A 285,386-nucleotide genomic window follows, 5' to 3' on the forward strand; every position below is an offset into this window, starting at 1 on the left:
TAGTGAGTTTCAGGCCAGCCAGGGCTACATAGTAAGACCCATTCTCAAAAAGATAAAAATCTTCTCTAGGCTTTCCTTTTTTAGAAATCGTGTGTGTGTGTGTGTGTGTGTGTGTGTGTGTGTGTGTGTGTGTGTGTGTGTGCAGATATGTAGAGGTCAGAGGACAACTTTCAGGAATCAATTCTCTCCTTCCATTATGTGGAGTCCAGGATTGAACTCAAGTTGTTAGGCTTGGCAGCAAAAGCCTTTACTTGCTGAACCAATCTGTCAGCCCTGTACGGTAGTTTGTCTGTCTGTTTTGTTTTGTTGTTGTTGTTGCTGGTGGTGGTGTGTGTGTGTGCATGTGCATACACACATGTTGTTCAGAGATCAACCTCAAGTGTTTTTCCTCAGCCACCCCCCACCCTTAGAGGCGCCATGACACGTGTGTACAGGAAAGGTCATGCGGGGATGTGACAAGGGCAAGCCCTCTTCAAGTGAAAGAGAGGGGCCTCAGAAGAAAGTGCCCTGAGGCTTGCCTCCTCAACTGTGGATCTCTAACTCCCAGAACCAGAGAAATCAACCTGCCTGACATAGTCAGGATGGTCATGTCAACCTTATCCTGTGATGTGGTGACCCAGAGAGGGGCTCTGTACATGCTTGGAGGTCCATGCTTTTTTTTTTTTTTTTTGGTTCTTTTTTTCAGAGCTGGGGACCGAACCCAGGGCCTTGCGCTTCCTAGGCAAGCGCTCTACCACTGAGCTAAATCCCCAACCCAGGTCCATGCTTTTTTATTGGTTGGTTGGTTTTTATTTTTTAAAGAAGAAGAAGAGGAGGAAGAGGAGGAGGAGGAAGAGGAAGAGGAAGAGGAGGAGAGGAAGAAAAGAAGAAGGAAGAGGAGGAGGAAGAGGAAGAGGATGGTGATGGTGATGGTGATGGTGATGGTGATGGTGATGGCGATGGTGATGATTTTGAGAGTATCACTATCCCTGGCTAGTCTAGAACTGTATATAGACTGAGCTGACTCACAGAAATCTACCTGCTTCTGCCTCCTGAGTTCTGGGACTCAAGGCATGCACCATGGCCTCTGATTTTGAAGCTGCACTCCAGCCTAGTTGCCCTGCAGCAGGAAACGTGTTACCCCATCTCAATGGGCCACCCTGAGAGAGGGTAAGCATCCCCCTAGTAATCACCATCATTCATTAGACACTTGGGTGATGATGTCTCCAGGTCGGCCATTGATTCTTTGCAGCTGGTGCCCAGATGCGTGGGACAGAGCCAGGGTGTCCTGGATGCTCCCTCTCTAAATTTGAACCTGTAGACTTCACGAGCATAATGAAAGGGTTGCTTCATTGCAAGGTTCACAGCAAGTCCCTCTCCAGGGCACTCCCAGAGCAGCTCCCACCAGCTTCAATCTGTCCTTTAAAAACAGAGAAAAGGCCAGGCATAGTGACCCCTGCCTATAATCTCAGCATCAGGAGCTGAGGCAGGAGGAGTGGGAGTTCAAGGTTAGCCCCGGCTGCACAGCAAAACCCTGATCTCAACAACCAACCAGATCCCTGTGGAACACTCCCCGCCTTGACAGCATGGATGCTGCCACCTAGTGGCCAACAGAATCTGCAGGAACAGCTCTTTTCTGAAGCTCTTAAATAACTCATTCACGCCACAGACTTTCGCAGTCTGTCACTATTGTGGGTTAAATGTTGTTTCAAAAAATATATCATGGGACTGAAGAGATGTCTCCATGTTTAAAAACACTTGCTGGTGTGCCAGGCGTGGTGGTGCATACTTTTAATCCCAGCACTCAGGAGACAGAGGCAGTCGATCTCCCTGTGAGTTTGAGGCCAGCCTGGTCTCCACAGTGAGTCCAGGTTAGCCAGGGCTATACAGTGAAACCCTGTCTCAAAAACAAACAAAATCACCACCACCACCACCACCAACAACAACAAAAGAAAACAAAACAAACAAAAAGTTAAACCAAAAAACCCCCACATTTGCTGCTTTTGCAGATGACCTGGTCAGTTCATGACTGTCTGTAACTCTCGTTCCAGGGCATCAGAAGCTTTCTTCTGGCCTCTGAAGGCATCAGGTATGCATGTGGTGAACAGACATGCAGGCAAACACTCATACCTATAAAATAAATACTTTTAAAAATCATATAATATGTAGAATACATAAAGAAGATACTAGATGTTGGCCTGTGGCCTACACACACACACACACACACACACACACACACACACACACACACACACACACTCTTTATCTTAAGAGAGAGAGAAAAGGCTTCTTTGCAACAATAGAGAATGGGCAATATTAAGACTCTAAGTGGGGTTGGGGATTTAGCTCAGTGGTAGAGCGCTTGCCTAGGAAGCGCAAGGCCCTGGGTTCGGTCCCCAGCTCCGAAAAAAAAAAAAAAAAAAAAACCAAAAAAAAAAAAAAAAGACTCTAAGGGGGCTGGAGAGATGGTTCAGTGGTTAAGAGGACTGACTGCTTTTCCAGAGGTCCTGCGTTTAATTCCCGGTAACCCCATTGTGCTCACAACTATCTATAAATAAAGTAAATAAATAATTTCTTTAAAAAAGAAGATTCTAATGTTTGCTCAGTGTTTATAACCCACCAGACACACCAACCCATTTCACACAGTGACTGTGAGAGATTTTGTCATCCCCATTTCATGGTTAGGGGAGCGAGAAATGGCCACATCCTGGAGGGAACCACTTACAAGGTCTGGGGTCTTCCGCAGAGGGGCACAACCAACTTAATGGCTTCATATCTTCCTGCTGTCCTGTGGGACCTCCCTCTGGTCTGCTGGGACTGAACCCTGTGAGAAGCCAGCAGAACAGTGACCTTTACAGTTTTACTCCCCCAGTGATGTGGGAGGCTGAGTGGATCTATAGGGATCATCGAGGACCGCCAGCCCACCTTGTTCTAGCCCCCCTGCTGCCCGTGTGCCTGTCACACATGGATGGATCATGCTTCTGAAACACAAAAACCATCCCACAGCAGGTGTCATACCCAGCTTGGCTTTATCTTTCCTCCGTCATGTTGGCCACACGTGACATGTGCCACAGGTGGCTCCATTTCAGTTGTTTAGCGTTCCATTATTTCCCTGCTGGCAGCCATTTAGCCTGCTGTGTGTTGGCTCTTACCGATAAAGCTGTAATGAGTACCCTTCTGTGTTAGTTCTACTACATAGGTGGGGATTTTTCCTCTAGGCAGGCATTACTGTTTCCTAGGTTTCCTATTGTTTTGGGGACAGAGTTTCATGTACCCCAAGCTAACCATGAACCCCAATCCCAACTAAGTGCTGGGATTACAGGCGTGCACCACCAGTGCGCTGGGGATCGAACCCAGGGCCGTGCACTTGCTAGGCGAACACTCTAGCCACTGAGCGCTACATCCTAAGCCTGTCTGCTTGCCCATCCAACTTTCTTATATAATGCCATGTTGTTCCAAGGTTCCACAGTCCTCGTTTGCAAGAACACTGGCAGACCTCCTCCGTCATGTGGCTGTGAGCTTACATTCTGCCAGCCTCAGTTGCGTTTCCTGATGGTCAGAAGCTGAGGCTCTCTTCATCCTGCCGGCTGTCTGGGGATAAGCATCCTGCCTTACCACCTCAGCATTTTGTGTGTCTCTTCTAAGTCTGGGTTTTAAGAACTCCGAAGGCTTTCCCTCCCTTGCTATAGGCAGGAATATTCAGGCTTCCCTCCACCTGCTGTAGATGTCCCACATTGGAATTGGGGAACAAGTTCTCTTTGCTAGGGGCTGACATCCAGATTGCCCTAGAAGCATCTAGAGACAATAGATGATGACTGGAGAGCTGAAGGCCACAGCTGCTGTGACCACTATACAGAAAATGAGAGGAAAGAAACTTATGCCTCATAACTTCTAAAATACTACTTGGCTGCATCTTAACTTTTTCTTTCTTTCTTTCTTTCTTTTTTTTTTTTTTTGAGACAAGCTGCCTAAATTCACTCTACAGACAGCAACAGGAGACTTGGCCGGAGCAAAACCATTGTGTTACAAATCAGGAAGATAAGACAATGAGGGAGAACCAGGCTCCCACAGTGCCCTTTGAAAACATGACCTAATGACCTAAAGACTCCCACTAGTACCACCCAGGGACCCATGTAGTTAGCATATGTTCTTGAGCTATAGCAAAGAGATTCTCTGCAGACATAGCTATAGCCCAAGGAGCTCAGGGTAAGGACTTCAACATATGCTTCGGAGTGGAGGTTGGGGAGGAGACATTTCAGCCATGATACTGTCTAATGTGAGGGGACAACATAAATTCAATAGTCACAACTGGATGTAAAATTACTACCTAGTCCCTGGGGGCTCTGAGTGACTGTATTCTTTATTATTTTTTAACTAAAATCTTTATTTCATATATATAGGTGTTTTGCCTGGCTATATGTCTGTGAGCTGCCATGTGGTTGCTGGAATCGAACTCACCCTCTGGGAGAGCAGGTAGTGCTCATAACCACTGAGTCATCTCTCCAGCCTTTGAGTGTGCTCTTGGAGGTCTTCCTGAGGAAGTGACATGTGAATCTGGATTAGAAGGAAGGGTGGAGACGTGGGCCAGGCAGAGGGGAAAGGGTGAGATGAGGCTGTTTGGCTGAACATCTGGCACAGGATGCTGTGGGGACATCCAAAATGGCTTTGGAGGTGGTGACATCCTGTACCCATGCCAGTCACCTGAGTGCCTTTTAAAACTGCAGATCCCAGGTCCCACTCCAGGGCATAGATTCCAGATCTTCAAGGAACCTGCCTCCCCCACTCCCATTTTTTATTCCAAAGTCCCAGAGAAGTTAAAAATCTAAGGAAACGGGGCTGGAACGATGTCTCAGCTTTAAGAGAACTCACTGCTATTCTACAGGACCCAGGTTCAATCCCCAGCACCATCGGGTGGCTTACAATGTCTTATAATTTCAGCTGCAGGGGATCCGATACCCCTTTCTGGCCTCCTCAAGCACCAGGCACACATATGATGCACACACATGCAGACAGACACTCATACACACAAACAAATGTCTTAAAATCAAAACAAATAAAGCTCTAACCATTTCCTCGTGGACACAGAACGTATGAACTCCTAGCTGACTGCCTTCCTTTCTTGGCTGTTCCCTTTTCCAGGATCTAATCAAAATGCATGCATTTATACACACAGGTGCATGCACACATACGAGAGAGAGAGAGAGAGAGAGAGAGAGAGAGAGAGAGAGAGAGCGCACACTATGTCTCTTTAGTCTCTATTAACCTAGAATAACTCCCGCCTTTAAAAAAGGCTACTAACTTTTAAGAGATTCTAGGCTTCTAGAATGTCCCACATTCTAGATTTGTCTAAATTTTCCTCATGATTAAAAATCAGGTTAAGTATTTTTGGCAAGAAAATGACATCGAAGATGCTGGGTAGTCTCAATGCATCGTGTCAGAGAGCAAACAATGTCACACTGTCCCCCTCTGGGTGACCCTGAGTTTGAGCTTTTAGAAGGAGACGGATACATCTTTTTATTGTGAAGGTGGATGTGACCCCCTTTTAAATTAGTAAGTAACCCGTGGGTGACGTGCTGCCTGGTTTTATGTCAACTTGACACGATCTATAATTCTCTGAAAAGAAGAGAGCCTCAGTTGAGAAAATGCCTCCAGAAGACCCAGTTGCAAGACCTTTTCTTAGTTAGTGATTGATGGGAGAGGGCCCAGCCCATTGTGGGTGGTGCTATTTCAGGACTGGTGGTCCTGCACTCTCTAAGAAAGCAGGCGGAGTGAGCCATGAGGAGCAAGCCAGTAAGGAGCACCCCTCCATGGCCTCTGTATCAACTCCTGCCTCCAGGTTCCTGCCCTGTTTGGGTTCCTGTCCTGATTTTCTTCAGAGATGGACTACAATGTAGAAGTGTAAGACAAATAAACCCTTTCCTTCCCAACTTGTTTTTGGGTCGTGGTGCTTCATAGCAGCTGTAGAAACCTGAACTAAGATGAGTTCCTTTGTTTTGGTTTTCTGAACCAGGGTATCCTATGTGGCCCAGGCTGGTTTTGAACTTGAGATTTTTCTGCCTCAGGCCCCCCCAGTGCTGAGATTATAGGTGTGTGCCGCCATGTCCAGCCCTGTGTAATATGTTGAAACAAGTGAGTATTCCCTTATCTAAATAATTCTTCAGTCAATGGTTTTAGCATTTATTATTGACTCTTCCCACCTTAATCAATATCAATTATTGTATTGATAATTATAAAATAGAACTGGTATCTAAAGATCTAGTTTATTTTTAATTAGTTAGGTGTATATGCATGGATTAGTGTGAGTGTGTGAGTGTGAGTATGTGTGTGTGTGAGTGTGTGTGTGAGTGTGTGTGAGTGTGTGTGTGAGTGTGTGTGTGTGTGTGTGTGTGTATTGGGTACTTGACTGCAGGTGTCTGTGGAGGTCAGAGATGCTGCATCCTCTGAGGGGCTGGAGTGAGCTCCCCAGTGTGACTGCTGGGAACTGAACCTGGGTCCTCAGGTTCAATGTTCTTAGACATTGAGCTGTCTCTTTAGCCCCAAGTGATGCACTTTAAAGAGCATTGTATGTGGTTATTCAGCCAAGGGAATTTGGAGGCTCTGAGGTATGGCTATCAAGGCACCAAAGGCATTAGCGAAGATCTGTTGTTTCTTAGACTTGGCTAAAGGCACATTCCTAGTCTCTGTCATAGCCCAAAGAAGACGGGAAGACCACAAAGGCCAGGACTGAATGCTCTCCCATGAACCATTCTGTGCTCAGTCAGCCAAGTGTGGGCAAAAAGGACTTAGGCAGTGATCTTGAACCCTGGCTCCTGAAGTCGAATTGCGTTTGCAGCACGTCTGAGGTTTATAAAGCCTGTGCATGGACTTAGAAAATCAACATCCGATGACTCTAACTGCAGTGGTCTGCAGCAGCACGCAGCAAAGCCTGGGCACTGTGGCCTGAAGCTGGCAGCTTGGTGGCACATCTGTAACCACAGCGCTTGGGATGCTTAGGTGGGAAGACTGCAAGCTCAAGGCTTACCTGGATCACAGGGAGGCCTTTTCTCCTTTGTTTCTATAGAATCTCAGCGACATAGCCCCAGCGACTTGAGCTTGGAGTAATCCTCCTGCCTCAGCTTCGAATGCTGGGATGACAAGTGTGTGCTCCCACACCCGGCAGAAGCCTTTTATTCAGAAAACAAACAAACCTAGGGAGAAATTTAAACAGAAGGTCACCTCAACCCTCACTCACCCTGTCATATGGCCCTACAGAATGTTCTTATCTATTGGTACTCATCATCACCCAAGGATCCCTCCACACCAGCTACAGTCCTGCTGTGCGCAAATGGCCTCAGGGGGCAGGCTTGGGAGGTAGAGGAAAGGAAAGGAAAGGCCACTTCCCTTAAAAGCATGAGGATGTGAGAGAACGCGTTTCCCTTAAAAGCATGAGGACATGAGAAAACGCGCCCACGCGTGCGCGCGCAGACACACACACACACACACACACACACACACACACACACACACACACACAAAGTATTGTACAATGTGTACAATTGGAGATTTACAGAGCAGGAAATGGGCCTGGGGAAGAGGAAAGGACCGCCCAGCCAGCTCCTGCCAGAACCAGGACACCAACAGGGGATGCTTTTCTCCAACCCCCTCTGTTGTTTGAGACCACGTGGTGGTGCGTGATGCCGGACTTTCTGTGTGCCTGTGGTTGGTAGAGCCTGGCCTGGGGCCAGCATCATCACCAGAGTCAGCGGCATAGGGAGCTAAAGCTGCCTGGTTTGGCTTGCCTTAAGCTGCCCTCAGGACTGAACGGACTAGTTATCAGGGAGTGAATAAACAGGCCAGGCCAGCACTCACTTCCGGTGAGCATTAAGCACCAGCGAATCAAATTGCCTGTAGCATGAATCCCTTCGGGGGCTGGAGTCAAGTCCTTTCTCAGACCCTACGGCCTGTCAGCCTGTCCGGCCCACTTCACACGGAAATGAGCTGTTGATTCGCTGAGTTATAGCGGTGATTTACATAACATAGACACTATGTAATATACTTATGCTGCTTCTAATCGATTGGAGGTTGTGCAGGGGAGCTGACGTCATGGAGCTGCCTAAGTCTGTGTTTATACAAACCAGTGTTTCAGATTTTACATGTAGGAGACCACTCATCTGGTTTTGGGTTCTCAAATGTTTTCTGTAGCCTCTTACCACACTCACTGGCCTTGAGCGCTAATGCTTTCTTTATAAACACCCACAGACGACCTTGGGTTGAATGGCTGGGATGCTCCAGCCTAGTGACAGGAGGAAGGGCTTTGGAGTATACTAGTATTCAGCATTCAAGAGCTGCTTTAAGAAAAAAACAACTCAACTTTATTGTGATATAATTCACCTGCCTTGTCATTCAGCCATTTGAAGGATGTAACTGGGTGACTTCGGTGAGTTTCTGCTGTAAGTCATCCCTAGAATCCACTGAGGAACATTTCTTTCTTTCTATTGCTTTTTTCCATCTCTCTCTTTTTAAAGATTTATTTATTTATTTTATGTGCAGGAGTACACTGTAGCTGTCTTCAGACACACCAGATCCCATTAACAGACGATTGTGAGCCACCATGTGGTTGCTGGGAATTGAACTCAGGACCTCTGGAGAAGCAGTCAGTGCTCTTAACCGCTGAGCCATCTCTCTAGCCCCTACACCCAGCCTTTTTGGTTTTTCAAGAGAGGATTTCTCTATGTAGCCCTGGCTATCCTGGAACTCTATGTAGACCAGGCTGGCCTCGAACTCAGACCCGCCTGTCTCTGCCTCCCAAGTGTTGAAATTAAAGGCCTGGGCCACCACTGCCCAGCATTGAGGAACTTTTCATCACCTCCAAAAGGAAAACCCTTTATGGGGGCTGGTGAGATGGCTCAGCAACACTGGTCCCGAGTTCAACTCCCAGCAACCACATGGTGGCTCACAACCATCTGTAATGGGATCCAATGCCCTCTTCTGGAGTGTCTGAAGACAGCTACAGTGTACTTACCTATATACAAATAAATAAATCTTTAAAAAGAGAAACCCGGGGGGGGGGAAGAGAAACCCTTTACCTGTCGATCCCCCAACTGCCTCCAGCCACACCCTACCATCAAAGATAGACATCTGTCCATTCTATTGTCTCTGTGGGTCTTTTGTTTTTTTCTTTTTTCTTTTAATTTTTGAGTCATGGTCTCTCATATCCCAGGCTGGAATCTACCTCACTGTGTAGTTGAGGATGACCTTGAACTGTTGATCCTTCTAATGTTGGGATTACATCATGCCTGGTTTATGTGGGATCACACCTAGGGCCTGGTGTATGCCAGGCCAGGACTCCAACAGCCAAGCTACATCTCCAGCCGGGGTTTCTCTCTTCGAGACATCTTAAACAGAATCATGGGGTGTGTGAGCATGCACTTTGAGTTTCCATAGAATTGCGCCTTCAAAATCTCATCTATGTCTCCCCAACATGGCAGCCTAAACACAAGCTAAACAAGGACAATAACAATAGAGTCGCCAACGTGATGGGGAAAATCCCAGGAGGCCTCAGCCCCATGCAAGAACTACAGGCAACTAAGGAATGCTGAGGGTGTGAGAGACAGGCTTCCCCAGAGAAAAGCACACCGATTGGTCATCCAATAAAGGCTCAACCCTGAACACAGACGTGCAAGTGATATCATACAGACTCGGCAGGTGGTAGTCATGGATATAGGAATGTGTATGTATGGGGTTGGGGATTTAGCTCAGTGGTAGAGCGCTTGCCTAACAAGCGCAAGGCCCTGGGTTCGGTCCCCAGCTCCGAAAAAAAAAAAAAAAAAGGAATGCGTATGTATGTATTGTGCATGTGTGTATATGTGTTGTTTCATGCATATATATGTATATATATAACAATAATTAATGGAAAAAGGGGTTATGAGTCTGAAAGAGAGCAAGAAGAAGTAGAACAGAGGGTTAAGAGGGAGGAAAGGAAGGGATAAATGATGTGATTGTGTTATAATATCAAAAAAAATAAAAGACAGGGGCTGGAGAGAAGGCTCTGGCTGCTCTTTCAGAGGTCCTGAGTTCAATTCCCAGCAACAGGTCCAGGCTGCTGTGCAGGCTGCCCTACCACTTGGATCATGTGATCCAGCCGACCTGATGGTACTTGAGGTGTCGGTGGCAGACAGAGATGCTCTTTGGAGCCTCTGGAGGCCCCTGTAGGTGACTCACAGAAGAGAGCTTTGGGATTTTGGAGCAAAGCTCTACCATCTTCTGCAGATAACTGTTCTCACTTTGAAAAACAGCTCTTGGCCCACTATTGGGCCTTAGTGGAAACTGGACGTTTGACAATAGGACACCAAGTTACCATGCGACCTGAACTGCCCATCATGAGCTGGGTGTTATCAGACCCTCCAAGTCATAAAGTAGGACGTGCCCAACAGCAGTCTATTATCAAATGGAAATGGTGATATACGTGATTGGGCCCGGGCAGGTCCTGAAGGCACAAGCAAGTTACATGAAGAAGTTGCTCAAATGCCTATGGTTCCTACTCCTGTTACAATGCCATCTGCTGCCAAGCATGCGCCTGTAGCCTCATGGGGTGTTCCTTATGATTGGCTGGCTGGAGAAAAGAAGACTAGGACCTGGTTTACTGATGGCTCTGAATGTCATGCCGGCACCACCTGGAAGTGGACAGCTGCAGCATTACAACCCCTTCCCCAGACAACCCTGAGAGATACAGGTGAAGGGAAATCTTCACAATGGGCAGAACTTTGGACAATACACATGGTATTACAGTTTGTTTGGAAGAAGAAATGGCCAGACATACGATTGTTCACTGACTCATGGGCGGTAGCCAATGGATTGACTGGATGGTCAGGGACTTGGAAAGATCATGATTGGAAAATTGGTGAGAAAGACATCTGGGGAAGAATTATGTGCATAGATTTCTCCAAATGGGCAAAGGATGTGAAGATATCGGTGTCCCATGTAAATGCTCACCAAAAGGTGACTTCAGCTGAGGAGGAGTTCAATAATCAAGTGGATAACATGACCCGTTCTGCGGACAGTGAGCCTCTTTCCCAGCCACCCCATCATTGCTCAATGGGCACATGAACAAAGTGGCCATGGTGGCCGAGATGGAGGTTATGCTTGGGCTCAACAACATGGACGTCCACTCACCAAGGCTGACCTGGCTACAGCTGCTGCTGCATGCCAGATCTGCCAACAGCAGAGAGACCAACACTGAGCCCCCAGATAGGGCATCATTCCTCGAGGTGACCGGCCAGCAACCTGGTGACAGGTTGTCTATATTGGACCACTTCCTCTGTGGAAAGGACAGCATTTTGTTCTTACTGGTGTAGATATATTCTGGTTATGATTTGCCTTTCCTTCATGTAATACTTCAGCCAAAACTACCGCCCATGGACTTACAGGATGCCTTGTCCACTGTCATGGTACTCCACACAGTATTGCTTCAGACCAAGGAACTTATTTCACAGCCGGAGAAGTACGACAGTGGGCCCATAGTCATGGAATCCACTGGTCTTACCATGTACCCCACCATCCTAAAACAGCTGGGTGGATAAAAAGATGGAGTGGCCTTTTGAAGACAGAGTCATAGTGTCAAATAGGTGGCAGCAGCATGGAGGGCTGGGGAAGAGTTCTTCAGAAGGCAGTATATGCTTTGAGTCAGATTCTGATATATGGTGCAGTTTCTCCCATAGCCAGAATCCATGGGTCCAGGAATCAAGGGATGGGAAAGGGAATAGTTCCACTCACTATCACTCCTAGTGATTCTCTAGGAAAAGTTTTGCTTCCTGTCCCTACTACTCTAGGTTCTTCTGGCCTAGAAGTTTTGGTTGCAGAGAGGGGACTCCTATGAGGAGCCACAACAAACATTCCATTGAACTGGAAGCTCAGACTTCCCCTTGGTCATTTTGGGTTTCTAATGCTCTTAAACCAACAGACTAAGAAAGGAATAGCAGTGTTAGGAGGGGTGATAGATCCAGATTACCATGAGGAAATTGAATTGCCTCTCCACAATGGAGGTAAGAAGGATTATGTCTGGAGTGCAGGAGATCCCTTGGGGCGTCTCTTAGTACTGTCGTGTCCTGAGATTAAAGCCAATGGGAAACTACAACAGTCTAAGCCAAGCAGGATGACAAGGGACACAGACCCACCAGGAATGAAGGTATGGGTCACTCCTCCAGGAAAAGAGCCAAGGCCTGTTGAGGTGTTTGCTGTGGTTTGAGGAAATACAGAATGGGTAGTAGTAGAAGTAGTTATAAGTACCATCTAAGGCCACATAACCAGTTGCAGAAACGAGGATTATAAAGTAATATGAATGCTTCTGTTTTATTTTGTTAAGAACACATTTGTATAGCTATTAGTGCTTTCTTCCAATTTCTCTAACATCTATTGGTATTTAAGTTGAGATATTAAAAGGATGTGTTTGTGCATTTGTGATTGTATGAGGAAAATGCGTTTGTGATTGTACGAGGAATAGTTATATTATATTAATCATATTCATGACCTGGTTATTTTTTCATGTACACGTGAGATATTATTTGTGTTAGGTTGACAAGGGGTGGGTTGTAGGGGCTACTCCTGGTCGTCAACTTGACTATATCTGGAATGAACTACAATCCAGAACTGGAAGGCTCACCTGTGATCCAGATCTTGAGGCTGGAAGACATAAGTTTCTGACCTCGATCTTGGCATGGAGATCTTGAGACATAGTGGCTACGAATCCCAGGAGACTAAGGCAAGGAGATCTTTGAGTTCAAGGTCATCTGGGACAAAGCAAGTCCCAGATCTGAGCATGGTGGTACCCACCTTTAATCTGGGCCACACCTTCTGCTGAAGACCTACATGAGGACATTGGAAGAAGGAAGACCGTCTCTTCTTCAACTGCTTGCCTTGTGGGACTGGCAGCTGCTAGATCCTTGGACTTCCATTCACAGCTGCTGCTGACCATTGTTGGGAAATTGGGGCTACAGACTGTAGGTCATCAACAGATTTCCTTACTATATAGAGACTACCCATAAATTCTGTGACTCCAGAGAACCCAGTGGGTCACAACCATCTGTAATGGTGTCCTCTTCTGGTGTGCATGAAGACAGGGACAATGTAACTCATATACACAAAACAAATGTATGTGGCTTGGAACTGAACTTGAGTCTTCTTGGAAGAGCATTGAGTTCTTAACTGCCGAGCCATCTCTCTAGCACACTGTTTCTCAGTCTTCCTAGTGTTGCAACCCTTTAACACAGCTCCTCATGTTGTGGGGACCCCAACCATAAAATTACTTTGTTGCTACTTCACAACCTAATTGTAATATAACTATCCAATATACAGGATATGTGATATGCTACCTCAAAGGGATTGTGACCCACAGGTTGAGAACCTCTTGCATGTCTCTTCCATTTAAAAAACATTTAGTGGTGTGTGTGTGTGTGTGTGTGTGTGTGTGCATGTGTGTGTTTATGTATGTGTGAGTGTGTGTGTATGTGTGTGTTGTGAGTCTGTGTATGTGTGTGTATATGTGTGTGTCTGTGTGTCTGTGTGTATATGTGTGTGTATGTGTGTCTGTGTGTGTATGTATGTGTACGTGTGTGTGAGTGTGTGGGTATGTGTGTGTGAGTGTGTGTGTTTATGTATGTGTGAGTGTGTGTCTGTGTGTGTATGTGTGTGTGTTGTGAGTCTGTGTATGTGTGTGTATATGTGTGTGTATGTGTGTGTTGTGAGTCTGTGTATGTGTGTGTATATGTGTGTGTATGTGTGTGTCTGTGTGTGTATGTATGTGTATGTGTGTGTGAGTGTGTGTGAGTGTGTGTGAGTGTGTGAGTGTGTGTGTGTCTATGTGTGTGGTGTGTGTGTGTCTCTGTGTGTGTATGTATGTGTGTAGGTGTATGTGTGTGTGTAGGTGTGTGTGTCTATGTGTATGTCTCTGTGTGTGTATGTGTGTGTGAGTGTGTGTGTCTGTGTGTGTATGTATGTGTGTGTCTATGTGTGTGGTGCATGTGTGTATGTGTGTGTAGGTGTGTGTGTCTATGTGTATGTCTATGTGTGTGTGTGTGTGGTATGTGTGTATGTGTGTGTGTGTGTGTGTGTGTGTGTGTGTGTGTGTGTGTGTAGTGAGCTGTTCTGTAGCTGGAGTCACCTAGCTCGTCACCTGAATGCTGGGATCAGAACTCCAGTCCTCACGGTTGCACACCAAATGCTCCCACCTGCTGAGCCATCTCTCCAGCCCCTATTTTATCTGTTTTGATTCTAAAATAATATTGCATTGTATAGGTAGATCATATTTTATCACATAGCCATCATTGGGTGGGCCTTTTGTCTTTTCCTGCCCGTTGGCTGCCATGGATAAAAATAATATGAATATTTGTCATATTAGTGAAGACAGTTTCATTTCTCTCCAGTTCACACAGGAGTGGACTTTCTGGACTATCTGCTGACACATCTAATCTTTTCTTTTTCTTTTCTTCTCCTCTCTTTTTTTACTCTTCTTTTGGGACAGAGCTTTATGTAGCCCAGGCTGGCTTCATACTTCACTGTTCGGTGGAAGGTGGGAAGGTGACCTTGAACTCCTGATCTTTCTCCCTCCATCTCTCAAATCCTGAGATTGTAAATCGTGGCACATGGTGCCTCCTTGCCCTGTTTTTAACTGAGCTCTCTTTTTATTCCTGAGCTGTAGAGTTCCTTATATATTCTAAACCCCTTACCAGATATAGATATAAGCATTCTCCCACCCCACCCCATTCTGTAGGTCCTTATTGGTTGACTGGCGGTTACCATAACAAAATATCCTGGACTGATGGCTTAAACTGCGGAGATCCATTTTGATTGGTTGTGTAGGCTGAAGTCTGAGATGAAAGCTGGTAGACTTGGGAGCCAGGAGGAGTGGCCACATGTCTACACCTTAGCATTAGAAAAGCAGGGAGGAGGATCTGGAGTTCAAGACCAGCCTTGGCCAGATAGCATGTTCCAGGCTAGCCTGAGCTATAGAGTGAAACTGTATAGAGTAAAACTCCAGAAGCAAGTAGGTTAGTTTTCTGGTCCATTTTAAAGTTATTTCTGTTTGTGGTGTGAGGTGGGGGTAGGCTTCCTCCTTTGGCACGGGGCTCAGTTTCCCCGGAGCCATTTATTAAAGACTGTTCCTTCTCCATTGAGCTGGCGCTCCTATGAAAGGGGGCTGGCTGCAGATGCAGAACCTACCTTCCATCCGGAGTCTCAGTTTCGTTTCATCTGCCTGTACGTTTATCCTTACAGTTTTACCACATTGTTTTGATTGCTGTAGCTTCCTGGTAGGATTGAAATGAGGAAGCAGGGGTCCTCTGAGTACAGTCTGCCTTCCCTTTGGGTGTATAGTAGTGTGAGAGATGCCAGTGAACGGTACAACGCCCAGTTTTGGAACCCCCTACTCCGGTAAAGACTCTGTTTCCGGGAACCAGGCTCTAAGTTCAGTGCGCCCTAGAAGAGATACATGGTTTCCCGCCCACTCCCCCCCACAGCTCTTGATGGAAACATTCTGCTGAGAACAATGCCCCCCTGGGTTATTTTAAACTTCACTCGGAGCCTTCTCCACCTGCTCTGCCGTCTCTAATTGCTCCAGAATCAGCGTCATTCACAACTGGATTATTAATGAACTGAGGGGGAGCCTGGGGGCATAGGAAAGAGGACTTCAGACTTGGGGGAGACTTAGAAGGACCCAACCTGAGGTGGGTTCTGTTGTTTTGAGACAAGGTCTCATGTGTCCATAGCCTGGCCTCAAATTCATACGTACGCCTCAGAGCTGGAATTACACGCGTTTGCCACCACACTTGGTACTGATACCCACTCAGGGTACTGGGGATTGAGCCCAGAGTTTTGTGCTGCTGCACAAGCACTCTATCTACTGAGCTATATTCCCTTACTCAACCCACAGGGTTTTGCTCCTCCAAGAAAAATAACTGAATGTATTGAGCAAATAGGAAATCGGGCAGGGAGTAGTGGCACACACTTTTAATCCCAACACCAAGGAGGTAGAGGCCGCAGGATCTCTGTGAGTTTAAGGCCAGCCTGATCTACATAGTCCATTCCGGGCCAGCCAGGGCGCTTAGTGAGATCCTGTCTTAAAACAAAAAGGAAACCAATACATTTAGACAGTGCTCCTGGCTTTATGAGTTTTATCGCGAGTGTTTCAAACAGGATTACCGAGGATCCCCGAGATCTAAATTGTGAATCTTTTCTCGTTGCTTTCCCAGCTGGTTAGCCCTGGGTGCCTCTGGCTCTAATCTGGAGGCTGGGAAAGTGCAGGGAACAAAGCCCTTTGTGGAAAAGAGAACCCCATTGTTCCAAAGTCAGCTTTCAGGGAATGTGGATTCCAGAAAATGTTTGGGATGGGATTTTTCTCTTTGTCCACTTTCTCCCCTCTCCCTGGGGGGAGGAGCAATTTAAAGGAGCAACTTTCAAAATTAAATTAAACAGAGTTAAACCCATTGCCCTCAGGGAAAGCACACACTGCAGGGTCTTCTGTCCAGCAGCTGCCTTCGTTACATGACAGAAACCCAGGGGGTTTGGGTCTTGTTCTTAGCAGGAAACCTCAAGGAAGCAGCTGGGTCTAGATCCTCTGCACCTCAGCCGGTGACAGACATCAGCCTAGGCACGACCACTTCCTTCCTGGAATCCACGTCACAGGCCACAGTCTGTTGCCTTTTCTCAGCTAAAAGACCTATCTATATAGCCCTGTCCTCTAGATAAGGCCTGGCCAAGTTCGTGATATTTGGAGAGCCTTCTGACTCAAGCTTAACGTGGGAAGTTGACTTTCGGGCACTGACCCCATTCTGTGCCACTATAGGTAGGTTATTTTCCCTTTCTGGGCCTCACTGGGTCTGCCTGTCAAATGGGAATAAAATACCACCCTGTCTACTCCTTGTCTGTACTGGAGGTTAGGGGTGGGGCACAGTCAAGGAGAGCTATTCTGAAGACCGGCTGTGTCTCAGCTGCTTCCAAATTCCTGCAGCTCAGAAAAGGGGTCTTCATCCCGAGGGTGCTAAGACCTAGACCTTCTTGTTGCGTGGTGACAAGCCCCTTGGGCCTGCTCGGGCCCACCCCTTTCCAGAGAGCTTAGGCTCCGCCTTAGGGGAGGAGTCAAGAGGCGGCGCGGTGGCTCGCTACCAAGCAGAGCTGGCTCTGTCGCCGCACCACCAGCTGCGGCTCTGGGACCTGCGGATTGAGCCGGGGCTGGGAGCCGCCCGGGGCAGGGCTCGAGAGAGCGGGTGAGTTGAGTGGCGCCGCATTCCTCTCTGCACTCTGCGGATCCGGCAGGTGTCTCGGCCCCTTCCAGTCTGGCTGCTGGAGAGGGGTGCCTTGGCCAAGGGAGGGTGGCTTAAGATAATTGGGGAGGGGGGGTGCGGTGACGGTGGGATGTGCTGGAAAGGTACCGAGGGTGCGAGGCCGGGGAGTTGGGCCACTGTCTCCCACGTCTCGCCTTCGGATGGGGAGGCTGGTCTACGTAGAGGGTGCATTGGCAGGTTGTCGACCAGGGCTGCAATGAGTGGATTTTGGGGGGCGATGTGAGGTCCGTGGTCTGTCTGGGCTACTGTCTGCCAGGGTTACAAGGCTGGGTGGTGAAGCTACAGAACACCAGACGCCCTGGGCACGCGGTCTAGGAGCCGGGCATGGGGGCGCCGCCCCCTCGCGTGGCGGCGCTTGGTCTGGGCAAGCAGCAGCAGCGCGCTGAGAGCGTTGCTCCCGGGGTGGGAAAAGTCCCGGAGGCTGGTGTCCCTGTGGACAAACCTGACCCAGGGCGGGATCTCCACCCCTAGAGCCTGTGGGTCGGTCTCGGTAGCCCCCGGCGTGGTGATTCCCCAGAAGGGATGCTCCCGGCCTCTCTGCCCGCCGCCTTAGGCGCGAGCTGCGGATCCCCGCGCCCGGAGCGCTCCACTCCTCGCGAGTCCCGCGCATCCGCTCCCGCAGGGAACAGCGCCCCCGAGCGCCCAAGATGTGCAGAAACGGCGCAGCCCTGCCCCAGAGGTCGACTGAGGGGTCTCCCACAAGGTCACGCTGAGCGCCCAGATCGCCCCGAGTGGGAACCAGGAGCGGGAGGCGCTCCTACCCGCCTCCGGGGTGGATGCGGACTCTCTTTCCTCTGCGCTCCCCTCCCAGCCCTGCCTCCTGCTTTACGGAAGATGCTGCTGATGCAGCTTCCAGTCCCGGGCATCGGATAATCGGGTCTCTAGGTGAGCTGTGACTATGGCCCTCTCTGCAAGCCAGCGGGGCGCCGCCACCACGGGCCAGGCCTGGGAGCCTTTGCTCCCCCTGGAATCTGAAGAGCAGGGGGAACAGAGATGAGGCTGCACAGCGCTTAGAACGGAAAGCCGATGCTTGCGCGCCCATGTGATTACACTGCTCATAAAGGGCTCCTGTTCTTGCTGTCAGAGGCGCCCACCAGCTCCTGGCGGCCGGGAGCACCAGGTGCGGCCTGTGAATCGCCCTCTGTGGAAGACCCGGAGCCCAATAGTGCCAGGCGCTGTTTCCCTCCAGGCTATCTGAGGAAGGAGCTGGCGGTCGCCCCGGGCCCTCGGGAGTATGGGGGCGGGGGGGGGGCACTTCCCTGTGCGCCTTATCCTGCCATTTCCTGCAGCCAGTAAGGTACCAGAGGAGAACCGACCTCCGTTGGGAGGGAGATCTTCTTTCCAGGCTGAGCTCAGCACAACTCAGCCGACGACTTGCTGTCTGCTCACGGTTCCCCATCTCCATAGATCTCTAAGAAGTGGGGTGAATGGTCGCTATAGGGTAAGTGAGAGAGGCCTCACGTGAAGCTCTTGGTGCATCAGAGCATCATGGATGACCCTGCTAGGCAAACCCGCCTTCAGTGAGGGTTTGAGCGAGGCGTGTCCCCTAGCGAGGCGCAGAAGTGGAGCCCTGGTGGGTGGTTCTGCAGGGGCTGGGATGTGGGGTTCCACTTTTCCTCCTTCAGTTATGTCACAAAGAGCCAGCTTGTAGGAGGCGGTAGGGACCGGTGACTGCTTTCATCGTGCTGCCTGCTTGCAAGGCCTTTCCCACTCACATTCTCACCACCTTCTCTCCCACCTGTCACCCAAATCCCATCTTCTCTGCCCCAGTCCTTGGGACGCTGTGGGCAAGATGCCAACCAGACCACTCTGTCAAGTGGAGTCTACCTCCCATTGCCCCTGTCCCCCAACCCCCCCAACTCTTCTCAACCTTTGGAAATGGCTTCCTTAAAAAAAAAAAAACCTTTTGGTTTCAAACTGATCCTCACTTGTGGCTTAGATGTCACAGACCACTTGGGAAAGTCCCCTTGCAATGGGACAATTCAGCCAAGTCTAGACTTCCTGGTTTAGAAGGACCAGGTAAGTAAGGCCAGCGTTTGGTGCCCACACAGACTTTGTACTCTGTGTTCGTGGAGCCCGGGAGCCAGAGGAGCAGAGGTTAAATTCTAATCTTGCTGTTGGTGTTTTCATGAGCCACAGAGCCAGGGGAAGCTGAGGCAGGGAAATGGTTTTCTTTAAGGCTATATGTTTCCTATAGAGCGCCTTTGAGCCAACTACTTGTCCTGTCTTGTGAAAATTTAGTACTAGAGCCTCAGGGAACTTGCTCCAACCAGCAGCAACCACGTGGACACAGGGCAGCAGATTGCAATGGTGGCCTGGATTCAAGTGCTGGGTTTTGATCCCCAAGACACCCTCTCTTGCGGACCTTACCCCTCTCCCATCCCAGCACCCTGTGCTCCCAGCCCCCATGCTTGTTATGCTATGGCAGACAGTGGGTCTCAATGGACATTCCAGACGAGGACTGCCCTTGTCTCAACACATCTTAGAAATCAGCTTCGGGGGAGGGGGAAGCATGCACAAGCCTCTCACGGCCTGAAGTATCAAAACTCAAGGAAGCAGAATGAGTCTAGTTGAAATGACAGCTCTGAGCTGAAAAAAGCTTGGGACTCTGTGTAAAAAGCTCTTTCCAGCCCCTCCCCCTTTCTCTTCTGGGTGATAAGAATCCCATCGTGGTCATCCCCACTGGGCTCTAAGGACCCCTCGAGACCATAGATCATAGATGTGCTTAATGGGGATGCTGGAAGGCAGGCAGAAGGGACTTTTGTTGGTGACACCTGTTTCTTTCTTTCCTCGGGTCCTCGTAGATCTTGCTCCCTCCCGGGCTACAGGGACGTAATACTTCTGCTTTCAGTTCTGGGGATACAGAACGCCTCTTAGCCTGTCTCTTGGGCAATGTCCTGGGAATTGGGAATCCTTCTGCAGGGAATCCTTTCTCCGGGGCCCTGTGTACAGACCTTGCACTTAGCAAGGGGTTGCCATAACCAAGGTCGCTCTGGGGGTTCTCATCTCAGGGGAGAGGCAGGCCTGCAGACAGAGGGTCTGGTGCAGTCAAAGCTTCCATAATAAGAAGTGGGAACTGAGGGCACAGGAAATGCCAGGTTTGAACCATCACACTGTGCTGGACGGACAGAATCCTTTCCCTCTCAAAGAGGTAAAGTGAGCAGGAGAGATGCTATGGGTGAGGATTTAGCTCAGGGCTGTCCCTGGATGAATAAATGTTCACAGATGTTAGTTGCTATTATTATTAGTCTATTATTACCAATAACAGGTGGGCCACACTTATTGCGGGAGCACATTTGATCTCTTTGGTGGTAATTTTCCCAGGCAGTGGGCAATGGAGGGAGGGATGGGCACCCGTGCACGGAGAACTGCGTGCGTGCGTACAGGCTGGAAAGCTCTGGGTGGGAGCCGTGGGTGGGAGTCGCTGCTGGAACTCAGTCAACAGTGTAATGCAGGTCCCGGTAGGAAGGCCAGGGAAGGAGTCAGAGGTCATCCTGCCAGGGGCTGTGCACGGTTAAATGCTCGCTGACCCGAAGCAGCCTTGTCAGTTTTGCAGCTCTCTGCAAAAGGTTGCCTGACTGTAGTTACCCAGGAAAGAGCAGGATTAATTTCTGCACGGGAGGAAGAGCAGGGCTACTTTTATACCAAAGGGTTCTCTCTATTCCTTCTCAGTCTCTTTTAGCAAGCATAAAGCTTTCTCTCCTCCTTCCCTCTGCCTGACAGGGTCCCCCATGCCAAAGTCTTCAAAAATGTTCCATGCCTGCTCGTCATGGTTGAATACGTATGTAATCTCAGCACTCAGAAGGTCAGGAGGCAGGAGGATAGCCATTTTAGGGATAGCCTGGGCTACATGGTGAGACCTTGAATGAAGAAAAAAAAAAGATGCTGTGTGCTGTCCTGTATGCGTTTCGTAAATCTCTAAGCTGGCTGCACAGTGTTTGGTTTCTGACTTTGTGTGCCCCTGGGTGCCGAGTGGTAGGTGGATCACCCTACGGTATGCTCCTGGAACCTGCCCTGACTTTTGGGAAATTCCTGAGTGCAGGTGACTGTGGGGGGAGGTGTTCCTGGATGTCTCAGAATCCAGGATGGCATTCCACTAGAGTCCCACAGATGTGCTTCTATGCGGGTAGTTTGTAGCTTGATTGATGGGGCAGGTGGTGACCAAACCCTAAGCTGGCCCCAGGGAGGAATGAGTCTTTTAGGATGACTGCTCAGAATATCGTGTGACTATAGATCCTGCCTATAGACAGGAGGCGTTCGAGCACATGCTTAACTGTTTGTTTTTCCATGATGACTGTTTAAGTTTAGGGGTTTGAATTCTGATCCTGCTTTCCGCCAGTTTTTGGACCTTGGGCAATGGTTCCGTTTCCGTGGGCCCCCAATTTCTCCATCTGGAAACCCAGACCATATATATTGAATATATAACGCACATATAAAGAATTCTGAGTTCTCCTAAGGATTTTGATCCGATGTAGAGTGATGGGTTTCTAAGGTTTTGTGTGTGTGTGTGTGTGTGTGTGTGTGTGTGTGTGTGTGTCACTATGTACTGAGGCTCTCCTTGAACTCTCAGTCCTCCTATTTCAGCCTGGGTTCTGGGGTTATAGGGGTGCACCCCTCTGTGTGATGTAGCTTCTAAGCTGTTCATGATATTGGTACAATGTCCACTGAATTTTCATCCATGGCTCTGTTTGTACCATACCTAGAGTTACATAATAATCATTCTTCTTTTAGTTTCCTTTTTAAATTATTTAGTTTTTTTTTTTTTTTTTTTAGATTTACTTACTTGATTTTGTGTGCATGAGTGTTCGCCTGATTCTATATGTGCACCACAGATGTGCCTGGTGCTAGCAGAAGTCAGAAGGGAACATTGGATCCCCTGCAACTGGAGTTACAGATGGTTGTGAGCTAGCGTGTGGGTGCTGGGAATCAAACCTGGATCCTCTTTCCGGGCAAACAGCGTTCTCAACAGCTAAGCCATCTTTGCTGTTCCCTAGTCTTCTATTTCATTCACTAGACCCACAGTTCTCAGTTGTGAACAGTTCTGGCCAGTGTCTAGAGGTGTCTCTGTTTGTCAGAGCCAGCTAGGAGGGACCTGGAGAAGACGTGGCCTCTAGTGCCTCGAGACCAGGAAGGCTATGGGATATTCTGCAGTGCATAGCACAGCCCCTCACAGCAAAAAATTCCAGGCTCCCAAACGTGAATAGCATCAAGGCTGAGATGGGTTACACTCGACCTTGTGTCCTCTGAGGTCAGTGGCTGTATCTAATTCATTCAGCTGTGTCCCCGGTTGTCAGAGCCAGGGAGACAATCCACATACATTAAAAGAATGAATGAGAACTTGGAAGGCCTCGTGCACCCTGGAGTCCCGGGGGTTTGGCTTACAGGATGATTTGAATGGGCAGGAGAGAGATGAGTCTGCAGGACAACAGCCACTTGGTAATTCAGACCAAAGGCTGTCAGAGCATGCCTACTATTTTCCTTTGGACAGGTGCACGGGGGCCTGGATCAGCTGGATCACGGCTGTATTACTGCTGCGTTTGCTTGTGCCAGACACGAGGCCCATCTAGATCCTCAGGTGGGCTGGGAAAAGGGGCCATAGGTGCTAACAAGGAACACCCTGTCAGCTGAGCTCTCGGGATCTGCTAGGCTGGGGCGTAGCTGCCGTCAGCTTCCTGTTTTTTTCCCTTTCTGGTGGAATGAAGGAAACCCACTGAATGGCTGTTTTTCCACTGACATTTACAGCAATGTGATAGGCCTTGGATTAATGAGGTCAAGCTACAGTGTGAAATCTACCCGATAACTTGGAACCTGGCCAGCAGGAAGACATGCTTGTTTTCTTGGGGCTGTTTGATGTTTGTGAATGGCTTTGGGCAGGAAGCAGGGGTTATAACTGCTCAAGAGAGGGGTGTGCTTTATGCCCTGGGATTGTGGAGCTCGGTACTGCCCCTTTTCCTAATTTACTGGAAAAGCTTATTTTAATGTGGACTTTGAAAAGTCCACAGCTCATTAAAGCAAAAATTCACTTTGAGTCAGGCAGGTTGATGATGACTGGGAACATGGACCATAGAGAGGATACCCCCACCCCTCACCCCCGCCATCTCTGCCTCAAGTAGAAGAATTCAGGTAGGCAGAGGGCTGCTGGGTATGTGCCTCAAACTGGTTGGGTTAGGAGTAGAGGGCAGAGTCTGGTTTGGCAGGGCTCAGGCTTGGTCAGCTGTGTCTCTCACAGGCTCCTTGGACCCGGGGCATGCCACCCCCACTGAGTAGCAAGCTTCTGGGGAACCCCGAGTCTACAGACGAGGGCTTCTGGTGTGGACCGCTCAAGCACGAACGAACGAACAGTTGAGCTTTCGCCTGTTTGCACAGCCATCTGCTGTGCTGGCGGCTTCCAGAGTCACAGATGTTAAGTGTGCCCAGGTCTGGGACCAGATTCGAGGGACAGGATGCTCGGGCTCAGGGAACAACACAAGTAGCCAGAACTGGTGAGGCTGAGTTTACAGTGCTTCCAAAAGCACTTGTCCAGGGATGGGCCATTCCTGCGCCATCGGGGGTCACCTGGGGTTTTTTCAAAACCACAGGTCCCTGGGTCCTAGCCTATCCCACCTGTATCCCAATCAGTCCAGATGGGCTCCTGGGCATCTGCACTTTTTTTTTTTAATGTGCCAAGAGATTCTGATTCACAGCTGGTGGTGCCGGTGTGGGTAGGGGTGGGGTGGCAGTGCAGGTGTGGGTCGGGGTGCGGGTGAGGGTGCGGGTGGGGGTGGGGTGCGGGTGCAGGTGTGGGTGTGGGTGGGGGACTGGTATCATGTTGGTTAGTTGCCCTGAAGGACTTGGGTCCTGTTGCAGGGCTGTGTACAGCCCAGAGGCACCTGGCTAAAGGGGAACCTAAATCTAGTGCGTGCTTGCTAAGCTCTGCAGCCTCCTCTGCCTGTAGGGAAGGGCCTGCTCCTTAGCCATCGTGAATGTGTGGTGCTTTTGAGCCTGCCTCTAACTCTTTGGTCCTCCATCAACCCTAAGTGGCGGCAGTATCACTTACTCCGGCTCTACTGCTCGGGGATGTGAAGGGTAGAGATGTTCAATGACACCCCAAGGTCACACAGCCAATAGATGGCAATTAGGGTTTGAATCTAGTCCATCTGGCTTCGAAGTCCTTGTCCTTCTTTATCACATGTGCTGACTAAAATCTCTCTCTGTCTCTCTCTGTCTCTGTCTGTCTGTCTCTCTCACTCTGTGTGTGTGTGTATGTGTGTGTGTGAGAGAGAGAGAGAGAGAGAGAGAGAGAGAGAGAGAGAGAGAGAGAGGAGATCTGAGCACCCCAGATTTCTTGTTTCTTGCCAGTGTGTGCTCCAGGCTAGCTGGCTGGGGAACTGGCTGAGGATTTTCTTGTCTGCCTCTTATCTCTAGGCAGGATTGCTGGGATTTCAGACATTAAATACCGGTGTTAATTTTTCTATGGGTTCTAGGGATCCAAACTGTTTCTCACACTTGTATGGCACATACTGGAGCCACCGAGCCTCTCTCTGTCTCTTGTCTCTGTATCTGTCTATCTCTGTCTCTTGTCTCTTGTCTCTGTCTCTGTCTGTCTGTGTCTGTTTGTGTCTGTCTGTCTGTCTGTCTGTGTCTGTCTGTCTGTCTCTGTCTGTCTGTGTCTGTCTGTCTGTCTCTGTCTGTCTGTGTCTGTCTGTCTGTCTCTGTCTGTCTGTCCCCCCCCTCCGCCCCGGCTGGGGTGAGTGTCCTCTGGTCTTTCCTTCAGACAGGGGAGGCTGGCAGTAAACTTGGCTGGCTTCAGGTGGTACCCCTGTCTCTACCACCTCCTGCAGTCACATATGCATGGCCACAGTATGTGACACAGATGGTTCAGTACCAAGTCTGCAAAGCCACAGGATATATGGCTAGAAATAAACTCTTCCTGCCATCTTGCTGTTGACCTGGGCTTCTGTGAGTCCTGGACAGTCTAGAGCAGAGAGACTGGGGGCAGAGCGCCATGTCGTTAAGTCTCAGGGATTGGGTCATTCATGTTCTTCCCTGGGTGGCTGATAATCATGGCTTCTTTCAGCATCTGTAGCCCCTGCTTCTGGTATTGGTGAGGCCCCAATGTTTGAGGCAGCCCAGTGAGCTCTCAGTTCAGTGTCTCCAACAGAGATGGCCCTGTTTCTTTTCACCCAATTTTAAGAAAAAGCAAGGTAGGGTAACACTCACTGTCTTCAGCCTCCCTGGCCCTTCTTGGTTGCTGTCTAGAATTGCTGACATCCTCACCTGTCCTATGGACAGGATAGAGAGCTGATGTCACGGGATGGACGCAGCCTCTTGTTTTATGATGAAATAAGAATGATTTTCAACGAGGTTTCATTTGGTTTTGTTCCCGTTGACGTATAATGCGCTTTTTTTTCTTATTGCTGTGTTTTATGCTTTGTTTTTTAATTATAAAAAGGATACAAACGCATCATAAAACTCCAACAGTACAGAGATGTGTAGAGTGTAATGTAAAATAAGAGTCTTCCCGGGACTCTCATCGACCCTCATTCTGTTGTTCCTTTTAGGGACTGGGGAGACAGCTCAGTGGGTCATAGTGCATACTGCTCTTCAAGGCCCCAGGGTCTGAGTCCCAGCTTCCATATGGTGGCTTGTAACTTCCAGCTCCAGGGGAGTAGACACTCTGGCTCCCCTAGGCATCCCCGCACACGTGGTACACACTCAGCATACATTCACACACAGCGACAGACATGAATACATGCATATCTTTAAAAAAATGGCTTCACGTTGCGACAAGAGCATAATGTGCCGTCGCGGGTTCTGCAGATTTTTATCTTTGTGCAACCACTCTGAGCTCGCCCGTAAGCAGACGTCGTCGCCGTTCGAACTGGGTCAGCTCTCGATGACTTGCTTTCTCCGGTGTGGAAGCTGCCCGTGCTTTCTTCCGCACTGGTGATACGCACTTTCCTTCCTAATGGGTACCAACCGAGGAGCCTATGTCGGGATGTTTTGCATCCCCCCTCCCCTCGATCCCATTTTGGAATATTTTCAGACGCACAATGACATGCCTCGCAGATGGGACCCAAGTGCAAACAAGAATTCATTTGTCGTCTCCTCCTCTTTCTCGTCCTCCTGGCTTCCCCTCCCCCTTTCCCCTCCTTCTTTCTCTTTACTGGGATTGAATCTGGGACTCATGAACATAGGACAACCCATCCCCTGTGTGTGTGTGAGTGTGTGCGCGCGTGTGTGTGTCTGCACATGCATGTGGAAGCCAGAGGTCAACACCCAGTACATTGTTCCTCAGTCACTTGTCACCCTACTTTCGTGACAAGGTCTGTCACTCAGCTGGAGCTCACCAGCTGTGTCAGATGATCAGCCAGAAGCTGATTCTCTTATCTCTGCCTCCTCATGTTAGAGCTATAGGCCCATATCGCCATGTCAGCTTTTACAGGGATGCCGGGACTCGAACTCAGGTCCCCATGCTTGGGCAGCAAACACTTTACAGACTAAGTCATCGTCAACCCCTGAGAACCTGCTCTTAAGGTTTGTAACTTTGAGACAGGGTTTAAGTAGCCTAGGTGGTTTTAAACTTCTTTTGCCTCAGTTTCCCGAGCACTTGGGAGTATAGGCCTGTGCCGTCTCACCTGCCTTCATGTTTGTTTGCTTTTTAAGATATACACCGTCTACAGAGCCTGGAGGTGATCTATTGTGATACGGTTTAGTGCGCTGGGTTTGACTATGGTCTGCCACAGGTCAGGGTGGAACTATCCCATACGGCTTCACAGCAGATCTGAAAAAGCTCTGGCTCTTGGAGCACTTTGGATTTTGGATATTTCATTGCTCAACCTGTAAAATAGCCTGAGCCAGTAAATCAGATTTTTTTGACCATTTGATGGCACCTTTATAAAGATTGTTAAATGCCCAGGAGCTTCATTCTACTTGGCCTTCAGGTTAAATATAAAGTTAACTTGAGCCAGCATCCACCCTTAGGTTGAGCTCATCTCTTAGGGTTGGCAGATACGTGGTTAAACAAAATAAGTGCGAAACGGTGTCATTCAGGTCGTACCCTGGGGGTGCATGTCTAAGCCAGTTGCTACTGATCAAACCTAGCTTCATGGTCAGCACCGTGAACTCCTCAGAAACAACATGGACTGTATCCTGGAATGAGGTGGGTGACAGTCTCAGAAGGAAACAACTTGAAGTCAGCCATGATGCCTGTATCATCCCAGCACTTCAAAAGGATTGTGAGTTCAAGGTCAGCTTGGACTACCAAGACTCTGTCTCACACCCCACAGGGGTATGGTGTGGGGAGTGGGCAGAGAGAGAGAGAGAGAGAGAGAGAGAGAGACAGAGAGACAGAGACAGATAGAGACAGACAGACAGACACACACACAGAGACAGACAGACAGACAGACAGACAGACAGAGACACACACACAGAGACAGACAGACAGACAGACAGATAGACAGAGAGTAGGGGGAGCTCTTGATGAGAACCAGAAAAATGATACAGCTACCTGGGGAGTAGGGGAAGGGGTAGGAAGTTAGGAAGGGTCAATTCAAACTAGAATTATGGTGGTTTCCGAGTTTACTGATGGGTTCATTGGAGAGGTTTTTCAGACCCCTCAGGTAAATTGGAAGCCTGAAATGATTTCTGATCCCTCCCGTGTGAGAGGAGCTAGCTATATGCTAGTCCAGAAAGACAGAGATCAAGAGACAGAGATCAAAACTCACACCGTTGGAGGTCACAAAGGTTGGATGTGGGCGGTGTGCTTGACTGTGGTGAGTCAGACGCACAGAGCAGTTGCCAGTGAGGAAGTGAGCATTAGAGTTCACCCTGTGGTTTGTTGAGGGGCCTTCTAATGCAAAAAGAGGCCCATCTACATGGGGGCCTCACCCTGCCACAGGCCTGAGCTAGACATTTACTATTTCCAGGCATGCATTTACTCAGTGGGGCTAGTTCGAGGCGGGGAGCAGCAACCCTGAAAGGGGTTGTAGAGCTCACCCGCTTTTTAGGCTGTGGCATTGCCTGGCCCAGTACGCAGAGCTCACTGTAGAGTGCAGTGGAGAATGGTCCTGGTCCTGTTACTGCTGTCAAGCCCTGACTGCCAAGGCAGCTCTAACAGTCGTTATGAATGAGGGTTTTGGCTTGGAGAGGTGGCACACACACGCCTTAATGTTAACACTTGATCTACTTAACATGTAGATCTCCACGGATTTGAGGCCGGCTCGTTACACCTAGCAAGTTTCAGGCCAGCTGGGACTAAATAGTGAGGCCATGTCTCACAAAAATAACAAGAATGAATGAATGAATGAATGAATGAATGAATAAAAGGCCGGGAGGTGGCACAATGGTAAAAGTGCTGGCTGTAAGAATGAGGTCTTGAGTCTGAATTCCCAGCCAGGCCTGGGTCTGCACACCTTTAAGCCCAGCACTGTGGGAGGCAGAGACAGGATTGTTGGCATTTGCTGGGACCAGCCTTCAAGATCAGTGAGAGGGCCTGTCTCCAGTGAGTATGGTGGACAGTGAAGAAGCAGGATACTCAATGTCTTCCTTTGGCATCCATGGATGGGTGTTCTTGCATACATAACCCTCACTCACACACACACACGCACACACACGCACGCACGCACGCACACACACACACAGAGACAAAAGGTATACAGTACATTTTCTGAGGCCTGTTATGGGTACTAAATCTGATACGGTAGGTAAAGCACTCAGCTCGGGGCAGGAATGTAGTCTGAGATAATTCCAATGGCAAAGGCATCATTTCATCATGGAGTCTGTTTTCTGCGTTGAGCGTGTTCTCATCCTTCCGTGTGCCTCGGGCTCTGCGGAAACATCTTGCTTTAGACCTTCCGCGGAAGTAACAGCTGCTGCTCCAAGAAACAACAGGGAGGGTTGCCAAGGCCCGCTGTGGGGGTTCTTGGAGGCACATCAGAGCCATTAAAGTAGGACGTGCCAACATGGCGCTCTTGCATACCGGTGCTCTTAAAGTTGTGATGACTTTATGCAAAGAAGCAGTGCAAACAAACCCCACAAAACTTTGTGGAGGGGCTTCTTTGCCTGGGACCCAGGGATTGGAGTTGAGTCACCAGGCTTGTGAGTCCCTTTACCCATTGAACCGCCTTGTTGGGTTTTCTTTTAAAATGAAATTTAAAAAAAAAGGTTTGTGTGTGTGTGTGTGTGTGTGTGTGTGTGTGTGTGTGTGTGTGTGTGCTTAGCGACTTCCCATAGGACTTTCTGTTGGGTCTGTTTTAGGGATGAGATTGCCAGATTAAGCAGTGTGTTTACCCACATTTATAGGTTATTCCTGGGTGGCTTTAAGAAATGTGTCTGGGGGTTGGGGATTTAGCTCAGCGGTGGAGCGCTTGCCTAGGAAGCGCAAGGCCCTGGGTTCGGTCCCCAGCTCCTAAAAAAAGAAAAAAAAAAAAAAGAAATGTGTCTGAACCGCTCTGTATCTCACTCAGGACACGAGAATCCACACGGAGCCATTGCTGGTCTCGGTGGTCATCCCTGTGGGTTTTGGTGGGTATTCCCACCCTCTCCCTCTCCGGGCATCTCTAAGGCAGAGCTGCTCTTTCTTGAGAAGTATTGGTGGGAGTGAGGAAGGGCTGCATGAATGCCTGTGGCAGGAGTTTGTTATGGACCCGGCCTGGAGTTCCACAGAGGAGGGTGTTTTGCTGAGGAAGGGGATGTTCAGGTGTGTGCTCTGAGGCAGGGACACATGGCTGACCAGGATGGTTCTGGAGGCTGAGCTGCAATGCTATGGAGCTCTGGGGAGAAACCTGGGAAGACCTGAGTCTCTATTTAAGGCCTGAGTGGGATGGGAAGACCATAGGTAAACTAGTAGCGTGCCTGGAAGTTACTATCAGAGCTGGTCAAAAGAATAGTTTCGATCTTCAAAGCTTGCCTAGAGCCAGGCATTAGGAAGACACTGGAAAAGATAGTTAAAGTAAATATCAGAACCGTGTAATTGTCTTTAGAGAGAAACACAGCTCTCACAGGAGCGAAGGACAATGGGGCTGGGTAGGTTAATGGTGTTGGTTTTTTGGTTGAATCTTTCTTCCTCCTCTTCATCGCCATCCTCCCGTCCCCTCTTCCATTCCACCCCCCTCTCCTCTTTTTCTTTCTCTCTTGAGGCAGGGCCTCATTGTCTAACCCAGAATGATCTTTAACTCAAAATCCTGCTTCTGCCTCCTGAGTACTAGAATGTCAGACATGCGCTACCGTAGCCTACTTAGCATACCTGGGATTTCTGATCTGTTTGTTTATTGCAAGCATTAACGTTCTTTACATCCTCGAGCAAAGCTGGTGTGTTTGCTTAAAGAATCCTAACCCCGTTGATTTCAGTGTCTCTTTCATTTTGAGAAAGCATCATCGATTATCTTTTCCCTCTTAGATTTGGGTTACATTTTTCTAGTTCTTTTTTTTTCCTCTATTTAACTTTTTTATATAATAGTTTTACTTTATTTTTATTTATTTTTAAAGAGTTATTGGCAAGGTGCAGTGGCTACATGCCCTTGATAAACAGAGGTAGGCGGATCCCTGTGAGTGTGAGGCCCCTGTGGTCAATGTAGCCAATTCCAGGCCATCCCGAGCTACACAGTGAGAACTTGTCTCAGAAGAAAAAAATATTTTATGTATGTAAGGGTTCTGTCTGCATGTATGTATGTGTGCCATGTACATGCCTGGTGCCCACAGAGACCAGAAGAGGGTATCAGAGACCCTGGAACTAGTGTTACTATGGCCTTGCGTCTTCATATGGATGCCGGGAACCCAAGCTGGGTCTTCTGGAAGAACGGCAAGTGCAGTTAACAACTGACTCATCTCTCCAGCCCTTTTATAGTAATTTTAGCTTACATCCTGAGCGTTGTCAAGATTTGGAGAGAGAGAGTCTGGATTCTCCTGTGTTTCTCAGAAATGAAAGACTTTAAAGAACTGGCTACCAGCTCGCCCAACCTCCCACTTCAAACAGCAGCCCCTGGGCAGTCGCCTTAGTCAGGACAACCGCTGCTGTGATAAAACGTGGTAACCCAAAGCATCTTGGGAGGAAAGAGTTTATATGACTTATAGATCCCAAGTCACCGTCCACTGAGGGGAGCCAAGACAGGAACTCAAACAGGGCAGGAACCTGGAGGCAGGAGCTGATGCGGAGGCCATGGAGGAGTGCTGCTTACTGACTTGCTCCTAATGGCTTGCTCAGCCTGCTTTCCTTAGCACCCTGAACCACCAGTCCAGGGACAGCACCACCCACAACTGGCCGAGCCTTCCATATCAATCACCAATTAAGAAGATGCTTGAAGGCCTGCCTACAGCCTAATCTTAATGGAGACTTTTGGAATTGAGGCTCCCTTATCTCCAATGACTCTAGCCTATGTCAAGTTGACATAAAAGGAGCCAGCACAACAGGAGTCACTTCTTTGAGCCTCATTTGCACTGCTTGGCATCTTCCTAGGACATCTAGAATTCAGGCAGAGTTGGGCACCACCTCCTATCCCGCTTCTCTCCCCAGCCCCTTTCTGTCTTGACTGGGTGTCGTGTAGCCTTGATTGGCTTTCAAATCAGTATGAGCGGGGTTGGGGATTTAGCTCAGTTGGTAGAGCGCTTGCCTAGGAAGCGCAAGGCCCTGGGTTCGGTCCCCAGCTCCGAAAAAAAAAAGAACCAAAAAAAAAAAAAATCAGTATGAGCTGAGGATGGCCTTGAACTCCTGCTTCCCTCTCTAGGCGTGTGCTACCACACATTAAGCCATAAAAATCCTACTTAGTGTTTCGGGCTACTGTCCTGTGACTTTATCTTTTGGGGGAGGGATGCCTTCCTTCACTTCCAGATATCATGGACCGAATTTTGCCCTCTAAATTAAGTCATGGGAGAGAAATTTTTACCCAAAGATTAGCCACGACACACAGGTCTGATGGAGGGAAACCCCCTCACATTCTTTCAATGCTGAGTCCCTTCCAGGTTCTGCCTGATTTTTGGTGTTTTCCACCTCTGTTGGAAAGTAGACCAATGGTGCCCAGTCCACAGTTGTATGTAGGCTGGAAGGTGGGCCCAGCAGGGACATTCTGCTCTTGGTAGCTGTAGAATCTTGCTGAGCAACAGGGCTGTCCATTCAGGAGCCCTCGGAACCGCCCACCTTCCTGCTCCTGGTGCAGCAGGGACAATACACACTCATCTGTTGATTAAGCAAGTAAGGCTTTATGCCGAGAATAAAAGTGAATGGGTAGAGTAAATAGCCAAAGGAACCCCCAAATTAGGGCCAAGGAGATGGAGCCTTTCATAACGTGCTTGCACACAAGTGTGAGACCCTGAGGTGTGAAAGTCAGGGTAGCACACACACCTGTAGCCCCACTGTGGGGAGTCGAAGGCAGGTGGACCGCTGGAATTCACTGCTCAGCCCAGCCACTCTAGCCGAATCAGTGAATTTCAGGCCCATCGAAAGACCAGGTCTCAAAAAACAAGGTGGAGAGTGATGGAGGAAAATACCAGACATCGGCCCTGTGACCTCTGACCTTCCTCCTTGTGTATGTGCACACAGGCACAAGCGTGTACATACACTCCGCTAAAAGGAACCTCTCTGAACTAGTGGCTTGTTAATGAGCCTGGATTTGCACTAGAGAGAGAAGCCATCATTTGAGAGGAAATGAGAGCATCCCAGACATCTGAGTGCAAAGTACCACGGTTAATAGAGTGAGCCTGGGGTTCTGATTCAGGAAGCTGGATTCTATTGCTATAGTAACACAGTTTCCTGCAGTGGACTTTCAGGTTCAAAGGGAATAAGGAAGCCAGGTCTGCTCAGAGTGCTGCATGCCCAGGAGGAGGGAATCAAAGGGAGGAACTCTGGCTGCAGATCACAAGGGAGTGACTGAAACAGTCGGCCACAGCGTGCATCCCTGCATGGTAACCCAGGAGGTCACGGGTGCAGTACCGGGAAACTTCAAAACCCGCATGTGGGGAGGAAAAAAAAATTCATCAAACTGGGGAGGATCTGGAAGCTAACTGTTTGGTGTGCTAGGCAAGAGAGGGCCAGACAGTTGCCGTTGTGAATCCGGTCTGGGAGTTGTTCTGCGTGAAATGAGGATAGAATCTCACTCACCAGAAAGAGAATATTTGGTCATGGAGCCTGAGTCCCTGGAGCCTTGAAAGGGACAGGAGATGAAGTTTGGAATGGGCTTTATCTGTTTCCGGCCCAAGCCTACACACGGAGTCAGTTCCTCCAATAAGAGAAGTTCTTTCTTGAATCAGCTTAAAAAAAAAAAAAACCTTGATGTGGACTTTATTTATTTCCCTTAAGAGTCTTTCTATTTTTTATTGGATGTTTTTATTTACATTTCAAATGTTATCCCCTTTCCTGGTTTCCCATCCATAAACCCCCATCCCATTCCCTCTCCCCCTTCTTCTATGAGGGTGCTCTCCTCCTCGACCACCCGCCCAAGGATCCCTCTTTTAGTCAAGTATCAGGACAGATCTGCGATCCCAGTACTCAGGAGCCAGAGGCAGGAGAATCAGGAGCTCAAATTCATCTTTGGCTACAAACTGAGTTCTGGGTTAGCCTGGGCTACACGAGATTTTGACTCAAAACAAAACGAAAAAACGGAACGAGAATAATTTTTCTTACATCACTCAGACTTCTGAGCTCATCTTTGCCTGGCTTTCTTTTTTCCCTTTTATTTTCAAGTAGGGGACAATATTAAACAATGCCAAGCAAATGGCCCAGGCACCGGCCCATCAAACAAATGGCAGGCTGATAAGGCAGAGATACTAACACGGAGAAGCTGGAACCCAGCTCTATTTACAAGTGCCCTAACCTTTCCCAGTCTGCCTTCTGTTTTTGTTTTGTTTTGAGCCGGTCTCGTACATTCCAAGCTGTTCTCAAAGCTGATATCAAGCCAAAGATGGCTTCGAACTCCAAAGCTTCTCCCTCCAATATGCTAAGGCTGCAGATAGATGTTCACGGGGTGCCGGGGATTGAACTCAGGGCCTTGGGAATGCTAGGCAAATGCCCTCCCAACTGAACTATAGCCTCAGCCTAGTCTTCTCCTCTTTGGAATGGAGACAATACCTCGAGCTTCAGAATATTAGTGCAGCACTCCCAAGAGGTGTTACAGTCGAGCTTGATAGGGGAAGGGGTGCTAATGGGGGGAGCTGCTGTTGTTTCTTGGCGTCCTCTCTTGGGGGGGGGGATTCTTTTTTTTCCGGAGCTGGGGACCGAGAACCCAGGGCCTTGCGCTTCTTAGGCAAGCGCTCTACGGCTGAGCTAAATCCCCAACCCCTGTGGAGGATCTTTTAAAACGCCCAGGGTGCTTTGGGAGTCTGTCCTGCTGTTGTTTTGGTGCACAAACTTTGCATTTGGATCCCAGATCTGCCACCGACTCGCAGAGAGCTGCCATCAACTCTGGGTCACTCTGGCTCCTGCCTCTCTTATCCTGTCCTCCGGTATGACCTTCTTCAAACTTAACTGTGTCTCCAGAGCTATTTCACACACCTCAGCAAATAGTTCCTATGAGAAGTCTTGTAAAAATCCCCATCCCAGCAACTTCCTAAGCTCGCCTCTGGCTGCAGGGGGAAGGGGTGTGGGTGTAGGGGTAACAGCTCTCCAGGGCTGTGTCCCAGGGGTCTGCAGTGGAGAGAGGAGTCCTGTTAGTGATTGGACCACAGTGCTTTCTCTTTGTTAAAAAGGCTGGGTATCCCACAGTGCTGGGGATGGGCAAGCAGGTGATCTCTGGGTTGAGAGGGATATTAGCTGGTGTCAGGGCCTCAGCTCTCTCACCCTTTAAGAATGGACCCTCCACAACATGCTGTGTCTCTGTGCGTCAGGGATAGTCTGAGGAGAGGGAGCAGTCAGCTGTATGTGCTGCCATTTTGCTGTCGTTGATTCAGGATGTCAGTTTCTAGAACCTGGCCCTCAGCTCCTTAGTGGGATGGAGCCGAGATCATTCTATCCACAAGAGTGGGTTAGGGTCCTGTCTACCTCTGAAGTGACAGTGATTCTATGTTGTTCAAATAGTGTCCTGGGATTCTAGAGGTCCTTCTATCTGGTTTGATAATATTCTAGCCTTTTAAGACTAGAATATTGGGGATGGGGATTTAGCTCAGTGGTAGAGCGCTTGCCTAGCAAGCGCAAGGCCCTGGGTTGGTCCCCAGCTCCGAAAAAAAGAAAAAAAAAGACTAGAATATTAAACTGACTTTGTGCACGCGCACCCGTGTGCATGTGCGTGCGTGCGTGTGCGTGTGCGTGTGTGTGTGTGTGTGTGCACGCACGCGTGTGCGTATTAATGTGTATATGGCACATGTAGAAGCTAGAGGTTCATCTTAGAATTTCTGTTGCTACAGTGAAAACATCATGATCAAAAATCAAGTTGGGGAGGAACGAATTTACTCAGTTTATCATGGTCCATCATTGGAGGAATTCAGGTCAGGCACTCAAGCAGGGTAGGAATCTGAAGGCAGGAGCTGATGGAGAGGCCGTGGAGGGCTCTATATGGTCCGCCTCACATGGCTTGCTCAACCTGCTTTCTTATAGAATCTAGATGGCGTCACCCACAGTGGTCTGGGTCCTTCTCCATTGATCACTAATTGAGAATGAGTTCTCATGTTCATTAGTTCACTAATTGAGTTCTCATGGAGGCATTTCCTCAACAGAGACTCCTTCCTCTCTGATGACTCTAGCTTGTGTCAAGTTGACAACCAAAAGCAGCCAGAACGAGGTTGGGTGTCTTCACTTTCTACCTTATATTCTGAGACAGGGCCTCTCACTTGAACTTTAGAGCATTCTAGTTCATCTGGGCAATTTGATCTAGGGAACCCCTGGCTGCCCTTCCAGAGCACTGTTTGTGTAAGTTCTGGGTATCAGAACACCGGTCCTCGTGTTCGAGCAGAGAGTTTTACTCGCTAAGCCATAGCCCCACACCGAGGACTAGAATCTTAATCGAGGGAGCAAAAGCAGACACTGAAATCTTAAGTTTAGGTAAGCGTGCTGTAGACCAGAATTGCAGTTGGTATGTTCATAGTCCCCGCTCACTTCTATGGCCATGGCAGACGCTGCTAATCATTCCCATTGATAATCTCTCTCCTCACGTTGCCCTAAATGGACTCAAACAACCTAAGAGTTGGCACACAGGAAGGAAGCTTGGTCAAGAATGTCAGAGGGCAGGGAGGGGTGCAGAGGGGGTGAGTTAGACAGTCCTAACAGGCGCTCCTTGTTTAATGACCTGTGATCAGGGAGGGTGTTCTGTGGCCGAAGGTGGCCTGCTTTGAAAATGATCCTCCAGCTTGGGAGGAAGTTTTTTTCTTCTGTTCCTGCACAGGGGATGGGGGTGGGGTTCCACACCCCCAACCTTGGAGGAACTGTGTCTGTAATATGATTCCCATTTCCCTCTACGTAGCTGTTATATAAGCTTCTTTGGGAAATTGGTGACTATGATTGATGGGACCACATGGGACGTTCACAGATATTATATCAGGTCTGTGTATCCCTGGCCTCTGTATCTGTCCCCCGGGCCCCTCCCCACACTGGCATTCTTACCTACAAGTGGTCTGGCTTCTCAGGGTTCACGTGTCTAATGGGAAGCTCAGTGTGGATGACTGATGTGTTCATGGGCTTCCTGTATCCACTGAACCATCGACCCCTTTGAAATCGACCCCTTGGAAGCCTAGGGAGGCCATCTTACCTTTATATGCAGAGCCAATGCCAAACACCAACCAATCATCTGTTTGAAACGGACCTGACAGGTTGTGTTGTCAGACGTGGGGCTCCAGACATGCGCAGCAAAATCCTTACTCTGATTGGATGCTTTCCCGGTCCGGCCAGGACTGGGGCTCCTGGGAAACCTGTCTGCCACATGACTGATTCTTGTCTCTTTGGTTACTGAGTTCTGGGGGACCCCGACATTGTTCCGGGGCTGGCCTCTAATTTTGCATTAGAAGGGTTTTTCCCTCAGACCAGGCTGATGGCATCTCTATATTGCCTGTCCACAAGCCTGACCCTGACTGAGGCTGAAGCAACCAGTGTCCTCGATTAGTCCAAGTAAAGGTCATTGGTGTCCCAGAGCTGACCATGATTCATCTCCAGAGAGAGCCCAGGTCCCTGGGTTATCTGGTCACTCTTTATTCCGGTTTTCTTTATTCTTTATTCCAGAATTCTGAATTCTGCCTCCCTCCTCTTGACTTTAACTTTGAAACCCTGTAAATGGGCTTCAGGCAGACGGTCAGATCCATTATTAAGAGGTCTGAATGAAGTAACATGTCTGGGAGAAACGGAGTTGAGGAGCAGTTCCCTGGGGTCCCTGATCCTTCTTCAGATTTAGAACCAGGGGGCCTGTGAGTGGTGACTGTGCCCAGAGCCTAAAAGGGTCATCCTTGCAGGAGTAGGACAACCAGTGCACCGAGTCCCCTGAAAACAGGGCCCGAGGGACAGGGGTGATTTCTAATTCGGATATCTGGAGCAAGTCTCTTTGCTCACGAGTGGAGCATCTTGAATCTCTGTACTGAGGGTGATGTTATTCAGCTGTATTGTGGGAGGGCGGGGGTGTGCATCCTTTTAGAGAAAAAGCAGGTCCCGAGTGAGAGCTGGGAGGAGGCACCGGGCTGTTTGTTTTGTTTTCCTTTTCCCCTCATGCTCAGCCATGCAGGAAACACGGGGAGGAAAGCACTCGTGTGGCCCTTCCTCCGGTGCCTGCCAAGACTGTGGAAAAGAATAGCTGAGGAACAGGAGGGAGGGTGCGGGGGGGGGGGCGTGGGGGGGGGGAGCCGAACATTTTCACAGTGTGAACTTTGAAACTCTTTCTCTCTGACTCATGTTTGAAAGTCTCTTCAATTTGAATTCACCTTCCGGCATGTTGTTTTTCTCAAACCAGTAGCCTCAATTCCAAAGAAGTGTCAATCAGCTGCTCGTGTGTGTGTGTGTGTGTGTGTGTGTGTGTGTGTGTGTGTGTGTGTGTGTGTGTGCAAGTCAACAGACATGACTACTGTTGGAACCCAACCTTGTTGGTTTTGCCCTTCCTCAAGGCTGGCCCTTCACTTAGACCTGTTGCGTCATAGCCTTTGTAGGAGAACGTCCACATATTGATAATGGTCTTCTGCCAGAGGCCACAGCCCTTCCTGGGGTCCCTAGCCCTGCATCTTTACAAGCATCCTTGCCACATGTTTATTCTGGGTTATAAGGAACTGGGTTACATAATGCATGGGGTGTGTTGGTTTGGCTAGCTGGGATCCAGCGTCGTAGTGATCAGAGGACCCCTTCATCTCCTGTACCATCCAGGCATTGGCTTCATCTCGAGACTGCCTTCAGAGCACCTTTACTTCAGTCTTCTGGCTTGTCAGGCAGAAGGAAGAGGAAACTTCTGGTTGAGCCAACTTAGGACATCTGCCTACCCTAGAACCAATCCCTATCTGGGCTCAGGCCCTTGCCAAGACCTCTGACCAGTCAGGGCCCAGGATAACGAAGGCGTTCTGAGACACTCCCCCATTAATATACTCTTCTTCAGGAGTTCCGTCATCCTGATCAGCAGCCCTACCAATAGCCTTTCATCTGCTGTGCCTCTCGTTACCCCATGGCTCCACTTCCCCAGAGGACCCTGGTCAACTTTCTTAAGGGCCAGTCTCTCGGTGCCCAGTCTGCAGGAGCCCAGATGCGCACACTGGCCCACTCTCCCGGGGCAGCAACGATGTGTGTGTGCATGGAGAAGAACCAAGTTTAGATTCTGCCAGCTGGCAGGTTCAAGGTCTAGGGGGCAAGGTGACGACACCTTGGTGGCCTGTTCCCCGTTTCTCCCAGGGTTCAATGCCTTGGCCTTAAACTTCCTGTCGGTCACAATTAAGCTATTTTGGTATGTGGCCCAGATGTTGGGAAAAGTCAGTACCCCACCCTACTTCCCCTGGACTCTCGCAATCACACACACTTCCTGATGACCTCATTGCCTGCACAGAGCCCATATCATATCCCCAGCCCAGTCCCTTTATGAGCTGAGGTCCCACAGGGGTGTGCGATGGTCCATTGATACTTTCACCATGCCCCAGGCTTAAGCTATTGCTATTCCATTGGTTTACCTCCAAGCCTGGCCTCTTTGGGGATCCCCTTAGAACGTGAAGATTGTTCTCCCAGGGCCAGGTACCTGCACTGTTTCCATTGTCTAAGTGTGGGCTGGGATGCAGGAGTCTCTTGAAGCCACAACTTCCAAGCTCAGTGGAGCCTTGGATTCCTGGGATCTCCCAGCACCCAGGCCAAAGCCCTTCCTGGGGGGGGGGGTGGAGGCCATAGGGGGTGCGGCTGCCTGGCTGCCGCTGCCTGGCTGCCGTCCGCCTGCACCAGGCAATTCTTTAATTAGCCCAAGCAGGGTTTTCTCGGATGGGGGCGGAGGAGGTGTGTGGGTCTATTGGGGGAAACTAGGTCACCTGAAAACTAGCAGTCAGGAGGGAACTGTCCTGGGGCCGTGCTGCAAGGGAACCCAAGGGGTAAGGTGGGAGGGGCAAAGTGACAGAAAATGTGCCCTGGCCCCTTTTACTGCTCTTGGGAGATGCTGTCCCTACCTTTCTCCAGGGGGCTGGTCGACTGTCCTTAATTGCTTGGCCCAGAGCAAAGAGGGCAAAGCAGTAAACTTTCTGTCTGTCTGGAGCTTGTGGAGGGAACTTCATGGGAGGAGTCAGGGCCCTGCTGCCGGCTGCTGCCCATAATGTGCCAGCTTGGCTGTTTGCCATCCATCAGTTAGACAGGGACCATGTCTGCCTTTCACCAGCTGTATCCTCATCCCTCAGCACAGTCCTGGTGTGTGGCAAGTGCTTGAAAAGCATTTGCTGAGTACCTATGGGTGCTTCTAGGACTGAGGCTGTAAGCTGCACAGAACTTGCACATTGTATGGAAGGCCTTCGGTTCCCTACCCCCAACCCCCAGCACTAAAACTAAACCACGGAACACGCCCCCCAAACCCATCCATGCGAGTCGTTCTCCTCTAAGACTGTTGTCATGAGAACCAGTTGTCGTCGTGAGGCGGCTTCCCCAAATGTCAGGGACTTACATATCCTGCCAACACTGAATTCTGTCACTAATTCATTTTCCTTTACTACCAAGTCACTAGTTGTAGATTGAAATGGAGTTTTATATATATATAAAGAAGGAAATTTCATGTCACTTCCATAAATAAACAGTAGCTGTGAAAACATCCACAGAAAACCAAATGATGCTTTTACATTTCTTCTTAAATACTATCACTGTCCCCCTCCCCCAGGCAGGAAACCTCAGAGGGAAAGACTGGCATGGCTCTACAGATGTTACTGCCTATGAGCACCAGACTGATGCTCTTTTCTTCAGAAACCTTTGGAGATTTAAAAAGAAAGGCATGAAAAGGGTATATTCTGTTGTTTGCAAAGGCCCGTGCTGCAAGCCTTCTACCAGTGAGCTGTGTCTTCAGATATTTTTTCTTTTACTTTTGAGACAGAGTCTTGCAAATTTGTTCAGGCTGGTATCGAACTTGCCATTTTCCCATCTCAGGTTCCTGTGGAGAGAAAAGGACAGGAGAGGAAGGGAGGGGAGGAGAGGAGAGATTACAGGCCTATTCTACTAGGTTTGGTTTCAATAGTTTTTATTAATGTGTATTGCATATATAAAACAGTGGCTCTTCACTGGAGTTGGTTGGTTCTCTTTCCATGCTTAGAACTCCCAGTTGAGACGATGACTGAGGAAGGTTTCTTTTTTGACATACACTTATTTATTTATTTATTTATTTATTTACGATCTCATACTATTAGCCCAGGCTATCTTGGACTTGACTATATAGCTCAGGCTGGTTTCAGACTCACGGGAGCCATCCTGTTTCAGCCTCTTGAGTGCTAGATCACAGGCATGCACTTCTATACCCAGCTAAGAAGGTGTTTGAGAAGAGGAAGACATTTTGGCAAGCAGTTGCATGGCATGGTTTATTCCTACCCTCAATTGTCATGTTTTGGGGCCTTCCTACCCAGTGTGTGATCACTGTTGATAATGAAGCGGATGTGTGTGCAGTTATAGCCCTGTCAGACACCAAACAGAATACTTAGGTGGGTTCAACACTGGTGGAAACTCTTCTTCAGGGAGTGATGTAAGCGTGCTGTCTGTTCCCAATCCCTAGAATCCTACACACTTTTGCCGAGTGCTTGCTGGACAGCTCTGCAGGCATGTTCATGCCTTGAGGTGTAAACAGCTGCCTTCTGGTCAGTGTTGTGCTGAGTGGATCTCTAATGTTTGGAGGCTGCTGCATCCCTCTGCCTAACACAAGGCTCCAGACTCAGTGACTACAGGAACTAGTGATCCGGACAGTTAATGTGAGGTCAGGTTGGGTAGGATGGTGATATGGACTGGGGTAAATTAGAAGACAGAGCTGGTTCCCCATTCATTTCTGAATCATTAGAGGGCACAGACTTTCTCTGCACCTTTTGGTGGCTGCAGTGTGAGTCCACATGGCCAGATGTCGAAGTGTTCTAAAAAAATAAAAGTCTGATATTGGATCTAAAAACTCCAAGTATTAAATATGCATAATTGATTGAGATGTTGAGGATGGTGTGGGCTAAACCCAAACAGACTGATAGACATGAGTAGACCACAGGAGGTTTGCTGGTTAAGTCTGGCCTGTAGTCAGAAAGTGCATCTCACAGACCTCAAACTTCCTTGATCCCTTTGGTCTGGGCAGCCCCGTCCCTAGGGCTTCATGTGTATTAGGAAGCAGGCCAACAACCAAGGTACATCCCTAGACCACAGCTCCTCTATTTTCTAGCTGTGGGATATTGTGTAAATGGTTTCATCTTTCTGTTTTCTTTATCTGAAAGACAACATTGATGGTGCCTACTTTAAGTGGCTGAGAGGACGGGGTGGCTTCATAGGTAGACTGACAGGCAGGAACCTCCCAGAAGGCAGAGCTGGTCTCCCATCCGTCTCTGAATCATGCTGGTCCTTGGGGCAGGTGTTCACTTGAAGAAAGAGAGGCAAAATTAGCATCTGGTCCTCCAGCTCGTGGGACCTGATGTCACCATGACATTGTGTGTTGGTGCATTCCTTTGAATCCCATATGCTCAAAAATCCCAGCCACAGTAGCTGTTTCAGTGGCTGAAGTAGAGAGCAGGGACAACACTGAGAGATGCCAGGGAGGCCTGCTCATCCATGCCCAAGCCCTCTGGAGAAGACAGTGGCAATTTCTTTAAAACCAACTGGGGCAACTACCAGAGCCCCTGACGATTGTAGAATTTGGGCATTCCCCCCTCGAAAAAGGAAAACTTATACCTTCACAAAACCTGCCCGTCAAACTGGACGCAGCCCAGATCGTTTCCAGTGGCTGGATGGGGAAACAAATTAATGTGCAGTGGACTACTAGATATCAATAAAAAAGGAACAGACTGTTGATAAATATGATAATTTGGATGACCCTCAAAGGAGTGGTATCGGATGATGTTGCTTGCTTCCTACTCCTGTTTCTATATTGTCCTTTGAACAAAAGCCTAGAGATGAAGAACAGATTAGCACCATGGGCTAGGATGTGAGTGGGTTTGGGGGTGCTTAGGAGAGATGTTGGGTGGCTCCTAGGAGGGGCGCTTATAGCTAAGGAACTGTTGGTATTTTGCTGTGGCGGTATGCACTAGTGGAAATACTTTAGAGGAAACATATATAAGCAAGAATCTGGAACACTGAAGAGTGTGAGTTGCAGTTGGTGGGCCATGTCACTGTTCTCAAAGTTCAAAGTTCAGGCTCGTTTGACTCCTGAGAAGGTGGCCATTTTGCATTCCACAAATGTGGACCTGCCCCTTTCTGTGTCTCCCAGAAGCCCAAGACAGCCTTACCTGGTGGGTCAAGGGTCTTCTGTCTTTATGCTTCCATCTCTCTTCCTCTGAGTCCCATTCTCTTTGCTAGTAGATGTACAACTATGGCCAGTTCCTTGACTACCCTGGAATTCTGGGAGGGGATAGAACATTTTGCAGATAGGAATTGGGTCTCCAAGAGGCTTCAAGTGATTGTGCAAAGACCTCGTTCCTTTGCCTCAGAGAACGCACAGGTTTGTGCTGATGTGATGCCCAGTTGGCCTTCACCTCTGAGGGCATGTGCGTTCTTTTCTTTTGAAGGCTCTCCAAGGGATGTGTTCTGGGAGACTTCGGCCAAAAGTTTCCAGGTCCAATAGTTGGCAAACTTTTGGGTTCGGGAGCACTTTAATTGCTGACATTCGGGATCCTAAAAATCTTTTGTTTATGCAAATTGTTTATTTTTAATGTTTTTGATTTTATGAGACAGTCTCACAGTTCCAAACTGAGGGCTGACACGATGGCTCAGTTGATAAACGTGCTTGCCACCAAGCCTGATGACCTGGGGTTGATCCCTAGAACCCTCATGACGGAAAGAAAGAACTAACTAAATGTAAAAAATATATAAACTCATCGGGTGTTATAACAATGCTGGACATTTTGATGAAAATCAAAGTAACTGTCCTAAACCAACCGAGAGAGAGACAGAGAGAGAGAGAGAGAGAGAGAGAGAGAGAGAGAGAGAGAGAGAGAGAGGGAGGAGTTGCTGCTTACGTTTTTGCACATCTCTTTATGTTGGGCTTTACATGTGAATGTCACAGCATGTCTGTGTTAATCTAGGACACGTCTGGGCAGCTTGAGGACTCTTGCACACCAGGGACAGACGTGAATGGAAAAGGTTGGGGAATAGTTCTGACTTGGTGGAAGCCTTGGAAGGGGTTCCCCTCAGGGTGCCCAGGCCGTACTTTGAGAATCATGACAGCTACACCTTACATCCTCTTGTCTATCCTCATTACAGCACGCCTCATAACGAGCAAAACCACAGAAGCCCAAGTGCCGGACATCATGTGTATGATTGGCTTCCATATTTGTGGCTGATTTTTTAAAAGGCTGGATCTCATGTAGTTCAGACCAGCCTCAAACTCACTATGTAGCCAAGGATGACCCCAAACTTTTGATCTTCCTGCCTTTACTTCCTCAGGGCTGGGATGACAGGCATTCACTTCCACATCCTGTTTATGCTGGGTGCCGGGGATGGAACCCCGACTTGGTTCCTGCCAGGCAAGTGCTCTACTGCAGAGCCCTATTCCCCATACCTTCTGTGGCCATAGTGTGCAGCCTAGGGTGTCCTGAGCTCCAAGATACCCTCTGGTTTCCAGTGTCACATGACTTATTTCTTGAAGTAGGATCCCTTTGAACAATAACGCTACAAAGATCAGGCTCTTGTTAGCTAACTGTGGTTTGAGAGGTGAGCAAGTGCCATCATGCAACAGAACTTTCTGGAATAGTAGGATGGCCTCTATCTCGGTGTCCAACATGGAAACCACTAGGAAGTCTGCGCTTGGATGTGTCAGTGAGATTGGACTTTATTTACTGTAATTAATTCAATGTGAGTGGCCGCCACTGGCTCAGCTCACAGCAGGGCCCAGGCCTTACTGGGACTCCACTCTAAGAATCTGCCCTTTCACTTTTGGCACAAATAGAAAACCTCAAAAGAGCTTTGAACTCCGTTGCGGGAGGTCAGGTGACTTTCTATGCTATGTGATGTGTGTTGACCAGTCCATTTCCATGTCTTTCTCCCTGCTGCAGGCCCCACCATGAGGCTCCAGCCCCTCGGGAGCCCCTGTGCTCCCCTGGCCCCGGGCTCACGGTGCTAGCCCCAGACAGAGCAAGGGCAGGTGCGGGGCCATGGCCAGCCACGTGGACCTGCTCACAGAGCTGCAGCTGCTGGAGAAGGTGCCTACACTGGAGCGCCTGCGCGCAGCCCAGAAGCGCCGGGCTCAGCAGCTGAAGAAGTGGGCACAGTATGAGCAGGACCTGCTTCATCGCAAGCGCAAGCATGAGCGGAAGCGTAGCACCGGTGGACGTCGCAAGAAGGTGTCCTTCGAGGCCAGTGTAGCGTTGCTGGAGGCCTCACTGAGGAATGACGCTGAAGAAGGTAAGGTCCCCTGCTCTCCAGGACACAGGCTGTGCACGAGCGAGCGGGCAAAAGCTTATACACAGCTGCGCCTGAGGTCCAGTGTGGGCCATCCCATCAGTCCACATTAGGAAAGGGATAGCCCTAGGGAAGACCTCTCCCCAACTCCTGAGACAGTCTCAGGTAGCCCAGGCTGGCCTCCAACTTGTAATGCAACGTAGTATGACCTTGAACTTCTGATTCTCGGGAGCTGGGATTGGGCACAGCCTTCCCACCCCCACCGGACCCCCATCCCATCCCTACCTCAGCTTTATCTTAGACAGCTATTTTCATTCTTGGAGACAATGAGTCCAGCTTTTGGCTAATGAATACAATAACAATTTCCCTTCCCTCCCACAAATATTTACTGACAGTCTGCTTCCTGCGGCACTGGTGCTCTGCACGCAGAGTAATGAGCACGTGGTATCGCATCTAGTCCCACCCCCACCCCCACCCCAGCTGGATACTCCAGAATGCTAGGATGTTGCAGTTTCTCCAAGTCCTTCTGGTCCTCACTCGGCCCCTGGCATGCTGTTCTGGTGTCTTCTTTGCCACACTGAGAAGGAACTCAGGATCTTGCAGAACAAGGCAGCTCACTATCCCAGAGTCACATCCCTGATCCCGTTCTTAATTCACTTTCCACTGCTTTGTTCATGCTGGAGGGTGATTAAGAGCTCTCCTGGGCGAACCCAGAGAGATAGCTCAGAGGTTCAGAGCACTGACTGTCCTTGCAGAGAACCTGGGTTCTATTCCCAGCACCCACATGGCAGCTCACAAACTGCCAGGGGATCCGATATTCTTCTGACCTCCGCAGGCCCAGACACACCGTGCAGACAAACACCCATACACATAAAATAAAAATAATAAACGTTTTATAATGTATCTAGACCCTGAAGGTAGACGTTCTGGTCTAAAAGTGGTTGTGCAGGTCCCTATGTGACCCTGGTACAGAGAAGTTCTTTTTGCTGTCTATCCTTAGACTCTGCTTGTATAAAATGGGGGAGACAGTAGCATCCTCATGAAGGCCTTGTAAGCGTTCAGTTGGTTAATACCCATGAGGTATCCTGCACATGGCCCCTCGTGTTAAGTACGTGGCTGTGAATTTCTTGAAACGTTGCTTTTTGAGTTTTGAGACAGGCTCTCAAGTAGCCCAGGCTGGTCTCTGTTTCTGAAGATGACCATGAATTCTTGACCCTCCTGCCTCTTAAGTGCTAAGATGGTGGGTTTGACCCTCCACAGCTAGCTTATTGATTTTTTTGATATGTTTTATTATATTATAATATATATTGTTTTTTTTTTTTTTTGAGGCAGAGTTTCTGTGTGTGGCCCTGGCTGTCCTAGAACTCACTTTGTAGAGCAGGCTGACCTCAGATTCGGGATCTGTCTACCTCTGCCTCCTGAGTTCTGAGATTAAAGTTGAAAGCCACCATAGCCAACCGTATTGTTTATCTTTTGTTTCATTAAATGTGTGGTTTATATTGTCACAAAATTTCCATAAGTTCTGGAAGCAGAGACCAGTACACACCACATGGTCCAGGATGGTTTCACTTTCCACAGTGCAAATATCATAATCAATGCAAGTTCACACAGCTTCCAGGTTGCACACTTGCCATGTACTGGTTACGGCTAATAATACCCATTTTACAGATGGGGATATTTGAGTCAGAGAGATTTAGAACCTTGATCCAGATGGTCTAACAGGTCCAAAGCCCCTAGGATACTACCCTGTGGCTTTTCTGGTTGACTTTCTTCTGCCAGGGTGGCTGGGGGACCCAAACTTTGGTCAGGCCCCTTGTTTCTGTGCATAGGCATATGCTTGCTTATTATGGCTGAAATTTGTGCATAGATCCTTTGCCCACTCAATAGCATCTGCCTTACCCCTGGAGAGGCCTGTCTGTGTCTGCTGGACCCGTCTACATCCTCGATGGTATTAGGTACTAAAATAGTCAGTGGAAGAGCTGAAGGCTGGGCCTCCCTAGCCATGGGAATTGGAAACATTTCGGGTGCCTCCATGATGTCCCACATAGAAACTGACACACAGGACCTTGCGGGGTGGGTTGTAAAGAGAAGATAGGCTAGGAATTACACCCACACTGTCTGCAGCCTATACCCAGGGAACAGAGCGAGCATATGTTGACCTGGGGTCCTGTCCTTAGGATATCATCCTGTGCGTTTCAGAGTTTCACGCCTCTAGGACATGAGCAGGACAGGGTCCTGACCACTGGGATTTGAACTGCTCAGGTGAGAGCTGGGGTGAGCCTCCTGAGAGGCAGGATGGCTCAGGCTGCGGTTGCGGCCCTGAGGCTCCTTCTCACATGTGATTTGGTTTGCTGGGTGACGTGGCGCCCTCATCCCACTCAGGGGGTGGCTTCCTCATGACGAGGTCTAATTTTTGGTAGGGGTGGCAGTTCACCGACTCCTCTCTCCCAATTTGTCAGTTATTCACTTCTCTGGAAAGCCCCATTTCCCCTCCGAGGGGCCTCTGCAGGGGCCTTGGGAACAGCCAGCCAGGAGGTAACATCTTCCAGCCCACTACCCGAATATCATTCTTCGTTGACAATCAAGTGCCCTGCTTCGAAGAGGCACGGTTTGGAGTTCAAGGACACCACTCCGCCCCATTCCTAGCCTATGACCTTGAACAATTTGTTTTGCCTGTCCGGTTTCAATTTTTAAAATCTGTGTCACGGAGCACGGAAGGCTTGGCTTCAAGAAAGTGTGGCAGGAATTAGAAATAGTTCGAGATGTTTGCCATTCAGCGGGCGGAGGGCTTGCCTCGCCAGTGTGAGGCCTCGTGTTTGATCCGCAGGACCCGTAGTAGTGTTGCCTGCCCGCCCATGATCGCAGTTCTGGAGGCAGGAAGCTCAGAAAGTCTATGTCATCCTCAGCTACATACTGAGTTCAAGGCCCCAGCCCAGGCTACATGTGACCCTGTCTCAACAGAACCAGCAACCAAACATCCTTGACCTTTGAAAGTTTCTCTGAACCCTGTATCAGAACAGCGATCATTTAAATGGTTCTTCAGGCCGAAAGACTTTGATGCTTAAAAAGACACATCAAATCATCAAATTCATACAAGCGAGTTCTTTTTTTTTTTTTTTTTTTTTTTGCTTTATGGAAAATTTATTACAACTCTCCAACCGCACATTACTTTTTCTTCTCAACGTCTTGCTCTGCGGCTTCTTTCGCCCTCTTTGCTCGGATGCCAAAGAGCCAGGCTTTGGCTCGGGTCATGCGAAGGCTGGCGGAAGCCTTAAAGTTCTTCTCCTCTTCCGTGATGGCTCTGGCCTTTTCCTTTTTGTACACATTCCGGATGGGCATCACAGGTCCTGTTAGCTGCGTGGCCAATTTAAGTTCCTCAGCAGAACTGCCTCCCTTCTTCGGAGCAGAAGGCTTCCTGGGGAAAAGTATGAGCTTGGAGCGGAACTCCTTCAGGCGCTGCACGTTGGCCTGCAGTGACTCAGTGGATTTGTTTCGCCTTGGGTCCACAGAGATGCCGATGGTGTGTGCCATTTTCTTGTGGATACCAGCCACCCTGAGTTCCTCCAGGCTGAAGCCCCTGCCAGCCCGGACCTTGGTGTGGTATCTAACTGTAGGACACCTCACGATGGGCCTGATGGGACCCGACGCGGGGCGAGGGGCGATGCGGCGAGCTTTCGCCTGCTGGGCCTTGCGTCTGCGGATTTTGCTTGCCCGCTGGTTGAACCACGTGTCCACTCGCTGCTGCCAGTCTTTGTGGAAGTGGGGCTTCAGGATCATGCCATTCCGGCTGGGCGCCATGGTTGCCTCCTGTACAGGAGAACGGCCGAGCGGAAAGGGCACAAACGAGTTCTTATTAGCATTAAACAATACAGAGGTGTGCAGAGCAATAGGTCCCCTCCTCTTTTTCTTTCCCCACTGTTTCCTTATGGTAGTTTTTCTCCTTTGTCTGTAGACTACCAGGCCCACAGATCTTCTTATCTGCGTAAGCGTTTATGCAAGTAATGACATCCTGGAATCCCTGTCACGTGACTCTAGTTTTCACCCCTCCCCCTATACGAGGTCTTGCGATTATGTTTGCCAGAAGCACCCGGCACAGCTGACCTGAACCGTTCACTGTGTAACGTTTTGCACCTGGCTTCACCAGAATCCTTAAAATGTCCCTAGTAGTCTTGTCTGTGCCCAGTGAACTTTGGAGAAGGAGTCTGAAGTATTTATCTTAGATGAATGTGGAAACAGGGTTGAGCGCTGGATCCAAGTCATTAAATCCGAACCAGAGAAGATAGTCGTGGTGTGTGAGACGCGGTAGGGGGTTGTGGGACGGGGACCCTGGGGTGCACAGGTGGATGTGTTTGAGGCTGCCATCAGTCAGCTCTTGTTGGACTCTCTGAGCTCAGCTTAGCTTCCTGGCAGCCTGACAGAGCCCCGTGTGCCTGACTGGCTGAGCTGGCGTATGTTCACAGCAGTGTGGGAGCCCGGGGTGGCAGCTCCCCATCCCCTTGAGCTCATAGCATCCTGAGTCAACCTTCCCACCTGCAGTGGGTGGTGTGTGAGTTGTTCCCCTGGAAAAGGAGTCCTTCTTTGGCTAACGTCCCTGACCTTGGACCCACTTGAGCCCCATCCTTACCATTCCCAGTATTTTCCACTCCTCCTCCAGGCTCCCCTCATGTTCCCTGAGTTCTTTCACCTCCTCTACACCTCTAGGTGTGTGGTTCCCTCCTGATACACTTTCTTGGACTAACCTCCCTAACACTTAAGTCCAGAAGGAGAGCTATCCACGGGCCTCTGGACACCCAAGCCATCACTACCATAGAAGCCCGGTATCTAGCTGTGTCTCATGGAGGCAGGGGAGAGAGCCAGGGAATTAGAGTGCAGTTCCTCCTTCTAAATCGAGCTCTCAGCTCTACCGAGTTTCGGGGACGGCAACCCAACTTCTCCAGGTCTCAGTTTCTCCACATGGGCTTGTTAATAACGCACCTGCCACATTAAGTTGAGGGATGACTTGAGCTGGAAAATGCTGAGGAGGTGTGGTAAGAGGTGGGGAAGCGGCAGAGGCTGTTCTTTCTGTGGTATCTACTCTTCCACGTTTGCGCAAGCTCTCCTCATTATACATTCTGACTCTCACCTTCATGACTATTTATCAGGTGCTGTGCACCAGGCCGGCTGCTTCTCATAGGCCACCTCTCCTGATCCTCACAGCGGCTCTCCGAAGCTTGGGTAGTCAAACTCTATTTTGGAAAAGTAACTTGGGGTCTCATTTGCATATCATAAGACACGCTGCCCGTTTTTTAACCGTTCCGGGGTTTTCCACAACACCCCAGAGCTCTGCACCCAGCTAATCTTAGAACTTCATCACTTCTTGCTCCTGTGGAATCATCCCTAGGTCCCACTCCCAGTCCCAGACAACCACGAATGATCAGTGTATGAGCTTCTATGATTGGCTTCCTTCCCTCTTTCAGTAGAATAGTTTTGAGCTTGGCCAGGTTGTACTGTGAACATTTGCTCCTTTGTTTCTACCTTATAGTGCTCCATTGTATGGATATACCACGTCAATTTCCACTCACCAAAAGCTGAATGTGTGGCTCTTCGCCACTTTGGATTGATGACCAATGCTTCCAAAAACGTGGCGTCCGAATTTTTATATGGACATTTATCTGCCACTTTTGTGTGGAACATTTTTGTGTGGAAAAGAGTTGCTGGGTCACATGGCTCGTGTCTATGTAACTTATTAAGAAACAGATGACTGGTTTTCTAGGGGTTTTAGAGCGGGCAGAACCACCATGGCTGGGGATAAGAGGTCTAGCTACCCCAAAAGTCAAGAGCCTATGGCCAGCAGAAACACCAGGGTTCATACAACCCAAAGGAATACAGATCACAGCCTCAGATGAGTGGTTGTTTTACAGGGAAAAGCGAACTCAGCTAAAGGGGAAGGTTTTAGAGACACAGCTGAGTCCTGGGTCTGATGTTTAAGCCCCACAGAGCCCTGCAAACTTAGCCTCTCTAAGCTTCCAAATCCGTGACCAGGCTCGAGAAGATGACAATACTGCCTCTGCCTTAGAAAACCTGCCAGGTTGAAGCTTACGTGTGTTTACTTTTTTCTTTTGGCCTTGTGGTGCCTCACTGTATGGGCGCAGCTCAGTTGTTTTCCACACACCAAGGCAGTGGAAGCTGACTTAGATGAAACATGCAGAAATTAAATCTGTAAAGCAGTCCTAAAGATCTGTTCTGTGGCTGGCAAAATGGCTCAGAGGGAGAAGGCACTCGCCACTAAGCCTGTGTTTGATCTTCAAGAACTCACAGGGTGGAAGGAATGGACCTGTTGACCTCCATGTGTGTGCCGTGGCATAGAACACACACACACACACACACACACACACACACACACACACACCCCACAGCGTAACAACAACAATAATAAAAAGGCTGCCTGCTGGAGGTTAGCTGGAGGTTACAAGACCCTCATCCGCTCTCAGCCCTGGCTAATCTGAAGGAAATGGCTCTGACTTTCATTTTTGGTGATGTTTGAACGGGAGATTTTCTTTTCCTCTCATTCTAAAAATAACGCGTCCTTGTAGAATGTTCCAAAACTATAGGAAAAGGGAAGCGCTAAGAAGTTAAGCTCACACGTACAATGGCTACCAGCAGCCTCGGGTAATAGCTCCATCTTTAGGTTGGAAGTACCTGGTGCTTTCCCATGGGGTGCATGAAAGAAAGTTTAAGTAAGGGGTGGACTGCGAGGGCTTCTTCACTTAACCGCTGAGAACCTGGAGAGCTTCTGTTCGGCTGGGGTCTGTTATGAGTATCTACTGCATTCGTATACCTGTAATCCTGGTGTGCAGAGTCTGGGACTGAAGGACTGTGAGTTCGAAGTCAGCCTGGGCTGGGTGAGACCCTGTCTCAAAAACAGACAGATGGACAGGACAGAGGGCTCAGCAGTTAGGAGTGCCGACTGCTCTCGAGGAGGACCTGAGTTCAGTTCTTAGCCCCCATGTCAGGTGGTTCCCAACTCCAGGGGACCCAACACCCACTTCCGGGACTCTTTGACACACATACATAATTAAACAATTAAAAATTAAAAATTAAATATGAAACGAATGAAGAAATAAAAATCTAGGGGTACATTCTCTTCGACCTTTAATTCAGAGTTGTACCCTGTTGGTTTCTATGTTTCTTCCACACGATAGGAACTCATCAACTGCCTGCCCACTAATGTTTTTATCTTCTGTGGGAAGGCCGAGCCTGCTTTGCTGGGTCATTCTAGCTGGGATCTCTGATACGACGTGGCCACTTTGAGGTTCCTGAGAGGCTGGAGGTCACAATGACAAAAGCTCTTGAGTAATGTGGTCAGAGATTCTATCTTGTCTTCATAGAGTCTTTGAAATCAGATTTTTGATAGGTCGACATTTCTTTTTAAATATTTAGCATAATGAGATTTACAGGCCGAACTCTGCCCAGCTTCCCTCAGTTATTGATTTGGGGTTTTTCTTTTGCACATACACCATGTGTTTTGACCTCATCCCCCAGCAGATAGCTTTTTAATGCCGGCCTCTGTATGGGAGTCTGAGCGTGCTGTCCTCTGTGCAGTCTCTCTTCTTACTGCCCTCTGAGCTAGCCCTCAGGTTATTTGCCTAATGTGAATAGTGCATGCTATCAATGTATAGAAGCATTTGGCCACAGCTTGGGTTATTGATTTGTTGAATGTGAGGCTATAAAAACCTGTGAAGTTTCCAGTAGTGTCTCCAATAAGGTTTTACCGCCATGCTCTGCCTGGCCTGCTTTGACCTCTGCTTTGCACTAGAGAGCCACCAAACACTGGTGGTTTGAATAAGAATGGCTCCTGTAGGGGCTGGGGATTCAGCTCAGTGGTAGAGCGCTTACCTAGGAAGCGCAAGGCCCTGGGTTCGGTCCCCAGCTCCGGAAAAAAAAAAAAAAAAGAACCAAAAAAAAAAAAAAAAGAATGGCTCCTGTAGACTCATATATCCGAATGCCCCGCCCCCAGTTGGTGGAACTGTTTGGGAGGGATTAGAAGTGGTGGGTGTGTGTGTGAGTGTGCAGGTATTCACATGAGTGAGTGTGTGTGTGTGTGTGTGTGTGTGTGTGTGTGTGTGTGTATTTGGGAGGTTTCACTAAGTGCAGGATTTGAGGTTTCAAAAGCCTGTAACATTTTCCAGTTAGCTCTCTCTGCCTGTGCTTGTCGATCACTGTGTGAGCTCTCAGCTACTGCTGCCTGCTTCCGGCCATGATGGTCGTGGACTCTCACCCTCTGAAACGGTACTCCTCAATAAACTGTGTCTTCTATAAGTTGCCTTGGCCATGGCATCTCTTCACAGCAATAGAAAAATAAGACACCCACATCCACTGTCGGGATTTCCTCATCATTCTGTAAAATGTATTTAAGGTTGAGAAACTCTTCCTGGTCTTACCGATCGCTTATTGCTTGCTTTCTGAGTTACCTGGTTGCTTGGTCCACATTTTTCTCCCAATGTTCTTGTTTGTTTGTTTTGTTTTAAGTTGGGTTTCGTGTGTGAGAAGGGAAGATGGGTGGGGACAGTGAGGGGTGGTCAACCCTTTGCCGTCAGTCACGTTTCATGTGTTTTCTCCAGTATGTGCATTTGTGTGTTTGCTTTAAAGCTGTGCTGATAGCATGGTCCATTTTCACAGTGCTGGGAGCTTGAAGCCAGGGGTTTGTGCCTGCTAGGCAACGGCTCTACCACTGAGCCACACCCCAGGCTATGTTTACAATAAAGATTTTGTTTATGCTTTGAAGTCCTTAACTTTATGTAATAGAAGTCTATAACTGCTTGCCACATTCTCTTATTATTTTATTATACCCTTAAAAAACAGGAGTTTGGGACAGGAGAGTGATGAGTACTTGTTGCTTTTCCAGAAGATTCTACTTTGGTTCCTAGCATCCACATGGGGGCTCACAACTATCTGTGACTCCAGTTTCAGGGGATCTAACACTGTTTTTGTGCCTCCCTGAGCATCACACACATGCACACACACACACACACACACACACACACACACACACACACGGTAGATATATATGCACGTGCACAAACATTTAGGCAAAGTACTCATACACATAAAACTTAAAGTAGAGGAACCTTTAAAAGGGAGTGGGGTTCAGGGTATTCAAACCAGAGGCCAGCTCTCCCCGATGCCTGTTTCGTGACAGTGTTTCCTTGGAGCAGAGCTGCGGGTGTTCACTTCTGCATCATCGGCTACCGTTGTCACTCAGAAACCACATAGCTGACAAAGATGAGAATATTTACTCGCCATCCTGACCTTCGGAGAAAAACACCAATCAAGTCTAAAGCATTTCCTCGTCTTGGAGTACCTATTCACTCGAATTTTCTGCTAGGTCTCCGTGACCTTGCTTAACGAAACTGAATATGTAATCCCACTGGAGTTCGTTTTAGTTCGAAGGAGTAAAGGAAAGTCTGTCTCTGTTTCCTTCTCCAAGAGCTATCGGCTTCTCAGCACCCCTTGCTTTCCATAAGGACTCAGACCCTGCTTTTAGGCCCTGGGGCCCCCTCTGCACACGTGGGAACCTGCAAGCCCAAGACGCCGGGCTCCACAGCGTGGTGTGAGACTTGACTGAGAACTGTGGTTATAGTGCAGTTCAGTTCTTACAGTGCTGGGGCTCGAACCCAGAGCTCTGTGCGAGCCAGGAAAGGGCTCTGCTGGCCTTGTCCCCTCATAATTTCACCCTTTGCTTTCAGTCTCAGTGACCAGGGCTCGGAGGACTTGCTCGACAGCCATGTTAATTCTTCTCCTTGTCTACGTTTTCAGAGTTTCTTGATTCTTACTGGGGAATGCGTGTAATATTTAGGCCTTGGTGAAGTTTCTCTCTGAACATTTTGGAGGTATCAATTGGTGCTGTAGTAACCAATAAATTTAATTTGGACCAAACTGCCATCTGTGCCACGGTGAGCTTTTTCTAAGTAGATCTGGGGTGTGGGGCAGGGGTGGGGGTAGAAAGCGAGTCTGCATTTCTCCCAGGACCGTTTCGTGTTCTTTAGGGATGCTGGAGAGGGGGTGTCTTTTTTCTTTCTGCTGAAGTACCATATTTCCTCCTGAGAGGAGAGCCGTTAGGCTTTGTCTGCCAGTGTTGCATCACATCACCTCGCCCCTGTCTTGAGTTTTCAGCAGATCCTGTCAGGGTTCTTCTATGTAGAATAGAACAGTCTTTGCCAAAAAGCTTGTTTGGTCGCCCTGTTTGATCGAGAGGGGATCTGCCTGCTCCATGCTTCCTCAGCTGTCTCTTCTCCTCAGCCGTCTGCTCCTACTGTGACTATATGGTAAATACATCTGAGTAGACACGGACCTTCGTATGTATTTAGTGACATGTGGCTCCGAGACACGGGAACATCCTCTACAGACTGTGTGCTCCCTGGAATCTAATCTGGCTGGCCTTGGAGTGACTGATAGACACCTTTCTTTCTGGTTGAGTTTGTCTCAGTACAGGGTGTATTGCACGTGTGTGTGTGTGTGTGTGTGTGTGTGTGTGTGTGTGTGTGTGTTGAACTTTGGTTCACATATGCTAGGAAAGTTCTTTAACCCTTTGCCTCTAGCCCTCTTTTTACTTTTTCATTTTGAGACCAGGTCTTACTTAATTGCTCAGTCTGACCCTGAATTCACTGTGGTGCCCAGGCTGGCCTTGAATTTGTGGAGACCTTTCCTCAGACTCTCTAATAGTTGAGACTACATGGGCTGAGCCACCAGGACTGACTTGCCTAAATCCCTCCTGGGTCCCTCCCTCTCTCCCTTTCTTCCTTCTCCCCTCCCTCCTTCTCTCTTCCCCTCTTTCTTCCTTTCCTCCTTCCCTCCCTTCCTTCTTCCCTCCCTCTCTCTCTTCCCCTCTTCCCCCTTCCCTCCTTGCCTTCCTCCCTCCTTCCCACCATCCTCCTTCCCTCCCTCCCTCTCTCCTCTTCCTTCCCTCCTTCCTTCACTCTTTACTTCCCTTATAGCTGTTATTGACTTACAGATCTTAAGATAATTAGCTCCCGGGTTTTTTCCCCATTAGTTCAGCATCTCCTCTCCCGATTTTCTAAGAGCCAGCACTGAGCGAGCATCTCCAGGCAGGAAGCAGCGAGCATGGGCTGTGGTTCCATGTGCTAAGCACCCCACCACCAACAGAAGCCGAATGTCACCAGGACCCTTCAGGAGTCCTTCCTGAAGGCACTTGACTTCTGACATCGAAGTCAAAACTCTAACTTATCTGCCTGCTCAGACACATCTGGATTCTTGAATGATAAATTAAGACTTTCGTGTCTCCAGTGACAAAAGCTGCAGCACAACAGGCTCCCATCACCAAAAAGTGCAGGAAGATCACACAGTTCTAGGCCATGTGGAGACAGGGGATTACCAAACATAGTCTGTGTAGTTGAGCCCAGCAGCCTGAGAAGGGTAGATCTTGTCTATTCAGCAATCACACTGTCCTGGGGCTTAGCAAATCCCAGAACCAACTCTTTGGCTAAGATGGCCTATGGACTGTCTTTAGATCAATCACGGTGGTTAGATCTGGGAAGCAATGCTGAGACTGGTCCTATCCACCTGTATGGCATTCATTCCTCCTGTCTATGAACTAATGCCCAAGCTATGGTTTGTCTAAACCAAGGAAATGTAATGCTATGACTAGAAGCAGGGAACACAGATGCTGAGCAGGCCATGGGGGCATATAATATTTGTTACTTTTCTCTGGCAGAATTCCTGACCAACTCGACTTAAGGGTATGAGGGCTTAATGTGACTCACGGTCCACGCTGGTGGGGAAGGTAACCTGACGGCTCAGGCAGTCTGTCATGGCGGCAGTGTATGGCATGTAACTGGTAGTTGATCTATGGAAAAGAAAGCAAGAGACTCCACTTTGAAAAGAACCATCCTCCCCTACAAAAGCTCAGGCATGTTTTCTCTGGGGGCTCAACAAACTGACAGCATCAGAATAGAAGTATAGGCAGAGAACTCTGTGACTCTCACCATCCTGGCTCTGCTGGTTTGGTAGTGAGTGAGTAGCGAGCTGTGCCAGCCCTTGGAGCTAAGCATCTAGCAGAGTCACCTTGAACAGAATGAAGCACCCACATGCTTTTCTGAGGACGGAGGTGTTATAAAGAAGACCTTGTCAGGAACAGACACCAGGAAAAGGAAGCTAGCAGGCCATGCATGAATGGTACCATCTGCATGCTTTGCAGAGGAGAGGGCACTGTGACCAGCACCTTTGAAGATGTCCATCCCGTTGCTAAGCACAACCTCACTGGAGAAAGGAGCCTTCCGCCTATCTTGGCTCCGTGCCACTCCACGAAGGTACTTATGTACCTCCCTGCAACCTTCTGATTATGATTTGTTTCCCTGACCGGGTCTGCCCACACACAGAGTGGGTTGATCATGCTTAAATGAAGTCTTGCACGCAAGGCCATCCCCATCCGCCTGTGACACCGGCTTTGCGCTTCGGTGTAGCTGGCTTCTTATCTCGGAGAGTAGGAGACTGTTCTTGGGGAAAGAAATCACTTTCAGTGATCTGGCAAGCAGTGCCCAGTTGCCAAGGCGATGTCCCAGGTCCTTGGGGAGACTGAACCAATGGAGCCTCCTTGACACTGTTTCAAACTCAAACCACCATGAGCCCAAACCAGTAAGTATCTGCTCCCAGGTATTAGTTGGGACACATGGGTAAGGCTTGTCACATGTCCACCAAATCCAGATCATTCCTGTGTTGGGTTTCCATTGCCATGATAAAATGCCTTAGACAGTTGGGTTGAAAGGAGGAACAGTTTACTTTGGCCCCGGGTTTCAGAGATTTTCATCCATGGTCAGTTGTCTCTGTTGGCCCAGTGCTTCATGCTGGGAATGACCAGTAGAGGAGACTGCTGATTTCACTCACTACCAAGACCCTTATACCCCACCCTCAACTGCCCAGTCATCAAACAGTTTCCTAGGGGAAAGGCTAGGGTTGGAAAGCACAACAGTTCAAGTGTCCCTCCATTAGCACAACCATCTTACTTGTGTGTCAGCGATGCTGGTCCCTCGTCCGTCCTCTGTCTGGCTAAGACAGTTGCATCCAGAGCTGTACTGAGAACTGAGGAAGGAAGTAGAAGAAAATGGCTCAGGAGGGAGGAAGGGAGGGGAACTGCACTTTCTTACAGACCCAGAAACATTGAGATCAAACCCCATACCCTGATGGACAGGGCTCCGGCGCCTCAAGAGAAACTCCAAGCACAGGCTTTTTGACTGACCCCACAAAGGTAATCATGGCTGTCCTGCAGGCGAGTCATCTCTTGTTGTAAGCAGCCCTCCCCCAAGTCTGCTTATTCATTACTCCTTGAGCAGTCCTGGTGGTCTTGTGGTATGTTTTGATTTGGCATGTCTCCCAAATGTCATGTGCTAGAAGGCTTGGTCCTCAATATGATTTAGAGATGGGGCTTTTGGGAAGTAACTGGATCATGAGGGCTCTGACCTTGTTGATTCACAGATGGATTCATAGTTGAATGGACTTCTCGGAAGCAGTGGAGAGTCTTGTTGGAGGAAGTAGGTTATTGGGAGTGAGCTCTTACAGGGTTGGTCTTGACTCTCTGTGCTCTCACACAGGCTCATCAGTTCTTCCCCTCTTGATGCTTTCTGGCAGCCATTAGGAATGCAGCTTGGCTCCACCACACCACGATCTTCTGCCTCACCATAGGCCCAGGGACAACGGAAGCAGCCAAGCGTGCAACCATAAGTCAAGGCCAATCTTTGCTCATTTGTTAAAAAAAATTATTACATTCATATTTAGTGTGTAGTGGGTGTGGGTGTGAGTGTGTATACATGTAGAGAACAACTTACAGGAGTTAATTTTCCCCCTCTACCCTGTGGGCCCTAGGGATTGAACTCAGGTCATCAGACTCTGCACACTGAGCCATCTTGCTAGCCTCTTTCCTCTTTAAGTTGTTTTCCTTGGGTATTTTTTCACAGCAATCTTGCCTTGGCTATAGTTAGCTGCAGGTCTACTGTGTTCTGAGCTCAGCTAGGATGACTTGGCCTCTTCTTCCATGTAATTTTCATCAAGCACGGTGCTCCTAGGGCTCTAAGAAAGCAAACACCAATGTGCAAGTGTCTACCCAGCCATTGTCTGTATCATACCTACTGATGTCTCATTGTGTAGAATCGGTCACGTAGCCAAGCTCAGCACCAATGTGGGAGAAGTGTGTATATTTCACATGTGCTAAAAGGCATTATTCACTGATGGCCACTGTTGTTATAAGCCACAATTTACTCTACTTAAAAAATGTTAGTGTATATTTGTTATTCAAAGTGATAGGCTTCATAATAACATTTTGCTCAAATGTATTATGTACTTTGACCACATTCTTGCCCTGTCCCCCTCCTGTCTCCATCCTCCATCTCCCTTTCTCACTCTTCTCAAATAGTTCCTCTTATATTTTCTTGTCATAAATATACATATGAATGTATATGTATATGTATATGTATATGTATGTGTATGTGTGTGTATATATATATAGACGAGTTTCACATGTGAGAGAAAACACACACTATTTTATCTTTCTGGGTCTCGTTTGTTTTGCCTGACATGATATTCTCTAACTCAGCTCATTTTCCTACAAACGCTGTAACTTTCTCCTTCTGTTTCTGATGTTTAAATTATTCTGTAAAGGTTCATTTACTTATTTGCTTTTTGTGTGCCTGTGTGCGTCAGTGTGTGTGCAGGCAGATGTGGGTGGGTGCCCAAGGGGGCCAGAGGAAGGTGTTGGATCCCTTGGAATTGGAGTTACAGACAGTTGTGAGCAACCTAACATGGGTGCTGAGAGCTAGTCTCCAGTCCTATGTAAGGACAACAAGTGTTCTTATCCACCCAACCACCTTTATTCATCTCGTGGCTGAGGAATCCCCACAGTGTGGGAATCTTAACGGGGCTGGCAGCTTTTCTTTAGGCTGAAATCCTCACCACGTGATCTGATGGCTCCTGGCAGTCAAGTTGTCTGAACGGTGTGATCAGATGCAGATGTCTCTGCGGTTCCCAGATCTGCTAGGTGATCCCAACACCATGGCCTCGAGTAGGGAATGCCGAGAATCTGGTTGTCATGGATTCTAAGATGGCAAGGCAGTCAGGACTCGGTGCTGGGCGTGGGCTTGTGCTTACAGTGGATTTTCTTGCTTATTAGCTGTGGAGCAGGACAGTGATGCATGTGATCTCATAATATTTTACTGCGCATACAATATCTAGGGTCAAAGGCTCGGTCAGTGTGGAACAGAGACAGGACCAAGCAATCTACAGCCAGATGGGGTGGGTTATTAATTCACGGATGCTCTTCGCATGGTGATAAAAACAACTTTCAAGGAATGGATGACGGGAAAGTGAACCTGAAAGGGCCTGTGGGCGAAAGATGGCAGTGCCATGGTAGGCCTTGAAGGCTCAGAGCATGGAATCATACGAATCTAAGTTTTACCTTCTATTCTGTAGCCCTGGGCAAATTACTTCACCTCTTTCGGACGCAAGGTTCCTTGGGAGACTGTAGTATTGGGAGTTGAAGACTGGGATGTAAGCATCGCCGAGGTAAATATTGCTGTTATTTGCGTCTGGTCTCTGTCACGAAAGGCCAGAAGCGAGGCTAGCATCTCCTTCTGGCCTTCCTCCTCCTTCTGCTGCTCGCCGTCTGGCTGTACCTACTCTATTGCTCTTTATTAACCTGTCAGTCATTCAGGTTGAGAGTCTTCTCATTGTAGACACCTTCGCTTTATTGTGGAGGAAGCAGCGTTTTGTTTTGTAATGAGCCGGGCTGTGGTGGGGCACGCTTTCAATCCCAGCACTCGGGAGGCTGAGGCAGGAGGAGGAGCTCTGAGATCAAGGCTAGTCTGCTCTACAGAGCAAGCTCCAGGACAGCCGGGGCTGCACAGAGAGACCCTGTAAAACAGCATTGTAAACATGAAGGAAATGAACAGCTTGATCCTCCCCCTCCCCCAACGTGTCACTTAAAGTGTGCTTGCCTCAGCGAGGCTTTCAGGGCTCTGTCACAAGAAAGACCCTCCCCTTAACTTACTTCTGACGGATACCATGGCCCTTTTCTGATCTGTCGAGCTGGAGGGACTGTGTTTGGGTTGGCTCTGGCAGTGTGTATCTTAATTACAAAACCTCTTTGGCAGGCCCCTAATTAGCATCTGTAAATTGCTCTCTCTAACCTCTTGGAGCCAATGCAATCTGCTCTCTGGTTATTAAAAGAACCCTCCATCCTGGACGGTTTTTGTTAAAGCTTTCCCAAGTTGCTTGGCACCTAGCTTTTTGTCAAGAAGACATGGCCGCCACCGTTGCCTGGATGGGCTCCGTGTCTGCAGTCGCTCCTTCCGGCTCATGGCTTCCTTCTCCATTTGCTGCCTACGCTACTGAAAATAACTTGTTTTTTGGCAAGCCTGAAATGAGATTCCTTCTGATTTAATCAGAGCCATAGCAAAGCTCTTCCAGCTCTCTGGAGGAATCCTCTGGAGCTGGGAGGGCTGCAGAGGGGCGGGGCATGGCAAGGGGGTGGAGCCTTCATGAGCATCGCAGTTGGAGCCCTGCCAGGTCCCTGTGGATGTATCTTGCTTCTCTGAGCGAGACCCTGATGGCCTGCAGGTGTTTTGTGGCCTGTGCCACGTGGAGCCCATTGTCTCAGTTCCCTGTAACCTCACTTGAAGGCTTCAAAGACAGCAGGCAGGACGCGGTGTCCCTCCACACCAGCTGCTCTGGCTGGAGGAGCCAATATTTTCCAGATAGGGAGAGAATAGGACATGTTCATCCACGCTGAAGCCAGGATTCACTTGGTTTCTCCAAAGTGGCATTCAACTAGAAGGTAACTGCCCTAGATAAGAGAAGCTAGGGATGGTAGAGAGGCTGATGAGCATCAGTGTGGGTGGGTGAGCGTGTTAGCCACTAAGGGAGCAGACTAGATGAGGTGAGGGCCTGGGAGGAGGGGGAAGCTCTCAAGTGGGTCAGTGTGAACAGTGGTGGCTGAAGACAGCCCAGCTGGGAGAGGCTGCTCTGCCTCGTGTATGGCTTCCTTCTGTAGGACTGATGTCTGGGTCAGAGTTGGTGCCCAGGACTCAGCCTGCTGCATACCCATGGGGTATAGCTCTCCTGGATCAGGATGCATTGTCACTGTGGCAAGGCGATGTGCTGCGGCTAGGTGAGGCTCTCACCTTGAGGAAGGTGTTCTGAGGACCTGGTACCACCCACAGTTCAACTTCTCCTCACCTACAATTCATCAGCATCCTCCTGACCCCTCCTTCTGTCCTTCCATCCCTCCCCTTCCTCCTTCCTTCCTTCCTTCCTTCCTTCATTTCTGAGACAGTGGTCACTCTCTAGCCCTGGCTGGCCTGGAATTCAGTGTGTAAATCACAGACAACACCTGCCTGCCTCTGTCTTCTGAGTGCTGGGATCCAAGGTGTGCACCCCAACACCTGGCCCCATTTATTTGTTTGTTTGCTGAGGTAAGATCAATGTATTACCACAGGCTGGCCTAGGAACCCTCTATGTAGTCGAGGATGATCTTCAACTTCTAATCTTCCTGCCTCCACCTAGGATTAAAAGTGTGCATCACTGTGTCCCAATTTTGTGGTGTTGGGGTGCTAGAACCGTGGGCCTCATGATGCTAGGCAAACACTCTACCCCCTCGAGCTACATCCCAGCCCCCCTGAGCCAATGTCTGTTGGGTGCTCCAGAGTCAGGTGCTTCACTATACACCAAACCACTGATGCTCTTAGTGCCTCTCTAAGCCTTTCAAACATCCCCACTTTCCAGATGAACAAACTGAGTCTGGGAGAAGTCTAGTAACTTGCCAGGATTGTCTGCTGCTGAGTTCTGTGTGCTGAGCCTGATGCCGCAGTCCGGGTAACACAGGCAAGGGACAGTCACCTCTCTTTAAATCCCAGTCTCCCTCCTCTCTAGGTCATTGCACTTAGCAACATCTGGGCGAGCAGGAGTGTGAACCTCCTGCTTAAGCAAGGAGTCAGCGGAACAAGCCCAGCTGTCTGGCCTCACTGAAACAGACCCATCTCCAGGGAGGCCTGTGGCTAAAGTCACAGCCTCTGGCCAGGCTCTCCTCCGACATCATTTGCATGGAGCTGTTTATAGTCTGGATCACTTTTCATCACCCGAGGCATCTGAGAGACCCCGTCCTTCTGAACATCTCAAAACAAGTGTCCTGTCAAAGGTTACACTCCGCTGACAGTTCAACATCTTCAGCGAGACTTTGTGGCAGGGGGAATCATAAGTTGGAGGCTAGCCTGGACTGCAGAAAAACGATCTTCTGCCAGGAGTGTAGTTCAGTTGGTAGAGCACTCACCCAGCACGCACAAAGCCCCGGGTTCCATCCCCAGGGCCACAAAAACCTGGTGCGATCTCTCAGACCTGTAAGTTCAATACTGGGCATGCTGAGCCAGGAGGATAGGAAGTTCAGAGTTATCCTTGTCTACATAGCTAGCCTGGGCTACATACGATCCTGTCTCAAACAAAACACTGTATCATCTCTGGGCACCGAGTATTTGGAATCATTGTATAAGAATGATTCTAGGCCTTAGGAAACCACGATGATTCAGAACAGATTCACACGCGGGTCCAGAAGAGCCTGTCCACTCCTTATTTCGAGGGTTAAGCCGCCCACTCCAGGAAGCTGGTGACTGGCTAAACTGTTTTTCGCTAAGGGAGTCTTAAGGTTAAGCACTAATTAATGGAAGGGGGTTGGACCGGATGTAAACAGAGCAGTAGGTAGGTTTGGGGATGAGCCGAATGCACCCTCCTTGCCTCTGCAGCTGAAAATACATCCTCGAAGCCCACACAACACTGTAGATGCTTCAAAGTTCCATTTTTGGCAAGTGTATTCTGGTCTTGGTGTGCTCCAGCTAATCTGTGGCTTCTGACTCATGGCACTGGGTAGCAGATCTTGGCCTTGACCTGGGTGTCCTCAGGACACAGCTGATGGTCTCAGGGAGGCGGCATCCCCAGGGGGTCTGAGCCTATCGATCTTTGGGTGGATTGGTCTGAGGGCTTGTTAAGGCACCTGGGCACTGTCTGAGCTAGCCGAGGCTGCCATAGGCTGTGCACAGTGAGAGGCGTGGTCTTCCTGGCAGTTCTGGAGGCTAGACGTTCACAGTCAAGGTCGTGGGGTGCTTGGTTTCTGGAGGGGCCTCTGGTCATATCACTTATTTGTAAGGCTTCAAAGTATGTTCACATGGCCAGGAGAGAGAGAAAGAGAGAGAGAGAGGCAGACAGACAGAAAGACAGACAGGAGACACATCTGGCGCGCGGGGTGGGGCCCTTGGGCCTCATCTAAACTTAACACTTTGCAAAGACCCACCTCTGAACGCTGGGAGCTATGGTCGAGCATGTGATTTTGGGGAAGGCAGGTCTTAGCAGGTATGCCGTAGGGCCAAACACTGACCTCTTTAATGACCCCTGGCTGAGGTTCCCCGTAAGGTTGAATAAATTAGAAGAGGTAGGGGATGGTACCAGGTAGTCCTATGTGGATGGACATTCTGGTCCCACCGGGCCATCTCCTCTGACAACCTGCCCTCCTCTCACCTGTCTGCCGTTCATTTTCTCCCTGTTGCTGCTCTCTGCCCTTGTGGCAGGTGTTAGAGTGGAGGAGAGCCTGTAGTTAAGAGCTTTGGCCTTGGAGTCTACTCACTGCCTGCTGTGTGACTTGAGGCAAGTCACTTGGCCTCTCTGGACCCTGGCCGCCTCTTCGCAGTCATAATCAGAACTACTGGAGGATGGTAGCCCATGTCTGCCTCACTTCCGCTCAGCTACAGGCCAAAGCCCGTTGCTATTTGAGACAGTCCTGACCTGCATGGATGCTAGAAGAGGGCTAGACCATGCCTACTGATGAGTGTGGAGCAGGTCCATATCTGAATGTCTCCAATGCAATGACTCCATTCCGAGCCAGGGTCTGCCTTGGGATAACAGCCTAGCTCTGGGGTTTGTCTAGAAGAAGCCCAATTTGTCCTTGTCCCCTGTGAGGACCCATGTTTTACTCTCCATGCCTGCCAGTCATTGCCCTCCTAACCACCAGGACAGTGGCTTCTGGTCCCCTTCTGCCCAACCCTGCCCCTACACTCCAGGTCTCCTACTGGACCTGGAGGCCAATACCAGCTGTGCTAAGCCTGTTGGGCCAAACACTGGCCTCTTCGATGACCCCTGGCTGGGGTTCCCTACAATGTTGAGTAAGTTGGAAGAGACTCTTCAAGGTAGGGAATAGCACCAGGTAGTCCTATGTGGAGGGGCATTCTTGTCCTCTCACCAGGCCACCTGCTCTGACAACCCACCCATCCCTCAGCCCTCGGCAGTCTGATCTCTCCCTGTTGTTGGGTTCCTGTGGTTGGGCAGAGCCTCACGTTTGCTGCCTGGCTCTCCTAGCTCCATCAGGCTCACAGGAGCTGGTTTGAGAGCCCGACCATAGGGACAGTCATATGAGGAGTGGACAGTGGCTGTCAGGTGACCACTAGCCAAAGTCCCCAAGCAGATGAATAAGAGCAGCATTAGTGACTTGGGCATGGAACTGGCTGAACACAGTGGGAAGGAGATATGAGGCAGAAACGGTGATGTTGTGGGACCCTGAGGAGGAAAACGGGACTCAGAAAGACTCAGAGACCTACCTGGGGCTTATTGCTCGAGTTGGACTTGGGCCCAAAGTCTGAAGACTACCAAGTGTGGGCTCATAACTGCAGTGCAGCCCAACACCCTGCTGAGAGTGGAAGGACACACTGACAGCTGGCACAGTGAGTGGAGCTGGAGCCGGGAGGCACAGGAAAGAGCCCCACAAGGTTAGGACGTGAAAGAAGGCTGATCCTTTGTACAGAAGACTGTAGCACCGTGACTGACCCTGACCATCCTTAGATGCCTCAAAGATTCCTTCCGGGCCCAGGCACGATAAAGCAAACCACAGGAAAGACCAATCTGATGAAGCCCTCTTCATCAGAACCAGGGGGCGGGGGGCTGAGTGGCTGAGGCCAGGCCAGCTGTGTGCCTGACTTCAGAGTGGAGAGCACAGGGGTTCCTTCTTTCTGCTGTCATCCCAGGCAGCTTGAGCATCAGCCCCGGCTGCCGTTTACCCTGGCCCTGCCTTCCATCCCCACAGCTACACTCACGCCTAAACTCAGATGTTCGGAGGATAATCAGAGGCCTTCTGGGCTCCAAGAGGAGCCAGCTTCAGTGTGGAAAGTTCCTGAAGCTTTCCTCGGTGCCCTAGGGCTCGGAGCAGAGAGCTTTTCAAGGCTCTGTCAGCTGAGGACTGGAGCCTCCCCGTCGTGGTGACCCTCAGCAGCACACTGCCCAGCCGTCAGCCTGTTTCCTGAGGCTAACTGCTTCTCTGACACTCTCAGAGAGGCAAAGGCGGACAGATAGGGGTGGTTCCAGCAGTGGCTTGCAGGGGATGAGATCTCCTTGTCTGACCACCGGCACCTCTGTCCTCCCTTCCTCTTTGCAAATCGTGACCTTTGCTGGTTCACCCCTCCTTCCAGTGTTCCTGCCACAGGTTAAACTCCCGTGTGACTGCGAGCGGAGATGAGTCCTTGCCATGAGAGTGAGGGAGGACTAGGGATTCCCATATTTCCGTTCCCTCCCTTAGCCGTGGCTATACCCCCGCCCCCTTGACTCTACGGTGAAGACAGAAGGAAGAGAGACCTTTGCTGGCTTGTGTCTTGACACCTCTGGGCATCAGTTTTGCCTCCCTGGACCTCAGTGGTGGTATCAGTTATAGTGGCTTTGATGTAACCATGACTGCAGTTAGGCCTGCTTGGAACAGTGACAAGCCTACAGCAAGGATAGTCTGGGAGATGGGGTGAGGAGCCCCCATTAGACAAATGCATACGGAATCAACCGTCCTACACCCAGGGATTTCCATGATTTATGTCCATATATAAATTTATCTGCATTTTTATGATAACCCCAATCCAAATGCTCACCAGCTGATGAATGGAAACGTTAAATGTGGTATATCCATACAATGGAATACTATTCTACCACGTAAAGAATAAAGTGTTTGATACGTGCCACAATGGGTTTGAGCCTGCTTAGTGACAGAAGTTAAACAGGAAAGGTCACACATATTTGCATATTTCTAATATATGCAAATCAGGAAATGGATGGTGGTGGCACACGCTTTTATTCCCAGCACTCACAAGGCAGAGAGGTAGGCAGATCTCTGTGAGTTCAAGGCCAGCCTGGTCTACAGAGTTCCAGGACAACCAGGGCTATACAGAGAAACCCTATCTTGAAAACAAACTAAATTAGCAGTTACCTAGAGAGGGGAAGGAAAGGAAGAGTGACTAGCTATACCCCTTGCTGTAAGCAAGCACAGAGAGAAAGAACTATGTCCCACAATGCTTTGCAGGCAGTGAGTCACCCACTGCCACAGCTAGAAGTCAGACTCTGGGCACAACCAAGGGGCAATTAGACCTCCTTAGCACAGAAAAGCTGTTAGTCCCCCTCCTCTTGGCATCTTCCTAGCTGGCCTGGGATGGGGAGGTTGAACCAGCAGGGAGGCTTTGAGCTGTAGACCAGAAGTGGGTGTGTCCCGATGACACCTCTGACCCAGTTCGAGGGCTATAGAAATTGATTTGCAGAAGGATGGTTTAATTAATTAGTGTGGCCTGCTTCGGGCTGGGAATGCACCATTAAATGGGCTGGGTCACCCTGCCGTCACGCCAGTGGCCCTAGTTCCTGACTCCAGGGATTCTCTGTCTCTTGGGCCCTGTCCTCTTTGTGGTGCCACTGTTTGGAATGGCTTGAGTTTCCACGTGGCTTTACCCCCTTCCCTGCCCAGGAAACTTAGGGTGGAGCAAGGCAAGCATGGATGGCCCCAGGCTGTGAAGGACCCACTTGGAGGCCACCCCTGTGTGCATGGCCTCGGCACAGAGTCCGGCACAGACCAAGCCCACACCCTGTCCACGTGTCACCCTGCATTTCTAATGCAGCATCACAGCTGTGATCATAAGTTACTGACAGTTCCCAGGCCGTAAGCGGCAGAGCAGAGCCTCTGGCCCAATCTCCACTTGCCTCCCTTGTGAGGGTATCAAGTCTTGCCTGGTTTTCAGAAGCCTGTAGAGTTTGATTACTGCTCCTGGTTTTAGGGGGAGGCTGATTATAGTCTGTGGCCCCCTGTGGGTCAGGGGGGCCCCTCAAATCTGAATGTGCCGTCCTTTCAGTAAAGTGTGCATGCGTGGTGGACCCTGTGACTTGCCTGCTTGCTGTGTGACTCTCGGCAATGGATTTGATCTCGCTGAGCCTTTTACCTTTGGCTATAGAACTGGGGTCCTGGAAGCATGTTCCTGAACATTCTTGGGAGGGGTGAGTGGGAAACTACAGAAGGTGTCTTGGCCACAGGGGGTGAGCGGCCGCTGCCTGTCTACCAGTTTTTTCCCACCATGGAAGTGGAGGGTAGGATGAGAGGTAACCTGGGCTCACTGTGCCTTGTTCTCTCAGAGATGGAGCATCTACTTTTGGGTTTTGTTTTTTTGAGACGGGGTTTTGCTATTTATAACTTGCTAGATTGGAACTCTCTACGTAGCACAGGCTAGCCTGGAACTCATAAAGATCCACTTGCCTCTGCCTCCTGATTGCTGGGATAAAATGTGTGCACCCCTACTTTTGGTTCTGCTCTTTTTTGGGGCGGGGGAGAAATGTCAATCAAAGTGATGTTTCTAAAGGGTGCTGTATTTGGCTTCTTTGATTTCTGCAGCCATTAATGTGGAGATTCTGGGCTAATGAGGCTGAGGGGGTGTATGTGGCCCCAGAGGATGGGCTGGTTAAAGATCTACCCCGGTACTGAAGACCAGCTTCCTGTGGGGATCAGCCAGGGATCAACCAGGTACATGGTTCAGATCCTGGGCTTTGAAGCGAGACTGTTTGGGCTCCAATCCCAGCTCCACCCAGTGACCTCAGAAAGATTCTGTGCCTCAGTTCTCCATTGCTTGAGGGAGGCCCGGTTCTAGAGTAATTTTTTGACGTAGAGACGGTTCCCGAATTATGTCATTACCAGTTGTCCGTTGGCATTTCCCTCCGCAACTGGGCCTGTGTCTGCCGCAGGTGTGCCAGTCTCACGCAGGCTGTGGTCGCTGTGGGACTCAGGTTGTCTCTGTCGGTGGCTGTGCATGGCTGAGATTGGGTACATAGGTGTATGCCTGGGCCCCTGGTTTTCATCTCTGGAGGCTTTCCCGTTAACCTTCTGGGGAACGCCACACCATTTGTGCTTACCCGGAAGTGAGGCTTCATTTTCCCCACATCCTCACCAGCACTTGTGATTCAGACTCTCTCTATGTCTGTCTCTGTCTCTGTCTCTCTCTGTCTTTCTCTTTGTCTCTGTCTCTCTGTCTCTGTCTGTCTATCTCTGTCTCTGTCTCTCGCTGTCTGTCTCTGTCTCTGTCTCTCACTGTCTTTCTCTCTGTCTCTCTCTTGCTGTCTCTCTCTGTGTCTCTTGCTGTCTCTCTCTGTCTCTTTCTGTCTCTGTCTCTGCCTCTCTCTCTCTGCCTCTCTTTCTCTTTCTCTCTGTGTCTGTCTGTCTGTCTGTCTGTCTGTCTGTCTGTCTCTCTCTCTCTCTCTCTCTGTCTCCCTCTTCCTCTCTCTCCCTCTCCTTCTCCCAGGCTGGCCTCAAACCTACTACCTAGCTAAAGACTTTAACCTCCTTACTGCTGGGATTATATGCTTGCACTACAATGCTTGACTCGTTGCCCTAAAAGCCATTAATAGAACTAGCCTGTGGGCGTGCACTTTTGCTTCTTCTAGAAGCTGGTGCAAGGGGTACCTTACAGTGTGGCCCCCAAGGCTCCTTTTCCTTAGCTTGAGGGAGGTACTGGGTTTAAGGGCTTCAAAAAACCATCTCATGGCCTGTGGAAGAGATGGTCCTTCGAGAAGGCGGCAGTTCCTGGGCTCCCTCTGCCTCGCTGCGCACCCCTGCTTGTAGATGAGCCTGTTCGCCTTCCTTCACAGACACCCATGTGTCTTGCGTCAAGATGCCTGAGATTCCTAAGTGAATGACAGCCCCTGCCAGTGGGGCTGATCACCCTTAGGATAGCTGATAGCCTGTGACTAACTGGAAGGTGACCGGGCACAGGGGTGGGCTCAGTGGCCAAGCACCTGCCCAGCATTCAAGAGGCTCTGAGTTTAATCCCCAGCCTGGCATTAATGATGATGATGATGGTGATGATAGCAGCTAGATGACAAAGGTCTCTTAGGGCAGATCTCTCTGAGGAAGTGACATCCTAAGTGACATGAATCCCTGCAGGGAGAAGGGTCTAGACATAGAAGTAAATGGCACAAGCAGGGATCTGGGCCGAGGGAGCCCCTGGTGAATCCGTGCTAGCCTGGGACTCCAGGGGGGTGGGAGCTGTCAGGGGAGCCCAGGCCTTATGGATGCCAGACCAACTTCCTTGTTGCCTTTTCAGCTCTGATGGAGAGCCAGGCCAGGACGGGGCAGCTTCTCCCAGAGTCTAGCTCCATCTCATCCCATCCTAGGGCTGGGACTGGGGAGTGGGGTCAGGGTCAGTTGCCTCAGAGAGCACAGGACACAGCTGGACTCCGATGTCCCTCTTGCCCATGGGAAGGCGTGTTCTGACTGACGCCTGTATTCATTGTCTTTGGAGCCTCTTCTTCCTGGACTTGGCCTGGTGTCCCCTCCTTACTGCAGAGCTTAGCCTCAAGGCTTGGAGGTCCAGGTTAGTGTCCTGGCTACCCTCCTGGCTCTAAGAGAACAAGGTGTTCTACCGCAGAGTCCTGGCCCGAGGACATGAGTGCACCTGACCCAGGGCACAGGAAGAAAACTGACCCTACTCCTGAGTTACATAAGGTATCTTTGGAACTTGGGCTCCTTTTGAGCTGATATGGGAAAAAGGACGCCCAAACAGGCAAGAGGTGGAGCCAGAGAGGAGGGCTGCCCCTTCAGGTCACTTCTGGGTCAGCCTGCATTCTGGGAGGTGACTGATTCATTCATCACACACAGCTGGCATCGACTCCGTGTCCAACCTGCTGCTGGGTTCACCAGTAAATGCTCAGGGAAGCTTTGCAGGAAGGAGAGAGAGGGTGAGGAGAAAGGAAGAGGGAGGGGAGGGAAGAACGGAAAGAGTAAAGGAGGGAGCAAAGGAAACGGGAACGAAAAGGGGAGGGAAGAAAGGGGGACAGGTGAAGGCTACAGAGACCTCACCCGGGCTGCAGTTGTACCCAAAGTCACGAGACCATCTAGCTCTGCTCTGGCCAATAGAAAAGTAGCATCCTCTTATGGAACTCTAAACCTTGCCTTAGCCCGAGCTGTGGGGGGGTGGAGCGGGGAGGGAGCTGGTGCAGGAACCGGAATACATTACCGCAAGGAAGAAGCTAGAGAACAATAATTGTTAATGGCACGAGGAACACTGATTTATTTTTGTAGCAGATCTTCAAAGCCCAGCATGGGCCTAATATACCCCAGCCCATCTCTGTGGAGATCATGTTTAGTTTGCACACTGTGGCCTCACGGGGTCTGGGGATGCTGCGGAAGGTGACAGGTGCTGGCTGAGCCACACACTGCCTGCTGAGGGTGCTGGGTCAGGATCAAGGGAGATTTACTGTGTGGGGTGTGTGTGTGAGAGCACATTCGCTTCTCTAATATTCAGTGGGTGTGGATTTGAATGGCCGCACTGCTGTAGGGGTGGGGAGGGGTCTTTCTGGGTGGAGAAGAGGCGCCCCAGAGGGGATTGGTCAGTGCAGGGGCAGAGCTAGTGTTCTCAAACTTGATGGCGTGAGATCACTTAGGGCTCCTCCACCTTGAGTGTAGACCTACCTTGAGCGCTCCTGGATCATGGTTTGGGGTGAGATGTAAGTTTTTTATGTCTAACAAATCCCCAGGTCCTCCTCCTCCTGCTACTGCTGGTGGTGGGGCAAAGACCCTGTTTTAAAAACAACCAGACTAAAGCCTACAGAGATGGCTTAGCCATTAAGAGCACTTGCTGCCCTTGCAAAGGACCCAGGTTCAATTCCTAGCACCTATCTTGGGGCTAACACTGTAACTCCAGTTTCAGGGAAAGTAAGAGTTGGGAGCATTCTTTAGTGTGTGTGTGTGTGTGTGTGTGTGTGTGTGTGTGTGTGTGTGTGTGTGTGTGTATGCGTGCATGTGCGTACTATGGCATGTGTGTGGAGATCAGGACTACTTTTAGAAGTCAGTTCTCTCTTCCACCATGTGGGTTCTGGGGACCCAGAGTGTCATGTTTGGCAGAAAGTGCCTTTACCCACTGAGACACCTCACCCCCGACCCCCATCGCCACACTGTGAGAGGTTTTCAGACAGGAAAGAAATGTGCCAGGCTTGTGATTTCAGAAACTCTTAGGAGCTGCTGACAACTTCGTTCCTGCCAGGCCAGAGTGACCCCTAGCTCAGGAGGGCTCTGTCTTCACAAGGCAGGGAAGCCTGAGCTATCCTGCTGGAACTAGAAAGACACGGGTGTGCAGTGATGTGTGGACAGGTCAGCATTGAGGCTGGAAACAAACCTCGAGTCAGCCAGAGGCTTCATAGAAGAGTTTCCCCAGTTAAGGGAGATTCCGACAGCTGTGGGCAAGGAGAAAGTCAGGGGCTGGGGTGTCTGAGCCCTGTTGGGGTGCTGCAGTTTCCTGCTGGATAGTAGATTGGACTGAATCGGTGAATTAAATTTCCCGTGCCTCAGTTTCCCTGATTAGAAATAGAAGCACATCCTAGGCCTACTTTGCTCCTGCATGAGGTGGTTGAAGGGGACTAAATGAGACCATCTCTACGTGTGCTGGACATGGGCCTGGGCATGCAACAAGCACTTAATAAATGTGGGCTCTTGTTAGTCACCAATGTCTGTCTCTCCAACTGCCTGTGCTGTGGGGACATGAAGGCTGAGGACTCTGCCATCTTTGTTTGTTCCTGGGAACATCCAAATGATCTCCCAGGTTCCATAGCTCAGGGCATTCTCAGACTCTATCCAAGACCTGCACTTGACTATGACTGTATCCGGGCCCTGTTGTCTCTGAGCCAGGGTGGGCTGAGGACAGTGGTATCCAGACAGAGACCTGCAGGCTGCTCCCCACCCCCAGGCTGCAGCACACCCCCAGGCTGCTGTGCCTTTTTAGCTGTTCCTGTCTGATAAGAGTGGATTTTTCCATTTCCTGCAGCAGAGATGCCCCGGTTTCCCCTCTGCCCACCAGCTGCCCTGGTTTCCACTCCTGCACAGGCTGAGATGGCTGTCTTGGAGCCACAGGAGGTTGTGGCAGGAGGGGAGATGTGTGCGTGGGCCAGGGACCTGGAGAGCCTGCAGCAGATTCCATTAGGAGGGCAACTTCTCGGTTCTGATGTGACAAGAAAGCCTGCTCTTTATCAGAAATGGCTAAACCTAACCCCAGAAAACAAAATCCCCCAGCCAGCAAACAGGAAGCAGAGGCTGGATAAAAATACTGTCCTCTGCAGCTGCAGCTGAACGACAGTGCTTTCAGAAAACCCCGCTCTTGACAGGAAACACAGCTGCTGCTGAGAGGAGAGACGGTTGGGGGGCCCCCCGAGGTAGAGACGTGGGTGACAATGGCGAGAGAAAGCAGGGACCCTCGACCCCAGCTGTCCATTGCAGGTGAAGAAACAAGGCTGGGCCACCTCTGCCTGCCTGGCCTTTGTCTTAGCTTCATCTGGGACAGACAACGGATTCCTTTCCATCTACTTGGAGCCAAGAGACCGTTATTGTATGTTGAGAGATTAGACCGTGGCTTTGAATTTATTTCCTTGGTTGCAGAGCACGACTCTTGGAATCAACAAAGTGCTTTGAAAGGGCCAGGTTGAAAAAGTATATATATTTTAGGCTGTGTATAACCATGACGTCTCTCACACCTGAGCCCTGCTGCCGAAGCAAGAGAAGCCACAGAAGAAGCTCACGACGGTGACTCTCACGGACTGTTCATGTGTCACACAGTGCTCTGTCTTTGATGGTTTTCGACCACTTCAAAAGTAGCAACCTGGAACTAGGCAGATAGCTCAGTCAGTAAAGCATTCGCCTTGCAGACAGGGAGACCCGAATTTTATCTCCAGGGCCCTCCTTTAAAAAGCTGGTTATGGTAGCATGCATTTATAATCTTTGGCATTGGCAAAGGCAGACAGATCCCTAGGACTCTGTGGTCAGAGAGCCTAGCTTAACGGGAGAGTTCCAGGCCAGTAAGAGACCCTGTTTCAATAAAACAAAAGGGACGACGACTCCTGACGAATGACAGTTGAGGTTTTTCTCTGGCTACCACACATGCACAGAGAGATTGGGGGGGGGTGGGGAGGAAGAGAGAGAGAGAGAGAGAGAGAGAGAGAGAGAGAGAGAGAGAGAGAGAGAGAGAGATCATTGTTTTTGGCTCTGTTTTATTTCAGATAAGGTTTCCTTGGGTAGGTTCACTGGTCTCGAAGTTACTATATAGCCCAGGCTGGCCTCCAGCTCCCCAGTCTCTTGAGTTTTCTACTAAACCCTCTGGGGTCCTCATTCTTAACTTTCAGTTGGTACAGGCATAAGTTCACAGGCCTGGTTTAAGGTTGCAAATGCAATTGGCTGCTTCCAGGACTATACAAACATACTAGTCTGTCTTCCTTCCTTTCCTTTCCTTTCCTTTCCTTCCTTCCTTCCTTCCTTCCTTCCTTCCTTCCTTCCTTTCTTTCTTTCTTTCTTTCTTTCTTTCTATCATCACGGTTGAGTTTCCTGCCCAACACAGAAGTTTCATCTCTGCCTTGCCCTCTGAGGGAACCACGTGAAATGTCATTTCTACTCTAGTAATGTGTAACAGCAGCAATCCTTACTACTTGCCTACCCTGTGGAGGGTTCTTGTCATTTAGGGAAAATGAAAATTTCTGCCTCTAAAGGCTGTCCCCACAGATCTCAAAATGTTAAAAAAAAAACAAAAACAAAACAAAACAAAACAAAACAACCCACTGACAACCATAACACCATGTCACGGGCGGATTTGGGTCTTCATTTTTTCCAGTGATGAGCGTGCGGATGTGTGAACCAGCTTTCTTTTCCAGCCGAGACCTCGCTGTGTGTGTTGGTCTAAATCTCCCATTCTGTTACGTGTCAATGAATTCCTAGGCCATTAAAAGCCTCTCAGATACCAGCTCAGAGTCTCCCACTGGATGATGCTCCAAACACTGTGGGCATGAAATGTCCGATTGTTTAGACACGGGAGTCGCTTCTACGATGCCTTGATCATAAACAGTGTGGGCAGCAGCACTGCTGTGGGCGGACTTGTCTTCCATCTCTGCTGTTTTCTTTCTTTCTATATCTTTGGATATTTCTGTACTTATTTATTACGTGTGGGGTATGAGTAAACATGCCGTGGACCTGTGGCAGTCAGATCACAACATTCTTTTTTTTTTTTTTTCCGGAGCTGGGGACCGAACCCAGGGCCTTGCGCTTCCTAGGCAAGCGCTCTACCACTGAGCTAAATCCCCAACCCCAGACCACAACATTCTTGAATCAGCTTCCACCACATGAGTCCCAGGATCAAATAGGTCACCAGGCTTGGTGGCAAGCCCCCTCAGCCACTGAGTCATCTCACTGGCTCCATGTCTGGCTATTCTCTAACCTTATTACTTTATTTTATTTATTTATTTTATGTGAGTACATTTTAATTCATCCATTCATTCATTCACTTCTTCATCTGATGTACGTGAGCATGCTTTCGCTGACCTTAGACACACCAGAAGAGGGCATCGGATTCCATTACAGATGGTTGCAAGCCACCCTGTGGAATCCTGGGAATTGAACCCAGGACCTTTGGAAGAGCGGTCATTGCTCTTAACCGATGAGCCATCTCTCCAGCCCAAAATAAGATCTTTAAAATAATAATAATAATAATAAAGTAGGGCTGGAAATAATAAAGTAGGTCCTGAATTCAATTCCCAGCCACCACATGGTGGCTCACAACCATCTGAAATGGGATCTGATGCCCTCTTCTGGTGTGTCTGAAGACAGCAACAGTGGACTCATATACATTGAATAAATAAATCTTTAAAAAAAGATCTTATTTTTATCTTGAATTCTGGGTATGTGTGTGTGTGTGTGTGTGTGTGTGTGTGTGTGTGTGTTGTGTAGGTGTGCCTGTGTGTGCAGATGCTTGCAGAGTCCAGAAGAGGGCATCAGATGCCCTGCAGCTGGAGTTACAGGTGGCTGTGAGCTCCCTGCTGTGGGTGCCGAGAACTAAACTTGGGCCCCCTGCCCTTAATGGCCAGTCCCACTCTCGAATCTTTTCTTCAAAGTGTGTGTCTGCTGAGGGTGCCTAAGATAGCCATGTTTTCGACTTCTAACAGTATTTGCCTTGCTGGGTTTCACTCCACTGACTGCATTCCCCATAGTCCCTCAACTGATGGTCTGATTTCTCCACCTCTGACCCCAGGAAGCCATTGCTCTGCCTTCTGGTTTGAACTTAACGTTGCCTCGGTGAAACACAAGGAGAGGCTCTGTCGTCCTGTACCGTCTGTTTTGATCAGCCTCAAGTTCATTGCCTCCTTGTTTTCCCAGAATTCCATTCTGCATCCTAGTAATGTCGCTGCCCCCTCTTTCTCTGTGTTTGCATCTGCCTGTTTTAGACTGGAACGTTCCTTTATTTTTAGCCCCTCTGTTGTGTTTATACCAGTGCGCTTTGTTACCAGCACACACCGAACATTTTTCCTTCTTAGCAAAGCAAAATCTTTACTGTCTTTAGAGTAGAGGGGAGGAAGGCATTGGTGCTAGTGTAGACGTCTGGCTTGGAGTCATCCTGTTCCACTCGCTCATTGTTTCTTCTTTCTTTATGTGACTTCAGTGAATTTATGGTGTGTGTGTGTGTGTGTGTGTGTGTGTGTGTGTGTGTGTGTGTGTGTGCGCGCGAGCGCACATGCGCATGCACACACACACTTGCATGGAGAAGTCAGAGGAAAGCCTCAGGCGTGTTCTTCAGGAGTTGGCCACCATGGTCTTTTGTTTGTTCTTGGTTTTTCTGTCTGTCTGTTTGTCCTAGATTTATTGTGAGTACATATGTGTTGCCTGCATTAATATATGTGTGCCATGCATGTACCTGCCTGGTGCCTATAGAACTACAAGGTGTCAGATCCCAGACCATGGTGACCATGTGGGTCCTGGGAAGTTAAACCCCAGACCTCTGAATGAACAAGTGCTCTTAACCACTAGCCATTTCTCCAGCCCCAGTCCACCACGATTTTTGAGACAAGGTCCGTCATGTGGCCTGGGGCTCACCAATTTGACTGGGCTGACTGGCTACTATGCTCCAGAGATCTGCTTATCTCTGTGTCTTCTGTTTTGGGATAACAAATGTATGTCATTGTACCTGGCTTATTAAAATATTCTCTCTCTCTCTCTCTCTCTCTCTCTCTCTCTCTCTCTCTCTCTGCACGTGCCGTGTGCGTGCGTGCGTGCATGTGTGCATGTGCGTGTGTGTGTGTGTGTGTGTGTGTGTGTGTGTGTGTGTGTATACCGTGTGTACAGGTTTCCTCAGAAGCCAAAAGAAGGCTTCAGATCCCCCAGAAATAGAGTTACAGGCAGTCGTGAGCAGCTCTGTATGGGTGCTGGGAACTAAATTTGAGCTCTCTGGAAGTGGACCATCTCATAGCTCCAGTGCCTGGCTGTACCACTTAGGTTTTGGGGATTGGCACCAGTTACACATGGAATCAGCCAGGTTAAAATGACTCTCAATATTTCCTAGCAAAGCAAGCTCAAGACACATCATGCCAGATCTCTGTTGGATGGGCTGATTGCAGTCCCAAGTTATAGGGTTGTTCTACAGAATGACTGGGGGGAAAATAACATATTAGCCTGGTGTCACTTGCTTGGAAAGTAATCAACCTGTGTTAGCTGTTGTTATGGAGGCCGTGAGGCCACAGCAGGGTCTATGTGTATGTATCTCACACCTGGAAGGTTGGGAGTATTTTTATGTAGTCCTTGCCTGGAGATATGAAATAATTGGACTATTTAAAAAACCCAGAAGACGTGTGCTCAGAGAGATGGGACTGAGGAAGCAAAGGAAGGCAAGGAAAGAGGACTGAAATTGGGGGTGTCTGGGGAGAGGAGGGACGGAGAGGAACTGCAGAACCTTGGAGAGCTCCCAGGCAGCCAGCTAGAGAGAGGTTCTGCAGACCAGGCAGAGTAGATAGTTTCTGCTGAGAAGCTTCTGGGGGTGAGGGGGTGGCATCTGGGAATGGAGCCAGTGAGGAATTTGGGAGCTGGTGATGTTGGGGTCAGCTGTGTTCCCAAAGGGGATGGGGAAAGCCTTGAGCTTGTGTAGGAGGACACATGGTCCCCTTGTCAGACTTGGAGACTAAATGCTGTAAGGAGCGAGATACCTAAGAGGAAGTTAATGGAGGGCAGGAGAGGAGGGGACGGGTTGCACAGGCCATACTTGAAGTTCTCTTCTCCATGCCTGCTGTGTTTATGGATGTGGTTCTCCCACGTAAGGAGATCTGGTGCAGGCTCTCTCACTTATGAGCAGTTCCCCTTCTGGCCTGCCCTGTGCTGCAGAGAGAACTTACATGTCCAAGAAGGATGGACTGCAAACTTTGCACTTTGCACTTTGCTCACTATAAATCTTTATGTGTGTGTGGTTTTTTTTTAAAGAAGAGAAACAAATTAGTTTATTTGCTCAACTCAATAAGTACTTCTGAGAGACTTCTGAGAACCCCATAAACCGGTTCTTCAGACTTGAAAGCTAGACACCATAGTGCACACCTGTTACCTGAGCACTTGGGAAGTGGTTAATAGTTCAAAGCCAGCTTAGGCTACAAAACGAAAGCTAGACACCATAGTGCACACCTGTTACCTGAGCACTTGGGAAGTGGTTAATAGTTCAAAGCCAGCTTAGGCTACAAAACGAGTTCAAATCTAGTCTGGGATACAATGTAAGTGTCTGTTTCAATCAATCAATCAATCAATCAATCAATCAATCAATCAACCAATAGCAGAAGACAGACAAGATTACCTCTTAAAGGGGATTCAGTCACTTTCCCTGTGTAACCCTTACATTAGGTATAAGTTACACATTGTCAGAGGCTTTTGGTAGCCAACATTAATGTCTGCCAACCCCCTTTGTCCAGTATAGCTGCAAATCCTGGACACACAAGTTCTGGAGAGCAGATTATAGCTATGTGCCTGGAGTGGCCCTAGCTGTCTTCTGATTATAATGAGGGTATCAGAGATGCTAAGAGAGAAACAGGCCTCTTGGAACGAACGGGTCAGCAGATGAACCTACTCTCTGAGATGGAGGAGTCTGGGGTCTTGCCTGGGTCGGGTCCTTCTGATCCACAGGGAAGGCAGAGCAGCTCAAGAACAAAGGCTCCAGTCAGTTCTGAAAGCAGGCAGAGGCTACAGGGGCCTTTTTCCTTGCAGGTTCAATTGTTGACTGGGAGCCTGAACTCCATTACAATAGCAAAGAATGGCTCGCCTACCCTGCCTGCCTCCAGACCTCCCCTACACCATCCACCTCCAGAACTGACAGCCTAGCAAAGACAAGGACCCACACACACAGCTACTCTAGTACTGTGATCTTAGGACTGGACAGAAAAGCACACTGGGGAATTACCTGGCCAGCCCGAGAGCTAGGAGTTGGGAAGTGGAAGTAGGGGAGTCCTCACAGACACAGTGACATTTAAGATGGGACCTGGAGGCTAAGCAATGACTAACAAGAACTGCAAGTTGAAGGAACGGCACATGACTTGAAGGTGCAGAGGTACAGCGATGGTGGGGCCTGAATGGCCCTGAAAGGAGACCATGGCTGTTGGAGGGATGGTGCCAGGCGGTGTGGGTAGAGGCCATACCATGGAGGCTCATCGAAGACCAGGTGTACTGTGTATTGTGTGCCAGGCTGTTTTGGCCTTCTGGGTACAGTAATGAGGGGAGCGGATGTGACTGAGATTTCACAGAACTCTCAAGCCTGATGGAAGCCCACCCCTTCTCTTCAAACTGATGCGTGACTCACCTACCGTTGAACGCAGAGTTTCTGAGGTGTGCTTCTGTGGTCTTCAGTTCAAAGCCTTTCTCAGTTCACATCACTGCCTGATTCTGGTACTTGCACATCATCTCCAAGGAAAACTCTGGCCTCTAGCGGTCACCTCATCCTGCCTGCTTGACCCTCAACCCTGCCACATCCCAGTGCATCTCCCTATTCTGGACATTTCCCGGCATGCACATGGGATCATGCAACATGAGGTCTTTTTATCTCGCTCTTTTGGCCCACCACGATGCTTTCGGGTTCTTTTTGTGACAGAATAATGTTCCATCGCCTGGAATCCCATGTATCCATTCATCAGTGGGTGGACACATAGGCCGTCCATACTTTGGGATGATTAAGGACACTGCTGCTCTAAACGTGAGTGTAGATGCTTGTTTTGTTTAGATTTTTGAGATAGGATTTCGATGTGTACTTCTGGCTGGCCTGGAAATCATGGTCTTCCCGAATGCTGGGGTTACTGGTACCCTACGTCACCCTGTCCACGTCTTTGAGTTTCTGTGTGGATTCGCAGGCTCGGCCCGCTGAGCCCAATTGCTGGGTCATATGATCATGTGGCCACTTGATATTTATTCCAAAGGAGCCGCACCCTCCCATATCCTACGAGCAGTGGGTGGGAGTTGTAGTTACCCCGTACGATCGCTGATAATTGTTCTTTGGTGCCTTCTCTTCTAGAACAGCTAATGTCTGGGGGAGAAGAGGGGCTAGTTCGTGGGCCTGGGGATGTGACTTTGAGAGGAGCCCGCATCTTTCTGAGCTAGGCTTCACCATGGCTGACTCATTGCACAGAACCCCAGGAGACTGTTGGAAGAGGCTCTAATGAATCTGTCACTGAGAAACCACCATTCCACTTTACTGAGCCTCTGCCCCCCCCAGCCCCAGGAAGCCACAATTCCCTGGAAGCAACTATTTCTGGCTATTTCTGCACCAGGGACGAGCAGTGGTGGGTGGAAAGTTGAAGTTGCTCAGTGGAATGATTTTGGAAGCACAGTTAAATGAGGACCAGGGTACTTTTGCTTTCTGAATGTGCTGGGCTGAGGGCTGGACCCACTGCAACCCTGTTAGCACATTGAGGAAGGGAAACCCGATCACTGTGAGAAGTGACCGCTGGAAGGAGAAAACCAAAGTGCCTGGAATTTAGGGTAGCATGGGGTCTGCCCAGGATGGAGAGGCAGCAGGAAGATGCACCAAAGGTTAGAGCTCTTTGCAAAGCTGCCACTTCTGCCACATGACTTCAGGCTACGTGTCAGCCTCCGTACCCGGGGACCTCATTTGCAAACGGTAATAACGAGGCTGCAGCAGTGACTGCCGTCATCACCTGTCTTCTTTCCCACGTGATGTTCTAGAACACCGAGCTCTGTTGGCAGCAGCTCTGACCTTATCTTGACCCCTTTGCCATCTCTTCCGTGGCTTTTATGGCAATGTTTTGGCAGAGTGGTTTGGTGTGCGGGCTTTGGAGCCGACCAAGCCTGGATTCAAATCCCAAGCCTTGGGATGACGAGATGGATCAGTGGGTAAAGGTGACTGCAGCATAAGCCTAACAACATGAGTTTGATCCCTGGGACCCCTGTAAAGGTAGAAGGAGAGAACCAAGTCATGGAGTTGTCCTCTGACCTCCGTATGCATGCTGTGGTGCATATATGCCCTCTCCATCCCCCATCTCTCTTCATACACAGACGCACATCTACAGAAACAAACAGACACACACAGATATACACACACATGAACACAGACATACACATACATATACAGATACACACAATAATGATGATGATAATGAAGAAGAAGAAGAGGAAGAGGAAGAAGGAAAAGAGGAAAGAAGAAGAAGGAGGAGGAGGAGGAAGGAGAGGGAGAGGGGGAGGGGAGGGGGAGGGAGAAGGGAGGGAGAGGAAGAAGAAGAAGAAGAAGAAGGAGAAGAAGAAGAAGGAGAAGAAGAAGAAGAAGAAGAAGAAGAAGAAGAAGAAGAAGAAGAAGAAGAAGAAGAAGAAGAAGAAGAAGAAGAAGAAACAGTCTTTTCAATACCATTTTTTTCCAATATCAAGCTTCTCACGCCTCCCTGCTATACTTGCGGAGGTCATCACACATGCTTAAATCTTAGTCTCAGGCTCCCATCTGTAAAGGTACAGTAGTAGTAGCCATGGGTCTCTAGTCCTCCCAACTGGATTGTGAGGAGCGGCTGATGTAACGCCTAGGAAACACCCGGTGAGCACAAGGTTCCGCACAGCGGGTAATGGGCTACAGGAGTGAGTGAGGGCCCAGGATCAGAGAGAGAGACGAGCATTGTGTTGGGGAGCAGACATGATGGCCAGCCCAGAGTGGAGGCCAAGTGAGGTGGGGCTGATGACTCCTGAGGCCAGCCTCCAGGTCTCCTCACGTGGCTAACCGATGCCAGGGGAGGGAGGACACTTGCTCCCTGCTCTCTGTTAACCCCTAACTGATACTTTTGGTCATAGAGTCACCCTCCCTGAGGACCCTCATGTCTGTAGAAAGTGTGAGCGATGATGCCCGAGGCCGGGGAGCAAGTAGCTATATGGGGCATGAAATAGAGGCTCCTGCAGTATAGAAGGGCAGGGCACCACAGAGAGGTGGCATTCGCTTGCAATCTGAAGGATGAAGAAGAATGTGCTGGCCCAGGGTGGGAAGAAAGAAGGTTTCAGATGCGGGTGATAGGGTTTGGAGGCTGGGGGCTGGGAGCCCAGCTTTGGTTGGTTTGAAGGGGACAGAAGCCAGTGCAACAGGAGCAGGCAGCAACAGGGTGGAAGCAGGTAGGGCTTGGAGGGCGAAGTGAGGAGTGGGTCACACCGTGGACGAGAGGATTCTGTTTTGGTAGCAGCAGCTGGGCCTTGGGGAGATGCATCTTGCTCAATGTCTGCCCTCTGTGGGGCGATCCGGCTCCTGAGTTTGCACGTCCCTCACCAGCGCTGGGTCAAGCAGTGAGTTCTGGGGAACAAGACAGGTAAAATGTCAAAGGAAAACACAAATCTCGTCAGTGGTGCTGTTCGCCTGTGAAGGCAGCTGCTACCCGCTTTCTCCAGAGAAGGCCTCCATGCGACTCAGCATTGCAGCTGGGAAGGCAAAGAGCAGATGGCCCTGCTGGCCCAGATTCCAGCCAGATTGCCTGGGAGGTGTGGGTGGAGTGTGTGTGTGTGTGTGTGTGTGTGTGTGTGTGTGTGTGTGTGTGTGTGTGTGTGTGTGTGGGTGGGTTGGGGGGTGGGGGGAGCCAGGAGCAAGATATGTGGGGGAGGGGAGCAGAGCCACCTCATGCCATCTCCGTGGGGTTCTGCCCAACAGGAACAGAGGTGCCTCCAGGGCCTCTCTGTGATCTTTAACCAGCACTTTTCAGAGCCCCCCCCCCCCCCCGAGAGAGGCCACTTTCATCTGTGAGGACCTGCATGAAAGCTTGTGGGTGACTTTCAGTGCCCATAGAAACAGCCCCGGCACCCAGTGCCCAGCTCAGGAAGGACCCAGATGCAGCTCACCAGTTAGTTTCAGTGTTTGTTCTCCTGGTAACCGGTAATAGTGGCGCTTAGACCTTCTCTTACTAAATCCTCACAGCATCCTAAAAGCGAAGTCCTCATTTGCTCTCCGTTTTATAGCTAAGGGCCCCTGTCAAGCCTTAGATCCCAAGTTTCCTTCCCAGGTTGTTCAGAATGTTCATGGAGTAAGACGTGAGCCCAGAGCTCTTAGTATAGCTGAGCAGGCCACATGCAACTTCTTCTTTTAAAAAAATTATTTATTTATTTTATATATGCGAGTACACTTCAGCTGTCTTCAGACACTAGAAGAGGGCATCAGACCCCATTACAGATGGTTATGAGCCACCATGTGGTTGCTGGGAATTGAACTCAGGACCCCTGGAAGAGCAGTCAGTGCTCTTCACCGCAGAGCCATCTCTCCAGCCCCCACATGCAACTTCTAAGCACTCCATTCGCATAGACTATGATGAAAATAATCTGGCCTCTGAGTTGGTTGAGAGGGTAGCCCTGTGTGGGGCCGCAAGCTTCAGGGCCTTGAGAACCAAGTATCTGCAGACCTTGCCACGCAGGATGTACTGCAGGCAGTGGGTGCTGCACAGTCTATGGGGACCCTTAGCTCTGCTGCTCTGGGATGAACACAGTGTTAAGTGACCCATGGCCAGACTGTGTAGAGGGAGGCCTGAGGTCACCTGATACTCAGTTGGTCTTAGAAGCCTCCCCTGACTCCTCATGTCAGCCAGCAGCTTGGTTCACAGAGCTGAGTAGTAGATCCTTGGCTTTAGGTCCCAGCACCTCAAAAAAACAAAACAAAACAAAACAAAAAGACATTGGACTGACAAGCACAGAGTCCCTCTTCTTGCTGAGCCCAGAGAAAGGGAAGCTGGCTGTGTGCTAGTGGTGGGGCTTGGCTCCAGGGAGCTGGGCTCAGAGCCAGGCTCTGGTCTCCTAGTGAGAGCTGCCGAGGCAGCCTTGGCTCGTGGGTATTAAGGGTTTCTTAGAGCTGGAGATGATCTGTCCCACTTCTTGGGATGGAAATAACTGCCCGATTTCAGGGTAATTACATGGCTTGGGCTCCCACACAGTGCAGAGAGCCCCCCGATAATTACTGTGTGGCTGTTGGCAGCTAATGCTTATTTTCTGCCTCAGAGTCTCCTGGACAGGAAGCCTGGGCCATCATCTACTCTAGACAATGCAAATCTGCTCACGTGAGCAGAACCTTCTAGAAACACTTTCTGGAAAGGTCACAATGGCCACTTCTCTCACCCCAGAACCATCTGTCAGGTTCAGAACACATTGCTAGCCCAGATACAAGCTGGACCTGGGGTGGTCAGCGGCTATATTAGTAATTACTTATCCCTGTGACAAGAGCATCGGACAAATGCAACGTAGGGAAGGAAGGGGTTGGCTTACAGTTCCAGGGTACAGTTCGCTATGGAAGGGAAATCGTGATGGTAGGAGAGAATGGTAGCTGATCGCTTTGTATCCCCAGTCAGGAAACCGAGAATGGCGGATACTGGTTCTCAGCTCTTTTTTTCTGTTTTACTCAGTCCAGGACCCCAGCCTATGAGATGGTGCCATCCACATTCAAAGTGGGTCTTCCCAACTCAGTTAAACACCTCTGGAAAGGCTTCAGACATATCCAGAGGTGTGTTCCCACCGTGATTCCAAATCCAGCCAACAATGGAGATTAACTATCTCTGTGGCTTTTCCGTCATCTCCTCAAGTAGCCCTGGGCTAGACCCACCTACTAAGTTACCAAGCTCTGTGGGAGGCACCTGCATGTGGGCAGAGCTTCCTGTCACGGTCGATGTCTGAAGCGGAAACTTAAGGGTTCCTTGGAGTCAGTTGTGTCGGATGGTGTTTGGTTGGGGCAAACATGGGAAGGAATGTTTTCCTGAAGTGGACACAGGTGAAAGACTGAAGCAGACTCGTGAAGGAACCTATCGCTGAAGCAGACACAGGAGCAAGGATGCTCTGCTAAAGCAAACTGTGAAAGGACATGCGATGAAGGGTTCTTTGCTAATGACACTCCTGTATTGGTCCACTTTACACTGTGTAGCTGAGCTCCATTTGTTGGGACTTTGCTGAGGCAAGACCTGTGCTGAGGCAAGGCATGTGGAGGACACGTGATGCTTGGGGGGTATAAATAGGACTCAGTGGAGTGACGGAGACAGAGCTTGGCTTGCTGGTACAGCTGGCTGTGCAAAGCTTGTGGGTCTCGAGTCTTCACTGATCTTTGCTTCCCTGAGAGAGGCACAGCTCCCGGTGTTCCTGCTGGTTCCTCCTGCTGACTGGAGAAGAGAGGCTGAGGCCTGGATGTCTCTGCTAGGTTGTGTCACTGCTGTTGTTAACCCAACTCTGTTGAACTGGATTGCTGGGGGGTATCTGTGAAGTGTTTGCAAGTGGATCGAGCTGCCACTGCTAACCTATGAACTGTCCTGCCGATCTCCAGAAAACACAGATGAGAGTTGCTCCAAAAAACAGCTCCCCCCCAGGCTCCTCTGGATGGTAGGCTACAAGGGAAGTTAAAGTGTTTAAGAACTGTCATTAAGAGGAGTCTGAATGAGCACTAAAGGATGAGGAATGGGGTACATGCGTGTGCACATGTATGTGTGTAGTATGCCATTATGCACATGCTAAGAAGCATATTAGGGAGAGTGTCTGGATGGTGGTGCATGGATGGATGGATAGATGATGGATGGACGGATGGACAGATAGATGGATGGATGGATGGGTGGGTGGATGCCTGGCTTGCTGGATATATGTATGCTGGGTAGATAATTGAGTCTTCCATGCAATGTGAATCTGCTTTGCAGAAGCTCAGAGGTCAGAGGACGTGCGACTCTTGACACAAACGACTGTTACAGAAAGCGTTAGGAGCTTAAGAAATGAAGTTGGAGAGGCAGACAGACAGACAGGATTAGCTCACAAGCCCTTCCCTGCACAGCTTCAGAAGAAGCAAGACTCCAAACCACAACGTGAATGGTGCCCTGTGGACTCGGGCGAGACAGTGATTGTATCATGCAAGATCTTATATGGACGGCAAGGTGGAGGATGCTCTTCTCCGAGTGGTGGGGAAGCAGAGAAGGGCTTGAGCATTTTGTAATGAGGATGGTTTCCAAGTGCAGTGCTTGAAAGCTGCACTGTCCCACTGGAGATCCCCGTGAAGCTGGGCGCGCTTAACTTCTGTCTACCTTGTACCGCATGTGGATGAGCAGAATGGTCTTACATGCATGCGTATTAATTCCAATTTAAATAGCCACAGCAGCCAGATGTGGCTCCATAGGGGACAAGCAGCCGAAGGATCTGAGTGGGACAAAATCCTGTCACGTATATGCCTCGGTAGCAGTGTGTCTTGGGCAAGTCTACCTGAGACATTTTCTTGCCAAGTTGAGGCCTCAAAACTTCCCCTTCACACAGGGCAGGCTCTGTGAGGATGGAGCTGAGCAGCTATCCCGACCCCTGCTCCTGAGACTTGAAGGCTGTCCCAGTATCCATCCCTGCCTTTCCCCTGGCACCTTTGAGGCTGTTGATTGACAGTTGCCCTGCAGCGTACCACAGCTCCCTCCTAACCCTCTCCCTCCACCGGAGACACATTACTGAGGAGACTTCCTCAGCCCTGCCTGGCTGCATGAGCTACTGGCAGGCAGGAGACAGTGGCTACCTTGGGTGTTTGGTACGTGACCTTGGATCATGTGAGTGGGGTGTGAGAAGGTTCAACAGGGAGCATGGCCAGCCTGCTCTGCCCACTTGTAGGCTCCCATGCCCCTTTTCATCAGCACCACGACAGTGGCCCTTCCCACAAAACTGCTTTTATATCCTGCTTGTTCACCTGTCCTTAGGTAATCGCCCCTCGTCTGGTTCTCTGGCCCAGAATTCCACTTACGTCCTCAATGTTCAGCCTGGGAAACCTGGAGCCAGTGCAGCCCTCCTAGTGCCCCTTAGCCAGTAGATGGTTGAGAGAGAGAGAGAGAGAGAGAGAGAGAGAGAGAGAGAGAGAGCGAGCTGTGGGCTCCAGTGGACTCTGCTGTCGGCCCTGTTGGTAGCTCCCTGCATGGAGAGAGAGACCTAGCTGAAGGCTGGACAGGGGGAATCCCTCTGTGCTAAGCAGGGTGGGGCCATGCAGACTGACAGACAGGACAGCTTTTCATTTTTTTATCCTTTGCACATGGCTTCTAGCTGACATTGAGACCCTGGATGGGACAGGGTGAGGAGAAAGGACACTGAGGGAATAGGAGGGGGCTCACTAATGCCATTTGTACACTCTGGTTTTCCTCACTTCCTATATCTACCCACCACTTCTGAACACACACGCATGTGGGCACCTAAAGTCTAGAACAGGTGGTCGTAAAACCTCTACCCCATTTCCCAAAGGCTCAGTAGATCCAAAGAAGGCATTTGACAACCACTGGTAAGCCATCATGTGTGCAGAATATAGCTATGCTAATAAAACAAGGCATAGCAAAAGACACCTATAAAACCATGCACTGATCACAGACCTGATGCTGATCCCCAGACATGGCTCAACTTGACGTCATATGACCCCATGTGAGGTAGAGTCAACAGCATTCCCACTTTACAGATGAGAAAACTGAGGTGGTGAGAGAGACGTGTGTTGATCATGATTGCTCTGTCAGTAAAACTCCAGGGTGTAGGTTTTAGGGACAAAAATGTACTTCATATTTGACAACCCATGCCAACTTCTCAGCCTAGCCAGGAATAGTGGCACCTCTGGTGAGTCAGCTCTTCTGGAGGGAGCTGAGGCAGGAGAATTGTAATTTTAAGATCTTCTTGGGCTACATAGCAAGTTGCAGGCTAGCCTAGGCTACTTAGCAAGACTTTCTCTCAAAATAAAAGGTCAGAGGTGTAGCTCGGCAGTAGAGCACACGCCTAGCATGCACCAGGTCCCATCCCCAGCACTGCCAAAAACAAACCCCCAAAGTTCTCAGATCAGTGACTGGCACTGAGGAAGATGGGACAGTTGTATGTGTGACCTGATAAGACAGCTGTCAGCACTTGTATGTGTGACCCGTTCTGTGCCTCAGTTTCCTCATCTGTGAAATAGGGATGCTGTTAACATCTCATTACTCTCTGATGGGAATAAGTAAGACTATTGAGGATGGGGTCTGGAAGTGGGCGGGTCTTGCTGGGTTCCCACAGTGAGTGACAGGAACCTCACTCCTGTCCTTTCCTCTTGCAGTACGATACTTCCTGAAGAACAAGGTCAGCCCTGATTTGTGTAATGAGGATGGGCTCACAGCCTTGCACCAGGTAAGCTGTGGTTCCCGGCCTCTTCGCTCCTGGGAGGAGGGGACATGAGACAGGAGCACAGAGAGCCGAGCTGAAAGGCTATTGTCCTTTGCAGATGCCCGTGTCTGTCACAGACCGGCCCTCAGAGCTCCTGGGTGCACATGACACACACATGCAGTGACAGACTCTGAGGACAGGGACTCTTTGTTCACTGTGTCCTTCCAGCCAGCTGAGAAAATTCGTGTAGAAGTTAAGAATTGGCAGAGAGCATTCACAACCACCAGATCATCCCACTCGGCCTGAGGACAAAGCCGACTGACTGTTTTGTTTTCTAAGGTCACATGGCCAAGACCTATGACAATGAAGTGGGTGCTATCAAGCACATGTCCTTTCCAAGGGTGTGTGGTGACATCCCTGCCTGCCTGGGGACAGCCTTGGAAGCTTTGTCTTTCATGGTCAGCCTTTAGCCCCCAAGGGTCAGTTCTGCCAGAATTCTTTCTGCAAAAGCTGAAAGTTTGCACCAGTCCAAAGCTCTATTGTACCTCCTTCCTAATACTGAGGGTAAAGAATTAATGTTGGCTGTCCTGCCCAAGACCCTGGAGGCCTGGTCTGTCCAGTCTCTGCTCCTCTCCAACTCCTAGGCCTGGTTCCTGCCTTTCAGGTCCTCCACAAGGGGCTCCTCCTGGAACCCGTGTGCTCACTCAGTAGTTCCTCTCCCCAGCAAGAGCTTGAGAGCTGGGCCATGACAGAGGCACTCTCTTCTTCCAAGCGACCCCTTCCCTCTTGTTTAGCACTAGCGTGACACTCTGAGATTACCTCCTCCCACAAGCTGAGCCTCACCACAACACAGCCTGCACCTCCTGTCTGTTGTTGCCTCCAGTGTCTTTCCCTATGCTCACAGACCTAGGCGCTCAACAGGCACACTCTGAATCAGTGAGAGGCCACACCTGATGCTTCCCTGTGCCCGTCGCCAGAGTTTCTGAGCAGATAGACTGGAGGGTAGCCTGGTGGGGAGAAACCAGGCAGCTGGAACCCCATGGACAGAGACAAACTACACACATCTACCCATAAGATGCTGGGACCAGGCCCTGCACACAGCATTCAGCTCTGAGCCTGAGGGCTGTCTGCATATACTTTTGGCCCCTACTGTCCTCCAGGGCCTCAGGCACCCACACTTAGGCAACTGCCTCAGTAACGTTACTGGGTCTTGTCCAAGGGTCCCCTGCACTCCAGACTCCAGCTTCATTAACTCCAGAGTGCAGAGGATGCTCCAGAGGTGAGATCCTCAGTCTACCCTGGATTTGAGACCTAAAAGGCAACCACTGAGGCTAAATAGTATTCACTAGTCAGAGGCCCAGTGATAGGATAGAGCTAGATTTGAGGCCTAGAACTGTCACTCACTTGTATGTGACCTTGGACAAGTTCCTTATGCTCCCTGTGCCTCAGTTTCTTCTCCTGTGAAAGAGAAATGGTCTCTATCTCCTTGGGTTGTAGAGAGGATTGACTGAGAGCTGTAAAACCTTAAGCAACACTGTCTTAGTTACAGAACAGATACTATGGCCAAGGCAAGTCTTATAAGGACAACATTTAATTGGGCCTGGCTTACAGGTTCAGAGGTTCAGTCCAGTATCATCAAGGAGGGAACATGGCAGCATCCAGGCAGGCATGGTGCAGGAGGAGCTGAGAGTTCTACATCTTCATCTGAAGGCTGCTAATGGAAGACTGACTTCCAGGCAGCTAGGGAGAGGGTCTTAATAGCCCACACCCACAGTGACACACCTATTCCAATAGGGTCACACCTTCTAATAGTGCCACTTCCTGGGCCTGGCATATAGAAACCATCACAAACACTTACCAGAGACTAGGCAGTAATCAGGCTAGAGAGAAGGCTCCATGGTTAAGATCACATTCTGCTCTTGCAGAAGACCAGAATTCAGTACCTAGCTTCTGTGTCAGGTTCTCAACCACCTGTAAGGCCAGCTCCATGGGATCTGACACCCTCTGCTGGCCTCCATGAGCACCTTCATGCATGCATGTATATGCCTACTCACACACACAAACAAACATATATACGTAATTAATGGTTTTTTAATCATCTTCTTTGAAAAGGTTTGAATTATGGGGCTGGAGATGTGGCTCAGAGGTTAAGAGCACTGACTGCTCTTCTAGTGGTCTTGAGTTCAATTCCCAGCAACCACTTGGAGCTCATAACCATATGTAATGGGATCTGATGCCCTCTGCTGGTTGCAGACATACATGCAGATAGAACCGTGTATACATGGTAAATATGTAAACCTCAAAAAATAAAAATAAAAAAAGATTTAAGTTATGATTACAGTTTATCATGTGCCTACTTCACAAAGCACTTCAGTGGTATATCTCACTTTGATCTTCATAGCCACCCTCGGAAAGTTACCATGTTTTATGTCTCAAGAAACAGAGGCTCAGGGGCAGCCCTGTTCTGTAGACTTTCCACAAAGATGGGAATAAATGTTCTGTGTGTGTCTGTATGGGCCAGCATAGTAGCCACAGAGTTCTGTGTCTAATGTGACAAGAACTGGATTCTAACTCTTATTTAATTTTAGTGAATTTAAACACAGATGGGCCGTTTTGGATGGGATATCTCTGGGTTCTAGGTCAAACGGTGAATCATGGCAGAGTCAGGGCTAGCCCCAGGAACCTTGGACTGTCCGGATACCGTGGTTACAAGAGTCCCAGGGCTCTCTCTAGATGCTTTGTCTTCATGAACTTTTGGGGAGCCCTCCCTGGAGTTTGGGGTTCCTTCCATTCCTCTCCACCCTACTTCTTTTTTTTATTTATTTATTTTTTTTGTTCTTTTTTCGGAGCTGGGGACCGAACCCAGGGCCTTGCGCTTCCTAGGTAAGCGCTCTACCACTGAGCTAAATCCCCAGCCCCTCACCCTACCTCTTCTTAAGGAAGAAGAGGTATCACATGACCTTCTCAGATCCAGCTTTCCTTGAGGGCTACTGAGCCTCTGGGAGCACACACGGAGAGGGAACTGCCCGTGTCAGAACTTAGCTGTGTAAAACTCTCCTTAATGCTGCCACCGCCTCACTTGTCTTGGGCTCCACTTTGGGATCCTTAGGAGGCATCTGTCCACGCTGGCCCACAGACTGTCATTTGCTTTTGTCATGTCCCTTTTGCTCCCGCCCTTGTGTCAGGTTAGGGACAGGGAGTTAGGAAGTGGCCCTGTTTACAGACTATGCAGTGTGATGAGACCACAGGCCTAGAAATAGCAGCTGGGGTGACGCTGCAGCGTGGCCAGCGTTCACACGGTGGGAGCTGAAGTATCTCTGCAGCTTGAAGCTCCAAGCCGGTGGCTTGCCTCACAGGAGAAGCGAGACAGGCTTCCAAGAGGAAGGACACCTGAGCCGGGCCTTGAAGTAAGAGCTTATGAGTATTGTATGCGTATGAGTAAGAGTTTGCCAGAAAGAAAAAGAACGGCATGTAGAGCAGAGAGCACACCCACAGAGGCCTTGAGAAAGCTGCCCAGCCTTGCAAGCTTGAGTGTAAGGGAGTAATCAGAAGCACAGAGGAGGCGGGACTGGCCAGGTTGAGAATTGGACCTTCGGAGTCAGACTGTTTGGAATTTATAGACTGATTTTGTTATTGTGCGGGTACCGTGTGTGTGTGTGTGTGTGTGTGTGTGTGTGTGTGTGAATGTGTGTGTGAATGTGTATGTGTGAGTGTGTGTGAGTTTGTATATGTGTGTGATTGTGTATGTGTGTGTATGTGTGTGAGTGTGTATGTGTGTGTGTGAGTGTGTGTGAATGTGTATGTGTGTGTATGTGTATGTGTGTGATTGTGTATGTGTGTGAGTGTGTATGTGTGTGAGTGTGTATGTGTATGTGTGTGATTGTGTATGTGTGTGAATGTGTATGTGTGTGTGTGAATGTGTGTGAATGTGTATGTGTGTGAGTGTGTATGTGTATGTGTGTGATTGTGTATGTGTGTGAGTGTGATGTGTGTGAGTGTGTATGTGTGTGTGAGTGTGTATGTGTGTGTGAGTGTGTATGTGTGTGTGAGTGTGTATGTGTGTGAGTGTGTATGTGTGTGAGTGTGTATGTGTGTGTGAGTGTGTATGTGTGTGAGTGTGTATGTGTGTGAGTGTGTATGTGTGTGAGTGTGTATGTGTGTGAGTGTGTATGTGTGTGAGTGTGTATGTGTGTGTGAGTGTGTATGTGTGTGTGAGTGTGTATGTGTGTGTGTGATCATTTGATTAACTTTTGTAGGATCTTGCCCTGTAGTACAGGCTAGCCTTGAATTATGATCCTACTACTACTCCACCTCCCTAGTCCTGAGTGTTGGATGCTGACAATGTAATCTCGAATGAATCTATTTCTCGATATGTGTGTGACTTTGTGTTCCTTTGGGCCAGCGGGGAGGAGAGGCTCCCCCAGGCTTGTTTCGAGGGTTAAATGCTGCAGTGAATGGACAAAGCACTGCCTAGCGCCTGGCTCTCCTAGGTCTTCCAAAAATATCTACTATTGACAATGAAGTGGCAGGCTGGGACCTCCCAGCTGTGCATTGTCACACACAACAGGGAATGCTGGGACACCTGCAGAGCCTCTGAAGGCTAGCCACACAGTTCAGGTCTGCTTCTCTTGGACAAGGGGAACCGTCTGAGATTTGCAGAGGCCACGCTGCAAGGCTGGATGCAGTAAAGCAGAGGGCATCCGGAGGTAGAGATGATGCAGTGCACGCCCGCTGAGCAGCAGGGATGCAGACAGATACTTGGGAGCAAACACTCGGCAGGCTCTCTATTGGATGCGGGAAGTGAAGAGGCAGGAGAAGTCAGCCTACTGCAAGTGCCATTCCGCACTGTGGTTCCATGGTGACTGCAGGGCCTACCCCCCCCCCCCACACACATACCACTCATCCTCATAGACACCCCTGCACCAGCCCTGGGATCACTCCCACAAGACTTTGGCTCTGGGTATGCAATCTCTGGTCCTGTCTCCTTGGCACAGGGGACTTCATTGCTACCGATGCCTGGCTCCAGTGCCTGTGTCTCCCTCTACTGGTTATCTTATGCTACTACATGGTTCTCCTGTCCCTTGAGACAACACAAGCCAGCCCTAAAGGGCTGATCTTTCCCTGTCTGTCCAGAAGAGTACTTTCAGACCTAGCCATGCTAGACCAGCTGGTAGAAAGAACTGGCTCTGTAGCACCATCTGTGCACGCGGCTGCTCCTTTCCTGTGTGTTCTGGTGCAGAGTCCTGGCTGGCTGGGGATATGCTTGGGGCTGTGGTAGTGTCCCACCCCACACCCACCTGGGGTCAGTGAGCTTATACAGGTACCCCTGGCTTCCTACTCTTCTCCCCATATATATGTTACTTATGTTGACCAGGTTAACTAGGTGACTTCAACATAGCCTCTCTGTCCCTCTCCATGTGGCCGTGCACAAGGATGAACCCCGCCCCCCACTCTCCTTCATATCTCCTGTTGCCCTGAGACCCAAACCTGGCTGGCCTAGACAGCAGGAGTGAGCTCACATCTCATGATACACCTTCAGAGTGGCCACTGACCCATCCTCTGTCCCCACCTCTGTTCTCCGTGGATGAGGCTGTGTCCCTTGGTGAGCCTATCACTCCCTGTCCCTGGAACCTGTATTCTCTTGGGGGAGCTGCAGGATCAGACCCTCCCACCTCACTGGGGCTCATCCACCTATGCCCACAGCTCCATCCAGGTATGAGTACAAACAGACTCTCTCTGTGAAGTGCCGTGCCCGAGCCCCCAGAACCTGCTGGGATGCGTCCTCAGTCACTTGGGAACCTCTGTAAGATTGCATTCCCAGATCTGAAATTCCTAAAAGTCCAGACAGGGATGCAGGGTCATACCTTGGAGGCCTCCACCCCAAAGGAGGGTGTGGGAGTGGGCTGATTCCCCAAACACGCCCGGGCAGTCCTGCTTGAGCTGATGGGTGAGTTAAGAGTCCCCTTAAAATGTCACCTAGAGAAGCTCTCTGGGGTTCTAAAAGCTCATTCAAATTGCATGCAGCCCCACGAACACTCCTAAGAACACTTTATTGCTGACCAGGCCATTTGCTGAGTCTATTTTTACCTTTCTCGTTTATTAACTTCTCTAAGAGGTAAGGCGCCTCACCCGAAGTCATGAGCAGAACTTACAACACGGAACCAACAGAGCTGGACTCCAACTCGGGCTCCGTCTCCAGCGTCCTTCTCGGGATCTCTTGTGGGGAGCGTGTGAGATGTGTCCCCACCAGGGCATAGGCCATGCCTGACCTCATTCTGCGTCCCCTGTGTCCCCTTCCAGTGCTGCATTGACAACTTCGAAGAGATTGTGAAACTGTTGCTCTCCCATGGTGCAAACGTGAACGCCAAGGACAACGAGTTGTGGACACCCTTGCACGCTGCAGCCACCTGCGGCCACATCAACCTAGTGAAGATCCTCGTTCAGTAGTACGTGCCCACCCCTCCCTGGGGCAGCCTGTGTGCCCCGCCCACAGCGGCATCTTCCATGTGCATCAGTCCTCCTCCTTCCCCCACTTCCTGCTCTTCCAATCCCCCTCAATCTCCTCCCTGACCATCACTTTTCTTGGCTCTGTCTCCCTCCCCCCAAATCCCCTTCTTTCTCTACCTCTGTATCTTTGCTGTTTTCTCTTTCTCTCCATCACTCCTGACTTCTCCGTCTTTTCTATGCTGCCTCTTCCATTTACAACTTTCCCTCTTTGTAAAGTTTCTGTGCTGCAAGGCCAGTGGCATACCCTGTACACCTCTGGCCATTTTCGGGGGGACGGCCCATGCTGTCCCCCTTGTTGTGTGTACTGTCACCACCAGACCAGACTCTTCCCATCCCCGCCTATGCCCACCCTGCCCTCACCCACAGACTACTGTTCTCTCTCAGCTCCAGCAGCTCACTTAAGTACAAGCAATGCCCGTATCGTTTGTGTGGCTGGATTGTCTTACTTAGCGCAGTGTCCTTGAGGTTCGTCCATGTTGTAGAGGGCTCAGAGACAGGCTGTGTATCCATTTGTCCATTGATGGATGCTGGTTGCTGTGACCCTTTGGCACACAGTGGTGCTGTGCACAGGACTCTGCTTCCCATTCATTTGGAATATACCCAGATGTGGTATTGGTGGACTCTGTGATAACCACTTTTAATTCTTAAAGGGGGTTTTTCTGCTGTCTTCCTGGCTCCCCATTTTACATCCAGAACAACAGGTCCTGTGCCAGGCACTAGGCACATGGGCTAGGAAGGCAAGGCCAGTGGGTGGGGTCCTAGAGAATGACAGCATCTGAGTTCAGGGACGAGGGATCGAGAGCAGGTGGCCACTTGAACAGGTCCTGGCAGAGTATCAGAGACCCATCAGATGCCTGCCAGGGGGTCCCTGAGGTCAGGGGATATGGCAGCTTCATGTGCTTTCCTGCTGGTCTGTATTGGAACCACCCGGGGCACGAGGGTAAAATACAGGTTCCCGGCCTCCCGGGTTCTTTCAGAAAATCCACGGAGCTGTATGCAGTGTTCATGGCTACCCAGGGATTTCTGCCATAGAGTGCCCCCGGCCACACCTGGGTACCGCCCTCATCTCTGTTGCTCGGATAGTCCGACAGAACACAACTTAGGGGAGAAAGGATCTATGCGGTGGCCTACAGGTCCAGGTTACAGTCCTGCACTGTGAGAAACCAAGGCCGGAACTTAAAGCAGCTAGTCCCAACGCTCAGGGGCAGAGAGGAACGGCTACATGGATTGCTTAGCTCTCTTAGAGCTCTCAACTTGTACACAAGCCAGCACTCTCAGTTAGCATTCCCTACTCCTACATGGGGCAGGGCCCAAAACCCAGCAGCCATGCCGCTTAGCTTCAGGCTGAGTCTTCTAATGTCTTCAAGCTATCAAGACAATCCTCCATAGACCGGTCTGCAGCCTGACCTGACCTAGACCATGCTTCCCTGAGACTCTTCCCAGGCGGACTCTAGGTCATGTCAGATTACCCACCACGGGTGCCATTGGCCTGAAGGGGCAGCTCTTCCAGGGCGCCCTGGACTCTGTGCTGCCTGTGTCTTGGTCAGCATTTTGGGTAAGGGATTCAAAGAGGAGATATATGCATATACTATATATGCATATATTGGCATAGAACATGGCTGACTCGGGAGAGACCTGGGTTTGCATCTTGACCCTATCATACTCAAGCTGGGTGGCCCGAGACGTGTGATCGAACCTTTCTGAGCCATTGGCTCCTCTAGAGTGAGGTGAGCCACACAGAGGCTCCCCTCGGGGAGACTCCTTATAATAATGTGTGCAAGGGACTCATATCTACCCTGGTTTCAGGAGGAAGCAGGTGAGAGGTCCTGTTTTATATCATTTCTATTATTGTTACCAAGGAGGGCTTTGCCATGTGCCTGGAAGTGCCACTCTGCTGACAGAGCTCATCTGAGACCTTGGTCCTTTCCTGCTGGGACCCTGGGATTCGGAAACACTGCATTCCTAGGATATGTGGTGGGAAGGGAAAGGGCATCACTAAGCGGGGATACATCCGGTGGGGTCATGGTTGCTGGGGAGTGTATCAGGGCTATGGATGAAGCCACATGACAGAAGCAGCCGGGCCAACCCAGACACCCCTTCCCAGCTCTCACTCTGACCCTTCCTCTACAGTGGGGCTGACTTGCTTGCTGTCAACTCTGATGGGAACATGCCCTATGACCTCTGCGAGGATGAACCCACCCTGGATGTCATCGAGACCTGCATGGCGTACCAAGGCAAGGGACAGCAGTATGTTATACCATGGGCACAGTGAGGTACTGCAGCGAACGTGGTTTCAATGGAGGGGAGCAGCCCGTTAGCTGGCTCTGTGCCTGCCAGCCTCGTGCTCAGCTCCCAGTAACTGGGACAGGTCCTTGTTATTATTGTCATCTGTATGGTTAAAAGATGGGGACATGAAAGGGCCTTGGAACACACACTGCGCAGAGGGAGATATTGTTCTCCCTGTCACCCACACACGCGGGCGGCCTCAGCTGGCCTCCTCTCCTATTTGTCAGCTGTGACAATCAATTCAGTCAACACTCGCCATAAAGACGCATCCCCGTTTGGGAACATGGGGAGAAGTCAAGAACATTTAGGGGGTGCTACTCAGTGCCAGGCACCAAGCTGGCTGCCAGGGGCCCTGATAAACAAGATGTGGGCTGTTCTTGGCTCACACGGAGTGTTAGAGGGAAGTACGTGTAACAGTGATACCTGACAGTCCCAGATCCCTACGTGCATGCCCGAGAAGTGCCCTCTCGTACAAAAGGTCTTAAATCCAGACCTGTAGCTGTGGCCCGAGGTCCTGCCTGGCCCTCTTCTCACCGTTCTCCCTAGACCTCCGTGGTCACTATCAGCTTACCCCCTGGCACCTGCAGTCCCCCGTTCATTTCCTGTACAGAGGTTTGAACTTTTGTGCCTATCTGGTGAAACTGTGGCGTTTCCGCAATGGAGTTATAAAGCCATTAGTGTCTAAAGGAAGTCGATCCAGTCATCTTTCAGCATAGCTACCAAAATACTTTGAAATGTGCTACATAGAAGCCATTGGTGTTTTTTCAAGGGTTGGATGATATGGTATGAAATTACCCCGAGTTTCTGCTGGGCTCATGGGCCTGCTGATTGTTCTGATGGTACGAAATGCTAACTTATGTCAAGGTTCGTCAAAATCGGCACGCCACAGATTTCACTCCCTTCAAATTTACAGATTGCCCCCAAACTCTACCCAAAGGGAACTTGACCCTGTGGTTTATCTTTGTTGTTGTTGCTTTTAATGGGTCATTGTAGTCCATCGTAGTCTCTGCTTAAGGCAAGAGCTACCAGTAACAGGCACACTTTCGTTAGCCAGAGATTTGGGCTATCACAGGTCGCTCTGGGGGCTTTCATGGCTCCTGGTTATAATTCTAGCAAACAGGAGGATGAGGCAGGAGAATTGTCATAAGTCTGAGGCCAGCCTGGGCTACAGAGTGAGACCCCGTCTCAGAAAATAAAAGGCAAAAGTCTTTCCGGGTCCTTCTAGCTCTCCTCCAAGTCTCCATTTGAAATTAGTATCTTCACTGATTCAGTCATTTTTAGGAAAAGAATGCATTCTCTGAATGCTGAACACAGTGCGTATATGAGAGAAAGGAAACCAACAGACCCTCGTCAAAAAGGGCGGCCAGCGGGCACCATCTGGGGAGGCAACATAGACCAGCACCTAAAGAATGAGACAGAGCAGCAACTGGGGCAGCACAAAGTGAGCGGGCTGGTGCTCCAACCTAGCAGGTAGAACAGCAGGCATGAAGTGACTGACATTAATAAGAGGCCTACTAGGTGCCAGGAAGGAATGGGCCTTGTCCTGTGAGTTAACCCATGGTGTTCATGTTCAACATACCTAGGGACAAAGATCTTGGGCGTATTTGTGCACTGGGGACTGTCAGACTCTGGGGAGCAGGAGCTGAGCCTTCCCTGTGTACCCTTTCCTTTCTGCTTGGGCCCCAGATGCGGCACTGTTGAATAACCTCTCGCCTTCATGCAGGCATCACCCAGGAGAAAATCAATGAGATGCGAGCAGCTCCTGAGCAGAAGATGATTTCGGACATCCACTGCATGATAGCAGCCGGCCAGGATCTCGACTGGATAGATGGCCAGGGTGCCACACTGGTGAGGAGCCCGGTCAGGTGGTGTGGGTTGGGGGCAAGAACCAGAAACAAGACCAGCTAGGACTGAATTGGGTCTGGTTCCTGGTAAGGTGAGATCCTATACACTTCAGACCTTGGGCCTCCTCCAGACTCCTTGCTGCTCCTGGAATATAGAAGGTTTAGGGTCCAGCCCTCTCACCTGGGGCTGGGCATCAGGAGCTCTGTGGCTTGGCTCTGATGTCCACCTGTGTCGTCTCCACGGCAACGCTTATCCTCTCCTCAAGGACTGCCCACTCATTGACACAGTCTTCCTTTGTATCAACCATCCCTTGCCTCTTGTGCCCTCGAAAACCTCGGCCCTTCTCATTCACCTTTTCCTGAGGTCACTGTAACAGATTCTACCCATCACCCCATCACTCTATCCATCTGTCTGCCCATGTATCCATCCGTCAGTCAGTCCATCCTGTCAACACACAGAAGAACCTCCTCTGGGCCACAGGGTTCACTAATCCTTTGAGATTTAAAACGACAGAGCCTTCCTTCTCTTTCTCAGAGCCAGCTAGTTAGCTCCATCAATTCTTATAAACCAGCTCTTATTGTCAGCAGTTCGAGGAAAGCTTGCCTTTTCCTCCAGAGCCTCAACAGTGGAATCTCAGAATCAGGGAGGGTCTCTAAGCAGAAAACTGAACAGGGGTATGGAGATCCCCACTTCAAGGTCTGGTCACTGTCCTAGGCTTAGGCAGGTCATGGGCATCTGGGAGCCCAGGGGCTCCAGTTCAGTAGACAGGGCTCGGCACTATCAGGCTAACCTCAGTGCACTTGGAGCTAACTTGGAGCCTCAGATTTGTTGATGGAGCTTCTCTCACTTACCTCTGAGCTCTAAGCTCTTGCTTCCTGCCCACTGCTGTTAGCAAAGTCCCTGCTCAGGTCTCCTACTGAGCTCAGCACTGAAGAACGGGTCAGGAATTCATAGTAAATGCTGCTGACTTTACAATGACCAGACAGGTACTATATCTTTCTAGTAAACTGGAATGCAAAAGTTTCTTTTATTCACTTGAAGTAATTGTTGTCTCCAAGGCTTACTGCCTTGGCCTGCTAATCTGGGCCTAGTCCTGGAAGCTTCTAGCCTCCATACAATCTTATCTAGACCTAGAATGTTCTCAGCCTCTGAGACTTGCTGCTGAATAAGCTCACCCCTTCCTAGTTGATACCGGACTTTGGCTGCCTGGTTCAACTCAGCTGTTCTAGCTCCAAGCTGACTGATTCAATCTGGCTTCTCTCTCAGCCTTTTTGCTCTGTTTGGCCTCAAACTAACTCTGGCAATCACTTCAAACCTTCTGGCTCCTTCTCTGGCTTTCTCTGTCTTCAACCATGTCTAGCTTGTTCTTTCTCTGCAACCTGCCTCTGTACAACCTTCCTCTCGGCGCGGCTCTCTCAAATAGTTTCCCTCTCCCAGATGAATCGAAGAGATCATAAGGTAGAAGCAGCTTATGCCTTTCACGCCCCAGCCTCAGAAGTCATATACTGTCACCACTTTGTAATATCCTCTTGGTTAGAAGTGAGTCACTCAATCCGGTGTACATTCAAAGGCAGAGCAATCAGATCCTACATTTAAGAGAAAGATATGTCAAAGAATAGGTAGGTATATTTTCAAATGACCATTCTGGACCCCTGAGACGTCTTCTTTGGGGTTAGGTGAGGAGCCTGTCTCTCTTCACCCTTCTACTTCTTTATTTCACACATAGCAATCTGGTGCAACCTTCCTGGGTGGTGTTGCTACCTCATTCTGTCCTATTCTTTGGTCCCAAGGATGCCCTGGGGCTTGGTGTGAGAAAAGACACTCTGTCTCTAAATGTGGAGTCAGCCCTCTTAGGGATATCAACTTCTTTTCTCCCTTCCAGCTACACATAGCTGGAGCCAATGGATACCTGCGGGCAGCCGAGCTCCTCCTGGACCACGGAGTGCGTGTGGACGTCAAGGATTGGGATGGCTGGGAGCCTCTGCATGCAGCAGCCTTCTGGGGACAGGTACTTCCCACCTCCTGTAGCGAGTAGTAAAACTGCTGATACCGAGTCCTTTTGGCTGGCAGTTGGTGCAAGAGAGCTAGGACCCACTAAGCCATTGGCTACAGTGAATATGTGGGAGATGAGAGGGCTTGGGGGAAGGGGTTGCAGACACATTGGCCAATTGCATTCTAACAGGATGAGAATCAAATCTGTCTGGTAGAAAACTCCCTTGATTTCTGCTTTGCATGATTTCTCTAGAGTGTTTCCCAGATGTGACTTCAGTCTGTCTAGCCACCCATACACACCCGGCAGCTGTGGAATTACAACTGACTCCTCCTGCTGCTTCTCCTCCTTGTGGTAACCCAGGCATGCTTGGAGGAGGTGCCAAACCCATCACTTCTGACAAGGCTCTCTTATGGCCCCAGGGTCCAGGGCCTTCCCTGGGAGTCACCTTTCCTTCACCATTTTTGGGGTCATATTCAAAGAGGTCTTGGGTACTCTCTCCAACTCTGAAGCTTCCTGATTCTTGGATATGGGAAACATGAACTCCTTCCTGTGTTACAGATGCCAATGGCAGAGCTCTTGGTGTCCCATGGAGCTAGTCTCAGTGCCAGGACATCCATGGATGAGATGCCAATAGGTAAGACAGCTTAATACTTTGTACGAATATACTCACCAGCCTTTTGATGGTGAGTAGACATATGGTTGAACATGTGGCTGCATAGATGATATCTAGATAGACAGATGGATGGATGGACGGATGGACGGATGGACGGATGGACAGATGAATGGACCGACGGATGGATGGATGGATGCATAGGGTAGACAGGAAATGTGATGTTGTATACAATGATGGATATCCAATGATGGATGTGTAGGTTGGTGGATACATTAGTAGATGGACAGGCTGGGGATGAGCCTATGGACAAATAACCAGGTTAGCCCATAGATGGACAGAAGGATAGAAGGAGTCAGTGGATTGACTGGTGAACCCTACCAGTCAATGGGGATTTCTCCACATTACTTCTTTTCCTGCTTGAGGGATCGGCTTCTTTCTCTCAACGCTCATATCAGACAGACTTGCTGACTGTCCCAGAGACTATCAAGGGTATGTGTCCTAGTCAGCTTTTCTGTTGCTGTGGTAAACACTGACCAAAAGCAACGTGGGAAGGAAAGGGTTTGTTTGGCTTCCATGTCCTCATCACAATTCATCACTGAGGAAACTCAAGGCAGGAGCTGCTAGAGAAGCCATGGAGGAGTCTGCTTACTGGCTTGCTCCTATGGCTTGTTCCCTCAGCTTTGTTATAGAACCTGGGCCTAATTGTCCAAGGGTGGCGTGAGCCGCAGCAGGCTGGCCCCTCCCAGGTCAACCATTAATCAAGAAAATGCCCCCACAGATTCACTCCAAGGGCGCTCTGATAGAGACAGTCCTTCAACTGAGATTCCCCCTTCCCAGATGCGCCTGGGTTTGCATCAAGTTGACAAAACCTGCCAGCCGAGCCCCTCAGTCTGGGAATATCCGGAGTTGGGAGCCCAAGTCTCCCATTCTCCCATTCTTCAAAGGAAATAAGCAGGGGTTGCTTTCTTCACCCCCTCTGTGCCCCAGAGGTTCACAGAGCTTCTAGTGGGTGTGCATTGGTGGCCCCTGTGGTTCAGAGCCCCTACCCTGCCTTCTGCAACTGATTCTTGTACTCCTTTAGACTTGTGTGAGGAGGAGGAATTCAAAGTCCTGCTGTTGGAGCTTAAACACAAGCATGATGTAATCATGAAGTCCCAGCTGAGACACAAGTCATCCCTGAGCCGGAGGACATCCAGTGCAGGCAGCCGTGGGTGAGTGGTACAGGCAGCCAGGGACCCCTGCGTGTGCCCACCTGTGGCTCCTGGACACAGCTTCCCAGCACCTCCTCTATCCTCCTCAGGAAGGTGGTGCGTCGAGCCAGCCTGTCAGACAGAACCAACCTATACCGGAAAGAATATGAAGGAGAGGCCATCTTGTGGCAGCAGCGGAGTGCAGCTGAGGAACAGCGTACTTCCACCTACAACGGAGACATCAGGGAGACCAGGACAGACCAGGAGAACAAGGACCCGGTGAGGGACCTCCTGCCCTGCCTCAGTGTTGGCCACTGCCTTGGGAAGAGAATAGGGCCCAGTTTGGTCCTACGTCCTCATCTGGGAAGCATCTGAAAGGAAATAGCTAGATAGTACCCTTAAGCAGCCGGTTCCTGTCTAATGGTGGTGGCTATTGTTCAGAAAGTGACCCTTGGGTGCATTAGTTAGAACTGACACATTTTCACATGCGATGGCCTTGTAAGTGGCAGTGACAGAGAGACTGCCCTGGGCCTGGCTGTCTTCTAGCAGAGAGACTTGGCAGAACAGTTCCTCTAGGAGCTAAGGGCTGAAACCTTCTTTTGCTGGGATGTAAAGTTTGAGAATGGTGTTTCTCAAAATGCCATCTAATCAAAGGAGGTATTCTGAAAAACATGGGAGGGCTCTGAGACAGTCTCCGAGAACTCTGGTAGCAGCCAGGGGCCCCAGGCTCTGGGTGCTTTCAGAAGATGGTGTGATTTTCTTCAGCTGTGAAGAAGGTCAAGCTGGGGTCTTAAAATGGTGGACACTCATGGGTCTGAAGTCTAAAACAAAGATGCTGACAGGGTTGGTTCCTTTTGGTGCTTCAGAATGGGAAGTCTGTTTCAACTCCCTCTTCCAGCTTCTGGTGGCTTGGGTGTCCCTTCACCTCTTGCGTGGCTTTAATTTCTGTCTTTGTCTTCACAAACCTTCTTCTGTGTGCACACATGTGTGTGTGCATCTGTGTGTGCGTGCGTGTGTATGCGCATGTGCATGTGTGCATGTGTGTGTGTGCACGCATGCGTGCATGCTCATGCACCTTTGTTTTCATTTAAGGCATATTTGTGTGTGTGTGTGTGTGTGTGTGTGTGTGTGTAGTATATTGACAGGTGTGTAGTGTATTACAGGTGTGTGCATTTACACATGAGTGCTCACGCCTGTGGAGGCCACAGGTCAATGTCTGGTATATTGTTCAGTCTTCAGTCACTCTTCCCCATTCCGTTTGGGACTGGGTCTCACTCTGAACTTGCTGCTCACTGATGACCTAGATTGGCTGACCGGTGAGCTCCAGCGGTCCCCTAGCCTCTGCCCACTCTGTGTGACGGTTGCAGGCACAAATGGTCACACGCCCCTTTTTAGTAGATGCTTGGAGTCCAGTATCAGGTCTTAACTCTTATGTGTCAGGCCTGTACCCACCAAGCTATCTTTCTGGCCTCCCGTTTTCTTATACAGTCCCCAGTCATCAGATCAGGGCCCATCCCAATCTAATATAATCTCATAATTTTTTTTGGTTCTTTTTTTCGGAGCTGGGGACCGAACCCAGGGCCTTGCGCTTCCTAGGTAAGCGCTCTACCACTGAGCTAAATCCCCAGCCCCCATAATTTTTTTTGAGTCAGTTAATTGTTCATTGCTTGCACATGAAGCACCCTCCAGTGACATCCTTGCGCTGATTCTGTTTCATAGTCTCTAACCACAGCACAACTGCATAACTACAACCAGCCACTCCGCAGGGCCTCCCAACTGGATCAGTTTGCACAGGCTTGCCCATCCCCCTAGTTTCTTTTTGTCATCGGCCTTAATTAGGTTGATTCAGTGCTCAGTACCAGTCCCTCTACACACTTATCTGTATAAGCTCATCCCAGTCCACAGGGATGGACTGGGAACTTGCCCAAGGTTTTAGCGGCTCCTTGAACTTCACAGTTGGGCTACTGTGGTCCAGAGAGGTCTTCAGCACCTCTAGGATTGAGATCTGTTCTGCCTCCAGCCAGGAACTTCTTCCCTGGCTGTGGTGATGAATTAGGGGTGAGGCTGAATCTTGAACTCATAAAGCATTGACTTCCCCAAGAGCAACAGGGAAAATGCCCTTATCCTGATTTAGTGACAGTTGCTAAGAACATCACTGGACTCAGACATTGAGTATGTCCTTTCCTCTCTCAGTAATAGACCTTGAGCTTTGAAGCAGTTTTATGTCTATAGAAAAATAAGTGCAGTGCTTCAGGAGATGTAAAGTGTTTGCCATGCAAACTCGAAGACATGAATGTGGAGACCAACACACACATTGGAGAAAAAGAGCCAACCAGGAGTGATGCTGCATGCCTTTGATCCCAGATCTAGGAAGGTACAGGCAGGTGGATCTCTGTGAGTTCAAGGCTAGCCTGGTCTACAGAGCGAGTTACAGGATAGCCAGAGCTTCATGGCGAGACCCTGTCTCAAAAAAAGAAAGGAAGAAGTCAGACTCAATGATATACACGTCTATAATTCTAGTGCCTGGGAGACGGAGACAGGAGAAGCCCTGGGGCTTTCTGGTCAGTCAGTATAGCTGAATTGGTGAGTTTCATGTTCAGGGGAGAGACCTCTGGTCTCAACACACACACACACACACACACACACACACACACACACACACACACACACACATATATATATCTCTGGTCTCAAAACATGTACACACAGGGAAAGACAGAGAGACTGACTGACTGACCTCTGGTCTCAATGCGTGCACACACACACACACACACACACACACACACACACACACAATTAAATAGGTGGGAAATTGCCCTCAGGTTCTGTTTCATAACCATTTGCATCTTTGCATCACACAGAGGCTACCCGTGCTGTCGCTCATGAGCCAGGGCTGATGGACACATCACAGCAGACTTCACCCTGTGTGCACCATCTGTTATAGTGTCACACAACCGGCTTTCACTGTCCCAGACGACCCCCAGGGTCCCACGTGAGCCCATTGGTGACGGGCGCCATGTAGCACACGAGTGCAAAATGGCAACAAAATAGAATCTGAGGGCAGCTCTCTCTCTCTCTCTCTCTCTCTCTCTCTCTCTCTCTCTCTCTGTGTTTGTGTGTGTGTGTGTGTGTGTGTGTGTGTGTGTGCGAGCTGAGTTTTCCTTTTTCAGGTCATGGAGTTGAAATGGTCTAAGCTATAGCCTTTTAAAAGTGGCCTTACCTACAGTTGTTCAGTATTCATTGGGGGGCTTGGTTTCAAGACCTAGCTTCCCTCACACACCAAAACTCTCAGATGCCCAAGTTCCTGTGTAAAATGGGGTAGTGTCTATGTATAACCTACACATCCTCCTATTACTTTTAACAAATGACTTCTAACACCTAATGCAAGATAAAGGCTGAGAAGGAAGAAAAATCTATTCACAGAAGCAGTTTTGTGTGTGAAATATTCTGTCTTTGTCTGCCTCCCTCTCCCTGTCTGTTTGTCTGCCTCCTTATCCCCTCTCTCCTTCCATACTCCTTCTCTGCACGCGTGCGCGTGCGTGCGTGTGTTAAGAGACGGCTTTGCTCTGTAACACAAGCCTTGATCCCATAATCCTCTTGCCTTAGCCTTCTAAGTCCTGGGATTACAGGTCTGGGCCACCATGCCTAAGCTATCTCTACAACCCTGGAAACTGATTCTTTTATATTTAGGAAATTTTTCTCTCTCTCTTGTCATACGTGTCATCGACGATTTTCCGATTTTTAAAAACTATATGTCTCATGACTTTGTTCATGGTGACTTTCCAATGGGTTACATCTTTGCTAATACCAGCCGTTTCTATTTCTTGCTTATAGTTTCTGGAGTTAGCTACCTTTCAAGCTCTTATTATCCAAGCGCTATCGAAGTGTATAGGATCCCTAGGTGTGAGACTCCATTATGTCAAGTGGAGATATGCTGGAAATAAAAGGGAAGGGCTACAATTGCCTGGGGAGGGAGGTGGGCTAACTAAAATTGATTTACACACACACACAGAGAGAGAGAGAGAGAGAGAGAGAGAGAGAGAGAGCAAGAGAGAGAGAGAGAGAGAGAGAGAGAGAGAGAGAGAGAGAGAATTAATTGGTTCGTGTAACTGAAAAGGTCTGGTCCCAGTAGGAACCAGGAGTTCAGAATACACCATAAGGTCAATCTCCCTGTGTCCGGCCTTCCTTGATGTCAGCTTCTCTTACGCAGAGAAACCACCTTTGGCCCTGTACTTCTTTAGTACCCAGCTTACGACACCTTTACTAATTGTAGTTCTTTCAGAAACATCTTCCCATTTGTTCTACCTGAAGCTTCATAGTTGAGTCCCACTGATTCCATTTCTATGAACTCGTTCCAAGATGGTGGCAATAAACTATGCTCATTAGCCAAGCCCAGAGTCACTCTTCAGACCTAGGGGCGGAGTGGCATCGGTCTGCCCTACCAGAACCCAGAGCCCGATGCCAAAGAGCTTCCTGGAAGTAGAGAAACAGATAAGAGATCGGGTGTCGGCCCTTGAGGACCTCAGCAGAGGTGCAGGTATCGGGGTACAGATCCTCTGCTGGACTGACACTGATGCTGTCTTCCCTTGCCCCCAGAACCCCAGGCTGGAGAAGCCCGTGCTGCTTTCAGAATTCTCTACCAAGATCTCCCGGGGAGAACTGGATGGGCCTGTGGAGAATGGCCTCCGGGCTCCTGTCAGCACCTACCAGTATGCGCTGGCCAACGGGGACATATGGAAGATGCACGAGATACCTGACTACAGCATGGCCTATGGCAACCCCGGCATGGCTGATGTCCCCCCACCCTGGAGCGGCTTCAAAGAGCAGAGCCCCCAGACGCTCCTGGAGCTGAAGAGGCAGAGGGCCGCAGCCAAGTTGCTCAGCCACCCGTTCTTAAGCACCCACCTGGGCAGCAGTGTGGCCAGGTCGGGGGAGGGCAGCAGCGAAGGCAAGGCCCCCTTGATCGGAGGCAGAACTTCCCCCTACAGCAGCAACGGGACCTCGGTGTATTATACGGTCACCAGCGGAGATCCCCCGCTCTTGAAGTTCAAGGCCCCCATGGAGGAGATGGAGGAGAAAGTTCACGGCTGCTGCCGGATCTCCTAATGTCTGTAAACTGGCCGAGAGAGCTGCCTCGGAGAGGGGTCCCCAGAATCCAAAGCCAGTTCGACAGCCCTGGCTGGGGAGGTGTTGGGGCAGCCGAGGAGAGGTGGGGTCTGCTTTCCAGAGGAATGCTGACCTTACCTCATGCCCAGCTGCCCATAGCATCTCCACTTCCTCCTGTGCTGCTTCCTTGCCTCACTCAATGCCTGCATCTGAAGTATAGTGGGCCGACGCACACTGCAGTCTGATCCAGGGAGGGTGGGGTTGGGATCTCAGTTCTGTGCTTGGTAAAGGCTTCTTAGACAAGGAATAACAACACCCCTTCACACACACACACACACACACACACACACACACACACACACACACACACACAGAGAATCAATTTAGTGTGTGAGAAGGCTACACCTGAGCTCTTGGGATGCAGATGGGGCTGAGAACTTGTGGGTTATCCCCAGAAGAATGAATTCAAGACAGTCTTGGCACCACTGCCAACTGGCTTCCACTTGGGGAGAGGCCTGCTCAGTTGAGACCCACAGCTTTGAAGTCATACCAGGCTGGGACACTATCACACCTAGCAGAGACAGGAAGTCCTATGGATTCATAGAAGCCAGGAGTCCATATGGATCAGGTTTGTGGGTCCAGGCCTTCTCCCCATAGCCTTGCTGAGATCTGCTCTCATGCACATGTCAATAGGAAGGTGGAGGACTATTCACGGGTCAGGCTGGAAAGTCAGGCCATTCATGCGTAGAAGAAACCAAATCTTGTTTTGGTCTTCCCTTGGAAGCGTAGGAGTTAGGTAGGGTACAGCACACAGGTATTTTCCAAACTGTGTTTGGTAAAAGCCTTCTTTGAGGCTGTAAGATTCCGGGTGGGAGGTAACCGAATTTGCCTTTTCCCAAGACAGTGTCACAGTTGGGTTTTATTGTCTGGTATTTGAGAAATGAATTTCATCAGGAGCTTCTGGGGAGGGGGGGAGGTCTTCCAGGGAAAGGTGCACACACTGCTGAGAACACCAGGGTTAACGTTGATATGACACAGCATCCTAGCTGGTCTTTGTGGTTTTCATGCTGTTCTGGTCCGGTCCATTTCAGCCTGCCTTCTTCAGCCTGAGCCATCACCTGGAGCAGTTGAGGCTTGCTTGCACCCCACCCTCCCACCTTACACAGTTGAGTCTGCAGAGTGAATGCTCAGGCCCAGGTCCCTCCTAGCTTTGCCTTTTCTGTAATGCTATGTAAGACGTGTTTGCCAAGCGTCGGCTCCCACCAGGAGGTCTGAAGGCTCTCAGCCTGCTTTTCCTGGAGTGGTTATGCCCAAAGCTGCAAACTGAGGTGCCCATGGCCACTGTCCTGTGCTGCCTTCAGGAGAGCACAGCATGGCTGGAGTTGGCTATCATCCAAGCTGTACAGCTTTGCTGCCCTTGTCTTCCTGATGCTGGGGAAGGAAGCCCACACCACGTCACGACCACACTTTCCCATGAACCCAGTGAAATTCTGCTCCATACACTGGCTCCACCGAAATCTTCTGGCATCACAGGCAAGCTATGAATTTGTTCCTTGCTCTGTGCTCTTTTTATTTGTCCTCAAACTACCTCCTTAGAGCCCTGAGAGAGTCCCTATGTCACTCGGATGTATGGGACAGATGCCCACGTCTTTATGGCCTCCCAGTGCCACACCCTTAGTGGTTCAGCCTGCCATTTGTTGGTCTCTGTCTCCACTGTGGCCTTAGGACCGCAGTAGACTAGAGATGAAGCGGGACCTGACTAAATTGGGCAGAGGCTTTATTAGAACCAGGAGTAGTGTGGGCCCAAGAGCACCCTGGAGGCTACTAGATGCAGAAGGAGGTGCACAACACTAGGTCATCCCCCCCCAACTTCAGGACAGATGGGATCTGGCACAGTGATGTAATATAATATAACATAAGAGACTAAAGACAGTTTATTGAATCCCTGGGGCCTCGGCTAGGCTCTGCAGTCCATGGCTGAAAGAGGAGATGATAAAAACACACACCTGTGGCTTTAGACTTTTAGCTCTGACAGACACTGAAATGCCTCTGGAGATGACTTTAGCCACAAGGTGGCCAGTCGGCCCGGCAGCCAGCCATGTACTCCTAGGAGTCAGCTGCCCAGGGTTTCTGAGCCCTTTGCGCAGGGGCCAGAGAACAAAGGTATTTATTGCCTTCTCTGAGCTGTTCAGGCCATTTCTCCTCCATAGCCAGCACTTCTTCCTGCCTCCTGGGCCATTCTTCTCTACCTGAGGGGTGGGAGACTCAGCTGCCTCCTCCACGGGAGCTAATACCAGACAGTGTGGATTCATGGGCTTTTGTTCACGGTTTCCACCAGGGATAAACAAATGTTCCCTGTTTAGGCTCCAAGTCCCCAGGGCACTTTGTGACTCTTTGGAATATTGAGAGGCACAGTGAGGAACAATCTCCAGTGCGTGAGCCAGGGCCACCCACCCATTCACTCATGTGATTGAGGTGTGGAGACACACCAGACATTCGTTTTGGCAGATAATGGACTAGCCGGGCAGCGAAGACTTTGATTTGTTGAAGACCGTGGGCATCCCTAGACTCGTCCATGATTCTAATCAGAGTGCCTCCATCCCAGACCAGTGCCCCCATGCTCTGCAGCACCTGCAGCTCTTAGAGTGTGAATCTCTTGAGCTGGGACATAGCTCTATGGCTACACCTAGATAACATTTGCCACTAAGTGCAGAGGCTAGATCTCAGGTACCAGGCAGACACTGTACTGGTCCGTCTAGAGCCTTCAGAGGTAGCCTTCAGGCCAGCATCTATAGAGAACAATATAACAGCAGTCTAAGGTCAGTGCCCGGAAGAACCAGAAGTCTGCAATTTGCTGTCAAATACATCCCTAGCATTTACAGTCCTGTTCTCGTTTTTTACTCATGAATCGTACAGTCTTCTCCCCTACACCAACAGTGGATGTTGGGAGGGAGGACAACTACTTCTCTTCAAATTAACCATTTCCATGTGTGTCAGCCTCTCTGCCTGGAAGGTATGGATCCAAGGGCTAGGAGAAGCCTGGCAAGGTTGACCAGATGGCTCACTCCTACCAGGAACCTGTGTCTTGGCAGCCATTCTTGGCAAACTGGAGACATCTATTTCCAAACCAGGTGCCCTGCAGTTCCCTGTGAGCTGTCATTCCTTGCCCCCACCCTATGCTCCCCAAACTATTAGAAATTGGTAGCTATCACCAGATTGTGAATTTCTGGCCAGTAGCTCAGGGAATTGGAATGAATCCTAAACCCAGGTCTATTGAAGACTTTGGGGATATAATTCTTTATCAAATATGCAGCATTAATGAAGCTTCACTGCACTGTTTGATTAACTTGTAGATGTTTGGAAAGGTTGCCAGAGTGTGGCCCCAGCCAGGTGTAGTGGCACACACCTTTCATCCCAGCACAAAGGAGGCAGAGGCATGTGATGTATTTCTGAGTTCCAGGCCAGCCAGGGCTACACGGAGAAACCCTGTCTCAAAAAACCAAATAAATAAAAATAAAATATGGCCTTGGTTGGGTTAACACAGTCTAGCTTTGTAACAATGTGAGACTCTTGATTCTTAGTGTTCATTACCCTCTGGTCCTGGCGTTGTCTCCCACCTGCTCTCCCAAAGCAGGATACCGGGATGTTTTCCAGAGGGGCCATCCTTATATGATGTCAGGACTGTCTGAACTTTCACTATTTGTGGCCTGGTGATAGCCTCCCTTCCCCAGGGCACAGAAAAGCCAAGGATCAAATGGCCAGGGTGGACAGCTCCACTGAAGTGACCCACTCTTTTTCTAGAAAGCCCAAGGCCTCTCCCTTGTTAGCCAGAGGGCCTCCTTCTCATGGGCACTTCTAATGCCACTGTGCGGGGCCTGGCTCTGCACACCCTGGAAAAGTCTGCAGACACCCAGCCCTCCGCAATAATTCACCAGACCAGAAGCCACTGATGTACAGAGAACACTTAAGAAAAAAAATGTATTTTATGTGAAAAAAAAGTTAAAAACTCTGTATACTGTATCAGCAGCTTTCTGTAAAAATGGCAATCAAAAGAGTCTAATATATTTAAAACTTTTTTAAAAAAAATATTCTCATGGATCTTTGATATTGTATTGAAGTAGCTTCGTGCCTCCAAGGTGGGGTCTGACCGTATCACCAAGGGGCCTGTACCTCTGGAGTTACTCCCAGCTGCCGAGGCCTGTGACGGAATTCGCTGTTATGGATTTTTAATTAAGATTATTAAATTCCTTTTAATAACACCTGCTGCTCTGACTGTGGTTACTGCTGTGCCCTCCTCTGCCTGGGATTGACTTGAGTTCCACAAGAGCTCCAGCCGGGGAGGCTCGCAGACATGCTCGCACACAGAAAGAAGGCTCTCCTAGGAGGTCAAAGCGGGAGGGGTTTGGGGATTCAAGGTGGAACTGAAGAAGTTTCTAGATTGGGAGACAGTGGTGAAAACTTATGAATTCAAGGAAAGATCGGTGGTTAGTGTCAGGCTTTTTTCCGTCAGTTGTGATATCCTACAGCAGCAGTTTGATTACGGTTTGACCGGTGCCATATTTATATGTTACCAGGATGCCCCCTCCTCTGCTCCCCACTCAGAACACACTGGCTTGTTCTGGGCCTTCCCATGTTCCTCTCTGGGCTTTTTCATTTAGCTTATAGTGGAGAGCAATACTCTACCCTAGGTAAGGCTCTGAGTAGCCTCGCTTTTAACCCGGGAAATAGAGGCAAAGACACACTGTGTGGCTGTGCAGCCCCAGGGCCCGACCTCTGTCCTTATTACATGCAAGACCTGGTCTTTATAGAGGAAGTTCGCTCTCTTGTAGCCTTCTGCATACTGGATACCACATGCAAAACTCTTGCCTTCGGCCTTGAAGAACTTCCCTGAGTAGAATGGGACCAGGAAGGGATGGAGAGAAGGAGACGGATCCTCACAGCAGGATCAGCAGGATCGATCGGTTTTAAGTTGACAGAGGTGGAGGCAGGGGATTAGAAAGTCAAGGTCATCCTTGGCTACAAGATGTGTGTGTGTGTGAGAGAGAGAGAGAGAGAGAGAGAGAGAGAGAGAACAGAGAGAGAGAGACAGAGAGAGACCTTTAAGTGAAGGAGTGGTACCACAGTGGATTAGCATATAGATGTACACCTATATGCATATATATGCAAGGTCTTCTGTAACTTAGGATCGGCTAGAATTTGCTACACAGCATACGATGGCTTTAAACTCCAGATTCTCCTACCCCACCTTCCTATGTGCTGGGAGTGTGTCACCACCCACCCTGGCCTTGCACCATGGTGGGGGGGGATTTATTTATTTATTTTTATTTAGTGTTCATGTTTGTGCACCATGTGTGCATACAGTATCCGTGGAAAGGGCATCCGATTCCCTGGAACCATTATAGGTAGTTAGGGGCTGCCAAGTGAGACAGCACTAAACCCAGATCCTCTGGAAGTGCTCTTAACTGTTGAACCATTACTCCATGCTCTGTGTCTGTCTCTTTGTCTCTCCCCCTCCTCCTTCCCTCCCCTTCCCTTTCTGCCCTCCTCCCTTTCTCCCTCCCTCGCTTCCTCTCTCTCTCTCTCTCTCTCTCTCTCTCTCTCTCTCTCTCTCTCTCTCTCTCTCTCTCTCTCTCTCTCTCTCTCTCTCTCTCTCTCTCTCTCTCTCTCTCTCTCTCTCTCTCTCTCTCTCTCTCTCTCTCTCTCTCCATGAGTAAATTAATGATTAAACGCAGGGTGAGATGGCAATGAGGTTGATCACATCAAAGCATGCATGTCCAGGAACAATTCCTACCCCTAGTACGGGTCCTCGGAGCGCTACGTTGTGGGGCAGCCGGCAGGGGGCGTGCTCGGACAGTGCGGGGCTCTGTCTCTTGTTGGGATCGTTCTGGAGCCGCTAGGGCGGAGTAAAGTCAGATTTAAATTCCTCTCAGCGAATAGGTCCCCTATTGAAGGAATCAGAGAAAGAACTGGAAGAGCTTGAAGGGGCTCGAGACCCCAAAAGTACAACAATGCCAAGCAACCAGAGCTTCCAGGGACTAAGCCACTACCTAAAGACTATACATGGACTGACCCTGGACTCTGACCCCATAGGTAGCAATGAATATCCTAGTAAGAGCACCAGTGGAAGGGGAAGCCCTGGGTCCCGCTAAGACTGAACCCCCAGTGAACTAGTCTATGGGGGGAGGGCGGCAATGGGGGGAGGGTTGGGAGGGGAACACCCATAAGGAAGGGGAGGGGGGAGGGGGATGTTTGCCCGGAAACCGGGAAAGGGAATAACACTCGAAATGTATATAAGAAATACTCAAGTTAATAAAAATAAATAAATAAATAAATAAATTCCTCTCAGCCATCAGGCAGTGAGAGCAGAGGGTGGGCGGGTCCTGCCTCAGAAACAACCAATAGCAATGAGGAGGCGGAGCCTTTGGTGCGCATGGGAGACAACCAGCCAATGGAATTTCCGGGGCGGGGCGGCGAGCCAATAGCGCGGGCTGGTTTGATTCAAAGGTGCCTATAAAAATCTCAGGCGACCACCGCAGCCAAGTGGATCGGTTCTGGGCACCGCCATGGCTGCTCGCTGCGAGTTGTTAGACGACCTTCCCGCGGCCTGCCTGTCTCCGTGCGGTCCGCCCAACCCCACGGAGCTGTTCAGCGAGGCGCGGCGCCTGGCTCTCGAGCAGCTGCTGGCCGGCGGCCCCAACGCCTGGGATGCCTTCTTACGGCGCGAGCGGCTGGGCCGCTTCCTCAACACCGACGAGGTGCGTGAGGTTCTGGGCGCCGCCGAGCGGCCGGGCGAGGACGGCGCGGTGGTGACCGAGGAATCGTTCGGATCCTCTCACGACTGCTCGTCGGGCACCTACTTTCCGGAGCAGTCGGACCTGGAACCTCCGGCGTTGGAGCTCGGCTGGCCCTCCTTCTACCGGGGTGCCTACCGCGGTGCCACGCGTGTCGAGGCTCATTTCCAGCCCCGCGGCGCGGGCGCAGGCGGCCCGTACGGCTGCAAGGATGCACTACGCCAGCAGCTGCGCTCCGCCCGAGAGGTGAGCGGACCCCCCGAGTCTCCCACTCGCCTACGTGGCAACTCTACACCAGATTCCTGGCCACCTTAGCAGCCAGTAGGGGAGGAGCATCGGTCTTCTGAAATTGGGAGTCGTGTCGTAGTTCCAACTCCTGTTACTGGTACTCCTGGGGCAGGGTGGCTGTTCGTTCAGACCAAAGTGGGTTGCAGAATTCCAGGGCCATTAGCTGACACTAGATCCCACTTTCAGGAGGTTTTTAGGATACATTTTACTAAAGAGTCGCTTTACCCAGAAGATGATAATGGGAGACCATTGGAAGATCTGTAACTGTCTCTTTTCCACGCGTCTTAATGTTGTACACAGATAAATTCGAGCAGTCAGTTCAACTCCTTCCCTTCTGTGAGTGAGTCTGGTGGGAGATATTTTTAACCCCCAATGCCTGGGACTGTTCCAGGTAGCATTGATCCAAAATGCAAATCCTTCTGCCACTGTTTACAGTGGGTTTTTATCTTAGCTAGGGTCAGACTGCGGTTGCGGCCTGGTGTTGGGTAAAGAATCTGGCCTGCCATAGAGAAACCACAGCAGTGGGATCAGAAGGCTATACTTGGGAGGGTGTGGCTACAAATTTGCATGCTGGTGAATACTGCTCAATTCACAGACTTTATGACTGTGCCCGGAATATGACAGACAAAGCCTTAGACCATGTCAAGACTTAGTGGGCCTGGTACCACTATATGTTAGGGTGCAGGTCAGGTTGACATTACCAAGTCTAGGAGCAAGATTATGTTCTGTTTTTGTCTTTTGTTTTTGTTTTTTATTTTTCTCTCTTCAAGACAAGGTCAGTGTAGCCCAAGCTTACCCGGAACTCACTAGCTTCAGTTTCAGGCAATCCTCCTGCTTCTGCCTTCCTCGTAGTGAAGCCAATGTTCCGGTGCTGGTTCTGTACCTGACTGGCAGGACTTTGATGATAAGTGTGTTGGTGACCAAATGTTTTGCTGTTCAGGGAATGGTATGGCTGTGGGCTAGATTAGTGTTAATTCTGTGGCGCCTTGGGTGGCCTAAGGGTCCATTCGATGCTGAAAACATTTTGCTTGTGGGTTCAGTCCAAAACTTATAAAGCTTTTGGAAGAGGCAACAGTGTGGACTGAGGGTGCATGCCCAAAGCTCCCCTCTGGGAGGAGAACTTGAGCACTGGGGACACCTTGGAAAGGAGAGAACTGGTCTCTGGGAAGGGAAGCGATGCGGGTTGCTCTGACCTTATGCTCAACCTGGGTGAAGAGCACTGGAGCTATAGAGGTCAGAAGAAAAACTCCTTAAAAGGGATCAGGGCTGCAGCAGAGACTGCCCTATCTCTCTTGCAATCTGAAGCCATCGGTGGGTAGGTAGGGCCTCCTGTTCTCCTCTGTACCTACTTCACACGTCTCCTAGATCCCTGGAACTGGAAGCTGGGCTTCCCTACTGAGGAAGGCGTTATGCTCCTTTAAATCTAATGAGCATTCTTTTTTTTTTTTTTTTTTTTGTATATATGCCAAACTGCATATTTACACAGAGCCTCCCAACTGTCACACTGCCAGGGCGGCGACTACAGGGGAGGGGGTGTGGTTCTCGTTCTTAGTTTTCCAGGGACTGGGGATGAGAAGGATTGCCACAGGCAATGAGGAAAGAGCTGGAAGAAAATCCAGAGTGGTGGTGACTTAGTTGGGCCCAGAAGGAAGGGATAGGGACCAAAAGAGGAAAAGATGACCAGAGCGGTGTCCCCAGCAGGAAGTCTGACCTGAAGGAGTTTAGGTTTACGAGGACTGAGGTTGCAAGGACGCCAGAGATCTTCGTAAGAGGAAAGAGTCTGGATTAAGGCAGGGTAGGCAGGAGGACAGCTTTAGGCAGAGTTTCTTGCATTTGAGACACGATGAACTGGCCTGGAAAGGGAAGAAGGGGAGGTGTGAACAGTGAGGAAGATTGAAGGCTGGAGGTGGGGCTCTGGCAGGACGCCTATCTTAACAGCCGGAGGTCCTGGGTTCGAGCACACACCGAGGGGACAAGGGGAAAAAATGAAAGAGTGAAAGAGGTTAATACCGCTGCCTCCTCAGTTTTCACAGAGAGCAGCCAGGCTCTGCCTTCGAGTGCTGGGATTCAAGACCACCAAGCAGGCTGAGGCTAAGACTTGCTGGCCCGTGTAGGCAGTGATGCGGCTACACTGGACTACAGGAAGGAAAATAAGGAGTAACGTGGCAAAGGAGTGTTGTGTATATGAATTGGATTTAATGCGCGGCATGAGGCCTTCATTTGCTTTAAGAGAAAAAAAATGAGTCAATAAAAATTATGTCTCACCCCCTTTAATCCCAGCAGGCAGACACAGGCAGATCTCCGTGAGTTTGAGGCTAGCTTGGTATAAATTGCAAGTTTGGGCCAACAAAAGCTACGTGTGTGTGTATGTGTGTATGTGTGTGTGTGTGTGTGTGTGTGTGTGTGTGTGTGTGTGTGTATGTATGTATGTCAAACAAAAACTGCTTTCTCTTTGCCAGAAGCTAAGTGTGTGTGTGTGTGTGTGTGTGTGTCAAACAAAAACTGCTTTCTCTTTGCCAGACAGTATTTTCAGTAATCTTGAAATTGTTGAGATTATTCTGTCTACTACACAGAGGATGAACTGGAGCAGGGAGAAGCTAGGTTCCCTTCAGGGAGTGAGAGAGCCAGGACTTTCCCCATGGCAGACTCCCCATGAGAATCCCCACTAACTACAGTGCTGTGCGTGTGCCCTGTGGGGAGACGTGCCCTGTGGAAGAGGACTAGTTCCTGAGAGGGATTAGAGGACCAACTTGCTGGCTGTCAAATGCCACCGCCTGTAAAGATGTGTCACTCTGGCTGTGGCCGTGTCCTTTGAAGCGCACTGCTCGTGACAGGGAAGACGTGACAGTTCATATGCCAGGTGTTCCCAGATGCCTGATCTGTACGCTGATGGCAAGCATTTGGGGCTCTAATTGAGTTCTTTACCCAGATTACCTCCCAGTCCTCCCAGTGGCCAGAGGAAGCTGCCCTTAAGGACATAGCAGAGGCGCCTAGGTCAGGTAGCTCACCGAGCCCTGGGAGGCGGAGCTGGGTTCAAGCCAGAGTGGCTGTGTGCCTGGCTCCAGGGCCAGCACCGTGCTTGCTTGGTTTCTCTTTGAACCCATTATGCTCCGCCCCAGCTTCCTCCTCACTAGACGGAGGCCCACAGTCATCTTCCTCTCCACAGTCTCCCTGCTTCCCAGCTGGCTGAAGGTTTTAAACAGTTTCCCAAAGACTCGGACGTTGAATTCCCATGTTGCATATCTGATAAATAAGCAGTGACGATAGTGAGAACCGCCTGGGCTGAGGAGACCTTCGGCGGGTGTAGGTGCTTGCCTCCACTGTGAGCTGTGAGCATGCTACACATCTGTCAGTCAGTCAATCAGTCGATCAATTAATCAGTCAATCAATCGGTCAGTCAACCTATCAATGCTTTGTTGGCTTGGTTTTTATTTTTTATTTATTTTTTTATTGTAAAAAGACAAGAGTGGGGGTTGGGGATTTAGCTCAGTGGTAGAGTGCTTGCCTAGCAACTGCAAGGCCCTGGGTTCGGTCTCCAGCTCCGAGAAAAAAAAAAAAAAAAGACAAGAGTGCCCTGTTTTAAGGAGAAGAAGGATCACAGAGTAGCAGTAGTTGTGAAAAGGTGGTTTGTGACCTCAAGACAATGGAGGTCCCTGGTGCTTAGATTTTTAAATTACAATGCATTTTTGCCTGGCTTGCGCAAGACAGACCTGCTGTTTCTAGTATCTGAATCAAAGAAAGAAATCTAGGAGATTGAATTCCCTGGGGCATGGTGGGGGTGTCCCACGTTCGTAGTGAGCCCAGAGGTGGGGACCAGGCTGCACGGCAGTGGGGTCAGATCTAGCTGCTTACTCCTCAGTGAGGAGATCTGTGTACCAGGCTAGATTCTCTGTGGTGGATCTGGAAGGAACCTAGATACCGGGTTCTGTGATCAGCACACGACCTAGGATACCAGGGGTGTTTGCCAAAAGTCAGGATTATCTTTCTGAATGGATGGCTCTGGGATGCGTTTCTCCGCCAGCTCTGGCTACATGGCATCTCCCTGGGCATCCGGCACAGAGTAGGTGCTCAGTATTTCTCGTGGAGGCCAGCCCATGCCCTTTTCATTCAGCCTCATGCTTTTGGGGAGGGGAGAATGGAGAGGCAGGAAGAGAAACTAAGGCGCTTCGGTGATTCTTTCTGCCACCTAGTATTTGATGGAGCCATGGCCCTGCCTGGAAGTGTTCTTGGCACTTCTGATGTGCCTGTTCCAGGATGCTGGTTGTTTCTCCTACCCCTCCCTGCTTTCTCTTCCCATGTCCCTCATTTTGAGATGATTTTTATGTGTTAGTCCAGTTGAACTTGAGATCCTCCTGCCCCGACCTCTCCTGCAGTACCTATGTTTCCCAGATATCCCAGCCTCTGGGTGGGAGTTGAAGGCCAAGCTCACTCTGCTTGGAGATCTCACACTTCCACACTTGTTCTTACCAGCTGCTGGTCCTTACACGCTTTTGTTCCAAAGAGGCCACTTATGGGGCGAGCACACCTGAGAGCATCCTTCTGACGACCAGAGCGCTAATGGGGCCTCTCTTACTGTGGAAGGGTCCAGCCAGGAGGGAGAGTAGCTAAGGAACCTGTTGGAGGTCCCTGGCACGTCTGAGGATGTTCTGAAGGACTGAGATCTCCCGAGCTTGCTCAACCCTCCCTGTGTCACGAGAAAATCTGTGCTGTGGGATCAGATCCTGTTCCAGATGCCAGCGTCAGCCCAACAGGGTTTCTCAACCTCGCCACTGTTGGCATTTGGAGTGGATGGTTCTTGGTCCTGAGGGGACTGTCCTGTTCACTGTGAGACTCTGAGCATCTCTGTTCCCATGCACTACACACTCTTAGCACTTCTCTCCTCCAATCAGTTATGACCTTCAAAACCTGTCTGCAGAGGGAACAACAAGGGGTCACTGCTCTGCTGGGGACAACAAGGAGTCACTGCTCTGCCGGAGAAAGATCTTGGAAAGGCAGCGGTGGTTGAGCAGCGCTGTGGAGGAACTGGATGCCACCACTAAGTACCTCCACAGTCCTCCTTCTGTGCCTTCATCTGCCATTTCATTGTTTATTCTTATTAGTTTTGGCAGGGGTTTGAGATAGGGTCTCACTATGTAGCCCCAACTAGCCTAGAACTTGTTATGTAGACCAGGCTGGCCTTGAACCCACAGAAATCTGCTTACCCCCTGCGTGCCACCATGCCTGAGTTTCCTAATTGTTTTAAGTAAGCATCAGACAGTAGGGAAGCTGCAGGATCCTTCTCTAAGCCGTTCATATATGCGGCTTCATTTCTCTCTGAAAAAGCCAAAAACCAAAGAGTACAGTGGTTATACTGGCTTTAAATGGCCTTGATGTGCTGGGTCTGGTGGCTCAGCCTGTAATCCTAGCTCTTGAGGGACTGAAACAGCAGGTTCCAGAATTGGAGGTTAGCCTCAGCTCTACAATAGGAACTAGTACTGAAGAAGCAAACAAGGTCCTGGCGTAAATGACACCAGCCTCCAGAGGGGAGAGTTTCTGCTCTGTTCTCCATTGACCTAGTTGTACCACCCCTGTGTCTGCTCCACGGAAACACTGACAAAAACAGGACTGGAGGCATACTGATTGTTGTAGCTCCTACCGAAGGCCCAGAAGGAACAACAATGTCACATGTAGAGGACCAGGGAAGAAATTAGTAGGTGTATGCCATGGAGAACCCCACGGCTCTCAAGACAAATGAGGGCAGGCTCTGAGTCAGACAGAGTCCAGAATAGCGTGGGCCAATGCAAGTGCCCATGCGTAAGTACACGTGGTCATTTAAGTTTGTATGAATTAAAGCTAAATTTAAACCTTGGTTCCTCTGTCATCTCAGAAGGTTCTCATGGACGACGCTGTCCAGAGTGTGTCATTGTCCAGCCTTTTATCTACGGATGGATGTGAACGTGCGATGCTGCATGGATGTGAACGTGTGTTGCTGCGTGGAGGTGAATGTGTGCTGCTGCATGGACATGAACGTCCGCTGCTGCATATTCCCACATGTACTTGTTTATCCTAAGAGTGGAAGGAAAACCCACAGCCAAACCATTGGGGTGATTCATTAGCCTGAGAGAAAAGGAAAGAAAAGTACCCCCCCACCCCCACCCCAAAGAAAGAGGCTGCATGATTTTCCCACTGTCCCTCCTTCTGGGACAATAGTGAGAAACTGCTAATAAGTTTAACTTTTCACTCTGGAAATTTACATTCTCTTGTTTGTTTTTAAACCCAAAAGGCTATTTCAAAGTAGTTTCAAAGAATTTTTTTTTTCAAAAGAAATCTCAATTGAGCCGTTTTAGTCCCATTGAAACATGTAACAAGTGGTGGCTCCTGACTGTAATTAGCATTTTGGAGACTGAAGCAGGAATAGCTTCCATTTGAGACTAGCCTGGGCTAATACCAAGACTTACCTCAAACAAAAACAAACGAACAAAATCATAGAACTCACTGGGGTAAATGGTACGTTTGACGGTTTTAGCAAGAAAAGTCTATAGGTGATTGATGACGTGTTCAGCGTAGGGATTCAGTGGCCGGTCGGTCTTCCAGGCTGACACAGTTTACAAGGCTTTGTCAGAATTCCAAGCATTCTGTACACCTGATCTGCCTTTATGACTCTGGGGAGGAAGGGAGGGAAATTGAGGCACACAGGAAAGGGGTGATTGACATGTGCTTCCTGCTGGAATGAGAACAGGAACGACTGGCCTTGAGTGACCCCTTCGGACCATGCATGCGCCTGGTCAGAGGGCAAGCCGCCTGTTTCAGGGGTGTGTGGCAGCAGCAGGAAGGCCTTGTTTCAAGGACACCAAACCTCACGTTACATATCTTGTCTAGGCATGGTGGCAGGGTCAGGACTAAGAATATAGCAGCTGCCACTGAGGGTTTTCTCATTGACTGAATCACCAGAGGGTATGAGGTGGGTGGTATTATGTGCACATTCTAGGAGCCGGTAGCATGTGACAGCTTATCCAGTTCTGCAGAGAGGAGGAATCCAGGTTGGTTCTGTAATCCGGTCACGTGACGGCTGAGCTTCACAAGGTCCCCCATCAGACTAGCTCGGGTTCTGTCAGCAGAACCGCAGGAGAGAAAGGGAGTTGTGAGAATCCTTGACTGACCGTCATTGTGTTATAAGTTGTCTGTCCTTCGTGGCGGACTTGAGCCGGCATGTTTTGTGGGATTCTCTACAGATCCTCTCAGGATTACTGCAAGTTCTTGGTAATCTCGAGGCTGCACGTTAGGCTTCTCTGTAACAACTTAGCGCAACACGTTTATTATGGTGGATTTGGAGGCACATGGGCACGGGTCGGCGTTTCATCCCCTTACTTAAGTGTGCCCCTTGACCCAATTACCTAGCCCTTCCAAGTTTGTAAGCTTGGCATGATAGATAATGGGGATTGGACATCCTAGAGATCCTTTTGAGCTTTCAGGCTAAGCGGCAGTGGCAGGGATTCCAGGTTAGCCTAGTGAGTAATGAGAACAGGCTCTGCGCTCTGCCTCGTCGGAAGACAGAACCTGTGATCTCTGCCCTTCCCACTTGTTGGCAGGCTCCTTAGCCAGTTAGTAAAAACCTATTAAGGGACTGGTGATAGGCTTGTGGGTTGTCACTCCTGAACATGGGGGACTGGGCACATGGGCGGCCCCTCCAGATGTGGCTTAAGGAAACACAGGTAGTGTGGTATAGCTGCCCCTCCCTCCCAGCTTCTGGCCAACCAGCCGGATGCTTCCTCCACGAGTGTCTGGCAGATAGGTCTGACCCTGTAATAATAGACTTTGCAGTCACCATACTTCTAACCTGGAGAGAAGGGGCTAGCCTCATGCAGCTCATACTGAGAGAAGGTGGTGCCTAGGGTAGCTGTGGGCACTTGGTGGGGTGGGCACCCCTAAAGGAGAGTGGGCTCAGCGACAGGTGTCTGTGCCGCCTTTCCAGTCCAAGTGTTCTGCGGCTCGGCAGTCTGCAGCGTGAGGTCTTCGGCCAAGGGAGGCATTGTGCCATGATTGCTGTTCTCTGCAGCCTAGAACCCACCACATGTCAACCTGACACCCAAATAAATACAGATTTTATATCAGCCTGGAAATCCTGGGGAAGCAATACACACTAATGAGTTTAACTTTTGCTGTGGAAATGCCCACTTTCCCAAGTGGATGTGTCCACCCGGAAAGCAGGGATAGTCGGTGAAACTGAGGCTAGGTCAGCCAGGTCTGAAAGGACTGTCCTTTCTAAGAGGCAAGCGGCTGCAGGCCTGCTTCAGCAGTGTAGGACTTGGATATCTGAGGGCAGGGCTGAGGGGGCCAGGCATAAGGGTCTAGGGAGGGCAGGCCTTGAGGGAAGGAGAGCCTTCCTGCGCTGGTCTCCAGATAGATAAGGCAAGTCTTCTGAGGGTCCTACTTTAGTAAGGAGGGTGTGCTGGATGCAGGAGGATCAGGAAAGTAAAGCAGTCCTTCCCTCTCAGATACCCTGAGTGAGGCAGACCTTCATATTTAGCTTATGGGAAAGGTTGAGGCTTTGAAATCAAACAGGAACCAAACTGCAAATTACTACCCGTCAGCCACCACAGGTGTTGTTCGTACACCTGTTTTATTAATTGGGCAATCAGAACTCTGGCAGGCCCTTGTGCTCTGGGCCCTGCTCCCATTCTGCCTCTGGTGGCCTTCTCTGACTCTGCCAACTGGGCTGGGTTCCTAGTCCCTGTTTGAGTAGCCCCTGGGGTGTGTTCATTGCCCATCACTCTGCGTCTCCTGGCTTCTCCTCCTTTCTCAGTGGACTAGCCCATCAGCTAGCTGTGTTAGCTCACAGGGGTTCCGCTGACCATCAGAGAGGCCAGTAGGTCTGCACAGGTTTCTCTTCCTCCTCCAGGAGCTCTGTTCTAATTCTTGCACCTTGGATTCAAGTGCACTCTGTGGAGAGCCAGGCTCGAAGGTCTCTCACCAGCTCGTATGTGTTTCTGTGGCCCTGTGCCCATCACTGGGCTCTCCCATGGATCCATTTGTTCCCCTGTGGCCTCATAGCTCCTGGCTGGGACTTTTCCTCTTTCAGCCCCTAGTCCTCCACAATGTCTGCAGAAGTCTGTTAGCCCCAGACGTCTCCATCCCCAGTAGGTGGCTGTCCCAGAGATTCTCAGTCTGAGTTAGAGGAAGTAGGTTCAGGTCTCTGGCAGCATCTTCCCTTCTGGAGTCAGCTATATGTACCCCCCTGTGCAGGCAGCGTGGCCAGAAGGGCTGGAGTCAGCTCTCTGTGGACTCCCCCTGTGCAGGCAGCGTGGGCCAGAAGGGCTGGCACGACTTCCATGGCCTTCTGACATCTCATATGCCCCTCTGCCAGTCACATCCCGTGGCTCCCTTTCCAGCCACCATGGTATGCACCCTGTCCTTCCCAGCCTCTTCTGTCATCTGGTGATTTCCTGTTAGAGGGCCCTTCACTTCTCCCGTGGCCTCCTGTCCCAGGCAGGCCTTGGATTTGAGATCTTCCTGCCTCACCTTCCCAGGGAGCTGAGATTACAAATCTGTGCAATCAGGCCTGACTTCTTATCTTATTCTTATCTGTGGTTCAGCTCTCAAGTTTCCCCTTGGAAGAAGCCTCCCTCCTCTCTCTGAGTGCCTGTCTTGCCTCCCCTCACAAGGCAGCTGACTTACTGCTCCCTACAGAATATGTATGCCTTGTTTTGCTTTCCTTATCCATGCCCCGTCAGCCCTGGGTAGCCATCTCTGCCCAGTGTAGGCCAGCCTGCCTTGGACTAAGAGGCACCAGGCCTAATTGAGCTAAGCCCATTCCAGACTTGCTCTCAGTCAACCACCACAGCAGTCCCGCCACTCTGTGCTGTTATTTCAGCCTTCTAGAGGGGAAGGAACCCAAGGAGAGAGAGGTTAAGCGCCAGGTCACACAGCTAGCAAGTGCCATGCTGAGTTCCTGTCCTGGCTTTGGCCTTTAAACCCTGTTACAGGCCCCAAATCAACCGGGTAGACACAACTCTCAGGGCCCATAAGCTTCTGGAGATGCCACCAACTCTAAAATGTGTTTTGTTTCGTTTCACTCACTGCTCGGGAGAGTTTATGAAGGTCAGGCAGGGAGTGGGGTGAAGGCAGCCAGAGAGACACTCCATGATCCCAGGGGCACTGACTTCATGTGAGCAAGTGGAACCCTGTGGGTTAGAAAGGTAGCAGCAGCATTGCCCGTTTGCCTCCGCATTTCTTTCTCTCTTAGGGTTTTTTCTCCCCCTTGAGATAGACTTTCACTCTCTCCAGGCTGACCCCAGCCTCTCAAAGAATGGGATTATATGCTAGGGGCCCCATAGCTGGTTTCAGGATGTCTTTTTAACCCTACAGATACTTAAGGTACAAGCCTGCCAGTTACTGTCTCAAGCTCTCCACCATGGAGACGAATCCTTTCACTGGAGGGCTCTGCTGTAGTAGACGGAAGGGGTGTCTAGACTGAGAAGCAGCTGTAATTCTCAGCAAAGGGGTTAATGTGATTCAGAGACAAGGGATTTTTACAGTTGAAGCTGGGAGATGGAGAAGCCCTGACCACTCCCAGTTGCAAAACAGCTCCCAAATGCTGCCTTCCTGACTTGATCTGTAGGAACTTGTTCTATGCCTGGGTGTTTTTACATCCCTGCCTCCCTGCCTGGAATTTCTGAGGGCCCTTGAAGCAGGAGATGAGGCTCTGCTGTTTATAGGTTCTGTAAACGAAGGAAGGAAGGAAGCTGGTGCGGTCAGCGTCTCCCTTGTGAGGGGCTGTCTGAGCAGCTGCAGCCACACGGGTGATGAGGTGGTTAGGCAACTTGGACCCTGCAGCCGTGCAGTTGTCTAGGTTTTCCTGCAAGCCCGATTTGTAGCTTAGGAAGCAGACATTCAGCACAGTGATACTTTGTCCACGGACACATGGGTGCACATTGGCTTTTAGCTCTGGTCTGGGCTGGGTGTGGAAAATCAGTTTGTATCAGGAACACATTGCTGGGGAGAAGAAAGAACAGCTGAGCTGAAGGGCATGATCTTGAGGTAATATTTCCAGGTTCTTATCCTGACTGGTGGGGAATCTGTGGTGTTGGGAACAGAGGATGGGGTGGGGCCTCATCTGATCATTCAAGCACAGAATTGGTAATAGATGGAGTTTTTCTAAAACAGGGTGAAAATACTCAGAGACCATACATAATCCAGAATTGGACAATAGTCAAAAAACCGTGGACTTGAATACTAATAGTCAAAGGGGGCTTCGGAGAGAATGTGAGGTCTTTTTCTTTACATGTACTTATTTGTGTGGTACACATATGCTATGACACACATGCGGAGGTCAGGGGGACAGCTTGCTGAAGCTGGCTTCTCTCTTTCTACCATGTAAGTTCTGGGGATTGAATGCAGGGCATCTGGTTGGTAGCAAGCACCTTTACTAGCTGAGCTGTCTTGCCAGCCCCAAGATTGTAGTTATCAACTTTACAGACAGGGAACTGAAGCCAGACTGGGAAAGCACGGCGACTGAGGTTCCAGCGTGTGGTCCAAGAACCCAGACAGCTTGCTAGTCCACACTGAAGCTGGAGGGTAGGGCTTAGCAGTGGCACAGAAGTTAAACGAGAAGTTTTCCAGTGTGGAATAGGTTGGCTGGAAGACGGTGGCTAGTGTTAGCTGGGCCAAGCCAGGACTTGTCAGACATGGGAGCCCAGGTGTCTCTGGAGGTGGAAAAGAGCCAATGGTGGGGACATACTGCTGAAGAAGAGAGTGTCTTTGAGGATGGGATTTAGAGTTCCTTACTTTTCCTTCTGCCTCATCTCCTAGGTGATTGCTGTGGTAATGGACGTTTTCTCAGACATCGACATCTTCCGAGACCTGCAGGAGATCTGTAGGAAACGGGGGGTGGCTGTGTACATCCTTCTGGACCAGGCTCTGCTCTCCCACTTTTTGGACATGTGCATGGATCTGAAAGTTCATCCTGAGCAGGAAAAGGTTTGTGGGACACCATTTCTGTCTTCCCCACTTTAGTAACATGGCAGAGTTCCCATGATCTACAGTGAGCTGCTGCTGCTGCTGGTGATGGACTCCCCACTAACAAGTGAGGAAACAGAAGTCTCACAGAAAATGACCACCACCCTTGACCTTGTAGTGTCATTCCTAGGTAACTACTCAGAGGAATGAAAGCACGTGCCTGTTTATAGATGCTGGGAGTTTCATCAGCTAAGGAGTGGATAGACACTACACCGTCTGTTCAGAACAATAGAATAGTATTCTCCCTTCAAAGGGTCTGAAGTACTGACACATGCTACCACATGGGTGACCCTGAAAACACTGTAGTAAGTGCAGGAAGCCATATAGAAACAGTCATATGCAGTATGATCCCATGTATGTGGAAGCCCAGAACAGGGTCATCTGGAGAGACAGAAGGTAGAGTAGCATCGGGTTATGGGCATGTGATAAAGGGATGGGTAGGTTTGTAACTAAAGGGGTTCAGGCTCTTTTTTTTTTTTTTTTTGAGGTAATGAGAAAGTTCTGTAACTGTGCACATGGCTCTGTACATCTTAACCAGCACAGATTTGTACTTGAAGCAGGTGAATTTTGTGGTGTGTGATTTACATCTCCATTAAGCCATCGATAAGAAAAGGCAAAATGGCTGTCAGGCTTCTCAGCAGTGAGTACAGACCTGTCCATAGCCTAGCCGACATGTGGTGGCTAATGCCTCCATGGCTCCAGGGAACTCCACTTTTTGCTACAGTGGCTATTTTGGAACTCTTGTTCTGTTCCCACTACGGCCCACTGTTCTAACAAATGTGATATAGATAACCCTCACGGCGGCCCTGTAGCAGTGGTCCTGATGCTTTGGATCAGGAAATGGTGAGATGGAGAGCCCAGGAGTCCACAGCTACAACATGCCCCGCTTTGATTCAGTCTGCCTTCCTCTCAGTTGTTATCCCCAGTGTGCAGTCATATTACCTACTGCTGCTGCCTTCTCAGGACAGAAGCAGACGTCGTCTTTCTCTAGGCATGTAAATAATTCAAGTGTTTTGGTATAAGGCCAGAGTTGGCTTAGTGTCTTTGTGAATGAGGTAAGAGAGACATTTGTTACAGAATTCATGTTTAAAGGATGGAGCAACTAATGAAGCCAGAACCTGCCTTACTCTCATGCTGCCAGGCACTTGGCATGAGGAATGGCACGGTCAGCAGGAGCCGGCCTCTTGCCACTCAGGCCTCTGCATGAGAGCCTCTGACTTCATATAGTACCCTGTAATCAAGCAGTGTGGCTTCCAAGTTTCTTCTCAGTGGCTTCTCCTTCAGAGTGTCAGTTGGCTGGTTTTTCTAATGAGCAAACCAAGGATTGGGTTGACCCTTCCAGACTGAACTGAAACAGCCGTGTGATCGAGCAGTCAATGAGCAGGGAGAACTCAAGGAAAATACCACTTGGGCGTGGTAGAGAACACTGCCATCCAGCCAGGCATTGAGGCCACGGCTGCTCTTGTGGAAGTGTGGAAGGTGTCGGGGTATAATTTCAAGGTGCTCTTGGGTAATTAGGCTGAGTCTCAGCAGCAAGGAAAAAAAAAAACAACAACAAAAAAAAAAAACCAAACCAAACCAAAACAAAACAAAACAAAAAAAAAAAAAACCTTCAGAACTGTTCTCGCTCTGGAAAGCCATTCCCTCTGCTTCCTCATAAGGCAGAGACTGCTGACTTTGTTGACTGCTGCCTTCATGGTGGTCCAGGGCCTCTGCAAGAAGCCTAAAGACAGTTTGTCTTTATAGTGGGTTATCTCCTTCCTAGGTGGCCAACCAGCCTCCTCCTAGGTTTGCCTGTGTCGTGGGTCTGTGTTTTTCTCAGAGGCATCCCCTGCCCTGTGTTCTGATTGGTTCAGAATACTGAGTCATCCTGTCTGCAAGAATTTGGCTGCATATTCACAGGCAGGTGTACAGAAGTGCTGTGTCCACAATTACAGGCCTCCATAATGTTCCGATGTGTGTTAAAGGGAGGGACACAGAGCCATCCCTGACCCTACAGGTAGAGTGTTTCTATGGCTATGGTGTGTTGACTTGTTTGGGAGTTATTACCTCTTCTATCCAGCCAATTCCATATGCTCATCTGTGAATACTCCGGCGAGTTTTTTGTTTGTCTGTTTGTTTTGTTTTATTTTTTTATTTTATTTTATTTTTTAAGAAAATCTTTACCTTGGAATTAAGATTTATAAAGGGTTACAGAGATGGATACCCGAGTTTGGTTCCTAACAAGGGTGTTTGGTGGCTCTCAAGCACATGTAATTTTAGCTCCAGGGTGTCTGACACACTCACATGCACATACACACACACAGAGACTCGTAATTTAAATTTTTTAAAAATTGGTTTTTAAAAGGTTTAAAAAGAAGTCACTATATGCATTTGTGTGTGTCATTATGGGAATAATTGTCTGTCCATATGTATAGAGCGTACCTTTTTGGTTACTGTGTACCTGTAGGAAATGTAAAATGTCTGATTAATTCCCACATGGTGTGTTAGAGGCCTGCCCTCTTATTACTGCTTCAATCCCCTTCCAGTGTGGGGAGAAGTAGGCTATTATTCCTTACTGATTTAGTGCAAAGAAATAGGAGTGGTGCCAGCTTGGTTTTCAGCCCTTGCCAAGGTTATTCATTACTCACATACTTTCTTTGATTCTTTTATCTCCCGTGTTTTATTTCAAAATCATTTCTTGGATTCCATTAGTTTCCTCCAAAAAGCAAATATTCCTTTATAGTATATAGTACATCACACATGAGCTAAGGAAGGGTCTCTAAATATAAGCCAGATGCAGTGGTGCAGGCTGTAATCCCAGCACTTGGGAGGCTGGGGCTAGGGGAGTGCATGTTCAAGGCCAGCTTGGACTATAAGGTGAGTAATGCCTCTTCTCTTCCTGTGAGAGGATGGACTAGATGCAGGGGTAATGTTACTTGAGCAGTAGCTGGCTGTGCATCACGTGTGCTGTCACTAAATGGTGGCCATATCAAATGGGTATGTTTAGGACCAGCTCAGTTCACTGGATAGTGTCACGGAGTTGGCCATTGACCTTTTGTTTTCCTCACACCCTCCCCAACAGCTGATGACGGTGCGGACCATTACAGGAAATATCTACTATGCAAGGTCAGGAACAAAGGTTGTTGGGAAGGTTCATGAGAAGTTCACACTGATTGACGGAATTCGGGTGGCAACGGGCTCTTACAGGTATGTTCTGAGTAGGTGCCTCACCCTAAAGTCCAAACCCTTTAGAGGAGTCAGTGCTTGCTCATGCCAGTCACAGCCCTGTGGCAGAGTCCCCCAGGAGTTCACACCTGCGTGTGTGCATTGGTTCATAAAAGCCATCTTTTGTTGGATGTAGACAGGGCAAGAGTCACTTTCTTCTCCCTGTGGCCCACAAAACAAAATCACAAGTTAAACTAAGCTTGCGACCCTCATAGTGATAGTCCTGCATTCAATTCTTGGCCTAGGCCTTTGGGGAAAAACTGGAGGCTAATTGGCCTCATACCCTGGTTCCCTGGGGAGTTGGACCCCACCTACCCTGCTTACTTGAGGGTGAGGACATCTGCAAATGTTCTAGGCAGACTGACGCTGTCCGTTTATATTTAACTACAATTCTTGTAGTGAGTACTTTAGTCTAGAAAGCGCTGGGCATATTCCAGGCCCACCTCAGAAGTCCACTCTGTCAGTAGCATCTTTGTGTGGAGAGAGGAAGATGAGTGCAGGGCTGAGGTCACAGTGGGTGATGCTAATCCCTGGAAGTTGCACCATTCTTACTCAGACCATGTTAGGCTGTGTGCTTGGCTGTCCCTATGTTACTTGTCCAATGGTACATGCGAGGAATAGAGTTAGCAAAGAAAACCTTGTTTTTATAGAGTGTGCATCCCTTGATTTTGTACCATCCATGAGTGAGGTAGTGTGATAAGCAGCTCTAGGTACCTTCCTTTTCAATGAGTAGCACCATTGTTCAAAACTGAGCCCATGTTCTTGAGACTTCCTTTTAGTCAGCACTTAGAAGTACCAAGGGGACTGGATACTTAACTGTACTGACAAAAGTCGACTCAGAGTGGATTTTGGCTATTTAAAAATCTGTAAGGATATAAAAACTGACCTCTACAAAAGCATTGTTCTACCACCAATGACAGTGATATTTTGATATGTTGAGACACACTGCAGCCCCAGGGTCAGGCAGCCCCTTTGTTCCTGTTACCCCATTGTGGGTAGAGTCTTGGGCTCCAAAGCAGTTCTTGGGCAGCATGTGTATTAGTCATGGTCCCTGTTTGTTGTTCCCTCTAGATAGGGTTTCTCTGTGTAGCCCTAGCTGTCCTGGAATTCGATCTGTAGACCAGGCTGGCCTCAAATTCACGGAGATCTACCTGCCTCTGCCTCCCAAATGCTGGGATTAAAAGTGTGCACCACTCACCACCCGAAGTCACCCTTCAAAGTCACAAGAAATAGTTTAAAATGAGTTTCAGGGTCCCCCATTACAAGTGCCTGCTTCCGATCCAAACCTCAGTGTCAGGAGGCTAACTCAGACAGCGCAGAGTGAGGCAGCAGGTCCCGGAGAGCGCTGGGATGGGAAGGTGCATCTGACTATAGCTCCCTGGACCTAGGTGGGGGTGGGTGGGGTTCATTAGAACACTGTCTCCTACTCTGCCCTACTCTTCGTTCTCTTAGCCTCTTCATTTGAAGGCAAAGACCCTTGTTTACTTACCCCACTATTAGCAGCTGTTTTCCAAATGGAGAGAGACTCCTGAAACAGGAACACATCTCTGAAAACTCATTTGGCCCTGGTAGGATCACATGTGCACATTAGATGAATCCCAGGGATCAGACATGGCTGTCCTGGACCATGTGCCCACCCCATTGAGACTAGAGTGGATGTGTGCATTTGGAGACTGGAAGAGGTTCTGTTTCAAGAGGAAGGGACACTGGATGGGCAAGGACACCAGGCTAATGAATCAGCTAGAAAATGTGCCGAGCACTGGCACCATTGGAGGAGTAACCATCCCCACTAGAGAAACTGGAAGATGTGCCAATAGCTTCCCATGTGGGCATCCCCAGCTGATTCTCTAAGCTTGAGAATGAGGCTGCTGGCCTAAATATTTTATACCTTTTTGCCAGTGTCTGAAGCTGAGCCTGAGGATTGGGCTTGTGTGTGTGTTGGGTTTTGAAGTGTGTATTGTTAGTTCATCTTAGCACCAAAGTTGTCACTCTTACATGGCAGCTACTGAGAAGGCAGGGACACCGATCCCTTATCCTCACCAGTTTGTGTATTTTTAATCCTTCAGTTTTACCTGGACCGACGGCAAGTTAAACAGCAGTAACTTGGTAATTCTGTCTGGCCAAGTGGTTGAACACTTTGATCTGGAGTTCCGGATCCTGTACGCCCAGTCAGAGCCCATCAGCTCCAAACTCCTGTCCAACTTCCAGATCAGTGGCAAGTTTGACCATCTGGCTGACCAAAAGCCACAGTCGAAGGAGCCCACACTGGGCAATCTGCTGCGTATCAGGCTGGCCAGACTCTCAAGTACTCCCAAGAAGACCGGCCTGGACCCAGAGGTGCCGCCAAAGGACAGAGACAAAACCAAGCGCCACGATTCTGAGACTTCCACCATCAGTGATGAAGACTATTTCTGCAGCCACAAGGACCAGCTAGAGGAGAGCAAGGTGGTTGATGCTGCTACCCAAACAGAGCCAGGAGAAGAGATGGCTGCAGTAAGCCTGAGCGAGGTGGGAACTCAGACTAGTTCCAGCATGATGTGTGCTGGGACCCAAACCACAGTTGTCACCAGGGCAGCGAGCTCCCAGGCCACAGTGTGGTCCAAGTCCACCACCACGCAGACTGAAGCTGACGAGAGCTTCCTTCCTCAGGGTGCCCAGTCTAAAGAAGAGTCACCGGCATCCAAGATGTCGGTGTCAAGGTCTTCCAGTTTGAGGTCATCCTCCTCTGTGTCTTCCCAGGGCTCACTGGCAAGCTCGGTCAGCTCCCATGTTTCCCTGTCAGGCACTGATCTGCACACTCCCGGATACCCCAAGTACCTGGGTCTGGGCACGCCCCATCTGGATCTGTGCCTGAGGGACTCCTTCAGAAACTTGAGTAAAGAGCGGCAGGTCCACTTCACTGGCATCAGGTCCCGGCTCACCCAGATGCTCACCGTGCTCTCAAGGAGAACGCTCTTCACAGAGCACTACCTCAGCTACAGTCCTGGGAGCTTCACCAGAGCGTCCACCAACCTGGTTTCTGTGAGGGACATAGCACTCTATCCTCCCTATCAGTGACTGCTGGACTCAGCCAGCCCTCTATCCCTGCCCCACAGAGCCTCACATTCTTGTCCTCAGCTCCCTTCTTTCACCTGACACTGGGGCCACCTTTGCCTTTGATTCTGCAGCACTGTTTGATATTTTTATTTTTTGTTCTGTCGAAGCCATCTATTGGTTTAAACACTATAGGTACTTTTCCCCCATTTGCACAATTTTAATATTCTATCATTACATAGGTGTTTTAAGGTTGGTTTGAGAGATATCGTTTTGTATGTGCGTGTTCTCTGACTTAATGCTTTGAGTCACCACTGTTTTTTAAAATCAGAATCATATTTAAAAGTTAAACACTATTGTTCCTTAACTGACTTTCTCTTGAATATCTGTGTTCATAGTATTAAATGAGTATAGACAACTTTTTGTTTGCTCTTCTTTCTGGCAACCCTGGTCTTTATCTCTAAGGATGTGTCATAAATAAATGTACCATATAGGTATTTTGTGTGATTCTTTTTTGTTTTAAAAACAGTTTTGGGAAGTCAATGGTCCAAATTGTAAAGGAGCACGTAAGAAGCTGGGTGGTGGTGCACACCTTTAATCCCAGCACTATGGAGGCAGAGGCAGGAGGATCTTTGAGTTTGAGACCAGCCTGGTCTAAAGAGTGAATTCCAGGACAGCCAGAGCTACACAGAGAAACCCTATCTCAAAAAAACAAAAAGTTAGACGAAAGCAAAGTGTGGTGGCACATGCCTCTGATCCCAGCACTTAGGCAAAGACAAGAAGGTCTGAGTTTGAGGCCAGCCTGATCTATTCAGGGAGACCCTGCCTAAAAACCAAAATGTAAAGTTAAATGACTTTGAGCTGGTACTGGGGTCAAGCCATCCTTGGCATGGTGAAAACTGACATTACTGTATGCCTGAGGAAGCTTGCTGGCATAGCAGGCCTTCGTGTGTGCCCCTCTCAAAGAAAAGGCCTGAGCTGCTTCGGTGAGGACCTGGCTATCTGCCAAAGGAGTCCTGCGTGTGCATTCCTGGGTTTACATTCACTCCAGTGGCCCCAAAGGGCCCAGTTTCATCAGATGGGTGTATTGTCGATGATTTAGCAATCCTATATTCCAGAGTAGGGGCAAGAAGGACACTGATAATTATCCTAGATTCCTGGTCCAGTGTCAGGCGATGTAACTGCTTCTTATATCCTGCTAATCTGGATTGGCATGGCCATGGAATCCTTTTTTTGTCAAGCCCCATTCATAAAAACAGAACAAAAGGAAGAGAGAAATCATGGCTTCCTCTTCTGGCTTGCTAGCCCAGAAATCTACAGTAAGTAGGGCGTTGTCTGTGGGGAGAATGCTGACAGATGCAGATCAGGAATGTACCCTGCAGGTTTTCATGAGTGTTCCAGGGCTGCTCTCATGACAAGGTTATCTGCTGGGTTAGTGCTGTGGTCTGTAGCTGTCAAGTACATGTCAGGACAGTGGCGCATGGCTGTGAACCCTCTGGGCTAATCCTCGAGTATACGGTTTGCAGGCTTAGATCGCTTTGTGTGCTGCCTTAAATCCTCATGCTAGTCCAGTGAGTACAGGTTAGACTGCTGGCATCCTTATTCTTAGATACAGAAACAGGCTGAAATTAAACAGCCTACTCACGATCATATACCTGCTATATGATGACATAAAAAGAGAGGCACCCAGATCCTCTATCGTGTGCCTCTCCTTTGCTCGCAGTAGAAAGGAAGGCCTTGGAGCCTGTTGCTTGTGTAGTGGGAGTTAATGCAGTAGTGGGACAGCCTCATGAACAGGTGCAGGCACAAAACCCTGATTGTGACCATGCATTTCAACTCTTGGCATTTTCAGTCCTCGTTCTGTAAGGTTGTTAGTAGACCTTCATTCAAATCATCATAGGCTTGGAGATGGCTTATTTGCTAAAAGGCTGTCTACGCATGAGGACTTGTGTGAAAAGCCAGACATGGCGCCATGTACCTGTAATCCCAGGGCTGGGGAGGTGGAGACAGGAGGAGGAGGATCCCTGAGGCTTGGAGGCCAGCTGCTCTAACCCTAGCCAGCTGGTCCAGTCTCTAAAAATAAGGTGCATGGAACCGACAAAGTGGCTGAGCTGGTCAAGCATTTGCTGTCAAGCCTGCCAGCCAGAGTTTGATCCCTGGGCCATGCGGTGGGAGGAGGCAGCTGAGTCCTGCAAGGCATCTGATTTCCACACCTGTGCTAGAAAGTGAGGAAGTTATCTGACATTGAGCTTCACGCCCTTCATGGATGTGTATACACACAGCAGTACACACATGCATGTGAACACATACCATATAAACACGAGTTACAGGATAGTTGTTAAAGTGATTGCTTTGCAACCACCACAAGAACTCTCATAAATGTCAGGATGGGCTCATGACATTCCAGTGTGGGGGAGGCAGGCAGGTGAGTCCTGGCGCTTATTGGCTGGCCAGCCTAGCCTACTTAATGAATTTCAAGCCAGTGATTGTGTCTCAAAAAAAAAAAAAAAACCAAACCAAAACAAACACACACACACACACACACACACACACACACACACACACCTTGCATGTGCATGCAGGGTGGGGTGGGTGCGCGTGCAAACACACATCACACACACTTACCTTTTTGAGAAATTCTAAACCAATAGAAATTTCTTATTCAGAGTACCTATTTCAGGTAAGTTGTAGTAGTAAATACTAAAACTCCTGACCTGGGGTTTCTATTTCTATTTTTAATATGCCTTATGGAGCATAGTAGCTGGGCAGCTGCCTACCCTCCATGCTGTTACAATCTATGTTCCTATCAAAAACTCTGAGTTATTACTTACTATTTACTGTGTTTCATCTGGGCTGCTCTTAGCTCCCATTGGGCAGTCCTTAGGGCTACCAACTCATGACCCTTATCCCAAGGTGACTTCTTCCTTCCTCTCCTCCTGATCCTCTCTTCCCAAGCCTGCAAAACCTCAACCCTACCCATGTCTCTTCTGCACAACTATCAGCTGTTGGCATCTTTATCAATCACAGATAACTGGGGTCAGGATCTTGGGGGCCCCACCATAGCATTAGAATGCAAGCAGCATTAGGCCAACCCACTACAGTAAGTATCAGTGAATTTCTCTGGATAGGGAGTACTTGTCTGCCAAACACACTTGTGCACAGTGTCCTCTCTCTGGCAGCAGAAATCAAATAGGAACAAGAGATAGATGGAATCCTAAGAAAATCAGCCTCAGGATGCACCAAACTTTCAGTCTGGAAAGTACCACTAAAACTGCCTACGTGTGATCTGAACTACCTGGGGCAGTCTCCTGGTTTGCTCAGGAATGACTGCATAGTTCAATGATAGATCTAGCATGTGCAAGGTTCTAGGTTCAATAACGGGCTCCCCTCCATAATAGCTGATTATTGGCTTCATCCCAAAGAAGAGGAGGGTTAGTACCAGGGTGAGAGTTCTGTTCTCATCTATCGGATGTCCTACTCAGCCACTGCAGACTAAGCTGTCAATACTTAGGATATATTGCAATCCCCAGTGCTGGGATCAAACCGGCGGTCACACATGGCAGACAAATGGTCTACCACTAAGCTACATTTTCAGCCAGCACTTAGCACCCACCCCACCCTGCATGCACATGCAAGGTGTATGTGTGTGTGTGTGTGTGTGTGTGTGTGTGTGTGTGTGTGTGTGTTTCGAGACACAATCACTGGCTTGAAATTCATTAAGTAGGCTAGGCTGGCCAGCCAGTAAGCGCCAGGACTCACCTGCCTGCCTCCCCAACAGCACTTACTCGAAACAAAAGTAACAACAAGAGGTTAGAGTCATCTGTTGCTTCTAGAGAGCCCAGATTTAGTTACATATTGTGGTTCACAGACATCCTTAACCTCCAGTTCCAGGGAACCCAATGACTCTTGATCTCCGTAGGCAGATGGTACACATAGTACCTTTAAAAGTCATAACTAATACAACTATTATATCTAAACAACTAATAAAACATCTCTATCAAGTATTCAATGCTTAAGTACAGCATAATTTCCTTTCCTCACTGACGGTTGAGTTCCATATAGTTTTTAGACCCAGTCTGCGGGATCGACATCCTCTCATAAAATAAAGAATCCAGGGGCTGGGGATTTAGCTCAGTGGTAGAGCGCTTGCCTAGCAAGCACAAGGCCCTGGGTTCGGTCCCCAGCTCCGGAAAAAAGAACCAAAAAAAAAAAAAAAAGAGAATCCATAGAGATAGTTACCCCCACCTTTGTGGGCAGTGTGGCTAGAGTTGCTTTTAAACGAAGGGATTTTAAGTGGCTGACTAGAAAACCCAAGGCCAGATGGCATAGATGACCTAGTGGGTAAAGGTGCTTTCTGCCCAGTCTGACTACCTGAGTTCGACTCCAGGAACCCGCCAACTCCCACAATGTGTCCTCTAACATCTGCCAGAATGCCACGGCATAAATGTGCCTGCCCCAGTAAATAAAATTAATATTAAAAGTTAAAACCTAGTCTACAGGTTCATGTAACCCAAACGTTTCACAAAAGAAGTCAGGTTAGGGGATGCGAAACAGAGTCATGCTTGAAGCTAAGAGTGCATGCTAGGACATGTGAGATTCATGTAGGGAAACATGTACATTTTAATTTTCCACTAGCCAAGCCGTAGGCATAGGGCATAGGTTTAGAGAAACCACTGAGTGTCTACAAGACGAAGAAAAACACTTATTCCTGATATTAAGGGAATACGCATATTTCTTACAAGGATCTTCTCACCAAAATATTGCCGTGGAGGGCTGGAGATGTTCAGTTGGCAGAACATTTGCATAACACACGTTAAAAATGGGGTTTGACAATGACTTTATGAAATTCATAGGCAAATGGATGGAACTGGAAAATATCATCCTGAGTGAGGTAACTCAATCACAGAAAAACACACATGGTGTGCACTCATTGATAAGTGGATATTAGCCCAAATGCTTGAATTACCCTAGATGCACAGAACACATGAAACTCAAGACGGATGATCAAAATGTGAATGCTTCACTCCTTCTTTAAAAGGGGAACAAGAATACCCTTGGCAGGGAATAGGGAGGCAAAGATTAAAACAGAGGCAGAAGGAACACCCATTCAGAGCCTGCCCCACATGTGGCCCATACATATACAGCCACCCAATTAGACAAGATGGATGAAGCAAAGAAGTGCAGACCGACAGGAGCCGGATGTAGACCTCTCCTGAGAGACACAGCCAGAATACAGCAAATACAGAGGCGAATGCCAGCAGCAAACCACTGAACTGAGAACAGGACCCCCGTTGAAGGAATCAGAGAAAGGACTGGAAGAGCTTGAAGGGGCTCGAGACCCCATATGAACAACAATGCCAAGCAACCAGAGCCTCCAGGGACTAAGCCACTACCTAAAGACTATACATGGACTGACCCTGGACTCTGACCTCATAGGTAGCAATGAATAGCCTAGTAAGATCAGCAGTGGAAGGGGAAGCCCTGGGTCCTGCTAAGACTGAACCCCCAGTGATTGTGATTGTTGGGGGAGGGTGGTAATGGGGGGGAAGATGGGGAGGGGAACACCCATAGAGAAGGGGAGGGGGAGGGGCTAGGGGGATGTTGGCCCAGAAACCGGGAAAGGGAATAACATTCGAAATGTAAATAAGAAATACTTAAGTTAATAAAAAAAAAGGGGGGGTTGATTCTCAGCATTGTAAATCCATCGTGGTGGTACACACTGTCATTTCAGCACTTGGGAGGTGAGGGAAGAAGAATAGTGAGTTCAGGACCATCCTTGGCTACATAGTGAGTTGGAGGCCAGCCTGAGCTACATGAGAGTAGTTAATTCTGAACTCCACAGGGGGCATTTTGTGAAGCCATGAGGTGAATGTATCCAGAGGCTTCTGTATGAATGAACTTTATTTTTGGTTGTGAGCCTGGCCTTTAATGGCTGAGCCATCTCTCCAGCCCACAAATGAACTTTATACTGAGTGCATTCAGGTAAACCTGGTTTCACTGGGCTACAAACCTAGATAGGTGCCCCAGTTTGCCTGGCACTGCCTGTTTGCCTCTTATCCCCAGGTCTCATCTCTCTTATACTCCCTTTCAGGAGTGTCCCAATTTTGAGGCTGCCAGAAAGTATCTTTCAGGCCTATGGAAGCCTTCCAAACCATCCCGTTCCTGAAGCCTATCACAGGCTCCTGAAGTCATTGTGACTTAGGGTTTCCATTGCTGTAATGAAACACCATGACCAAAGCAACTTGGGGGGGGAAAGGGTTTACTTGGCTTACACTTCCATATTACTGCTCATCACCAAAGGAAGTCAGGACAGAAACTAAAGCAGGGTAGGAACCTGGAGCGGGGAGCTGATACAGAGGCCTTGTAGGAGTGCTGCTCACGGCTTGCTCCTCCTGGCTCGCTCAGCCTGCTTTCTTATAGAACCCAGAACCACCAGCCTAGGTGTGGCACCACCCACAATGGGCTGGGCTCTCCCCACCAATCAGTAATTAAGAAAATGCCTTACAGTCAGGTCTTATTGAGGCATTTTCTTAATTGAAGCTTCCTCTAGCTTGTGTCAACTATCCAGCACAGCAGAATACAGTCTCCTGGGGTTAGTTGCTGAGTTTCTCTCCTGTGGATCTCTCCACAACTCCGCACTCGGACCCCGAAAGTAGATGAACACTTTTGCTTATGGTAATATGAATGTGAGCATCATCACTGGTGTACAAAGTCACCTGGCACATTTGTACGTGGGACCACAGCTGCAGAAGACCCACCTTGGATTCTCAACAGGAAATCCCAGCATAGTATAATTGTGTAGAAAAATTCGCTGAACCTTCTCTTTAGGGGACATCTGTCTGGTCTGGCTTCTTTAAGAGCTAGCCACCACAGTGCAAGGATACACGATTGGGTGTGATGGACAGATTATTTTAGCTTCATTCATTAATCCTTAGGGTCAGATACTTGTGAACTTTTTAATATCTATGAACTACTTTTATTCACTATTCTGGTCTCACCCTGTAGCCCAGGCTGGCCTGGATCTCACTATGTAGCCCAGCCTGACCATAAACTCTTGGGGTTCCTCCTGCCTTAGCCTTCCAAGTGCTAGGGTTATAGGCATAAGCCACCAAGCCTGCCGCATGAAGCATTTCTACTGACCTGATGTTGGTTTTCTACTACTTGCATTCATAATGTCTACAAAGGCAGACATTTTCCATGTACAAATGTTACTTTCTATATGATTGACTTTAATGAACATTTAAGAATAGAATCAGTATTGGAGTTATAGCTCAATAGTAGAGGGCCTACCTTGTAAGCTTGAGGCTCTGGGTTAGACTGCCAACATTGCTGGAATAATTTAGAAACAAAATGTGTACTTGCTCAATAGTCACTTTCAGCAATTGGCAACACATAAAAAAAATATGACAAGACCCTGTCCTCGAGAAGTTCTCAGCATTGGACCAGAGAGTTGGTTTAGAGGTTAAGAGCATTGACTGCTCTTCCAGAGGATCTAAGTTTGATTCCCAGCACCCACTTGGTGACTCATAACTGCCTCTAACTTCAGTTCCAGGGTATCCAATGGCCTCGTCTGGCCTTCATGGGCACCTGGCACACACTTGGTACAGAGACACATACATGTAGGCAAAATCATATACATAAAATTGTTTTTTGGTTCTTTTTTTTTTTTTTTTTTCAGAGCTGGGGACCGAACCCAGGGCCTTGCGCTTCCTAGGCAAGCGCTCTACCACTGAGCTAAATCCCCAACCCATAAAATTGTTTTTTAAAAACATTTAAGAAAAGGAATTCCCAGCATAAAAACAGAGGCAGACTAACTTTAGTTCAGTCAAACAGTTCTTACGGTGAAATCGGCATGTAAGTCCTACCTCTACAGGGGGAATGTTTGATAGGGAAAGTAGAGTGGTCCTAGAGGTGGTCCTTCAAGGACTGGAAGGTTTTAAAGCAGGGGTGAAGAATTCTCCACAGAAGGATTAGCATGCGTTGAACTTCATTTAATTATTAAAGAAACACATCACATCTAGAAAGGAAGGTGAGTTAAGCTCAGATTTTGCTAGCGTGGTGTATTTGCCCTTGGAGTCAAGCATTCATGAGAGGCAATGCTGACCTAGCGCCTACAGTGTCCTGCGTTATGTTAGGTACTCTGTACCGAATCTTGTCGAACACTCCTTTAAAGCTCAGTTTACAACTGAGATTAAATGTCAGCCAGGTGATGGTCAAGCTAAGGATTCTGAATCAGGATTGCTTGTTTACAAAGATTTCCATAATTTGCCATTTCCTTCAAAGAATGAAGCATTTTCTTCAGAGTTCTAAAAATGTATAGATTCCAAAACCTCTTAATTTGTGGCTTTCTTGAGCCCTGCAGAACCGTGCTCTGAGAGGTTCCATCCAGCAGTCAATGGAAACAGACATAGAGACCCACAGCCAAATATAAGACGGAGCTTAGGGAGTCTTGTGGAAGAGTTGGGGGAAGGACTGAGGGCCCAGAAGAGGACAGGGACTCCACAGGAAGACCAACAGAAACAACTAACCTGGACCCTTTGGGTCTCAGAGACTGAACCACCAACCAAAGAGCAAGCATGGGCTGTATCTGATGCAGTGTGATCTTCATGCGGGTCCCACAATGACTGGAGCTGGGGCTATCCCTGAATCTGTTGCCTGCCTGTAGATCCCGTTCCCCTAACTGGGCTGCCTTGTCTGGCCTCAGTGGAAAGATGCACCTAGTCCTGCAATGACTTGATGTGCAGAGGGTTGGGGGAGAGGTAGGAAAAAAGCATTTGATTTAAGAACGGTTGATTTGGGGGGAACACTGGGTGAAAAGCACTGGCCTGACTGATTTGATTTCTAGTCTCATCTTCCAGCCCAGCATGCTCTTGCGTTCTCATTTTCCGACATTTCTCTGAAGATCACAAGTTGCCTGTATCATTTCAGTTTTACTTGCTGATAATAAGCATCATTCTGTTTACCCAGCGTTTATTCATTTACAGTTTACCAAGCCCCGGCCTCGACTGGGAAACAAGAAGCTACAATCCCTGGGAACACAGAAGTATTAATTGAATCATCAGAGGCAGGAGGTCGTTACTACTATTATCTCTCAGTATGAAAATAAGGAGACTAAAGGAGACGCAGCTGTGACAGCGTGTAAACAACAGTATCTCTCAGTTCACCAGGGAAGCCCGGCCCCCGCGCACACTCTGAGGCTGGTGAGTGACAGCCAGGGAACACAGCAGCGCATTCCTAGAAGTTAGTGGGAACCCAGAGCTTCTAAGCAGGGTAGAGCAGCCAATCCCTGCGCCAATATGGCCGCGCGGCATCACGTGGGCCAAGGAGAGGCACTCAAAGACTATCCAGAGCGAGCTGTGGGTCACGTGATCCACAGTGGGCGGTGTTAGGGGGCGTGACTTCACTTCGCTCTCCCGCTGCCCGGGCGAAGGCTGTTCGCGGGCCACGCCCCTTGAGCCCGGAGGGACTCGCTCGTGTCGAGAGGGGCGGAGTCTTCTTCGTGACCTTTCACCCCAGCATGGCTGCGCCCTTGGGACCAGTGAAATTCTGGAAACCCGGTAAGGCACGGCAGGGAACCTGAGTAGATGCGGCGACGTGACTTTCGGCTTGGGGACCCGCCCTTTGGCCTGACCCGGGAGGGCTGGGCACCACTCCTCTGCGCGCGTGGATGCTGCAGCCCATGGTGGTCCAGAGGAAGTCAAGGCCTCCCTAACCTGGGCGGCAACTCTGGGTGACCTTGTTCGAGTTTCTCAGCCTCCTCCGCACCTCTTGAGATGTAGAGTCCTGAGGCGGCCCATGTGTGTTTTGCTGATGCCCTGGGGCTGCATTGGGGTTCGCCAGGCGGTGCAACTCAATGGCTTAGAAGCTTGGGTCAGAGTGCCCGGGTTCAAGCCCGCCCCTTTACCTTGCAGCCATAGATGGAGGACCTTGAGCTTCTGCGTTCATCCCTCTGAGCATTGCTCCCCTCACCTGGGAAGTGGGCAGAATACGAACACCTGTCCTGTGGGCGTTGAGTCAGGAGTATGTGGTCGAACTTAACAGCTCATAAAAGAGAAAATGCATTCCAGTGTTTTAGGGTAGGTTTGCCCACTCTGAATGTTTACCACAAAGTGAACGCCCTCCCTCCTGTTGGCTGTTACTCTTCTTGTCTTGTAGGCTAACAAGTCACCATCACAAAATCCTTTGTCTTTGCATTTTCTCAGGTCAGGTTCTTGTTGAATTATACATACCAGACCGTGCTCCATGTAGGATGTTTCCTTTTGTCTGTGTCTTTCTTATAAAACCAAACCAAAACAAAACAGAAGACTGTTTCTTAACTGGTAGCAGCCTCTGCCCTTACTTTTTCTTTCTTTCTTTTTTTTTTTTTCGGAGCTGGGGACCGAACCCAGGGCCTTGCACTTCCTAGGCAAGTGCTCTACCACTGAGCTAAATCCCCAACCCCTGCCCTTACTTTTTCTTACATATTTTCCATTTTTCCTCCATCTGCACTCCAGAAGATATAGATGAATACATTATATTGTGATTAAGATCGTTTGAGACAGAAAAGGCAACAAGGGACAGCTTTTAATGGATGTTTTACGTGGCCCCTGGAATTCTGACCATGTGCCTGTTAGAGAAATAAACTCACGGAAGTGACACATAATTCTTTTTTTAAAAAAAATATGACCTGGGTATGGTAATCCGTGGCTGTAATGCCAACACTTGGAGGCAGAGGCAGGAAGTGAGTTTGAGCCAAGTCTGGTCTACATTCCAGGACAACCAGGGCCACAAAGACATACCCTGTCTCCTTTGTTTGCTTGGTGACAATTTCATTAGTCAGCATTTCCAGGCATCAACCGATTGTCCACCCATTTACTTAATCAAGTGTTTATCAGCATACCAAAGAGTTAAGTCCTATAGAGGCTTAGATAAGTTGTCAAAACTCAGGTCAGGGTACTTTTTTGGTTAAAGAACCTGGAACTACTCTACAAGTCTGTCCCATTGTTTAGTTCATCTTGTATATTGAGAGTCCACTTCTGTAGTCAGTTGGGTTATGAACACGTCCTGGGGCTCAGCTCTGGAGATGTAGACTCTGAAGTTACATGTCCATGAGAAGAAATGCTAAGCAAAGCAGAAGGGGTGCTGATAGGGAAGATGGCCGCAAGTACCAGACTGCAGTGCCTTCCCTGCCTACCACTTACTAACTTGGTGACTTGCTGGGGCACATAAATGCTCCAAGTCTCTGTTCCCCTCTCGGTAACTTGTCATAATAGGATTGCTGTGAGGATTAAATGAAACAATGCACAAAACACCTGTGGCACTAGATACACAGTTATTATAATTATATAAAAGCAGAGAGGAGGGAGGGGAAGCTCGGCGTGGCGAATTGACTGCGTCGCAGAGATGGTAATGGTTTTGGAGTGAACACTAAGGGGCGAAGAAAGTTCGTTATGGTTTGTTTATGGTGAGGTGGGGAATGGCTCTCAAGGGTTTGTTTCTTAAGGATGTCCCCCAACCCCCAATAATGGAGTACTGTGATGGTATTACATGTCAGTATATTTTGGTGTGTGGCAGGAGATGGTGCTGGAAAGGTAGGAAGGGACTTCATCATGAAATGTCTTTCAAGAGTTAAAAGAATTTGAGCTTCTGGCCCAGTGAGGTGGCCCAGAGGCAAAGATGCTTTCTGTGAGAGCCTTATGACACTAGCTTGATCACTGTAACTCATGTAAGGGTGGATGGAGCGGCTCTACAAAGTTGTCCTTTGACCTTCACACGTGTGCATGTTCTCTCTCTCTCTCTCTCTCTCTCTCTTACACACACACACACATACACACACACACACACACACACACACTTACTTTAAGTAAATTAAAAAAAAAAAAAGGGCTTCCTGCTTTAACCCTGGCAATGATATGTTAAGAAGGCTACTCTTAAGAGAAGTTACTACTAAAATGCAGGATGGATGTCGAGCCTCAATTATAGCATGGGAGCTGACAGAGAGCCTATTAGATACTTGAGCAGTAAAGAGAGGAGAAGGTAGAGACAGTGATAATCTTGCATTCTGGATAGGGTGACTGTCTAGTTAAGCAGGGTCTGGATTGGGTGATGGCTTAGGTAAATGAGTTTCAAATTTTGCTGTCTTGTTGAATCACTTGGAAAATTAAAAAAAAAATTCAGCCCTTTTGTTATTATTGTCAAGAAATCAGGAACTAGGTAGCAGTATTTTTAAACATTTCAGGGGCTTCTGGCATGCAGCAAAGTTGGGGACCCACTGGCCCAGGTATACGGTTTTCATTCACTGATATTTGAGTAGCTTTGGTGGGTTCTGAGCCCTGGGAAATCACTTTCACTTACAGCATCTTATCAGCTAGTAACAACATCTCTTTGATGAATGATATTCTCACATATGAGCAAAAAGTTCCAGATACGAAGTGAGTTGTGGGAAATGCAGGTCAGGGAGGTGGTTGGAGCTGAGTGTAAGGTCAGATCTTGGAATCAGGGGCATGTTCTATAGGCCCAAAGTCACAGGCTCTGATAACTATAGGGCCTTTTAGACAAACTGAATAAGGGGAGGTGTGTAATGGACTAATACGTGGTGGATTGAAGGGTTGTATTGGGGACATGTGTGCACTGTACAGATGTACATCCGAACTTGCACATACTGAACCACACTCCACCTGATTGTTATCGAAGGGTTCAGAGTTGGAATTTTTTTCTTCTTTAAAAAAAAGACAGGGTCTTCCTCTTAGCTTAGGCAGGCTCTAATCCTGTGATCCTCCTGCATTAGGCTTCTGAGTAGCTGGGATTACAGACCCTTGGCAAAACGTAGCTCTGAAATGGGAAATTTTTAGTTGATGTTTTAAATGCAGTATTTTTCTGAGTGTAGTGGTACACGCCTGTATTTCCAACACTTGGAAGGCTGAGGCGGGAGGATTGAAAGCTCAAGGTTAGCCTGAGCTTTGTAGTGAGTTTCAGGCTATCCTGAACTACACAGCAAGACCCTGTCTAATAAAACCAAACTGACAAGAAACATCTCCCCATTACAAGCCAACAAGAAAAACCATTTAAAATTGTTTAGTCATGGTGTAAACGGAGAGCTTAAATTTCTCGTTTGTGACCTCTAACTGACCTTGTGTGATCTGCCTGAAGTTTTCCCAAAAAGAAGGCTCACTTTATTCCCTGGCACCCATGGGTGGTCAGAAGGGCCCGTCCATTTTGTTTTCTTACTCAGTATTTAATGGTGACTGTCCTTGTGCCTTGCAAAAGCTTTATTGGCTGCTTGAGGATTTTTTCCCCCTACTTGATTCATGGTAAGAATTGTGCTGTATGGCTGGGGAGATGGTTCAGTGGTCAGAGCATTTGCTGTTCTTGCAGAGAACCCCAAGTTTAGTTCCCAGCACCCAGGCCCAGTGGTTCACAACTGCTTATGACTTTAGCTCTAGGATATCCAACACCCTGGAAGGGGTTCTGAATTGGGTGCTGTTGTCAGCCTTGTTTTACAGATGGGGGAATGAAAGCATTAATGGTTTTCGAAAATTGCAAACATGCTACTTCCTTAAGCATGCCACACACTCCCAATTTAAAAGCTGCCATAAACAGAGTGGGCTGCGGGGTGTGTAGGCAGCCTGGGGTTCCGTTCGGCTGAATGGAGTCTTTTGTAAAGAGAAGAAAAGCTCGTGTATCTGTTCAGCAGCTGTCCTTGTAAAAGTTCCTAACAGCTGTAGGTTAGAGACAAGAGAGGCCCCGGGAGGGCTGTGACCAGTGTGTGGGAGGATGCAGAACTCACAGGAAGTGTTCAGATACTCCAGATACAATGGCATGGTTTAAATGTTTTGAGAAGAGGGGTGTTCTGAACAAAAACAGGGCAGAAGAGGATACAGTGTTCTCTGCCGCGGTTTGAATTGGGAAGTGGGATGGAGCAGTGGAAACAGGAGGACTCAGTTTGGGTTGGGAAGTGGGATGGAGCAGTGGAAACAGGAGGCCATGAGACCTGCTTTCCAGCCCAGGCTTTGGTCCAGGCTCTGCTCTGTCTCTTCTCTGGCTGGAGAGAGATTAGCATTTGGCAGATGTAGCAGTGCCCCACTTACCTGCTTGTTGGCAGCTGTGTTCCTGGACGTTCCTGGAATAGGGCTGGAGATGAACTGCTGAGCCTTGAACTTGCTTTGAGGAGTCTGCAGACCCAGCATCTTCTGTTCAGATGAATCATACTCTTGCTTTTTTCTTGGCAGAAGTTCATGCAGACCTTTAATTCCAGCAGTTGAGAGGCAGAGGCAGTTGAATCTCTCTCTGAGTTTGAGGCCAGCCTGGTCTACAGAGTGAGCTGTCTAGGACAGCCAGAACTGCACAGAGAAACCCTGTCTAAAAAAAAAAAAAAAAAAAAAAAAAAAACAAACAAAACCCACAAGATTTATTTTTATGTTATATTTTGAGTGGTTGCCTGCATGTGTGTATGTGTACTGTCTTAGTTAGGGTTTTACTGCTGTGAACAGAAGCTATGACCAAGGCAAGTCTTATAAAGGACATTTAGTTGGGGCTGGCTTACAGGTTCAGAGGTTCACTCAGTCCAGTATCATCAAGGCAGGAGCATGGCAGCAACCAGGCAGGAATGGTACAGGAGGAGCCGAGAGTTCTACATCTTCATCTGAAGGCTGCTGGTGGAAGACTAACTTCCAGGCAGCTAGGGTGAGGGTCTTACGCCCACGCCCACAGTGACACACCTACTCCAACAAGGCCACACCTTCTAATAGTGCCATTCCCTGGGCCAAGCATAAACAAATCATCATGTGCACTATGCATGTGCTTAGTCCTCATGGAGCCAGAAGAGGCTGTTAGACCCTCTGGAACTGGAGTTAATGGACAGTTGGTTGTGAGTCACCTTGTGTGTACTAGGAACGGAACCCAGGAGAAGCAACTGCTTTTAACCACTGAGCTATGTCTCTCCAGTCCATTTCTACCTTTCAACTTAGTTTCTTAGAGTATTATTTTTATGTGTGTGGATTTTGACTGCATGTTAATCTGTGCACCACGTGTACCATCTGGTGTCAGATCCCATGGAACTGGAGTTACAGATGGTTGTGAGCCATCTTGTGGGTACTGGGAGCTAAACCTGGTTCCTCTGTAAGAGGAGCAAGTGCTCTTTACCACTGAGCCATCTTGCCAGTCCTATCTCAACCTGGTTCTGTCCTTGGATCACAGAGACAAGTTGGCACGAGAAGAAGGAAAAGCTGATCATATGGGACCCATACTTCTCCATGGGATCAGCCTTCTTGATTTGTCATTGTTCTGAGCAAGATGCTGTGGCTGTCTGTGGATTAATCCACCCTGCCATGTTTCTTGGACTGCCATTTCCCTTGTATCTACCCTAGTTGTGGGCAGTTGCATCAGGGTAGGCCTTGCTTCTAAGGCGGATGGGAGTCCCCCATGGTCCAATATAAAGAGCCTCCACTGCTGTACACAGCCCACACCGAGAGCTCCAAGTCCTACTTCCTGGCAGTTACCTGTCATTCTTGTTATATCATGTTACTGGGAGGCAGCCCGTGAGAGGCAATGAATCCGTGAGGGTCAGTCTGCATCTGTGCTGCCCGGGGCTGGTTTCTAGTGCTCAGAGCAGTGCTTGCCCTGAAGCATTTGCAGTCTGTCTTGTAAGTGGGTGCTTGGATGGCTGGCAGTCAGCTGCGGGCTGAACTCTGCCAGCAACAGCCTGTGGAGAAACTACCCCTCGGCCTCAAGGTTCCGGACTTATCAAGAGATACAGAGGTGAGCCGGGGGGGGGGGGGGGGAGGAGGTGGCAGCCTAAGCTCCTGGTTCCTGTTCTCGCTGAGTCTTGCTGTCTGGTCCACAGGCTTTGTCCGTGACAGATTCCCATTAGGCTTCTTTCACTCCGTTCAGAATTTGGTAGGGCCCAGTTCTAGATGGCCCAGTAGGACCGCCCTGTCCTTTTTTCTAGACTCTGCACTGGAGCTTGTGGGGATGGCTCTTTTGTGTTCTGTCAGGCACCTCCCTCTGTTTTTTTAAACTTTTAAAACTCCAAAGTTTTAAAAATTTGAAGTCAAAAGCATTGTTTCCTTTGTATAGCTGTCTTTGAAAATGTGTAACTTTCACATACTCTTTTCTGTTTAACACACCAGAATCTGAAGAAAATTTTTCTGCTGCAGGTACAGAAGGGCCAGGTGTCAGCATCTCCGAAGAGAGACAAAGTGTCACTGAGAACTCTGGGACAACCGTCATTTACAATCCCTACGCTGCCCTTTCCATAGAGCAGCAGCGGCAGAAGCTGCCCGTGTTCAAGGTACAGCGTGTCTGTGGCCCCCACCATGAGCCTGCCACAGAAGGAACAGGACTGTCACTGAATGGTTTTACAAGTTTAGTGTTACCAGAGCCCTTCCCCATTTGTGTGTACCTGTGCGTGCGTGCGTGCGTGTGTTGGGAGAGGGAGAGAGAGCGAGAAAGGAAGGGAGAGAACACACATCCTTTAAGACTGGAAAGTCCTGAAGACTTTTTTTTTAGAGCTTGCATATTAGGAAATGGGAAAGATCAGGAAGGCATTTCTTTTTTCCTTTCGTTGCTTTCTATTATGAACAATTTCCAATGCAGAAGACAACACAGTAACACAGTGAACTTCTAAGTCAACATGTTATCGACATATGGCCAACTTTTGCTTTCGTTTCAAAGATGTATTTAGCAGAGTTGATTGGTAATTTCAGAGTCTGTCTTTGGAAGAGATCGTTTGGTACTCTTAATCCTTAATGAAACAGTGTTGGGATTTCCTGGGGTTACCAGACGCTCCGTTTTCTGAGTACAGTTGAGATGGCGAATGCTCAGCTCCATAGGGGTCAGTGCATGAACTCGAGAACCTTTCCGTTCTCCCCGAAGTCCTTCAGCACCACGGACAGTGCTGATGGAGCTGTTGGCAGCTTCACATGGGTGGTCCCCTTGCAGTCAGAAAGTAGGCTTACCGGTGGCTAAATGGTGTTGGAGCATTTGAGGTTTGAATTTTGCCTCCCTGCGGTGTCTCTGGGATGACTTGTGGTGTGGACGGCAGCGTGCACACTGGTCATTTGGTTGTTGTTCGTTTGTTTTTCCTTTTTTTAAATTTGTGCTGCTGAGGATTTAATCCAAGATGTGCCATCAAGTGTTCAAGCCCCGAGCTGTGTCATATCCCTAGCACCTCTTTTATTTATTTTTATTTTGAGACAGGGTCTTGCCAAATTGCTTAGGGTGGCCTTGAACTCACTGTGTAGTCCAGGCTAGCTTTGAGCTTGTGATCTTCTTGCCTCGGTCTCCTGAGTTGCTATGGTACCAGCCCCACTAAAATTTGGGTTGCTGGGGTTGGGGATTTAGCTCAGTGGTAGAGCGCTTGCCTAGCAAGCACAAGGCCCTGGGTTCTGTCCCCAGCTCCGAAAAAAAGAAGGAAAAAAAAAAAAGACTTGGGTTCCTTTCACTCAGACACTGCTGGGAACACCCTTCTACGAATGTGTTCTTTTTCTACATAGATGTGGGACAGCAGCCTTCTTAATTCATATGTGACTGGGATATATGGGTGGGACCCTCAGGACATGAGATGACCACTTCCTCACCACTGAAAGGCACCATATTTGAGTCATGATGAGGTATCCAGACTCTGGAGCGGACTTCAGGGTTCCTCCCTGTTTCACCAGTCACGTGCTGGGTGACCTTGCTTCACTATTGTAAGCTTGTATTTCCTTATCTGTGATATGGGCTAATAGCACCTGCCTTGTAGGATTGCTATGAGGCCTGGATGAGGTCACCTGTGTGGTGTTTATAAGGTGCCCGACTCGAACTACCCAAGTACAAGGAAGTGTCTGTTTACTGAGTCTGTAGTCGTTGACCTTTCTGTACTGTCTGTCATTTTCTAACTGTATAGGTGAGATGAAACCTAAATAAAAACAAGTTGCGCCCTCTCGAGAAGTAAAGGGATCTAAGGTATACATTACTGATGGAAAGCAAGCAGAGCCCGAGCGCTGTCGGAGTCTTGAAAAATGTTAAAGGTGGATGTAGATGGGGAGGAGGGCAGTGTTGCGCTCTCACCTCTCCTCCTGTTCAGACCAAATGTAAAGGTAGCTTTAGGAAGTTTGTGGTGGAGCCTAGCCAGGCATGGCAAGATCCTGGCCCTGATCCCAGCCTCGCCGCAGCCACAGTGGCCAGAAGTTGACTGAAGCAGCACCAGTCTTTTCCTGGCCCGTTTCCAAGGCAGCCTCCCCCTGACTTCCCTCTGAAGCTGTTCCCTCTGGGGTATGGACACTACTGTGAATGGTGTCCATGCCTGCCAGCCCCCATGTCTGACATTTACTCCTGTCCTCACAAGGCCTGGTGACAGTGCCTCCTTGTCTCTCCCGGTCTCCATGCCAGCTGTCTCCTTGTCATGTCTGGCTATCTTAGGCTAAAGCACGTGAAGCTTCCGGTGCAGACATCCCGTGTGTCCTGTCTGGTTTTCTACAAATGCAGCATCCCTGGAGCCTTAGGTCCAGTGCAGCCCCTCTCAACTCAGTGCCAAACCAGACCTGAACCAATGGCCTCCCAGTCAACTTCCCTCCATCAGTCCCTCCTGCCTTGGCCTCCAGTGTGGGGACTGTAGGTGTGTGCCACCACACCTGGACGCATTGGCTCCTCACAGGTCCTCTCCAACAGTGCATGCCACCTCCTTTCGAGTTTTTCCTTTCTTGTTATTTCTTTTCTTTTTGGTTTTTCGAGACAAGGTTTCTCTGTGTAGCCCTGGCCAACCTGGAACTCACATATAGACCAGGCTGCCTTCCAAACTCAGAAATCCACCTTCCCCTGCCTCCCAAGTGCTGGGATTAAAGGCCTGTGCCACCGCCACCACCTGGCTTAATTTTTTTCCTCTTCCCTCTCCTCCTTTTTGAATCGTATTTTATTTGTGTGTTCATTTGTATACATGCAGGTTCCTGTGTTCTGCCTGGCTCTACTCTTTAGAAACTTGGATGGTAGATCTAGGAACCTTCATTATTAACAAATGATTCGAGAAAACTTTCCTTCCTTTAAGATCTAAGGACTGCATATCTGCATCCAGGTATAACAAACTCAGGAGCCCTGAATAACCAGGACTTTATTTGCTAGATGGAAGCTGTCAGCATCCTAGCTCTTATCTCTAAGACACCTCCATGGTATGACAATAGAAGAGCTGAACTCTGATCAGAGAGGAAGCCTGAGGCAGGTTTCCTTCTGAATGAGGCATTGTGGAGCACCTCTGGAATCAGCCGTGAGTTCAGAAATGCTTTAACTAAGCAAATGGAACACTGGGACTTTCTGGGACTTTTTAGTAGTTAGGCCTGCTCCCACTAAATGGGAGTAGGAGACTCAGTTACCTGTTTTATTGTGAGCTTTGGTTTTGATATTTTCCATACTAAAAAATAAAACCTAATTTTAAATTAGGTAATGCATAAATGTTGTATAAAATCCAAAACTCTTTACATCCCTTTTCCCTCCTTGGATTCAGCACTGTTATCTCTAGGGTCCTGGGAAATGCTCAGCAGGAAGAAGTGCTTGCTGTATACACACAAGAACCTGAGTTTGGATCCCTGCATCTACAGGACAAACTGGGCATGGCCGTGCAGGGGTAGTAACTGAGGTGCCAATGCGGGACAGAGGCAGGAGGATGGCTGGGGCTTGCTGGCTGCCAGCCTTGTTCCATGTTCAGTGAGAGACCATGTCTCAAAGGAATAAGTACAGAGTGATGGAGCAGGACACCGGATACCCTTCTGCACATGTGTATATCCCCTCCCACACCCCACAAGTGCATACACCGTGCACACGTTCACACTAGCCTGTTCCTTGTTTCCTTAGTGTATCTTGTAGACATCTGGTCTTAAACAGTTATGAGTTGTTTCATTATCGAGAATGTTCATTTAACCCACACACATTTAGGCTGTTGGGTATTTTTTGGGTTTTTTGAGCCAGGGTCTCATAAAGCCCAGGCTGGCACTGAATTTGTGATGTAGCTGAAGATGACCTTTAGTATTCTCCTGTCTCTACTTTGTAAGTGCTGGGATTACAAGTGTACACACCCATGCTTGGTTTTTAAATATGTGTGTGTGTGTGTGTGTGTGTGTGTGTGTGTGCATGTGTGTGTGCATGTATTAATATTAATATTCCTGCAGCACTGCCACTTATGTTCTGGTATGTGAGTGTATTAGTGTCTGCAGTGTTACTTCTCATAGGTGAAAATCTTCAATTGGAGAGTTGAGAGTTCACATGTTCTACAAGTGTTCCATTCACATCTTGGCTCGTGCCGACACCATGGCCCCTGAGAGTCGGAACCACATTCTGATAGTTTTTCCCCTTATTATTTACTTTCTTCTAGAAACTGTGTATTTAAAAGTTTAAGTATGTTTTCTTGGTCTGTTGAGACAAACTACAGTTGATTATAATGTCATTTTATTCTCTCCCAGCTTAGGAACCACATTTTGTACTTGGTAGAAAACTATCAGACCGTGGTGATTGTTGGAGAAACGGGATGTGGGAAGAGCACCCAGGTCCCACAGGTGAGCGGGTGCTAATATTCTGCCAGGAGATTCCAGTCTGGGGCTCCGTAACTCGGGGGTAGGGGGCCTTTACTATCGTTGCTATGATCAAGGTCTCCCCAAGAACTACTCATCTCAGATATTTTTGTTAAACTTTTCAGCTTATCATTTTTTAATTAACAATAAAGTTAATGGTTGTTTTCAATTTGTTGTATTTCTAAAATAGGGAGTCTTCATGCTGAATCTGTCTCTTGGTTTTTCTATCAGATTTGGTATGCATGTAATTTCTAACATTACCAAGCCTGAGGTCTGTCACCTGTCAAACAGTTTGCCCAGTTATACCTCAGTATACTGTGTTGTTTCCTTTCTTGGTGACCTAGCACAGTGCAGGGTCACCTGGAGGGAGGGTTGTTTGGACGGTGGCATCAGCTGTGGGTCTACTTGCAGTACCTGGCAGAAGCTGGCTGGACAGCGGAAGGACGAGTGGTTGGAGTGACCCAGCCTCGCAGAGTAGCTGCTGTGACGGTAAGTTTCTCTTTGTATTGTAGATTGTGCCTGCCCTTTCTGTCTCCTCGATCAGTTCCTTCTTATTTCCTAAAATAATACCAAGTAGTAGAAGCCACTTCTTCAGAGTTGAGCTTAAGAAGAGCTATGATTAGAAATTTGCCTAATTGATAGCTGCTGTTATGAACCTTTTAGTGGTAAAGTGCTTAGGGAATAAAGGTTTATATTTGTTTAAAGCCCAGATCTGCCAGCAGAAGGGTTGTGGGCACTTGCAAGTGTCACTTCACATTTCTCTCCATGGTAAGGGGGCGTGGTTGGAGAAGCAGCTGCAGGCTGGACAGGAAGGCTCTTCTAAGTGTGGGGTTATGACTGTTTACGTGTACTAACTACAGCAAAAGGGAGAACCGAAGTGAGATAGTAAAATGGGGCAGCTCTGGACCTGGAGACACATTTCTCATCACAAGAGAATTTATTAAAGCTGGAAAACAGAAAAAACTGACAGAAAGCCTTCAGAATGATTTCACAGTGATTTTCCTCTCCTTTCCTCTTTTCTTTGTGAGACAGTCTCACGTAGCTGGAGCTAGCCTCCATCTTGAAGCAGTCCTTCTGCTTAGCCACCCCGGATACTAGACGTGGTGGTGCATGCCTTAAGTGTCAGCACTCAGGAGGCAGAGGCAGGTGGATTGCTATGAGTTTCAGCCTAGCCTGGTCTATATTGGCTAGTTCCAGACCAGCCAAGGATCCATAGTGACACCCTGTGTCAGAAACAACAACAACAGCAACAACAACAACAATCGCTATCAACAGAACACACAAATGTGAGCTTCTGTGCCTGGCCTATTTTTCAAGTGTGTGTTATGAGAGGAGGAGGCAGACTCTGACTCCCTTCCTTCATCAATACAGCACCATGATTTTCATTTAAAGACTTAAAATATTTAAAAAATTATGTTATTAAGATTTTATGTGTTATAAGTATTTTATGTGTATGGGTGTTTGCCTGAGCGTATGCCACTGTACTATGTTCCCTGCTCACAGAGGCCAGAAGCAGGCATCAGATCCCCTGGGACTGGACTTACAGATGTGGGTACTGAGAATTGAACCCAGGTCTTCTGCTTGAGGAGTCAGTGCTCTTAACCACTCTCTCTCCTGCCCCACATTCAGTAATTTTTTAAAAAAATCATGTTTGAGAATATTTGAATGTAGTCTTACTATACCATTCCTTTCTTTCTTTCCTTTCCTATTCTCCTTTTCTCTTTTCCCTTCTCCCCCCTCCACTTCTTCTTGGGTTCTGTGCTGGCGATGGAGCCCAAGACTCACTGTGCAAGCGCTGTGCTGTTGAGCTACCTGTCCAGACTCTAGGGTCACACTTTTGTTTCCTGGAATTGCACTTTGCTCCTTTGTCTTTTGGTACTGAGGTCCAGTAGGGCGTCACATCTTCTCGGCTGCTTTGTCTACTTGAATGGGTTCTTTTTCAGAACGTTGTGGTTTGTTTTCCTCCAGATGTGGATAAACTCAGAAATCTCTGTTTCAGCTCTCTATGTTGTATTATGGTGTATTGTTTTCTGATTGTTTACTGCTTTTCTAAGTGCACTGTGTAAGTGTATGTCCTTTGTTTTGAGTGTTGTTAGGTCTCTCCTGATACACTCTTCTCTAGGACTTCCTGTAAACTTGCACAGTGGGGTGGGTTGTTCGTTTGTTTGTTTTAGGACTGTTGGTTGACGTAGAGCCTGGTGCTGCTGGGCCGGTGCTGTAGCAGGGTCCTACTCCAATCCTGCCGCCTGATTACTTTTAGTCATGTTTATTTCACTTGCTTCCATTTCATTTTTACCTGAGTCTTTGGATCTTTTTAGTACAGAAGTGAATATTTAGAATGAGAGGTTATACAAGGTTACAAATCCTAAAAGTGGGTAATGCCATAAACATGAAAAACCCTCAGAGGGATAGCATGTGTTTATCAGCTAAGTCTGCTGGACAGGCACATTTGTATAAGGTTTCCTCCCGAGTTTTGGCTGCCTTTCCCTGATGGCATGTGCACACAGCAGTGATTTTCTCCTATTCCTCGTGGGGAAAGAGCAGCCCTCAGCCTTTCTTCTCTGGAATCTGCAGTGAGTTAACCTTTTATGTCACTGAAAGACGAGTCAGCTAAAAGTTGGAGCAGTTTTCCCTATGTGTGGTTTGAAACCCCAGCTCCTAAATCAGTTTCATTTTAGCTCCAAGTCTGTAGCTATAGAGAACATTCCGTGCAACTGCAGGCTCTCCCTTGGTAGAGCAAAGAATGCTTAAATTAACCATGAGCAGTGAAGTGCTGCGATGCTTGGAAAGCTGAGTTTCAGAGGTGTGCTGTGTGCACAGACTGAGTCCATGACCGGACTCCAGAAGTTGTGCTCGATCTCTGTGAGAGGCAGTTAGTAAGGAGAGTCGCTGGTCTCACCAGTCCAGGTTTAATCTTCCCTCTCAGATTCGGGACCACAGAACCCCTGTGTTTGTCGACATGAGAATGTCCTGCTGTTTCTCAGCCACTGTGCTGCACACGATCTCGGTCCAACTTGCCATGGAGCAGTGGTTTGGTGACTGGGATCTGTTGAGTTTGGTGGACTTGTGAAGAGTGCAGTGTAAGTAGTAGAGGTGAAAGTTTATTAAACCAGCAGAGGGTCGGCAGGATGTCTCACCAGTGAAGGTGCTTGTTGCCCAAGTCTGATTATCTGAGTTTGATTTCCAGGACCCATATGGTAGAGGAAGAGAACTGTCTCCCACAGGTTGTCCTCTGACCCTCAGAGGAACTCTGTGGCCCAGGTACATACACATCTATACATACTTGTAATAAATAAATATAGATAATCAAACGAAGCCAACAGTGCAACTCTGTGTGACTATAAATGGCGAAACAAAAAGGTTTGAGAATAAATCTTATGTATGTAGCTGGTGTATCTGTGTATTTATTTGAAGATGAGAAGCTTGTGCCCATAACCTAGCGTGGTCTATAACTGGCAGACTGCCTGCTTCAGCCTCCTGGGTGTTGGTATTACAGATGTGTGCCACTACACTTAGTTAAAAGTGAGTGCTGGTGTCCATGAGGCCAGACCCCTTTATCTCCTTGGAGCTAGAGTTAGAGGCCCTTGTGAGCCGCCAGATGTGCTGCTGGAACAGAACTTGGGTCCTCTGCAAGAGCAGTGTATGCTCTTAATGACCAAGCCGTCTCTCCAGCCCAAACACACAAGCACGTATGCATGCATGCACCCAAGGCGTTTGTATGCAAATAGTGAGATACCAAGAGGAGAAGAGTTTGGTTTTACTTGCCCACCCACAAAATGGTTGTTTTTAATGAGGCGGTTGGCTCATTTGTTCTCCCTCTTCCCAGCCCGCATCCCAGTATCTCTACACACATCCTCTGTGCCTTACCTGAGATGTGGAGGGTTAGTTCAGAACAACCATGATAGCTAAGCCTCCTGGGAAACGCCGGGCATGGAGAGGTACACCCTCCAGAGGCAGAGCAGAGCAGGGTGCGTCTGCTTTCATAAGACGTTTTGAAACACCGAGTGGTGTGAACCGACTGCTCGATGATTGATTCTGTGTGGATCTTGTCAGATCTATAATTTCAAGTCACTGGGTGGGGCCGATTCTGATCTTCACGTGCTTGTCAGGTGATGGCAGATAGTGCCAGGCCCCACTTGGTGGGGATGGCTGAGTTCAGGGAGTTGAGTCTCTGTGTTTCTGAGACTGGGCTGCCCCAGGTCCCTTCTTGGAACAACTGAAGGCAAACTCAGACCAGAGACGGTGGGTTTGGGGTGTCTGGCCCGAGGAGAGTGACATCTGCCTGCTTCCTCTGGCTGGGTGTGCTGCCTCAAGGCTTAGCTTTGTTCTTTTCTATCAGGTAGTGTAAATAGCAAATGTGGACTTTCTTTGAAAAAACAACTAGTCAGTGTGATTGCCCCTTTACATTGGTTTGTGCTTTGAGGTTGTGCACACCCTAGAGCCCTCTCCTCTCCAGGGAGCTGGGTTTATAGCGACTGCCTGGCTCTTATTTTAGATACCTTCTTCTAGTCTGTAAGCTTTGAAGGTCTTTTCCAGACAGTTTATGGATCTAGCTAGAAGGATTTTAACTTCTCTACACTCATCGTGTGTGTGTGTGTGTGTGTGTGTGTGTGTGTGTGTGTGTGTCTGTATACGTGTGTCTCTGTGTGTGTGTGTCTGTATACGTGTGTGTGTGTGTGTGTGTGTGTGTGTGTGTGTGTGTGTACACATGAGGGTGTTGAGGCTAGAAAACAACTACATGTGTCTTCCTCAGGTGCCACTTTGCTCTTTGGAGACAGGTTCTCTCCTTGGCCTGGAGCTCATTGGGAGGGCAGGCAGCCTTAGGAATCCACTGGCCTCCCAGTCTGGGATTTTAATATCATGTTTCCACTCCAGCCTTTGTATGTGGGTGAACTCAGGTCCTCATGCTAGCAAGGCAAACACCAGGCCATCTCCTCAGCACCCCTCTCCCCTTTTCAGATAGTCTTGCTGTGTTTCCCAGGGTTGCCTTGAACCTTTGATTCTGATGCCTCTGCTTCCCAGGGTTATGAGCATGTGCCGTAGTCTTTCATTTGTAGTGTGCCCGTGGCAGTGCTCATACTCTCTGCTTTGTCTTCTCCTTTATTCTGCTACGGTCACGTGGATCCTCCGTTAGTCTCTCAAGACACTAGTCTGTCCTTTCTCAAAACAAATATGTTTGCCTTCAAAGAGAAGATGCCCTTGGCCCACTTCTGTGTTGAGCCATCCTGGTCTCCTGCCTTCCTAGGTCAGTCTTATTTTAAGGTGTGTGAACATGAAGAGTTGCCCATTGTAGTGTGTTCTAGGAGTGGGGCTTGCTCACTGCTTCCTTTCCATCCCTTCTTGCTTTGGCCAGAGTTAGAGCTGAATTCTCCTCCTCCTACTCCCCATCCTCCTCTTCCCTTCTTCTTCGTCCTTCATTTTTTCCCCTTTATGAGGATCGGAACTCAGACTTTTTGCAAGTGTGGTACTGCCAAGCTAGCTTTGGATTTGAACCCATGGCTTATCTGAAAAGACTGCAGTGTCTGCAATTTTAATTTTTCATATTGGCTCAGATCTTTTGAATTTTGCGTAGTTTCTTTGACACCCCCACCCCCTTTTTTCCTCTGGTGCTGGTCATTTAATCCGGGGCTTTGCACTCTAGGTAAACACTCTACTCCTGAACTATACCCACAGTTCAGTTCCTCAACATTGATCTGTAAAATCATTGTGTGATTTTTTTTCCTTTTATTTTGTATGCTGTCTGTTTTGTTTTGATTTTGAGACAGGGCCTCACTGTGTTCTTCTGGCTAGCCTAGGTCAGTTACTTAGACCAGTCTGTCTTCAAACTCACAGAGACCCCCCTTGCCTGGGATTAAAGGTGTTCACCACTATGCTTAGCCCTTGTTTACGTTTTAGGTTGTCCCAAGACCATGACAGAATGGAGAGATGTATCACTTGATCAGTCAGTATTCCCTGCTCTCTAGTGACCTGCCTCTTCTCATCATTCACGTACTATTTAATATGATCTTTACGTTTCCTGTCGCATGTGCTCTGTGCAGTGATTAGTGTCTCTGTTTTCAGCATGGTCTTTCTTCCCAAAGGTTGCAGGGAGAGTAGCTGATGAAAGGGGTGCAGTGCTGGGCCACGAGGTGGGCTACTGTATCCGCTTCGATGACTGCACCGACCCACTGGCGACCAGAATTAAGGTGAAGTGCTCACAGTGACTTCTAGGATGGGTAAGGGAGGGGATTGCTTGGGAACAAGGTCCCCTGGGGACATTAGTCTTCTACAAAGACCAGAGTAGTTTGAATGAATGAGCCCTTGAATTTTAGCACAGGCAAGAACACAGAATTAAGATTTATCCCTGGTCTATGGCCAAGGTTTGGGAGGTCAGTGGCTCACCGTTGTCGTGTTCACTGGTGATGTGTGAGGATGCGGAGTTCCCTTTTCTTATACACATGCTGTACATACAGAAACAAAGCTGTACAGACAAACACAGGGTGAACTGGTGTAAACCAGTCCAGGGTGGATCACAGTGGTTGACTAGTCGGGACTATCTAAGTAATGGGTTCTGTCTCAGCCGTACTTGACAATGTAGCTAATAATACAGTAATTAGCATCGTGGGAATGGGTGGTAATCAGTTCAACAGTCTCCTGCTCACCGGTGTGCTAGGACCACTGTTGAATACTGCAGTAGAGCAAGGTCTACTGAAATGAATCGAGGTCCTGAGACCCAGGTGCCTTCCAGCCTGGAGCACAGGAATTACAACTGTTCAGATGGTCTAAGTGAACACTGGAGCCATTTGTAAGAAAATGGACCTTGGTCTAGGTAGGGTTTCTATTGCTGGGATAAAACCACGACCAAAAGCAACTTGGGGAGAAATGGTTTGTTTCACCTTACTGCTTGTGGTCTACCATCCAGGGAAGTCAGGAGGAACACAAGGCAGGAACTAAAGCACAGGCCACGGAGGAGTGTTGCTTGCTGGCTTGCTCAGCCCACTTTCTTACACACCCAGGACAGCGTGTTCATGGGTGCTCCTGCCCACAGTGAGCTGGGCCCTTCCCTCCAGTCCTCAGTCAAGAAAATGCCCATACACTTGCCCACTGGGCAACCTGGTGAAGATTTCCCAGTTGAGGTTCCTCTTCCCAGATGACCCTAGTGTGTCAGGCTGATATAAAAATAACCAACACAGACCTTGTTTGCCAAATTCTTGTTGGCATGTTGTCAGGTAAAGGGAACATTGTTTATGCCTTATTTATATGTCACCAGTTAACGTTGGGTAGGTTATTGGTCAGGGGACTCTTTGGGTTCATGAGAAGCTCTGTCTGGTAAGACTCAGTGTAGAACTTTCCACGTTTGCTTTTGTGGGTGACAGCCACCTATCTTAGAAACACATCCCACTCTTAGAGTCAAAGTGAGATGACACTGAGGGACGTGCTTATTTATGCACTGACTTTGTTCTGTGATAAGAATGACATAACAGCATCCACTAGTCACTGCTCATTTCTGAAGCGTTTTAATCGTGTTTATCAGTCCTACTCAGTTTTCACTGAAGTCATTGGATCACATCATTTGATGGGCGAGGACTGAGGCTGGAGATGGCAAGCTCTCAGGCTGGGTTTTCACAGCGGGTAGAGGTAGGGCGGGCCAGCAGTAAGGCCGGGCAGAAGTAGAAGCAGCTGTGGGAGGGCGACTCTGCAGCTCTGCTGGTGGGGGTTGAGGACGCTGAGTTTTCCCAGACTCACAGCTCATTAACATAGTAAATAATGGCAGCAGAGAATCCCTGTCACCTACACTGACTGCCACTGATGCTCAGTAACATTAGTCAGGTCTGCAGCCCAGTGTGGGATCCTTGTTTGTTTTTGTTGTTTTGCAAACAGTTCCTTTGCTGGTTGGATGAAACCGCTGGGATACATCCTCAGGGTGCGGTCTGGGGTTGTTTGTTTGTTTGTTTGGCATGTGAACAGAGATTATACTTGAACTTGAATCATCAACGTAAATAAATTTGTCTATGCATTTTTAATTTTTTAGTTCCTTACAGATGGCATGCTGGTCCGAGAAATGATGGTTGATCCATTGTTAACAAAATATAGGTAAGCATGGGCTCCTGTGGTTCCCTAATGTTCCCAAAATGCACTTAGACACTGGGAGGGAATCAGTTGGGTGAGTAGCTGAGACTTGCTTCTGCTCGGTTGCCCTCAACTGTCTTCTCTGCCAGTGGTGGCTCTCTCTGCCCTTGGTGGATAGTGGAGCCTCTTGCTGGCAGCGACACTGGATACATTAAGTAGACAGACACCAACGTGAGCAGACAGGCCCGTGCGCATCTGTCACTAGAGCACCTGCTGCCTTGTCTTTGTCCACCTTGCCTTTGACATGCTCCAGGAATTGTAGTAACTGCAGAGACGTGACTTGTCAGTGTTGGGGCTCCCAACCCCCTTTTCATTTTGCAAACCTGGGGATGGAACTTGGGGTCTCACATATGTTAGGCAAGGATCACACTTCTGCCCTCTGACACAGTTCTGTCGAATGCCATACGCAAAATCAGATGAGGGCTTAGCTCATCCTCCCTCTTAGGGTCTTTGCCCATCACCGGGAGCACAGGGTTACCCCACAGCTTTGGCATTTGAGAGATGATGCCCTGTTCCTCTCCCTGCCTGGCACATGCGTTTCACAGCTGTCATCCTCTGTCTTTGGCTGTTCTCATGCCTTAACATCGTTGAGGTGGCTGGGATTTGTTATTTGATGTGTTCCGAGGAGTTCTAGATTACACATACCAGTTCAAACCAGCTGTTAAATTCTACTGCAATCTGGCGAGTGATGAAGCTCTTTGCAAATAGTGTGTTGTCATTATTCTCAGTAAGGTTGTTAAAGTCACGTTTCTAGTGTAGGCGTGTCATCATTGGCAGAGAATAGAGAATGACTTGGGTTTTCTCTTAATTTGATGTCATGACATGAGGGCTGAGTACCCCGAGGTCTCGTTGGTGGTCGGGGTGGAATTGTGGGGTGATGTGCCGTGCTCACTGAGGGTATCCCTCTGATTCTTAGTGTCGTCATGCTGGACGAAGCCCACGAGAGGACCTTGTACACGGACATTGCTATTGGCTTGCTGAAGAAGGTAAGACTCCAGTACCAGCATTCTGCTTTCTCTGTTTTTTGTATTGTTGTCTGGTTAGGAAAGTAATGACAGCAGTTTAGAAAATCTAGCAAATACAAAGTGCAAAAAATTATCCCATCATCCTACTCATTCAGAGAAAACCACGAGCCGAATGTTGGGGTGTGTGTGTGTGTGTGTGTGTGTGTGTGTGTGTGTGTGTGTGTGTGTGTGTGTGTGTTGTGTGTTTCCATCTGTGTCTGTCTGTGTGTGTGTTTTAACACAGTGGGATTGGATGATATGTTCTAATTTGTATCTTATATATTTAATATTATATCAGGATTATTTCTCTTCACCATGAAAACATAGTTATTATTTCAAGCATTTTATATTTATGTTGAGCGTATGTGTGTGCCTAAATGTATGTCTGTGTACCACATGCATACAGGTACCTGCAAAGGCCAGAAGAGGGCATCAGGTCCCCAGGAGCTGGACTAACACGTGGTTGTGAGTTGCCTGATGTGGGTGCTGGGAGCAGTAGGTCAAGAAGAGCAGCCAGTGCTCCTTACCCCTGAGCCACCTCCCAGCCCCTGAGGACAGTGTTTTCAGAGTCTGCACAAAGGCTGCTGGTGTCTGCCACTTCCTTCTAGTCCTGTTAGGCTTGTGTGTGCCTAGGTGTATGTCAGGCCTGTGACAGTGAGCGCTCTCTAATTAAATGTGCTGCATTTCTATTTTGTTTCTCTTTTTAACTTTTTAATATTCAAAAAATATTCAAAAATTATTTCAAACATACTCAAGAGTAGAGGCATTTGTAGTGACCTTTTTTGTTCATTGTCTGGTTTTGGCTGTTACCTCCACTCTCATTCCTACTTTTTGGTTTTGTTTTGTTTTTTAATTTGTTGTTTTCTCTGCACAAATCCTCAATGACAAGAGCCTAAAAAGAAATGGTAGATTGGGATGACCAAGAACTGTGGCCTTGGGAAGACTGCCTGGGTGCAGATTTTGACTGTCAGATATATGCATCTCCAAACCAGTGTCTGTGTGTCTGTGTGTCTGTGTGTGTGTCTGTGTGTCTGTGTGTCTGTGTGGGTGCAAGCCTGTATTGTAACCATGAGCCACCTGTGTGAGTTTAGATTGGAATTGTTGAAATAACTTTGGTCTTTCATCATGCTAGTATATTTCAAAGGCTCTTCATAGTAACGTGTGGCTGGTGGCTGGATAGGGCAAACTGGGAACTGCTTTTTGGGGGGGTCTGCTAGGCAGACCTGTTGGGTGTCATAATTTGTCATAAGGCTTAAAAGTAAGGCAACACGGATCTCAGGATGAAATTATACATACACCTTTGTACAAATAAGACTGTCTGTCCACAGTGAGGTGAGGGAAGGTGGGTTAGGTTTCAGATGCTCGCCATCTCCTCAGCCTTGCGTCTCTGTGTAGAGTGCACACGGATTGGCTCTGCCTGTCTCCTGGAGTGGCACACAGCTAGGAGTTTATAAACTGCCTTCGTTGTTATCTTTTTCCATTATCTTTGGCTGATGTTCAGACTTTTCAATATGTATGAGGAATTTTCTTACCAGGTTATCATGCTAAGGGCAGAGAACTAAGAGAAGTTCTGCCCAGGCTTTGTCAGCGTTGAGCATCCTTCCATAGCTGCTCCTGAGTATGGCACATGTGCCGTGCCTGGTGACCACATTTCTTTGAATAACTGTTAGCACACAAATTGCTATTACGGATCTTGCTTTACTTTTTTATATTTCTGACTGAATGTATGTATGTATGTATGTATGTATGTATGTATGTATGTATGTATGTATTTATGTATGTAAAACTCAGATGTGAGGAGAAAGTGTTTATTTTTAATAGTTTCAAATTCAGCCCTTAAATTTAGGGTTAAAGTTAGGCAGTGGGTTAGGCTTAGGATTAAAGCTTTAAATTCCCTTTATAATTTGCACACAAAATTTTTGTCGGGTCACAATTTAGCAGGTCCTGACATTTTAAACTCAGGAAGAATTGTCTACTCGCACTGACTCTGACGTCATCAGTCACACCATCCCTATCTCATGAATGAGCCTCCTCTTTGCCTTGAGACAGGGTTTCTGTCTAACCCAGGCTGGTCTGGAGCCCGTGACCCTTCCGCCTCCTGCCTGCTGGAATTTACAGGCTTTGTCCCCATGCCTGGCTAGGATTGTAGGGTTGTGCATTGTTCCACCACCATCATCATTTCTCTGGGCCTTCTTCTTCAGATTCAGAAAAAGCGAGGGGATCTTCGCCTGATAGTGGCCTCAGCCACTCTGGACGCAGAGGTAAGGGCACCTCTTTCTTTCTGCATAAGCACTGGATTTGTCAGATATATCCTTGGAAGCGCACCTCTGGCCAAAGCGTGTCTTCCACAGAACAACCTCCCGTTATTGTGGCCATGTGGTGCTCTAGATGTCCCATGGTGCTCCTCAGCTGCGAGTGGAGATTAGCCTGTAATTAGCCCAGGGGTTGATGGTCCCCAACTTGCCTTGTGTCTGTCTCTGCTGTCTTTCTCCTGACACAGCATCTGTGTCTCTGTTGTCCTTCTGACATGGGCAGCTTTTTAAAAATTATTTGTCAGTGTGAAGCTGTATTTCTTGAATTTACTTATGAAAATTACATACTTATTTTAATTTTTTGGTGTAATTAAAGTTTCTCCTCTAACATAGTAATTTCCATGTCAAGTGGTTTTTTGTTTTGTTTTGTTTTTACTTTTTATATGTGTGGTAGGGGGCACACATGCCATCGTGGAGGTTAGAGGTCAGCTTGGAGGAGTCAGCTCTCTCCTTCCTCCACATGGGTCCCGTGATGAAGGTCTTCAGGCTTAGCAGTAGGCATCTTTACCAGCTGAGCCATCTCTTTTGTCCCTGTGTTTTTTTTTTTTTTTTTTTTTGTTTTTTTTTTTTTGGTTTTCTTTTTCGGAGCTGGGGACCGAACCCAGGGCCTTGCGCTTCCTAGGTAAGCGCTCTACCACTGAGCTAAATCCCCAGTCCCTTGTCCCTGTGTTTTTATATGGCTGATTTACTCTCTTGATGACTAATATTTTATTAAAAAAAAAACAAAACCAAAACAACAGTCCAACTCATCTCATTCTTTTGCACTTGCTGTTTATATATTCTAAATAGCCAGCCATCTGCTAGTTACAGGCGGTTCATAGATCCCAAGTCCAGGGAAGGAGACACATAAATAGGTATTCGGTAGGTTAAGGTGCTGAGGAAACCAAGAAAACTGCTCTTAACTCCAGCCAGCCGGGAGTGTCAAAAACTTGTCACCAAAGAGATGGCATTTTAGCAGGGTTTGAAATAAAATGTGAGCGGAGCTCCCTGACTATGTGGGAACCATAAGGAACCCTGAGTGCTATGAGCTACCAGAACTCTTCCTGCTAGGCCCCACAGGGGTACTTCATTCCCAGGGGTGCCCATCCCCAGAGGTGCCCCATCCCTAGGGGTGCTCCGTCCTCAGTCGCTGCTCTGACTTCGTCTCCTTCCACTCTGTCTAGTGTTCTCTATATCAGCTCCACTGGTCCCCTTCTATTCTTCTGAGAAAACCAGGCTTCTCCTTGGGATGAGGGAGGGTTTTCTCCCAGTCTATTTTTCTTCCAGACATGTCTATGGCCCTGCTGGCTTTAACTCTGGTCCTTGGGAACCTCCCTGTCTCAGAGGGCCTTCCTTTACGGCCTCACCTGCTGCTTCTGCCCCCTTGCACAGCTTTCTGTGTGTTTCAGTCACTGATTTCAGATGCATGTGCAGGAGTTGCTTGAGTCCTTAGACTGGGACTCTGTCTTCCTCATGGTTTTATCCCTCTTGCCACAGACGGTGTAGGACATAGGGCAGTGGCTTGCCCATATTTGGGTCTCGGGAAGCTCATTCTTGTGTTATGTAGAGACCCAGGAGTAGTTATAGAGATGCCAGTCAGGAGGCCAGCTCTCTATGCCAGGGGAGATGTGGTGAGGGTCTGGCCCTGGCTTGTTCTTCTGTCACCTGTTGTTGTTCTGTCACCTGTGGGTGGTGAGAGGTGCCTCCTGTGTACCGGGCTGCCCTGCCAGCTTTCCATAGGCTGTGGGACTCTTGGCACCAGGCTGCCCACAGTCATCTCTGCTCATCGCCCTGTGCTTTAGCTGTCATCTCCTCCACCATGATGGATGCTGGAATGTTCTCTGCAGCTGTTTTAATTTCGTTTCTGATGCTGATGACATATTCTGGCAAAGGAACTGAGGAACAAAAGTGTTTATTTTACTTCTCAGAAATAAACGCATACCTGCTTACTTTAGCTTACCCTTTCCTACTCATCTTAAACATTTATTAATATAAAAAGAAAACTACTCTTATGTGTAGGTGTTTTTCCTGCATGTGCGTCTGTGTGCCTTGTGTGGCCAGGAGACGGTGCTGGGTTCCTGGGGTTGGAGTTGCTGTGAGTTGTGAGCTGTGTGGGTGCTGGCAGTGAACCCTGGTTCTCTTAACCCAGGAGCCAGCTCTCCAGCCAGACATTTTACCCAGTCAGAACGGTGCTGCCCGTGATGGGCTAGAGTCTTCTCACAGCATTTAATGTAGTCAAGACAGCCCTCCCTCCTGACAGACACGCCCACAGGCCGGCCTGCTCTGGACACTCACTCAGAGGACTCTTTCTCCCAGGTGACAGTAGAGCATCAAGACGGCCATCTCAGGGGCATCGCCTCACCTCCGCTCCTGTCCTCTGTGCTCCAGCTGCACAAATCATGTCCTTTCTCTCCCATCTTTCTCTCTTAAACATTAGAAACATTTTTTCTAAGCAGGTTTAGTTGTGGTGAAAGTGTAATGCCCAAGCGTGCCCTCCCCCACCCGGCTCACTGCCAATGGACAAGTGTGGACTGATTATCACTGTCTATGTGGTCTCTTTTTTTTAAACTTTTTTTTTTTTGAGATAATACGCTTACATCATTTCCCCCTTCCCTTTTCTTCTTCTTGACCCCCATGCACCGTCCTTGGTCTCTTGAGTTCATAACCTTTCTTTCATTTATTGTTGTTAACATGCATCTCTGTATATGCACACATATTCCTAAGTTCTTCTCTGTATGTTTCTCGTATGTGTTTTTTCGGGGCTGAGCCTTTGTATTAAAGAAGAAGCAGAGATGGTGCGTGTACTTTTCCCGGAAGAAGACTGTTTCTCCCACTCTCAGCACTCCTTACTTGTCTGTAGTTCTTTGCGTAGGCTTGAGGACTCATGGGCTTTCCCTGTCCGTGTTTCATGTCTGTCCCTGTCTGTGTTTCATGTTGTTGTCCTTGTTGAGCTCATGTTTAGGCAGGCATGTTCATGAGACTTTATGGTTATAGCTTCTGATACTACTAGGAGACACAGTCTCACAGAAAGCTCCCGGACCCTCTCCCTCTTCCACAGTGTTCCCTGAGCCTCATGTGCGAGTGTCTTGACGTAGAGACCGGAGAACAGCGCCTCCCTCAGTTCCATCTGCAGTAGCTCTATAGCGATGTAGATGATCTCCTCACACCTTTTGAATTGGAAGGCAGAGCCTAGGTTTGTCATTCATTCCTTGGTGTGCTTTGATGTAGGGCTTGCTGGAACATTAGCAGTGCTCACCTGGGCTCAGGCTGAGCAATAGGCCATTCATTCCATTCCCCCTTCCTTGCCTGGACATCCAGGACCTACTCCTGAGGGAAACATTGAAGAGAGACAGCCAGATGTGGGGTCTCCTGGCATAGGATGTGGGTCCTGAGTCCTCTGGTCGGGTCCTCACTGGACAGTTTGCATGTTGCAGTCTTGTTGGCTTGTAGGAGTTAGAGAGGGCATAGACATGGCTGCTTAGACCATGTGGGAGCTTCCCAGGACAGGAAGCTGACGTGGGCTGACGGGTGGCACTGTAGGTCCGAATCATTCCCATTTTGACTCACAGACTGTGCCCCTTCCTCTCCATCTTGTTCCCTTTCTTACGCAGTGCTCATGTCATTGTGACCCCAGCACCTGAAGCTGACTCAGATTCTTCCAGGTGAGGGCTTGCTTCACCGTCTGTCTTGATTCTGCCTCAGGCCATATACTTTTGAGAGGTAGTTACTGGCTTTCTAAGAAAAAAATATTACTGTTTATTTTGTGTGTATGGGTGTTTTGTCTGCCTATATATTTGTCTACTACTTGCATACTTAGTGCCCATGGAGGCCAGAAAAGTGCATCAGATCATTTGTCACTGGAGTCAGAGAGATGTGGGTCACTGTGTAGATGCTGAGAGTTGAACCTGGGTCCTCCAGAAGAGCAGCCAGTGCTCTTAACCACTGAGCTACCTCTCCAGCCTGAGTTTTTAGCTTTTATTTATATATTCCAAATGTTGATAAAGGATAAAACCTTAGGAATCCAGACCTTGGGTCTCAGTGCATCCAGAGTGTTCTTTAAAGAGTAGCTCTTGTCCTTCCTCCTCAGCTCTTCCAGCAGCTGCGGCTCAGTGGTCCACTCCATCCAGGAACACTATCATGGCCTTACCTCATTCACTGTTCCACCTGGCCTGGTGGTAGCTGTGTTCTGCAAGCCCTTCTTAAAGCCCTCTTCCTTCAGCCCTGGACCTGCTGTCCCCACTTTTCCTCCTGTGACACTCTTCGTCTTTAAGGCTCTCCACTCCTTCCATGGCCCTTGGCTCAGCTGACCCTGGGTGTTGGTGACAGTCTTGACTGTGTTACTTGTGTCCTGTCTCTGAGTCGTCTGGAATGTTTAAACCTGGCTGCCAGCCTCTTTCTCGTAGTGTTTCAGGCTCAGGATCTCCATTGCTAAGGACATTGGTTTATTGATTAGGAAGTGGTTCTGTCCTATTCTCTGTCAACATGCATGTGCTCCTGATTAGAGAAGACACTGTTTATGCCGTCAGACGGCTTGAGCTCTTGGAAAGTAAATATGCATCAGAGACACACCTAGTGCACAAGAAGGAGACCTTTGTGAACGGATAACTTTGTGTGATTAGATATGTGCTGTCTAGATTAGCACTCCCCCAGCCTGATTTACAATTACCACACTTGAGCCACACCTAAGTTTCAGCTAAATAAAATATAGAGGATGGGGATAATTAGCTGAGGTTCATTGAATTCTAACCTTTCTAATCAAACCTTCAGAATCTGTCACTGAAATTTCCTCTGCAGTTTCAATAAGAGAAAAGTAAACTTAGCTGGCTGTGGTGATGCATGTCTGTACTTGCAGAGGCAGGAGGATACTGAGTTTGGGTGCAGCTTGGGCTACATAGAGTTTCAGGTCTGCTTGAGCTGTGCATCAAGACCGTGTCTTCAACAAACGAAAGCTGGTCCATGTTGGGAGATGGCCTGGTGGAGCCATAAAAAAAAAAAAGAAAGCATTTTGTGAGGTGATGGGATAGTCCACACCTGTAATCCCAGCACCCAAGAAATGGAGGCAGGAGGATCAGGGGTACAGGGCTAGCCTCAGCTAACTAGTGAGTTAGAGCCTAGCTGGGCCACATCAGAGCCTGACTCTAAAACAAGTTATTCTGCAGTGTGTAATTGTGTGTATCTAATTCCTGTGGTCCACTTATATTTTCTTTCTTTCTATGGATTACTGTGCACCCCCCACCCCTTTAGCTAATGTGAAAAAATATTTATATATTTATTTAATTTTAGAAATTTCGAGATTTCTTTAACCAGAATGAGACCAGTGACCCAGCCAGGGATACCTGTGTGATACTCACAGTGGAAGGACGGACATTTCCAGTGGATATCTTTTACCTACAAAGGTTTGGTAATGTTTGATTCTTGGTGATGGTGATTTGGGACCTCACCTGTCATGTAGGATAATAGGGAAAGGAACATCATCTGCCTCCATAATGGAGGACAATGAGGGGGGCATGGTACAGCTCCTGTTACTGGGAGAATTCTGGAAGCTGGGCCAGCATCACTGTTAAGAGTTTGATACTTCTGTTCAAATTTACATGCATCTGTGGCCATCAGTTTAGGAGGAGACAGTCAGGTAGGAGGCTGATGGGAGGTGGTTTGGCAGTTTTCTGAACTGGGGGTTTCCAGAGTGTCATCAGTTAGGGAAACAGTGCTGAGTCCTGTCTTTCAGTTCCTTACGTCCTCAGCAAGAAGATCTAGCTTGTACTTTTGGAAGGAGTCCCTTCAAATAAGAAATTGCCATCCTAATTTGCTGTACCTAGTTACTGGGCCTAGTTTAGCACCTGATAAATCCAGAAAATAAATAAACTTCATCTTTGGGTCCCTCTAGCTGGAGGGAGTGTCTGCCATTTCCATTCACTCAGCCCTAGGTGCTGGATGGGAAGACGATGGTGCTCCGAGGGCTAGTTTTTTTAATCAACCTGACACAAGCTAGAGTCATCCAAGAGGAGGAAGCCTCAATTCCTCAGTTGACAAAATGCCTCCCTAAGTGTGGGCTGTGGGCAAGCCTGTAATGCGTTTTCTTAATTGGTGATTGATGGGGAAGGACCTTCGAGGGTGGTTTTGGGTTTTATGAAAATGAGCAAGCCATTTCCATGGCTTCTGCATCAGCTCCTGACTCCAGGTCCCTTCCCTGTTTGAGTTCCTGCCCTGACTTCTTCAGTGATGGATTCTGACTTACATAAATATGCCAGCTTGCTTTTTGCCATGGTGTTTCATCATAGCAGCAGAAATGCTAGCTTGGGCAGTGGGCTTCTGCACTGAAACTGATATGCCTTGGCTTTCTGTGACTTGGCGTCTTTGCTTACTGAGATAAATAATTTATGTACCTCCTGTCGGGCTCTTACTGCGCTACTCTCTCCAGCCGAGCTAATGGCCACAGACGCATGCAAATCTGCACAGGAGTATCAAGACTGAATCCAGCCATGATGCTGGTCCATTCAGAATGTTCTTTATGTCTCAGGAAATATAGCCTATTGTTGACATGTAATTATGTATAGAAATGTTACATTGTGACTTTGTGTACATATGTATACAAAGTGTTGCATTGAATGTTCTTTTCTTTCTTGTGCTGGGGATTGAACCTGGGACCTCACATGTGTTAGGCAAGTGCTGTATCATTAGCTGTGCCCTGTTATTGGTTGCTGCACTAGACAAAGAGGAGTGTGTATTGATTTTACTTATCCATATGTTAATTGCCTGCTGGGCTGGCCCACATTCACTCTGATGGGGTTGGCTGCCAGGTTATTAGGATAATTGATCTGTGATTAATGAGCATATTGCAGTGATGAGCCTTTTCCTCATTCCTTTCCCCAGTCCTGTTCCAGATTATATCAAGGCGACTGTGGACACTGTGGTAAAAATCCATCAGACAGAGGGAGATGGAGACATACTAGCCTTTCTTACTGGCCAGGTAACTCCACCCAGTCCCTCTGCATCGACATGTTAAGATGGCACCAGAGTTAGCATAAAGCCTTGTTCCTAGCCATTTGCTTCTTTTCTTTTCACATTTTTTTTTCCTTTTTAAAATGTGTATAGTTGTTTTGCCCGTGTGCTTGGTTCCTGAGGAGGCCAGAAAATAGTGTCAGGTCTCTTGGAACTGGAGTTAATGGATGATTTTGAACTGCAGTGTGGGTGCTGGGAATTGAACCCAGGTCCTCTGAAAGAGCAGCCAGCCCCTTGGGTCATGTTTAATTGTATTTTGTAGCTGCTAAATTGCATAAAAGGAAAAAAAAATTGGTTTGACACCATCTAGTGGTCTGTTGGTCATCTACCAGCTAGATTGTGAGGGAGTCATCAGCTCATCCTTATTCTGTCTGTAGAGGGTTAATTGAATTTTTTAGGTTAGATTTTATTTTATGTGTGTGAGCCTCTGTGAATGTATGTATACCATGCGGTGCAGTGGAGGCCAGAAGAGGGTGTTGGATCTCTTGGAACTGGAGTTACAGGTGATTCTGATCTGCCTGTGCGGGGAACTGAACCCAGGTCCTCTGAAAGGGCAGCTAGTGCTTTTTACCTCTGAGCCACCTCTCCTGCTCTGATATTTCAATGCATTGGCTGATTTCAGAGTAGGTTAGGCTCTGTGTTGTCGGTGGCTGCTTCGTTTGCCATGTTGGATGGTGCATTGTGCTTCATGCACATTGCAGTCTCATCCTGTGACCACAAGGTTGGGTGCCCTTTCCCAAGTGGCCTAAAGTTAGAAGTGGGTCTTTTGTTTGTGACCTCTTTCCAGCTCATTCTGCAGGTAGCCAGTAACTACATAGTGGAAAAACAACTGAATAAACCAGAATTCTGCCTTAACGTTGCTCGAACTACCCGCAGCTGCAAACATTTATGCAAACATAGCTAGTGTCTCAGGAAAGCTTTTAATGATTCCGTCGGTAACAGCTTGCCCATGTGCACAGAAGGCTCAGCATGTGCATGCACAGGGAGTGCTGTTTACGCCACTCTATAAAAGCTGCGTAAAAGTAGTCATTAAAAACCATGTGCATATCTATGTGCAGTGAGTGCAGTGCCTGTGTGCAGGCCTGAAGAAGGTGTTGGATCCCCGGAGCTGGAGTGCAGGCAGAGTAAGCTGCCTGACATGGTGATGGGAACTGAACTCTGGTCCTCTGCAAGAGCAGTTCCTCTCTTTACCACTGAGCCATCTTACCAGTTCCTCGTTTTTATTCATGGGAACTTCCCATTAACTACGATGGTTTGGTTTTACTAATTAACGGTAGTTACAGAGCTTCGCTCCTTCCACACTGTTACTTGGTAGCCTTTGATAAAGCATCTAGAGTGGGACCCGGCAGCTCCTGAAGGCAACCACAGCTAAAGCCCCTGTTCCAGGTTTGCTCCATCACTGTGGTAGCTTGACCAGCTTCCTTGCTCTCTGGTTCCGTGTTTAGGAAGAAGTAGAAACTGTCGTGTCCATGCTGATCGAGCAGGCTCGGGCGCTGGCTCGCACTGGGATGAAGAAACACCTCCGGGTTCTCCCCATGTATGCAGGACTGCCTTCTTTTGAGCAGATGAAGGTGTTTGAAAGGGTGTCACATAGCGTCAGGAAGGTGAGCCTCCTAGTGAGTGATCAGTGGTGCTTGCAGCCATTGGTAATCACATTGGCTCCCCTTTGTACTGCAGAACGCTGTCTTTGGTTCTATATGTATTAGTCTGTGTTCATGTATGTGTGTGTGAGCATTCATGTGTGTAAGCATAGGCATAGGCCACGGTGTGTATGTATTAGTCTGTGTTCGTGTATGTGTGTGTGAGCATTCATGTGTGTAAGTGTAGGCATAGACCAGAGTGTGGAAGTTGGAGGAAAACCTTTTTGAGGCAGGTTGTTGCCGTGTCTGCAAGGCTACCTGGCCCACAAATGCTGGGGCTCCTTTCTCTGCCTCCTCTCACTGTGGGAATTCTGGGATTAAAGACACATGCTACCCCTGCCCGGCTTTATGTGAGTTCTGGAGATTCAGGGCACATACACAGCCAGCACTGTACCTACTGAGCCCTCTCCCTTGACCCTGTTTTGTTGTTTTAATTGAAGTGAACTTTGCTAAACAGAACCTTACTTTCAAACCTTAGGCCCATGTTTCTATGCGGTAGGTCTATAAGTCCATGGTAGATAATGTGCTGTGAGAATTTCCAAACCTGCCCAGAAGGCCACTCTGACAGTAATTATCAGGGCAGGTCACTTCTCGTAGCTTTTCTTTGTTTGCTGAATATTTCTCACAGCACATTATTACCTTAGCCTCAGAGACTGTCATGGTAGATTACGTTCAGTCAGAACTAGATAAAGTTATTAACCTTGGTTCCTAAAGCATTCATTAGTAGTTTCAGTTTGTCCTTGAGCCAGGTTTAAATCAGGTAAGTCTTTAGCCTTGAAATTAGGTTGAGGATGGGTGAGGTGGCAAGAAGCAGTGGATGGTAGGAACCAGGTGCCTGATTTCTGCCTCCCTTCTCCCCCATATTCTTTCCCCCAGATGGGGAATACATGGCTCAGAGTGCAGTAGGTGAGGATGGCCTGGCTCTGAGGACCCATTTCCAACTCAGTGCCACCTTATAGAACAACCCAAATCTGCCCCGTCACACATGAACTGCCATCACACATGAACTGCTGTCACACATGATCTGCTGTCAGCCCGTCTGCAGGCCTGGGTTCCACCTGTGGCTGCTGTTGCCTTGCCCTAAGTTACTTAGCCTCAGATTTCCTAGCTGTAAAACATTCCTAATTAAGCATTTTACTATATTTATTTATGTGGGGGTGGAGCAGGGCACATGTGTCATGTGCACACATGGAGGTCAGAGTGCACTTACAGGAGTCAATTCTTTTCTATCACATGGGTCTCAGGGATTGAACTCAGATCCTCAGGCTTGGCAGCACGTGTCCTTACCCACTGAGCCATCTCACCTGCCTCCTGCCTCCGCAGTAGCTTTTAGATAGAAGGCCACTGTATAAAAGGAAGCTTCTAAAAAACTGAAAAACATTGTGTGCGTCTTATATACATGTCCCCAGCTGCATTAAGCTCAGGCAGGGGACAGCTGGCGGGTAGCCAGAGACTGGTGCACACTAGCTGGGCCCTCCTCTATCTCCAAGCTTGTGCAGTGACTGTGTTGGTGGCATCTCCTTCCTCTGTGGTGCTTCTCTCTGGTTTGAAGGGTTGGCCAGTTCCTGTCAGTAGGTCTGAATTTATTTCATGTTTTAGTGATGTTGTCTGGGCAGCAGTGTGAAAGGGAAACTTTGTTATGACATGTAATGTATAATGTGTATCATGTATATTGGAGGATGTAATGACACAGCATATCCTATCATGTATATTAGAGTATATAATGACACAGCATATCCTATCATGTATATTAGAGTATATAATGACACAGTGTCCTATTATGCATATCCCAGGTTGTGCCTTTCCTCTGGCACCCGTTGCTCTCTGAAGTTATCTGCTCAGTAGAAAACAGACATTACTGAACTTACTGTGTGCTCAGTGTTAGCTTCTAACCTCTTTGTGTTTGGAGCCCCCTCAACAACCCTGGGGGAGGCGGTGGTCATACTGTGTGCATGAGAAAGCAATGCTCAGGAGCTTGGGGAAGCTGTGTACAGAACTGGAACATTTGCAGCCAGTGTCCTGGTCCTAAGCTCCTGCCTGGCAGCATGCTGCTTGAAACAGTAGTCTGTCTTTAGGATTTTAAACTTGCAGTGGAAAGAACCAACTGGTTTTCTTTCTCTTTTTGGTAGGTGATCGTTGCCACCAATGTGGCAGAGACTTCTATCACAATCAGTGGCATTGTGTATGTGATTGACTGTGGCTTTATGAAGCTTCGAGCCTACAACCCTAGGACAGCTATTGAATGCTTGGTAGTGGTACCAGTGTCTCAGGCATCAGCCAATCAGCGGGCAGGACGTGGTGGGCGCAACCGCTCGGGGAAATGTTACCGCCTTTATACAGGTATGTACAGTGTTTCTTAACTACTTTGGATTTTCTTAGAGTAGCCTGGGCTTTGGATCCCAGGGCAGGCAGAGCTCACCATCAAATCCAACTCCCTCCCAGGAATGCTGGGCCTTGTGTCAGACCCCTGAGCACAGACTCATACACCTAGCACTGTCTGCCTGTCTGCCTGCCTGCCTGCCTGCCTGCCTGCCTGCCTTTCTTCTCCACCCCCTCAGCTTAATGTGCTATCTTCTTATGCCTCCTGAACCCAAAAGCTCCTCCTGTCAGATCCCCATTTGCCTTTGCTGGGTTCTCCTGAGACTCCCTCACAGACAGCAAGTACTTGGCTCAGTTCTATATCACAAGGCGCTAGTTCTGAGGGCACACAGTGAAATTCTGGTAGACAGTCCTGGCCTTTAACGAGCTTTCCTTTCAGCCTGCTGACACTGGTAGCCATGGGTACCATGATGTTCCAGAGCTGCCGTTTCTGTGTCTTTCACTGGGAGTAGAGCTGAGACATACACCACCCCCACCACCTACCTCCGTAGAGCACACCTTCCTGCCTTCTTACTGTGCAGACGGAATTTCCAGGTCATTAGTTCCCTCCTGTGTCCAGTGTCCACTTACTCTGTCTTTGCATCCCTCGTTTACGCTGTTTCTCTTTGGCCCTAGGGATTAGTGGTGCTGGGCATAGGTGCGTGGGTAGACTTGAGACACACAAGGGAGCCTTTAATTCTCTGAGGCATTGCAGAGTTGTAGGTATAGTAATTGTGTGTTTAACTTTTTAAGGAATTGTTTATTTTTGAGGCAGGATTTCTGTGTGGAGCCCAGGCTGGCCTTAGCCTCAGAGACCTCCCTACCTTTGCTTCACAAGGTCTGGGGTTTAAAGACGTGCACCACCATTCTCAACAACACTTTTAGTTTTAGGTAATTTTACTTTGCGTGTTCTGCCTGCACATATGTCTGTGCACCACATGTGTGCCTAGTGCTGAGGTGGTTGGAAGAGGGTTACAAATCCTGGAGTAGGATTACAGGTGATTCTTATCTGGTATGTGGGTGCTGGGAACTGAACCTGGTTCTCGGCATGTGCTCTTAACCATTGAGCTATCTCCCCAGCTCCAACTCAGATGATGACATGGGCATCAGCATTTCCTATGTCAGAGAAGTCACGTGATAGGCTATGGGCAGAAGCTAGGTAAGTGGATTTGGGTGGAAGGTCACCGAGCCTTTGCTGTGGCTGCTTTAGCGTGGGTGTGGCTGGGAAGGGCCAGGAACTTTCCAAGACTTTTCCTTAGCTCCTCTGCTCTCACTTGACTCTACCTGATTCTCAGCTGTACTCCATTCTTAGACATGTAATCTGCTTCCAACTTCTCCATTCATACCTCTCATGCCTTGGGCTTGTCTGTCTTTGCATCTTCTCAGTGGGGCCAGCCTCTCAGCTACTGACTTGTTTCTGCCTTAGCCAGTGGTGTGCCTGGGGCATGTGGTTGTCCTGGTAACAGTACTGTAACCACAGAGATCCTCCTGATGCTCTTGGCAGCTCATATGTAGCTTTTCCCCAGTGTCTGCTCTCCTCCTTCCTGAGCCTCCCGTGGTCCATGACAGGGGCATCTGTCCCTGTTGGGTCTGTTTTCTGGTCTTGATCCAGGTCCTTCCTACCTCAAGGTCTCCAGGGACATTGCCTGCAGCTTCTGCCCCTCTTGACCTGTGCCTTGGCCCCAGCGGCCGTTGCAGCTTCCCTGTGTCATCACATCTTTGTCGCTCAGCACCTTCTCAGTGAGGCCAGCCTCTCAGCTACTCACTTGTTTCTGCCTTGGCCAGTGGTGTCCTGGTAACAGTAGCCACAGTGTTCCTAAAGCTAAAGAACTTCCTAGATGACTGTTGTTTGCCATCTAGAACCTTCCAGCCAGACCCATGCGTTTGGCAGTTTATGTTACAGACCAGAATATCGGCTGGCTGTTTGCTCAGGAAAACCTTTCTAAAGTTCTTACTGATAGCCATGTTTCTCCAGGAGACTTTGGTGAACTTCATTTTCCTCTTGTTAACTGAAGCCTTCTGGTCTAAATGGAGGCTGCGTGATGCTTGTTTAGGGAGGATGTGCTTCTGTGCTGTGTTCACCTACGTGGAGGGCTTTGGCATGTGTACATAGGCTTTCTGAATAGACACAGAAAGTGGTTTCAGAAAAGCCTTCCTGTCTCCCCAACCTTTGATCTGGCTTTCATAAAGTCCTCCCCTGACTACTCTCCTTTCCCCTCCTCCCCCGTCTCTGTCTCTTGGGTGCTTCTCCTGTTTGAAGTCACCTTTTGTTCCTGTGGGACACGCAAGTACAGGATTCTGGGTGTGACTCCGCATTGGCTCCTTGATTTAAAAACTAGGTTTGTATGAATTTTGCTCTTTGTGATTAGATCCTTCGTCAGATGCTAGGGCACTTCTAGTGATTTGATTTCATTGTTCTTTGCCTATTTGTCTGTTCTTGCTTCCTTGAAGCACTCTGTCCTATGCAGAGCGACCAGTGACTGGGCCTGGCAGTAATGACCCAAATGCTTGCCACTTTCATTTTATGTTTTGCTGGCAAAAGCATTTGAAAAGCAGCATTTGGAGGTAAAGGAATGTGCTTTTGTAGAGGGGTATTGTTCAACTCAGTATTTTTGAAGTAGAATGGGCCTTCCTAAATGTAAGAATAACTTGGTTCCAGAATCCCAGAGCTCTTGTTCAAATTAGAGAAGGAGGACCCTCCTATTGTACAGGTGCATTTGAGTGTCACATTTAATCCGTTTCTGATTTCTTATATCCTTAGAGGAAGCCTTTGAACAGTTGCCTCAGTCCACCGTCCCTGAGATGCAGCGCAGTAATTTGGCCCCTGTCGTCCTGCAGCTGAAAGCCCTAGGGATTGACAGCGTCCTCAGGTTCCACTTCATGTCTGTAAGTCCTGCTTCTGGCTGAGGAGCGCATGTGGGTATGGGGGAAGGGCACTGGTCAGGCATGCCGTCTTTCTTCTCACGCATGCCACTTGGTCCTATCCAGGGTGTGGGGCAAATTGGCATCCAGGCGAGCCAGAATTATTCTTCCTCTTGTAGCTCCTGTCCTTTCTCCTTGGGGAGAGGCAGGTCAGTGGGTAGCTGTAGCGCAGCTTGTCCCGTGCTCAGAGAGACAAGGAAGGTGGGGAGTCAGGACGTAGTCTGTGACTGCGCCTGGCTGTAGAGTTCCAAGACTGAGAGAGCTCAAGGTTTGGGAGGAACCCTGTGTCCCATGGCATCTGTGATCATTTCCTAAGGCAGGTTATAGGAGTGGAGTCATTGGCCTTCTGTAGGCTCGGCTCTCTAGGCTCCCCTAGGCTCCCCTCAGTAGCATGCGAGGCCTGGCCTGGCTGCTCCTGGTACACCCATCGTGCTCTTGCACATGCTCAGATGCAGTGGCGGGCGAGTGGGGAAGGTGCTATAGCTATTATTTACCTGTCAAATCGTAAAGTATGACTTCACTGTAGAGTCGTGTTGTTGGCAGATATACATAGTTGTGTGTATGTCATCTGCCCTCTTAGATCAAAGCTTTGTAGTCTGACAGTAGGGTGGGATTGTGTAGTGATCCCAAGTACTTACCCCAGAGCTCCTGTGAGTACAGACTAAGAACAGGACCGTGTGCCCACAGGAACCCAGACACTAGTGTGGTGCTTAGCTGTCCCATTACTTTCCCACAGCAGATCTCCAGCTCTGTAAGCTCCCCCTGAGCCTGTGCCTACCTTGCTTCTCCAAAGAACCAAGTGGCTGGCAGCTGAGGGAAGCTTGGTTCAGCTGTTTGATTTGCAGTGATCCCTTGGCTCCCCTGTGGGTAGCCAATCAGTTGTAGGTCCCACAGGGTAAAGTCTATAAAGTCACTCACCAAGTCTTTTAAAAATTTGACTTTGTTCTTTGGTAAACAGCAACTAAAAGCAAGGACCTAGTTAGCCTCTGACCCTGCCATCCAGTGCTCTGAAACCGTCTTCAGGTTTTCATCTGTGAGGTCCGGTTAAGTCACGCTGATGCTTAAAGTGTGTTTGCTTCTCTGCAGATTCGGAGGCAAGGCAGTTCAGTCTGCAAAGGCACGATCGTGTCAGCTGGCTAACTAGGAAAAGCCCCTCGAAGGGTCTCCTGATGTCTGACACCCGTGTCAGGGCTTTGGAGGGAAGGAAAGCGGTGTCAGCGCCCCATCACAGTGCATAGCATGAGCCTGCTGCCCTTGCAGCATCAGTGTTGTCTGTAGTTTTAGTAATTTCAACATGTTGCTTCCTCGCCGTTGGCAAGGCCAGGGCACTAGAAGTTGGTCCTTCCTCTGCCTGTGCTGAGCTGTAGTGTCTGCAGCTCCAAGTACAGGGGAGGCTGAGGGCAGCTTAGGGAAGTGAAGGGGTAGTTAAAGTAGAGGCTGTCTCTGCTGATAGAGGAGAGGAGATGGGGTAGGCACATTTCAAAGCACAGAGACTGGGGGGTGGGAGTATGATAGCGTGCGAGTAAACCGGCATGATCACGTGTTCTATTCCCTGTCAAAGAAACTAATCTGGGAGGCCTTTGATGTGTTCCACAGCCCCCGCCGGCACAGTCGATGGTTCAAGCCTTGGAGCTGCTCTATGCTCTCGGAGGTAAGCCTGGTTCTCGTGTGTTCACCTGTGTGATGATGGAGAACTGGACTTGAATTAGTGCTCTTAGTCTTTAAGGATGGGGTTGGTCCTCCCCATGTGTATAATAAACTCTTTGGTGACATTTACTCTATTGAAATAGAAATTAGACAAAAGTAACTCGTGACCCATCTTAGGATTTTATTGCTGTGAAGAAACACCATCCCCATGGCAACTCCTTTAAAGGAAAACGTTTAATTGGGTCTGGCTTAGAGTTCCGAGGTTTTGCCCATTATCATCGTGGTGGGGAGCGTGGTGGCAGGCAGGCATGTGCTGGCCAGGCAGCTGAGAGTTCTACATCTGGATCCACAGGCAGCAGGAAGAGAGTGAGCCTATCTTGAGCATCTGTAACCTTACAGTCCACTCCACAGGGACACACTAACAAGGCCACACCTACTCAGCAAGGCCATGCCTCCCAATAGTGCCACTCTCCGTAGGCCTAGGGGGCCATTTTCATTCACCAGCGCACGGCCAATATGATAATTTACAAAGTGGCAGACACTGTGGATGGTCACCACTAGGGCCACACTTCCCAGAGGCACCCAGAGACTGGCAGGTCTCTATACAGCCCAGTTCCTGTCCTTACACCCCTTTCCCTCTTCTAGCCACACCCTGAAATCCCCTTCATTTTCTCCTTGAGGTCCCCATGGGAATGGGGCAGGTAGCAGCCCTACTGTTTGGGCAAGGCACTCGGTGCTGTGCAGGAAGCCCTGTTGGTGCGTTTGAAAACACAGTATGTGTCTTAAGTAGAGAACATGGTGTCAACTCAGGAGGTACCATGTCTTTTATGAGTGGTGACCTCTCGGGCTGTCCTGTGAGTACTGAGATTGTCAGTAACTTCTAGTGGAGGTTTTATCCTGAGATTTTGTCTTGAGTATTTTAAAAATAGCTTTATTGAGGCATGCATTCTATACCATAGAGTTCACTCCTTTACAGCTTTCTGCTCAAGGGCTTCTGTTGTCATGGGGCTGTGCTGTCTTTAGTATAATCCAATTTCATCTATTTTCATCATTCTAAAAAGAAGTCTGTCTCTCTTGGTGCTCATGCTCCATTCCTGTCCTCGTTGGTCCTAGGCAACCGCTAACCTGCTGACTCTGGCTTTGCCTGGTTGTCGTCTTACTTAGAAGTGGGATCTTAGGCTGTCTCTGGTGGACTGCGTCTTTCTCTTAGCTCTCTCTACGGTCACTCACGTATCACTTGTATCAGTGGAGCATTTATTTTTCCTGCTGAGTCGTATCCCCGCGTGCGGACATGCGACCTAGTGATTTTTTCCTGTCATTACATAGTGGGTGTTGTGAATTGTTTCTTTTTTGCTAGTACAAATGATGCTGCTATGACATCAGCATGTGGGTTTGGTGATATCCCTCCCACCCCTCCCATTTTCTCTACATTTGATCTTGTCTGTCTTTTAAGCACAGCTGACCTAGTGCATATGAAATGGTGTCTGGTGGTTTTGAATTGTGTGTCTGTGATGACTTATGATATTGAGAGCCTTTCTGTTTGTTTACAGTTAGTGTCTCTAGACCCTCTGTATATATGGATGGGAATTTCTTCTAGGACTCCTTTCAGATACCAGAAATCTAGGGATGTTCACGGGATGTTCACTCATGTGTGAGATGGCATGGCATGTGCACATAGCCCACACATCTTTCCATATACTTTCAACTGTCCTTAGGTTTACGTGGAGGTCACAGTTTCCACTTTGTTGCTTTTCTTCTGCCTCTTGTGTTTGAGTCTTCATGTCTAAGGACTTACACTGATGTGGGGCTGGGGTCCTAGCTCAGTGGGAGAGCGTGTGCTTGGCGTGTCCGAGACCTTGAGTGCAGCCCTGACATCCCACGCATCAGCACCAGCCAGACAAGCAAAGAGAACAGCATTACAGGCTTCTTCTTTTTTTTTTTTTTCTTTTTTCTCTTTTTCGGAGCTGGGGACCGAACCCAGGGCCTTGCGCTTGCTAGGCAAGTGCTCTACCGCTGAGCTAAATCCCCAACCCCCATTGCAGGCTTCTTACATCTGACTCACAGGCTTTATTCCGAGTTTTAGCTCTTGTACTTGTCTGTGATTTGTTCTGGTGTGTGTGTGTGTGTGTGTGTGTGTGTGTGTGTAAGGAGGGAGAGAGAGAGCGGGAGGGAACCATTTTCATTTATTATATTTACATTTCTTTCTCTGTGAAGGAATCATCACTTGTGAGTGTAAAAGCTGTCCGCCGAATGAGAGAGGTCTTAAGTTTGGGACAAACCTCAGCCTGTAGTGTGTCTTGTTAGAGTTTGGTCCCCAGCTCTCAGCCTATGACAGGGCTGTGTGAACTGAGGAGCAGGGAATGCTATTTTGTGTCATCTGTCCTCTGCAGTGACTCTGAAAGCCACACAGCAGGCAGACTCTGTCCTCACTGGTATAAACATTCTGGAGAGAGTTGGGGAAGCCCTGGTTTAAAAAGACAGTTGTTTTGGAAAAGAAAGGACCTACCTTTTCTGGCTCACCCCAAGCTTTTGGACATTTGATTGGTGAAACTATCATCTGTGTCTTGGGGTTCCTGGGAATCTTGTGTCTGATAGTGGTGGTTGGTAAAGAGACCTGTGGGAAAGTTGGAGGTGGTGGGGGAAGTGGTGGAAAGATGGTGTAGTCTGTCTACTTCAAGGGGGAGAGGGTCAGGGTCAGGGTCAGAGTTCATATTCTGGGTGTCCAGCCCAGTGATTGCTCATATGGTGTGAGGATTCTAGACTTTTGAGGCACTGTCTTTGAATATTTGGCCTGTCGGATCCTAACTAAGGAGTAAGATCCAGAAGGTGAGGAAGCGGGCCAGGTTGTGGGAACTGAGGAGAGCAGTGGGTAGTCACAGTGACAGCTGCTCGAGGCTGCTTCGTCTGTGCTTCCAGCTGTCAGACCCCACAGAGGGTGGACTCTGTGGAGCATCCCATGGAGGGGAGAGAGGGAGCGGGAGGAAGGGCAGGCTGCTGCCTATGTCAAAGTCCTTAAATAGAGTTCCTTAAAAGCAGCATCTTAAAACTGGTGTTGATCAGTGATCAATGGATTCCTCTCTTCACGTGCGGCCCTGGTGTCAGGCTACTCTTAGGGAGCAGTGAGTCGTCTCTTCTCCAGCTACTGCTGATCTGCAGCTCTGCAGCACAGTGGGGCCTGCCTCCTGACTTCTTCTTTCTGCTGGCAGGTCTGGACAAAGACTGTCGCCTAACCGAGCCGCTTGGCATGAGAATTGCAGAGTTTCCTCTGAACCCCATGTTTGCCAAGATGCTGCTGGAGTCAGGTGGGTAGAGCCTGGCAGCTCCTTTTGACTCTATGTTGGTTTCTCTGAATTCTGTGCACCAGGGAAGAGGGACCAATCATGGTTTAAAAGTGGCAGCAGCAGTGAAGGGCTTGTTTTTACCTAATGATGAGATGTGTGTTTGTAAGACGTAGTGTGGTGTTGGATACCTGTGCAGTGGAAAGCTTCAGTCAGGGTAATTAGCGCATCTCGTAATTACGGACTTCCGAGTAGCAATGGGAACTGCACACCGGACCGTGGTTGCCATAGGTCAGACCACTACAGCGCACTCCCAATGTTTTCCTTGTCTATGCTATAAAATAAGGTCCAATTTTATAGTTCTTTTCTTCAAATCTCTCATATATAAGTACTTATGGTGCCATGGATGACCACACATGTCTCTCCTGAGGATTCCTCCCTGCAGTGCTAAGGTTGAGGGCTCTTGATGCTGCTGCTGTCTCTTGAGAACAGACTCTGGGAGATGCCCTTCTCTCCTATTGGTTCATTGTCTGTTTGCAAACAGGCCTTTCGTGTTCTTAGGGAACTTTGGCTGCTCTCAGGAGATCCTGAGTATCGCCGCCATGATGCAGATCCAGAATGTCTTCGTGTTTCCCTCCAACCAGAAGTCTCAGGCGGTGAGTCCAGCTTCTCCCCGAGCTCTTCACACTGTTCTCTTGCACATTCTTGTCAGAACTCGGTTAGAGACCGCTGACGACAGTTGTATAAAGCAGTCCCGCCTGCACTTGATGAGTATGGAAATATTTCACAAGAATGGTTGAATACCTTCCGTACACTGGAGGCAGATGTGGCGTACCACCACGTGGCGGTAGTTCTGAAGTTACTGCCTGTGTCTTTCCGTATGTTTGTATCTGTATCTCCTCAACCCCAGGGAGCACACGGCATTATTCAGGAACTTCTCCATAGACAGAAGGGTTCAAGGGTGGCGTCTGAAGGGGGCGGTGAACAGCATTTGGTTGGTTGTGGGACATGGGAGGTCAGCTGTCAGCCCTCCTGCAGTGTGCCAGGTCCTGCAGAGCACAAGAGCATCATGGGTGTCGACTTCTGAATGGAACTTTATTCCTCACAGACTCGAGTGCACCGGAAGTTTGCTGTGGAGGAGGGTGACCATCTCACCATGCTCAATGTGTATGAAGCGTTTATCAAAGTAAGCACAGCCACACTCGGGACCCTCCACACACCCACTCTGATGACCTCGGAGCAAGGTCAGAGGGCAGTTCACACATACCTGGCCAGGAGACCCCTCTGCTTTCCAGTTAGGTAGATCACCAGCCCCCACTGCAGAGTCCAGTCTTGAGTTGCTAGAGAGGCTAAGCGGTGTTTCCTTTTCTCAAGTGGCTGACAGCCTGGCCTCCCAGTGCCCCATGCTACTGTGGTGGAGGGAAGGGCAGTATTAGAATGGGAAGTTCTGCTGGCACGGCTGAGAACCACTGCTGTGTGGGCTCCTCAGAGTCATCCCAGGTTCCCTGAGAAAATGGTCGCTGAGGCTTGCATGCTCCTTCCTGGTAGCCACTCTGTGGGACTGAGAGCAATTCATAGAACTTAAGATGCCCATGTAAAAGAGACAGTGATATAAAACTTTTAGAAATAATATAACAAGAAGGGAATACGATTTCATATTATTCAGCCATATTTTCAGTAATTTAACACATTTTTTTTTTTTTTTTTGGTTCTTTTTTTTTTTCGGAGCTGGGGATCGAACCCAGGGCCTTGCGCTTCCTAGGTAAGCGCTCTACCACTGAGCTAAATCCCCAGCCCCAATTTAACACATTTTAAAAGAGAGACTTAGCAAGGTTTTGTTCTACCAGAGATCTGGGGATGATTTGACTAATGTAAACGAGATACAGACCGAGTCAGTTAAAACCCAGGATGCAGGCATGCGCTGCCACCAAGGCGAGCCTCACACAGAGGGTGCGCCTGCAGATCTGCACCATGCTGGTCTCTGGTTTCCTTGTGGAAAAATCCTGTGATGTGAGTTATATTTTAAAAATGTTATTTATGGGGCTGGGGATTTAGCTCAGTGGTAGAGTGCTTACCTAGGAAGCGCAAGGCCCTGGGTTCGGTCCCCAGCTCCGAAAAAAAGAACCAAAAAAAAAAAATGTTATTTAAACATTTAATTTAAAACATTTAATTGATAACATATTTAAAAATGTTATTTGAAAAACTTTCTTCCATGGCTTAAAATGTAATTTTAGAGGTACATTGCTCTGCAACAATTTAAAACAAGACGTAATCATTGGACTCAAGAAAATAAAAAGTTAAGCATCATTGGCAGAAAAAAAATCCTAGTTTGAGTGCAGATCGGGATTTGAAAGTGGTTTCTGCACACGTCGTATTGCTTCCATAGTTCAGTAAGATGAGAGGGAAAGTTAACAGACTGACCAAGAGCCACAGAGGCAGGTCTGACCTGCCGTGGTGTATTAGGTCGTCTCTGCTTGCCCCTTTGTTCCTGCTTGGTGGTGTGGAGAGGGGCTGTGGAGCAACAGGGAGATTGCGTGGTTGCTGCCGTCTGCTGTAGAGATAGGGGTTGGGCAGGTCTCATCACACCAGAAAGGGGGAAGAGAAAGGATTTGTGTTGATGGTACTGCTTTGCTGTGTCTGTGTCTGACATGGCCGATGTCTCCTCTGTGTGGCCTTTCTGCAGCACAACAAGAGCTCGCAGTGGTGTCAGGAGCATTTCCTGAATTACAAGGGTCTTGTCAGAGCCGCCACTGTGAGAGACCAGTTGAAAAAGCTCCTCGTCAAGTTCCAGGTGCCCAAGATGTCCAGCGAAGGTGGGTGTGGCCTGCCCTGCCTGTGGCTTCCCGGCTCTGTTCTGTCCGGTTGCATTCTCAAGGTCTTATGTTGGGCTGCCTAGAGGCCATGTGCCTGCAGCCAGTTTCACATTCTGAGCTGCATATACCCATTCAGTGGTGAGTATAAGGCTGGTGTCTTTCTGGATAGACCCATCTTTATTTCTGTGAGCTGTCACTCCTTCCAAACTTCTAAAGCTCATGGAAATGCTTAAAAATTGTTAGCTTCCATATCACTGCACACATAACTAGTGTGATGATGTGATTATAATGATGTCGTGTCCTAGACCTCAAACTTATGTAGCTGAGGATGACCTTAAACTTGTGATCCTCCTGCTTCTGCATACGGAGTTGGGTCTTTTCTTTTGCCGTGTACTGAACTCGGGACCTAAGGCTTGCCTGTAAATACTTGCTGAACCATCTTGACAGCCCTGAAAAATTACTTTTAAGTGGAGTCCACAGTAGGTTGTACCGTATCAAGGTCACTGCATCCTTTCTTTATCTTCCTTTGTTTGAGGTGGGGTTGATGGTAGCCTTACTTTAGAGAGGAACCAGGGGCTTCTGGAAGGAGTCACGTGACCTTCAGGATGATCTAGCTTTAGCCAGCATGGCCAGAGACCATGAAAGCCTAGAGCCTCTAGGAAGTGGCACACTGAGTTCATTCAGCACTCTTGAAGCCTGCTGTCCCACAGCACCTGTTGACATTGCTGACAGCATCTGCTAGGCTGGGCAGTGTTCTCGTGTGTCATGCGTTCATTTGCATCCTGCTCAGCATTCTGGGAGATGTGTGCTACGTTTACCTCATGGATGGAAGGAAAATAGTGAGTAGGCTAAAGGTAGCCTGTGTAGTCAGGATCCAGGAAGTTCTGTTTCATTTTGCTTTTATACTAAGAACAAGCAATTGAAAAATGGCAAAAACTTGATTCTCTCAGGGTTCATGGAGACAGGTAGACTGTGAAGTTAGGCTGGAGGGCCTTTTAGAAGTGATTTGTAGACACTTTGGTAACCAGGGATGACAGTGACAAGTAGCAGATACAAGTGCAGGGAAGGGGGAATCAGCAGGGCTTGCCCAGGATGCCTTGTTAGTGTCACGGGCAGAAACAGGACCCTTAGAAGGGCTGCCAGCCGGAGAGCATCTACCTCGAGTCCTGAAGCCTGTCAGATAATGGCAGTCTCACATCTGTTTCTGTGTGCCTTCACCTGCCATTCTCACTGCCCAGGAAAGGGCTACGCTGGATTAAAAGTCTTCCTAATAAGAGGAATGGAGTGTTAGGAATGAGATGTTAGGAAGCTGAGTTTTGAGGGTCACACACTACTGTAATAAAGAGTTTTCACCCTTTATGAAGTGACCCCTGAGAAGAAAGGGTGTTTATGGATTCTGACCAGCTGGAGAGAGGCTGCGTCTGGGTGGGTGTGGGCAGAATGCAGGCTTGAGGCTTAGCAGCTCTGCTGGGAACAGTAATGATAGACAGCCAAGCAATTACCTGCAACTTGAAATGTAGCTCGGAGGCTAGAGAGAGTAGCGAGATGTATTTTCAGAAGTTACGTAATTAAAAACTAAGTGTATTTTTAAATGACTTTATTGAGCCCATTTGGCAGGTGAACAAAGGAATAGAATATAAAATTCTCCCAGAAGAAATAAAAACACACAAGTAGTAATTAAATTTATAGACAATAAAAGAATGTAGCCCCCCTCTTTGGTCAAAGTTTGCTGGGAAGAATTGAGTAAAATTTTTTTTATATATTGTTGAGAATCCTGTAAGGATACCACCCAGAGGGACATGTTTGCCCTTGTACTGCACTTCACCAGAGCTAAGATGGGGATCCATGGTCATTTTATGTATCACTGAGAAGAGAATGGCTGTCACTGTCATTGTGTCTTGACCTGAGTGAGTTAAAGTGGCTCAGGATTGGTGAAATAGGGGGCATTTTCAGCCATTAAAGCATAATTGTCCCCTGCATGTTAATTTAAAATTCATCTCATGGCTATGAGTTAGTGAATGGAGATGCTTTATTCATGAAAGACGTATTTACTCTAACAATGGGAATGTCAGTTAAAAAGGAACAGGCTGTTTGGAAGTGGTGGAGAATTGCAGACTAGCTGACAACCAGAGACAGGACAGTGTGCTTTCATAGTGTTTATCTTAGGGGAAGAAGGCATTTCTACAGTGCTCTGACCTCAGGGCGGGGTGTGTTCAGAGGTGGTTTCAGATGGGTGGGGGAGGGGAAGGGAGCTGGGCCTGGAGCCTACACATCACAGCCCAGGCCTCTGCAACTGGAGCATGGGGCCAGTGCGGGTCTCACCAGGCGTCTATTGCTGCCTCGTGTAGGTGATCCGGACCCGGTCCTGAGGTGTATCGTGTCGGGGTTCTTTGCAAATGCAGCACGGTTTCACTCCACTGGAGCATATAGGTAAGGAGACTCTGAGGTGACTTGGTGACAGGGACAGGAAGCTGCTGTGCAGAGATGAAAACCAAGCAGCTTTTAACCTGCGTCATGTCTCTTTCCAAAAGGAGTAAGGCTGGCTGTCTGGCTCTCAGTAGTTTCTTTACTCTCTGGGAGTCTTACTACTCAGGGCATCTGTACACAGTGATGGTGTGACAGTGACAGATCTGCATTGCAGTGTGGGAGTGGCCATTAACTGACGTTTGGGGAAAAGCCACATTGCCCAATGGGCTATTCTTTGTCCTCTCCTCCATTTCTGTAGGATGCCAACAGTAGTTTTTACTGTAAAAATTATAGCACACTTTCAGCTGCTTTTCCCCAGGCTAAATATCCTGGTTCTTGGAATTGTTACTTCAAGTTTGTTTCTTCTGTCCCTCTGGCTTATTGTGGTCTTGTAACTTCTGTACCTGTTTAAGGTGTAGCTGTCCTTTTAGCCCTTTCTCAGGGTGGAGCCCAGGCCCGACACCAGCCAGACAAGTGGTCTACCACTAGACTTCACCCTACCTGTGCTAAGTTTTCTTTTTTTTTTTTTTTAAATATTTTATTTATTTACTTTATGTATATGAGTACACTAGCTGCCTGCAGACACACCAGAAGAGGTCCCATCGGATCCCGTTACAGACGGTTGTGAGCCATCGTGTGGTTGCTGGGAATTGAACTCAGGACCTCTGGAAGAGCAGTCAGTGCTCTTTTTTTTTTTTTTTCCCTCGGAGCTGGGGACCGAACCCAGGGCCTTGCGCTCGCTAGGCAAGCGCTCTACCACTGAGCTAAATCCCCAACCCCTGTGCTAAGTTTTCTTTTCCTTCCTGAGGTCTTCCTTCTCACTATGGCTGGCCCGGAACTTGTGGTCCCCCTGCCTCATTCCCCCCCCAACCCTCAGGAGTTGAGATTGCAGGTTTGTGCCACCGAGACTAGCCACCCTTTTGTCTTTAGCAGGGGAACAATTTAAAGGCTTTCTTCTGTCTCCCTTTTGGATTTCTTCCATGCATTATTTTGCTGCTAGCTTCCTCCCCTAACAAAAATGTTATTACTTGTTATTGAGGCCAGCTCCGAGATTCCTTTTTCTAGGTACTACCTAATCTACTGAGCATTAAGGAAAAATGTGTGTGAGTGTGTGAGTGTGTGTGAGTGTGTGAGTGTGTGTGTGTGTGTGTGTGTGTGTACAAATGTTTTGCTTGCGTGTATGTTTGTGTATCACGTGTGTGCCTGGTGTTCATAGAGGCCAGAGGATGTCAAATCCCCTGTGAGCCACCGTTTGGGTGCTGGGAATTAAACTCTGGTCTCTTGGAAGATAAGCCAGTGCTCTTCATCTCTGAGCCATCTCTCCATCCCCCATTGAGCTTTTTAATTTTGGTAGCCATATCTGCCCCATCTTCTGGTGTGGGACTTTGAACTTAGCAGCATAGCCTTTGGCCTCTCTGTGGTGTGCACTGTTACTCCAGACCATGTGCTCCAGTCATGACTCCCATGATGTTCCTGCCCATTTCAGAAGCCCCGCTCCCACATTCAGGTCTGCAGGAAGTGAGGGTCCCTCTGGGAAGGTTGCGCTCCTCCCTAGTGACGCTCCCTCTCATCATTTTGATTGCCCCTCTTTTTGGACAAGTGTCAACTATTTCTGTGTGGCTGACCTACAGTTATTTCATGGGCATCCTCAACAAAAGCTGATTCCAGGTCAGTCATTCCTTTGGATTTTCAGCCCACTACCATTTGACAGATAGTGGGACCCCAAATGCTGTCTTAGGGACACCAGTGCTTCAAGCACTTGCCTGATACACAGAGCCCCATGTGAAATAACCATGTGCTCTCAGTAAGTGACATTCTAGTCTGCTAACATTCATGATCTGTTCATATAAGTGTGTTTACTTTGTCACTTTTGAATCAGATCGAACCAAATCTAATTTGGAATTAGAAATTGAGTATTCTACAGGAACTGTCCTGTGTGACCTTGCTAGGCTCGGTCTTAGCTCCTTAGGGGCCTTAGTGTTTAGTGTCTAACTTTTGGTGGTAGGGAAGACTGTTTAAACTCAGTTTCTGTTGTGACCGAATTATTTTGAAAGGGAACTATAGAAAATTATTTTGAAAGGGATCTATAGAAGACAGACAGAAACATAAATGTGGATGGAGCATGTTCTTCCTGTGCGGTCTAAGTGTCCACACTTGCTCCCCTCCCACACTGAGGATTAAGTCCAGGGCCTTGCACATGCAACGCAAGCCCTGTGCGGCTGAGCTAACCTCACACCTTATTTTAGTAGGAGACAGGTCTTGCTACGTTGCCCCAAGTTGCCCCTAACCTGAACCTGAACCAGCTGACATTTCATCTGTGTCCCTCTGTGCTGGCTCTCTTCCTTGTTTTGCATGATTTATCCTTGGCTTCTAAGGTAGTAGTGGGGGTAGAGGTGTGTCTAGAACACTGGTTCTCAGCCTGTGGGTCGAGACCCCTTTAGGGATCAAACAACCCTTTTACAGGGGTCACAGATCAGATATCCTGCATATCAGATGTTTACATTATGATTCATAACAGCAGCAGAATTACAATTATGAGGTAGCAACAAAAGTAATTTTATGGTTGGGGTCACCACACCATGAGCAGCTATGTTAAAGGGTTGCAGGATTAGGACGGTTGGGAACCACCGCTCTCGAGAATAGTGTCTTGTCCATGTAAAATTCACTCTACATACATTTGGGGGAGGGTGTCGTATTACACATTTGTGGAAAAATACTTAAATGTACATAGCATTACAAGTTCTTACAGTAAGTGCATACAATGTGCTTCACACAGAATTCTTGTGTCTCACAAGGACTATCCGTGATGACCACGAGCTGCACATCCACCCTGCCTCAGTCCTCTATGCAGAGAAGCCACCCCGCTGGTAAGCCCCTCCCCCCACTGAGTTTGGCCCTGCTCATCTCTGGGCCTCCAAGCCTGGCCCAGGCCTGTGCACAGGTTCTCCCCCTGCTGTGTTGATTTGGTGTGCTGGGCTGCCAGGGTCTGCCCTCTCGTCAGGGGTCCCCTAAAGGTAGACAGTCCTCCAGTTACTGCCCAGCTGCCTTGCTCTGTGCTGATAAAGCATCATTTAAGAAATCTCCCTAAGCCAGGGGGTGGTCACCTCCTCACTCCCCTTCCCAACAACGTGCTCGGGGGTGACAGAGGCACTGTGGGGTAGGGGCAACTTGGGCAAAGTTTGTCTCTTGCTAAAGTCAAAGGTGTACAAGGAGCAGCAGAGGTGCTTGCTGTCACCAGACCGAAGGCCTACTGAAGCAGGGACAGCTTAGAGATGACTTAGGGCCCCGCTGTAGTCTTAACAGGCAGACAGATTGGAGTCTTGCAACAGAAGCTTTTCAAAAGGGCTGTGGTATTGCAGTGTGCACTGCTGTGGGTTGGCACTGAAGTGTGGGGAAGCCAGGCTGGCTTCATGGAGAAGCTAACTCTTGCTTTGGACCTGGTGACTGGCAATTTTTAGGCAGGACTGAAAGATAGCCACACCTAGGAAACAGGGTGGCATAGCCGTGGCAACATGAAGGAGGCACCTGTCTTGGGGACTGGGAATGGCTGACAGTGGGTGACTCCATCTGCAGCGCTGGCTGGGAAGGCAGGACAAGTGCAGCAGTAGGAGACAGCATGGATATTTTCTGGTGTTTTCACAAGCCGTCCACAGTCATTCCTTCCCAGGTTGATGCTAATTTTAGCTTGTAGTTTGTGTTTGTTTCCTATATCCAATTTATTTATATTGTATTTTACAAAAGTAAGGATTGAGAAAGGATTAGAAAATTTAAAGATAGCAACACTTGGCTCTTCAGGAACTGAAAGAACAGCACGCTGGGAAGAGACAGGGGTTTGTGGTAAGCCGTGGGAAGGACAGCCTGTGAGGACACGTGTCAGGACCTTATACCCTGCTCTGCAGGTGACAACAGCACCCGGAACCATGCTGGAAATGCAGGTTCTTGGGTCCACACAGCCCTCCACAGTCAGAACCAGGGTGAGGTGGGGGTGAGGGGCTGTGTAAACAAGAACCGGCAGTGTTTCTGATGTACTGCAACCGACCAAGCTGCAGCCGGTCAGATCTAAAGCTTCTTAGGTGTTGTGTGACGGTGGTCCTGGCTTTATAACTGTTTCTCTGCTGCCTGGAAGAAGTCCAGGAGGGGACCAGACTTCAGTGTGTGCCCCTTTCCCTCTCTCCAATCCCACTCCCATCTCCTCTCCTCTCCGCACTCTTCCCTCTCTCCTTCCCTTCCTTCCTGGGTTGGGGCTGAACCCCCAAGCCTTGAGCACGCAAGGTAGCTGTTACATCCCCATCCACCTCTTCCTTCCACTAGCTCAGATTCCTTCACTGGTGTTTGAGAGACAAATTGTGTGGCTTTTGTATTCATAGTTAATTCTTCCCATAGTTCGTAGCGTTTACTCTATGGATTCCTGAGTCCAGGGCTTTGAAAACGTGGTCCTTGCTCTTTGGTTCGTTCCTTGGCCTACATGAGTCTTTTCCTCTTTAAGATATAGTTATGTGGCGTGAAAGGCGGGTTTTTGTCAGACGTGCCACTATATTTAAAGTACTTTTGTCACTCTGGATGGTTCTTGTCTGTGTTGTTATAGTCATTTTCTAGTAACTTTCAGAACTGTCAAGCCTTTAAGTCCACTTCTGTACTTTCTAATTACGTCTGTCAAGTTCTAGTCAGAATTCTGTAAGTGCAGGCAATGATCTAGAAAGGTCCTTTGTGGATAACCGCAGAGCCCTGGAGATCATAGAGGATGCAGAGTTGCATCTGAGACACTGACCTGCCGCTCGGGTCAGCAGGTTGGGAGGGCAGCCACAGTGCCTGTGTGCAGAGCTGCACATGGGTGGAACACACCTGCTGTGGTGAGGGCAGGGACAGCTTGTGGGCCCTTTTGCTGTGTGTCTCATGTTTATTCTCTGTTCCAGGGTTATCTACAATGAAGTTATACAGACCTCCAAGTACTACATGCGAGATGTGACCGCCATAGAATCTGCATGGCTGCTGGAGCTGGCGCCTCACTTTTATCAACAAGGAACGGTAGGAATGGGTGGAATGTGGCCCCAGACGAACAGCAGCCTCTTCCTAGTCTTCAGTCTCCCTAAATCATTCCCTCCAGCACCCCTGTACACAGGGAGGTGAAATCATCACTGTACCCCAGAGCCCCTTGGTGAAACCACATTCATGGGCTTCATAGGGAGCACAGTTAGAATCAAATCCTGCAGCCCTGTAAGATAAGGCCCAAGGTGGCTGAAACTCACTGTGTGGTCAGCCACATGCTCCCCCTGCAGGCCACTTGCAGTATGGGTAATAGATTTAAGGTTTCTGTTTTTCATTTTTGCAAGAATGGCTCATTCATTGTCCCCAAAGTCTATGCATCCTTCTAACATGACCTAATTCAAAGATGGCCGATAATGCTTGAAAAATTGGTAGGTAAACAGGGGCCACAGGCTGGCTGGCTGGGTGTGCACCGTGGACTGTTCAGTCTGTACTGTGCTCTAATTAATCCATTAATTAACTTAATAAATTGGGTGACTTGCAATGGTAGGTTATTGAATGTAATGATTGTGTGTGTGTGTGTGTGTGTGTGTGTGTGTGTGTGTGTGTGTGTATGAGAGAGAGAGGGGGGAGAGGGTGCTGGAAGTTGAGTCTTGTGATTACTGATGACTGTTTTTAAGCATGCTGCCTTGCAGTCAGTCAGTTTCTGTTGGTCCGTTCTAACCTTTGTTCCTTTAAACATTTTTTTTTTTTTGGTTCTTTTTTTTTTTTTTCGGAGCTGGGGACCGAACCCAGGGCCTTGCGCTTCCTAGGTAAGCGCTCTACCACTGAGCTAAATCCCCAGCCCCCCCCTTTGTTCCTTTAAAAACCTTATTTTACTGCTTTTCAGATTAATGAATTGATTTTTTTCTTTTAGTACTGCATTTTATTTCTTAATGGCCTTTTATACTGTAGACTCCTCATGGTTGACCTTGAATTCATATCACACTGCTGAGCTGTGCTGTAAGAAGCCTACACCACTGTTGACTTTCTACCCAGCGGGTTTTGAGCTTCGCTGGTCAGTGTCTTCTTCCTGCACGAGTTCCACTACACTCGGCAGCGTGTGGTGGTTTTGAACCGTCAGCTGTGTCTTGCACGGATTACAGTGTGGAGCGGTGCTTTGGCCCTCTGGCCGTGCGGATCCGGCCTCAAGACCTTCCTTTAGTGCGTCTTCAGTGCCATCTTAGGTACAATACCTTGTTATGTGCAGGAGTACTGTTGCGTTTTTACTTTTGAAGGATAGTTTTCCTCCGTGGATTTCTTCCTTGAATGCGTTTTGTTGCTGGTTTTCATCTCCTGCATCTGTGTGCAGTGTCTCTGCGGGGCCCGCAGCCATCTTTAGGCCGCCCTGGGTTTGCAGTGGGTCTTGTTACCCCTGCAGCTGCTCTTGAGGGTGTTTTCCCTTTTCCAGCCATTTGACCTGTGAGATGCTTTTCTTCATGTGTATCCTTCTCAGAGTTAACTGAACTTTCTAGATCTGTGAGTAGATGTTTATAGTTATATTAGGGGAGTGTGGGGTTTTTCCTTTAAATTTCTCTCTCTCTCTTTTTTTTTTTTTTTTTTTTTTTGGCCCTCTGAAGCTCCAGTCACACACATGTTCTATCCAGCACTTGTTTGTGTCTTACTCATCACAAAGGCTCTGGTCTTTTTTCCTAAACACCACTGTGGGCAGTTTCTCAGGATTTCTGTTCTGTTCTGTGGGGCCCTATTGGCTGTTAGGCCATCTGAGGAATCCTGGGTAATTCACTTTTCTGTTCTCGTATGTGATTCCTCTCTGCCTCATGTTCTCTGTGTTCCCTCATTACACTTACCTTTTTCTTCAGATCTTTGAACACACACACACACACACACACACACACACACACACACACACACACCTGCTTTAGAAGCCACTCAACCCAGCATTGCTGTCATTTCAGCCTTAATTGGATTTTGGCTTGTCTCATAACCAGGCACAAGTTTTTCTTGTCTAGTAGTTTTGTGTCCATGTTTTATGTTAGCTATTATAGGTACTATGTTAACAGAATCTGAAATTTCTTTTCGTAGATGATGTCAATTTTTTTTTCCTGCTAGCTAGTTTATAAGCACATAACTGGATTCTGCTGAACCTTGATCTTAGTCTTTAATGGGGCAGGTCTTAGTCATACATGTAAGGCATAATCTTTTTCTTTTCTTTTTTAATGTCTGATCAAATGTCTAGGACTCTTGGTGATGCCTGTGCACTGGTCCTAGACATTTGACCTGTCTGTCGGTCGGTCGGTCGGTCGGTCGGTCGGTCTGTCGGTCTGTCTGTCTATCTATCTATCTATCTATCTATCTATCTATCTATCTATCTATCTATCTATCTACTATCTATCTATCTAAATGGGATTTATTAGACTGGCTTGGACTGTGTTCCAGCTTGTCCAGCAATGGCTGTCTACCAACAGAAGGCCCAAGTAGTTGCTCAGTCCATGAGGCTGAAGTAAGTTCTAATGCCAGTGAAGGAGTGGACTTGCCAACAAGAGCGAGAGCAAGAAGGCAGAGAGAGCAAGTCCCCTTTCCATGTCCTCTCTACAGGCTGCAAGCAGTGTGACAAACATTAAAGGTGGATTTTCCCACCCCCAAAGATCAGATTAAATGCGGATCTTCTACTACAAATTATTTGATTCAGAAAAATCCCTCACGGACATGCCCAGCTGCTTGGGTTTAGTTCGTTGTAGATGTAGTCAAGCTGAGGACAAAGGTTAGTCACACCAGACACTCCTGTGGTACCCACCTTTTCAAGCCTGTGGGTTTGGGAGCCAGTGTGTTTCGGGGCACATGCTTAGCTTTGTGTTCAGACCCTAGCACCCAAAAGAAAAGGAGAGCGAAGGGTTGTGAGTCCTGTTTTCTTTGTGTTCCAGTTGTTTGCTAAAAGTTGCTTCAGCTGCTTTGGTTCGGATTTGCTGCTGTTTATAGCACAGGGGGATCTGAGTTCCGGTTCTCCATCAGGGCGACTGGACTGCACCGTGAGTTCAGGCTGAGATTGGTCTGATTGCTTTGTGTAGAATGTGGAAGAGTTAAGCTGGTCCTGCTGCTCCTTTAGGTCCAACTACTAGGGAAACTGAGGCATGAGGTTTGTTTGAGTTTATAAGGAGACAACCTCGGAGGCCAAAGGAAATTAGAAAGGCGGGTTATGAGGGGGAGCAGAGACTGCTGTAGTACTGGGGTGCCTGCAGTTAGGCGCGGACCTGCATTCTCCTGGCTTCTTAAGGCTCCTGGAGAATAGAAATGGCCGACAAACTGAGTTCCTTTTCCTTCTCAGCTCAAAATTAGTTTATTTAGGTTAGACTCTCAAAGTTAAGGGGCAGATTGTTTCAGAATGTGGAAGAAAATGAGAGGGTCAGTGATCTGTCTCTTCGCTCAGACTTCTGGCTTTTAGCCTATTTTCACCTCCGCTGTGATGAGAGTGTTGGGAAGAGCTGGGGCCTTGAGAAACCATCCAGAACGGTAGCCTTGTTGTATGATGGGGTCCCTGAAGCTCCTTCAGAACAGCTTGGTATCTTTTCTGATTAAGGTCCAGAGGTAGAGAGCTGTTTCCTCAGGGAGTCTCCAGGTTCCCAGGGGCTGCCCTCAGGGCAGGTCTGCTGTGCTGGATGCAGCCTCCGTGTCGGCAGCTCCTCCCGCACCTCCAGTGACTTCCCCTCACTTGTTTTCCAGAGTCGCTTTCGTGCTGTAGAGGCCTGGGATGGCTCAGAGTCATTTTTGTTTATACTCGGCATTCTTTCCAGTGAAGTGCATGAAAACTGGCTCACAGGGGATGGTGTCAGCGCCTAATCTGGATAAGGCTACACATGTCCAGGATTAGTTTAAGGTTGTGTCTGGTGAAGAGCAGAGAGGAGAGAATCCAGAGAAGCAGCAAACGCACAGAGATTTGCCTCAGAGAGACCATTGTGATCAGGGACAGTGATGCCTGACGCACTGTGTGAGGACCGGTGCTTTCCTTTCCCCAGCCTGAGTAGAAAGCCTGAGTCTGCCATCTCCTTAGAACTGGGCCTGTCGCTCTGTCAGCACAGTGGTAGTGTGCTGTTTTCTTTCAGGGCTGGCAGTTCTCTGGGGAACTGAGGCCATGTCATGTTGGGTGTGCTAGGACATGGGGCTGGGGCACCAGCAGTTGGGGGTGCAGCATCCTCTTGGGAAGAGTCCCTGAGTGCTGGCTTGACTCAGCTTTGGGTCTGTGCCTCGCCGGACCACTTCAGTGATGCGATGTCAGGATCCCCTCAGTTGGTGAGGGGAGCTCCCTAATTAGAAGCTATGTTCATACATTCTGCCTCAAATACTTACGTGAGAACCTGTAGTAAGTTGGCTTTTATGATAAAGAGTTTTTATTCCTCAGTCCTGCCAGCTGATGCCCATGGTGATGGAAGGAAGCGTCACGTGTATTTTCACTTGTCTCTTCTCCTGCAGTGTGGGGCACAGCCTTCCTTGGGATGGTATGGGCCAGGCAGGAGATGTGACTTGTGGGAGCTCGCCTAGCGTCTGCTTTCCCTGTCTCACCTGACCCGTGATGTTTCCTTTTCTCTTGCAGCATCTGTCCCTGAAAGCCAAGAGAGCCAAGGTCCAGGACCAGTGAGCGGAGCTCAGCAAGTGGCTGCAGGGATGCGGAGTGTGGCCTCCCTTCGTGTTGTCTCTGGCACCAGCTCAGGGGAACAGGCAGACACTGCTGTGGACCGTACCCTGCTCATTACCCCCCTTTCTGCTCCCCTCAGCATTTGCCGCCCTCACGGGGCCATAGAGGAATCTGAGCATGGCCAGTGTTCTGCACTTCTCGTAGGCCAAGCAGGAGTTGGCTGGGCCATGCTCTGGCCCCAGTCCTCGCTCTCAGCAGCCTGCATGCTACTCCAGCAGGCCCCGCTCCTGGTCCAGCTCTGTGGTGAGGAAAGTGAAGGCCGAAGGTGGCGGAAGACCTGTGTAGACAGGACTCTCTTGGCCTCCCGTGTCTGCCTGCTGTGGCCACAGTTGTTGACTACTGAGGCTACTGCTGCTGTGTGTGTCAAGTATGAAAGGAAATGCTGGGTATTTCTGTCAATGTCACCAAAGCTGTGTCAGGCACAGGGGCTTCCAGACAAAGCAGCTTCTTCTTTCCTCCGCCCATGCCCTGCTTATCCGCAGTGGGAGACTTAGTGTAGTGATGGTGGGCCACTCGGGACTCAGCCCGTCTTTGTTAGCCACTTGCTCTGCAAGTGGGCTTAGCTTTCTCTCAGAGCACGATGCCATATCCTGGTGCCAGTCTGGGCGCCAGGGAATGCTCACCAACCTCGACCCCGTGGGGCTTCTCTTTAGCAGGGATTCACCACAGTTTAGATGCCCTAAACTTGTGTAGCTCAGGAACATAACTTGTAAATTTATCTTTATTTGTCTGCTTGCATTCTTGCAAGAACACAGGCAGCTCCCTGGGCACTGTTCCCACCGCACCGGGGTTGCCTTGCGGCGACAGCGCTGTCACTTCAGCGCACGGCAAGACAGACTTCTCCCGTACTGTCTCAATGATGTTTATTTTGAAAACGTGGCTTGAAAGTTTATTTTTGTACTGGTCTTAATTTGGATGTGTCACTTTTGGCACCAAACCTCTGTCATTTTTATTTCCATTTTATAATGTGTAAATAGCTGTGGAAAGTTGTTAACCGTAGTAAATATTTCTACCTGAGGGGACATGTTTCTCCTGTCTGTGGCTCTTGTGGTCTGTATTTTAAGAGGGTCCAGTTGATTATTCCAGGTGAGGCCTGACGGTGGCTAAGGTGCCTGATGCTGCCTTGTGCAGCAGCTGGGGGTGCGGTGCCCATGTGCACAGAGCCCCATTATCCATGATTATGTGTCTGAATGCGCCCAGACCATATTAGAGCAAAGTGTGGGGCATCGTTTAAGGAAGAACTGAAGAGGTTCTAGTTCTCACCAGCTGGGATCTGCCTGCTATTTTATTAACGGTTTTCACTGGCGTGTGCCAGCAAGCCATAGGTGCATATACAGAGACACTTGTGGAGCCAAAGGTTAACCTTGGGTCATTTCTCAGAAACAGTCCACCTTATTTTTGAGACAGAGTCTCTCACTGGGGCCTGGGATTCACCCATTCCGTGAGCTCCAGGGTCCCCTGGTTCTGCCTCCTCAGTACTAGGATTACAGGTATATACCAACAATCTTACATCAGCCAACCAGTTAAAAGCCAATACAAAATGCAAACAAAACCAGGGTGAAATCCCAGAGCCTTGAAGCGGCTGGGTGTGGGCTGTGTGGACTGTGGGCCAGCATCCACACTGAGTGTCAGCACTCCTGGACTGTGGTCCCAGTGCCGAGCAAGTGGGTTTCCAGGGGACTTGGAGCAGTGTGGGAATGTTGGTCCTCACTAGAGAAGTTCATGCTATCTGGTCTCCAGTCCGTGTCTGGGGTCAGAAGAAGATTCCTGCTTTTCAGTACCATAACTGGACAATCTCGGCTTCCGACTCATGGTGAAGCAGATGGTAGAACTGTTAGCTTCCCATTGAAGCTCCTTAAGTCGTGGGAACTGTAGGAAGCCAACCATATTTGATAGAGTAGCTGGAATTTGCCGACAGGTGACCCAGAGAGGACTTTGTGGCCGCAGGCCCTCAGTCATTGCTCTCTCCAGTGAGTTGGTCTAATGTGGACGGAGTCATGGAGTCACCTGATCCTCCCGGGTGGTATGAATGTGTTCAGGCCAGCATTACAGTGGCTCCCAGTACCACAGGTCCCCTGAGCCCTCTGCTTCTGCATCTGCATTCTTTACTGCTTGTGCTCTCTACGGAGGATGTGCTTAATCCCACGAGTTTTCACAGCCAGGTGAAGGCAGACCCAGTACTGGCCACTGCGTCAGGCTGCTGAGGCCTCACAGTGCTCTAGTCCCTGGCACCAGGGCACACATGTGGAGGTCAGAGGATAACTCCTGCTGGTCCTTACCTTACCCTGTTTTGGCTGCAAGCCTCTGGGAATTCTCCTGTCCCCACATACCCCCTTCTCCCTGTGGGAGTGCCCTGGCAGCTTTATGTGGATTCTTAGGATCTGAACGCAGTCTTCACACTTGAAGGGCAAACATGTTTACCTCCTGAGCCATCTTCCAGTCCGTGTTTAAGCCCAGCCTCACTTTAAGGTCCAGTCTCAGGCACATATAGAATGTTTACTCCACCCCTTAGCTGCTGTCTTTGCCACCCCCACCCCCAACTTCTGTGTCATTTCCCCATAGCATGAAGTTTTCAATAAAAGAACATGGTTATTAGATTTATTTTATACTGTTTTAACAAATAATCTTCGTAACATTTGTTTTAGCCGGTAGGTCTTTTGCGCACTCGTCTGTTTCTTTTATTGGAACATTGAGTACAGAAAGGGCCTATATAGTGTTTTCATGGCCCTGTAAGTACTTTGTTCCATTTAGTGTAGGATTTGAACCAGCAGTTCACGTCCTAGTTTCTCTTTACCTCCCTCTCTTCTGTCTCAGCTGAGTTGGCTTTAGGATTGGGCAGGGGCTGGCATGGAGGTCAGGAGCTGGGAGATGGCGTCTGCAGGGGGGTGACACCAGCCAAGGGTTAGGTGTCAGGAGAACACGAAGCACTCCTGCGTGTCAACGAAAGAGGACCTCAGTAGGAAACGGGGCAAAAGGCTGAGCAAGCGGTTCATACAACAGATCCGGACACCCAGAAAACCAGCCAAGAGTCGGGCCACCACCAGAGAAATGTTCTAAAACAGCCATTCCACGTCCCTGGGCATGGTCGCTGAGCAGACCTGTGTGTGGGCAGAGTGGAGGCCACTATGCTGGCGTTGGTCATAATCATTGACCACAACAAGCCCAGGCCCTGTGGCCCAGGATACCCACTTCTGGTGCATTTCTAACATCCTTCCAGAGTCCACAGCAGGTGTGTGTCGTGTAGGGCGCTCCCTCCCAGTGACTGGGTGGTTGGGGGAGGGTGTGCAAGGGCAGTACAGAGGCTGACACCCAAGTGTGCTGAGAAGCACTTTCACGCAGCATACAGTAAAAGCCTTGGAGACAGTTGAGTGTGAAAAGTGGGAGACAGATGTGACAGACAGAGAACACAGGCCCATGAAGGGCAGTGCTGAGATTGTAGAAGGGACAAAGCAAGGAGAGCCAAGTCTGGTGGTAGGAATGCTAAGACCAAGCAAATGTGTGGCTGGGGGAACTTCTTAGGGCTGGAGAGGCGGCTCACTGGGTGGGCCATCTGGACCTACCTTCTCTGGTGTATGTAGACAGCTATACATGTGGGCACGCATGCACTTGCCCACAAACACAGGTATACCTCCGACCCTGGCTCATCTGGAAGGCGACTGGCATCTGGGACACACATTCCACCTGACCTGTGGGCTAGGAGATCATGGGATTGGCTTCAGTGGTCTGTCTGCTCCTGAATCACAGTTCAGCTCCGCAGGAGTTGCATCTACAGCAGCACGGTACGGTGTTACAATGTTACTCAGATACCGATTTTTATTATTTTTTTTAATGTCTGCACCACCAGGGTGGAGCGGCAGGGCTGTCAATAACCTCTGGGTAGGAGTGAACTCCAGGGAAAAAACCCTTGTGTTCATGAGTAAACAGACTGCTGGCACTAGTGGGAGGTTGTGGGGTTTCTGTGGACCTGATTTCTCTTGATATGTTTCCAAAACAGGAGACAAGAAAATGGATGGTAGCTTCAAGACAGAAGTGATGCTTTAAACCTGCGTAGACACCCAGCTCTTTGTTTTGCAGGGAGCCCAACCCCTAAGTTTAAGTTACATATAAGAAACACTTGTTTCATTGGGTAGCCACAGACTTTTAACAGCTCTCTGCCACTGGTCATAAGAATCAGGCACCTAAAACGTTCCCTGGTGGTCTTTGTAGTCACCCCTCCCCCCATTCCCATCATGGTGCTGTTTCTGGGGCTGTGGTTCTGCATTTGGTCCTGTGGATTAGGTTTTTCCAGAGTTTCACAATAAATTGAGTATTGTCTGCCCATGTTGGTTATCTTCATGGTCAGCTCGACAAGATGGAGAATCGTGGTATGCCTTACTGTGGCTGTGTGAGCATTTCTAGAAGGCTTTAACTAAGGAAGAAGGGCCCACCCTAATGACAGTGGGACCATCCTGTGGCCCAGAGTTCCAGACCAAATATGAAGGCGAAAGGGGCTGAGCACAAATGTTCATCTCCTACTTCCTGACAGATTGCAGCCTGCTCCCAGTGGCATGCCTTTATCCCGTGGGCTATGAGTCAGGTGTTTCCTGAGTTGCTTTTGTTCAGTATTTTATCCCAGCAAGGAGAGTAACAGTGTTCAGAAGTCCCAGGTTTAAGTCCCAGCCAGACAGTTACTTTGTAAACCTTGGCTCCAGACTGTTTATCTTTGGGTCAGGATCCTATCTGTCAAGTGAGGGTGACAGTATTAACTTCCCTTCTTCCTTTACTGGCGCTACACTGAGTTCTAGAAGCCCTGCCCCTGAGTTTGCTCAGGCAAGGCTTCCTGCTCCTAAGCACAACTGTGTCCTAGAAGGCTATTGCTGTCCCTCCTCCATTACCTAAGCCGGATTCCCTGGTGCCAGGATCTTGGGGTCTCCAGGTCTCTAGGACATCCAGGAAAGATCAAATGCAGTGATGGCTGTCCAGATGGGCAGAAGCTAGAGGTAACTGAATAGAGGGAGGAATGTGTCTGGGAGAGGTTCCCATGGTCCATGCTTTTATGACACCAGATCTTTTGTGGGGAGCACTCCCAATTAGGGCTGCTGATCACCCCGGGCAAGTGGTTGGTTCAGGATATGCTTATACAGATGCATTACTTTAAGCCCCTAGGAACAAGCTGGTAAACTCATAATCAGACATGGATACTTAGCATGCTATGTGCTCATGTGTGTGTGTGCGTGTGCATGGGCACAGTGCACTCACTCATCCTGGCATTCAGATAAAATGTTCCTGTGTAGTGGGCCAGCCCATCTTCCTTCCCAGGGATGTGAAGAGTCTGATCCCAGCTTCAGAGCAGCATCGTGCTGCCCTCTGCTGGCCAATAGAAGTCACTACTCGTCCCACAAGTTTTGGTCCCTTTTTTGGCTATCTGGCAGAGCAGACATGGAGGGACAGAGGACTAAGGAACTATTTCCCCTTTGTTGCTCATTTCAAACTCATTCTGATTAGCCCCCAGCAGGCAGGCGCACACCCATCCTATGGCCACTAATTCCTGACCATCTACGATGATGACAAAATGTTTTGTGCCTCCAAGATTTGGGGTGCAATGTGGGGCAGCATCCATGAGAGGGGCATCAAGCTGGTGTAGGACACTGGTCCTGGAACCATAGACTACCTGGAGAACTCTGCTGTTCTGGGGGTAGTGTTACCTCTGGCTAACCATCCCAGAGCTGAGAGGTGTAGCCTCCTGGGTAATTCCCAAGCTCATTCTTGAGACGTCAGACTGCACAAGCCAAGCATATGCTGATGGGAAAGCCCAATTTTGTGTTAACAGTCATGACCTCTGAAGGCTCTTCCAGGTCAAAGCGACACACTGGCATCTGAGGTTGCAGACAATGTCCACAGACAGCTTAGGACAGGTCCAGCTCTGGTCAAGGCTTTCTGCATCGATCAGTAGACCTGTGCGGCTACATTCCTGTGCCAGACCCTCTAGAGTTGCTCAGCTTAGAGTCTGATAGGTTTGCAGCATGGATGCCCTGGGCATGCACTGTACTCAGAGGCCAGCAGGGGTCGCTGGCACTCCGTGTTTGTGCATCTGAAGCTGCATCGCCAGACTTGGTTTACCACCCAAGAGTTAAATTAAGGCTTGCTCAGGTCCGAATGCTTCTTCTAGTGAGGAGTCCTAGCACATGACACTGCCACGAACATTTCCAACCAGGCCCTTACTCTTCAGCAGCTCCTAGAGGAATGTGAGCATCCTTCTACTGTGATAACCACAGCAGAAATCTAAGGCCCCCAGCAAGCGTTTGCACTTACTGCCTGGGCCAGCCACAGAGCAAAGAGCAGCGGGTGGAATGAAGGTACCCGGGTGGGGTGTCCAGACCACTCCAGGTGTAGCCAGCGTCTCCATCAAAGATGCCCCTCCTGTATCCAGACCACTCCAGGTTTGGCCAGTTTCTCTGTCCATCAAAGGCGCCTCTCCTGTAGCCTTGAGGCACAAGGAATTTAGGGAGTGGCCCCAGCAACAGGAGGCCTGGCACTGGCCCAGGAGTCCTGCTTAAAGTTGTGATTGGAGGTGGGAGAAATGGTTCAGTGGTTCAGAGCATGTGCTGTTTGCTCATCCAGAGGACCCACGTTCAATTCCCAGGGCCCACATTAAGTAGCTGTAGGTGTAACTCTAGGCCAGAGCCTCTGTGGTACCTGTACTCGTGTGCACATATTGCTCAGAATTAAAAATAATTAAAAGTTTTTTATTGATTCTTTGTGAATCTCACGTCATCATGCACCCCAATCCCACTCATCTCGTTACCCCTTCCTACCTGCCCTCTGCCCTTGCAACCACCCCCACAAAAGAGAAAAGAAAAAAAAAAATCATGGAATCCATAGCAGGTCCCTTGTCCACACATCTTTACTTGCAAATGATCATTGCAGTGAGTCATTGCAGAACCAATGGTCTGGTTCAAGGCCTCTGGCCTCTGCTACACTATCAACACTGGCTCCTCACCTGGACTCCTCTCAAGTGATGGGGCCAGCTCTTCTTCACTCATGCCCTCGGGGCTGACTTACTTGCACTTTTGTCACCAGGGTTGGCTCTACTGTGCTGCTCAGGCGAGGGGCAGGGCCTGCTCTCCTACGTACTGCAGCCATCGAGGGGTAGGCTAGCTCTCCCACTCTCATGACCTCAAAACCAGCTCTCTGCCTGCTGTAGGTGGCAAGGGATGAGGGCATGAGGTCACCTCTCCCTTGCCCATGCCAATATTCAGCAGACGAATGGCAAGGCCAGCTCTCCTTCGCTCATGCCCTTGGGATGGCTCACCTGAAACCCTCCCTCAACCAGGTCCAGCTCTTCTGTTCTTCCCGAGTGATGGGTGGGGCCCCGTTCTCCCTACTGCTGAACCTGGCAAAGGGAGGTGCCAGCTGTCTCCTGCCTTTGGGGCCAGCCCTCCCACAATGCCCAGACAAGGGATATCAACATGGGTGGAGACTAGTGATGTCCTTCTAGCCTTTGGTGGTGAGTGGTGAACGCAGACATGGTCCTTGGTGCCAGCACAGATGTCTTGGTCAGGGTTTGTATTCCTGCACAAAACATTATGACCAAGAGGCAAGTTGGGGAGGAAAGGGTTTATTCAGCTTACACTTCCACATTGCTGTTCATCACCAAAGGAAGTCAGGACTGGAACTCACACAAGGCAGGAACTTGGAGGCAGGAGCTGACGCAGAGGCCATGGAGGGATGTTACTTACTGGCTTGCTTCCCCTGCCTTGCTCAGCTTACTTTTTTATAGAACCCAAGGACTAACAGCCCAAGGATGGCACCACCCACAATGGGCTGGGCCCTCCCTCCTTGATCACTAGTTGAGAAAATGCCTTACAGCTGGGTCTCATGGAGGCATTTCCTCAAGGGAGGCTCCATTCTCTGTGATAACTCCAACTTGAGTCAAGTTGACACACAAAACTGGCCAGGACCCCACCATGGTCCCAGGTGACATCACCTGGCTACTCAGTCAGGCTGTTCCTCCCTACCTTTGGGTCTCCGGTTCTGCCTCTCTTTGTTGTGCCCACATCCTTCTGTGTCTCCTTCTCTTCCATCACTAACTTGCTCCTCCTTGTGGTACCTGGGGCCTCTGAGTGTCTGGGGTTGTCTCAGGAGTGCTATGCCCTATGTGGCACTGGGCTGGGGTCACCTTAGGTGTGATTTCAATTTTTTAAAATCTAATAAAAAAACACAAATAACAACAACAACAACAACAACAAAAAAAAACCCTTATCAGAACTATCCAAGGTCCCCCCTTCTGGGAAGGAAGGCCACAGCCACAGCTTAGGGCACTGGCTTTTGCTCCAGTTGTCAACATGCCTTATCCTCTTGTTACAACGTCCTGGTGCAGTTTTTAAACTGACTTTTGAAGTGATCGGTGGGATGAAGTGGCCAAACCACTTGACTGGCTCTTCACCGTGCCTGGTGCCGGGACATGCTAAACAAGGAGTAGCTGAGGTCCCAACTGCTCCCCCACCCATCTGCAGCAGGAGGTGCAGCTAGGGCCACTGCCTCCTTCCTTGGGAAGAGTCTTGACCTCAAGCTGAGGAGAGCCAGATGTGGAGGGGGCAGCTAGGAATGTCACAAGAATGATGCTCAGAACCATCAGAGGGGCCCTGCCTCTGTGCCTCTGGCTGCGGGGAACAGAGTTTTGATCAGGGACAATGTCTACCAAACCTCTGACATCCCCTAGTTCAAGTTGGGCCACTGTGGCAATGCCCACTAATAGTTACAACTAGGGCTGCTGCTAACACTATATACAATGAGCTGAGCCCTCTGCAGCCATCTTGTACAATTCTTAACTCCTTTTATGCTCTTAAAATTATTGAGGGAGTATTTAGTCAGGGTTCTCTAGAAGAACAGAATTGATTTTATATATATATATACACACACACACATATACATATATATACACATATGTACATATACATATACATATACACATACATACATATACATATGTATATATGATTTATTAGAATGGCTTACAGACTATGTTCCATCTAGTCCCGCAATGGCTGTCTACTAACAGAAGGTCCAAGAATCCAGTAGTTGCTCAGTCCATGAGTTTGAATGTCTCAGTTGGTCTTCAGTACTCCTCAGAATCCTGAAGAAGAAGGCTCTAATAGAGCAAGTGCAAACAGAGAGAGAGAGAGAGAGAGAGAGAGAGAGAGAGAGAGAGAGAGAGAGAGAGCAAGTGTCCCCCTTCCATGTCCTTTCTACAGGCTGCCAGCAGTGTGGTCAGATTAAAGGTGGATCTTCCCACCTCTGAAGATCAGATTAAAAGTGGGTCTTCCCACTGTAAATTATTTGATCAAGAAAAAAAAAATCCCCACAGGTTTGCTTGGGTTTAAGCTAATTCCAGATGTAGTCAAATTGGCAACCAAGCATAGCTGTCAGAGGGGTCGAGGAAATAGTTTAGGCAATGTGCTGCTAGTTTTATGTCAGCATGATACAGCTAGAGTTATTTGGAAAGAGGGAACCTTGATTGAGATAGACCCAGGGGCAAACCTGTGATAATTTTTTTTTTTTTGACTGAGGACTGACATGGACTGAGGACTGTGGGAAGTCCCATCTGCCCCTAGCCTGGTGGTCCTGGGTGCTCTACAAAAGCAGGCCGAACAAACAACGGAGAGTAATAGAGTAGGCAGCACCTGCCTGGCCTCTGTATCAGCTCCTCCCTCCAAGTGCCTGCCCAGACTTCCCTCAGCAGTTGACTGTGATGTGGCCCTGTAAGCTAAAATGAACCCCTTTCTCGCTAAAGTTGCTTTTCGTCATGATATTTTTCACAGCAATAGAAACCCTGAGTTCAGGCCCCATCACCTATATAAAAATCTGGGCATGGTGGCATTTGCCTGTAATCCCAGGACTGAGGACATAGAGCTCCTTGGAACTCACTGGCTGGACAGCCCAGCTCAATTGACAACTCCCAGGTCCCAAGAGGAGACTCAGTCTCAAAAAACAAGGTGGATGGCTCTTGTGGAATGACAGACAAGTTTGATTCCTGGCCTCCTCACTGGAATGCACATGTGTGTTGAGGCATCTGCATTTATGCTTGTCTGCATGGGTCCACGCACACCCCTCGCACAGTTACGGAGGACCTCAGTGGACTTCTGTGAGTCCCGATTGTATCTCTCACTATTTACTGTTTTAGGAATTAAGACAGAGAGGTTAATGATCCTTGTATATAATTTATTCAAAAGAGCTATAATAAATGCACACAAATAATGTTTTTATGACTCACCTATATTTTCCAACACACAAAAGGCCGGGGTGGGGGAGGAAGTATGGCTGCACTCTGTTGCAGGAGACAGCTGGGCTTCCATTTTCTGCAGCCAAAGTTTGACACTATCACGTGCTCCTGGAACAGTACATGGAGAGTTCAGACACTCTGTTGTCAGGGAGGGAAAGAGAGAGACAGAGACAAAGAGAAACAGGGACAGAGAGAGAGGGGGCTGGGTTTTGTGGACTTCCGGGAAAGGTCTGTGGACTCCTAGAGAACCACAGTGAGGGTTCGGGAGCTTCTGCCTTAGGTACAAGCTGGGTAGATTCTTTTGTTTATTGTTTTCCGTGCCTTTTGTTTCTTTTTGTCTCATTACAATGTAGCACTGGCTAGCCTGGAACTCACAGAGACCCGCCTCACCCTCCCGAGTACTGGGATTAAAGGTGTGTGCTACCATGCCTGACTTTCGCTAGCTTTGTGTTTCACAGATGGTGGTGATGTGTAACACGTTGGGCACGGGGAGGTCTAAGGACCACTTGTGGGAGTCCATTCTCAATTTTCACACAGGCTTCCTGGGGATTGAAGTCAGGTCATTAGGAGTGACCTTTACCAAAACAGTTGTTTTACTGGCCCATGATGGCTGGATTCTGATATTGTACTAAAGTAGTAGTTAAGGTGTCTTGTCCAAGGTCACAACGCCGAGCATCTAAGGCAGAATGGGAAGAGTCACGAGAAAGGCCTCGATTGGCTCATCCCGGACCCCTGGAGAGAGGTCAGAATTGTACTTAGCCTGAAGCCTAGTCCTGGGCTGTGCTCTGGAATCTGGGTCTGCAGTGACGGGCGAGGGTGGGGGACTTAGGAGGAACCCAGGGATCAGTTAGTCACCAAGTGGTCCCTGTGACAGGGCTGGAGATGGCAGCTGGCGGCGGTGGCAGCCTCGGGCTGGAAAATCAATAGGTGATCAGCGGTCCAGGGGCATGCTGTTCATCAGGTGTGGACGGGAGGCAGGGCAGGGCAGCGGGGGGAGCTGGGAGGAAATATCACTGACCCCCAGCAGGATTGATCAAACAGCCAGACACCCAAGGCCAAACTCACTAATAAAGTGAGACATTCAGCTCAGCGCAGCGGCTGCTGGCTGAAGGTCTTAAAAAAACCGCTTAGCTGGGGAGTTCCTTGCTAAACTGTCTTTGTTTCTGGAGGCAGCTGGGAGGAAGGGGGTGTGGGGGGCGAGGGCTGGCTCAGTCACTGCTTGCCTGGCCTCTCAGTGTGACACAGACTTGGAAAGCAAGGCATGGAGCACAAGTGGCATGGGTGTGTGAGGGTCCCCAAATTAAAGCACTAGGACTTACATGTGTGCTTTCATGTACACAGGCATGACACCACGTGTGCAAATGTGTCTGTGCCTGTCTGCACGTGTGCTAATAGAGAAGATGGCATTTGCACATGGCACAAGGGCACACTCACGTGCACAACTGTGACCAGGCGTGTGTGTGTGTGTGTGTGTGCATGCACGCGTGCATGTGTGCACACGAGTATGCTTGTTTACCTGCCACCACACCACACTTGCCTCTGAGAGAGGATCATTGGCTTCTGGGGCGTTCTTCATGCTTTCAAGCCAACCCCCCTATTTCCTCTGCTCGTAGTCCCAGGGATGCAGCATGGATTCGAGAGTCTAGATAATTACAGCTTGGGGGATGGATGGAGACGTGGGGACCTGGAAAGTACATCTAAGAGGCCATGCTGTTTCATAGAGAGAAGTGCTGTGTACTTGGAAAGGAGGGAGGAGAGGACGTGAGAGGCTCACGTGGTGGGGTGAGAGAATGCTTTTGTGAACATGTGCACATCACACACGTGTGTGCACATGACAAGAGAGAGATGCTTTGGATGAGGGGAGAGAGAGAGAGAGAGAGAGAGAGAGAGAGAGAAGAGAAGAGAAGAGAGAGAGCATGCTTTGGACAAGGAGCAAGAGAGGGGGAGGGAGTGGATAGAGAAGGAAGGGGAGAGGCCTAAGTAGTTGTGGGGTACTGAGATATTAAAGTGTGATGGGTAACGGACTTACCATCCTTTGACATTCTTGGAGGGATCCAGTAAACGGCAGAATCATTTCTGGGAATTCCCTGCTTGTTGGGCTGGGTTTTGCCCAATGTTCCACTGTACTTGGCTGTCGGCGTGTTAACTTTGTTTGGACCGAGTGATAGAATTATTTGTATCAAGAGCTAAGTTTCTCATATAAAATGGGATGTAACATGGCCTGGCAACACCTGCCTGTAGTCCCCGCACCTGAGAGAGAGAGATGGCAGGATCACAAGTTCAAGGCCGTCCTTGCCTACACAGTGAACTGAAACCAGCCTGGGCTACCCGAGACCCTGTCTCAATTTATTTTTTTCTTACAGAACGCATTTGTCGTGAAAGATTCTACAAAGGGTTTCCCATGAGTCATCTTCTCTTGCCCTAAATATCGCTACGATTTATATCCATCCTTTTGGTAATGTCGTTGGAACTCAAGAGCTTTAATCACTTGCGAAGTCAGGTGAGCGATGGGAAACAGAGACAGGACTTGAGCCCAGCTATCTGACCTCCAGATCAGGACAGTCCTGTTCTTTCAGAGACAATTGGGTTTTGCAGGGCAGGTACATAGACCATGGCTTAGACCATGGCTGCGTCTAGGGAGGCCTCTCTCGCCACTGTGCCTCTCCCTGGTGTCGGGGACAGAGTGTTTAGCTTTTACCCATTCTGACCCTTCGCTGACCAACAGTTCCAGACTCGGCCCTTATCTCAGAAGCTTGACAAAGCTCCGTCTGCATTACAGACTGCTGAGGATCACACGGACCCACGAGAAAGGGCTGGGAGGACCTGCCGAGCTCTGCGAGCTGACTTTAGGATGTGTAGCTCTTAAATCCTGGGGCTTTTATACAAGCATGGAACAGACTCATTGAGAACATCGCAGGATCTGAACCACAAAAGAAATGTTAAACTATATTTTCTTCACATGTGGTCCATGGACCACCTGGGTCAGTCAGTATGACCAGGAGCCCGCAGACGCGCAGAACTCTGGCCTAGTCTATAGAACCATACTCTTTGAGGGTGGGCCCAAGGACTCTGCATCTAACAATGTCTGGAGCAATTCTTTCCCACATTCTAACTGGTGCCTTTGCACCTGCTGGTTTATAGGTCTGGCCTGCACGCCCTCCCTCTGGAGTTTTATACAGTGCACATTTCTTTTCCTGTAGGTCTGTGTTCTGATGTCACTTCCTATCACCTTGCCTAAAACAGAACCTCTTTTACTTCCGCCCTTTGCTCTGTTTTATGCCTTACTTTTACTACATGGATACAAACTAGACCCACGTGGGCATCGACGCCTAATGTTGGATACTGTATTATTATATTTGATATAAGTAGAGTATGGTTTACACTATGTGACTTAACCAGTGCCACAGACCACACAATCCATATGTGTCCTTATGCTTTTGTTTGCTCCTTTTGGCCCTTGGCAGAGCTTAGCTCGGGGGGTAGGGCTTGCCTGTTTCATTCATCGCTGTACTTTAGTGGCCAAAAGCTGTCCTGGAGAGGCTGCTGTGGGGGAGGGGATAGGGCTTATAAAGTGCCAGTGCATTCTGTGTATGTGTGTGCAGAGGGCCATGACCAGAGCCTAAGCGTAGCACTAATGAGAAAAGGCGTCACGTGCCCACAGGTGTGGCAGCCCCTTCGCACCCCAAGAATCAATGAAACTGTTGTGGGGTGCCCAGCCAGGCCTCTGAGATATAGCAAATGGATGGACCAGCAGCTCTGCCGGAGTGGACATGTTTGGGGCTTCTTAGATGTCAGGCACTGATGAGGGCTAGAAGACTCACACTGAAGCCAGCTGCTCCTTAGTCTATTCTCACTCACCGTCAATCAGGTCCCAGTTTGGTCAACTCATTGTCTGGCCAGCGAGCAATCAGATCCGCCCTCTGGAGAATTAAATGAGAAACCTAGGTCTCATTGAGGTCAGCAGGTAGAAGGCCCTTGTATAGAAAGTGGACTTCTGAAGCAAGCAGGCTTCTGAGGTCCTGGGACTTGGATCTGTGCCCTTGAAAAAGCAGTGGGCCTAGCACAGTGGTTGCCCAGGGACAAACCTTTGGGTTAGAACAGCACCATTTATGTAGCCAGTGAGCCTGAGGAATGTTCTCATTCTGTGAACATTGTGTGAAGAAGACAGGGAAGCCCAGGGGTGGGCACCAAAGCTACAGGGCAGGGCCTCGTGCTTTGTTATCTGCCTTTAACACTGCTACACTGGCTACTGTTACATGAACTTTCCCGGATCTCTCTCCTCAATTCTTAACAACTTCGTCAAAACGTGAGAGCAACTGTGGCCCAGAAAGGAGAAAGGACCGGAAAAGGAAAGAGGCATTAGGTGATATTCTGTGCACAAGACCCTAAGCCGGAGAGAAGAGGAGAGACCAGGTGAGAGTTCATAGCGCGGACGGTCAAGTTGGGTGTGGTGATCCTCCTTTTAGACAAGGAAACTGGTCCATGGAATGGCTCAAAGCCTTGCTGCATTCAAAGGTAGAGCTAGGAGAGCTCAACTCTACTCTGAGTTCATTCTCTTCCTGGTGCTGCTCCTGGGAGCTCAAGAAGACTCAGTGGAGAACCTTACACTTTCAGCTGGTATTTAGCAACTGTCCTAATGCCACTTTGGTAGAAAAGCTGGAGCAGTACCCACTGCATGTCAATCACGCAGGCCATGCCAACAGTGTGGGGACTGAAAGGACTTGACATTCTGGGAGGAATGGAGGCAGGCCCGAGGCCATTCTGTTGCCAGAACATAAAACACGGGGCTGTTTACTTGAATGACAGTCTCCCCCAAAACATGCCCACTTAGCACATGTGATTATGGGGCCTAGAAGAAGGCTCAGTGGGTAAAGCGTTTGCTTTGCCAGTGTGAAAACCTGAACTTAGATCTCCAGAACCCACATTCAAAACATGCTGGGCACCATGCCAGGGGGTTGTGGGAATGCAGGGAGGCAGTGACCAGTAAATCCCTATGACTCTCTGGCTAGCTAATCTAGCCTCCTTCGTGAGTTCCAGGCCTAGGGGAAACTTTGTATGCAAAAAAGGAGGTGGGTGGCTCCTGAGGAAGTTTGAAATTGACCTCTAGCCTCTACACACAAAAGCACATACCTGTACCTGCACATACATGAACATGTGAGTCCATGCACATGCAGAGAGCAGAACGTGTGGCTGATAGGACTCCTATTTGAAAAAAGGGTCTTTGAGATGTCATTAAACCGAGGAGCTCAAACGGATTCGTGGGGCGAGCAGAGTGGTTCTAGATCCAGTGTGGCTTCTGTAGGGAGGGAGATGAAGGTACAGGGGCGGGACACAGAGGAACAGGTGTTGTCGGGATGGACGCAGAGAGCAGAGTGTGCAGTTATCAGCCCGGGCCCTAAGAGGACCGGATGCTCTGAGAGAATGGAGAGTTTATCCCTCTTTAGGTGCTTTAGAAGAGCCCCACCCTGCTGGCACCTCAGTTTGGGACATGGCTGTGTGGAAGATGTGTCCCTTATTTTATGACACCAAGTTTGTGGCAATTCATTGTATCAACCCTGGAAACCCAAACTGGGTGGGTGGGTAGCAGCCTGTCTCTGGAACATCAAGAGTTGTGCAAATGGAGTTCACCCCCCTCAGCTTCCCTGGGGAAGTGTAGGACATCAGAAGGACTCTCCACAGCAGGGCGTTAAGAGGAGACTGGGCTACCTGGGAAGGAACAGGCAAGCAGTGTCTATACAAATGATCTCTGACTTAGGATGATCTGACCTCAGAGGGCGCACATCGACCTCAGAGGGTGCACATCAGAACCAGAACCCAGTCAGCAGAACCTGTGCATTAAAGTTTGAGCCTGGTTACTCCCTCAGGATACCTCAGCTCCCCAGGCTGATCATGAGGGGGAGGATCAGGGGCTTTACAGTGTGCTGTGGCTAAACTCCAGTGTTCAGTCACTTAGACACATGCCAAGTAGGCTTGAGGTAAGATATTTTCCAGCTCTGCTGGGTTTACCGGGTGTAACACTGCCGTGAGATGAGCATCTGGAGTTGAACTTTAGAACCTTACAAACCTTCTTTCAGCTCTGAAAAGTCCACGTGGATGCAAAGAGGAGTTAAAGGAGGGGCAGGAGCGGGGAGGGACTGAGCAGTGGAAGCACTCACTACCTTTCCAGAGGACCTGGCTCCAAGCATCCACATTGCATGGCTCAAAGTACCTGTAGTCCCTGCTTCGGAGGATCTGATCATCTCTCTGACTTCTGAGGGCATGTTTACACACCTGTGCGCATGCACACACACACACACACACACACACACACACACACACACACACACACACACACACACACACAAATAAAAAATACAAGATAACATTTCAAAAGAAGCAAAGACAGGGGCAAATATGGCTCAGTGGTTAGAGCACCGACTGCTCTTCCAGAGGTCCTGAGTTCAAATCCCAGCAACCACATGGTGGCTCACAACCATCGGTAATGGGATCTGATGCCCTCTTCTGGTGTGTCTGAAGATAGCTACATAGCTATATGTATATAGATATATACACATAGCTATATATTTATGAAGGACCTAGGGTTTTTAGCTTCGGTGATATCTTGAGCCTGACAGGAACTGATGGTCACTGGGAGGAAGTGACTCTGGAGGAGAGAGGTGATGAGGGACTGGGGCTGACAGAGGGGCAGAGGCATCTCCTGAGCTCTGGGGGTCACAGCATCAGAATTTCTGCCTTGGATGAATCTTGAAGACCACCCCACATCTCCCTGCTCCTGTGTTCTGCTGATACAGTCTTTCCCGTTACGTTGCCTTGGACGTGGTGCTCACCACCCACCAAGGCACAACATCCCTCAATAAGCTGGAGTATTTCCTCAGCCAAGAACCCACTGTTCTGAATTCGTTAAAATCAGTTTCATATTCTCTTCCAGTGTCTGTGCCAAAAGCTGGTGTGGACAGAATCCATCACACAACTGTGTGGTGACCGTAACTGATTATCCAATTGGAACGAAGAGAACTTAGGTTTTTTTTTTTTTAATATTTCATATTGGCAATGAATCTTAGTGTGGGTTTGGAGGAATGACACCCTTACATGTTTATTAAGGAAGCACAAATTGGTACAGCCCTCCAGGAGAGCAATTTGGAAGTGACACAGGATACACAATGTGTGTGGTCATTTAGGGCTTTTTACAACTCAGGTGGACAAGACATTTTTGTTTTGGTTTCTCTGTAATTGAATTTGATTTCCGTCTCAATATTTCTTCTCCCCCTCAAAGACACACGGCCTCCAACAGAAGGCAGAATTCACCTAACCTGAGACCTACTTTGCCCACAAGAGTGTCCTCAGCCATGTAAAATATCTCTCTCCTTTATCTTCTTGATGACAGTGCTATATTTGGGAGTGCTATGTGCTTAAGTGGGAAGTCTTTGCTAGGTCGTGACTCCTCACTTGCACGATGGTACTGGCGAAGGTATCTGCGGGTCAGCACTGAATTTGCCAGGGCGCTTGCTCAGCAAAACCCTTTCCTATGCCATTTCTCGGATTGTTTTCTGATGCGCAGACCCATTCAACTCTTGCTTAGCGTTACCCTGGGGCTGTCCCAGGCTATCCCTCTATCCCTGTCATGTCCATCAGAGACAAAGATAGGCGAGGAGACCCAGGTCATCCGTACTCTTAGATATCCCAAAATATCTGAGATACCACTCCATCACCACCATATTTAGTGCAATTCCTGAACAAGCCTGTACTCCTGACTCTTCTCTCTCTGCTTTCGAGAGTTTTCTGTGTTTTAATTCCTGTGATGGTTTAGATATTGCATTAGGTTGTTTTCATCAACTTGAAGGTAACTAGAGTCACCTGAGAAGAGGGAGTCTCCACAGAAGAACTGCTTTCATTAGGCTGGCCTCTGGACACGTCTGTGAGGACTTGTTTTGATTGATGATTGATATGGGAGGGCCTGGGCTGTATAGAAAACTGGGCTGAGGGGTTGGGGATTTAGCTCAGTGGTAGAGCGCTTGCCTAGCAAGCACAAGGCCCTGGGTTCGGTCCCCAGCTCTGAAAAAAAAAAAAAAAAAGAAAAAGAAAACTGGGCTGAGCAAGCCAGGGATACAGGCCAATAAGTAACATTTTCCCATGGTTCCTGTTTCAGTTCCTTTCTCTCGGTTTCTGCCTTGAGCTCCTGCCCTGGCTTCCCTAGATGATGAACTGTGGCCTAGAAGCTAAACTAAGCCCTTCTTCTTCAAGTGGCATTTATTCTTAGTTATCACAGCAACAGAAAACTATGGCAACAGGTACACTCACATGACCCAGGGACATCTTACTAGGCCTTACCTTCCAAAGTCTTAACACCTCCCAATTCCCCCATTGGGGACTTTAACACATGGGCTTTTCCTGGGACATTCACCAAAACTGTACCGCACATGGCACCTAAGCCATGACACTACTATACGAATGTGTTAGCTGTTCACTGCTGTGACAAAATACAGCGTAGAAACAATGTATAACAATGAAGACGTGTTTTCACCGTGGTTCTAGAAGGTTAACCAGGTGGTTGGTTGGTCCTGTGAGCTTAGGAAGGACATTGTGGCTGTGGGATTGTGTGTGAAAGGTAGTTCTTACCCTGTGGCAGACGAGAAAAGGAGAGAGGGAAAAAGAAATGAGCCAGGGATTGATCCCAATGACTTACTTCCACCAACAGAGCCTCACCTCCACTTTTTACTGCTTATCAAATTAAGAATCCATCAAGGTGTTGATCTATTGATAAGGCCAGAAACCTGAGGATCCAGTCACCTTCCCGATCACCTTCTTGAAGCAAGCAAGCCTGCAGTAGCCTAAGTGATGGGGGACATTTCGTATGAAAGCTATCACGAGTTTAAATGGATGTGCACACTTAGAGCCTTGCCTACACCAGGTTCTGTGAGTCAGGCATTCCCTTACGTACAAGTGTGCCAATATTTGCATGCATTATAGAAAGTCCTGGAAGTCATTAGCAGTACTATCTTACGGGAGTAAGGTTAGATGTACAGGAGAAACTTGCACATTTCATTTTATATATAATTCACAGTTTTTTGTGGAAGTGTAAACAGACAAGCACTTGTATTTAGAAATCAAACTCCCTAGTTGTCTTATAAATACCACCCCTTTAGAAAAGGATCATTTTTTGGAGGGGGATGTTAAGCTTTGCAACATTTAGTGTAGAATATAAGGTATGATAGGTTAGGTGCTCATCTGTTTCTTGTTTCCAGATATCGTCCTGTGTGTCTGAGGCACAGTTAATGGGCAAGCCTGGGGCTGGGGCTAGTGTCCCCAGTCTCTTAAACTCCTGTTGGACCCAGTAGGGGGACAGGCCCCTGTTGTGGTCCTCCAAGTCTCCCTGCCCCCAGCACCTGCCCTGGTTGCCTGGGAAACAGCCCCTTATTGAGTGGAGCCATCCCTAACCCAGCCCATTTGTCCTTGTCTAATTACTATTACTTTGTATTTCCTTTCAGATGAGTAACGGGGGAGGGTCAGGGGTGGAAGGATGCAGGTCTGAGGAGGAGTGATTTGTGGGATGGGTAGCTCATCTTTGAAAGGACAACATTCATCTTTCCAGAAGCCCAAAACACCTCCGTGGAGACAAATTTGGCAGTTGCTGTGTGGATCTGTTTGCACGCTCTCACACACATCTGAAGTGTGCTGACCTGGAATGTGCGTCCACGCGAGGCTCGGGGAGCAAGAGCGTTTGCACAGTGCACCTCAGAGTGAGCAGGGGGCTTTGAGAGTCTGGGTCCAGAGCCATGAGCCTGTGAGCATCTGTGGTTATGTGTGTGGCTCCTAACACTGCACACACTTCTGTGTGACAGAACTTTAGCTTAGCTGTATCTGCTTGCACACCTGTGACGTGGCGGGCACACGACAGACAAGCAAGAAAAAGCTATGCTTGTGTTTAGGATGGACACACAGTTGTGATGATGTGTCTCCCTGTGGGACAACATGTTTCTGCACAGTAAGCCCTGGCACTAGGAATTTCTCTGCAAGCCTGGGGGCCCATGAATGTGTGAAGCTGACCTCTGAGTACATTGGCATGTGAATACATTATGGAAATGAAAAAAAAAAAACAGATCCTAAAATTGAGATGCTGCCTAATCTAGAGACCACGTGACTTGGGTAGTTGGGTAACCTACAAAGATATCGTCCCCTATTTCCCTGCCACTTCCATGTCTTTTTTCCTAATGGAAGGTGAGATCCACCTTATCAGAAGAGTGCAGCCAAGACCAGTGACCAGCCCTACCTGACCTGCGTTCACCAGGCACTCGTAGGCGCCAGTGTCCCCAAAGACTGAATAGTAACTGTTGTTCTGAGTCTCTGAGTACTGGGTTGATTGTGTGTGTATATGTATGTGTGTGTATCTGTGTGTATCTGTGTTTGTGTGTGTATGTATATATGTATGTGTGTATCTGTGTGTATGTATACATGTGTTTGTATCTGTGTGTGTTTTTCTATATGTATATGTGTGTTTGTATCTGTATGTATTTGTGTGTGTTTGTGTCTGTGTGTATTTGTGTGTGTCTGTGTGTATTTGTGTGTGTGTTTGTGTCTGTGTGTATTTGTGTGTGTGTTTGTGTCTGTGTGTATTTTGTGTGTGTGTTTGTGTCTATGTGTATATGTGTGTGTTTGTGTGTGTGTGTATTTATGTGTGAGTGTTTGCGTGTGTGTGTATTTTGTGTGTGTGTGTGTTTGTGTCTGTGTGTATTTGTGTCTCTCTGTGTGTTTGTGTCTGTGTATATTTGTGTGTTTGTATCTGTGAGTGTTTTGTCTGTATGCGTACTTGTGTGTGTTTGTGTCTGTGCATACTTGTGTGTGTTTGTGTCTGTGTGTGTGTGTGTGTGTGTGTGTGTGTGGTTCCTTGGGTCATTTCTCAGAAACTATCCATCTATCCATCTTATTTTCTAAGACAGGGTCTCTTACTGAGATATGGGGCTCACTGATTCAACTAGGATAGCTGGCCAGTGACCCAAAGGGTGCTGTCTGACTCTACCTCCCCAGCTGGGATTATAGGTACCTGCTACCTGACCATCTCGTTTGTTTGTTTGTTTATAGGCAAGGTTTTACTGTGCCTAACCAAAACATTGCCATGTAGTCCAGGTTAGCCTTGAGCACCCAGAGATCTACATGCTTCTGCCTTCCAAGTGTGGAGATTAAAGGTGTACATGCACCACCATATCTGCTCAGCTTTTTATGTGGGTGCTGGGATCAAACATGGGTCCTTTTGTGTGACTAGCCTTTTCCTGGCTGAGCTGACTCCCAGACCACTAGGCCAATTATCATGTGCTGTTGTCATGACAATGCATGGAGGATAATAACCAAATCCAGAAGCTAGTTCAGCCCACACTTGGGAGAGAGCATACGAGGTATGAATCTGGTCACCAGGGCTCTACTTAAGACTCTCTTTCTCTCTCTCTCTCTCTCTCTCTCTCTCTCTCTCTCTCTCTCTCCCTCCCTCCCTCCCTCCCTCCCTCCCTCCCCCCTCAGATAAGCTGTATAAGGTCAACTTTGTTCACGGCTATGATGGCCAATCTTGGGCATCAACTTGATCACATCTGGAACAAACTATGAGGGATTTTTTTGGATTGGATCATTTGAGGTGGGAAGACACACCCTAAATCTGAGCCACACCTCCTGGTGGCAGCTGACATAAAGGACAAGGAAGAAGAAAGCTTTTGCTTTTCGCCTGCTTGACCTCATCTTCGTTGGCAAGTTCATCTATGCTGTATTTGTTTGCTGATATTAGAAGTTACTTCTTTGGGATTCTGACATAGGCTGAAGACCAGTCTGTCTCTATGAACCCTCCTGGATTCCAGCACCAGATTGGGACAGCTGAGACATCCAGCTTCATGGACTGAACAATTACTATATATATTATTATATATATATATATATAATGTCTATGTCTGTAACCATGTCTATGTCTATGTATGTATGTATGTATGTATGTATGCATGTATGTATGCATGTATGTATGCATGTCTCTATAGACACATTCTATCAGTTCTGTTCCTTTAGAGAACCCTGGCTAGTCTGAAAGAGCAGATTCTTGAAGGCTCTGAAGACCGAGGAGGCTCTGTTCTCTGGGTCCTGATGCTGGAGCTGAGGATCTTTTCCCTATGCAGGAGGTTCTCTCTGCTGTCGGATGCAGAGCCCTTTAGCCTGGCCTCCCTACTAGGGTCCTGACGTACACACCCTGAAGCTTGAGGAGGTGGAGGGGGAGGGGCCCTTGATGTCCTGGTGTGTTTTCTGTTGCTGTGATCACACATTCACCAAAAGCGACTGGGGAGGAGCGTGTTGACTTGGCTTATAGCGCAGGCCATCACTGAGGGCAGCCAAGGCAGGAACCTGGAGACAGGAACTGAAGGAGGGTGCACAGACAAATGCTGCTTCCTGTTTTGCTCTCCCTGCTCATGCCCAGCTGCCTAGGAGTGGTACTGCTCGCAGTGGCCTGGGCTCACCCATATCAGTTAAAGTTCCCTCTTCCCAGGCACATCAAGTTGACAACCAGGATCAGCCATCACTCCTGGGTCTCCAGAGATTCACTTCTACTTAGTGTGGAGTGGATGCTGAGTCTTCTGAGACCCATGGGGAGGGAGGTGCTGAGAGCCCCTTCTGGGTACAGAGTTAGGGGAGATTTGCCCTCCTTCAGGCCTCTGGTTCTCTTCTCCAACATGGCCCCTTCTTTCACTGAGAAAATCTAGCTCCCTTCTCTCTTCTCCCAGGCCAAAATTTCACACCCTTTTGTCCATCATCTATGCCCAGAGCCCTGTGACAGTGACCTGGAGTTCTGTGCACTGTAAAAAGTAATGAGAGATACGTGTGTGTCTGTCTGTCTGTCTGTCTGTCTGTCTGTCTGTGTGGTTTGGGCAGTTAGGCTGGGGTATAGGTGAACTTCAGTGTCTGTGTGACATCTCCCACAGACTAGCTTCATGTTGACACCTTCTGTTAGTCCAGTAGAGGCCATGGGTCCTCCCATAGGGTTCAGGGGCTCCAGACATTGCGGTCCCCGCTGCCCATGGGAACTTGGCTCAGCCACCTTGCTGAGAGCTATGCCTAGAGCTGCTCAGAGGTCTTGGGTATTTATCCCCAGGGTAAACTCAGGCCAAGGCTGAAGTCAGGTTTTCCAGTATAGAGATCAAGAACGGGTGATACACACACGTGTATCCCTGGACACGCAGCATACATACACATAAAGTAAAGAGGTTTCCGTTTTCGTTTTCAGATAGTCTCATACAAACTCACTATTGTAGACCAGGGTGGCCTTAGATTTACAGAGATCTGCTGCCTCAGGGATTCTATTGCTGAGACGAAACACCATAACCAAGACAACTTGGGGAGGGAAGGGTTTATTTCAGCTTACACTTCCAGGCGGCAGTCCATTGCTGAGGAAGTCAGGGCAGGAATCTGGAAGCAGGAGCTGATGCAGGAGCTGTGGAGGGGTGCTGCTTACTGACTCGCTCAGCCAGCCTGCTTTCTTATAGAACCTAGGACCATCAGCCCGGGGAGAGCACCACTCACAGTGGGCTGTCCCTCCCCACTGGTGACCAATTAAGAACGTTTTGTATAGAACTACAGCCTGACCTTCTGGAGGCATTCTCTCATGTAAGGTTCAAACGACTTTAGTTTGTGTCAAGTGGACAAAATACTGCCCAGCATGTCTATCTATTGCTACCTCCTGAGTGCTAGAATTAAAAGGTCATGCCTCCTCTATGCTGGGCTAAATAAATACATTTTAAAGAGATTATTGTAGGTCCTGGATAGGTCATCCGGCTTTTGGGAAGGCCAGGTCAGAGATCTGGGCTGAACAGAGAGTTGATGTATAGTGACCCTCATGCCTACTTCTGAGCAAGTGTGTGACTCCTCTGTCTGTATCTTGTCCTCCATGCTCTTTACAGGGGAACCCAGAAAAACCTTTCCCAAATCCTCTCGTGGACTGACACCATCAGAGTTGTGATAATCCTGTCTTCTCCAAGGCCCAGTCTTGCCCCAAGGCTCACAAGCTGACCCTGTTGGCTGCATCTGTTGGGCTCCCCTTGTGTCTTTGTTTCCAAAGGAGTGGTGACCAGAACCACCTAGAACTGAGGTAGGAGAGAGGCTCTGGGGTCATTCTACTGCAGACCCTTCCTGCTCCTGGCTTCAGGTCTCAGACTCCAGTGTCATGCCCCTTCCTTACCCCACCCCTTAAGCAAGGACTTCATGGTGCCTCCTCTCCTGCTGGTGTACTCTGTCCTGCCATGACTCATTCCCTGACATCTCACTCTCTAGAGCCGCAGTGGGCCAGGCAGAGAGCAACTTCCTGCATGATCCAAGTTATGGTTTTCAGAGCAGCATTGAAGGCTCCGTATGGCGTGCCTCCCTTGGTCCTATAGGAATGCTGTATATACCCCGTGTACTGGGAACATCATTCACCCCAGTGGGGTCACCCTGTAACAGCCTACCCCTTCATAAGAAGAGCTGGAGCATTATCTGAGGTGGTGAGGCGATGTTTCTCTGTCTTCCTTGAGAGGTCGGGCTAATGGTGTCTTCTCCGAGGCTACTGTATGCAGTTTTCTCCTGCCTTACAATGTGCTCTGTCTCTGGGGGGAGATAAGAGTTATGTACTTGTTTATTTGTTCATTCATTCATTCATTCATTCATTCATTCATGAAGCACCCTCTGGTCTCACAGTGTTTTAGATTTTGGGTCTGACCACCCATCCTTAGACCAGAGGCCGTTGTCTACTCTCCTTCCTGCCTCCAGTCTAAGGGTTTTAGGGGAAAAAAAAACAAAACAAAACTTTACTGAGATATACTTTACATTAAATAAAGCGCAGACATTATAGGCTAATGGGATAATGACTTTGGGTAAATGTACGTTTATGTGTCACCGTCCCCCAGTGAGATACAGAATGTGACCCAGGAAAATTCCCTAGGTTTCCTGTCACTCATTAGCCACCCACCCCCATTGGCGGCCACTGACTCAGTTTCTCTGTTTAAGTTGCATTTCTTTTTAATCCTGTGTCCCTTTCAATACCCAAATAAAATATTACTTGTTTTTCTGCCATCCATCTTTCAAGAATGGCTGCCAGTGGCCAGATCCAACACAGACACATATGCATACATGCACATGTATACACACAGAAATATGTATACACACAAACACACAAAACACACGTATAGACAAACATGCACATGTGTGTGCACACACACCAACACACACAAATACACACACACACACACACACACACACACACACACACACACACACACACACACCCTGTTTTGCTCCTTCTGTTTCTCCTGTCAGAGTGAGAGCCACAAGACAAAAATCAGAATTCTCGTCCTGTCTCAAAAGTAAAAGGGACAGATTAGCCTCTTGCCAGCACACTGCAATAAATACATTGTCGTTTTTATCCTCTGGTGAATCATGGTCTCCATTTCTCCCGTAACTATTATACAGTCTGCTGGCATTAGATCATTTTTTGGTAATTTTATTTTCACCAATTGTTTTATGAAATTTTTGAGTTTTATGGACACTAAAACAAATCTAGCCTGCAAGTGTTATAGCCCCTTAAATCATCGACAGGAAATCTCAAGGTTCCTTCGGACTCGGGTGGAAGGAAGCGTTAGGGAAGAAAGATTGCCCCGAGCTTATAAACTGAGCAAAGCCCAGAGATAAGTTTGTAAAAGGGACATAGATCACCATGGGTGAAGACTCCCGTGTAAAACATCTCCCTGCTCAGTTCCTATAAGAATAAAAGTGGACTTTTACTTAGCAGAAACACTACAGCAGTTGGGGGCAGGATGCACAGTTCTTGTTTGCCATCTTCTCCCCCTGTGCCTGTTTCCCAAGTGTGGTGTACGGCAGCTACAAGGCCGACCACGTTAGGGATGTCTCGTGGAAGCCGGGCATCCTCAGGATGTCTTCACGAAACTCCCACTTGTGCTCACAAGTGAAAGGTATCACAGAGATTCTAAGACACATGTTAAAAAAATACCCAAACAGCAGCAGCGACAGCCCAAGGTAAGGCTAGCTAAGGGGATTCAGAGCAAGGTTTGCCTCATCAGGCATTAAAGTGCTCGATAAAGCTACTATCATAAAACCAGTATGTCTGAGGCATGAGGCAGGATGGACAAATCAATGGAATGAGATAGATCGTCCTGAATGGGAACTCGGTCCACGGAAAATGAAGGCTCACGGACCAGTGGAAGAGGGATAGATTATTCAGTAAATGCCATCTGTAAATCTGGTTATTTGGAAAACAGTTAATTCTGATCTCTATTTTATGCTAGAGTCTAAAAATAGAAATAAAACCTACATGGGTGGGTGTAAAAGATAAACTAATAAAAGGCTAGAAGAAAATATAAAGAGAGAAGGATCAGCTCTCTGGATCAAGAGGGTTCATTTATAGGAGTGGATAGAATGGCTAAGTTAAAAGGTAGACATATGTAGTCTCTAAAAGTGAGGACGCTCTGGGGCACTGCAGGGGCTAAAGGTGCTTGCTGCTAAGCTCACGGACATGAGTTGGCTCTCTAGGCTCTGCATAAATAAATAAATGTAAAAAAATATTGAACTGCTTGATCTCAGTTCCCCCAAGGAAAGACTCAAAATCAAAGGGACAAATTCTTCTGGACACATGTGACAGCAAAATTATGCCTAATTGCTGATTAAGAATGATCATTAGTGGGCTGGGGAGATGGCTCAGTGGTTAAGAGCATTGCTTGCTCTTCCAGAGGTCCTGTATTCAAATTCCAGCTACCACATGGTGGCTCACAACTACCTGTAATGAGATCTGATGCTCTCTTCTGGTGTGTCTGAAGACAGCTACAGTGCATTTATATATAATAAATACATAATAATCATTAGGGTTGTTAGAATGGACAAAGGGTGACCCTTTAATTAAGAAAAATCCTAGAGCTATTTTATGTGTATGCATGGTTTGCTTGTATGTATGTATGTATGTATGTATGTATGTATGTATGTATGTATGTGTGTGTGTGTGTGTGTGTATGTATGTATGTATGCATGTATGTGCACAATGCACATGCCTTGTGCTTGGAGAGACAAGAAAAGGACTCCCTGGAACGGGAGTTACCGTGAGCCACCGTGTGGGTGCTGAGAATTGAACCTGGGTCCTCTGGGAGAGCAGCCAGTGTTTTAAGCTGCTGAGCCATCTCTCCCCAGGAAAACTTTATAATTCACACAATAACAGAAACATCTCCATCTGCGACCGTCTTGAATGTGGTGGTTAATTTTACACATCAGCGTGACAGGGCACACAATGTGTTGTGATCAATACCATACTCTTGGTGCGTGAGGCTTTTTCTGGGAGAGACTAACATTTGAATGTGGGGACTGAGCAGAGCAGAGGGTCTTCTCAGCGTGTCCTCACGCAGCCAGTAGAAGGGATGACCAGACCAAATGTACAGGGGCCTCCTGTGAGTAAGGGGCTCTCCTATGCCTGGGTGTCACTTGTGTTTGTCCCGCTTTTAGACTTGAACTCAACAGAATAGCCCGAGGGAGGCTACTCACATAAGCTGTTTCTCACCACCTTCGTGTCTCCAGTTTTGCCTCTCCTCACGGAGCTCAAACCGTTCAGCTTCTCTTCCTCTCCCATCTCGACCACAAACTTGAACACTGTAGCGACGCCCATAGTGGGTAGCTGGGCCTTTCAGGTTTATTCTTTTGGTTTAACATTCTGCACCAAACATGTAGTGCTGTCTGGTTCCTGTCGTGCAAACCTGAGCCGCACAGTTTGCTCTATTCCTCCAGCTCACCTTATTAATGCTGAAATCATAATGCCTGCCACACTGAGAAGGGACAGGGCCTACCCTACCTAACCCTAATCCTACCATCTGGGTCACCTAGCATCAGAGTCTGACATTTGTGCAGCAGACATGGGTTATTTCTAGCCTGTCCCCTTCTCAGCAGCCAGAAAGAATATTCAGAGGCTAGAATTCGTCACTGCCCCTATATTAAAACCGGCTGTATGCTCCCGTGTATACACAGTAAGCGAGCTGCTGATGCTTTGCCAGGCCTTGCCTGGATCCATCTGTCTCTCCGTTCTTCTCACACCACTCCAGGCTAGCCAGCCATGCTACCCTCATTTATATTTCTGGAACACTCGACCTTTGGCTCAATGCTAGGAATTCTGCTTCAGCCGTGTGTCTTAGTTTGTTTCCTGTCACTATAACAAAATGCTAGATGCTGGGAAATTTAAAAGGGAAATAGGTTTGTGTTGGACTACAGTTTTGGAAGCTGGCAAGTCCCAGCTTGGGGTTGTCACGTTTGTACCGTAACATGATGACGGCGCCATGTGGCAGGAGCATGAGTGATTGTTGGGAGGAGTGAGTGCAGAAGAGGACACACTTGAAAAAGATCCAGGGAAAGTAAGCAGTGCAGACCTTTGAGAGCTAAGGTCACATGATCTGATTACCTCCATGTAGGCTCCACCTCTTAAAGATACATAATACGCAAGCTTCCGATGCCTTTTTGATTTTGAGGTATTCTACCTCTCAAAATTGTTACGCTGGGGACTCAGCTTCTAAAGCATGAGCCTTTGGGACAAAGCATCATCCATCATAGCAATGTGGCTTCTGTCATGGTGGCTCATCCCCCCAAAGCTGGCTCCTCCCATAGATAGACTACATCTTTCTTTCCTTAACTCTGCTTCTGTGCGCGTCATTTCTACTACCCACACAACCTGCAGTTTCTAAAACACTGACCCGATTGCTTATTATGTCTTGCCTATCAGCAGTAAAGCTATGGGAGGGCACGTTTGCCCTGTGCCTGGCGTCTGCTCAGCTTCTAGCACAATGCTGAGAGCATAGCAGGCACTCTCAGGATGGATGCGTTGAATTGATTGAGAAGGCACTTGTGGGATAAAAGCCACCGCACAATGCTGTGGTGTATGAAAAGTTTCTGCTCCCTCTGTTCCGTTTTTCTGACATGCTGTTTCCAGCAGAGGCCATGGCGTGGGACAGCGGGAGGGACACTTGGTCTGCCAGCGATCAGCAGTAGCTGGATATCTGGGGGGAAGGAGGTTCCGCTGAGACTATTTTTGTTCTTAGGTGATGCTTTTGAGTGCCAGCATCTACTGGGATCACCTGGGGAGTCTGCTATGATAGGATTCTGAAGCTGCCACAGAGACAGGGTCCCCTGGGAAGAGAAGGTCTCAGTTGTCAGGGATGGGGATAGTGCCAGAAGTCTTTAGGGCAGACTTCACTGCATGTTGGAATCATGTGGATTCAAGGGTACTACCTACAGATTTTATTGTAATTGCACACACACACACACACACACAGAGACACAGACACACACAGACACATAACACACACACAGACAGACACACACACAGATACAGACACACACAGACACAGACACACAAAGACACAAAGACACACAGACACACAAACACACACAGACACACAAACACACACAGACACAGACACACAAAGACACAAAGACACACAGACACACAAACACACACAGACACACAAACGCACACAGACAAAGACACAGACACACACACACACCACACACACAGACACACAGACACACACAGAGACACACATGGACATACACTACACACACCACACACACACACAGACACACACAGACACACACCACACACACATACACATACACACAGACACACACAGAGACACACACGGACATACACTACACACACACACACACACACACACACACACACACACACACACACACGCACACACACACATACGAGGATGAGTACCCCTGATGGCATCGCATCTTACTTTATACATAAATGGGGCAAAGCAGATGTCTGACTGTTGCTTGTCAATATCCCTTTTAAGAAGAACATTGCATTTTTTTTTTTTTTACTGCAGAACAAAGTGCCTAGAAAAGGGTCAAACTCTTCTTTGAGGACAAAGCAGATGAGGGCCTACCTCCTGCCAACCTCAGAGAGAAGAGGAGGCTTGGGACAGCGACTCTCCAACATGAAGGAAGGTAGATCCCTTGCCTTCCCTTTGTATGGTGAATTGCAAGAAAAGATGAAATTTATTTTAAAGGACACTAAGGGACAAATAATTCTCTGGGTCATCTGCCTTTCCACCATTAGGGCTCTATAAGAAGTTCCAAATTTGCTGGGTGGGATGGTTTGTGCCCATAAACAGCTGGGAGGTTAATGGAGTTGCTGAGGCTGTCCTGGGCTACAAAGTGAGTTTCAGGCCAGTCTGAGCTAGAGTGACAAAATGAACAAAATACAAAGAATGGAAGCCAAAAGAGTCAGTGGTCCTTTCCTAAGGTTTAACATTGCCCAAGACACCGTCATTACAGTATGTAGACCAGGCTGGCCTCAAACCCACAGAGATCTGCCTGTCTCTGCCTCCGAAGTGCTGGGATTGAAAGTGTGTGTCCGACCACACCCGGCTATTCTCTACAGTTTTGAAGTCAAGAGTCTACATGGGTCTCACAGGGTGAAGCCTAGGTGTAGTGTAACTTTATTCCTGCCAGAGGCCCTAAGGAAGAATCTTTGCTCTCTTCCCTAGTATCTAGAACATTCCTCATCGTCCATTTTAAAGAGTCCATCTTTAAAATGTCTCTATCACATCTGCTTTGGCCCACATGGAGGTTTGGATGAGAATGTCCCCCACAGGGTCAGTCACTCGACTGCTCCATTCCCAGTTGGTGATGCTGTGTAGGGAAGTGGTACAGCTTTAGTACATGGGGGGGTGGGCTTTGAGGGTTCTTAGCCTCCTTCCAGTTTGATCTCTTTGCTTTGTGTTTGTGTTTGTAGATGTGATTTCTCCACTTCCCGTTCCTGCTGCCAGGTCTGCTGTCTGCTGCCGTACCTCTATGACAACTCTATCCCTCCGGATTCATACACTGCAGTAAAAGCTTTCTTCTCTTAGTTGCTGTGTGTGTGTGTGTGTGTTTGTGTGTGTGTGTGTGTGCGCGCACGCGCGCGCGTGTGGTTTTTTGAGACAGGGTTCTTTGTTTAATAGCTCCGGCTATCCTGGATAGATTTGTTTTGTAGACCAGGCTGGCTTCAAACTCACAGAGCTCAACCTGCCTCTGCCTTCCCAGTGCTGGAATTAAAGGCACGTGTTGCCATGCTTAGCTCTGTTTATTGCTTTTGGTCATGATATTTTTTTTTTTTTGGTTCTTTTTTTTTGGATCTGGGGACCGAACCCAGGGCCTTGTGCTTCCTAGGTAAGCGCTCTACCACTGAGCTAAATCCCCAGCCCCCTGGTCATGATATTGTATCACAGCAACAGTCAGTAGCTAATGCAGTCCACAGGGGCTGCTGTCTAAGGAAGTCAGGCCCCGGGGGGCTCGGAGAAGAGTAATTTGAAGGTTTGATCGGGTATTAGCTAATATTTGAAGCTAGGGTTATGGCCATGGGAAGGAGGTAGAGATCCTTGGAAGCAGGATGTTGGTCCAGTGGAAGGGGGTTCTCTCAGGAAAATGACGGCATCTAGGGGAGTAGGACTCAAACCGAAGACAGAGGGTGATGCAGGGCTGTCCTCGTGACAGTTATCTGACCTATTTCCCGGGCCATTTGCTCAGGGATGCCCTGAGATCTTTGTCTTGAAATCCCCAATAACTTTAGTTTTTGACTCTGTGTGGAGCAGGGTTCAAAGGGACAGTAGCAGAAGAACTGGGGCTTGGGGCCTCTGTCCACATAGTTATGCCTCTACCCTGGGACCCCATCCCAGTCTTAGGCACACTTTCAAGTGGAACAGTTGAGGGGACTTTACTGAAAGCACCGTTTGAGCATGTGGAGGCAGGGTGAGGGGGCATGAGATAGCCCAGCAGCTGGGCTGGCTTCTGTGGGCAGCTCCACCTATAAGGTAAAGAGGCTAGGATAGAAGAAGCTGCTGACCTCCCATTTCCCTTCATGACTAAGGTGCCATGTTAAAACCCCCCACCCCAGCCTCCTCTTTACTCTTTAGGTTTATCTGTGCCCCCTCAGGCTAAATCTAGCTAGAATTTGGGGGTGAGGTGTGCGGTTCCTACTGACAACCTTTTTGGTCTCTCACTGGGGAGAAGGATGGTGAGAGGAAGTGTCACTGGTCAAAGTAAGAACCGGGACCAGTCAGGTTGGGGGAGTCCTGCAGAGTCTGTATGGGTCCTGGTGATGGCCCCTGGAGTCTGGGGAGGGTTTGTAGGTCTTTTACAGTTTGGTGGGGATCTATTCCCTCCTCCCACAATCTTCTGGTTGAACTGGTTGGTTGCGGAGGGCCCTCGAAACTGGAAACTTTTGCGGGTCTGTCCCGTGGGACCTGGATGAATCACAGCTCACACCTTTCAGACCGCTTTGGCTAGCCTTGGGGAGTCGGGTGGAGGAAGCTTCCTCTCTCCCTTGGCCTGGGCCAGCAACAGCTCTGTCTCCTGTTGTCAGGGCTGCCAGGATGTGACAAGCGGCAGATGGGCCTCTGATCAATGGACCCCGTCCCTCGGCAAGGACGTGGGGCCAGGGCAGGATGGGGGAGTGTTGGCTAATGGATGGGCCTGGGAGCCATGATGGATGGTCAGGAAGGGGCTGCCATTTGTCTTGGGAAATGAGTGAGTTCAGGAGTGGGAGAAGGGAGGGCATGGATAGCTTGGAGGGAGGAGGGGGAGGGAGAGGGAGGAGAGGGAGGAGGGGGAGCAGGGCTGGGGAGGTGAGTGTGAGGGAGGGTGCTTCAGCTGGGGAGGGGCAAGAGGACATCTTCCTGATTGAGTTGGCGCTCCCAGTCCTGGACCAAAGCTGGAAAGTCTCCCAGCGGGGTCCAGAGGAAATAAAACCCAGATCATACCCTGCTCCCGCTCTCATTCAGGGTGGCATCAAGTCTTGGCGTGGTGCTCCTAAGCCTCTCTTCCGTCAGCCTCACCTTCTCCTAGGCATCTCTGACCTCACTTCTGCTCCATGCCGCACAGCAGATCCAGCTTGGTGGCCTATTTTCCCTCAGCCCTAAAGACCTTTGCTGCAGTAGGGGGGTCCACTGGGAGTGCCAGGTCATCTACCTGGGCCTGCTCCCCAGGGTCCCATGTCTACCTGTTCTGCTTTGTCACTGTCTCCTTCAGCGCGTCCTCACCTGGTTTTTCACTTTTGTGTTGTGAAGCTGCCAGCTTGGGTGTCATTTGTGTGATGGCTAGACAAGACTGTAGATGAAGTGAGGGTCCTGGGCATTAACTCTTTCGTCTGTGGCACGTTCCCATGCAAGACTAGTTATGGGTCCCCCATACTTGCTGTGTGCGTAGATGAAAAGTTTCAAGTTCCAGCTCTGACCTATCCTGGGTCACAGCCTCAGACTGCACCCATGGCCGAGGAGTCTTCATCCACAGGATGAGGAGACTGTCTTTCCCAGAGCCTCCTGTGAGGACTCCCCAGGGTAGTGTGTACCAGCTTGGGAGACGAACTGTCTTTTATTGACGTCATCTCTCAAGAAATATGAGCTGGGGTTAAAAGACAAGACAAGGTGTTGACCTAAGGCCTTCTTAAAGCTTTGACAGTGAGCCACCAAGCCTGAGGACCCAAGCTCGTCCCCGGGACAACATGGTAGAGGAACAGAAAGGACTCTGGCAAGTTGTCTTCTGATTTCCATATACATAACACACACACACACACACACACACACACACACACACACACACACACACACACACACTATTAAACGTAATAAAAATAAAAATAAAATAACTCTGGGAAGTTCAGGATGAGGATTGCAACCTTCTAAAATAATAACATTGGTTTTGAAAAAATCATAAGCCTCAGAGACAGTGAGCAGAGAGTGAAGAGAGAGAGAGAGAAAGAGAGAGAGAGAGAGAGAGAGAGAGAGAGAACCTTCAATGGGAAAGGATGTTTCCTATCCACATGCATAGTAGACCACCCATGGAGATTTGAAAAGCCCATAGGCTTGTACTAAAACTGCTTACCAACAACTGTTCAACAGGGAGACAGGCTTCTGGGTCCCCCACTGAGAAAGAACAGAGCCCTGGACACCAGCTGGGAAAGGAACAAGCTCAGGAGGGAAGAATCACGGTCTGAGGAGGGAACTTGCTGCCAGGAGCTCTTGGGAGTCACTCTAGGAGCTCACCCTGCACGCACGTGGTCATTCTTTGCTTTGGAAGAAGATGGGCAAGAGCTGTGTCTGGCTGTGTCTGAGAGCTGCTGAAATACAGGGGTGACTAGTGCCTCCCATGTCTTCCCTCTGGACAGCATTTCCTGAGGGTCCAGCCTTTATGTTGAGTGAGATAGTGGGAGGCTCTATTCCCTATGAACTTACCTGCCTCTGGCTCTAACCCAGACACACAGGACCAGATGTGTCTACATCTCCTGGGGCCGTCTTGGGTGACCTAATTTGCCCCCTTCCCAAGAACTCTCCTGCTGCCTCTGCCTGAGTCAGGGAGAGACGGGTACATTAGTCTGGCATTTATGATTTCCCTCAAAGAGGTCTCAGGTTTAAAATGCAAGAGTGTCTGGGCAGGAGAGTGCCCTCCTCCTTCCCTGCCTCCCCCCTCTCTCCCCCTGCTTGTCACTGGGGCCCATTTCTACCCACAGTGGTGATGGTTTATTACAGCTTACTTCCTGCTGTGAGTAAATAAGTTTGTCTCCCTTTAAATTCCCCGGGCAATTAGGGGGAGGAGGACCAGTTCTGGATTAACATTTATTTCCTCAGACCGTTTATATGAGGCCATTTTCCTGCTGACAAATCGTGGGGCTTCTCCAGAAAGTCTGTCTGAGGCAAAGGCACCGTGATTAAGCGGCCTGTGTAAATTTGGGGTCGTAAATCCTTTTCCTGGGTGGCTGGGATTTATTCCTAGCACCTGCCATCAGAGGCTCAAAGAGATACTAATAAAAGGGCCCGCTTTGTGCACCTGTTCCTGGACTGTTAATGCCGAAGCTACAGAGGGAAGAGGGGAGGGAGGTGGCTTTTACAAACTGCCTGGCTCCTGGTCTTGGAGTCACTCTGCCTTGTCAGGTCAGGGCCAGTCAGTATCAGGACCCAGGACTGGCAGCTGGTTCTAAGGGTCCAGAGTGGGAGCCTGAAGCGTAGCAGTTATAGGAAGGAGAATCCCCTTTAAACAGTGATGAGCTTGGATAAGGGCCAGGGGTGAGCAGGGCACTCATGAATCTCAGGTGTGGCCGGCCTGCTGGACAGATGTCATGGGTGATGAGAGATAGATGTGACACAGCAGGCTGAGAGCTGTGAGGACTGAAGAAAGTGTGGCCAGAGCTCTGGGGCGTCAGGATGGAGCCCTTGGCCACTGCCACCTCTCCTCATCTTCATCCCCTCACTGTCCTCCCCTCCCCTTCTCCCCAACCCTTTCTATTCAGCATAGGAAGTTGAAGTTCTCCTAAATAGGAGGCCAAAGAGTAAACTCACTTGCTCTGTCTTCAGACACCCCACCACGGGACAGAGATGGTGACAATTCTCCTGAGGCAATGTGGAGGGGGTTCAGCCTTTTAAGACACATGTCTGAGCTCATCCTAGGCAGGCATTTAGGAAATGGTCCATCAACCATTTTTGTCCCCATGCATGGATGACCTTCCCCTTTCCTTAGTCCCAACACAGAAACATGAGGCTCAGTCCTCAGAGATCCCATCTTGAGGGACCACCCTATGTCTCAATACTACTCCCAGGGGCTACTCCCTAAGCCATATTCAGACAGAAGCTTCCAGCAAGGGGTTTAGAGTGACATGAGCTGCCCTTTGGTCCTTTCTGGTCCCTGTCTCTCATTCCTTCTCCAACCCAGCAGGCAGGCCCTGGGCACAGTTTCCAGGTCACTCCACAATGCCATATATGAAATCACTCTGTCCAAACAAGAGCCTCTCAGCACATCCTGAAATCTGGAAAGACAGTGATTACATGACCAGGTGCTTGGGCCCTGGGCCAAAATGTCTAGGTTAGACCCCAGCATGCTTCTTCCTAGTCATGTGGCCCTGGCCAAATCCTTTGCCTCTCTTGCTTTTGTGCTCCTGTTCTGCAACATGAAGGAGACAGTGGTACCCTGCCCCCTGTTTTCTTTTTGCCTTGTTCCAGCGGGAATGAATGGGCTTTTATGCATTTGCCCGGGGAGAAGAAAAGTAGGTTGTCTCTGACCTTTGACACCTTACTGGTGGGTATTAACCCAGGAATGGAAACAATATTTGATAAGAGGAAAGACAGGAGAAGATCCCAAGAGAGACATTTTGGTCTCTGAGAGGCTGATCCTTGAGGGAAGACAAAGCGAGGTGTTTGGGACCTAACTCCTCTCGGACCTAACTCCTTATGGGCAGACAGTCCTGGGCCACTGCTGGGGTGGTGACTGGACAGTGACTAATATCTGCCTGCCATGTTCTAGTTCATGACTAGGGCTCTTGTTGTCTAGGGTTGCTCTCACAGAAGTAGCTGGAATTCAGTCTCTCAGTTCAGATGTTACTTGGGTTAGTTACTTGGGTTAGTTACTCTGGTTAGTAGGGAAGGAAGGCTCTGCTCCATCATCTCTCCTTAGCTGGTGGGCGGCCATCTTCTCTCCCATGGACATAGAGACTCTGGTAGGCAAAAGTGCAGACTAATGGCTTCCTTTAAGCGTGACACCTCTGTAAAGATTCTGTCAGTGAGTAAGGTCACACTTGGAGATGGCCATGGTTACAGCTTTAATGTGTGAAGGTTTTGGTATGAAGTCGGCCCCTAATACCTGCTGACAGGCTGGCAAAAGACGGGAAGGACTCCCATCCTGCAGGTGAAGATACAAGGCTGCCAGAGGTTGAACTGGGGGTGGGTGGGGAGTGGAAACCAGGTAGGAACAGATGGTTTACTGGGTTCCTGAGCCAGGCTCCAGCCAGACCCTCCCTGGTCACCGCAAGGGCAGAGAGCTGACTCTGGCGGAGGTGGTCATCCTTGTATGGCTTCTTCCCTGAGTCTGCTTAAGGCCAGGCTGCCTTTAGGGGCAGGGCAGGAGGCTGAGGGACAGGGGAGGTTTTATTCGAGAGCTTCACTGTCTGGGGCCTTTTGTCTTTTGTCTGCCACGAATTTCCATCTTATTACTCAGTCTAGGTAGATTTTTGCTTGGCTGAGCCGAGATCAAAAAGTAATTTTTCTTTTTGAAACAGCCAATTAGAAATTCATTTATTTTCACATTACGGACATTTGGCAAAAATTTCTTTGGCAATTTAGATCCATTTATATAGTCTGCATAAAGGGAGACGGTAAGGCTGAGGAAAAAAAAAACCCGTAAGGGCCCCAGGCAAAAATTAAATGCAGAATCATGTATTAGAAATGAGATGTATTTACTATTGTTTTTGAAAATTAATGGTGCATTTTTAGCTTTTATAATGTAATTTAATGATGCAATTCATCTAATAATAATAATAATAAAAGGAACACATTTGCACTCAGTCACAGAGACCTTCTGGGGCACAGCGCGGAACACCTTGTCCGTGGATCAGGGTTAGAATGAAGTGCTTCGGGCCTCTCTCTCTGTTAGACGGAACAGAAAAATGGTCTGTTCAAGGATCTGTGTGTATGCTGTGTGCAAGTTCTCTTCAGGCGTATCAGTGGAAATCTAATAAAAAGGACATTTCCCCTTTTCCCACATGGATATTACCATATAGGAGCAGCTGTTGCTTCTAGAACATTCCAGATTGTTGACTGTCCCAGCCTGCTGAGATGGCATTCTAAGACCCTGGGGTTGGGAATCAGAAATGGGCTTAGAGCTGTATGTGGGTCGGTTCCTCCTGGGCTCTGGTGGTGTGCAAGGGCGGGGTGAAGAGTTGGTTTGGTCGTGTCTGGTAGGGCATGTCTAACGTTGGTTTGAAGGAGGCAGTCACACTTACTGCGTCCAGGGCCCCATTGGTCTCCTGGCTCCAATCACCTTTCATATTCGTGTCAAAGTGTTAATTTCCACATGCTGTTGGTCTCATTGTCAGGTTATGGTTAGACAGAGTCTAGCTGGAGGATCAGCGAAGGAAGACACCTAGAGGCAGGGCTGGGTAAGCAGACCCTAACCCAATCCCTGGGTTGGGACAGACTTTGGGAATTGCTTGTTGTTTGTGCTGTCAGCGCTAGAATCTAAGCTGCCAAGGTCTTCTTCATGGTGTGTTTCCAGCCCTACTGTGTGTCATAGACACTCACTAGATGATTAAAAATATATGCCTCTGTAGTGCTGGGGATAAAATCCCAGGCCTTGTACATACTGGGCAAACCTCTCTACCTGAGTTGCACACCTGCGACATTTCTGACGGGTAAATTGGCTGATCCACCCTGGATGAACACATTGCTTCAGCGTTGATCTCACCCTCTCTCCAGCTCAGTGAGGAGAAAGTTACTGTTACTGTCACTCTGCTCCGTAGGAGGCTTTGTTGCCTCAAGTTCATCAATGCAGAGAGAACGGGTTCCCGTCTCGTCTGTGAGTTCTTGCTTTTAACCGTACCAGGACATTCTATGAGTGGATGAGTGGATGGATGGGTGGAAGAATGAATGGGTAGAAGAATGAGTGGGTGAGTGGATAGAAGAGTAAATGAATGGATTAGTGAAAGAATGAACAGACTGATGGAAGAACGAGTGGATGAATGCATAAAAGAGTAAATGGGTGGATTAATAGAAAGAAATGAATAGATTAACGGAAGAATGAATGGATGAGTGGATAGCAGAGTAAATGGGTGGATTAGTGAGAGAAAGAAGAGACTTATGGAAGAATGAATGGACGAATGAAAATATGACTGGTAGGAGGGATGGCCCTTCTTAGGGTTGCCCAACAAGGGGTCAAGACCTGAGCCCAGAATTTTTGATTATAAGTGGAGAACTTCTTTACCCCATCCCCATTTTCTCCTCAACAGGGAACTGTGGACAGAAGGTTCATCTGTGATTGTGGGGTGAGGCGGTGAGGGTTATCAGGGTAGGGGAGGCCAGTGGACAGATCCAGCTGTCCTCTTGATGCTGGGATTCTAGGAGAGAAGAGAGTTGGGTGCAGAGTTGTCCCAGGGGCTCAGGGATTTCGATGTTTTCTTTCATGTAAACATCTACCATGTGTTCCTCACCTGTGTAATGAGGCTGATCCCTTGGTTGTGTGTCAGCAGGTGTGCTGGTGGTGTGAGCGGAGCAGTCCATTCCTTATCCTGGTGGGCGCTCCCCCACTCTTATACCTTGGTGTTTTCCACTTACAATGAGGTCTCCAGATGCTGAGACACCCTTCATCAGCTGGAGATAGTCTATCGATCCTGATGCTGGGAAGCTACACTAGGATGCTCCTCGAAAGAGTGCTTTAAACAGAGGCAAGAAGATGCCAGGCACAATTTAAGCTACACCTGTGGCTCAAGCTGGCACCAATGAGAATAAGAAATTTTCTTTTTTCAGGGCTGGACGATAACCTTAGACACACCCACCTGGGAGCTCACACAGTGGACACCGCCATGATGCAGGTTTGTTCGCATGAACCCACTGTATCCTTCCAGCACCCCTGTTCAGCAGGGCTACCTATCCTTACTCTGCAGGGGGCAGAGAGGTCACAAAAGATTGCTCAGGGTCACATCTCTGACAGGAGGCAAAACTAACAGTTTCCTTAGGTTAGAACTCAGCTGTTCAACACCATGGCCCTTCTGCCTCTGTGAACACATATATAAAGACCCATATCATGAAGATGTAAAGGTACTTAGACATACATATGAGTGTGCACCTAAAATCAGAGGTCTGTGCAGTGAAGTCGAGACGTATCATATTCATAAGGCTCCTCAGACATAGATACATCTGTGGGACTCTGGAGCCTGGTGCTCTTCATGGCTCTCTTGCCTGGCTAGATGCGTGGGCGTGGCAAGGTGGAGAGAACATGGGCAGGGAGTGGGGACAGCTTCTGCCGTCCCCACTGCTGGTCCTTCTCTTTTGCACTGCTGCTGCTTGGGTTGCTCGGGCCAGGCTGAACCAGGAGGAGACTGACTACTGTGAGGGGTGCTGGGGAGCTTCTGGCAGCGATTTCTGGAGAGCAGATCTCTTCTCCAAGTGGCAATGTTACAGCTCATATGACAGAAGCTCTCAGACGATGGAATAATTCCTGCCCACCTTTAATTCTGAACACGACAGTTAATACAGTCTTATTGGACGGGTCAGTGTCTGACAGCAGGCACTTCCTATTGGTTTGGCCTGAGAGCTTGGGAAGACCTCATGACATATTCGGGCCGTGGTCCTGCTTCTACGTCTGATCTCTCTTGAGCCTACGTGACCTGTGGTCATGTCCTCACCTGTGGAGGAGGGATTTGGGGCGTTGTTCTCTATGACTGATCTGTCTTGGGCCTATGTAACCTGTGGTCACGTCCTTACCTGTGGAGGAGGGGCTTGGGACTTTGCCCGATGTGACTGATTGTTCTCAAACATCTTTATGGGGGTCCATGGGGAGGGGCACAGCTAGGTGAGGCCCTGATATCCTGGGAGAATGGGAGTATGCCTGCCGTCTCTTTTAGGGTCTCCCGGGGATTTGACCTATCTCCACCAGGAATCAGGGTACCTTTCACTGCCCGCCGCCCCACAACATCCACATGTGCTCACATGCTTTTATACCCATGCATACACTAAATCCACATTTACAGATATATATTGGTATATCCACATATCCGTCCATGCTAGCTACACTTACCCCCTTACCCCTACTCACCTCCATAACACACTCGCCTCCACATGCCTCTACATTCATCTCCACACCCTTCCTACTCACCTCCATACATACCAGGGTAATCACACAGATACCACAACGCATGGACATATTGCTATACATGGATGCACCAGACCTGCACACAAGGAGGCAGAGTTGAACATTCCCTCCCATGTGGGATGATGTCACAGGTGAGGCAGGTACAAGATAGAAGGAGGCCTGTCATTGGATGAGAAGGAAGGATGGGCGGGAGAGAAGTTTGAAGGAAGAGGAGGAGACTAGGGTAGAGAAGAAGAGACAGGAGGGAGCAGGGGAGAAGCTGTGGCAGGACAATATGGCAGGTGACATTAAGATTCCACTCTGTGTATTTACAGGTTGTTATTAATGTTCTTAAGGGATGGATGGTACTGGGCTCTGTATGTTTAGGTGGGCAATTACAGCTTATCAATTGGGTCAAAGGTTATTGTGTTGTGTGTTCTTTCACGCACAGGTTTAAGTGTAGGAAAGTGTGCAGTGGCTAGAGAGTCTGGGTCTCCATGGAATTGGGATGTGTGCTTCTGGAATGGAAACCTGCCTTGGGAACTAGATGGGTAGAGAGATGGCTGCCAGGCTCAGAGAGAGGCCTTTGGCAGTGTGATAGGGGATGGAGCAGAGTGGGTAAGAGGCTTTGATGATTGAGTTTTAAGATATCTATCAGATATCATGGGGTACCGCAGTGCCAGTTCTAGAGTGGGATAAAAGACTTTTTATATTTTTACAACAACACTCCCCCACCCCCAATGAAACACTGGGGTGCCTGCATACTCAGGTGGACACTCACACCCTCACAGTTGAGGACACACATCTAAGACCCTCCCCACCCCCCCCCACATATATAGAGGCCTCCCTCCCACATCTACACACCCCAAGGCATTCACTCAAACAACGTGATCCAATTTAAACAGAAAAGGAAAAACCAAGTTGAAGATTGGAGGAGGAAAAAAAAAAAAAACCAGGCTTCCGAGAGTCCAAAGCTAATAAGCTGGAAGTCGTGCCCGTGCTTCGCGATATCAATAACTCAGTATTGGGTTTCCAAAAAGACATCACATAATTTTTCAATGAGAAATCCATGAGTCCGGAGATGCTGTTATGGTGTGAATTACAATGCGCGCGGCTTGTCAGCCGTCCCTGTCAGCACTTTCTGGACGCCTTTGAGGGTGGGAAGCGCTGCCGTGGCAGCGGGACAGTTACCGTTGTTATTATTTCCTCTCTTTGGAGCCTCAAATTAAGAGCACAGAAGCAGGCCGGTCCTGCCCTCCTCCTGCCCGCCCCAGGGGTACCCAAATCCAGACCCGTTCAGCCTCATCTCTTCCTGACTGTGGCTCTTGGCTTCCTCCCTGCAGTCTTGAGGCCTGTTCTGAGACATGATGGCTTTTGGGGACCAGGACCAGGGCTGAGGGTGGGGCTGCTGTCTGAGAATGAGAAGGTTCTGCACATCTGACACCTGAGGGGTCACAGAGCAGAGCCTGTGGCTGTCTTCCCAGGACACCTGAGATAGGATTTCAGTTCAGGAATGAGGGGATCAGAAGCCTTCTGAGCGTAGAACTCTTTAATGAAATCACTTAGAAGGGATTTGGGAGGCCAAGAAGAACGAGGGGCCTTGGCAACTAGATATGGTGCTAAGATAGATTGTGGGAAATATGTCTGTGTATAGTATGTGTGTATATATATATGTATATATATTAAATGGTATATCTTCCATTTACTATGGAAGCAGGATTCTCCAAGAGGTCACTGGTGCCTGCATGTGAGCTACAGGGAGCAGAAGAAAGTGGCCTGTATTGAGCTCAGAGGCAGCCCTGCTGGCCGAACCCTTCTGAGCTACTGGGACTTGTTACACAGCATCATTGAAGCAGAAATTTGACAAATGCAGGATCCTGTCTTCCATACTTCCACAACTCCCTGGGCTCAGCCTTTTACTGAATGTGTGGAGGTGAGTGTGAACACACTTAGCTCCGGGTGTGGAACTTCCTTGGTCAGTATGAGACATACAGGCTCAGAGTGAGGCTCTCAGTGTTTGAGTTCAAATCCTGGCTCCTCCTTTTGCTGAGTATGGTTCTAGGTACATTATCTAACCTTCCTTCTGCCTCAGGACCCGTGTCATAGGGTCGGTCCCTTGTTCCACTATGCAGTGATTGGAATCTAGGGCTTTGTCATGGCATATGTGTTTTGTATCATTCAACTCAATATATCTGGATCACAGAGAGAATCATAAAACCTGTTTAAAGTTATACAGTGAGCAGATGGTAAAGCAAGGATTTAAAAGTGCTTCCAGACCCTGGGGACTTCACTCCTATGTAGGCAGGGCAAGGGAGAGACAGGGTGAGGACCTCCCATGCTCCTATCTGTGTGTGGAGGGTGGGGCGAACTTCAAGGTCACACCAGGCTTTCTGGAGCCGAGTTTGGTTTTTGGAAGTAGGTACTGCTTATTGGTGCTGGGTTACAGGCAAGCAGGGGTTCTGGAAAACCTGTGGATGGGAAAAGACGGACCCATGGTTGGAGGAGTCATTGTGGAGAGTTAGACGTCTAAGACACAGTGAGGAATGGCCTGAAGGAGAAGCATATTGTGGAGCTGATGGGAGTCAGGGAGACAGGCAGGTAGAAGTGAGTCACCTGGCTCTGAAAACTATGGCCAAAGGAGGATCTAGGTGTGTGACGTACAGATAGCCAGTTGTCCTTTGTATAACCCCACACACCCAAATCCCAGGGCAGGGTGCTGAAAGAGAGGCAACGAAAGAGGGAGTTTTAGTAAGGAATATTGGATTTAATGTTCTGTGGTCCTGTGGGACACCATCCTTTATTTGCCATAGCTTCTGGTGACTTCTCACTTTTCTCGTCAAGGGTCCAAGGGGGAAGGCTTTGCAGAATGGACTTGGGTATGCTGATGGTATCCAGGCATTTGTCCTGTGGAGCTGCAGACACAGGCTTAGGAGGGAAAGACAGGGCTGGCTGGGTACAGAGGTTTGGTGATGGCCTAGCTTCTTGTCTTGTACCCAGGGCAAGAGAGGTCACCTCTTGATGCCTGAGTCACCAGTGTCATGGCACACAGGCATCTGTGTCATGGGGCACAGTCCACCTTGTCCATGGGTGTGGCTGTCCTGTCCTTCTCATCCTTAGAGACTCTGAAGTCCCCAGAGCAGGCTTTGCCAAATCCTACTTTGATGGCCACATCACCACCGTTGCACATTGGCATTCGTGAAGGTTTTGTGTTGGAGAAGGGCTGGACAGTTTCCAGCTCATACCACGATGATTTGTCTGTGGGTATCTATTTGTCGGACCCAGGCAGATTTTAGTCCTGTCCAGGACGGCCACATATAGTTAGTTACACATGTTATGCCTTGCATGACCCAGGAGGAACCTTTTCTAGGGTCAGGAGGTCTGAACTGTGTCAAGTGTTTCGGATGATTTTGGGTTTGGAAGGAGTGGTGAATGCAATGGCCCTGGGGCAGGAAAGAATGGTTAGTTCAAGGAACTACAGGAATGTTATTATGGCTGGAGGACCAGAAAGCTTCAGAAATCACCCACAGGAACCTCTTTTTCAGGTGGATGCTGGTTTCCAGATGAATCCTTACGGCGAGAGCCAAGTTGTAGGAACATGGGGTCACCAGAGCTAGGGGAGGCCTGGTAGAGTAATAAGGCTTTCAATACTTCCATTGAGTTACCAGAACGTTCCATAGAATTACCTACTAACTCCCATAAAGCTGGAGAGATTCTGGTTTGGTACTCCAAGGGAGTACTCCAGGAAGGGAGACCAGTAACTGTAGCCCCTGTATTAGTGGACTGTCCCGTGTCAATCCTGTTTGTCACAGAAGCCTCCATTGCAGCATCCGGCTTGTACTGTCCATACATGGTGCAGAGACCAGGTGCCTTCCCTCTTATAGCATCCGCATCCCTTATGATCCTGGAGTCCTCCATTGGACACACAGTGCCGAGTAGAGAGTGTCCTGTAGGGCCTTTGCAATGTCGGTCTTCTGCCTTACTTCCTGTCATCTTTCACTCTTTGGAATCCACTTAGTGGACACATCCAGTTGCAAAGTAGCCTGGGATATGTAGTCCACTTTGGTGTTCTTCACACAAAGACAGCTGAACACAGCAGCTCTTGCTAGGAGCCTTCATCTTTGGACTCAAGAAGAGCATGGGATATCACAATTGCCATGTCCCTACTCTGACTAATGAAACCATTGTTCCAAGTGTCCAGGACATTCCAGCACGTAGCTCCCTGAGACCGGGCACCACGCATGTGGAGAGAGAAGATTCTGAGACTGTGGCTATGCTATTGTTTCATGAGCTCCATGGCCATCATGACAGGTGGCAGGCTACTTAGAAATAAGACGTTTGGCTCTGCTTTGACAGAGAAAGTGCAAGAGGCGCATTGGCTGCAGAGAACAACTTCATGGCTCCTCCTAGTTGAGAAGGCAAGGGTCTCCCCTGGCTGGGTCTGAACCGAGGAGGATGGGAGAAGATGGTGACTCCTTTTCTCAACTTGAGTGGAATCATGAGAGTCTCAGGAAACAGCTTGAGAGAGAGGGTGCAGGAGTAGCATGGTGAAGAGTCAAAAGGAGGTATGAGGCGGAGGAGTGTGGAAAGAGGGAAGGAGATGAGGAGGGAGAGAGGGGGAAGGAGTGGGAGGGAGGTAGGGGGACTGTGCTAAGCCGTCAATGGTCCATAGAGAAAGTGTGAATAATGAAAAGCACCCAGACAAGTAATGGACCAGTGTCCTCGTAGGAATCACATGTGCAGTCTGACACGGGATGTTGTTCTCTGTTCTACAATTGTTCTTCCTGTGAACTTTTAACAAGACTCTTAAATACAGCAGCTTTGTACTGACAGGCACTTGAAAGCATGGAGAAAATGTAGAGTCCTTACTTAGCTTTTGGCTGGAAAAAAATGACTGACTAATTTAAGCAGTTGGGTGATCCATTATTGGATAAGCTAGGGACACAATGATGCAGGCTCAGAAGACAGTTTCCCTCGGCAGCCACTGTGCTAGACTAGACTGTCTCATGTTCTTCCCCTTCGGATGGATGGAGCATACTCCTTTAGAGCTCCTGGACCTCCTCTTTGGCAGGCATCACTAACACATCCTTGGGATAGTCCTTGTGGGCCCCAGAAGTTGCTCCTTGGGCCCTTAGAGCCCCTGATCCGAGAAGTCACCATGCATAGGTCAGAGGTGACATGAGAACTTCCCTTCTGCACAGGGTCAATGGAAAAGCAACGAATGGGATTATTACTGTCTTGACCCATAGTAGTGGGCATCTTGTGCCCTAGGGATGGAGGAGTGTTCATCTGCCTTCAGGGCTGCCACTACTGATCCTGTTGACATTTGGAAGCTACCCTTTCTCTGTGGGGTGCTGAAATCTTGGAGAGAAGGATTGTGGTCACTGACTCCCGGCTGGGCCACCGAAGAGTGGCTAAGATGGATGTCTCATTGAGTGCTGCTTTTCTCCTAATGCTGGCCTCCTTTGCCAGGATAGACCCTCACCCCAGTCTGAGGGCTCTTCTTTGCCTTCGAGGGTCTATTCTCCTAGGCCCTAAAAGCAAATGAGTTCACCCTTCGTTTTCAATCAGGATAGAGGAGAGTTATGGGGCCTCAGGACTCAGCCAGACTGCATGGAGATGGATCAGATACACCTACAGTCAAAGTAGAGTCCAGGGGCTATTGCTTTGATTGTACTACTAAGATGTTTGCTGCCCCCCCCCATCCCCCAGAAGTGTTTCTAATTACTGCTAAGCTGCTTTCCCTAGACTTCTCTTTGGCCATCCCCACAGAGTGCTTTTTTCTCAGAGCAAAAGGAAAAAAAAAAGTAAGAACCATTCAGAATGAGGGCTAGGCTTGGGTTTCAGTTTTGACTCATTCCTCCCTCATAGGGCAAGCTTGGGCAAGTCACAGACTTCCTTGAATTATCCTTTATAAAGGGAGGGTACCACTCCTTGCCTGGATTAGCATCCGGAGCCTGTGCTCTTCCTTTTATTTGTCAGCTTGATGTAAACCGGAGTCAGCTGGGAAGAGGAAACTCAATTGAGAAGAGACTTCTAATAGATTGGCCTGTGAGCATGTGTGTGAGCATTCTCTTAATTAATGATTGAGGTTCAAAGTCCTAGTCCACTGTGGGTGGTGCCATCTTTGGGTAGGCGGTCCAGGGTTGTATATGAGAGCAGGCTGAGCAAGCCATGGAAAGCAGGCCAGAAGTCAAACTCTCCATGGTTCCTGCCTCAAGTTCCTGCCCTGACTTCCCTTCATGATAAACCATAGGCTGATTACCCTTTAGGTCACAGTGTTCTCCACAGCAGCAGAAATAGACCAATGTCCTCAGAGGGACTGGGGATGCCAGCTCCTTCCCAAGGAAGATGCCTTACTTTACAGTCTCCTTGCTGCTGCCTTCTGAGTTGTACCAAGGTGTGTGTGTGTGTGTGTGTGTGTGTGTGTGTGTGTGTTGAAGGGAGACTCCCTACCTGGGGCTGCCTCAACTTAGCTCTACCCCAACTGTTCCATGAAGGTAGGTTACCAACTTTCTTTCAGCAGATTCAAAACCCATATAAATCAGGAGCCGAGCACCGGCAGGCTAAGAGAATGCTGCTCTGAGGGCTGATTTATTTGCCAGAGTGTTCAAGGGCTGGGGATTGGCTTGTAGTTTCTCTGTAGTGTTTTCAGGAGGGGTTACAGCTGAGGGGAAACAGGCTCAGACCTTCTGGATAACACGGGGTGGGGGCAAGGGTTCTCCCCTGGGCACCTTTGCCCTGCCGGCACCCGTTCTCATGGGTGGCATTCCCTCCTATTCAGTGTGTAGAGGAGCAGCTGCAGGTGGTGGGCGGGTGGGTGAGGGGCAGTGGGCAATAGCTCTCACGTCTTCGGTGGAGACCCTAGAAATCACCCTCACCAGCTGGGGGACTCCATTCCTTCTCCCTCCCTCCCCCCTCCCCCAGCATCATTCTGGCTCTGTTTCCTATCTTGTTTCTGTGCTTGTGTCAGCACTGAGTGGCAGGTGTGCTAACTCCAGAGACAGATCTGTGCCTGCTGGAGCTCTGGAAAAACAGTGTCTACAGCAAGAGAGTCAGGAGTTAGGTAAGCGCAGAGAACTGATGAGAAGGATGTGTTGGGAGAGGGCAGGGGGGAGGCACAGGGTGCCCTGCAGCCATACTTGGTCTAACCCAGTAGGGCTGGCTCCATGCTGTGGTGGGGTAGAGGGGGAGATCATTAAAGTCACTGAGAAGCCGGGTCCTTGCTTCCCTTCCTTCCAATCCTCCTACATCCCTACTTCCTTTTTGCTTCCCTCCGTCTTTCCCTCTCTTTCCTTTTACCCCTCCCCACTTCCCACCATTACAAAGGACAGGTTCTGCAGTCTCCCCAGCAGGAGGCAGCTGCAGGGACTCAGACAAGGTCCTGGTTTCTGACAACTGTTCATCAGTAGTCATGTGGTTGGAAAGTCTGAGTCAGGGCTCACAGAGAGCCTGGCTATGCCTTCAGTGGTCAGAAAGCTCTGGAAGAGCAGACAGCTGCCTGGGCCAAGGTGGAGAGGGCACCCTGGGTAGGAGGAGAGCCAGCACAGAGGCAGGAGGACAGTCTGAAGGGAGAGCATCTTTGGGATTCGCTCACCCAGCCTGCTGGCACAGTGTACTTGGGGACTCCACACTGACCTGATTTATCAATCAACAGATGCTCATTAAGTCCTAGTGTTGTGTAGCTATTTCCTCTGCATTCAGCCTTCCCGGAGTGGGGGAGGGGTTCCCAAGACTCGAGAAATGGAGCGATGATGTTTCCAAGGCGTAGGAAGCTCAGGAAATCACGAGATTCATGGGGCTCCTTGCGGGGGTAGAAAACCAGTAAACACCTGCTGGCAGAGGAGACTGGGGTGGGGCCTGCAGACAAATTGGCAGGGAGCTTGAGGGATGCAGCTTGCATGAGCTGTCACTCACGTGGGGTGGGCTTTTCCAGGAGGCTGCTGCCTGAGCATCACTTATGTTCCTCCTATAAGTACCATAATGCCAGTGGTTCACTGAGCTGAACCGGAATTGTTGCTATGGTCTATCTCGAGCGATGAGATGTTTGCTCATCTCTCCCTGGGAAGAGTCTCACAGCACCTTGCCATATTTGCTAGTCACAATTCAATGGAGGATAGACAGTCAGGCTGAGATGCTGGCCCAGTCTCTTGGTCCAATGGAGAAGGCAGACAGCAGACACTATATAAGGGACAAACCTGGGGCCATGTCTCTGCTCCTTGCTGTGTCATAAGGTCTGTAGCCATCCAGCATTCTTGGCTCACAGAGTTGATAGTGCCTGGGGTACCTGTTTTGGGAACGGAACTGTGAAGTATCTAGCCTACAGATATGATCTGGGAAGGGTGGCGTGGAGACGCTGAGCAGCTATCTCAGGTCACTGCCATTGAGAGTATAGTGAGCCCACAGGTCTCAGACATAGGTGGTCTGAGTGTTCCATAATAGCATTCTGGAAGTCCACACATGATCTTAGAGAAGGAGGCATGCACTCCCTAAAAAAATGGGTTGTACAAATCTGGTCACTCACTTATGGCCTTCAGGGCAGTTGAGACATCATCAGAGAGGTGAAGTCATATAGGAAGCTCTTGGGAATGCTCTTGGCCTGTGTGGTTAAGCAAGAACAGAAGAGTGTAGAAGGGGGAGGAGGATTGGAGGAGTGGTTGGAAGAGGAAGGAGAAGGGAGGATGAGAGGAAGGGAAGGGGAGAAAGAGAAGGAGAAGGAGAAGAAGGAGGAGGAGAAGGAGGAGGAGGAGAAGGAGGAGGAGGAGAAGGAGGAGGAGGAGGAGGAGGAGGAGGGGGAATCTGAAGAATAGGGGAATTCTCTAACTGCATCTTCCTTGCCAGATCTGGACTCTGGCTCCTCTCCCCCTGGATCCCCAGCACCAAGGCCCCCGGACGCCTGTGTGGGCCCTCTGAACTGCCATCTGTGATTCTCTATACTGGTGGCTGACCTCTTGAGGTACTTTCTTCCAGGAACTCTTAGTGTTTCAGACCCAGGTCTGTGAGACTCCAAGGGCTCCTTCCTTTGCTTCTTTCTCTCCTTCCACTTTGCCTCAATTATTAAGATGGTGAACGGTGCTTTTCTGAGGTCTATGGTGCCTGGGCACAACTTTATTCCTTGCATAAGGATAAGGAATGGAGATGGTACCTTCCATCATCACACATGCTGGCCACACGATGGCGCCATGGGACCATCAAGCCCATGTCCAGTCTCTCCTAGGCATCCTGATTACCCCGGTGGCATTTTTGTCCTGTAAGTGGTCCATAGGCACCAAGAGTTTTCTGCTTTGTTTGGTCACTGTCACCTCATTACCATCCCTGAGTGCACACACTCATACACAACCACATATACACACATACAACTACCATGCACAGAACACACAGATGCAACCACTTAGTTACATACCACATGCAGATCACACACTCTAAACAGACTACACATATACACAGTCCACATACAGACCACACGCATGTAGCCACAAACACACACACTACACACATCAGACTGCATGCATACAGACACATACATAATACACCATACAAACCACACATATGTAGTTGCACACACTACGTAGTGTATTATTACACATACCACCCCAATGCCCCAGAGGAACTTGGGTGAGGAAGTTAGAGAGCTCCCCTATTTTCTCAACTTCCCTCTCTACCTGCCCCAGTCCCTCCATCCCTTCTTGGTCCTCCTCCCCTCCCCCCACATCTCTGTTCTCTCCCTCCTTCTTTATTTAATGTACCTGGGCAACTGACTTGGGACCTTGGTTGCCCAATGGTGTCCCATAGAGGTCTCTCCTCCTGGAAGCTCTCAGCCAGAGGTGACACAGGAAAAGGTTGCCTCAGCCTCCAGGCACCTGAGAAGGAACAAGAGCTCAGAGCTCTAGTCAAACATGGTGCTGACCACTGACCAGCATGGCTAGTGGTGCCCCTTTCATGGACATGATTTGGAAGTTCCTGGGGCCACCAGCTGGGCCAGGAGAGGATGGCTCAATGTGGCACTGACTGGGAGAGGTGACCAGGGTGAATTTCAGGAGTGCTTGGAGAACAGTGGTGAGTTAGAGTGGTAATGACTGTGGCAGATGACACAGGGAAGGGTCTTCCATCCAAGTACTTGGTACCTGGTCACTGCACTGGGCCCTCTGCACAGGTTCTGTGCCTTTGATTACCTGGTAGAGAAGGTAGGGGGCAGGGTTTACAGTAAACGAAACCGGGATGGGAGGCAGACTTTGTTTTAAGGCAACAAAGCCCAGCGTACAGGCAAACGAGGCACATTTTATTTTTAGGGCTGAAGAGGAGACATAACCAGTTAACTCCTGATCACACTGGCGGCCATTGTTGCGTGCCTTTTCACTTCTCAGCCATTGTTTTCCTGTTGGAAGGATTGTCCCGCAGCTGACGTCGGACCCTGATTTAATGAAGCAATAACTAGGGAAATGGCTTCCAATTGATTATTAAGCATTTGTTTATTAGCACGCAGTATCTCTGACCCCAATAGCTGTTAAGTAGTCATTAAATAGCAAGGAAGATGTTTCTGTTTATATATTTTGTTTATTTACCGTCATGAAAACATCATTGCATCAATTAAATGTCGATTAGGGGGCCTTGCGGTTTGAATTAGATTATATACACAGCGTCAAATCATTTTCATGTTTCTGAGATATAATCTGTTTTTGTTTTGATATTCAGTAAGACTCCATTTGAGTGTTAGAGACTGAGGCTGGCTCGGGTGATGCCTGACTTCGTGTCCTTCCCCACTGTTTGTTCCTTTTTTTAATTTGCATCCCAGGATAGCGTGAAGGTGGGTCCTTTCAGAGTGCTCATTTGTGGAGGGGCTGGCTAGCTTGCCCCTGTCAGTTTTGGTTTTAAAAGTTTTTCTTTTCTCCTTCCTGCCTCTCTTTCTCCTTTCCCATGTCTCTCCTCCTTTATGTGTTTGTGTGATTGTGCATACACTATTGCACGTTTGCCTGTGTGTGTGTGTGTGTGTGTGTGTGTGTGTGTGTATGTGTAAGCCCCAAGTTGATGATAGGTATCTTCCTTGATTGCTTTCTACTTTATTTATTGAGACAAGGTCTCTGGAGAAACCTGGTGCTAGCTGAGCTAGGCAGCTTCCCCCAGGGATCCAATCTCTTCCCTTTAAGGCCTGGGATACAGGAGGCTGCCATGGCAGTCTTAAATATGGGTGTTAGAAATCCAAACCCAGGTCCTCACGCTAGCAGGGCAAACATCTAGCTACTGAACTACAGTCTCTCTAGCCCTAAGATAATTTCTTAAAAACAAACAAAGAAAAACAAACAACAACAACAGCACGTTCTAGAAGTCATCACAAACCCTTCGATGTTTCTCACCAAGGTTGTAGAACTGAGCTGCAGACATGAAACTAAATTCTAAATCCAGAGGCGATAGAATTGGGGATGTCGTCTTTTCCTGTCATAGCTGAGAATGGTAATGACTCATAGATTCTTATATCTTAAAAACAGTCATTCCAAAGGAAGTTCAGAGGGTACCAGTTTTGAGAAAACAAACAAAAATCTCATGAGAAACACCTATACTTAACTTTAAAACTTAGTTTTTGAAGCGGTGAACACAAATTATACATTATCATGCACGTGATTTTCACTATACGTGTATATGGTGAGATGTTCAATGAGCTTCCTGGCTTCTTGTGCCTTTTGTTTGAAGCACAGGCGGGTCAAACCCAATGCCTTGTTCATGCAAAGTAGGCTGGTGCCTCTGAGCCAAGTGCCCAGCTCTTCCTTCTTGCCTTTCATGGTGGAGGAGAAAGGACCACCATGGAGGATCCTGCCTGAGTTGGGTCCCTCAGACTGAGAAGGGAACGTTATGTCTCCAGATTCCTCTTCCTGTTCTATCGATAAGGGTGGGGGGGCAGGATCTCCCCTGGGAATAGGGAGACCTGATGTTTTGGGGATGGGTAAAGCAAGTTACTCTTCCCACCTCCAGGCCATCCCAGAGAGAGGCTGAGGAGGCCCCTGTGGATGCTGGGTGGGATCAGCCCTTTAGGGATCACACACAGGATAGAGGGGGAATGGAGACTGAATAAAGGGGCAAGCCAGGGTCTGGTTCCTTCCACTCATCTCTCAGTGCAGGGTAGGGGCAGCCCTCTGATCCAGGCCAGGGCTTATGCAGGGATAGAGGAAACAAAGGACGATGGAGAAGAGGGTAGTGAAGTGAGCCAACTGTTAGTTTAGGCCAGTCATTTGCTTGTTGAAACATTCCCTGACACCAATCTCCTCTTACTCGGCGGCTTTTTGTTGCATGAATAACTGAACTTTTCTATCCGGTGGCAACTTCATGAGTGAATCCAACATGGACAAAAGCTGAAGTATTTGGTAGCAAGGACACCATGCTTGTCCCTTGTCCCTTGCCCATCCACCTGGAGTTGCCACTTCAGGAATTATCTTGCTCCACCTACATACTTGGAACCTACTACGTTCATGTCCAGCCAACCCCACCCTCAAAAGCCAGTCCCCAGTTGGCCAGAGCAGACACCGGGAATAGGATTGTCTCAAAAATCTCAGGCTCACCTGTGGGTATTCAGGTTTCACAACAAATTTCACCCAAGAATGTGTGTTAGACAAGACCCCTATGTAATTCTGTGCCACAGGCAAGCTAAGACTAGGTTAGGCTGCCGAGAAGCCCAGGGACTGACAGCTAAGGGAGCACTCTGGACTGGTTGTGTTGGTGTTGCTGTGACACAGTCCAACACAAAGAACTTGAAGGAGGAATAGTTTTTCTTGGCTCAGGGTTTCAGAAGGGTTCATCCACGGCTGCTCGACTCCATATTCCTGGTTAGAGCATTATGGCAGCAGGGGTGTGCTGTGGAAAGGGTTGCTTACCTCACAGTGGACACGAAACAGAGAGAGAAAAGAGAAAAATGGCCCAACCACTAGTCACTTTCTTCTATCGGTTAGGTCTCATGTCCTAAGAGACCAGAATAGCCCTCTCAGCTGGAGACGAAGTGTTCAACACATGAGCTCGTGTGGATGTTTCTTACTGAAATCCTATCAGTTTGTTCTCAGAGCTGGTCCAGTACCTGTATGAGACGAAGAAGGATGCTTCCTGGGCTCTCACTGGCCTCCCCCTGTCCTGCCCTCAGCAGCAACCATTGTCCATGTTTTGGGTACGGGGGCATCTTTGAAGGGACTCAGTGATGCCCATTCACGGTGCTCTGTATTCAACCACACATCTCCAGAACGTCTCGTCTTCTCGCAACCATCATTCCAGTTCCTTTCCCTGTGAAGTTGAACTCTGCAAGCATCGCCTAGGGGTGGAGTCACATGGCGTTTATACCGAAGTGCCTCAGCACAAGGTTCTAATGTTCCATGATGTAGTATGTGGCAGAGTTTCTTTCATAGGCCGTGTAATGTTTAAGGGCATACACACGTATGTTCCATGGCTTGCCCGTTCATTTGTCTGTTGATGGGCATGTAGCTTGCTTCTAGGTTTTGGCTCTTGGGAATGGTGATCTAGTGAATGTGCCTGAGTCTCTGAGATCCTGCTCTCCCTTCTTTTGAGTGTATGCCTAGATGTAGAACTGCTGGGTCATATGATGATTCTATTTTTATTTATTTATTTATTTTTTTTTGAGGCGCTTGTTTTCCACAGGGCTGCACCAACATCCTTGCCAGTACTTATTTAGTTGTTGATAGTACCCATGAATGTGAGGTGATGTTGATACATTTTCAAATAAAGACACTGTCAGTTTTGCCGCATAAAAAACTCTTCCAAAAGCTCTGGGTCAAAACAATTACCATCCGCTTAGCTTACCAATTCTCTGGGTTGGCAGTGTGGGCTGAAACTCAGCTGGGTGCTTCTTCCAGCCTTGGCCAGACGCTGGGTGTCTAAGGCTGCCTGTGGGCTGGCTTATCTGGGATTCCTCCAGCCTGGATGGCTTATTGATATTTTCTGTCACCAATCTCTCATCCCACACGCTGTCCCAGCTTGTTCCCGGGAAGGCTGGGCAGAGTTCCGGGAGGATGAGCTGAAGCTTGCTCAGAGGCAGAACACCATGATGACTTCCTCTAGATTTTTGTTTGTCAGAGTGTACTGGGAGGGCAATTCAGACTCAGGGAAAGTGGGGGAAATCTTACCATGTCATGGGCAGGTCCGCACAGGATTGTAAATGTTGGGTAGTCATTGACAACAACAACAACAACGACAACTACTACTACTACTACTACTACTACTACTACTACTACTACTACTTTTACTACTACTACTACGTATTAGTGTTATTTGCAAACTATGTAGAATAATGTTTCAACAAGTGTTCAGAGAAGGCAGCCGTAAGGATTTCATCTGCAGTTTGCTCTGATGGTCTCCTCCCACTTGTGAGTCTCAGAGGTGATGGTTCACACCCGCAAAATGAGACTATTCTGAGAATTGTAGAATCAAGGCCATCAGCATGACTTCACATCGGAACTCCCCTCACCCCCAGAAACTCACGATTATTTTCAAAGAAGCGATTCTTTCATGCATGAGCCATAGAGGTTCAGGCGTTACGTCCCCACTCATGTGCCATACACAGCAGACTCAAGGCTAGCTCTGTGCACGGAGTCCTATCCTGTTATGAGGAGTCATCATGCATTTGGCTATCTGTCACTTTTTTTTTTTCGGTTCTTTTTTTCGGAGCTGGGGACCGAACCCAGGGCCTTGCGCTTCCAAGGCAAGCGCTCTACCACTGAGCTAAATCCCCAACCCCTATCTGTCACTTTTTAAAAAGGCCATTCCTCACTCTCCTTCAAAGCCACAGTGGCCAAGGAGCCTCCCACAGAGCTCTACAGTCTGTTCAAGCACTCAAAGCAAAAGAGCCTACTGGGAACTTAAAGTCTTCCACAGCTCAGCGCTTTTCTATCTGGATAGATATAGAGTTTGGTTAGATCTAACCAGACAGAGCTGCTGTTGGAAGAGCATGGGAGATTAGGTACGCAAGCAGTCTCCTGAGATGGCAAGTCAGCTTCGGTGGCCCAGCTTGGAGAAAGTTTACTACTCTATTATTTTGATTCTAGTTAGAATAATACTACATGACAAAGCACATCGAATCTGTGGTCGATGGCTAGAAGCAATGTGTTTCTTTCCCTCTGGGTCTAGGGGTGTCTGGGGCCTCAGCTGACCTTGACTGGGCCATTGTGTGATTGCAGAAAAATGGATCAGGTCTATGCCTTCGTCAGCTTTAACTGCCAACTTGATACAACTTAGAATCACCTGAGAAAGGGGATCTCCACTGAGGGTTTGCCCAGACCAGACTGGCTGTGAGCATATCTGTAGGGGGTTGTCTTGATTGTTAACTGATGTGGGTGGGCCCAGTCCACTTTGGGCGTCACCATTCCTAGGCAAAGTGGCCTGTATAGGAAAGCTAGCTGAGCATGAGCCAGAGAGTGAACCAGCAAGCTGAGTTTCCTCTATAGTTTCTGCTTCAAGCTCCTGCTTGAATTCTTGGCCTGGCCTTAATGATGAACTGTGACCTGTGAACTGAAATAAACTTTTTCCTCTCCTATGTTGTTTTTGGTCTCAGTGGGTTTTTTTTTTTTAATCACAGAAGTAACAAAGAAAACTAGAACATACCCACAAAACCGGTGATACCTGAACTATTTACTATTGACTCTTCGCTGAAAAAAAGGTGCTGGTGTGTTGTGTATCATGACTTTAGGACAGAAGTAAAAGTAGGGTAGGAGGACCCAGGTTTCGCAAGCATGGGGGAGGAAGCAGTCTCTCACCTGAATCTAATCTAAAGGGGTGAGCTTGAGGAGTGAGGCAGAGGCCAGGGGAGAGATGACTGACAGAAAAACATGAACGGAGAGGGCATGGGGCTTCTGGCTTGATCTGCCTGGAACCTCGGGTGAGGTGGAAGCTAAGGGGAGATGCCGTGGGATAGTGCTCGCTGCTTGCTGGGGTTGCTGCCTCTCAGGAAGTTGATATTTATAGCAGTGGCGTGTGCTATGCCTGCGGCTAAGGGCATGCAGGCACTTCCTTCTCAATTCCTCTTAGGCCTAGACTGTGTTTGCATTTTACAGGTTTGAAGCTGCACACAGCCACAAGGAGCTGGCGTGGACAGAGGTAGAGATGTTCCAGAAGGAGATTCAAGTGTGTCTGCCACCTACCGTGGGTGCTGGGAGTGGGTGCTGGTTCCAACGTTGGAGTGTAACCGGACTAACCTCATGTTCCCTACGGTTTGGTCCTGTGGCCACACTCAGCTGTCACCTGCTCTGACAGCTCCAAGTCCTCCCTCTCACTGCTTGTCTGTCTCCACTTGTAGAAAGCCAGTGTGCTTTTAAAAATCTCCACAATACACAGCAGGGTAGGTACGCTCGTATGTTGATCGTGAGGCAGGAGCATCACTTATCCCTCTAGTACACGCCATAGACTCTCTAGGGGATCACCAGGTCTAGCCTCAGACCCTGCTCAGCACCAGCTTAGGCATCACTTCTATTTTTTTTTTCAATCCAGGGAAGGGCGTTGGGCTTGTGCACTGCTTTCCACACAGACCTAACCAGTCTTCTGTCAGCCAGAGTTTTCCCAACTCTGCCTTTGACCCGGGATTCAACACAACTCAACAAATGTTCGTTGAGAGTGCACAAAATTTCAAAGAGTAGAATGAAACTCACAGGGTGATGAGCGAAATCACTGACTTCAGCATCCCCTGGATAGGCCCTGCATGCAGCTCTGCTGCTACTCCGGTGTGGCTGTGCAGCTAAGGCCTTAGCACCTCAGACGAGTGGAGTGGCTACAGCTTGAGGCAGGAAATGAAGCCAGGTTTTTGTCAAACTGCGATCAGAGAACATGGTTTGAGAAATGGGTACAAGGTCAGGTCTCTAAACTATTCTAGTGGGGTAGTGCATTACAGGACTCTGGCTACCATGATCTCTAGGCACAGTTGAGGAAAAAAGTTGTCTAGCAAAGAATTAAACTCTCAGAACCTCAGCCCTCAAAGCAAGAACAGATGAAGGAAACTGAGGCAGGAGTTCCTGACTCTGGCGATGATATAGATATATTGGGCCTTCTGGGATTCACCAGGGTTTGAAAAGACACCAACTGTAGGAAACTTGTGGCAGAGTATCTTTCTTTCTTTCTCTCTCTCTCTCTCTCTCTCTCTCTCTCTCTCTCTCTCTTTCTTTTCTTTTCTTTCTTTCTTTCCTTCCTTCCTTTCCTCCCTCCCTCTCTTTCCTCTCCCCCTCCCTCCCTCCCTCCCTCCCTCCCTCCCCACCTCTCTAAGATTTATTTACTTTATGCATATGAGTGCTCTACCTGTATGCATACCCGCATGCCAGAAGAGGGCATCAGATCCCATTACAGATGGTTGTGAGCCACCATGTGGTTGCTGGGATTTGAACTCAAGACCCCTGGAAGAGCAACCAGTACTCTTAACCACCCAGCTACCTCTTCAGCCCCATGGCTGAGTTTTCTGATCTGCCTCACACCAACTGGTGCTAGCCAGGTTCCTAGTCAGGACTAGGCATGGTAGTCACTTAGTATGACAGGTTTGTTCTTTTGGAAAACTTCCTAGTCCTGCAGCCCAGCCACCGAGCTGTCTCTCTGCAAAGGGCTGGCAGTCACACACCATTCCCCAAAGGGACACCTCATGCCTGAGTGAACTTGCCCTTCCATGGAGATTTCTAGAACACACTAAATGGGTGTGTGTGTGTGTGTGTGTGTGTGTGTGTGTGTGTGTGTGTGTGGAGAGAGAGAGAGAGAGAGAGAGAGAGAGAGAGAGAGAGAGAGAGAGAGATAGATAGATCAGGCATGCATTCCAGCCGGCACTGTGTGAACAGCACACACATAAACATTGCTTCATCGGGATCGGTTTGCAAACTTATTTCTTTAGGATGAAGATTTAACATATCAATGGCTCCTCCATGCTGGGAACAAGATTACCCTGAGCACACACACAGGCGCCCAGGGAGGGACAGACTATATCTTAAATGTGCCCCCAGGTCCGTGTGTCTCTTTCTTCCTTGCCCCACCCCCACCCCCACTCCCCTTTTATTTTATTTTATTTTTTTTCATTCCTCTAAGCTTATTTCTCTTGAAATTTCCACCTTGTGGCTGGGTACTGCTGACTTCACATTTGCTGCTGCAGTGTGAACTCCGCATCTGTGAACGGATGACAGGAAAGATTAATGGCCCTGCTCCCTTCTCCTTGACTGTGGGCCCAGCTAATGAATAAATAAATAAATAAACAAACAGAGCTCCAATCCCCTAAATAGAGACCCAGAGCCGGGGAGAAAACAGCGTTTTGCTGAATCCATTCTTTGAGGAAAAACCCAACCTCTAATGATCTCTGATTTACATAGTCGGCAGTTTTTCACTAAACATTTTACAAAGACACAAAAGTTTGGGGTGGAGGGATTACCCCCCATGCTTGTGCCAGACAGAGGCAGGGGGCTCTGACAGGACCTGACAGGGACTGGTACAGAGCTGGGCTGGTCATGAGTGAGCAGATTTCTCACCCACACTGTCTCAGGCCAGGGACCTTCGTGCAGTTTGTCGGTGAAAGGGACTTGTCCGTGGTCTGAGCGGTCTTTCGTGGGAGCAAGGGCTGCTGATCATCTGCCAGTTTTAAAGGTCTGCAGCTAAGAACAGAGGGAGCTAATTCCTTCCTGTTGTCCTTCTTGTCCCCAGTTCCTGTGTAAGAGAATCTCAGACTCCAGCATCTTAAACTTGAGCACATGAGCAGATGATGGGGAGATCTCCCTAGGGTCAGGAGTCTCTGTCGGTGGGTTCCGGATGGGGCCGTGGTCATCAATGGCAACAAGTTCCCAGGTGAAGTGAGTGGTCCAGGGACTATGCTTAGAACTGGGAGCTGGGGCGGCCGCTGTAACTTCAGTTCCAAACCCTCCTCTGGGGCTCTTGTGTGAAGCTCCCTACCAGCCCCAGCCAATGACATGAGATGGATCTGCTTATGCTGGTCTCTCAGCCTAACAACAATGAGAGCTTTCCAGATCAGGCTTGGAGTGTGCGTACTGAACGCTTTTAGAAGTCACCTTTCACCTACTTAGCTCATCCTTAACAAAGCCCACTTTGTGGATAGGAAGATGCTTTAGTGACATGGCCTAGTAGAGGAACAGCAAATTCAGTCAGCAAAGTGTCTTCAGGCCCAAGGTAAGCTGCCAAAGTCTGGGGTTCAAGGAAGTATCTTTTGGAGGTGCTTATGATTTGCGCCTCCCTGCAGAACCAGGACTTTGAAGGCCAGAAGGCATAGATACCACTTGTCAATCTGAGCCTTCCTGTCCCTGGTACCCAGCTCAGTTTACTCTCATTGACAAGGAAACAGAGGTGAGGCCAGTTCGGCAGAGACCAGGACGGGGAGTTCTCGGTGCTGGACATCTCTCTCTAATGGTGGATCCTCTGGCTCAGGCAGATTTGGCCTGAGGAAGCCAAGCAGTGTTCAGGTGGGCAGACTTGAATTTGGCCATTTGGTGGTGAAGGAGCATTTGCATCAGGGACCCGAGCCCTGGCTGTCTTCCCTTTCCTCATCACCCAGGCAAGATGGCTGACTCATTCTTATGCTTGCTTCCTAGGTGTAAGTCAGTCTTTGAAACCTAGAGCCACGCTGGCTGATTGGGTGCAGCTCACCTTATTCCCTGGGTCATCCTCAAATGTTCCCTAGGGACTTATTCTCTAGAGCCCCTGCCCTCACCCCACTCACTTGCCAGAGCCTCTGGTTACTCACTTATAAAACAGGGACTAACTACAACACCTCCTTTATGGAGTAGGGGAGGATGAGCAATGGCATCCTGGCCAGGCTCGCCACCATCATAAACACCTCATACCCTGGCCTGTGGTTGCCCTGGCTGTCCCAACACTGGGCTCCCTGGGGCTTCAGAGTCTACTGTCAATGCAACTTATGTTGCCCTTTGTAAAAAACAATCAAAGCCTTGACCTTGGAGCTACCCAGAAAAGCACCCAGAGGTCCCTGCTTTATACAGCTCTGGGGGTTGGTACAGTGATGTTGTCAACTCAGACCATGCTCTCTAAGGCTGATGCTGCTTAGACAGACATTCATCACCATGCAAGGAGATAGCAGACATCCCACAGCAGGCATATGAGACACTGCCAGAGAGAGTTTTCGCTGCTTTATCTGGGAAGGCAGGAGTACACATGAGTTACACCTCAGAGAGGGGCCTTCTCAGTGTTTGTTGAATATATCAGCATCTCGTGGCTGCTGTAACAAAGGTAAGGTATCTTACGACTATTAAGGAGGATTGAAGTCCAAAGTCATTGTCTCTGGGGTTCCATCCAGAGACCCGATAGGGCAATCTGTGGGTTGGTTACCTGTCTTTCAGTCCCCTATAGCTGCCCAGAAAAGCACCCAGAGGTCCCTGTGTTATTTGGCTCGAAACTGTGTCTCTCCGACCCCTGCCTCCATTGACCATAATGTCATCTTTCTTCTATTTGTATCCTTATCACAAAGACACTGGTGAGAGAGAATTTTAAGGGTCTATTTGGATAACTCAGGATGATCTCCATGTAGAATACTCCTTTATTTGATCACGGCTTCAGCGTCTTTTCATAGAGGATGAGGCTCTGGTGGCCTTTTTCTGGTGGGAAGCTTTGTGCAGTCCAGTAAAAATGTAACTAGAGGATAATCCAAAGGCTGGTTGGAGAGGAAACACTCCTAGTCTTCTTGATCCAGTGGGTAAAAAGTCAATCCCTGTTGTGTGACTGTTTTCTAAGGAGAAATTACCTTAGATAGTTGCCCACACTCCGAGGGAAGGGTTTGATTTATTTATTTATTTATTTATTTATTTATTTATTTATTTATTTATTTATATTTATTTATTTATTATGTATACATCATACAGCTTTCTGCCCACATGTATGCCTGCAGACCAGAAGAGGGCATCGGATCCCATTACAGATGGTTGTGAGCCACCATGTGGTTGCTGGGAATTGAACTCAGGACCTCTGGAAGAGCAGACAGTGGTCTTAACCACTGAGCCGTCTCTCCAGTCCTCAAGGGAAGGGTTCTATTACCATGTCCAGCATGGTGAAGCAGTGGTTTACCATGATTGGCTACATGATCACGGGCGACTCAAAGGCAGCTGCACTACTGAATCCCACCCTCCCCTTTTTTATAACCTATAGAGGAGAGGCTTGTGAACCCCTTGGACCTCCCTCCTCTAAGGAGGGAATGTTTGTAAGCTCTCAGAGGATCTCATGTGGGCCATTAGCACTATGCAAAGGCCATGACAAACCCCAAGGAGCAGCACAGTTCTCCTGTATGACCGTCTAAAGGGCCCTTTTACCATTTGTCTATAGCAGCAAACTCCTTAGCAGCCCGTTCTGCACCGGCATCTCCCCATGCTTGCCTAACTTTGCACCCTAACCACTGATTCCTGGGATCTTTTCCTAAGTTAGCTACATGGCTTCTAATTCTTCTCTCGGGGCTTGCTTCTGGGGGCCCCAGCGTGAGAAAGCCACCCAGCACCAACTATCTTCCATGTCACTACTCCAGGCATGTGCTCTAGACATGTATGTGGAGCTATGGATGCAGTGTGTCGTGTCAGCCACCAGACCTTCAGGAAATATACCTTCCCCTGAACCAGTGGGTACCACGGCCCCCAAAGCAGATACGTACATACATACATACATACATACATACATACATACATATATACATACAAATATAGAAGAATATAGAAGTACAGCATGCCTAGTTTATGTAGTATTGCTTCTCTGTGCATGTGTGCAAGGCTGGGATTGGATAACCGTTTAAGGGGCTCCTTCCTGGGGAAGACTGATCCTTCCTCTTGAGGCACTCGGTAATTGCCTGTAGCTTTTCATCTAGGGGTGGGGCCTTGTGAGATTTCCCTCGTCCACAGTGACATGACAGCTGGTGTTGTCACTGCCTAGGTCTCGTTTGGGCAGCCATATTGTTGAAATGTCACAGGTACAGCCTCCTTGTCATAGGTAGAAGACATCCTCTTGCACCAATGTCCTTACAATCTTCCTACTCTCTCTTCTGTGATGTTCCACGAGCTTAAGAGGTTGCATTGGAGCTGAATCAGCTGGGGCTGGGCATCCCACAGCAACTTGTTGTCCATATTGGACTCCTCTGGCCAAAAACCTGAAGGGAGGTTTTGCAAGTCTGGGTGTTTCTTTTTTCTTTTCTTTTTTAAAGATTTATTCATTATTCTATAAGTACACTGAAGGCATCGGATCCCATTCCAGATGGTTGTGAGCCACCATGTGGTTGCTGGGATTTGAACTCAGGACCTCTGGAAGAACAGTCAGTGTTCTTAACCGCTGAGCCATCTCTCCAGCCCTGTCTGGGTGCTTCTTTGAATGCACTTGGGTTTTTATTAGAGAGTCTATGCCTCTTGAGGGGAGCATTGTAATCTCAAGTGGTGTAACTTTATTTAAATCCCTCTCTCTCTCTCTCTCTCTCTCTCTCTCTCTCTCTCTCTCACACACACACACACACATCTGTATACATATGACTATGTATTATTTTAGGTAAACATAGACTAGTATAAATCCTTATGGTTTTCTGAAACATCCTTAGTATTATTTATTTCTCTTCCCTCTGTATTGCCCTCCCTTCCCTTTCTCAGTGTAAGCCCTTCTCCCTCTTTTTTCCACCCCTCCCCCACCATAGTACCCTTGTCTTACCATTCCCCTCCCCAGAGCTTTTTTGCTTTATTTTTATTTACCTGTTTATTTACATGTGTGTCTGTCTCCATATATGCATGCGTGTGTATGCAGGCGAGTAGACTGAGAGGGTATAAGATCCTTGGAGCTGGAGGTAAAAGCAGTTGTGTGAGTTGCCTGATTTGAGTGCTGGGAACCAAATTCAGGTCCTCTGTAAGAGCAGAAAAAGCCCTTAAAGTGCCAAGCCACCTCTCCAGCTCCCCATTTCTAGATTATGTATATGAGAGACCTGCCCAAGCCAGACCACTAAGCAAGCCTTTAAGAGCTCCCTCAGAGCTGTCACTCCTTAGCAAGCAGTAGGTTGCTCTGCCCTGGCCTTCCCTTCCTCCTCTGCCACTCTACACAGCTTCCTTCCCTGACTACGTGCTCCCCAACACTTTGGATCCTCAGCTCAGCACTGACCAACTTTCTCCAATATGTCTGCCCGTGACTTTGTGAGACGCCATTTCCTTTGCTTGGAGCAAACATACTTATGTATGTACAAAATTTCAACCATCTGTGGAGGCCCACAGGTGCAGCTGCTGGCTGCCTGTGTCCTTCTGTCCATCACAGGGCAGCTTTGCAAAGTATGCATTATCTGTAGACACCATGCACTAACTGGCACCCACCCTTTGACTTCTAGAGAAGATCTCCTTAGAACTCCCACTTTATATCTAAAGTTTACCCTGAGCCCTCCCAAGCTTTCTGTCCCCTCCTTCTAGGGCTTCTAGGTTAAGTGACACCTCTGCTTGGGGTGTATAAGCACTTCAGTGTCTGATGAACTCTTGGGGACCAACAGGAAACTTGACCTCTTCTTTAAGCCTCCTGATCAATGGTTCTTCCCGTCGTGGGTAAATATATATTGGGAATAGCAGAATTCAAGGGAGGATCAGGGGAATACCTTCTTCAGTTGCCACCAAATCCCTCTGTCCTCAGAGCTTCAACCGGGATCATTAACTTTCTCTTTCTCTTTCTTCCCTTCTCCTCTCCACTCTCCTCCTTCTCAGCACTAAAGCCTGTCTTCCAGGTCATATGTGGAGAACTCCTGTTAGTCCTCCTTTCTGAGCATGCGGCTTATGGTGGCATTTCTACTAGGACAGTTGCTGACATCTGCTCACCTGTCCCTCCTGGCTGCTTGTCAATCACCACCAAGGCCCTAGAAATCACTAGAGGATGGGAGGGGTGGACAAACTTCCCTTCTGTGTTGCGGGGACAGCTATGAGGAAACTCTACAACTTCTTTAGTACGTGTTATTCTTGTTCCTTCTCCGTGTTCTCCATGTTGACCTGTCACTCTGACCACTGTGGAGCCCCAGCTGCTGAGGACTGGGGAAGTCTCCAGAACCTGTGGCTTTTCCTCATTGAGAACTGGCCGTCAAGGAGGGAGATCAGAAAGCTAAGAGGAAAGGGTGTTTGGGATCAGAAAGATGCCCGTGGCTCACTCCAACACTGGGTAGGGGAAGTCCTTCCAGATGAAGCCCACCTGGTAGCTACCAGCCCATGAGGCATGGGAGCTCATCTTCTCACCTACTGACCTAGTTTGAGTCTGTTGCTGTGATAAAACACTGATCCAAAGCAACTTGGGGAGGAAACGGTTTACATGGCTTTCTGTTGTGGGGGTCGGTCTGGTGCTGCTGCTATGTTTTCAAATGTGGTAAATACAGACTCCCCTGATCTGATTTCACTCCCTATGAGGAGCACATTCTCACGTATACCAAATGATGTCGACTTTGCTCAACAATCTTCTCTGGGGGTTGGGGATTTAGCTCAGCGGTAGAGCACTTGCCTAGCAAAAGCAAGGCCCTGGGTTCCGTCCCCAGCTTCCAAAAAAAAAAAAAAAAAAAATCTTCTCTGACTGGTTAAATAAAAATGGCAGACAGGCGATTACTGGGGAGAATAGAAATAGCCAGGGCTTCTATTACGGGGTTGGGGGTCGCAGGTAGGGACCGTGAGGAGAGAGAGAGAATGAGGAGAAGAAGGAGAAGGAAGATGGAGAGAGCTGGAGGTTGCCATTAGATGGGAAGGACCAGGAGCGTGTGGCAGAGAGAAGTGCCCCCTGAGGACAGACAGAAGAACAAAAGCAGCCTGGGCCAGACTCAAAGAGCAAGTAACTTGGGGAGTTCAGTTGTGAGTCGGCTACTATAGCGTAGAAAATAGTCTTCAGAGGTAATTTCAGCTTAGTAATTGTGCTGAAGCTGATTAAATAAACAAATAGGCCTCTGTCTTGATTATTGGGGGTTGGCTGGGTCATATTAAGAACTAATAGGGTCATTAAAAACCTTACAACTACATCTTTCCTGTCCCAATCGCAGTCACCACTGAGGGAAGCCCAGGCAGGAACCGGGACAGGAGCAGAGGGAGGAACACAGCTTTCTGGCTTGTTTTCTTCCTGGCTTGCTCAGCTATTTTTTCTTAGACACACCCAAAGCTCACCTGCTCCGTGGTGGTACAGCCCACAGTGGGCTGGGCCCTCCCACATCACCTGTCAGTCAGGATAACGTCCCTCGGGCCAACCTGACGGAGAGCATTCACAATTGAGATCCTCTCTTCTCAGATATGTATAGATTTGTGTCAGGCTGACGAAAACCGACCAGCAGATTTCCTCTGCTTGTCTGTCACATGTGACTTTTCCCCATTGTCACACTTTGAACCTTCCTCTCCAGCACCTCTGTCCTAGGACAGGTGACTTCTGTTTTGGAGAGGGGGATACCCAAGTGTCAGAGTCTCAAGGCAGAGGGATGCAAATGCTGGCAGCTCACATGTTTTATAAAAGCTCCAGTAAGGCACAATGCAGTGGCTGGCCCTGGTACCTGGGAGAAAGACGGTGGGCCAGGCTGACCATTGCTGCTGACGGTGTGTGAATGCATCAAAGCCCATGTATCCCAGGTGTCATTGCAGCCAAGGTAGGGGCAGCACTTGAGCCCAGCTCTTTCTCTTCCTGTGGTCTTTCCAGCACACCACACAGCTCACTTGGTGTCTGGGCCCTACTAGAGGAAGGTTGAGGGAGTTGCCTCAGGTGAGGTTAGAGGGAGCCTCCCTGTTTTCTTCTCTAAAACTCCTTCATCACAAAGCGGTCCTCACCCTTACTTTTAAAGACTACACCCCATGTATCCCAGGCTGCCTTGCACTCACGAGGCTGTCCTAGAACTCCTGATCCTGCATCTACCTCCTGAGTGCTGAGATTCCAGGTGTGCTATACTTAGTATTTGCTTTAACATATTTCCCTCCTTCTGTTTCCGCTGTGAGGGGCCGGGGGAAGACATATTTCATTCCTCCCCGCTGCCATAATGGCTGGCGATACGTATGTCTACAGAGTTTGTTTTCTGTGTGTCAGGGAGGCTGTGTAGGGTCCCTTGGAGGACACCAACGTCGACATGGGCATAGGTCGGATGGTTCTATTGGTTTACTTGTTCTTTGCGTCATCTTGAAACTGTGTCGTCAAGTGACAGGCAAGCTGACTGTGCTTGTTAAGACCCACCTGCTGGAGTTCCTGCCTGGCTTTCTTTAGTGGTGACTGTGACTGGAACATGAAAGCTTTGTTCTTTACTTTGATGGATATGCACACACCCATATCCTCACACCTACACACTAATGCTCATTTCTAGGTACCAAATACACGTAGGCTTTGGGGACAGATCAACCCCTTAGTTCTAGGCCTTTATGCAGGATCTGGGGTTTTGAGGGCAGGTGGGTGGGTGGGTGGCAGGGAGTGGGGATCTGAGCTGTCACTTTGAATTGCAAAGTCTCTATCCATAATGCATAAAGGGGCCTCCTCGAGTGGCCACAGCCTCCTGTCGTCCTGAGGCTCAGGGAAATTAGACAGCTTCAGAGCCCCTTATGAAAATGCAATGTATTACCGCTGCTTTTTGACTAGTGAATTATGCATTCGGGAGCAACGAATTCCTAGATGCGGCCTTTATTAGGCGCCCAGAGTCAGGTGGGTGACAGTGCGGCCTGCCCAGCTCTGACAGCATGCTTGATAACTTTTTCTGACTGTGCTTCCCGGAGGTGGTGTTGATATTACGTATTTTCCCCCCTCCTCTTTCATTTTATCAAAACATCGATGCTGGAGATTATTGCTCTAGTTATGCATTTGGAACCTCTTCCTGGGTCAAAGGGCAACATCATTTGAAATGACAAAGGCAACCATGAAGATTTTTTTTTAGAGCCTATCTATCTGTCTCATGTGTCTGCAGCTCTGGTGTTCTCTGTGTTTTAAAGACCCATCTGTTTGGAGGAGCCTGCTCCTTCCTCCTGAACTTCAGACCTTTAGGTGCAAAGCAGTATGGGCCAGCTCCTGTCATTCTGTCTGCAAGAAGGGACCTGTGACAGCACCCAGGATATAAAACACATCTTCCCTGGAATGGGAGTTGGGGACTCATGGAAAACTCTTTCCTGATAGACTGAGCACCTCACTTCTTAGGTAGGCAAAGAGCGCAGGCTGCGGTCTAATTCTGGCAGGGCTGGGTGAGCTTCCTTTGACCACTTCTAAGGATTGACACTCCCCACCCTCGTAGGGGGCACTGTGTCCCAGGGCATGGACTTTCTTTTCCAAGACATTTCTTGCCTAGTTACCTGGGGGTGGCTTTCTAATGAGACCTCTGACCACATCACTTTCCTGTTTAAAAACCTATGGCTCCCCATTGCTTCCTGGGAGAATTTACATTTCTGAACCTGACCTGGAAGGCGCTTGAGGATCTTGACCTACTGACCTTTCCAGCATCCCCCCTCAGATACTCCTGGCTTCACTCCCACTGCTCTACTCAAGACTTTGGAGGAGGACCTTTGTAACTCGCAGAGCATGCCGGGAATTTCTGACTTTGCATCGGCCACACTCTCTGTGTGCAAGCCTTCTGCTTGTCTCCTTCACAAACTTTCTCTGTCTTTCCATGACTCAGCTTCACTGGATACTTTAAGCTCTTCCTGGACTCCCCAGGCAGGTTTATGCCAGCATGCGTTAGTATTCTATGATACTGTACTAAAGCAGCAGAGAGAAACATGTCGGAAGGAGGGAAAGGTAGATTTTGGCCCATGGTTTTAGTTCACAACTTGGCCTGTGGCTCTAGGTTTGAGTGGAGGCCAAGTATTTTAACAGAGCGTGCAGTACATCAAGGTTGCTGACTTCTGGGGGCCATGAAGCAGAGAGTGAGAGACAGGAAGGGGCCAAGGACAAGACTGTTTATAGTACTTTAACTTCTTCTAACTAGGTTACATCTCCTAATAGTTGATTAAGCTATGAATTCATTAATGCATTGACAGAGTTACTACCTGATGAGCCAATCATCTCCCAGGAGCACCACCAGCTAGGGACCAAGCTTTCAGTACATGTATGTGCCTTTATGTGGATGGGATATTTCACACCGATGCCCAAATCCACTGCGCTTGTGGATTTAGAAGGTGAAAACTGAAGTTTATTTGTGTGTGTATAGCCATGCATCAGGTGTGCATGTGCCACCTGAAGGCCAGGGGACAACTCTCAGGGGTTGGTTCTCTCCTGAGACTTTGTGGAGTCCAGGGATTAAACTCAGATCATCAGGCCCGCCCACAAGCACCTCTCCCCACCAAACCATCTTGCTGGCCCTCATCAATGAGGGCTTATTGTCCTTGCCACCTTCTTTTTAACATACTGTCTAGCTCACTGTTGGCAATAAGTGAGTGAGTGTTGGTTGTGCATGGTACCCAAAGTTGAATTACCAAGTACTGAATGCCTGTTCTAGCCAGGTACCGATCGAGCCTGGCACTTATTAGCAGTGTCACTTTGGACAAGCTACTTAACCTCACAGCTCTCAGTCTTTCATTTGTAAAAGGGGCATCATGGTAACACTGACTTTATGGAAAGTTAATGACAACTAAGTGGGATGACACGTGTCTAGTGTGCCAGGGACTGCTCCTATGTCCAGAGGGTGAAACATGGAAAGTATGTAGGAGTCGATAGCTATGGTGATGATGATGATGATGATGATGATGGTGGTGGTGGTGGTGGTGGTGGTGGTGGTGGTGGTGGTAACACAGGACCATCTTGGTTACATTGTATTATCATATGCTAACATTATGTAAATATACTTATAATAATCTAAGTATTGCTAGGATTGTTCACATTACTTGCTCTCCTTGAACTGCCTGGGACTCTAACTTTCCCTGGCTGTCCTGCCCTAAACTTGGCAGATGGGATGTGGATCATTTTAATTAGGTTTTATTGGGCTGTTATATGGGTCATAATTGTGACCATTATTCATTTTCATGGGGGCTGCTGACACAGCCTCGATTTAGACATGCTGATATCTTGATGAGATAAGTCCCCATGTCAAAGAGGTTTCTGTTAGAGAGGCAGGACTGTGACAGGAGGATACTTCTGAGACCCCCCCGCAGGTTCTAGAGAAATGATGCTAGGGTGTCCATAGAGAAAGGTGCATCAGTGCTTCCCCTGTGTGGGCACATCCCCGTGAAGGTAGAGACATCTATCCATGTGTTGGCCATGTGTTCTATGCTTGCCATGAGATTCTCATCACCCCAGTGCCCTTCACATATCGGGCATTGGAAAAATATTGTGGGGATGAAGCCACCCTTCCACATGCTCTGGAAGCCTTTGAAACTAAGTATGGCTGAGCAGGCAGGGTGGATACTGGCTCATGGGCCCAGCTAATAATTCACAAGGCAGGGCCTTTAGGAGTGATTAATGTCTTCCCTGAGAGATTGGCTTACTTCTCTAGGAAATACATTAGTTACTAAGACAGTGGCTGCTGAGAGCTGGAGAGATGGCTCATTTGATAGGGTGCCTGTTATGCAAGCATGAAGACTTGAGTTTTAGTCCCCAGCTCCCATGATAAAGCTGGGCATGGCTGCATGAATCTGTAACTGTGGTGCTTTGGGGATGAGACCGGCCTGTTGGAACTTGTGGGCCAGCCAGTAGCTCGATGAAGAACCAGTAAGTTCAATGAGAGACCCTGTCTCTAAAGATAAGGTAGGATAGGGAGAAGGTCCAGTGGGTCAAGCACTTGCTGTGCCAAGTTTGACGACTTAAGTTTGGATTCCCAGGACCTGGATCTATAGTCCCAGCTCACTATGAGCTGTCAAGAGGAGAAGCAGACAGGAAAATCCATGGATGCTCATAGTCCATCTAGCATGGCGTCCACAGCTGGGAACAAGGGACTGCCTCAAACAAAGTAGAAGGCCAAGATGGACAGCTTGGCTTGACCTCTTCACATGTGCCCTGGCATGAGTGCACTCACATGTTCAAACACTCATGCATGTTTAGGCACATACACATGCACAGACACAAACACACAGGCACACACACACATGCACAAACTCAAACACACAGACACATACACATACATGCACAGACATACACACACAGGCATACACACACATGCACAGGTACACACACACACAGAAACACACATGCACAAACTCAGACACACAGGCACTCAGACACACATGAACAGGCACATACACAGGCACACACACTCACACACAGGCACACACACTCATACACAGGCACACATGAACAGGCACAAACACACAGGCACACACACACATGCACAGGTACACACACAGGTACAGACACACACACAGGCACAAACACACACTCACACACAGGCACACAAAAAAACAATTTAAAAGATAAGGTAGAAAACTGTAGTGGAAGACATCCAACATGAAACTCTGGCCTTTGCACACATGTGCACACATGTTCACATGCATCTGCACCTCATATGCACACACACAAAACACACACAGAGGTTGTTATAAAGACAGTGTATACCTTTCCCATGCCTTCCTGGCCCAAATTCTTCTAGATTTTTTTTTTCGTTTCCCCCTTTCCATTTCTTTACTCTGAATAGAAACTAAATAAAACCCTCACTGGAAGCTGAGCAAATGCTGGCGTCTTTCCAAATCAAACCTCTTCATAAGATAAGCCAGTCTCAGGTAGTCTGTTATAGCAACAGGAAGTAGACCCATAGATGGAGAGATGAGTATGCAGGCTCAGAGCTCACATTTCCCCAGCTATCTGAACCAGTGTGCTCTTAGGGTCAGCCAGATAGATTATTGTTTAGTAGCAGCACACACACACACACACACACACACACACACACACACACACACACACACACACCCCTTTTTCTCCAACCTCTTGATTTTAGGCTTGCTCCCATGACTCTCCATGGACAACAGATGTTAGCCAACTTGCCTTGAGAAGCAGCTGTAAAGAGTCTGTGTGATCTGCCTTACACTTTCCTTCATGCTCAGTGGTGACTCACTCTCAGGCTGAGTTGGTCTACCTGGACCTCAGTGAGTAGGCAGGGAGCAGACATGAGCCCAACTGATGGCCGAGGCCACATTCATCAACCTTCCAATTTGAAGTAGAACCCCCACTGGGCTGTAGCCTGATCTCACTGAGCTGAGCCTGGTCCACTTGCAGACCAGGAACGTGAGGCCCAGGGCTTGTTACTGGGAGTCTTCAAGCATTGGTGGGTGTGTCATACTGCATGACTGTAGCATCACTGACAGACAGAGCTGGGGGCAGCTCCACTGTTGTGGGTTTCATACATTGAGGCGTCTGTGGAATGGTTAGGATAAAGATGTCACTGCCACCTGCAAAGAGATTGAACAAAAACTCTTAAGTTGGGGGCTTTTGAGTAGAGGTGAAAAACTTCCAGATTGGTGCCTCACCATCAGAGGCAATTTTGATTCGAGAGAGGGGGTATTGGAGACATTGTTTTGGATGTCATAACTGGAGGAGAGGGTACTGACGTGTAGGGAGTAGAGACCAGGGATTCAGCCCAACACCTTAGCCTGAACTGGACAGTCCCTACAACAGTGTGGTCCAGAATGTCAGTCTTGCTGAGGTTGGGGAACCCTGTCCTAGACCACATGCATCTTCATTTCTCGTCCTCTTCTCCCCTTCCCACCCTTTCTCCTTCTCTTCCTTTCTCCTAAACAAGATAGATATATGGCTAGCCCTCAAGGAATTTATATTGAGTGGAGGAATCTCAGGCAGCATAGGTGTAACCAGTGAGATAATGATGACAAATGCCTGCAGCCTGCAGCAGGGGAGAGCATCAGAGGGGCCACCTTTAGGTGGGAAAGGCAAGAGTGAAAGCCTGAAGCAGGAAGATCCAGCCAGCCCAGTCTCTGACTTCAGGAATCACCAGGACACCTGCAGAGGCACCAGGGTGGGGAACAGACCATTGTGTTCTAAGAAGCAGAGGGAGGGCCTGTCTGATGCAGTGAAGATGAGGCAGAAGGTACTGGAAGATTTCTGTCATGCCCAGTTGGTTGGGGAGGTCCTTCACAATGCCTGTGAGCCTAGGTCTTGGGGTCATGAGATTTTGAACTTAAAGCCAAGAAGTCACCTTCAAAGCAACAGGCTTTGAGAAGTGTTCATCTAAACGCATGAATCCATGAAAGATTTCAGTTAGAATGTCCCCTAGGAAAAACTGGAGTGTGACCTCATTGTGTCACATGCCCCTGCTCAGGTGGCCACAGTGAAGCAAGGTGGTCTCCCTTCCCCGTCCATCCCCATTGCTTCCACACCAGCATCCTGTGTCAGTCCTTGGTAGCACTGAGTCTACTCTGGGACTGTTCTAATTATGTGGTCATCTGACTATTGCTGTATTTACTTGACCACCTGGAGGGGTCTTCTGCACAGAAGGTGCTTAGTAAAGCCATGCTCAAGGAGCCACTGAGTGAAGGAGTGGAAAACAGCAAATGTCCCATAATGCCTCGGTGAGCAATGCCCTTGCTTCAAGCTTAATTCTTGTGACTCAAATTAATAGTATCACAGGATGAATTGTCTTTCCTCCACAAATTCATTGTTGATGTCCTAACCTTAGGAGGTCTAATGGTAATCTTATTTTTGGAGATAGAGTCTTTCTGAGTTTGAAGGGGGCCTTTAGGGTGGACCCTAATACAGATGGCTTGTGTTCTCATAGAAAATGTTACATTTAATCCCATGTGTATGTTTGCAAACTCACCCCCCCCACACACAGAGAGAAAGAGAGAGAGAGAGAGAGAGAGAGAGAGAGAGAGAGAGAGAGAGAGAATACAAGAATACCATGAGATGATTAGGGTAGTGATTGAGGTGATGTCTCTGTGACAAAGTATGCCACCCATTGCTGGAAACCCCTGACACTCAGGGATAGATGCTTCCTACCATCCTTAGAAGAAACTATGCTGGCTAGTTTTATGTCAGCTTGACACGCACTAGGGTCACTGGACAGGAAGGAGCCTCAATTGAGAAAATGCCTCCATAAGATCCAGCTGTAAGTCATTTTCTTAGGTAGGGATTGATGTGGGAGGGCCCAGCCCATTGTCGGTGGTGTCATCACTGGGCTCTGGGTTCTAAAAGAAAGCGGGTTGAATGAATTAGGAGAAGCAGACCAGTAAGCAGCACCCCTCAATGACTTCAGCTTCTTGCCCTGTTTTGGTTTCTGTCCTGATGATATAAAATGTGGCAGTATAAGCCAGCTAAGTCCTTTTCTCCCCAACATGCTCTTCACTCATGGTATTTTATCACAGAAATAGAACCCCTAACTAAGACAAATTGGTACCAGGATAGAGAGGTATTGCTATGACAGACTTGACCATGTTGTTTTTGGGAGAACTATGGAAGGATTTTGGAACTTTGGCCAGAAAAGCCATCGAGTGTTGTGAGCTTAATGGGCTGCTCTGTAGGAGCTTGGAAGATAACAATGTTGAGAGCAGTGTAGTTGATGGAGGCCTGACTTGTGAAATTTCAGAGCGAAGCATAGACTCTACCAGGCCTTCTATGTGAAGAATCTGTAGCTCTCTAGTCAGCTAGGGCTGAGGAATTGGCTGAGATTTAGAAGAGACTGAAATTTTCCGTGAAATGTTTCCTCAGGGTCAACACAAAGAAACTGTGTTCCAAGGCGGTACCTCCTATTGGCTGTCAATCTTGGAACAAGTCATCCTGGTGGCACTGGTTTTAAAGGGATGAAGGGGTCATGGAGAACAGCTGAGGCTTTGCACTGTGTGGCAGGGCTTGAGAGAACTCAGGAGAGGCTATTGGTGAAAGTGCAGCCCATTTGCAGCAGAAGACCCATGCTAGTATCATGGGGACAACCACCAAGGACAGCATCAGTTAGAAAATGGTGCCAGACTGAGCCTAGGAGACAATCTCTGTGTATATGGAGCCAGAGAATTGACCCATGGCTTTGGAGGAGAGCCCAGAAGATTGTGAGTGAATCCCAGATAATTGAACATTGAGCTATTTATACTTTTGGAGTTTGGTTTTTGATTTGATCAGGTCGTGATTGTGCACTGGTTCTTCACTCTTTAAGTAAAAAAACATACTTAATTTATTTCTGATATTTATAGGATTTCACAGTTTAGAGACTTTGGGTTTTAAAAGGACTGAATTTTCAGTCTGTAGAACTTTAAATATTTGGAGTATTTTATAATATGAGATCTTGGGGGATGAATAAGAAAGGAAATCTTGTGGCTTGATAGTGATTTGTTTGTATGTCAAGCTGACCAGGAGGCCATTGTGCTGGCTAGTTTCGTGTCAACTTGACACAAGCTAGAGTCACTGGAGAAGAGGGAGCCTCAGTTGAGAAAATGCTCCCATAAGACCAACTGTAAGCCATTTTCTTAATTAGTGATTGATGGGGGAGGGCCCAGCTCATTGTGGATGGTGCCATCCCTGGGAGGGTTGTTTTGGGGTCTATAAGGGAGCAGACTGAGCAAGCCATGAGGAGCAAGCCAGTAAGCAGCACTCTTCCGTGGCTTCTGCATCAGCTCCTGCCTTCAGGTTCCTTCTTGCTTGAGCTCCTGTCCTGACTTCCTTCAGTGATGACCTAAGATGTGGAAGTGTAAGCAAAGTGAACCCTTTCCTCCCCAACTTGCTTTTTGGTTATGTGCTTTACTGCAGCAATAGAAACTCTATCTAAGACAGAAACCACCTTTGCAGACACCTTGATTGTGAACTGGGCTGGAGGGAAGTGAGTTTCTATTGTTTGAGCCATGTTGTCTGCCAGCATTAGGGCAATCCAGACAGAGACAACGAGCCTGTCTCATGGGCTTGTGGAGGAAGTTGTGCAGAGTTTGCATTTGAAAGGTAGTGGACTAAGGGGGCCTGGGCTGGGCCTGGGGGAGGGGAGGGTTGGACTAAAGCCCATATGCTAATTCTCATTCTGCTTCCTCCTCCAGCAAGGCTATGGCGGAAACTGCCAACCAGTGCTGTGCTGGCCTGGGGCCCTCACTTCCATCCTTTTATGGTGTGTGTGTGTGTGTGTGTGTGTGTGTGTGTGTGTGTGTAATGAGGCTATGAAGCAGCAGAGCCTGGGAACCAGCAAGACCTACTCCCTCGAAAGAGACAGGAAAGTAGCAGGTTGGCTACACTTCTTCAGCTGAGCCTCTATCCCTAATTACTGCCCAGACCAAGCCCCTGGGCAGTTCTGGCCCAGCCCATCTGCAGCTTCTGAGAGGCCTAGGATCCAAGCCAAGTGTTGGCATGTAGGTCCTATGGCCAGTGAGTAGAAAGAGGACTTTAATTAAAGCACTAATTATGCTGGCTCTCTACTGGAACATTCATTGCCCAGCCGGTATGGAGCAGGATTCCCTCTTTATGTGGATCTTTAGAGCATTCTGTGTCCCCGGGATGTTTACTGTGTGTCCATGGGCTTGTAGATATGGATTGTAGGAATGTGTGTACAGCCCTGTGCACATGAGTGGGTGAGTTTCTACATGCCTTGCTTTTCGTTCTGTGTGTAGGTGGGTTAGGTGGGAGGACCACAGTCATGATTCTGTGGGGGAAAAGGGGCTAAATAAAGTGTTTACCTCAGGGGCACATTTGTGTGCAAGCTTTTTGTCTATGCCGGGAACCCTGGTGGTCATACGGATGTGTGTGTTGTGTGTGACCTGGGCATTGTGCAAGTGTGTGTGAATGGTGTGTCTAAGCAGCACTGGGCTTCTGGAAGATCTTATCAAAAATGGGGAGAATGTGGAGACTTTTGGGGGAGGGTGGAGAGAGGCTGATCTCAGGGGACGGTGCTGCCTCAGAATCTTACTTCCTTTTGTTGAATCAGTGTGGGAGCCTCCTGTAGCAAGGCAGTTCACTGAAGGAGCAGGATGTTCAGTCTGGTGCAGGAGGAAATGGCTCCATAGGGACAGATGAGTCTCCTAAAGAGAAGCGCAGTGCTTCCGCTGTGCACTCTGGGCTTCTTGAGGATGCAGGGCCGGAACTGGGAGCTGGGTGGGGAGGAATGTGTATCTTCAGAGAGGAACTCCAAGCAGTGTTTCTTGGGGGAGTTGAGAAAGATTGTATGGGGAAGGGGCAGGACAATAAAATAAAATTTCTTTCAGACGCAAAACAGAATTCTTAGGTATGTAAATTCCAGATGTGTTCAGAGCTTTGGGCTGGCAAACAGGGACCATGTGCTGCTTGTTCTCAGAAGCACTGTGGTCTGTGGGATGCTGGAGGGATGAATACAAGGGGTTCTCAGAAGGCTCAGTATGGACAGACTGAAGGGACTGGGATGTGTCCTTGGCACTGTAGAGGAAGGATTGTGAGCTCCTCATGTATAAGGAGAGGAAAGAGATTTGTTAGGCCGTGCAGTCCTTAGAAAGTGCATATGGACAGACAGCCCTCTGAGGGGCCGGCTGGAATGGAATGGAGTGACTCAGTGAACATCAACAATCTATGTCATCACTCAGAACACCTAACAGAAGTAACTTAAAAGAGCTTTGAAGGGCTTGCTTTGGAGTGTGATTTTTGTGAATATATCATGACAGACATTGTAGTTTGGCCTGTGGCGCAAGAAGTTTTTGGCTTGTTCTCATGATGGCTGACTAGAAAGTAGAGTGCTCAGATCAGAACTGGAAATAGGGTGGTTATAACCTTCAAGGCTTGCTCTCAGGGACCCACCTCTGCCAGCTGGGGCATGGGCTCAAAGGTTCTACAGTTGTTCCAAACAGCTGGAGAAAGGCATTTTAAATCAGGATCCTGATATCAGTCTCTGAGTTACTGTCCTGTTGCTATGAAGAGACAGCATGACCAAGGCAGCTATTATAAAATGAAGTGTTTAATAGGGAGCTTGCTTACAGTTTCAGAAAGTCAGTCCATTATTATAATGGGGAGTATGGAGGCGGGCATGGTGCAGAAGAAGTAGCTCGGACCTTTTCATCCTGATCTGCAGGCGACATTCAGAAGGAGGGGGGGAGCGAGGGAGGAAGGGAGGGGAAGAGAGAGAGAGAGAGAGAGAGAGAGAGAGAGAGAGAGAGAGATTGAGAGAGACAGAGAGAGAATGTATGAGAGCAAGAGAGAACAAGTGTCAGAATATGAGAGCGAGAAAGAACAAGTATCAGTGAGAGAGAATATGAAAGCAAGAGAGAACGAGTATCAGGGAGAGAGACAGAGACAGAGACAGAGACAGAAAGACTGGGTCTGGGTCTGGTTCTGGCATGGGCTTTGAAACATCGAAACCCACATCCTATGACACACTTCCTCCAACAGGGCCACACCCCCGAATCCTTTCCAAACAGTTCCACTAACTGGGGACCAAGCATTCAAACATAAACCTATAGGAGTCTTTCTAATCAAACCACCACAATAAGCTTAATATTGCTTTGTTCTTTCTCTCACCTTCATTTAGATAATTTCTTTAGGCACAGGGACTAGAAGAAGCAGTGTTTCCTTATCACTTTTGGCTAAGATCCTTTCTTGGGAGTTCCTAAAAAGCCATTTTTGTTTGTTTGTTTTGTCTTTGTTTTTGATTACCCAAAAAGCAGTGGTAGGAACTGAGGCTGATAAACAGCTTGCATCCCCCAAGTGCTCCTGGAGACTCCATCCCACAGCTGCTTTGATTATGAAGCAGGTGAGGTGTTTCATGATTTTTTACCACATAGAGGACTAGAGGTCTTTGGCCAAAATGGCTTCTAGAGTTACTTTGACCTACAAGAGAAACTCCTGGTCAGGAGCTTGAAATGTGTGTTGACATTTTCTCCTCTTTAAAGAGCACCTTCCATGAATTCATTAGTTTACAAAAACACCAGGAATTCTAATGATGATAGTAGTATTCTGGGATAGCAGTATCCCAGATGGCAATGTCTGAAAACTAAAAACAGAGAGCATCTCAAGGTGAATAGGTGCTAAAAGATGGTCCCCTTTGGTGGCCAGAGACTGCAAGGCATACTTTCCTCAATGTGGTGCATGACCAAAGATGGGGTGTATATCCAGTATAGCTGTGTGTCAGTAGCTTTCTGTGCTCATTATAGTTTAATTTCTGTTGCTGTAATAAAACATTGACCAAAAAGCAACTTTGGGATGAAGGGGTTTGTCTTAGTTAGGGCTTTCTTGCTGTGAAGAGACACCATGACCAAGGCAACTCTAATAAAGAAAAACATTCAATTGAGACTGGCTTACAGTTTCAGAGGTTCAGTCTATTATCCTACGGCAGGAAGCATGGCGGCATCCAGGAGGACATGCTGGAGTAAGAGCTGAGTTCTACATCTTGATCCAAAGCCAGCTTGGAGGAGATTCTGAGTGCACACTGAGCAGAGTTTAGGAAATGAGACCTCAAAGACCACCCCTACGGTGACATAAGTCCTCCAACAAGGCCACACCTATTTGAACAAGGCCATGCCTTCTAATAGTGCTGTTCCCTTTGGACCAAGCATTCAAACATGAGTCTATGGGAGGGGGCAAATCTATTCAAACCACTATAGGTTTGATTATCTTATGTATTTATTACTCAGGGCTCTGCAGAAGTCACAGAACTTATGGAATGCCTCTATATATTAAGGGAATTTATTGCAATGACTTACAGTCTATCCAACTGACAATCTGGTAGTTGCTCAGTCCCATGAGGCTAGCTGTTTTGGCTGGTCTTCTATATGAGCTGGAGTCCTCAAGAAGTTGGTTCCAAAAGATGTGCTAGCAAGTAAGTGCAAGCAGGCCAAGAAGAGCGAATCTTTCTTCTTTCAATGTGGGCCTCCACCTGAAGGCATGGCTCAGATTAAAGGTGTGTACCACTACTCCTGTATTTGGAACTTGCTTTGTCTCAGATTGGCCTTGAACTCAGAGATCTTCTTGCTTCAGTCTCCTAGGATTAAAAGTGTGTAATACCTTGCCTGGGCCCAAGCTTTTTAAGGCCACTATGCCTCAAGATCTCCATGTCAAGATCCAGGTTAGAAGCCTGAGTCTTCCGGCCTCAAGATCTGGATCACAGGTGTGTCCTCCATTTCTGGATTGTAGTTCATTCCAGATGTAGTCAAGTTGACAACCAGGAATAGCTAACCACATTTCCAGGTAACTACCCATCACTGAGAGAAGTCAGGATCCGTAGTAGAAATTATGGAGCAAGGCGTCTTACTGGCTTGCTGGCGTATTCCCTACCTTCTGCTCAGCTACCTTTCTTATACATACTAAGATCCCCTGACCATATCAGGGAATTGTTTACAGTGGGTTGGACCATCCCACATCAATTAACAACCAAGGTAATGCCACAGGCCTATCTGATCTTGGCAACCCCTCAGTTGAGACACCCTCTTCCCAGGTGACAATAAAAACTAACCAAAGCACCTATTACCCTACTTAGCTCTCTTGACAAGTGGGTGGCTGAGAGACGTGACTCCCAGGTTGAAGAGAAGACAGTCATGGCCTCAGGAGTTCCACAGGCTGAGGGAGACCACACAGATTTTCAGTGCCACATTAACACCTAAGCAGTTCTGTCTTAGCCAGAGCTCAGCCATGAAGTTAAAAGAAGAATGTCAGGTAGATGACTAGACGGGGACAGAGACCTTTCAAGGCAGTCCATCCAGATTAGTGGGGTCAGGAGGGAGACAGGAGTTGGTCCTCTAATGCCCCTCACACATGTCCTCCCTGCATCATGATTCTCATGGACAGTCTCATTCTCAATCCAGTTGAGGCTTCCTCTCAGGCTGCATAGGGCAGACTGGAAATGCTATAAGTTAGTGCCCTAGGAGATAAGTTCCCTAGACACTCAACACCTTGCTCCTCCAGTGGGACAATCCAAGGTTTGTTAATCTGCCTCCTAGAGGTTACCAGAGGAGGGAACCCTGTTGCCCACAGGAATTGATGGCTCATGGAAACTTCCTGCACTGGTAATCTCCCTTGTGCCCAGCCCAGCAACTGTGCTCTTTCTGGAAACGCCTCCCGGATAAGCTACTTGCTTTGAGATCTTGGTCTTAGGATCTGTCCTGTGGGGTTTCTGGCCCAGGGCAGGCATTCCATGACTATCTTTCATTTACAGGAATCAGTTGGTAGAGATTCTAAAAAGGAAGTGGTTATGGAAAGCCCATGGCTGGAATGGTATGAAGGTGCTTACAGTGGATCATTTCAGTGGAGGTTCCTGGGGGTGCAGCCTCTGGAGTGTACATCCACAGACACACACACATACATACACACCATGTACATATACCATGCACCCATACACATATACACCCTCACACCCCATATGCACACAATACACACCACATGCAGATACATACCACACACAGATACATATACACATATGCACACATACTATAAACATACATATCATATATACACCTATTGCACACACCATACACCATGCACACACACACACATTACACATACAGACAGATACATATCACATACAGACATCAACATATATGCATATGCACACAAATATTCACCAGACACATCATGTGACATATCATGCACATGCCCATCACATGTGCACACACACATTCATTTGCACACCATGCACACACATATATTCATAGAGACAAATGCACACCATATACAGACATGTACACACACATGCATATGCATATGCATGCACACACACACCAACACAGAGACATATTACTCACACAGTACACACTCATGCACATGATTACACATATACATATACATACCATCTATAGACTCATCACATAAAACATACATATACATACATACAAGCACACATACACACGTATACATATATACATACACACACCATGTATCTAACCGATAAAGTTTCTGGGCACTGAGCCATGTGCATGTTCCATAACTCCTTCCTAGGCACAAGAATAGGTGGCTCCCCAGGTGTAAGTTTGGAAGCCAGGTGAGTGGTAGGAATGTCAGGGTGATTAAGGACACAGCAGGTAGGGTCCATGTAAAACTGTGTACCAGGGTCAGGAACACCTGTGTCTGAATCCTAGCTCTGCCTCAAGTGTTGTGTGACTTTGGGAACGTTGCTGGTCTTCTCTGAACCTCTGAGACTCTGGTCTCATTTGAGATTAATGTCGCACTTACATGGGACCTCTGTGATGAGTTCATGTTAGTGAAGTTTTAGGTGCTGGGGAGAGAGAGGTCACGTCTCTCATCCTTGGACCAAGAACTAGCTTTCTTCTTTCCCTCCATCAGGTCTGGATGTACTAGACTAGTACAGACTTTAGCTGCCTCTGGGGAAAGCACCAGCTTCAGTTCCATCTGGTTTCAGGAAGATACTCACCATTTCATAGGATGAGCTGTTCATCCCTGCAGACTCACTCCATCAGCCCACTCCACTACTGACCTTAGGTTTGTGAAGCCACACGGGGCTGCCTGTGACTTACTGTCTTAGTTAGGGTTTTACTGCTGTGAACACACACCATGACTAAGGCAAGTCTTAGAAGGACAGCATTTTATTGGAGCTGGCTTACAGGTTCACAGGTTCAATCCATTATCATCCAGGTGGAAACATGGCAGCATCCAGGCAGGCATGGGGCAGGAGGAGCTGAGAGTTCTACATCTTCCTCTGCAGGCCTCTAGGAGAAGACTGGCTTCCAGGAAGCTAGGCTGAGGGTATTGAAGTCCACAGTCACAGTGACACACCTACTTCAACAAGACCACACAAGGTCACTCCTAATAGTGCCACTCCCTGGGCCAAGCCTATACAAACCACCACACTTACCTTCCAGAGAAACCTGCTGGGCTAAGAGAATATTGTCATGGTCCACATGGGACATTGGGCTTTGAGTAAGCACAGAAGGTTTGATAGCTCCAAATGGTATGAGAAACACTGGAAAAACAAAACAAAACAAAACAAAACAAAACAAAACAAAACAACAACCTCCACTCTTAGCTCAGAATAGAGACGCAGCTGGAGAGATTGCTCATTTTGAGCCACGTGGACAGCTCCTTACACACAGGCTCATTCTGTTCTCACGGGTATTTGCCTATTTTGGTTGTCCCATTAGCTACGTCTTCTCTAAACACCGATGTTCTCATTTCACAGCTGAAAAATAAGACCACAGAGATGTTGCGTGTCTGCCTTCCAGATGGGTTAGAATGCCTTTTGCTGCAGGAAACGAAAGATCTCATTAAAATTGTCTTAATCAATGAGGTCATTAGCTAGCTTGGATACTGAGGTGTCTGGACATTCAGATGGTTCTGGGCCCAGTTGATTCAGGACCATTCTATCTTCTGCCCAACATCCATCCGTGAATCACGACTGCTCCGTGTCCTTTGAGTTCTCCCTACTTCTAGAAGCTGTACTTGTGAGCAGGTTGTTTGTCACCTGTGTGACAAACTGCCATGTGCTTTACACACTCAGGGACAGTGGTTGAGACCCAGGGAATGGGCCAGGTCCCCTCAGTCCAACTCAGGGTAAGGGCTCCATCCCCTCCTCTAGGCCTTCTGAGCACAGTGTAGGCTTTAGCTGCCTCTGGGGAAAGCAGCAGCTTCAATTCCAGCTGGTTCTAGAAAGACATCTTTGTCTTATGTTGGGTCCCACTCGTGATGTTTAATCTTGGCTGTCAACCCAACTGGACTGACAAGTGCCTAGGCTACAAAAGCACACTTCCGGGTATATCTGTGGCTCTGGAGGAGGCTGACATGCGGAAGAACCACTGAGAGGAAGAAAGTCCTGTCCTGCATATGGACAGCACTATCCAGTAGGCCCCTGGTGCAACAAAAGAAGAAGAGTAAGTGTCAGGACACCTGTGAATGCTCCTCTAAGTGGCTGTCATGGCTGTCATGAGCTGTTCACCTCAAACTCTGGCCTCTTTAGCCTTTTGCTATGGATTTACATCAATGGCTATGGAGGAAATTCAAGGACTCTTTTCTTGGTTTGTCTGGTTTGGTTTTCTGAGACAGTTTCTCTATGCAGCTGTGGATGTCCTAGAACTCACTATATAGATTAGACTGGCCTTGAACTCAACTTTTGCCTCTTCCTCTAGAGTACTGGGAGTAGAGGTGCCTGCCAGTCAGCTTTCAGATCTCCTATCTCCACATGGACTGTCTTGTTGACCTTCCTTGTTCTGAGATTCCACTCTTGGGTTGAGAATTCACTGTTTCTTCAGTGTGTGGACTGTTTCAGTGGCTAGCTTCCAAAGGTGTAACCTAAGAGAAAACCCTACTTTAATAATTAATATTGTTTTTGTTTATCTAGAGAAGCCTGAGCTGGTACACTACTCTCTGCCCTAGTCCAGGGAGGGCCCATCTTGGTTCTGTGAGAGAACTAGGATTTTGGGACACTTTTGGACTGATTCTCAGTGACATTGTAGCTTAATTGAAAAGGTGTCTGGGTAGGACATTGGGCATCTTTGCCATTCATCCATAATTGTACCCACTGAAGAAATGTTTTGGGGGATTACAAGAGAAAGATTCTGAGATTTCCTAGATTAAATTAATAAGAGGTGGAGGCTGGAGGTAAAGGGGTGGATGTATGGTGACAGGAAGGAGAGTGTTGAAAGCCTGACTCTGACCTCAGCTTCTTGGACACCAGGTACCTGTGCAATCAGTGTATGGAAATACCTTCTCAGCTGTCCAGCCTAGCCACCGCTTGAGTGCCCAGAGATCCTGCTCAGTGGGCAGAGTCCCAGTTGCTTTCCAGCTTTGCTGGTGGCCATAGGGAAACTGAGACCCAAGTCCCAGCCCTTTCTTTTCCCTAGTCTAATTCCCACAATGACTCAATGAGCCTTTTCAGTTCAGAGAACTCTTCTTGGCCTCAAGAGGTTTAATTTATCTGGAGTCAACCAAGGCTACCTAAGGGAGTAACAGATAAAACGTGGGCTCAGAGCAGGTGGATATGTAATGTTTTAATTCCTTTCTCTGCTACTGTGATAAAATACACTGACAGAAGCAAGGGAGGAGAGATTTATTCTGGCTTACATTTCAAGGATGCAGACCATCATGATGGGGAAGTCAAGGAGGTAGGAGCCTGAAGCAACTGGTCAGAGTGTATCCACAACCAGGAAACACACACACACACACACACACACACACACACACACACACACACACACAAACACACACACACACAGAGAGAGAGAGAGAGAGAGAGAGAGAGAGAGAGAGAGAGAGAGAGAGAGAGAGAGTTTCTCATGCTCAGCCCACTTTCTCCTTTTTATACAGTCCAGCCTCCCAGCCCAGGAGGCAGCACCACCCACAGTAGGTTCATCTTTCTACCTCAAGGAACATAATTAAGATACCCTCCTCTCAATCCCAGGCTTGCCCAACAACCATTTCTTAGGTGATTCTAGATCTCATGAAGCGGGCAATTGAGATTTCCATCTCGGGTGTCGCTGTGGTAACAGGTAAACCCTGGTGTCTCAGAAACTCAGCATGCTGAAGTTTATTTTCTTTCCACACGAGTTCAGTTGGCGGCAGGGTCAGGGGAGGGTCGTCACATAACCATTCAGGGGTCCAGGCTGACAGACCCTCTGTGCCTCTCAAGACCACCTAGATTTCATAAGCCAGAGCTTCAAGGGCACGGCTTGGAAAGACTAGTGGGGAACTCCTGTCACCTCTCTCTCTTCTGGCACCAAGCAGAACTTGGCTGCATGGCTGTGTATGATCTCAAAGGGGGATAGACACTGGGGCGGGAAGAAGAACCATTTCTTTAAAATCCCAATTTTAAAGGCACAATGGTTTCTTCCATGCTTGATTTTTGAATCTGGAATCTGCCACACTATTTATAAAATGTAAAATCTCTTACTATGTCTGGGCCTCCATCTCCTAGTTACAGATGAGGCTGCTGACGGTCTCTAGGTCAGTAGTTAGCTGTCCTGGATGAGTTTTATGCCCACTTGACAGAAGGTAAAGACATGAGAGGAGGGAACTTCAGTTGAGAAAATGCCTCCATAAGACTGTAATTAGTGGTAAGTGTGGGAGGCCTGGGTCTATGAGAAAGCAAACTGAGCAGACCATGAGGGCAAGCCAGTAAACAGCACTCCTCCATGGCCTCTGCATCAGCTGCTGCCTCCAGGTTTCTACCAGGTTTGAGTTCGATGGACTGTGATTCAGGATCTGTAAGCCAAATAAACCCTTTCCTCCCCAAGTTGCTTTTGGTCATGGTATTTTGACACAAAAATAATTACCCTGGCTAACATGGGAGGAGGGTGTTTGACTCTTTCTTCATCAGGGCACTGTCCTCTACTGACAGTTGTCCACCTGCTGGTCCTGTCCTTTGGGAAGGATGTCTTTGAGAATGAACTCCATCA

General features: G+C 48.6%; 4 protein-coding genes across 20 annotated transcripts; 3 read left to right on the forward strand and 1 right to left on the reverse strand.

Annotated features, from left to right (window-relative positions):
- Window positions 1-16,660: 16,660 nt before the first annotated feature.
- Ppp1r16b (protein phosphatase 1, regulatory subunit 16B) lies at window positions 16,661-112,654 on the forward strand. 6 transcript variants are annotated; one of them, XM_008762383.4, is made up of 11 exons: window positions 16,661-16,792; window positions 44,832-45,180; window positions 88,809-88,879; window positions 95,156-95,301; window positions 97,493-97,596; window positions 99,372-99,496; window positions 101,376-101,501; window positions 102,045-102,120; window positions 103,181-103,310; window positions 103,400-103,568; window positions 107,886-112,654. In XM_008762383.4, exons 2-11 carry the CDS (start codon window positions 44,931-44,933, stop codon window positions 108,393-108,395), a joined length of 1,707 nt encoding a protein of 568 aa, XP_008760605.1. In that variant the 5' UTR covers window positions 16,661-16,792; window positions 44,832-44,930; the 3' UTR covers window positions 108,396-112,654. The 6 variants fall into 6 exon arrangements, with proteins under 6 accessions (XP_008760605.1, XP_017447528.1, NP_001178001.1 ...); XM_017592039.3 differs by lacking the exon at window positions 16,661-16,792 and adding an exon at window positions 17,060-17,213 and having other exon boundaries at window positions 103,404-103,568; NM_001191072.1 differs by lacking the exon at window positions 16,661-16,792 and adding an exon at window positions 17,134-17,213 and having other exon boundaries at window positions 107,886-108,395.
- Window positions 47,145-53,126, reverse strand: LOC120101775 (60S ribosomal protein L13-like). The gene has a single exon (XM_063285126.1). It carries the CDS (start codon window positions 48,973-48,975, stop codon window positions 48,343-48,345), a length of 633 nt encoding a protein of 210 aa, XP_063141196.1. The 5' UTR covers window positions 48,976-53,126; the 3' UTR covers window positions 47,145-48,342.
- A 2,236-nt stretch (window positions 112,655-114,890) lies between the features above and the next one.
- Window positions 114,891-134,205, forward strand: Fam83d (family with sequence similarity 83, member D). Of its 5 annotated transcripts, none has more exons than NM_001107796.1 (4): window positions 114,935-115,432; window positions 127,262-127,429; window positions 130,533-130,657; window positions 132,742-134,203. In NM_001107796.1, the coding sequence occupies exons 1-4, from the start codon at window positions 114,959-114,961 to the stop codon at window positions 133,730-133,732; spliced, it is 1,758 nt and encodes a 585-aa protein (NP_001101266.1). In that variant the 5' UTR covers window positions 114,935-114,958; the 3' UTR covers window positions 133,733-134,203. The 5 variants fall into 5 exon arrangements, with proteins under 5 accessions (XP_063139922.1, NP_001101266.1, XP_038961022.1 ...); XM_039105094.2 differs by lacking the exon at window positions 114,935-115,432 and adding an exon at window positions 126,086-126,490 and having other exon boundaries at window positions 132,742-134,205; XM_039105095.2 differs by lacking the exon at window positions 114,935-115,432 and adding an exon at window positions 126,564-127,027 and having other exon boundaries at window positions 132,742-134,205.
- Window positions 134,206-143,113: 8,908 nt separating this feature from the next.
- Dhx35 (DEAH-box helicase 35) lies at window positions 143,114-200,443 on the forward strand. 8 transcript variants are annotated; one of them, NM_001415857.1, is made up of 22 exons: window positions 143,201-143,265; window positions 149,842-149,975; window positions 154,114-154,206; window positions 154,633-154,710; window positions 160,302-160,406; window positions 162,233-162,294; window positions 163,247-163,316; window positions 165,536-165,595; window positions 170,909-171,021; window positions 172,496-172,592; window positions 174,070-174,228; window positions 176,394-176,604; window positions 179,384-179,508; window positions 181,141-181,195; window positions 184,398-184,493; window positions 185,031-185,125; window positions 185,578-185,655; window positions 187,153-187,282; window positions 189,631-189,712; window positions 192,544-192,615; window positions 194,662-194,773; window positions 199,320-200,443. In NM_001415857.1, exons 1-22 carry the CDS (start codon window positions 143,226-143,228, stop codon window positions 199,362-199,364), a joined length of 2,112 nt encoding a protein of 703 aa, NP_001402786.1. In that variant the 5' UTR covers window positions 143,201-143,225; the 3' UTR covers window positions 199,365-200,443. The 8 variants fall into 8 exon arrangements, 6 of the variants coding, with proteins under 6 accessions (XP_038961441.1, NP_001402786.1, NP_001102071.1 ...); XM_063284189.1 differs by having other exon boundaries at window positions 143,205-149,443; XM_063284188.1 differs by lacking the exon at window positions 143,201-143,265 and adding an exon at window positions 143,281-143,784.
- Window positions 200,444-285,386: the final 84,943 nt, after the last annotated feature.

This window comes from Rattus norvegicus, chromosome 3 (assembly GCF_036323735.1).
Source record: "Rattus norvegicus strain BN/NHsdMcwi chromosome 3, GRCr8, whole genome shotgun sequence".
Lineage (NCBI taxonomy): Eukaryota > Metazoa > Chordata > Mammalia > Rodentia > Muridae > Rattus > Rattus norvegicus.

Excerpts from the sequence above, each read along its gene's own strand:
- Ppp1r16b (XM_008762383.4), top strand. The coding sequence starts at position 44,931 with ATGGCCAGCCACGTGGACCTGCTCACAGAGCTGCAGCTGCTGGAGAAG. Across the intron at positions 95,302-97,492 it reads GTGAAGATCCTCGTTCAGTA|TGGGGCTGACTTGCTTGCTG; the intron begins GTACGTGCCCAC and ends CTTCCTCTACAG. Across the intron at positions 103,311-103,399 it reads TCCAGTGCAGGCAGCCGTGG|GAAGGTGGTGCGTCGAGCCA; the intron begins GTGAGTGGTACA and ends TATCCTCCTCAG.
- Fam83d (NM_001107796.1), top strand. The coding sequence starts at position 114,959 with ATGGCTGCTCGCTGCGAGTTGTTAGACGACCTTCCCGCGGCCTGCCTG. Across the intron at positions 127,430-130,532 it reads TTCATCCTGAGCAGGAAAAG|CTGATGACGGTGCGGACCAT; the intron begins GTTTGTGGGACA and ends CCTCCCCAACAG. Across the intron at positions 130,658-132,741 it reads GTGGCAACGGGCTCTTACAG|TTTTACCTGGACCGACGGCA; the intron begins GTATGTTCTGAG and ends TTAATCCTTCAG.
- LOC120101775 (XM_063285126.1), bottom strand. The coding sequence starts at position 48,975 with ATGGCGCCCAGCCGGAATGGCATGATCCTGAAGCCCCACTTCCACAAA.
- Dhx35 (NM_001415857.1), top strand. The coding sequence starts at position 143,226 with ATGGCTGCGCCCTTGGGACCAGTGAAATTCTGGAAACCCG. Across the intron at positions 160,407-162,232 it reads CACTGGCGACCAGAATTAAG|TTCCTTACAGATGGCATGCT; the intron begins GTGAAGTGCTCA and ends TTAATTTTTTAG. Across the intron at positions 187,283-189,630 it reads GCCCAAGATGTCCAGCGAAG|GTGATCCGGACCCGGTCCTG; the intron begins GTGGGTGTGGCC and ends TGCCTCGTGTAG.